The sequence below is a fragment of the Thermobia domestica genome, chromosome 11 (genome assembly GCF_964235325.1).
Source record: "Thermobia domestica chromosome 11, izTheDome1.hap1.1, whole genome shotgun sequence".
NCBI lineage: Eukaryota > Metazoa > Arthropoda > Insecta > Zygentoma > Lepismatidae > Thermobia > Thermobia domestica.
The window spans coordinates 21,413,994-21,689,205 of record NC_137464.1 but is presented as its reverse complement, the minus strand read 5'-3'; the positions used below and the strand labels follow the sequence as shown (position 1 = coordinate 21,689,205).

The following is a 275,212-nucleotide window of genomic DNA, read 5'->3' as shown; positions in this document are numbered from 1 at the left end:
ATATTTCTGGAGTTGTCTGTTACAGAGGAATGAAAAGTGTATAGTAATTTTAATACATGGAGTTGGCAACTGTGCAGAGTTTCAGCCACCCGCTACCTACGCCGGTACTTGTAGGTAAACACAAATGGCGACTCGTTTGGAAAACTGGTCGCGCGGTGAAGTCCGCTCAGTTATCAATTTCTGTGGGCGAAACATGTAACCGCGGCGGAAATTCATCGGCAACTGGTAGAGAACGTTACCGACGAGGAGCACAATGGCCGACCCAGCACAACATTAACAGATTTGAACACAGCTTGCCCTCCCTCAAGCGACTTTCACCAATTCCCGCACTTGAAGAAGCACCTAGGACGAGGAAGTGAACACTTCGTGACAACGTGGCTGAACATGCAAGGACATGATTTCTACCAGGAGGAAATCTTCAAACTCATCCCACAACGTGACAAATGCCTCAATCGATATAGAGACTATGTCGAAAAATAACCTAATATATGTACTGTGTTGGCTGTATTGGTTGTATAAAATAATATAGTGTCACTATAGTCTTTGCAACCTTACTTTCTGATCACTCCTCGTATCGGCGCTGGAACAAATGCATCAGCACTGAATATGCATTTGTTCATTAATATGCAGACTAGTTACAGGACTTCCAGTTTATTTATTTATCCCCAACAGAGTGCAAACTCCAATTATAGGAGGCTTACATCAGATAAATTTGTATATTATGCAAAAATATGAAAATAATAATAATAAAAAAAAATATAAGGGCAAGTCAAAAATTATCTACACTTCTCATTCTGCAGTTTATTTACATGAAGCTAGGGTTATACTATGCACATCATTTTTGTACGTAATCTCCCTCCTTATCAATGTATTTGGCCGAACGGTCAACGAGCTTACGTATTCCTTCCAAATAAAAGGTTTTCGGTTGGTCGTGAAGCCACTTTTGCACCGCATTTTGCACGTCTAAATCTGAGGCAAATCGGCGACCACGCAAAGCATCCTTGAGTGCCCTGAACAAGTAAAAGTCAGATGGAGCTAGGTCTGGGCTGTAGGGAGGGTGTTCCAATAACAAATTTCAGCTTGATCGTTTCAATAGTGTGATGACCCGTGTGTGGCTGTGCATTGTCAGGCAATAACAAAACTTTCTTCGATAACAAACCTCGGCGTTTGTTGCGAATTGCCGGCTTCAGGTTCTTTTCCAACATTTCACTATAACTCGTACTGTTGATCGTCTTTCCCTTTTCCATGAACTCTGCCATTATGAGCCCCTGTGAGTCCCAAAACATAGTTAAGATAACCTTTCCTACGGATGGCTCAGTCTTGAACCTTTTCTTCGTCGGAGATCTAGGGTGTTTCCACTGCATACTCTGGCGCTTTGATTCTGGCTCATAGTGATGAACCCATGTTTCATCACCGGTCACTATTCTGCTTAAAAATGCATCACCTTCGTTGTTGAAGCGAGTTTAAGTAAGTGTTGACAGACTCAAACACAAGTGAGCTTGCGTTCTGCAGTAAGCTTTCTTGGTACCCACCATGCACAGACTTTATGAAAACCGAGCTCGTGAATGATTTGATGGGCAGAGCCATGACTGATGTTCAAAGCAGCTGCTACCTCATCGATAGTGATTCACGTATTCGCCACAACCATCTCTCGAAGTTGCTGAATGTTGTTATCTGTAGTGGAGGTTTATGGCCGTCCTGCTCCCTCTTCATGCGTTACACTTGTTCGACCATTTTTAAACTTCTCGAACCACAAAAACACAGTTTTACGTGATAGTGCACTTCTCCCATATTGCGATAATAGTCAGTGATGAATGTCTGGCCCTCCGACCAGAAGAATCGGATCACTGCTCGTTGTTCCTCTTTGGTGCAAACTTCTAATGGAGCAGCCATGATATATCTGCAACAGAAGAAGAAAAATGAAAGAATTAAGATCACACTTTCACAGCATTACAACAACAGTAAAACAAGAAAATATGCGAGGACAGAAGACAAAGTGCACAACGTAAGAAAAGTTGACAAAATTGTAGATAATTTTTGACTCGTCCTCGTATATTTTTTAAAAAACTGAAATATTCACATTATTTATAGAAATGTAACTCATTAATAGTTTCACTTTTCATTTTGGAATGAAAAATAAGTGAAAATAAATTTAAAATAGAAATTTACTTAATAATTACAAGAGCGTCGTGTACTCATTTACATATGAAACCTTCCCTAATTTCATCTTACAATTCACAATCTAAGCCTATCTCTTTCGTTGTCTTCATTATTCCATTAGACTTCGGAATATAATCTTGTAACTGGCATTTTTCTATGAGTTTCTGTTCTGGCTACCTTGCAATAAAATAATTCTTTACTTCTTAAATGATTATGTTTTACATTAAAACTAATTTTATCCAAAAGGAAACAGTTTTGTATTATTTCCTTTATGACTATGATGCCTGTTACCGATATACAGCCGAACTCTTTCAACAGCACAATATAAGGTATTTTGTTTCCATGGGTAAACATATTATACTGTTTAAAGAATAAATATCTTGAAAAAGTTATTTAGAATTCGTTCGAGCTGTTTCTGGAGAAATTTCTGATATGGATTCCTGTTTAAAAGAGCACTATTCTAATTTTGATCTTACCATAGCATTGTAGATTACAATAATGGTATACAAATTCTGGAAATATTTTCATTTTCTAACTACAGATCCTAATCATGTTTACACGCATCTTTTATATTTTGTGTGGTCATGAAACGATAAATCAAAATTCATTATAACTCCCAGGTTTCACTGAATATATTCTTGTTACTGTATTACCATTAACTGTATACATATTACATTTTCCATTGACTGTTTTACTTACATACCATAAATAATAACACTTTTTGAAATTCGATGGAGGTCATTATCCACTCTCCAATTATGTTTAAAAGTCTACAGTAATGCGGACTTCACGATTCTACTCCATCCGTGGCGGCTTTAGCGGGTAGACTGGGTAGGCATGAGCCTACCCAAAATTAAAAAAAAAAAAAAAAATTACTCGTGATTAGTGTCATACTAAAGAGTTCGACTAACATATGCTTCCTGCAATAGTCAGGCTCTTAATACGACGCTAATCATACGTCAAAACGACTCTGCATAAGGCAGATAAACTAAAAAGATTCAATAAAGAGTACATACAATTTCCACTATTTATATTAATGGTAGATAATTATTTAACAAATAGTTAGTGTTGTAAATAGAAAAAAAAAACGGTTCGTATTTTTTCAGAAATGTACGTTTTTTTTAGAAAAAAAAACATTGCCTCTCGTTTTTTTTCTAAATTTCGTTTTTTTTCATATAGTCATTTGTAATGCATCTTACGTCTATTTAAGTATGAAATATTTTTATGTAGGTGTAACCACCGTAAAATACAACATAAATTAAACGCTAGATACTGATACCCTATAAATATTTTACAATTTACATGAATACCATACCTATTAACAATTCGGGTTTCAGCAGTTTTCATCAATATCAACTAAGAAATAAAAGTAGAAATGAAATTTTGTTCTTTCGTGAAAGCAGGCCTTTAATAAGTACGAAAATAATGTCACGAACAGTATAGAATTCCAATAACTGGTCTAAAGGTAAAAACTAACACTAATTTGCCTAATAGTATTTTTCTACATGTCATATATAAATAATTTGTCGACTAGATATATATGGTATGCAGAGCCGGCTCTACCATATATGCAACACGTGCATTTGCGTGGAGCGGCAAGCTTGGATGGTCCGGCAAAATCTGTCATAAGTATATTATTTAAATTAAATATTTCTTGTTGGAAACAGACTTCATGGTGATGGTAGTTACATTTACTAAGCTGGCCTTCTATTTGAATACTACATTCATAAATTATGTTTAGGTTGCATTAGTTTAAGGCCACATGGACAATGCTAAAGCAAATGGTCGAATAAATCCGAGCACAAATTGCTTGATTGTTGTCAAATGCAAGAATTCAATTCTCGAATAGTAGTGAATATCTGTTCCATTTAGTAAGTTATCACAGTTTTGATATGAAACTGGTCTTGTTTTTGTCAGAAACAAGTTCCTTATCATTGAAGATAGAAACAAGTTTTTTTTTTTTTTTTAATGTTAGAAGATGTAGAAGAAAAAATCAAGAAATAAAGATAAAAGAGCTAGTTGCACTGGAATTCCAAACTGATACATTGAGATTAAAGCTCGATAATGAATTCTATAAAAAGGATTACCAACTTTCCTCTGCAGGTGTGTTTGCTTTATCTTTCACTAACATAATAGATTAATATTTAAAGAAAAAAGACACAACGGGATTGCATTTTTAGTAAGTATTTAAGCCTTTCTGAGTGTAACTGCACTTACCCTCCCCTTCGTTGTTCATGCTGGAGTAGCATACTTAAAATCATGACTTTTAAGATTTATTCTTTCTGGAGAAAGGGGGAGGCGGCAAATTATGCCATTGCACGAGGCGACAAATTGACTAGGACCGGCCCTGATGATATGTATATAAAAGACATGAATATAGGATGACTCAATTTGAAGTAATGCAGGGTGTTTCAAAATTAATATTAGGGTTTTCAAACTTTGTAGTATCTATTACATTTAACTTACAATTATAAATATTATATCAAATGAAATAGCAACTCTGTTTTGTACGCACGCATGTACATGCATTGTTTCTTCTGTCTGCCGTTAGAAAGAGCAAGTAGCAAAGATTCAGACTAGAGAGAAGAAAGCTTTTTGTGTTTAAATAAAGACTGAATCTTACAGTGCAACCGTCTGTGCGAAGAATATTAAGGAGACGCTTGCAACTACGTCTTTATCGTTTGCAGTTGCTACAAGTCTAAAGCCTACGGTTTACGTGCCAATTTCGCAAGTGAAATATTCCTGCATAACAATGAAAATTTTCTGGACCGTGTCGTCTTCAGTGATAAATTGACCATTCACCTAAGAGCTAATGTGAACACCCATAATGTTTGCATCTGGCCGTCAGCAAATCCTCAGGAGATGGTACAGTTGGAACGAGACTCCCCTAAATTGAATGTGTTTTGTGCCATATGGCGGAAAGTTTATGGGCCTTTCTCGCCTATCAATTAGATGTGTGCCGTGTGACGAATGAATCTCACATTGAATACTTGTAGCCATGGGCGGCGATTAGGGGGGGGGCAAAGGGGGGCAGTTGCCCCCGCACTTTTTTTAAGTAACCAATTAATGTATATAGTTTCATTTGGAAATGTAACGATTTTGTATTGTTACTGATTAATAGGAAAAAATGCTGCCATATAATATTTGCTGTTGCGTGAATACGTATTGGTTGTCTTCCCGTGAAGTAAAGAAAGCTACAGTAATTGCGTTTTAATCGCCACAGAAAATAACCCCAAAAAATAACCTATTGGAGCACAATTTCAGAATACTTTCATTTCTTCTTACAAGGGCTCGATATGTTAGTGAGCCGCTTTGAAGCTAATCGAAAGAACATCATGCAAAAAAGTAGGGCCTATTTCACAAGTTATTCTGTAATTGCACAAAAATTGACAGTTCCTAAAATGTCTTTTCTTCTTTCTAAAGTAAGGAATATCGATTAAAAAGAGCGTGATAAGAAACAACTTCTACCTTTTCCATTGTTTTGTACTGTAATATACGAGTGAAGTGTTGTGTTTAAGGATGTACGAGTGTATATACAATAAAATTTAGTAAATTGAACATAATTCTAGGTTTTAAGTTTATTTTGTATAACTGAAGTGTGGATTGATTCTAAGTATTGTTGTGTTTTGATGTCTTCCAAGAAAGTGAAAACTGCACCTAATGGCAACGAACATATTTCAAGAAGTTGCAAAAGCAAATATTTCTTTAAATGTTGTAGCATATGCTTGTAGTATTTACTGCCTTTCATTTTCTAAGAGTAATAACATACATTTAATAGCATGTGTGGAATTAAATATTAAGTTTTTCATTAATCCTCAGTTTCAATATAACTTTTGCAAAACAAGCATCATTATTCATTACTATCATTAATATTATCCTTTCTATTTATTTGTTTTGCAAATTTATTAAATAATCTGATCACACAATTTGCCAGACAGAATTTTAAGATGTTCATGAGCAAAGAATCAAATCTCTTCTTACACTTTCGTTGTTTAAGAGTACAAAGGGCTATTATCTACTTGCGTTGTTCTTCTCAATTTACTTAATAAACTATTATATACGATATACGGTATTTTAACTGAAAATATAGTATCCTATTAGTTATACAACCTTTCGTCAAACAAAACGTTAGAAACAACCAGGAAAACTAACATTTATATACAAATATTCAGATCATGCCTTGCCCCCTCACTTTTAACGTCCAACCGCCGCCACTGCTTGTAGCAAAGACTGTTTGAGGTGCTCTTTTACTTGATGCATTGCTTATAATTGTACGTAAAATGTAATAAGTACTACGAAGACTTAAAATCCCGATATTCATTTTGAAACACTCTGCATTTCTCACCAAAAGTGTTGGAACTAAGATGTAAAAAGGAGAGAAAATTTCCCTTAAAAAGTTATTGTTTACAACGATATTATTATAAGTCGAGACTATAAGTACAACAACAACACGAGTTAGTAGTCAAAAAAATGTAATCAAATGTACACTCGGTAGCTCAGGAGGCCAAAGTGGCACACACGGGTGTGTCACTTTTTTAATCCGCTCCTGTGTGGACACTAATTAGGATATTGGGATATTATTCTTACCAAATATGGTTGGACCATAGTTTATCATATTAATTTCTTTTTCTTCTGGTATCGAATTTCCTTCTCGAATTTCACCCCAGTCAAAAATTCGAGAATTTTCTAATTTCGAATTTCCTTTACTTCTTTTTTCCCTATAGCTTCCTTCGTTGTAGAAAGACATCCTTAAGATTTGCCAGGTAGATACCTCGGATGGATACCTAACTGTTGACATCAATTGGACGGGCCTGCGCGCAGTGTTGCCAATTAGGGAAATTAAAATTCTCCTATATTTGGGCAAAAAAATAGCTTTTTTTTTTAAATATATAAATCCGTACCTATAAGTCCGAGTGCAAGTCAACTTACGCAAATCGAACGTTTGTCCTTAGTTAACAAACACAAGTACAGATCGTTACAATGGGATAATTAGGGGGCGCACGTAAAATTCGTATTTAGGTTCTAACCCTTGATTTTTCTAGTTTTTCTTTACTTTTCTGTTTACCGTAATATATTTTTGGTAATTAGAAGTTTTGTTCCTAAATAACGCCATAATACTTGTAGGATATATTAGTTGTGTACCAATGTTTAATTTAAGATAGTTTGCGTCTGTCTGGTAGGAGTGTTGCCAGCTACAGAAAATTTTAATTCGAGATTTTAGGGGGAAATTTTGGAAAAATTATATGTTTTATCTATTACTTTCCTCTTGTTGGCTATATCGGAACAAACGTACCAGTATCTGGAAGTCTCGTCCTTGCTCTACACAACGCACTATAGAAAGTTTCAATAGGATAATTAGGGGAAGTACAGTTGAGGTTTACATTAGATTTTGTTTTTAATTGGAAAGATAACTGTGATTTTTTTAAAGGTAGAATGAGATATTTTTATTGACATGCTTACTTTATTAGATATCGTCACAATATTTGTAGGGTATATTAGAGAGATACCAAAGCTTATTTTAAGATAGTTTGTGTGTGTGTCTGATAGTAGTGTTGCCAGCTACAGAAAATTTTAATTCCAGATTTTAGGGGCAAATTTTGGAAAAAAATCCCTTTTTATTTCTATTATTTCCTTCTTGTTGGCTACATTCGAACAAACGTACCAGTGTCTAACAGCCTCATCCTTAGCCTACACAGCGCACCATAAAAAGTTTCACTAGAATAATTAAGGGAAGTACAGTTGAGGTTTATAATAAACTATGTTCTGGAAATGATAAGAAAATGGTGAATTTCTGAGGTAGAATGAGATTTTTTTTAATTTCATGCTTGTTTTGTTATATATCGCCATCATACTTGTAGGATATATTCTTGGAGTACTACGGTTTATTTTCAGATAGTTTTCGTCTGTCTGATGGCAGCGTTTCCACCCAAAACAATTAATTCCCGCTATTAGGGAAAAAATTCGGAAAATGTCCCTTTTCCCCTCTATTATAACCCTATTACTGGCTACATTGAAACAAACGTACCACTATCTGAAAGCTTTCTCTTTGCCCTACAGAACGCACCATAAAAAGTTTCAATAGGATAATTAGAAAAGCTGTAGCCCCGGCATATTTGATTTTTGCTTCTGAGGCGTAAAAAGTGTCAAAATTTCATGTGTATGACAGAATTTTTTCTTTCCTCTTTGAATGGAAGCCAGCGACTTCAGGATTTCACTGTACCTTGTCAACACACCAAAGATTTGTTTAGGTGACTTGAAGTCATATAGCAGGAGTGGTGCTAGATACAAAAAATTTTGAAATTCGGTCAGGGAATTTTTGTAAATTTTCACCCCTACATTTCCCTCAATAATTTCCCACCCGCTGGCAACACTTCAATACAACTTACACCACAAAATAGTCACATCCATTTTCTAAAAAACAAGGCCTTAACCATATCAATCGAATGAATAGTTTTTGAGCAATAAGTCACTAGCTGGAAATGTAGGAAAACGCCAAAAATGACCTGGGGCCGAAAGGAATAATCACACAATTTTGCTCGTATAGGTACAAAGAAACAAACGATTTGTAAGTTACGAGGGCTTCGACTCAAGTTCTGTTGATTATTTCAATAATCTGCAACATAAATCAATAAATAATAGTTGCCAGAAAAAAAACAGACATTTGAAAAAAAAACATGAAAAAGAACGATGTTTTTTATTGAAAAAAAAACTTCACAGAAAAAAACGTTTTTTTTACAACTCTACAAATAGTATCAATGACTACTGTAAAAGTAATTTTCTACTATCATTAATTAATCAAATGTATATATATACACTTACTCTGAGGGAAGAACATAGACTGAAAGTATTTGAGAACAAGATCCTGAGAAGAATATTCGGACCCAAGAGGAACGAGAATGGGGAATGGCGGAAACTTCATAACGAGGAACTACATAGTTTATACGGTTTACCCAACATTGTTAGGGTCGTCAAGTCTAGGAGGCTTAGGTGGGCAGGCCATGTAGCTAGAATGGAAGAAAGTAGAAACGCTTTCAAAGTCTTGACTGGAAGACCCATAGGAAAACGACCATTAGGAAGACCTAGGCGCAGATGGGAGGATAATATTAAGATGGATCTCGCAGAGATAGGAATACAAAGTAGAAACTGGATGCAGTTAGCTAAGGATAGAAGTCAGTGGAGAGCTTTTGTGAACGCGGCACTGAACCTCCGGGTTCCATAGGCCATAGAGTGAGTGAGTGAGTATATATATATAAGCAAGGGAGCGAGCCTACCCAAAATTAAAATCCTAAAGCCGCCCCTGCATTCCATGGTTCGACCAACCGCGTAAACAAAATGCATGTGCAATTTGGGGAAAATATAATTTAGTGCAGCGTTTCCCAACCGGTGTGCCGCGGCACACTGGTGTGCCGTGAATCTGCCGCTGGTGTGCCGCGAGGAATCGAAGCAAAATTAATAATTTTATAGCAATCAAATTGCCAAACGTAGGGGAAAATGTATATTTGTATTTCACATGACTATGAACCTCTACTATGAATCTACAATTTTAAGTTTCATACAGGGTTACTTTTCTGTACATTTCTAATGTTGAAAAATGTATTTGTTATAATTGTTATGACCATTATTGTTTCTTTATTGTTGCAGATTTTGTAACTTGAAAATTTAAAATATAATTCAATCCTTTCGACAAATTACCTACATCTGTGTTTTAAGAGTATAAGAGATTTGTTTGTTCGTTCGTTATTTAGTGATCTCCCTTCTTAGTAAAAGGTTGGATATAGTTTTTAAAAAGAAAGCGTATTTTTAAAAACCTGAGTCCAATATTTCACTGCAATTGTTTTCTATTTTTAAAATAGAATGAAAAATAAGCATAATGATTTACCACGGGGAAAAACCTCTCTGAGAAGGAGATCAATAATCACAGAAAAAATACCACTGTGTTTTATATTTACAAATAATATCTATAAGTGTGCCGCGAGAATCCAAGTAATATCTATAAGTGTGCCGCGAGATTCCAAGTAACACCCGTAGTGTGCCGCAAGTTGAAAAAGGTTGGGAAACGCTGATTTAGTGTGTCGGATAGCCTTAAAACAGTTTAGCACCATCGGATATTTGACTCTTCTCAAAGCTAAAAAAATTGCCTTTTCCGTTTCGCCAACCTAGAAGAGATCAGAACTAATACGACAGCTGAACTTCGGAAGATACCAAAAGAGATCTTTCGCCGCTGTTTCCACCAATCTCAGGAGCAGTGAAACAAGTGTGTATGTGTTCTGAAGGTGCCAACTTTAAAGGCGATTAAGTAAATGTGTACTTAAATCGTGGTAATAAAGAGGTACAACAGAGTTCCGGGAAGTTTTTAACTCTCCCTTGTATATCATCTTGTAGAAGCAATGTATCTTCTTAACTGTTATTTTCTTGTATTTTGCTCTCATTAGCATGTAACAAACATTTTGAACTTTTAATTTTAGTCGGTAGATCGTCTATAAACAACAAGAAAAAAAAAATGGTCCTAAATTACACCCTTGCTGAACTTTCCAGTTTACATCGTTCTATAAGATTCTGAATTCTTGTTTGTTACATACTGTTTCTTATTACCAAGATACGATACCACAAGATTTAATATTTGACTAGATATACCAAAAAAAGGTAGAAAGTTTTAAGATGTCACGGTTAACTTTATCGAACGGCTTAGTAATATATATATTTGGTCTAGGAATTAATTCGTGCGGTTGGTACGCACACATTGAAGCTGTAGTACAAACACAAAATACATAAATACCTTAAGAAAAATATTGTCCATCGCTAGCCACCACTTTCGCCCATCTGTCAGGCAATGTACGGATTCCGTGGCGAAAGAAGTCCTCATCCTTGGAAGCGATCCAGTCAGAGACCCATGTTTCGATATCTTCTGAAGAAGTAAACCGCTGTCCAATCAAATCGTTGTTCATGCAATCGAACAAGTAGTAGTCCGAAGGAGCAACGTCTGGTGAATACGGCGGGTGGGGTAAAACTTCCCATCCGACATTTTCTAAATAGGTTTTGACCGGTTTTGCGACATGTGGGCGAGCGTTATCATGTTGAACAATAAGTTTATCATGTCTGTTCTCCCATTCTGGTCGTGTTCTGGCCAGAGCTTGCTTCAAACGCATTAATTGTCGTCGATAACGTTCTCCATTCATAGTTTCACCCGGTTGCAGCAGCTCATAGTACACCACACCTTTCATATCCCACCATATGCACAGTATAACCTTTGCACAGTGAATATCTCGTTTTGGTTGTGATGGACCTGGTTCACCTGGTTTCACCCAGGCCTTTTTTCGTTTAGGGTTCTCGTAATGGATCCACTTCTCATCACCCGTAATAATTCGATGCAGAAACCCCTTTCTGCTCTGTCGTTGAAGCAGCAATTCGCAAATGGTTTTTCGTCTTTCAACGTCTCTGTCTTTCAATTCATGTGGAACCCAATGTGACATCTTTTGAAACATTCCCATGGCTTTCAAGCGTTTGGAGACTGTTGTTTGATCAACGCCTAATGCTGCTGCAAGTTGTTCCTGCGTTTGACACGAATCCTGCTCGAGCAATGCTGTCAATTCTTCGTCTTGAAATTTTTTTGGCTGTCCAGCTCGCTCTTGGTCTGCCAAGCCGAAATCACCATTTCTAAACCGTGCAAACCACTTCTGACACGTTCGCTCAGCTAGAGCATGGTCACCATACACTTCCACCAAAATACGATGACTTTCAGTCGCACTTTTCTGTATGTTAAAGTAATGCAGCAGGACACCCCGCAAAAACACTTTATCAGGCACAAATTGCGCCATGTTCACTTAACTACAAACTGGTGTTGTTGACGCTTTAATTCACTGCTCTATACTACGAACGATACGCGATGACAGGGGTTTGCAACACATGTGTGGATACACGGAACTGTGGGACGCTCCGTTCGTTGCGCCATCTCTTGTCCACCCGCACGAATTAATTCGTAGACCAAATATATATATATATTCTATCGTGTTTTTTCCTATGAAATGCATCATATATCCTTGATAAAATTTATTAAGTTAGTCAATGTTGATCTGCCCTGGTAGAAATCATGTTGGTTTTCTGAGACAAAACATTTGATATGATTAAAAATACGCATATATATTATTTGCTCTAATATTTTCACAGGTGCACATACTATGCTTACTGGTGTATAATTTTCTACCTTTTTTCTTCTGATATATAAATTGGGCAGACTCTTGTAATTTTCCAGCTACGGGGAAATGATTTTGTCTTCAGGATTAGATTATAAATTGTGCACAAAGGATACATCAATACTTCAGAGCAAGCCTTAAGTACATAGTGTGGTATATTATCAAGTCCATTCGTCATTTTGAGTTTTATTTTTATTTATTTACTTTTTGCTGCTTTTTATTCATATACCTTTATTGAGTGTAACCCTAAAGAATTATTTAAGTACATTTTGCTAGTTCACGTACACTCATGTCCAAAATGATTGTGGCATATCTATAACTGTTTTCTTGTAAGAATATAATTTGATAATGATTTTGCAGGGTACTTTTAATACTGATGCTATGCATATAATCTGGAAATGTATATTTGTGGTAAATTTCATAGGGAAAGAATTATAAATACGAAAATTAGAATGGCTGAAACAAAATGTTGCTAAATGGACAAGAAAGATTTATTTTCGTTTTATTGTTCTTATTTACTGCTCTTTTGACATGAAATTTGGCGCATACATGTCTTTGCCGATTATACACATAATAACATCATAAGAAATACCGGGCGAATTCGTTATCAACTTATATTCCTTCTTATTTATAGACATGCGACAATAATTTTGGACATGAGTGTACGTTGTAATATGCTTTGTTCTTAGAATGTACTGACCTAAAATACTTCGCAAAATCATCAGCTCACCTAAATTCTTATTTTTTAATGTCATTAGTTGATTTATGAAGGATACTATTTCATTTTTAATAACCTTCCAGAATGTCTTTTTATCCCATATATTATATTCCATTTACCTTACACACTCTTTATTTAGCATTATTTTAAACTGTTTTCGACATTCTTTATACAACATATCCGATTGTTTTGGGTGTGTATGTGTGTTTTATGTAGTATTCTTTTTTAACTTCATCCTGTCTAGTATATTATCATTGAACCAAATTGTGTCTAGTATATCCGTATTGAACCAGGAAGGAAATGTTTTTCTTGTTTATTTTCCTTTTTTAGTACGGTAATGTTAAAATTTTCTTTCATTGCTTTACGAAACACCTCCACAGCTACATCATAAATTATCTCCAAAAATTACCAATCAGCTCCACGAAATATACATTTTTTAAAAAAATCTGCTTTTTGAAAAGTTATAACGATAAGCTGAACTGTTTTTCATGTTCCGGTGATAATTATTTTCATGAAGGTTTACATTAATTATTAATGGAGGAGAATGATCATCTGGTCGAACTATTACCGAGTCGTCTTCAATTACTAAAATAATCGGTCTTAGATTCGTTGAAACTAGATTCGGTGTTCTTTCATTTTTGTTGTTAACGTTATTAATCGATCGTAAATTATAAAAATTCGTAAAATTTGAAAATTATCAAGTGCTCTATAACTTATTCCTTTAAGCAGTGGATCACATTCGACACCCGTAATTAAAGGAAGATTGAAATCACCTGTTATAATAATATACTATTATGAAATGCTACATTGTTTTCGAATGAGTTAAAAAAAAAAGAGCTAATATATTCCTCTATCCTCGATCTTGGAGTAAAATACACATTAACAATATAATAGAATCTTTCTTGAAAATTCACACGTACACAACGATTTTCTAATTTGTCACTTACCGTATATCTACAGATGATGCATTTGTTTTGTATTGCAATTATAGTACCTCCTCCTCTCTCTTGAACACATCCATCCCGTTTATATACTGTATAGTTATTGTTAAATAATTCGTCATCACAAACATTTAACATTATATGATCATACTCATAGTTATTGTTAAATAATTCGTCATCACAAACATTTAACATTATATGATCATACTCAAGGATGTATTACCCAAAGAATTGTTTTCGTTCTTAATAACTTACACTCAGTCTGACCTAATTTGTTTCATACATTTTAATACAATTTTTCAATATCTTCAATTGATTTCAATACAATTATATCAGCATCGTTTTAATTTTTCTTTAGTTGGTCCAGCATGATCCACCCACAAGTATGCAAAATTCTTATCACGTTCTAATTTCTTAGCTTGGCCAAACAAACCCTTGCGATAAAGAGGAAGGCTATGATTTATATTCATCACTAGATGAAAAACACAAATGCCCTGCATTTAGATTTGTTTTTACCTTTCTCCTTTGCATAAACTTGTCTTTATTCATGCGCCTCAAAAATACACAATATTTCCCAACTATGCACTGGTTTAGAAGTTTTATTTAATCGATAACACACGTCGATCATTTCATTCTTGATTTCCATATCCAAGGTCCTACCAATGGTTTTTACGGCTTCAAACACGTCTTCATTAGCTTTTTCATGTACCCTGTATATTTTTTTCGTATTAATCCAATTCTTGAGTTTTACTTGTGTGTCTTACACATGGGCGCCCACAGAGGGTGGCAAGAGGGGGCAATTGCCCCCCCCCTGGATTCTCAAAAGAGGTTTAGGCTCTTTTATAGGCTCTTCTAGTGACAAAAGTTTGAGTTTAATCGCTTTCGGAAGCCGAAAATGCTGTTTTTTTCTATTGAAAAAATCTCTGTTAATGGTGTAGTGTTCAGAATGGATATAAGACTTTTTTTCTAAGAGGCAAAAAGATGAGAATAGCGTTGTCCGAATTCCGGAATCAAGCAAGTTGAAAGTAACAGAACGTAGTTCGTATATTATCTTCCATCTTTTTCTGCACAACACATGATACATCTCTTCGAGATGATAAATCAAACTCGGGCGATTTCCTTAATCTGTTAGACTTCCGTGTCGAGCCTGGAGACACTCCGCCTTAAGTAGGGATGCACGCGAGACACGAGACGAGAGTGAAAATTTTATGCGAGACGCGAGACGAGACTCGGTTAAGTCTCGCACGAGAAGTCTCGCGAGACTTCTCGCAGTCTCGCAACATTTATGAATTACATTTAATTGTATATTTAGTGATTTTACATTGAGTTTTGTAAGTTGAGCGTTAATGCCTCTACGAACAAAAAAGTGATTGGGGCAATAGACTTTTTATGAGATTTATTATTATTCAAGGTTGATTTTCAGAATTAAAGCCTTCTTTGGTTTCTAAACATCATTAAAAAAGAAAAGCTTTGTAAATTGGAAATTTATTACAGCATCGATTTAGGACTTTATTTTGCGACACAAACACATACACACGGGCGCGCACGAGTACATAAACTTCTGTTTTTGGTCTGAAAAGCGAATAAGACTCCTATTGCTGCGAAGTGTGATATTTCTGTTGTTTCTGCCTTTTTCACATTACTACTAGCGATTAATGTTGGGGGATGGCAGAGAAATTCCCTCTCGTCAAAGTTTATCCCCGGCCCGGCTCGCAGAAATAACATTATATTTTTACATGGAATTTTCTGGTTTAGTTTAGGTAACTGTGTTTAGTGTTGTTTAGTGTAACTGCAACTTCAGTCCCTGCGGAGAGGTTGTTCTCTAAAGCTGGACTTGTACTGCGAAAACAAAGAAACCGTTTCAGCCAAAATCTGATATGTATAAATTCTTGGGTATCATCAGGAATGTCAGTTACCAATACAAGGTAGATTTTGCGTGAGTAGTAGTCCCCGACGTATATCTCGCCGAGTCAGCAAAAATTTTTGTGACGTCATAGGTCAAAGGTCAATGACCTTGGCCCGGGGTCAATGACCTAGGGGTACATAGGACCACCCCCTCTAAATTTTGGCAGAGGTACCATGGCCCACCCCCTAAATTTTGGCAGGGGTACATAGGACCACCCCCCTTACATTTTGGAAATTGCCAAATCTAAAAATTTGGTATGGTAGCCTAGGACCATAGTATGTACCTCTATTAGTATTGGGGGTCTATGTCGTTCCCTTTCATGGGTAAAAAATTGCCAAAAAGTCAATTTTCGGAGGTTTTTGACCTAATTTATCCCCTTGGATGAGGTATTATTATCCTATATAGTTATATGGGCGTATACAGGGGTCCATTCCCTTTCATAAGACATGGGTACATTAATGCACCCCTTGAAAAATTTGGGAGGGGTACCTTGGCCCACCCCTTAAATTTTGGAAATTGTCCAATTTAAACATTTGGTATTATAGTATAGGACCCTAATATGTATCATGATAAATTTGGATGGTCCACCTCGTTTCCTTTTAGGGGTACAAAATTGCCAAAATATAAACGTAAGCAATACGTTGTACCACGTGTTTGGTTTTCGACCTAATTTATCTCCTTGGATGAGGTGTTATTACCTTATATAGTTATATGGGCGTATACAGGGGTCCATTACCTATCATAAGACATAGGTATATTAATGCACCCCTTGAAAAATTTGGGAGGGGTACCTTGGCCCACCACTTAAATTTTGGAAATTGACCAATTTAAACATTGGGTATTATAGTACAGGACCCTAATATGTATCGTGATAAATTTGGGTGGTCCACCTCATTCCCTTCTAGGGGTACAAAATTGCCAAAAATTCAAATTTCGGGGGTTTTTGACCTAATTTATCCCCTTGGATGAGGTGTTATTACCCTATATAGTTATATGGGCGTATACAGGGGTCCATTACCTTTCATAAGACATGGGTATATTAATGCACCCCTTGAAAAATTTGGGAGGGGTACCATGGCCCACCCCTTAAATTTTGGAAATTGACCAATTTAAACATTTGGTATTATAGCACAGGACCCTAATATGTATCGTGATAAATTTGGGCGGTCCACCTCGTTTCCTTCTAGGGGTACAAAATTGCCAAAATATAAACGTAAGCAATACGTTATACCACGTGTTTGGTTTTTGATCGATTTTATCCCGTTTGATGAGATGTTATTATCCTATATAGTTATATGGTCATGTATAGGGGTCCATTACCTTTCATAAGATATGGGTATATTTGTGCACTCCTTTAAAAATTTGGGAGGGGTACTTTGGCCCACCCCTTAAATTTTGGAAATTGCCCAATTTAAACATTTGGTATTATAGTACCGGATCCTAACATGTATTATGATAAATTTGGATGGTCCACCTCGTTTCCTTCTAGGGGTACAAAATTGTCAAAATATAAACGTAAGCAATACGTTGTACCACGTGTTTGGTCTTTTGGCCCAATTTAACCTCTTGGATGAGGTTCTATTATCTTATATGGTTATATGGTTATGTATAGGGGTCTATTCCCTATCATAAGACATAGGTACATTTGTGCACTCCTTTAAAAATTTGGGAGGGGTACTTTGGCCCACCCCTTAAATTTTAGAAATTGCTCATTTTATATATTTGGTATTATAGTACTGGACCCTAACATGTATTATGATAAATTTGGGTGGTCCACCTCGTTCCCTTTTAGGGGTACAAATTGCCAAAATATAAACGTAAGCAATACGTTGTACCACGTGTTTGGTATTTTGGCCCAATTTATTTCCTTGGATGAAGTCCTATTACCTTATATGGTTATGTATAGGGGTCTATTCCCTATCATAAGACAAAGGTACATTTGTGCACCCCTTTAAAAATTTGGGAGGGGTACTTTGGCCCACCCCTTTAATTTTGGAAATTGCCCCTTTTACATGTTTGGTATTATAGTATAGAACCCTAATATATATTACTATAAATTTGGGTGGTTCACCACGTTTCCTTTGATGGGTACGAAATTGCCAAATTTTAGTACAACCACGTGTTTGGTTTTGGCTCAATTTATCCCCTTGGATGAGGTCCTATTACCTTATATGGTTATATGATCATGTATAGGGGTTCATTCCATATCCCCTTAAATTTTGGAAATTTTCCAATTTAAGCATTCGGTATCATAGTACATGACCTCAACATGTATCATGATAAATTTGGGTGATCCATCTTGTTCCCTTTCATGGGTAAAAATTACTAAAATATAAACATAAGCAATATGTTGTACCATGCGTTTGGTTTTTGGCCCAATTTCTTCCCGTTGATGGGGTTCTATTACCTTATATGTTTATATGGTCATGTATATGGGTTCATTTCCTATCATAAGACATGGGTACATTGACGCACCCCTTGAAAAATTTGGGAGGGGTATTTTGGCCCATCCAGTCGGTTTTAGAAATTGTTTTAATATAAGCATTTGGTATCATAGTACAGGACTTCAATATGTACCACTATAAATTTGGATTGTCCACATCGTTCCCTTTCATGGGTAAAGAACTACCAAAAATCGAATTTCGGAGGTTATTGACACATATTTAGCACGTTATATGGTTTATTACCTTTATATGTTTATGTTCCCTTTTAAATTTGGGAATTATCAAATAACAAAATTCGGTAAACGTTTTCTAGGACCCATTGGTGTTCCTCTTATGACCAAATATTCAAAATTTAAATGTTATTGACCGGTTTTATTATTGAATAAGTACAGGATTTATTACTTTTTTTCATAAGACACAGGTGTATTTGTGTACCAATCTTAAATTTTGGGATGGGGTACATTTCTTATTGTCGTATCAATAATTGGTAATTGGATAGTATATCATTCATTGGGTAAATCATTGTGATCACGTGATCAGTTATTAACCTATGATGGGATTAGGAGTCTAGGACATTGGTACATTAAAACTTTGTAGTATAATTTAAGAATTGTCAAATGAAATTACGTCATTGGTTTTGATTATTCACGCCAAATATAAATGTAAGCAAGACGTTGTACCACGTGATTGTCCTTGATGAGGTAGTGTACAGGGATTCATTTCCTTTGTTGTGGTACTTCTTAAGTTTGAGTACACACACTTCTAGAAAACAGTTGGTTCTACTCAGGTAAACAATTGACGGACATTATTGACCTTATTGAACATATAATAATATGATTAACTCTAAGACTTAGGTATATCAGGAGAAGTATTCTTTAAATTTGGGAATGGTGATAAACAGAATTTTAACATAAGGCGCGAAATTAGAAACAATACATTGAACTTTAGTCACAGCTCATAGTCTAAGATCATTGGTGATGATTGATTTGAAATCTGATAGCTATCCTTATTGAATCTTATGACTCATAGACGAAAGGCAATACATGCTACAACACTGGCAAAGTTATTGTTAATGCAATTTGATTGGTTGATCACTATCTTTCCTGCAATCTGATTGGTTGATCACTATCTTTCATGCAATCTGATTGGCTGATGATTTTCAAATCTTTGCTGTATTCAGTTTTAAGTTTTGTTTAACATTTAAAAATCTTGGTTTCGTTCAACATTTTGCACTCACTGATAAATATGATCAAAACCGTTTATTTGTTAATCGAATAGTTAAAAACCGGATAAAGTTTGACGGTTAACCGTGAAACGTAAAATTTTTTTAGTTTGAAATTTTTTTGCTTGAAATTTTTTTGTGAAAATTTTTTCGTTTCCAAATTTTTTTTGTTTCAAAATTTTGTTTGAGATTTTTTCGTTTGAAATTTTTTGTTTGAAAATTTTTTCGTTTGAAATTTTTTGTTTGAAAGTTTTTGTTCGAAAATTTTGTTTAAAATTTTTTGTTTAAAATTTTTCGTTTCCAAATTTTTTGTTTGAAATTTTTTGTTTCAAAATTTTGTTTGAAATTTTTTTCGCTTCAAAATTTTGTTTGAATTTTTTTTGGTTTGAAATTTTTTGTTTGAATTTTTTTTTCGTTTCAAAATTTTGTTTCAAAGATTTTTGTTTGAAATTTTTGTTTCAAAGTTTGAGTTGACATTTTTAAAAGTTTGTGCACCTATTAGTAAAGAACCGGAACTGTTTAGAACAAAAACCTTTGACAACATTGTGGTGCAATAGTACACGTCAGAACCTGGGGTTGTACTTGAAATGAAAAAACACAATTCATTGAAATGGATCATTTTATTACACTCCACATACATCCATACCAGATAGTGGTTCTGGATATTGTCGATACAATGTATTTTGAACTTCTTGCACTAGTTTGTCTTTAGCATATAATTTTAATTCCAGTTGAAGTCTTTTAAGGTCTAATGCAATATCAATTGGTGGAAACTCAATGTCCATTTGATCACAAATAAACTGTTTATCAATACAGGTATGCACTAGCCGGAACTGTTTAGAACAAAAACATCTGGCAACGTTGTTTATCATGGTGCAATAGTACACGTCAGAACATGATAATGCAACGTCATCAGTTTTGCATCATCGGTCGAGTTAGTATTCATGATAACGTCATCATGGCTACTTGTCTGCAGTTTCTAAACACACGTGATGTGATGAAATCATTTACCAAGATTACTAATTTACAACAGAATGTACCTTATAGAATCTTAGCTAGCCAAATGATCCCTACAAAGTTTGGATTAAGAATCGTAGTGAAGCTTGAAAATGATAAGAATATAATTTTACCAGCAAGATATTTACCCATGGAACCATCAAAACAAGAAGAACTGCTGCGTTTCTTAAATACTGGATCTGTATCTTTATGTTACAAAGGATTCTTGGGTCGAAGTCATCAACTTGAATTTAGTACACAGCCAGATTCGTCAGCCATTGTGATGAAATCATGAATCAGCACATTTCTTTCCAATGACGTCAGCTGTAGTTGTATGAATGTGGTTGGTCGGCATGACGTCAGCAACTGTGATGAAATCATGAATTCAAACGTCAGCACATTCCTTACCAATGACGTCAGCAATAATTATAAACCAGCAAATACAGTGTCATCCCACGAAATCATTTGAGCAAGTGTTTTTCAGGAGGAAAGATGTGTACTTCTAACGATAAAGAGTTCATCTTCGCAACCTATTATCCAATAAACAAAACATGTGATGATTGGTATCAGTGCTAGAACATTTGAACCTGTGTTCGATTGGGCAAAGCAGAACAATTTGGTGTACAACTGACCTGTGAAGAATGGCACGAATCGACCAAATGAACGATGAGCTAAATGTGACCATAGTCAAATCATTAGGCTCAAATCATGAAGTGGTGCTGCGTACAGTCCTCGAAGAGAAGATGGTGCTGTTACGTAAAAAGAGTACATTCATTGTCCCTCGCAACATGGTGTATCTAACACAAACTGAATGGAACAAATTCATCAGCGTATTTCAGTGTGTGAAACATGCAGTGGAAATGTGCAACAAAACAAGTATATTCCTGAAAAAGTACTATTTTGAAAAATGATATGCATATTGTACAACATGTATCTAGATATTGTGATGGTTGTCAACATCGTTCGTGGGTGCATACCTGTATTGATAAACAGTTTATTTGTGATCAAATGGACATTGAGTTTCCACCAATTGATATTGCATTAGACCTTAAAAGACTTCAACTGGAATTAAAATTATATGCTAAAGACAAACTAGTGCAAGAAGTTCAAAATACATTGTATCGACAATATCCAGAACCACTATCTGGTATGGATGTATGTGGAGTGTAATAAAATGATCCATTTCAATGAATTGTGTTTTTTCATTTCAAGTACAACCCCAGGTTCTGACGTGTACTATTGCACCACAATGTTGTCAAAGGTTTTTGTTCTAAACAGTTCCGGTTCTTTACTAATAGGTGCACAAACTTTTAAAAATGTCAACTCAAACTTTGAAACAAAAATTTCAAACAAAAATCTTTGAAACAAAATTTTGAAACGAAAAAAAAATTCAAACAAAAAATTTCAAACCAAAAAAAATTCAAACAAAATTTTGAAGCGAAAAAAATTTCAAACAAAATTTTGAAACAAAAAATTTCAAACAAAAAATATGGAAACGAAAAATTTTAAACAAAAAATTTTAAACAAAATTTTCGAACAAAAATTTTCAAACAAAAAATTTCAAACAAAAAAATTTTCAAACAAAAAATTTCAAACGAAAAAATCTCAAACAAAATTTTGAAACAAAAAAATTTGGAAACGAAAAAATTTTCAAACAAAAAAATTTCAAGCAAAAAAATTTCAAACTAAAAAAATTTTACGTTTCACGGTTAACCGTCAAACTTTATCCGGTTTTTAACTATTCGATTAACAAATAAACGGTTTTGATCATATTTATCAGTGAGTGCAAAATGTTGAACGAAACCAAGATTTTTAAATGTTAAACAAAACTTAAAACTGAATACAGCAAAGATTTGAAAATCATCAGCCAATCAGATTGCATGAAAGATAGTGATCAACCAATCAGATTGCAGGAAAGATAGTGATCAACCAATCAAATTGCATTAACAATAACTTTGCCAGTGTTGTAGCATGTATTGCCTTTCGTCTATGAGTCATAAGATTCAATAAGGATAGCTATCAGATTTCAAATCAATCACCACCAATGATCTTAGACTATGAGCTGTGACTAAAGTTCAATGTATTGTTTCTAATTTCGCGCCTTATGTTAAAATTCTGTTTATCACCATTCCCAAATTTAAAGAATACTTCTCCTGATATACCTAAGTCTTAGAGTTAATCATATTATTATATGTTCAATAAGGTCAATAATGTCCGTCAATTGTTTACCTGAGTAGAACCAACTGTTTTCTAGAAGTGTGTGTACTCAAACTTAAGAAGTACCACAACAAAGGAAATGAATCCCTGTACACTACCTCATCAAGGACAATCACGTGGTACAACGTCTTGCTTACGTTTATATTTGGCGTGAATAATCAAAACCAATGACGTAATTTCATTTGACAATTCTTAAATTATACTACAAAGTTTTAATGTACCAATGTCCTAGACTCCTAATCCCATCATAGGTTAATAACTGATCACGTGATCACAATGATTTACCCAATGAATGATATACTATCCAATTACCAATTATTGATACGACAATAAGAAATGTACCCCATCCCAAAATTTAAGATTGGTACACAAATACACCTGTGTCTTATGAAAAAAAGTAATAAATCCTGTACTTATTCAATAATAAAACCGGTCAATAACATTTAAATTTTGAATATTTGGTCATAAAGGAACACCAATGGGTCCTAGAAAACGTTTACCGAATTTTGTTATTTGATAATTCCCAAATTTAAAAGGGAACATAAACATATAAAGGTAATAAACCATATAACGTGCTAAATATGTGTCAATAACCTCCGAAATTCGATTTTTGGTAGTTCTTTACCCATGAAAGGGAACGATGTGGACAATCCAAATTTATAGTGGTACATATTGAAGTCCTGTACTATGATACCAAATGCTTATATTAAAACAATTTCTAAAACCGACTGGATGGGCCAAAATACCCCTCCCAAATTTTTCAAGGGGTGCGTCAATGTACCCATGTCTTATGATAGGAAATGAACCCATATACATGACCATATAAACATATAAGGTAATAGAACCCCATCAACGGGAAGAAATTGGGCCAAAAACCAAACGCATGGTACAACATATTGCTTATGTTTATATTTTAGTAATTTTTACCCATGAAAGGGAACAAGATGGATCACCCAAATTTATCATGATACATGTTGAGGTCATGTACTATGATACCGAATGCTTAAATTGGAAAATTTCCAAAATTTAAGGGGATATGGAATGAACCCCTATACATGATCATATAACCATATAAGGTAATAGGACCTCATCCAAGGGGATAAATTGAGCCAAAACCAAACACGTGGTTGTACTAAAATTTGGCAATTTCGTACCCATCAAAGGAAACGTGGTGAACCACCCAAATTTATAGTAATATATATTAGGGTTCTATACTATAATACCAAACATGTAAAAGGGGCAATTTCCAAAATTAAAGGGGTGGGCCAAAGTACCCCTCCCAAATTTTTAAAGGGGTGCACAAATGTACCTTTGTCTTATGATAGGGAATAGACCCCTATACATAACCATATAAGGTAATAGGACTTCATCCAAGGAAATAAATTGGGCCAAAATACCAAACACGTGGTACAACGTATTGCTTACGTTTATATTTTGGCAATTTGTACCCCTAAAAGGGAACGAGGTGGACCACCCAAATTTATCATAATACATGTTAGGGTCCAGTACTATAATACCAAATATATAAAATGAGCAATTTCTAAAATTTAAGGGGTGGGCCAAAGTACCCCTCCCAAATTTTTAAAGGAGTGCACAAATGTACCTATGTCTTATGATAGGGAATAGACCCCTATACATAACCATATAACCATATAAGATAATAGAACCTCATCCAAGAGGTTAAATTGGGCCAAAAGACCAAACACGTGGTACAACGTATTGCTTACGTTTATATTTTGACAATTTTGTACCCCTAGAAGGAAACGAGGTGGACCATCCAAATTTATCATAATACATGTTAGGATCCGGTACTATAATACCAAATGTTTAAATTGGGCAATTTCCAAAATTTAAGGGGTGGGCCAAAGTACCCCTCCCAAATTTTTAAAGGAGTGCACAAATATACCCATATCTTATGAAAGGTAATGGACCCCTATACATGACCATATAACTATATAGGATAATAACATCTCATCAAACGGGATAAAATCGATCAAAAACCAAACACGTGGTATAACGTATTGCTTACGTTTATATTTTGGCAATTTTGTACCCCTAGAAGGAAACGAGGTGGACCGCCCAAATTTATCACGATACATATTAGGGTCCTGTGCTATAATACCAAATGTTTAAATTGGTCAATTTCCAAAATTTAAGGGGTGGGCCATGGTACCCCTCCCAAATTTTTCAAGGGGTGCATTAATATACCCATGTCTTATGAAAGGTAATGGACCCCTGTATACGCCCATATAACTATATAGGGTAATAACACCTCATCCAAGGGGATAAATTAGGTCAAAAACCCCCGAAATTTGAATTTTTGGCAATTTTGTACCCCTAGAAGGGAATGAGGTGGACCACCCAAATTTATCACGATACATATTAGGGTCCTGTACTATAATACCCAATGTTTAAATTGGTCAATTTCCAAAATTTAAGTGGTGGGCCAAGGTACCCCTCCCAAATTTTTCAAGGGGTGCATTAATATACCTATGTCTTATGATAGGTAATGGACCCCTGTATACGCCCATATAACTATATAAGGTAATAACACCTCATCCAAGGAGATAAATTAGGTCGAAAACCAAACACGTGGTACAACGTATTGCTTACGTTTATATTTTGGCAATTTTGTACCCCTAAAAGGAAACGAGGTGGACCATCCAAATTTATCATGATACATATTAGGGTCCTATACTATAATACCAAATGTTTAAATTGGACAATTTCCAAAATTTAAGGGGTGGGCCAAGGTACCCCTCCCAAATTTTTCAAGGGGTGCATTAATGTACCCATGTCTTATGAAAGGGAATGGACCCCTGTATACGCCCATATAACTATATAGGATAATAATACCTCATCCAAGGGGATAAATTAGGTCAAAAACCTCCGAAAATTGACTTTTTGGCAATTTTTTACCCATGAAAGGGAACGACATAGACCCCCAATACTAATAGAGGTACATACTATGGTCCTAGGCTACCATACCAAATTTTTAGATTTGGCAATTTCCAAAATGTAAGGGGGGTGGTCCTATGTACCCCTGCCAAAATTTAGGGGGTGGGCCATGGTACCTCTGCCAAAATTTAGAGGGGGTGGTCCTATGTACCCCTAGGTCATTGACCCCGGGCCAAGGTCATTGACCTTTGACCTATGACGTCACAAAAATTTTTGCTGACTCGGCGAGATATACGTCGGGGACTACTACTGCGTGTTTGTCAAAAATGATTTCCTAACATTGAGTGTTTGCCACAGAGTAGATTTTCTGTGTTTGTCAAAAATGATTGCCTAACATTTTTGTTATTAATTCCCTGATCTCTTATGTTTAAGAGCAAAATTGTAAAATAAAGTACAAATGTTCATTTTAGTGTCTTTTTATATATACAAAATGCAAAAATACCAAAATTATGGTAGAATTTTTATTATTATATCTGGACATTGACGCAAGGTAATAAATCAAGTATAAATATGTCTAATGAAAATCAATTATGCATTTCGAACCGAACCCCGATTACTTTCCAGTTTACAACAACGAAATTTTACAAATATATTCATCATAGAAAAGTTGTAATTTAATTGGATAAGTCGAGGGTAAAAATTCATCATAAGTAAGAAAAGGCAGGTTTTACAACACCTAAAGTATAGGTTTTCTTGCTTATTCTTAAAAAAAAAAAAAAAAATCCTTATGTCCTGAGTTAGATTGATCGAAATCCGAGAAGTCATTACCACTATCATTGTCTAAGCTTTCTGTCAGAAGCATTCCAATTTGTTTACATTCTCGTAACCATTGTAATAAGTAAATGTAAACAACATGATAATAAAGTAGAACGTATAACTTGACCAAGCAGAAAAGCATTATAGGCCTGAGCAGTAAACCGCAAAAATACAAATGTCACTATTATTCTTCACAACTAACGGCTCAAGTACACTTACTTTTTTTAAAAAAAAAAAAATAATAATAATAACCTCTTATTTGAGTAACACGAGCACTGGCGCCTAGTCTGTCAGACCCAACATTTCCTTTTCTCCGGATAGAATGTCTCTCAGCAAGCGATAAAATGCGGTCTACAACTGAGGTGTTAAAGTAGGAAGTTACACGAAACCGCGTTCTTGTAAGGTCAGCATTTTACTTAGCTCAGGATCAAAAGACATGTGGTCTGTGTCTGTGTGGCTTGACATCAGTGCTGTCGGGTCAACCAAAACTTTTCAGGTTTTGATATTCTGGCAACACTACAGTTAGTTCAATTGTATGATCTGGAAATTAATCCAGAAAGCTTTTTTTTTTTTTTTTTTTTTTTTTGTATAAGTATAGTTTGCTGGATATTTTGATTCTCGCAATTGGTAACATATTGCGTTATCCACAAGTCCGTTGACACAAGTAATGTTATTCCTTGGTGGTTGGTGTAAAGGGAGATAGGCGACAAGAGATGGCAGCACTGTTCTCCTACACAAGTAACGTATTTTTATATTTTCTCTGCTGATTCCACAAATTTAATGCTAGAGAGTTTAAACTTTCTGAAAAGAAAGTTCAAACCTATTCTAAGGGATCAATCCATGTCAATTTTGAATATTGTGACGTTAGAGCATTCCTCGGACTAGAAGCAGGCAAAGACAAGGTTGAAATCCGGTTAAATAAAGACGAAGAAATTTACATATATTTGGTCTAGGAATTAATTCATGCGGGTGGACAAGAGATGGCGCAACGAACGGAGCGTCCCACAGTTCCGTGTATCCACACATGTGTTGCAAATAGGGGTGTTCGGAATTGAGATTTCAATTCCGGAATTCGGAATGTCGATAATTCCGGAATTTTTCGGAATTCCGTTTTTCGGAATCTCGGAATTTCGGAATTCCGGAATTTTCGGAATCTCGGAATTCCGGAATTTTCGGAATCTCGGAATTCCGGAATTTTTGGAATCTCGGAATTCCGGAATTTCGAAATTCCGAGATCCCGGAATTCCGAAAATTCCGGAATTCCGATCTTCAGAAATTTCCGATGGAGTTTAAAAATTCCGGAATTCCGATCTTCAAAAAATTTAGTATCGTGTTCTGGATTTCGGAATTCCGATCTTCCGAAATTTCAGATCTTGTTTCGAGATTCCGGAATTCCGATCTTCCGAAATTTCGGATCGTGTTCCAAGATTCCGGAATTCCGAACTTCCGATATTTGCGATGAAGTTCCGGAATTCCGATTTTCCGACATCAAATCTATTAGAGGCTTTATATTTTAGTATAGATATGTCGGAAATACCAACTGAAAATGTTCGTTGTGTAACAACAGTAGTGCCAATATTGTAAAGGCCATTGTTGACTTGAGTGATTTCCAACATTTGAGCTGTTTCGGTCATACTTTAAATATTGGAGTGAACAAAGCCCTTGAGCTACATCCAGTCAATGAAGTTATTAGGTAACTTCGTAAACTTAGACAAATTACGAGTCATAGCAGCAAAATGAGACGTGCGCTGCAAGAAGCATTAGGCCTCCCGCGCGAAGTACTTCCGTCATGCACACCAACAAGGTGGTGGTCTACTCTTCCTTTGATACAGGTAGCTTTAACAAATCAAGAAGCAATAGCAAAATTTCTGTCCCGAACAAAACATAAAAACCTTATCCTTCAGAACAAAGAAATAGAATTATTAAATATGATCATGACCCTATTATCGCCCTTACAAATGCTTTGTGACAGTATGTCAGCTGAAACATCGGTTACAGCGTCGGGCATATGGCCATTATATGAACAAATCTTAAAAGATTTTCAAATCGAAGAATCTCAACAGATAGAAGATACATCACAACAAGATGAAGCAAGTACACAGGAAACACATTTTTCGCTGTATGACTCTTTGACTGAAGAAGAAGATAGTGAACAGATGTTAGAAGCAGCACTCAAAGAAATTGAAAGAAGCATGAAAATGGAAATTTTATCTCCGTTGCAATCCCGATACGAGGAGGATGAAGAAAGCAGAATACTGTTGAAAATGTGTACATTCTTAGATCCCAGGTTTAAAGATCATTTGGGTGAAGATACTGAGATAATAAAAGGTAGAGTACTGAATGAGTTGAGATTTATTCCAGCAGGAAGTCCTAAAAAAGATGATCGAGGGAATGTTGGTTCTAAAGGATTTGACAGTTACCTAAAACGAAGGAAATTTGGTGACAGGAACGATAAAGAAGACAGTCAAATAGAAGAATTAAACCGATACCTAAGTCTTGGGGATGCAGATTTGGAGGAAGAGAAACTTGTTTGGTGGAATAGCCATTCCCACCATCTTCCAAGATTAACAAAATTAGCGAGAAAATATTTGTGTATTCCTGCTACGAGCGTGCCAAGTGAGAGAGTTTTCAACTGTGGTGGCAATGTAGTAACAGATTATAGAGCATCTCTTACCGCTGAGCATGCTGAACAGTTAATATTTCTGTCCATGAACAAAGCTATTGTCCCAAAATAATTTTAAAATGTTATTTAATATAAGCTAAATGTTCTCATTGTTTTACATTATTGACTTAGTATAACAGGGGATTCATAAATCAACACCTGACTTTTAAAGGTGCGATAAATTTAACTCTTTTAGGATTTCCCCTTTCTCAGGTAAATTTTATACTTTATACTTTATTTTATACTTTCACAGCTACTGCTTCCTTACTATTTATCGTAGGATCATGGTTCATACCTCGTTTTCTGTTTTAGGATAAAGCATACTTTCCAACGGTACCACTCGATTGTGCGTATTATACACCGCAAACGGAAAAAGCGGGAGGCTTTTCGAAAAAAAATCGAAAATTTTGCGCCCCTCTGGCCCAAGCCTGGGTTCACGTAGGGATCTGAATTATTATTTTATAAAATACATTGTTGTGTTCATAATACGTGTGCAAAATTTCAATCTTGTATCTTGAAAACTAAGGTCAGGAAAAATTTTTGAAAGTCTGAAGGTAATCCATTCTTTTCGTATATATATATATATATATATATATATATATATATATATATATATATATATGCTGTACTTCAAAAATATACTGTTTATTACTACTTGACCTAGATTCATGGTTCAAACTCCATTTTCTTCAGTATAATGAGCCCTTTCCAACGGTACCACTCACATGTTCGTATCATACACCTGAACCGTAAAATTCGGGAAAAACCCGCAATTTTTTTTTTCTTTTTGAAAAATCCAGCCAAAACACTTTGCCCCTCGGATCCGGGCCTGCGTTTATGTAGAGATCTGAAGCTTTTTTTCTTATATATATACATAATACGTGTGCAAAAGTTCAATCTTGTATCTTGAAAACAAAGGCCGGAAAAAATTGTTGAAAGTCTGAATTTAGGCCCTATATAGGCCTATATTTACACACACACACACACACACACACACATATATATATATATATATATATATATATATATACAGTGGCGGATCCAGGATATGATCAAGGGAGGGGCTAAACCATAATTTGCCGTTTTATCCAGTGTAAAACTGAATTGAAACCCATTTTATCCAGTGTAAACCTGAGCGTCAAGGGGGGGGGGCTAGAGCCCCGTAGCCCCCCCTTAGATCCGCCCTTGTATATATATATATATATATATATATATATATATATATATATATATATTGTGCAACAGTCATGGCTCATTTTCTTTGGTATATCGAGCCCTTTCCAACGGCACGATTTACATGTCCGTATCATACACCTGAACCAGAAAAATCGGGGAAAACCGGAAATTTTTCATTAACAAATCGCCCTCTCGGAACACTTGTTTCCCTCGGCCCCAGGCCCGGTTTCACGTAGGGATCTCAAAAAATATATATATTCAGAAGAAATTTGCAGAGGTACACATAATTCATATGTAAAGTTTCAATCTGATATCTTGAAAAATAAAGACGTGATTTTTTTTTAACTTGCCTTAAGAAAAAAGGAAAAACGCCCCTCCGCCCCCACTTGGCGCCGCCAAGTTGATCATCCGGTTCCAAAACGCATCTTGGGTGTTCTTAGGGCCATCATTGACTTGACCAATAAGAAAACGGCTTAAATACCTATTACAGAACCTAAATAAGCGGTCAAAGGCGATACTACGCCATAGTAACAGAAGTCGCTATAAATCTTAAAAGAGTTAAGCTACTGAGAAAGGTATATTTACTAGTGTCATAACTGTATAGATGTATCTACATATTGTTAAAATAACATTTTCTTATGTTTCATAACGTTAATAATACAAAAATGTTTCAACTAATACATTATTTGAACAAATGTTTCAATTGATATAGTTCATAAGATTCAGAATATTTCGTATTTAAAATGTCGTTTGTACAGTATAACATTCCCTTAGTTTTCTAATGTTACATGTTAAATATGTGTAATGTATATTATTATTATTATGTTATTTGCATAAAATTTCCTTATGTTTAATAGTGATAAGTAGTTTTTATTTTAATTTGTAGTTAACGTACATTTTCATTCTATCTTTTATGTATGTCCAAGTAAAATAACCAGACTGAAAAATGCTATTTGAATTTATTTTTATTTTCAAAAGTAGAATTTTGTAGTAGAACTAATTTACACATACTAACTAACTAACTAACTAACTCTATGGCCTATGGAACCCGGAGGTTCAGTGCCGCGTTCACAAAAGCTCTCCACTGACTTCTATCCTTAGCTAATTGCATCCAGTTTCTACTTTGTATTCCTATCTCTGCGAGATCCCTCTTAATATTGTCCTCCCATCTGCGCCTAGGTCTTCCTAATGGTCGTTTTCCTATGGGTCTACCAGTCAAGACTTTGAAAGCGTTTCTACTTTCTTCCATTCTAGCTACATGACCTGCCCACCTAAGCCTCCTAGACTTGACGACCCTAACAATGTTGGGTAAACCGTATAAACTATGTAGTTCCTCGTTATGAAGCTTCCGCCATTCCCCATTCTCGTTCCTCTTGGGTCCGAATATTCTTCTCAGGATCCTGTTCTCAAATACTTTCAGTCTATGTTCTTCCCTCAGAGTAAGCGACCATGTTTCACAACCATACAGAACAACAGGCATGATTATCGTTTTATATATTTTAAGCTTCAAATTCCTCGACAGAATTCGCGACGACAAGAGATTTTGAACCGAATAGTAACACGAATTCCCTGCTTTTAGTCGACATTTAATTTACACATACAATCAGATTTAATGGCAACCATCAAATATATACGATATTATTTCGTTCTATAACTGAGTACCGTGTTCCGAAAAGCATTAAACAAGGTGTACAATGATAGTATTGGATTTGAGGTAATGCATTTTTTTTTTTTTTTTTTTTTTACCTTTTTGTAAATTAATTGTAATAATGTATATTTGAATCAATAATGATAGTATTGGATTTGAGGTAATGCATATTTTTTAGTTTTTGTAAATTAATTGTAATAATGTATATTCTAATCAATGGAAATTTATACGAAATTTAAGTAGCATTGACCAATATCTTTAAAGAGAAGTTTTTTTTTTTGTTTGTTTATTTGTTTTATTGATCATATGAACAGGTAGATTATAAGGGTAACAGTCCGCTACTATGTAAAGCTGTACGATTATGATAGTTTTTTTTTTTTTTAAGTAGAGACTAAAATTAAAGGTTTCTTTAAATTAAATTAAAGAAACATGAGAGGATTAAAATTCTATTGATATGGCATTTCATTATTACTTTGTGTTGAAACCTAGATTGTCTATTTCTCCACTGTTTTTACAAATATTAATTACAATTATAAATATATGAATGTTTCTTATATTCTATTTTCAATTCTCCATTAATTTAGCTCTATTATATTTTTATTTCTTCTTTATAGTAATACAAAATACATTTAACACTAAGGAAAGTTTATTTTTTATGTATTAAAAAAATATAGCATGGCATAACAGTTAATATTTGTGTGTAATAGCATTATGCAAGGCTTACGTTATGAAAAACTATTTACTATCAGCTAGTTACGGAATCAACTATGTATGTGAGTTCCGAACCACGTTTTTATTGAAAAGTTTCCATTTTCCAAATACAAGAAATTAAAAACTAAGAAAGTTATGAGGGAGAAGAACTACATGCTTTATCTTATAAAAATGTATGTATGTATGTTTGTTCCAACATAACTCTGGAACGCCCGAAGCAATTTCAATTAAACTTCGCAATTTCAATTATTAAATTAAACATATAACATTACAACCTGGAAACAAATTGTGTGTGAGAGACCTCCTAGCTTCCCAAGGAGGCGAGTTGAAAGAGCGTTAAATGCAAAAATAATGAGAAACGACCGGTATTACTGTCAAATTCATGGTTATTTTAGGTCGCTGAGTTGAACATTGACACTCGATATCGTTTAAATTTCAGTTAAGCCCTCAAGACCCCCTAACACCTCTATGGTTGGAGTGGCAAGAGGTGACATGTAAAAATAACCGGAAACTACTACCGGATATTAGTGTCGAATCCATAGTTTTCGGGGTAAACCGTGTAAACAATCGTTGAAATGTGTATCGTAAGGGGAATTGGGGGTTCAATTATTTTTCATAAACTTACTCTGACCGTGCGAAGAACGAGCATTTCAGCTACGTTTTGAGAACCTGGCTTCTAAACATCAAGGAGTACGAGGGTGAAATAATAGCAGAGGAATGTCAGTTTAAGTGTGCAAGTAAATGTGTGGGTAACGAACATGAAACTCGCAACTTATGTATTCACCGTGGTTCTAAATTTTCCATTTTCTATATGTCATTTTGAAGCCAGACAGGGAAGGAACTAGTTGATACTCTTTCTGTATTGCACTGGTGGCCCAGCTAGCAACCATGTATAAATGTCATAGAACCTGCCTTTGGGGAACATTAAAAAGACAAGAACCAATAAATGAAGTGTTTAAATTTTGTTCAATGAGTACCATGGCTAAGAACTTTCCGCTCAGCAGAAGGACGGAGTATAGCCACCACTGACAACGAGTGAAAGGAAGTTTCATCATTATATCTGTCTGAGTTGATGTCTATCTCATAATCATGTTATTTGAAGATTCCAGTTTCTGAACTTTTGTAACTATGAAATCAAGGAACTCTAAAATTTCAAAATCCAGTTACTTGGTTCTACAATTTCGATTACCATGACTCAGAAATTTCAACATTCCGAGATTCTGATATGCTGGAACAACGTACAGTCGTTCGGCATTCTGAATTTCAGATTCGGAAGTGCTAAACCAAAGTTCTCATTTTGAAATTCCGAAATTTCTAGATGAAATTCCGAGATTCCGGAATTACGAGTTTTCGAAATTCCGAAATTTCGGACTGAAGTTCCGGAATTCCGAGATTCATGCATTACGAAATTTCGGGATGAACTTCCGGAATTCCGAAATTCCGAGATTCCGTAATTCCGAGATTTCGAATTTTTCGGAGTGAACTTACAGAATTCCGAGATTCCGGAATTCCAAAATTCCGAGATTCCGGAATTCCAAAATTCCGAGATTCCGGAATTCCGAAATTCCGAGATTCCGGAATTCCGGAATCTCGGAATTCCGGAATGAGAAAATTTTTAATTCCGGTTCCGGAATTAAGATTTTCATTCCGAAATATTCCGGAATTCCGGAATCCGGAACACCCCTAGTTGCAAACCCCTGTCATCGCGTATCGTTCGTAGTATAGGGCAGTGGATTAAAGCGTCAACAACACCAGTTTGTAGTTAAGTGAGCATGGCGCAATTTGTGCCTGATAAAGTGTTTTTGCGGGGTGTCCTGCTGCATTACTTTAACATGCAGAAAAGTGCGACTGAAAGTCATCGTATTTTGGTGGAAGTGTATGGTGACCATGCTCTAGCTGAGCGAACGTGTCAGAAGTGGTTTGCACGGTTTAGAAGTGGTGATTTCGGCTTGGCAGACCAAGAGCGAGCTGGACAGCCAAACAAATTTCAAGACGAAGAATTGACAGCATTGCTCGAGCAGGATTCGTGTCAAACGCAGGAACAACTTGCAGCAGCATTAGGCGTTGATCAAACAACAGTCTCCAAACGCTTGAAAGCCATGGGAATGTTTCAAAGATGTCACATTGGGTTCCACATGAATTGAAAGACAGAGACGTTGAAAGACGAAAAACCATTTGCGAATTGCTGCTTCAACGACAGAGCAGAAAGGGGTTTCTGCATCGAATTATTACGGGTGATGAGAAGTGGATCCATTACGAGAACCCTAAACGAAAAAAGGCCTGGGTGAAACCATGTGAACCAGGTCCATCACAACCAAAACGAGATATTCACTGTGCAAAGGTTATGCTGTGCATATGGTGGGATATGAAAGGTGTGGTGTACTATGAGCTGCTGCAACCGGGTGAAACTATGAATGGAGAACGTTATCGACGACAATTAATGCGTTTGAAGCAAGCTCTGGCCAGAACACGACCAGAATGGGAGAACAGACATGATAAACTTATTGTTCAACATTATAACGCTCGCCCACATGTCGCAAAACCGGTCAAAACCTATTTAGAAAATGTCGGATGGGAAGTTTTACCCCACTCGCCGTATTCACCAGACGTTGCTCCTTCGGACTACTACTTGTTCGATTGCATGAGCAACGATTTGATTCGACAGCGGTTTACTTCTTCAGAAGATATCGAAACATGGGTCTCTGACTGGATCGCTTCCAAGGATGAGGACTTCTTTCGCCACGGAATCCGTACATTGCCTGACAGATGGGCGAAAGTGGTGGCTAGCGATGGACAATATTTTTCTTAAGGTATTTATGCATTTTGTGTTTGTACTACAGCTTCAATGTGTGCGTACCAACCGCACGAATTAATTCCTAGACCAAATAGATAGAGTAAAAGGATCCGGGTTTGGTTCAATGAGTTCAGAAAAACATATACGGAAACGTTATATTTTTTATATCCTAATTACATTGGCGACTTTTTTTCGGGGCAAAAATGTGCCCGCATGGCATACTGGAAAATATTGTTGGAGACCTCTAAACTGGAAAACAATGTTGGATTCAGCAACAATTTATGCTGGTTTTGCTGTAAATTATGCTATTAATTTGACGAAAATTAATGGTCTAGCAATCAAATTCCAGCACAACTTTTCTTTTAATTTGGAGCGGAGGAGTCACAAGTTCGGATACCATGTTGAACTCTAGGTTCCGTCTCCTTAGGATGTTATGAACATTCATCCCATAAAAAACAATGGCAAACAACCATGGATTCACCTTGCCAAGGGACTTTTAGGTCAAATACCTGCCTTCGGACAGAATATCACATCATCATTCATTAACAGGGGGGCGCGGTGGCTCAGTGGTAGAGCGTTCACCTCTGGTGCCCGGGGTCCCGGGTTCGATCCCAGCCCCCGCTAAGTGCACTTTGTGGTGGACAAGCAACGTGCTCATGGGTTTTCTCGGGGTTCTCCCGTTTCCTCCCACTTTCTTCATTCCACCATTTCACTCACCTCTCATCATCACCGTCTCCTTTAGCCTAACCGGCATAACCATGGGACGTAAAACTTAAAGATTTCATTTCATTTTTTTCATCATTCATTAACAGCCATAGAATAACACATTGCAATTTTGACCCAGAATATATGCGAGACTGAGAGACCATGCGAGAAAGTCTCGCGCGAGACGCGAGATGAGACTCAAAATTTTGTGCGAGACGAGACTTCACATTTGCGAGACTAGACTAGACTCGACAACATTTGATACTGCGAGACGAAAGTTTCTCCTTTCTCGTCTCGTCTCGTCTCGTGTGCATCCCTAGCCTTATGCACAGTCGTTTTGACGTATGATTAGCTTCATACTAAACGCTTGGCTACTGCAGGAATCATACGTATGTTAGTCGAACTTTTTAGTATGGCACTAATCCCACGTCAGAACAACTCTGCATACTGTATTCAAAGAACACATTGAAGGACGATCGTCAATGCAAAATATACTTCACAATAAATTCAAAATGAATTAATTTCAGTTTGTGAAAAGGAATTTTAAAATGTTTTAATTAAGAAAGCAAATAAAGAAAATCATTCTGAGTAATTGTTGATGAAAGTGTGGACATTTCTGGTGTAGAGCAGTTGTCACTAGGAATTATATATTTAGACTCAACTCTAAATCAATCCAAAATAGAAGAATTCCTTGGTTTTGTGGCTCTACAGGAACTAAATGCAAAGGCAATTGTAACTGAAATTTTATCCTTTTTGACAAAATGTGACCTTGATATGTCGAAATTATGTAGACAGAGTTATGACGGATGCGCCACAATGGTAGGAGCGGAAGATGGTGTTAACAGAATAATACAAAAACAATGTCATAAGGCGTTATTTCTTCACTGTACTAGCCATAAATAAAATTTGGTTGTTAATGACACTAATAAAGTTAAATACTTTCGAAATTCAGTTGCAACTATGCAAAATATAATCATTTTTTTTTCGTGAAAGGTCTGCCAGAAAAAATCTTCCTAATGTGCCTCTCTTCTGTGAAACATGATGATCTGCAAAAAACAATAGCATCAGAATATTTTGGAAAAAATCTCGGAAATAGTGAATTGCTTAAAACAGGTGTCCTCTGGCGGAAACAGAAGCGCGCAACAAAGTGTTCATTACGTACTTACATTCTTCAGGGTCATCTAGTACATTTATAATATCAATGCACGTCATGGCCAAATACAGTGCTATTTTAGAGTCAACTACAAATGTTCTATGGGGAGAGGCAATAGATCTTTCCAAGGTACAAGAACACACTGAAGTTATTTTACTTATGTTTGAAAATCATCGCTGAGATGTCAAAAAACTGCTTTCACCAACTTTCACATCTGGTACATGGGGTCCTCGGTTCTACCCCAGCTCGCGCCAAGTGAACTTTGTTTTGGATACACACCGTGTGCGTGCATTTTATCGGGGTTCTCCCGTTTTCTCCCACTTCCTTCATTCCACCATTTCATTCATTTCTTATCATCACCGTCTCCTTTAGCCTAGCCGGCATAAGCGTGGGACGTAAAACTTAAAGACTTCATTTCATTTGCTTTCACCAACTATAAACAGCTACAGAAGCCTCGGCTGTCGCTGTTGGGAGTGTAACAGAAATATTTCTTTCGCTTCCAGCGACTACTTGCACAGTAGAACGTTCATTTAGTACTTTAATGAGAGTAAAAACTTGGTTACGGTCTAGAACGGAGGAGGAAAGACTCAGTGGACTGTGTATATTGTGTCCACCGAAAACATGTGCTTGTAAAGAAGAATGTGTTCATAGAGCAAGCAATTACAAGATTCGCTAAGAAGGGTCCTCGTCTGCTAGAATTTCTGTTCAACGAACACTAGTGAATGAAACGTAGGCTTAGATTATTTGTGTTGCGTCTTTTTCCTGTTAATGCTATCCTAATATCTAATCTGTTGACTTTTATATAGATATATTTACTATATAGTGAATGAAGATATACTATGTGCTGAAATAATTAATCAGTTCGACATAAAGGATTACGTGCATGCGTCTTTTGATGTGATTGTGATTGTGTGAGAGTGGGATATATATACACAGGGTGTCCAATATACAATGCAATCCGGAGTTTGGGATAGTAGAACTTTTGAACCTGAAGCGTTACACAAATAATAGTTATACCAAAATGAAGCTTTGTTCATGGATATATTTTCAAACTAGGAAGCAATGATTGAAGTACACTAGGAACCGCACAATGTTACGAGATGTAACCGAAGGTGTAAATCAATTCTTTTTATATAAAACATGTAAATTGACTCATAACTCATATGTATGGATGTTCTGTCGTTAATTTTCAGTTTGTTTAGTTGGAGTAGCTTGTAAACTATGGAGCAGAAAAAAAGAATTTGTTATTTCCACCAATAACTAATCGTATAAGGCCTCTGTAAGAGGGAAATAGGGAAATCGTGGTTTTCATAAAGTAACACTCTGAATTGGCAACATTGCTAATGTTTTATCGCATCAAAAGGCGTGTTAAGGAAGTGTCTACATTACGCAATTCCTGAAAACAACGAAAAAGAAACAAAATACCATCATAAAAATTTTACTTAAATGCACCCAGCAATACTGGTACTATCATTAAACGATTTATCAGCTCTATAGCAATGCTTGAAGTGCATCTGTTTTGATTCGAACACTGGTTCACACATTTCACCATGTTGGCAGCACTTTACGAAAAGTAGAACTGTTAATGTTCTCAATGGCACTGCGAAGGATCGTTTCCAGGTCTTGAATAGTTCGAGAATTGTTTCTGTATACCTTTTGCTTTAACTAGCCCCATAGCAAGGGCGCCCATCAGGGGGACAAGGTGGGCGCTTGCCCCCTAGAGGAAATTGTACTTCGGAATATCGAATACCCAATAGAATTTTTAGAATAGTTACAGCAAAATTTGAAACTATATTTGAAATATCGCTTCTTAAGGCCCCCCTTGGAAACCACAACATGGGCGCCCTTGCCCCATAGGAATGAATAGCAGTGTTATACCGGGTGCATTTAAGTAAATGTTTTATCATGATAATTTCAAAGTTTCTTTTTCTTTGTATTCAGGAATTAGATAAGGTAGACAGGTTTTTAACACGCCTATTGATGCACTGAAGCATCAGGAATGTTGCCAATTCAGAGTGTTAATTTATGAAAACTACGATTCCCCTATTTCCCCCTTACAGACGCCTTATCCGATTTGTTATCGGTGAAAATAAAAAAAAAAATATTTTTTCTGCTCCATAGTTTACAAGCTACTCCAACTAAACAAAGTGAAAATTAACGACAGAACATCCATACGTATGAGTTATGAGTCGATTTACATGTTTTGTAAAGAAAAAATTATTTATACCTTCGGTTACATCTGGCAACACTGTGCGGTTCCTACTGTACTTAAATCGTTGCTTCCTAGTTTAAAAATATATGCATGAATAAAGCTTCATTTTGGTATAACCATTATTTGTGTATCGCTTCAGGCTCAAAAGTTCTACTATCCCATACTCCGGGTTGCATTATCTATTGGACACTGTGTGTATGTGTGTGTGTGCCTTGCCCCTCCTTGGAAAACATCCTGCGGGCGACCATGGTCTTACAACTTTTCTTTTAAATATAAATTTTCTTTCTTTAATATATTTTTTTTTTCTCGACGCATTTTTGGATTGTTTCAGATTATTATTATTATTATTATTATTATTATTATTATTATTATTATTATTATTATTATTATTATTATTATTATTATTATTATTATTACTAGACGCAAGAGATGGAAAACTAAAATTCGCAAAGAAAATTTGAAGTGCAGCTGATCTTTCTTACAACACCATTTTGAATTTGAGGGCAAAATGTTACAAATTTGCACCAAAATTGTAAAAAGTGATTATGATAAATCATACAAGAGATAAGAACATTCGCGATACATGACACAAGAAAGAAAGAAAGCCACAAAACTATTAAAACAAGAAGCTATATAATTATTGAGTCTGTAAAATTTAACGAAACAGTAATCTTGACGTTTAGAAAATTTTCAATGAAACAAAAAAAAAAAAAAAAAAAAAAAAAAAAAAACCACCTATATCCAGATAACTATTCAGTTATGAAAGTGAAAGAATCAAGTCATAAATAAAAGTGTCACTGAACAACATAACAAAAGACAGCATAACAAAAGAACTTTAGAACTGTTACTAGACAAGAGCGACCACTAGAAACGAAACATTTTACATTGCAAATGGGGTTTTGATGATAGCTGTGATGTTTCCAGACATAAACAGATCGGGCTCAAAGTGGGAGTAGTGACGAAAGTTTATGACATCTATTGTTCCTATACCATTGGATAATAGTGAAACGAGAAATAATGCATGGGAGATGGACGCTCATCATGATCCGTTTTTATAGGCCTATTTGTTTCCAGTGGTTTCATGGAAGTAGTAGTCAAGTAGAAGTATGCATGAAAAAACAGACAATATGACTTACATTATTCCTTGATATTGTCGATGGTTGGTTGGCAAAGTACCACATGCCATGACTTAGGCTAGTTTTAGACGGAAGCATTTATCGTAGCATTTCTCATAGCAAACATCGTATCATCGATATCCTACCGTGTAAAGTAGCAAATGCTATAGCATTTCCAATGCCATGGCATATTCTATGGCATTTCTTGTCGATAGATCCTGCTCTATTTTGTAGCATTTTCCCCAGCATTTCTGGTCCGATTGCAGCGCCGTGGTGTGTTAAAAAGAAGCGAAAGATTTTGTGCCAAATATCCATGCTCTTTGTTTTGTGTGGGAAATTGAATTGTAGTAAAGAAAAATGAGTTGGAATAGGGATGCTCTTTGTCCACATACTTCTTTGTGATTTTCGTTTTTTACTATGACCGGCGAGAACTGTTGTTGCAATTATTATAGCTTTAGCTACTTCACGCTTAATTTCGAAGCCATAATTGCGCTCTTCTCCAGTGATTTGTTTGCTAAGTCAGGACAGATGCTTATCAAAATGCTACCATTTAAAAGCACCATGTACTTTTAATGCCATAGAATATTATATGAAATTTTTGGCAGCACATCTGCTACGAGAAATGCTACGATAAATACTTCCGTCTAAAACTAGCCTTAAGTTCGTGAAATGTTCGAAATAAGGATGAAACTTATCTAAAGACCTCTTTAAGAATAGAATGGAACTCACTGTGACTGTGCCTAGGGCGCACCATCATAGACCCAAATGCGATTGTGAATGCGAATGCGAATTTCCCAGCATGTGTAAATAAATTGGTGTACCTATAGTTCCGACCTGCGAATTGCGAAAACCGACGAAAAGATGCGAATGCGAACGATCCCAACATGTTGGGATTGTTCGTCTGAATTCGTGCGAATGAAGAGTCGTCTGCAGAGGAATTGAGCGCTGCGTGAGAGAAGAAAGTTTGTTTTGCGTGAAAGCAGACAACGTTGTGAGGCGCGGAGTTTAAGTAAATAAATAAAAAATAAAAATAAAGATGGAAATACTGTAGATGCTTTAATAAATTATGTTTTTGAAAAGTTCCATTGTGGAACCAAGCTCATCAAGGTTACACAAACGATAAGTCGCGAACAAATTATGGGCAGATGTAGGCAAGGAACTTTGAGTGGAAGATATGTGTATTTTTTTTGTTTTGTTTTTAAGATATGAAGATTCAATTAATAAACGAACCGCAACCTTCTATTCAATGTATATTTCGGTTTTGTTCCTCAAATAATGATTTTACGAATACATGTAATTATTGACCGTATAACGAGAAACTACATAATTTATACGGTTTACCCAACATTGTTAGGGTCGTCAAGTCTAGGAGGCTTAGGTGGGCAGGTCATGTAGCTAGAATATAAGAAAGTAGAAACGCTTTCAAAGTCTTGACTGAAAGACCCATCGGAAAACGACCATTAGGAAGACCTAGGCGCAGATGGGAGGACAATATTAAGATGGATCTCGCAGAGATAAGAATACAAAGTAGAAACTGGATCCAATTAGCTAAGGATAGAAGTCAGTGAAGAGCTTTTGTGAACGCGGCATTGAACCTTCAAGTTCCATAGGCCATAGAGTTAGTTAGTTAGTTATGTAATTTTTACCAAATATGTTTGAAATAGCAAAGACGGGTTTCCTTACTCATGGAGAAAATTTTCTTAGAAATTAGGTTGATTCTGTAATCTCTAATTTTATTTAGTTAATTTATTTTAAAGTGAAAATATTAGCGGTTACCACGGAAGCATAATAATAACCAAAGCGACATTCACTTTATTTTGCACACAAAGGAAATTAATAGATATTACTGTTATTTAGGCTCTCAACCCTTTAAGGTATGAATTTTCAAGCAAAAATATTTCACATTGAAGCTTTGTAAGAAACATTCCAACTTGATTCGCATTCGCAAAACTTCGGATGTAGTAGAGGCACATGAATTCGCACATCGCAATCGCATTCGGAAGCAATAGAGGCAAGTGCAAGTGGAGAATACGGAACGAATCAAAGATATATTTGGTAAAGTGAAAGAAAAAAAAAATGACATTAGACGAAGCGCATTTCGTTCCTGGTTTCGTCTGATAGGCGGTCATTATTACTTGACATCCAGAATTCGATGACAGATAATTTTGTATAAGAAGAAATAAATGAGTTCGTGAAAAGTAAGTATACAAATAAGATATAGATTATAGTAGTTTTGAAAGTCCTTTTCATATCTTCACATTGCATTTGAATGATTCTAGGTTCATTGTTACCTAATCGTTTATTATATTTTTCGAATACAAACTTTGATGTTAGTTATTCCGATATACTTTGTCAGACGCAAATTATTTGGTGTAAGAAAGAAACTTTTAGAAAAAGAAGTCGGTTTGACGAAATTCAGAAAACGTGAATAAAAGATAATTCACTAAGTTTCATTTCTTCTACACCTTTTAATGGTGAATACTTCGTGCTCCAGACATCTAAGTGAGCTATGGCCTAAAGAATATCTTATTTATTTAATTGACTCTTTAAGTTTTTGAATTAAATAAGACCTGTGTTTAGTTAAAAACGTCTAACTTTATTTTCGAAAAAAAAGTACAATTAGTTTATTTCTGTTAACATTAGATCCATTTGGACTAACATTTAGTTTTCCCCCAATGTTGCACATGCAACATCTCCAGCATTACTTACTTCACAGAATATAGCTGAGCGAGCGAAGAGGGTTAGAGGGCCCGTTTTTTAAATACCTTTATCAAAATTTAGGTTAAAACAAGATGCTCGGTTCTGGAGCCATGAAACTAGTTGGGTGAGATACTATATGCCATTCTTAGTTTGGTTTAGGGTAGGTTAGGTTAGATTTGGTTACGTTCGGTTAGGACTGACTTCTTGCATAGCTGTTTGTACTCATATTCCCTTACGTGTGCTTCCGGTTAGTAGATGTGGTCTCTATATCGTCTGCTTTAGTCTAAAAGATATAATCGTGGACCGTTAAAGGTTTTATTTCATTTTCATACACCGCATGGTCTGGGGCAAATACTTCTCTTGGTTCACCTACGGAACAGTGGTGCCCAGTCAATTTACAGTCTTTCAAAACCTGTAAAATACTGTCTACAGATGCAACTAATTGAATATTTGGCATCACCTCTGTGAAAGGAGTTCCCTCAAGGAACACAGACGATTTCGTTTGGTGTGTTGGTATTTTGCATTTCCCTTTCACATTTTGTATTTCTATAGCATGTACGATTTCATTTTAAAATGGCACATAAATCAATTCCGTGTATATGTTCTATATTTTAAGCAAATTTTTTGAACCCCTTCAACTAAACATAGCCCCTAAATAAAAGTTAATATAACTTGTAAAACAAAATAATAATGATAATAAAATAAGTTGCATCGTCGTAGCTGAATTGCCTATTGTATGTGGTAATTGTTTTGCACTTATTCGATTCTTTTTTATTTCAGGTAGTGATGAGGTGTTTGGTTGTAGGCTGTTCTTCCAATAGCAATACACCTGAGAATAGGAATGTCGTCCTATTTTCATTCCCTGAAGATGAGAAACGAAAGAAATTATGGCTCAAGCAAATACATCGTGAGAACTATAAACTTACTCGTAGCTCTAAAATTTGCATGCGTCACTTCAGTGATGATTTTATAATATCTGAAACACGTGCTAAAGGGGTGGATGGATTTGAGATAGTTGTACGATTAGCACGACCTAGGCTGTCGGTTAATGCTTATCCGAATCAGGAATTGCCTTGTGAGACAATGAAGTCGCACTTAAAGCAAAGTAGAGCTGCTAGATCTGTGCATTCCATGGGAGCTACAAATAGTATTCAACGCAAAGGTAGCGGCAGAACGAGATCTTTTTCTGCTGCCCAGTCTGAAACTTTATTGGCACAAACTCCTCTTCAACAAGCCAACACATCCTTTCAGGTTGAAGGTAAGTTTTATCGAATTATTCAAAGTAAACTAACCTTCACTGTAGTACAATTTTCAGTGCTGTAGTGTAACAGTACACTACAAGTGTAACAGTAACCAATACTGTAGTTGTGGTGCGACAATGATTGGCCCGAACACTTCAGTCTTAACATAAGATAATAAGTAATAAGTGAACTCACTTTAAGAAACCCTCTTATGCGCAGTGTTGTATTTTATTGAGTATAGGACAGACATATTTTAGCTTCAGTAATGTACACATTCTTATCTAGTATACATGAATGTCTAATGAACTTTTACAGTGTTAAAGTTTAAATTGGATATGCACTCAGTTATCTGTAACGTAGCCTATGTTAACTTTCGCGATGTTAATGGTAACTTGTAAAAGTGTCTTAGAGAATGATGGTACATCATGTTTAAATATTGTTATTTCCAAGTATAAATCAAAGAGTAAATTGTTACTTTTCTTAAACAAGGCTATCTCTTCCTATGGCGTCGGACCCATATAGCGCGGAGGTGGGAGAACGGTGGCTCAGTGGTAGAGCGCTTACCTCTGATGTGTGGGGTCCCTGGTTCGATCTCCGACCAGGTAAATTTGTGGTGGTCAACATCGTGTCCGTGGGTTTTTTGGGAGTACTTTCGTTTCCTCCCACTATTTCATTCCACCAATTCTTCCATCGTCATTCACTTACTTTAATCATCGTCTGCGTTAGCCTAAAGAATATAATCGTGGGACGTTAAATTTCATAATTTTATTTCATTTTCATATACCGCATGGTCTGGGGTAAATACTTCTCTTGGTTCACCTATGGGACAGTGGTGCCTAGTCAATTTACATTTTGTGGTAGACAAACCGTGTGCGTGGGTTTTCTCGGGGTTCTCCCGTTTCCTCTCACTTTCTTCATTCCACCATTTCATTCATTTCTCATTATCACCGTCTCCTTTACCGTGGCCGGCATAACCGTGGGACGTAAAACTCAAAGGTTTCATTTCTTTTTTTTGTCAATTTATGGTCTTTCAAATTCTGTAAAATACTGTCTATAGATGAAACTAATTCAATATTTGGCATCAGCTCTTTCAAAGGAGTTTCCTCAGTTAACACAAACGATTTCGTTTGGTGGCGACCTAGAAATCAAGTAGTTTATTATTATTATTATTATGAGATTTTTCTGTATATTGGTAAAGAATACTGGTGTCCTTGGACAAATGCACTAAGATTTTATCACTGCGCGAAAGTCAGACAGTAACTTTATCTAGTGTGTGGTATGGATTGGTTTGGTTTAAAATGTTAAATTAAGTGGATACTAGTCATAATTACAACTCTGTGTGTTAAAGATGTTAATTATAAGTTTGTAATTATACCATTAAATAATTTGCAATTTCTATTGAAACTTGTCAAGAGGTACTAGGGAGTAACGACACAAAGTTAACGAACTACTGATATCAACTGAACTAGGGTAGAACCAATGACTGACTAAAACGGGAAAGAGAACGAGAGAAAAACGTCGAACTCACTGGAAGTTCAGCTGTTTGACATAACGTTCTAGTACTTAAAAATAAGGAAGAATCAGTGTGTAAATTGAATATTTTCTCAGGGGGAATGATTTCACTCATATACGCCCAGCCATTACATGTTATATAGGCCTATATGCTATCACAAACCACTCCTTCGCGTGATGTACACGTGTCTCTGCTGCTTTGTAATATATGGTCGGACAGAGTTTGACGGGGAAACATACATATTACTTCGATCTATGTATAGTGACACGTATACAGCACATGAAGATGTGGTTTATGCGGCGCAATGTTTTCTCAATTAATATTGAAACCGGAAGTAGCAGTAGATGTGTATCATTTCCGGTTGTAGTAGAAAGATTAGAGTGAAGACGGAATATATCCATGAGACGCTTATGTGATTGCAGAAAACAGCTTTTTGCTAACTATTACCGTTTTTACTCTGTATTGATCACCGTTGAAATCTGAAGTGGTCAATTTCGTGCCCTAGGAAACTTTTTCGCTACTACGTTTTTGATTATTATCTATATATTAATAGCGGTGTTTGCGAACAAAAAAACTTCAGATCCAAATTGAAAGTGACTACGTTTGTGACTCTTAATCTCTTGAAACACCTGACTGAACTCGATCAAATTTTCAGCATAGATGACGTTCGAGCCTGGATTTTTTTTTAAATAATATTTTCACATTGACGGTAGAACCTAGGGGAGGGGGAGGGAAGATTAATATATAAAAATAAAGAGAACTTAACTCTTGAACCACCCAACCGATCTCGATCAAATTTTCAACATAGATGGCAGCCATAAATATATATATATATATTTAAATTTTGTATCATATTCAATCATTCAGACTAGGGGGCGCGGTGGCTCAGTGGTAGTGTGTTCACCTCCGGTGCTTAGGTCCCTGGTTCGATCCCAGCTCGCACCGTGTGGACTTTGTGGTGGACAAACACCGTGCTCGTGGGTTCTCCCACTTTCTTCATTCCACCATTTAACTCATTTCTCATTATCACCGTCTCCTTTAGCCTAACCGGCAAACACGTGGGACGTTAAACTAAAAGATTTCATTTCAATCATTCAGACAACAATAGTATCCTGCGCTTGCTAGCTACTAGTATTCTATGGCGATCAACATTCAACGTGAGTCTCCATCTAAAACTTGCGGTTTAAATAGGGGGTTAAGACAAAAGATGTTTCCTATTCTTAGAACGCTAAATTGATTTTAAAAAAACGCTTCTCGCTATCTCCCATCATTTTTGATGTTTGTAGATCATGCAGAAACCGGAAGTTGTAGTTCACTCAAGATGAGAAATACTCTTAGGATGCTTAATCGATTGCTAAAAATTCTTTTCCATATGTATATGTTACTGTTTTTGTTCTGTGGTGATCAACGTAAAATCTGGTAATTTTCTAATTTCTATTTAACTTTTCACCCTCTATATACTGAAATTAGGTGATGATCCATCAAGTGATCCTTGATGTTTTCATCTTGTGGGCGGATGAACACAAGGACAGGATAAATATATTAAAGAGTTTTGGTAAACCAATCTCCATAACAAAATTTGATCTTAACTGTACTCATTAAATAATAATTCTAAGGGGGAGGGGAAAAAGTTATCCGTGCGAAAAATGAAAATTTTCTTCAAGGGGGCATATGTTTTTGTAAGTAGCAAATCTCTGGCATTCCCCCGTCAATACGCACACTGGGAAGAATAAACGCTTTAACTCATTTTAGTAACAATTTAATAGCATCTAGGTATCCTTAAAAGACAAAGGTTATTCATTTCCTTGATATTTGGGGAAATCGTCGGATACAAACGGCAACCAGTTAGCGACTTTCTAAAACGTGACTCTTGAAGAAAGAAAGCAGGAAATGAAACTTAAAATCAATAAGTGTGAACTAAGAATAGTGGAAATGTTTTTAATAAATAAAAGCACGCAGTTGGATTCGAACTATGGTCAAAACTTTTGAATCCTAACAGAAAGAAAAAAAAACTAAACACGCACAGCTATCGAAACCAACTATAGAACACTTCCTTCCAGTTGTATTGATAGTGAGATAATCTCTTAAAATCCTCCGTGTTTTATGCGATTTCCTTTGGGTTTCAAAGCGTGGAAGTTTTCTTTAAGTAGACAAAGGTTTCTGTATTGTTCTGGGTACTATTTTGCTCTGAAACTAATAACATTGCGTTAAGCAATGGAATAATACCTGAATATTTCAAACAGCAGTGTGTGGGGAAGGCATTACTGCTCCTTTTTTATTATTATTATTCTTATTTTTTTATTTATTATATGACTTCCCCTCCTATTACTTCGAGTGTGTTGTTGCCAAACTCACAGTTTTAAAGGACTTTCTCATACAATTGAACGCAACGCCATTTGTCGTAAAATACTTTTAAACCAGATCTACTGTTGGATGAAAATGAACATAAACTGGGAGCATGTAATGTAAAGTTAATTTGAGAAACATTTTTGTACATGATAAAAGTAACAAGGCCAAGACGTTTTAATTTTGCATTATCAAGTGAGTAGAACCCGAGTTCTGTATGTAAATTTGAAATCAAAAGAAGGCGTTATATTACAAAGTGCACGATTCGTTCAAAAGCCAAATGTATTCATTGTGAGCACCGCCAGCTAATATGTGATCTAATAAAAATGTTAAAATTGTAGACAGTAATAACATTCATGTGTAGTTCGTTTGTTAAAACTTTTATTTGGACGAAGACTTATTTAAGGATAATATGAGGCGCCTAGTATCAAAATCCGCCACATTCATTTCACTTAGTTTCGAGTAATCTCGCAAAACTTGCAGTGAAACTCCATATACACGCGCACAAAGCAGGGTTGGCAAAAACCATGTTTTTTATTGAAAAGACCATAAAACCAGTTTTTTTGGTTTAAACCCGTTTTTTTTTGGTTTAAACCAGGCTTTTTGGTTTAAATAATTTGCTCTATGTATTTATATCACATATGGACAGAAATAAGCTTGTTTCGCCTTGGTGTTAGTATGCAACAACCGGGTTATGCTGGAAGGGGTCACATAAGCTTAAAGCGGAATCCAAACCGCTTCTCGCCTTACATCCAAGAGAAATTGTCCTCCATTTGAACTCGAAACCGGGACTAACTGGCCACAAATGCGATACGTCTGCCGACTCACTCACGAAGGACTCCTGATAAAAATACGTTGACTAATCTTTACATATTTGTTAATATAATCATCAAGAGACATTAGGACAGAAGGACAAAAAGATAAACAATTGCACAAGTGGAACCATTATACAGAATTACATATGGACAATTTCAAAGTACTACAGAGTACAGAAGAACTAATTTAGTCCAAGTCAGTTCACTACGACCTTTATTAGTCCAAGTTAAAGAAATATAACGGCTTACTTTGCATATCAGTAAGAAAAATGAATAAAGATAAGAATTATTTGAGTCCACTTTGGCTCTGACCCATTTATACAAAAATAGTTACAAGATTCTTGTTATTCCAATAATTGCCTACAGTGAGGTTTGTTATGACCCCTCTCCCCAAAAAAGTACGGCATTTCGATGTATTTTATCAATAGTAAACGTTATTAAAACGAAACAATGTTTAGAATTTTCCTTTGGTTGCATAACAATAATAATAAACTTTAAAAAAAAATCACAAAAGAAACATCCATAAAGTTACATTAAAAAAGTTGCTTTTGTAATATAATCTCTTTGAGTAAAGAATGGGAAATTTAAGTCTGAATATAGTACGAATAATATATGGGAGTGAAACGTGATAACCAATGAATGTGTTTTCATCAAGACACTCTTACGAACATTTTTCGTTTTTTAGTTTAAACCAGTTTTTTTTTTTTTTTTTTTTGAAAAAAATAGCTGGTTTAAACCACCTTGGTTTAAACCAGCCAACCTTGGCACAAAGTCCCATATTTGAACTAGTTTTTTGGTATGAAATATTAAGCTTTTAAACAAAATTGTTTTCATGGAATTCCTTTAAATCAAACATACAACAAGCGATATATAAAACTCAATTTCGTTAAAAAAAAAAAAATGGCCTCTTTTGATACTAGGCCCCTCATATATTTGTACGGGATAAATGATACGTATATATACGTTATATATATGTACTCACTCTCTCACACACACACTCGTGACGTTTCGGCGAAAATGCGATCGGGCCTAACGTAATTTTACAGCTAACAGTTAAGGGTAATAGATGTGCAAAAAATATTAAAATTCTTATAGTCATACGTAAGGTATTACTTCGTGGAGATGAGTGTACTTTCCTCTAAAATGCGCTGTGTTTTAGAATTGTATTTCAGTAAAGGTGGAAATGCAGCGCAGGCCTATGCTGTTTATGGACAAGATGCGTTATCAAAAACAACAGCCAAAAGGTGGGGCAGTCGCTTTCGTTCTGGAAATTTCAATGTCCAAGATACTTCTCGCAGTGGACTACCAATCATAGCAAAAGAGTGTGATATTCTGGCAAAACTCGAGCAAGCCTGTCATGTAAGCAGTTATAACATCGCCAATAACCTAAACATCTCTCAGCAAACAGTGTTAAACCATTTAGAGAAAGATGGCTACAAAAAGAAGCTCGATCTACTCAAAAATATTTACTAGGTCGAATTTCTGTGTGCGAATCTCGACTGAAGCGTAACGAACTCGAGCCATTTCTGAAGCGATTGATCACGAGTGATGAAAAGTGGATAACCTATGACATTAATGTGCGAAAAAGTTCATGGTCAAAGCAAGGAGAAGCTCCACGGTCTGTGCCAAAGAGCACATCAACCTCCAGAAAGGCTATGCTATACATTTGATGGAATTGGAAGGGCATCGTGCTTCACAAGGTACTGCCGTCGGAGAGAACGATAGACTCGAATCGATACTGATAACAATTAGCTCGAATGCAAATAACTCAAAAGAAACAACCGGAACTGGTCAATAGAAATGGTATCCTATACTACGCTGAGAATGCAAGACCTCATAGGCTTTTAACGACCATTCAGAAATTGAGATAACTTGGCTTAAAAGTTTTAGTGCAACCACCATATATACTCCAGAGGTATCGTCAAATTATCATTTGTTTCTGTTCCTGCAGAACTTTATGAATGGGGTTACGTAAGTTTCAAATGAGACCTGTAAAAGCCTTTTTTAAACTAGAAACCACAGAAGTTCTGAACTGATGGGATTATAGTGTTGCCCGGAAAATGACAGAACAGAATAGTGTATATGGGATTTCGTAATATTATTTCAAATTATATTATTCTCGACTTTTTTACTTTTTAAACTGATGTTGGGTTTAATACTTTTTAGACAAATAATATTAGGAGGCTCAGCTCTTTTTAGACAAACTGACATTAGGCTCAATACTTTTTAGACAAACTGATATTAGGCTCAATACTTTTTAGACAAACTGATATTAGGTTCAATACTTTTTAGACAAACTGATATTAGGCTCAATACTTTTTAGACAAACTGATATTAGGCTCAGTACTTTTTAGACAAACTGATATTAGGTTCAATACTTTTTAGACAAACTGATATTAGGCTCAATACTTTTTAGACAAACTGATATTAGGCTCAATACTTTTTAGACAAACTGATATTAGGCTCAATACTTTTTAGACAAACTGATATTAGGCTCAGTACTTTTTAGACAAACTGATATTAGGTTCAATACTTTTTAGACAAACTGATATTAGGCTCAATACTTTTTAGACAAACTGATATTAGGCTCAATACTTTTTAGACAAACTGATATTAGGCTCAATTAGGGTGACCAGACATAGTGATTTTCGTAGTACAGTACTGTTTTTTAAAGAGCTGTCCTGCGTGTTGCGAAGACGCCTGGAAACTCGAGAAATGTTCTTTTTTTAAATGTCCTGAGTTAACTTATTTCGCAGTATTTTAATGCTTCATTCTTTCTTCACAGCATTGTGAATCACAAGCGTTCTTTTCCTGAATGATGACCTTCTGTGTTTTATGACATTCCTCAAAAGATTTGGAAAGGAGAACAATCAACAAAACATTGTTTTACAGTACATTTTTTTTCTGGGATGGGCTTGTTGAGATCTTTTCCCTCATTCCTTTTCCTTAAAATAATCCCACGCTCCGAAAATCGATTTAAAAAAATCTTTGGCCCGATACTAAGTTTCACTGTACGTTTATAAAAATAAATCACTTTGTCATTCATCAAAGCATTTGCAGTTGTGTTGAATTCCTTCAATACTTCAATATTTCAGTGCTTTTCTTTTTAACAGAAATGAATGATTAACTTAAGGTTAACGTTTAGTGAAATAAGAACATGCGTATTGCCGACGCAGTAAACTATCATATACTATTATATTTGTGTCCTACTTTTCGTTTGTCAGAATCTGGTCACCCTAGACGCAATACTTTTTATACAAACTGATATTAGGCTCAGTACCTTTTAGACAAACTGATATTAGGCTCAGTACCTTTTAGACAGACTGATATTAGGCTCAGTACCTTTTAGACAGACTGATATTAGGCTCAGTACCTTTTAGACAAACTGATGTTAGGCTCAATACCTTTTAGACAAAATGATATTAGGCTCAGTACCTTTTAGACAAACTGATGTTAGGCTCAATACCTTTTAGACAAACTGATATTAGGCTCAGTACCTTTTAGACATACTGATATTACGCTCAATACCTTTAAAAACAAAATGATATTAGGCTCAGTACCTTTTAGACAAAATGATATTAGGCTCAGTACCTTTTAGACAAACTGATGTTAGGCTCAGTACCTTTTAGACAAACTGATATTAGGCTCAATACCTTTTAGACAAAATGATATTAGGCTCAGTACCTTTTAGACAAACTGATGTTAGGCTCAATACCTTTTAGACAAACTGATATTAGGCTCAATACTTTTTAGACAAACTGATATTAGGCTCAGTACCTTTTAGACAGACTGATATTAGGCTCAATACCTTTTAGACAAAATGATATTAGGCTCAGTACCTTTTAGACAAACTGATATTAGGCTCAATACTTTTTAGACAAACTGATATTAGGCTCAGTACCTTTTAGACAGACTGATATTAGGCTCAATACCTTTTAGACAAAATGATATTAGGCTCAGTACCTTTTAGACAAACTGATGTTAGGCTCAATACCTTTTAGACAAACTGATATTAGGCTCAATACTTTTTAGACAAACTGATATTAGGCTCAGTACCTTTTAGACAAACTGATATTAGGCTCAGTACCTTTTAGACAAACTGATATTAGGCTCAGTACCTTTTAGACAAATTGATATTAGGCTCAGTACCTTTTAGACAAACTGATATTATGCTCAATACTTTTTAGACAAACTGATATTAACCACCCGAAACATTTCGCAAACCACAATGGCGCTTACTCAGTCATGTAAGCAAACTGAAATTTCTCTTTGCAAAATACGACAAAACTTTCCAAACTCTTACTTGATACTTTTCAGTTTTAAAATGATTGGAAATTTCTGCAAAGCCTGTGCAAGTTTTCGCTTTGCACTTTGCGAAATTTAGTTTTCTTGGAACAGAAACCTTGCTGCAAATTAAAAAGCGCGAAGTAAAAAGTTCCAGAGATTAATGGTGGAATAGCCCCCTAATTTTGTGATGCTGGGTGTCAGTGGAATCGAACAGCAGGAACCATGCTCATTGAAAATGTTAATATTCCAGTTATTGAAATAGGAGATAGTATAAATTGTCACTTAATATTTGAGTATTTTATATTTAGTAGACACGTCTAACGTTTTGTCAGGCTGGTGCTCTAATAATTTATTATATTGATGAGCTCCATAGTAGCTAAATGGTTTCCGTTAGTGTCTTCTGTGCAGGAAATCTAGTTTGATTTCAGATGGGAGCTCGTGATTTGGAACCTTGTAAAACAGTAGGTCCACTTTTCGTAGCCTTGGTTCTGGAAAGGGACATAAACTCCAAACTAGCGTTATCATACTGCTTTTAATTGTATATTACCAAAGGAGCTAGTATATTTCTTGTGTGAGGACTGTCGAGGAAGTACTAGACATTTTGGCCTGACGCAGCAGTGGGCGGGGCTAAAGTCGCCATCTTGATGTCAGAACGTTGCCACACTCAGTATGCTTCCAGCTGTGGTAGCGTGAGAACTGTGACGCTCTTACTGTGGTTTCTGTGACGTGTTAAAATGTGTGCTGCATTAGAAAATTCTGTATCTTGTAAGGTGCGTTCTGTGATCAGATTTGTATTGGCAAAAAACCACAAGCCAACTGAAATCCACTGCCAACTGTGTGTAGTCTACGGACATGGAATAATGAGGCAATGGTGCATTGATTTTACGCGTAAAAATGGCCGTTCCAATGTTCACTATGAGGGAGATGAGAACCCACATATAGCTTGGATTTGCCTCCGAGCTACTACCACCTCTTCCCAGCGATGAAGACACGGCTTGCTACATAACGCTTTGATATTGACCGCGAACTGCATGCCGCTGTAAGCCAGTGGTTGAAATCGTAGGTGGCAGATTTGTACCGCGATGGTATTGAAAAATATGAACCAAGGTATAAGTGCCTTAATTTTCATGGCGATTATGTGGAAAAACAGCTTAAGAGTGTACCTTTCAAATTTATATAATACAATTTGGTTTGTTCATTCTGTTACTTTAAAAAAATCAAAACGTCTGTTAGTTTCTGGACAGCCCTCGTACATACGTTTTTCTTTGTTTAAGAAATTACTTTTGTTTCAGGAGGCACCGCTGACGTAAGCATGGAAGACAGTGAGGAAGTAAACGTTGCTTCTTCTAATACTAGTTTGACGCCTGAAGATTTCATTCTGGGATTAGAGGAAATAAATGACATTGAAGTTGTAGACTATGACGACCCAGATTCAGAGGAAAGGCAGGAACCTAAAAGAGAAAATCATTGTAGGATTTGTGCATGCTTCAGTCAGAATTTTGTTCCGATATACAAAGACCGGGGTATTACCCTGAATATCCAGGAAAAGATTCGCATGTGTTTACCTATCAAGGTGAGAAGGACTCGTAAGTTCAGCTTAAAATATGTGACTTCTTGTTAAGTGATTGTTCGATCCACTTTGAGATTAGAATCCACTTTATGATCTTGCAGTTTTCAGTTATTCAATGTTACCTTTTTTCTCTGTTAACCTCGAGCTCCTTCGTGCCTAAGCGGTTAGCGTACGCGCCTTTGGCGTGGGAGGCCCGGGTTCAATTCCCGGAGGGAGCTCATGTGGTTCGGATTCCACATTAATCAGTAGGTCCACGTCTCTTATAGCCTCGCTGCTGAACGGGACGTTAAACTGAAAGTCAACTTAACTCTGTTTTAATCTCACCTGTAGATTCGTGAATAGGACAACAAACATTGTGGTTGGAGTATATATACACTGTATCTACACGTGTATACACGCACTGGTTTTGATAGGAAAAGGAGAGAGGATGTTACGTAACGCACAGTGCAATATAAGTACGAGAGGCAGAGAATGAGTTCCCGGAATTTTGTTGTTGCTCTCTATTACCACAATATAAGTACACATTTACTTCAAACATACTTTAAAATTTTGAAAACAAGTGCGGGTATATACATGTAGATACGGAATTATAAAGTAAAATTGTTTACTGATTTTGAATCCTCACTATTCCAGTGGATAAAGTGATGGCGGTATATGTTACTGTTATTGTACATTGCATCCTTTCATAGAAGAAAGTCTGGAACTTCTGGTTAATTAATAAAGAGAAACATGTACGAGATGCACACCAAAAATACATACTGTTTCGTTCTAATTTCCAGGAACAAGGAAACACAGGGAACTAACCTGTGTCTACTTCTGTACAAACTCTCCTCCTTTATTGATACACAGTTGCCATCGCTCCGTCTATTTTGTGTAGCATGTGGCATTGTCATCTTTAGGGGTATGTTTCAGATACTGCAAAATAACACTTCCTAGGGATGATCTACTGGTAAAATGGCGTCCACGAAGAGAATCCTTTAGGTTTGTGAACAATCAGCAGCGACTCATGGCTAAATCTGGTGAGTAGGGTGGGTATGGCAGTTCAGTACCTTGGTCAGCCAAGAATGAGGTCACAACGTTTAGCACGTGTGGAGGTGCAATGTCTATGTGGTGGGTAAAGTTCCTATTAGCCATTTGTGGTCTTCTCTCAGTCAATTTTGGCAAAAATTATGTATCAAAAAATGTACGAAAATACTGGGCCATAGTTGTATGGCCTTTTGAAATATGGTCATACAATATAATTCCCTGGAAATCTCAGAAGATAGCATAAGAGCACCTTTTCATTGGATGCCACCTGACGGAAAATTTCTGGGGGTGGTGAATCTGTGATTAAACCATTGTCACAACATTTTCCAACTAAGTACGTCCCTATCTTCTGAATCGTGTTATATTTGCAACACTTGATCGAGTCCTTCATCCATTTGATCGTCATTAAGCATTCGTGGAACCCAGTGAAAAGAAACTTTCCTTACGACCAGTTCATTTGTAAGTATTCGTTCTACTGTTCCCATTGCTAGCCCCAGTACATCACAAATCTCCTGCATTGTGACACGCCTATCTGCCATGAAGAAATTTTAAACACTGGCAATGTTAGCGTCAGTTAATGCTGTTTTTAGACGTGCAGACCTTTGCTCATCTTCCACACACATTCGCCGTGCTTTGAATTTACGCACCTACTTTCAAACAGTGTTTTCTGCAAGAGCACTTACACATAACTTTCAATTGGCGATGAATATTGGCTGCCGATCCTGGGGCACCAGCCCCCCCAAAGCTCATGTGGGCCCCCTAGGTATTTATGAATATACAATATTTGGCATAATTTTAATGCAATTTGTGTTAACATCCTCATATATATACCTTCTGTGTCTGAGTGCCCCCCCACCCCAAATATACAGAGAAATTGGCTCCCTTGTTGGCTGCATAACGTCTAGATGCGGCGAAAAATTTCTCAATTACCTGTTTTTCTTCAGCCGAAAATTCCATGACCCGCTCAGTGTCAGAAACACGTCTTACTCCTTCAGGCACTGTGATTCAACTGCTGCCACTTACTAGGGAATGTTGCGAGGTGTTACTCGGACTTAATATCGATACTATATTTAATCGATTCCTTTTTATATACGAAACAATTAGGCAACCGGAAGAATTCTCTATCACGAACGTGTTTGAGTTATAAGCGTTAAAAGTTCAAAATTAAACAATTTTGTAAAAACTTCGAAGTAACTTTTTTTTTTTTTTTTTTTTTAATAGACGCTTTAGATATGGTATCGAGGAGTTTCTTGGGTGCCCAACACAGTGATGAGATCAAAACACTCATGTTGTAAGATAAGAGCACTTATTGGTTTGAGGTGAAGGGTAATGGCGTCTTACGACTTGAAAATTGCCTTCTGTTTGCACACTGAGTCGATAGGCTGATACTGTATTGTCATTCAAATATCACTTTCCTGTGTTGCTATCTTCAAATTTAACAATGACATTTGTCTCCGAAATTCTTTGCCGCAGAACTAACGTGATCGAGAGTCCGAACCCAGTCGGCCTCTGCTTATGCATTGTGGAAGACGATGTTTCAATATCTCGTCGCTAGTAGATTTTAATGGTGATTATTGGAAAATAGTGCACAAACTTTGTTGAATATTTTACGATATTCGACGAAAAATATGGCCAAAAACACACAATCGGCTAGCGACGATGTATGCAAACAGCGCTTTTCTCGAGAAATGCCACCGTGTTCACAGCTTTGAGTACATAGATATTTTTATATAAAAAAGGCCTTGTGTCCATCTTAAACATAAATTAAACCTAACTTTCTTACAAGGATTCTCGATTGGTTACGTTATCTATAATTTCAGTTGAAATAGTAGTCTGAAGAAGGAAGTGATATACTTCCGAAACTGTAACATTTCTCGTTAATTTATAATAAAGAATATAGACAGCCTTGTGAGAAAGTTAGGTTTAATTTAAGGTTTGAGTACATATTCCCGCTAATCATTTTTTTTTTATATTATTAGTATTATACTTCCTATTTTGTTGCTGATCCAAAAATCGGCAATCCAATTCACTTAAAAAAAAAAAAAAAAAAGTTTGTTATGATGTATTGAAGCACCGTCTTCCGCAATGCATAAGCATAGGCCGACAGGGTTATGAGTACTGCTTAAGTTAGTTCCGCAGCCGGCCGCTCTGGCGCTGCGCGATGTTTGAATTGTCAATTCCGCGCGATTGAAAATAAATGAAATACCGGTGGTGTAAACTGATATTCGTATTCACTGTCAGGGCCAGCCTGTGGTATGTAATTTATTTAACTTCATTTTGACAATAAGCTGATTTTTGTTTTCCACATATATTATGTTGTAGTGCGGCCCAGTGCAACATTTTTGCTGGACAGCTGATCCGTGCAAAACAGACCTTGGTGACAGAGCCTTTTGAGAAAATATTGATTTCACTCCTACTTACAAAAGGGGAGGAACATCACAATATATATTATCACAAGATTAATTATGAATACCACAACGTTCTTCATTGGATTTTACACGTCTGGCAAAGCGTTTCGGAGACAAATGGCATTGTTCAATTTGAAGGTGGACACATAGAAAAGTGGTATTTGAATGACAATATAGTCGAATAGAGGTAGCATATACATTTCATTAGGCTACCGATCCGGTGTCATAAATGAGAGGAAATTTACAAGTTGTAAGACGCCATTACCCTTCACCCCCTCCCCAATAAATGGCCTGATCTTGCAAAATCCATACGTTTTGACTTCATCACTGTGTTGGTCCCCAAGAAAAGCCTCCAATACCGAAACTGGAGCGTCTATCTCAAGAAATGGTTACTGAAAACTTTCTGCAAAATGTGTTCAATTTTGAACTTTTCATGGTCGTAATTGAAACATGCTTGAAATCGAGATTTCTTCGATTGCCTAATTATTCCATATGTAAAAAGGAGTCGACTGAACGTATATCTATATGAAGTCAGAGTGACACCTCACGACCTTCCCTAGTTAGTAAACAAAATGTGCACTGCTTAGAGACGAAGGATGGAGGTCTTCGAAGCCGCAGTTGCTTTCCTGAAATGACAAAAATGTGGACTTTAGAACAAAACAACACGTGCTTTGGTGTGCACCTCATATTTTCAATTATATCATAGTATGTTAGGATATGTATTTTAACGCATTCATCTGTTATTAAAAATTAAAACTTTTTAATTTTGTGGTGCGTCGTGGCGTTTGAGAAAGCTCCCAATATTTTGTTGATTTGGTTTTTTGTCGAATTTAGCGAGTATTTTATTTTCTCCCAAATTATTGCTTGAACTGCTAGTTTGTAACGATGAGGGAAGGTGGCTCAGTGTTAGAGCGCTTATCTCTGGTGCGTAGGGTCCATGGTTCGCTTCCCGGCCAAATAATTTTGTGGTGGACAACATCGTTCTCAGGGTACTCCTACTTCCTCCCAAGTTCTCGTTCCATACATTCTTCCATAATCATTTACTTGCTTTAATCATCCATCTCCCTTAGCCTAAAGAGCATAAAAGTGGGGCGTTAAACTGAAATATTTAATTTTATTTTTGACGATGTGATAACTATTGTGTATTGTGGAAATCATGTAGGTAATTGAGATGCACAAAATCTCTATTATTCTTCAAAATATAAATTTTTATACATTTTTCGAAAATCTTTGAGTAGTTCAGAGATGACAAAGGATTAAAACCATTTTACATGTGGTCTGAAGTACATACGTATATATATAATCAAAATGGAAGTAATGGTTTCAAAACTTCATTGTTCTAAAATAGGCTTCTTTACGGTTCATCTTGTTTTGCTTCGACATGTTAGCGTAAGCGGTTTTTTGGTGCCAAGTGAAGAAATCGCAATGCAGTAGTTTGATCATAGTCATATATTTTTTTAAAGGTTTCAATAGACGACGAACTGCCTCAACAGATATGCGTTTCCTGTCTTCATAAACTTAATATTTGTCATGAGTTTCGTCTTACATGTGTGGAGGGCGAGAAGACACTTACGAGGATATTCGCAAAGAATATTTCTGATATAGAGGTAAGTTTATATAGTTCTTTTTCTTTTTCTTAGTACAAGCCAAATGCATTGTCTCTCATCTTATATATATATATATATATATATTTGTTTTCCGTGGTCGATGTTTGTTCGTACAAGAGTGATTCAGAAAGTAATGCCTCCAAGGTGATACCTTTATTTGTGTTTGACAGATAGCACTGATACAGGTATTAATGGAAAGCTTGCAATGTCAGCTACAAATAGTACCAGCATTTTATAGCATAGTCCCCATTACAGGCAAAACACTTGTGCAAACGCGAAACAAAGTTTTTCATACTGTCGGCGAAGAATTGTAGTGGCAGCTGCGACACTATTGCCGAACTTCTGTTTCCACCTCCGCGTCACAACTGTAGCGTTGACCCTTAAGGTGATCATTAAGTTTGGGGAAGAGCCAAAAGTTGCAGGGCGCAAGATCCGGACTATTGGCAGGATGAGGCAGAATGTTGACAACACTTTGCCAGCAGATGGGACAACTTCCACCTTTTTGGCGGAGGAAAGGACATGTAGCGGTACTTCATGGACTGACGCTTCCTTTGCGGGTCATAATGATCTATCCACAGAAATCCAATGACATCCCGCTGTTTCAACCGGACGTCACCACTAGATGCCATGGATTGCTCCATTATTCTGGAAGGGGAAGAGATAGGAAGGCGAAACAAGTGACATCTGGTTGAACAGTGATACATTAAACATCAGTGCATTAATAATAAACAGTTCAGAATATGTTTGCAGTACTATTGGCCAAGTAGTGGGCTTTGGAGGCCTTACTTTCTGAATCACAAAAGTAATATATATATAGCTAAGTATGATAGAATCGAATCTTTCAATATCACTAGTTGTTCCCTCTAAGTCTTCGAGACGTCCGTAAATTACCTTCACGCTAGCGACATGTTTTGGCGTTAGGTAGGAGACAGCGCAGCTAGCGACATCTATTAGTGAGACTATGAACTATTAGGAATTAGCACATTGACAGACCGAGGCGTCATGCGTTTATAATAAGGATTAATGATATCTAAACATTTTCGCCTAAATGTTTATGCAACCCACAACTCTTAATTATTTTTATATTTGCATATTAGCTTATACCGGTATTCACAGACTGATATGTTTTTTGTATTATAAATGGGGATTGTTCATTAATCGACGAAAGAAAATAGCATGTTTTATCATGTTGTTTACTCTGCAAGTTAATTGAGTTCTCGTACTTTAAGACAGTCACTCACTGACTTCGATTATGAAAACTAATTGTTTGAATTTTGTTCTTTTCTGGTAAAAAGAATGTAAGTTTCCATAACCGTGTGTGTGTGTGTGTGTGTGTGTGTGTGTGTGTGTGTGTGTGTGTGTGTGTGTGTGTGTGTGTGTGTGTGTGTGTGTGTGTGTGTGTGTGTGTGTGTGTGTGTGTGTGTGTGTGTGTGTGTGTGTGTGTGTGTGTGTGTGTGTGTGTGTGTGTGTGTGTGTGTGTGTGTAAAAATAATAATATTTCGTTGAAACCTAACTACGTCGCGTTTAAAAAGATATTATTTTCTGCGGTATTCAGCTCAACAAAATTTCAGACAAAATTATATATAACCATTGAGTAATGGCTAAAGATAGACAAACTTCATTTGTTCACACAGAAAAAGAGAATATGCACTTCATGATTACTATTGTCGTAAATTAACTAATTCTGAAGATTGCATCCCTTTTGAGCGTTATGAAGTACATATAGTATGGAAATAAAATTTGGAAGTAATAACGAGGAACGGAACAGAATTTAACTTATTAGAATTTTTTACATTTCGTAGACTGAAAAAAAGTCAGTGAGTTGAAAATTCAACTCGTGTTTTCGGCTTGCTATGCATTGCGCTACATCAATTTGTTTTATTTATTTATTTATTTTTACCTCTTTGAGAATAGAACTTCGAAGTAATAACGAGGCAGGGAACAGAATATAACTTATTAGAACTACATTTTTTAAATGTTCTTCGAGTGAATAGAATAGAGTATTTTATTGTCATTGAGCTTTTAAGCAATAGACAACGTCCGAATGAAATATACTTATAGATACAGATATAACAAAAAAAAAAAAAAAAAAAAAAAAAAAAAAAAAAGCAATCATAACATACATACAATCAGTTGCTAATTAATAGTACAATGAACAGCCTAATAATATTTGAAATCAAGTGACACTGCAATATTTGAAATAAAGTGACAGTGTACAGTTTCTTGATATTCACTAAACTTTTGAATCGAGTAAAATGGATTCGTTATTAACCAATCATATAACTTTTTCTTATAAACCTTAAACGGCAGCTGCTGTGTGGAGGAGGATGTTAGTTTATTAAACAGCTTCGGTCCTGTAAATAAGTAACTGTTTTTGATCTTCGATAATCTAGTAAAGGGTATATCATTTTTCTTACGCCATCTAGTATTATGTGTATGTACTTCATCCCCAAGTATCATATATGCAAGATTTTGCTTAGTGTAAAGTAGCACTTGATAAATATATACATTAACGAGTGTCATTATTTTAAGCCTGATAAATAGTGGTTTACAGTGTTCTTTATCATATGTTCCAACAATAATCGTGATGTCTTTCTTTTGCAAAACTAGAACATCATGTGCTTGGCTACTGTTACCCCAAAGCAAAATTCCATATCCAATTATGCTGTGAAAAAATTCAAAATGGAAAAAAAGCGGCAACGAACCTATGTTTATAGGAACATTTATACTTATTTAGATGTCCGCAATCACCTCGTCACTTTTGGCCATGCATTTATGTTACACCCTGTATTTATATAACCGTTCCTTTTTGAATAATTATGCACACACGCGCAAACGTATGCGCGGGGAGAGCATTCATAGTACTGATAAAAGAAAATTGCTTTGTTGAACATTTGGGCTGAAAAAGGGAAATTTTGATGTTCTGAAGGGATTTTTGTTGCTTTATGTTGGCAACACTGACCGCAGGTGAATAAAGTGCTGTCACCTGAGAAGAAAGAGGGAAACCAACTCGTTCCTTGCGTCCGCTCAAATATTTCATCATCTCCAGGATTAATACGACCCTTAATAAAGGATACGTTTTTATGATATCCATATGGATGTCACTGGTACGCAAGGGGTTAAGATCAATTGCTTATCAATCAATCAGTCCGTGATATAACAGGGTGTCTATCGGTCACGAAAGTCACGAATAAGTAGAGATGCAAGGGCTCGGAAAAAAACTGTTTTTTCTGCTTCGCTTTTTTGCTTGGGAAATTTTGGACTTTTTTGAAAATTCTGCTTTAAATTGACAAACCAGATTTTGTTTCGCTTTTCTACAACACAAAAAGTCATTTAATTAGTGGTTGATGCCGATAATAATATAAAACCTCGAAAATAAACCATGAATTTCGAAAAGATATTTCAAACAGTTTTACTTCTCAACATATTTACATTATGAATTCCAAAGGATTAACCAATGTATATAATAAGATTTTTTTAACCTCCTACATACAAAAGTAAGCAGGGTTGGCGAGAACCATGGTTGTTTTTGGAAATGCCAAAAACCCGTTTTTTTTGGGGGGGTGGGGGTTAAACTAGGCTTTTTTGGTTTAAACTAGGTTTTTTTGGGTTTAGATATTTTGCTTTATGTATTTATATTACATATTGACAGAAATAAGTTTGTTTCGCCTTGGTGTTATTATGCAACAACGGGGTTATGCTGGAAGAAGTCACATAAGCTTAAAGAAGTCCGGTCAGTAACTTTCTTAAATTGGGAAACTCCCGCCCTAGCCATCGGGAAAATCCCGTCATTACTCTAAATGTAAAACAATAACGGAAAAATCCTGTTATTGCTTTGCATGTAAAATTTAAAGGTCAACGTATCATAATCAGTACGCTAAAACTGAAATATTAAATTACAAATTTAGTACGTACATATCACTGAAAGTACAATCCAAGCTGATGTTGGAAGCTACGTAGGCAATCGATAAATTTTGTCAATTTATATCAGTATATTCAGTGGTGCCCACCCTCCCTCATGTCCATGACACACTCCCCCTCAATTGTCTATCCGTAGGTGTTCTTCCATGAAAAAAAAAATCCGATTAATTTTTACACCCCCTCAAACATATTTATATAGATTTTTAACCCCCCAAATATTTCAATGACGCAGTTTGCGTCATAGTCCCCCCTTGTGGGCACCCCTGGTATATTTAAGCAACCTTGGCTTCTTTATAAAACAACAGGCATTCAGGCATGCAGAAATATACAATTTAGTTTCGTTTCGTATGTTCAGGCTTAACATCCTTACGTAATACCGAGGTTATCAAGGAGAAGACTTTCGCTTAAAGTTACATCCGAACCGCTACTTTGTTTACGCATGAAAGAAGGGTTGTGGTTCGACCGAGAATTGATAATGGGACACCTTGATTAAAAGATGAAAAGGAAATAAAACTGATGCAGATGGTTTGATGTATGGAAACGTCACCATGAAATTCACACGATTTGCATTTTTCGTTCTTTTTATTTTTTTTCGGTTTAAACCAGTTGTTTATTTTAAAGAAAGAAGAAAAATAGCTGGTGTAAACCAGCCAACCCTAAAAGTAAATACTTCTTTTTTTTAAAAAAAAAAAATACTCAAATAAATAGCAAAATTCTATGTAGTATTTTTACTTCAAAATATTCCATACCCTCTTTTTGGAATAAAACAAAATTAAAACATAAGAAAAATACTTAGATTTATATGATACATTTAAAGGCTGCACATCTAGAGCTTTTGGTTTTGTATATTCTTGAAATTCTAGTTTTATATAAGCACCATCACGGTTACTCAGTCCTCAAGTTTTCTGTATTTTTAACAAGAGGGATTCAACACATGAAGGATGTGAGGTAAGAACATGGTAACCCACAATTTTACTATTTTAAGAAATTAGAAATTTTCCGCTGCACAATCCATTTTGAAAGTCGGAAAGCTGATTTTTCACATAAGACTATACATGAGGGATTAAACAAAGCGGTATGCGTTGCTGTCTATCTGGTGCTGCATAACTCAGGAATTGAAAATTTGTTAGTTACCATGTTCTTGTATATTTAAGTTAAGGTAAATGCAACTGCACATCAAACATAACTGAGTGGAGCTTTTGCGCTTCTATCGGGAAGTCCGGAATTCAACTCAGCATTCGACCATTCTGACAAAACTTTTCTTCATTCCATCTATGAAGTAGAAATAGTGCGTGTACTGTGAGTTGGCCGACTTCATTTCTTATTGTTTTTAAATCGTTATTATTACTAATTACCAGCAGTGACGGTTTTGCGAAGGTTAGGGGGGCGGTCTTTCGGACTGAAGCCTGTTACCCAAAATTACGGAATGTCTAAAACAAACGAATTACCTATTAGTTATGCCTTTACTCATAAACTTTAAGCTGCCGTCAAATAAAATTACGAATGTTTAGAAAAACTAAACATTAGTAAGAAAAAAACCCTCCCAAAATACTTTTCTAAATCCGCCACTGATTCTCAGTATAAAATGTTCTTCAAGGTTGTATCCGGAAGATTATCGGTAAATATATAAACGAAACGAAATACAGTATTAGTTATGCCTGTACTCATAAACTTCAAGCTCCTCCCAAATAAAATTAGGACATTTTAGAAAATGAAACAATCAGAGAAACCCGTCCCAAAGTACGTTTCTAAATCCGCTACTGATTATTTGTATAAATTAGTATTCAAGGTTGTATCCGGAAAATTATTGCTATATCGTTGCACAGCTACAGTATAACAGAAATGTGGAAGTACGGTTAGACGGATATATTGAAAAACGTACGCTTTGACGGATATATAGAAAAACGTAAGTTTAACTTTTGCGCTAGAAGCTAGAGTACTAAGCTCTTAGAAATGAAGCACAGACGACAAACTGAAATGATCTCGAGAAGAAAAAAATGTCGATAACTCAAAAGTTAAAAATAAAGTTAAATAGCCTCTAAAATTGCCCTCAAATACTACATTCTTCATGTTAGCTTTAATTCGTAAAACATGTGCTCCACCCATCTTGATGGTGAAATTTAGAGCGAAATATGGCATTTAGGTCATGGAATTCTTATCTAACTATAGAATATACTATAAGAAAGCTATTTAGATAGAAAAATCATGAAAATGAAAAAAGCCAAAATTTCCAAAATTCTCGTTTTTTTCCCAAAAAAGCCGACTTTTTATGTGAAAAAAACCATCGATTCAAAAAAGTCGGCTTTTTTGCATCTCTACGAATAAGTCACGAAATCAGAAAATGGTCATGAAAATCACGAAATTTAGCTTTTGGGTCACGATTTTTTTTTTTTAACTGTTCAAATGTAGGTCTAGGTACAGATTGTAAAATTTTGTTCTATAAAACGTCAAAGTTAACCACCAAAAATGTCTACGATCAGCTTTAGACGCTACCAAATCGCAAGCAAAGTACGTTTCTATCGCAAGGATGAAAATTCGGCCTAATTCGCACCCAAATTCGCTCTTGAAAATATTAGGAAATTTTATGATTTGGTAAAGAAAAGGTCACGAAAAAGTCACGAAATTTCATTTTGGAATTTTAGTAGACACCCTGTATAACAATTTCCTGTTTTCGATTTGCAGGAACTGAGTTTCCTAGCGTGTAGGTTTATGTTAGTCACCAAGTAAGCAAATGATGGAAGAACTAGCATGAGTAATTCACTTTATTTAACTCTAATCTGAGGTAATCTTAACAGAATTTAATAACGTATTTACTTGTTAAAATATCTAGGTATAGAGATTGAAGAATACTGTAAGGTTCCACGTGTTTTCAGACCATGCTAGATGTAACTATGTGTTTCTTCGCCACGTGCTAGATGTAAACACTCCACAGACGACGTTCACGAAGAAGACTTTGTCCACCATCGCCAACGGTCGGCAAGTGAAGGAAATCAACGAAGGTAGCCGATATTTTGTGATAAAAGAAGAGAGCACTCCTCAGAAGTCATCAATCTCGCCCGGTTGATCAAACCACCAACTCTAAGACGCCTGATCATTGAGAGTTACCCTTTCTATACGCTCTAAGACGCATTGTCATTGCAGGTTGCAGTTTTTTTTTGCTGCGGACTGTACCTCTCTAAGACGCAGTCTCATTGAGAGGCACCCATCCAACACATCCTAAGACACTTAGTTGTTGGACTCCTTAAAACTTCAACAAACCTTCAAAGTAATGGGGGAACGTGTACTTATTTGTAATATGTTGTATTCAAGAGGAAACTTCTATAAGCAAATTCCTATTTATGAATATGTAAATACACATTATTATTTTTCAGAGTGAAGGGAATTCTGAACCAGAAGAGAACAACGGTGAAACAGATGTTCAAATGTCTGATGTAGCTAGAACTGAAGAAACCTGTAACGAAAGGAAGTCACCTGAGGATACCAATATAACTATGGATGAAGATAGGATCAATTCTGCAAACGATCATCCACTGGCAGATACAAGAGAGAGTGCTAGTAACGGTGCTGAGGCACAAAATAGAGACGAAACTCTTAATTCAGAAATAAACTTGGGTGAGACAATAAGTACATCCTCGAACACCACAGGCCAAATAATGGTAAGTCACCATGGAAAGTAGAAAAATCTTATCTAGAACATCCATAAAGATTCATTTCACAGGCAGTTTCAAGCAATTCTTGTCTCTTCCTCTGTGTAGCTGGTTAAGCTTGGCTGCTAAACTGGTTTTATATTGTAGAGGATTGTCCTGAAAGTTAAAAAGTAATTAAAGTTTTCAGTTTTCAGTATATGTCAGTGACATACCTGTATATAACATGAAATCAGTTTAGTAGTGAAATTTTATAAGTCATACTAAAGAAGAGGCAAGTCTGCCTTGAAAAAAAAAAAAAAAAAAATGAAATGAAATTTTTAAGTTTTACGTCCCACGATTATGCTGGTTAGGCTAAAGGAGACGGTGAAGGTGAGAGATGAGTGAAATGGTGGAATGAAGAAAGTGGGAGGAAACGGGAGAACGCCGAGAAAACCCACGAGCACGGTGTTTGTCCACTACAAAGTCCACACGGCGCGAGCTGGGATTGAACCAGGAACCTGAGGCACCGGAGGTGAACGCTCTACCACTGAGCCACCGCGCCCCTCTCTGCCTTGAAAGTGTTCATGAAGTTAATGTTTATGATTGTTTTAAGTTAAATATTATTTATATATATATATATATATATATATATATATAGGAAATTTGTATCTTAGAATCCGAACTTAATCCGTTCCAGAAGCCCGTTCGCCAAGACAATTTTTCCCTTCTAAAATAATGGAAATTAAATTAATCCGTTCCCTGATCCCACGAAGAATTTTTAAAATGGTTTTAACAGTAAATACGCTGGATGTTAAGATAAAAGAATAAAAATATAATTATTTAAGATAAAATTAGATCAAATAGGCACAAAAGTATAAAATTAACAACGAAAATCGCAACGAGATGCTTTCACAAGTCGACAAAGTGCATGAGTGGTCCGGGCAAAATGTACACACGAACATTGCTCTGGGCGTTTGTATTCCACGACAAAATTCGCTCGAATTTTTCCTTCAGATTTCAAGGTGTTTGACTCCTGAGGCTCTTGGATTTTGGAGGCAACAATGTAATTATTTTTTCCTTTCACTGCAGTTATACTACAAGACTAAAGAAAAACTATACCATGCTTTCATATTAGTTTTTCTTTTAAGTATTTATACATATTAATTACGTATAAATTTGTTATCGTATTCGTTTCTTTTCTGTTTAAACATGCTAAGAAATATTGTGTACTAATATTATTATGTTACTGAGAAATAGTTATTTAGTACTTTTGTGTCCCCTTGCGCTCCTTTACTGATCTACTACGTAGAGAGAAAACATTCTCTACTCGGGTGATAGAGTATCGGGTTTTTCCCTTCACTTTTTACACCCATTTGTAGGACATACACATTTTTAATTAGGTGCTTGTCACATCTACTTTCCCCAATAATTTGCACACTTATTCGGAATTTGGACATCTGCCCACCTGACAGTATTGTTTGCTCTTTTAGTTGTTTCCTTTTAACTCAATCATTTCTGTTTTGTCCAGCAGTGCATGCCATAACTCACGGATCGTAAGCTCGCTCGTCCAGTTCACCAGTACATCCTTCCCATGTTCCTTAATCCATTGAGCTTCTTTCCACTTCCGTATCACATTTCTTCGCACCTCTTTACGTCATCACTATCTTTTTATCCTTCTTTGCGTATTCCTTGTAAAATTCCTCTTGGTTCTCACATCTACATCACTCCTTTTATGGCATTGTATTCCCACAGTACATTCTTTCCTGTACCACTTTGTCCAGAATTATCCACCGACTTCATTATAAAGTTTATATTAATATATATTTAGTGGTTTGTCAGTTCTGTTCTATTAATACGGTCGAATATTTCCAAAGCTATAATGAAATATATATATATATATTCTTTTCCCAGGGATTAGATACTATAAAAATCCGAGTGAAAGAGGTTTTGAGCTCGCTTCCAGATGAAAACATAGCGAAGATTGCAGAAGCTTTGGAAGAAGCTGGCGTCTTAGAAGAGGATGATTTACAATACGTCGAAGAGGAAGACTTAAAGTCTGTTCTAAAACCTATTCCAATTCGAAAACTGCTCTTTTCGTGGAAAGAGAAACAAGGTAAAAACAAACTAATTGAAGCACTTAAATTATGATGAACAAATTGACGCCAGATTTTCAATACCCTCTTACCTTCATGCGTGTATTTTTTTTTTTAATACTTTCCTCATTGAACTACTTTATATATATATCAGTAAAAGAGGAAACAACCGATTTTTTACTTACTTACACACACACACACACACTTACACACACACACACGCACACGCACACACACACACACACACGCACACACACACACACACACACACACACACACACACACACACACACCAGGCCCTCTGTAAATGTGAATTCTATAACAAAAAGACTGAAAAGTTATTAATTGGACCGGGACTCGAACCTGGGACCTCTGGTATACTGTGCAGATGCGTTAACCACTACGCTACCCAATCTGCTTCCCAGAATAGCCACTTACTCTTCGAGGTCGGTGCTCTCCACAGACTGTACCATAGACCACTGCTGGGCTTGGACAATTCTGTGTCGTTCTACCGAGCACCTTATGACGGTTATAATTTCATATATACTAACGAAAGGAGGAAACAACCTATTTTTCATTTTACACACTTAATCCTTTACAGGTGCAAATTCTAACGCAGAGAATGACTGGACCAGGACTTGAACCGGGGACCTCCGACATACCGTGCGATGCGTTAACCACCATGCCACCCGGTCTGCTTCACAGAACAACCACTCAGTCTCTCTCTCAAAGTCGGTGCTCTCATCTCGGACTACATAGGTTGCACCACAGACCCCTGTTGTGATTGGACAATTCTTTGTCCATATACGGGAGTGAGAGTGAGTGGCTATTCTGGAAGGTTGACTGGATGGCGTAGTGGTTAATCAGTGTCTATCGGTCACAAGTCACGAAAGTCATGAAAAAGCCACGAAATCAGAAAACAGTCATGAAAGTCAAGAAAAAGTCACAAAATTTAGTTTTTGGGTCACGATTTCTTTTATCTGTACAATTAAAAGTATAGACGGGAGAATTTTGTTCTATAAAACGTCAAAATTCACCACCAAAAATGTCTATGGTCGGCTTTAGACGCTATCAAATCGCAAGCAAAGCACGCTTCTATCACATGTATGAGAATTGGGCCCAATTTGCACCCAAATTCGCTCTTGAGAATGATACTAATTTTTATGGTTTGGAAATGAAAAGGTCACGATAAGTCACGAACTTTCCATCGGGAATCTTAGTAGACACCCTGTTAACGCATCGGCAAGGTATGCCGGAGGTTCCGGTCTAGTCAGTCACTTCTTCATTCTTTGTGTGTTACATTTTTTTCTTTTTATTATTATTTTCTCTCATTGTTGAGACAGTTCTAATGTTCCTTAAATCACCGCTGTGAAAATTCCTTGTCGAGAACCACTTCTTCTTTTTCTATAGTTTATTTTTTTCAAAAACACTTCAACAGTCCATTGAAATGTTAATAAATATTGGTGTTACTTAAAACCTGATATAATTTTTCCAATATTTTGAAACGGTGTAGATTTATTCCTCTTTAATATTTTCAAGTCTTATTCTAAGTATATGCGTGCTTGTTTAGTTATTGTGAATATCTAATTTGACATGTTCCCCTCACTTGATCTGACGATCCGTACAAATGTCGTATCGAGCCATTTTAATGTAGTTGTACGAGATGCGTGATTAATATATATTGGAAAAATTATATCAGGTTTTAAGTAACACCAATATATGCATGAAGATGGTGAGAAGGGGTCATTGAAATATAGCCTGAATTTCTTCGTCATAGTTTGGTATTTCAATGAGTATGTATGTATATATACAATTATTATTTGTACTATTGCATCATTAAGTAAAGATAAGACAAAGTTGAATAAATATCAACATATGGTGAGAATTGTGAAGATATTATGTTGTAGAATGAAATACTTTCCATGTTCTATAATAGTAGAAGCATAGTATTAAGTCCAGTACTAAGTATCTTGAATACAGCATAGTATTAAGTATCTTGAATACAAACTGTTAATTTCCAATTGCTGTATTAACTGTGCTGTTTCTTTTTAATTCAGTTTTATGTCCTTGTGTTATTTACATTAATTTTCTTCTTTACTGTCAATAGGTTCATGGGCCAGTGGATCCGTGATATTGAATTGAAAACTTAATTTCTTCATACTGCTTTGTCTAGTAGGACCCTTCCTAGGTCACTTTTTGTCTCTTGGTTTACAGTCTAATATTGTTTTTGCTCACTGATCATTTCTTGTGGTAGGTCCGGCCCACTACCTCTTCGGTTATTTGTTATCACGCGAATACCCGTTACTTCTATCATATCTCTAACCTATGAGGTTAATTCTTATCTTTGCGGGTGATTGTCAGCTAGCTTCTCTCCACGCTTTGTTGTGTAGTTTGCAGATGCAGTTGTCTGATTTTGTTAGTGTCTACATCTGTGATGGATATATACCAAAACCGTTAGATACTCATTGATCATCTTACGCTGTAGACACAGGGACTTTTCTTTTCAACATGAAACTTTTCCTTTCGAATGCACTTCATTTTAATTTTATACATATATTAGTTTGTTCTTGTCATTCAAGGATATCTTCTGTCCCAGGTGGATGTAGATATTCATATCTAGGTTTGTATTTGCAACTTCAATCCTTGATTTTCTTGCGAAGTTGTTGAACATCATTTTCATCTTCTCAATATTCAATTTGAACTTGATTACCTTTCTCATCAATGAACTTCTTTGTTATATCGTGCAGTTCTCCGTTGTTTGTGGGGGGAAAAATCAGTGAAGTGAAGGTGAGTGAGATGTTTTCTGTTTTTCATCTTTGTTCTTCCACTTGAAGGGGGCGCGGTGGTTCAGTGGTAGAGCGTTCACCTCCGGTGCTTGGGGTCCCTGGTTCGATCCCAGCTCGCGCCGTGTGGACTTTGTGGTGGACAAACACCGTGGTCGTGGGTTTTCTCGGGGTTCTCCCGTTTCCTCCCACTGTCTTCATTCCACTATTTCACTCATTTCTCATCATCACAGTCTCCTTTAGCCTAACCGGCATAACCGTGGGACGTAAAACTTAATGATTTCATTTCATTTTTCTCCCACTTGAAAAATCGAAATACATATTCAATACGTTTTTAAAGAGCTTATAGGAACTTACATTAATTTGTTGACCTTCTCTGCTCTTGGTCTTCGTATAGCCAAGCATTTTGATATTCGCAATAACTTCTTCATAGATAAGTTTCTTCGATCGCACCATTTCATTTCGGTTGATTAATTTGGAGTTTTGCGTTGCGTTCATCATCGAGGATGTATAAGACATCGATGTACAACGTAACGTATAATCTGAACCACATGAGCTCTCACAAGAAATCAAACCCGGGTCTCCCGTACGTATACTAAACATAGTCACGAGGGAGTTCCCTGTTTGAGAGTATGAATAATAGTGAATGTCTTCACCGAATCTAAAGATTTTTGAGATTTAACGAACGCAGCACTGAAGGTAATTGTTACTTTGCCTTTCTGTTTGTTCTCTCATTAAAGGAAATGTTTCTCTTATAAATACAACTAAGAAAACAATATTAAAAAGTTATAAGAACACGTTCCAAGTTTTGACGCATAATTTTATAACGTTGCTTTCATCTGTATATAATTTTCTTCCTTTTTTTTAATGTATATTTCGTTAGGAGACAAGCTTACAACAATCGTAACGGAATAAGGTGTGTTATTATATTCATCTTCTTCATATTATTATTCACATTTTAATTACATCCATTGTTTTTATAAAATAACGTTGTTCAACAAATTTTTCAAAAGGTGGATTTTATGGTGAAAATTACATAACTACTTCTAGTTTCGTTGAATTTCGAACACAGCAGTGATGCTTAAATTGATTGAATAGCTCTTGTCTTCGAGATAATGTCATTATTGTGCCGAGCGAACGAAGTTTTTCATACTACATTATGCACGTTTTTTCTCTAACTGTACACTTCCCATGGTTTTTAAGCAGTATTCACTAAATTTATCACAGTGATACAAGTCACTTAGTGCAAGGTTCTTATGTCTAGATTTTCTGATACGAATATGCAAATTTTAATAACTACAGAAATAAATTCTGATGTTTGGTTATATATCATACACTGTTTATCCCAGTGGAGTCAGATTTAAATTCCCCTGTAGTAAGCATATTTAGAAGGCAAATTCTAAATCCATGTGTCTTCACTCAAAAAAAAAAAAAAAAAAAAGCGAATCCAAGAGACATTTCTGGAAAGGAAAATGTGCTACCTTTGTTTATGTTGACCGCTACACTTCGCGAGTTCTGGTCATCATATGGATATGACTTAAACGTTTCAATATTTCGCTCGACCACGGCTTGTCGTATAATCCCAACGTTCAGATTGATTAAAATGTTTGTATGTTAAAATGTAGATAAATACTGACAACTTGACATATGACACACTTTCCTGATGAGCTTGCTAAGCTGTTTCGATTTTGAATGCCACTTCCTAGCTATATTTGTGATATATTCGATGGTAGTGTAATTTCAAAAAGTTACAATGTACCCCATCTGTGTACACGAATCCATCTCATCTAAAAGTTCCTTGAAATATTCCACTTTGAAACAGACCAGAAATAATTGGGAAGATTTTCAATTTTTTTTCTTCCAAACTGCTTTCTCGTTTCTGAATTAATACTGATTCAGACTGTTGACCTTTAAAATTTTCTTAGATTTGTAAAGCGATAATGCTTTCACTTCTTTGAAACTGAAGTTTTGGAAATTTTTCACATAGGTAGAGAATTGCAAAATTTTTTACACGTAAGACTTTTACAAAATCTGTATATTTAAAAGTGTATGTATGTTCCAGCATAAGTCTGGAACGCCTAGAGCAATTTTAACCAAACTTAACACACACATGACGTACAATCTGGAAACAAACAGACTGCAGGTAAGGTATCTGAAGCACCGCTAGGGGCAAGGGGAAGAAGTGACATAAAAATAATCCAAAGGACCGATATTAATGTTGAATCGATAGTTTTCGGGGTTGCCGAGATGAATAATGACATTTCCTCTGCTGTTTTAGCCTAAGTTCGGGCCCAATCGTCGTGTGGGGTGAGAAGGAGTGAAAAGAAGAATGTCCAAAATAACCGAAATTAGTGTCGAATCCATAGTTCCCGATCGCTAAGCTGATTAGTGGCAGTCCCAATGACATTTAAGCACAAGTTTCAACGAATAGAATAGAGAACTGAACTGTGTAGAACCGTCTGGAAATTTTTACCATTCTCGAAAATTCCCGTTGTAAGGAAGAAGGGAAAGGGAATTTCAATTTTATTATTATTATTATTATTATTACATTGAAAGCGATATTGCCTATTGTTTCTGATCGTATCACGGAAAAAGGCTGAACACTTTGAAATGAATTTTGGAATAAACTACGAACCTCGAACTACGGTTTTTTTTTTTTTATTCATTTTAATTTTGATTAAAGGGGGGTAGAGGAAATTCAAAATTTATACCAAAAATAAAATATCTCACGAGCCTATGAAGCTAGGAAAATTAATAAAGGAGGTGTTAAAACATTTTTGAAAATTTTCACTTTTCAGAGGGGGAGGGGAGGAGTAAATATAGGAAAATTTTTTACTATTTTCGCCACATTGAAAGCGATATAGTTTTCTGTTTGTGATAACATCACGGGAACCAAATGAATTTTTGGAACATAGTACCTACTTCAAGTTGGTTTTCATCATATCACTTGGCTTGAAGGGGACAAGGATATTCAAAATTTATGCCAAAATTTATATGAGGGAATATTGTTCAAATATTTTCCATAGACATTTTCTCTTCGTGCGAAGAACGAGCATTTCAGCTGGTTCATCTTAAATTTCAGCGTTATTTGTTGTGGGGGAAACAAAGCCTGAACAGGAAGTTAAACTGAAAATCAACTCAACTCAAGCCTTTCCTTGATTTTTTTTTTTTTTTTTTTTTTTTTTTTTTTTAATCAGGGTATATTGATCGTCTTTGAGGCCAACATTTTCTAAAAGACTGTGTCTGCTACGGCTATCCCACATTTCATCGGAGTTTCCATTGCAAGAGACTGTGTTGCAGTTGGACTAAGGGTATTGCATTCTACTCCTCTTTACATACTTTCCAAAGGCCAGTGATGGTGCGGACTCGACGACGGGACAGGCGCCGCTTGAGAAGTCTGAAAGCACAAGAGTCCATTGAACTGGGATGTGGGCTCTTGATAGGGATCTCAGAAAAGGGAATTTCCGCAATTTCAGTTTCCTGTTCCATTGACGATAGAATTCCAGCTGTTTTCCCATGTGGCTGGATACCTCGTCTTGGTGCAGTTCAACCTGGTTCCGTCTTGTCCGTACAACGTTGGGATTTCGTGCTAAAGATATACCACATTGACTTGATCCCTAGTCTTCCGTTGCAAGCGCTGGTATCGGCTGAAGGAATTCCACTCGCTTTCTCTCGCTTAGCAACAGCTGAACCCTTATTGGCTCAACGTGTGGGTGTGTGAACTTTAGTTCTCATTTTTGCCACGGCTCAAGACATTTTGGCAGCACAATAGTACATTTCAGTCATGACCTAAGTCTGGTAGTACGCAGTATTGATATTGACGTTTCTCCATCTTTCGGAGATGCAATTTGTCCCTGTGTGAGAAACAGAGCACAATTATGCAAATTTTTAATGAACAGTTCTAGGTGCTCGGGTCGGTATGGTGGGCTCAGGACTCTGTAGCGCATATTTCCGTATAATACGATTCACAGTGGAACGACCTAGACGGAAATTACACACTGGACACATTTCTACGGTACGCAACCCCGTGAACTTAGCGTTGGAAAAGAGCCACAATGAACCCCTCACAGAATCTGTTCAGTTTCGGTGGCATCAGACTATGATCAACCACACTGCTTTACTGCATGACTAACTAGATAATGTTGCTTACCTCGTCGCAACTCACGGCAATGGATTGCGTATGCGCGGTACAATTGTACATTTACTTCAGCTCAATATAAATGAATCAACCTTTGTGTATGTACCTGTATATGAATTCTTTTTTTAATACGCACTATCACCGGTTGGAGAGAAAGAGAAACAACAGTGAATAGTGACTATCTTTATAGTGTTTAACGTAGGTTCATTCGACATACTCTTTGTAGAAGTGAAGTAGTTTGTTTACTTCGAATAGTCATTTTTATTCTTTCATTTCCCCACATGCTCTTACCTTTTTTATTCCTTTTTCAAACTCAATACAGCTGAAGATAAGGCCTGTGTCCCTCAAGAGTGCTACTATTTCGTGATTGTGGCGGTGACTATGAAACATTATCGTTTTCTTGTTATTGTGATTACCATCACCGTCCGTAATCACCGTACTACTACAAGGTATTATGCTGTTTTTACTCTTCTGCATTTGTGTACGAGCTCTCATAGTTCCTATTTTAAAAATGTTTTTAATGTGGCTAGATATAAATTTATGTTAATTAACATTTTGTTGTAGTCTAATAGGCATTTTTGTTTGTTGACAGGAAGTCTGCGAGAGTCCAGCGATTCAGTTAATATGTCAGATGCTACAAATCTTCGGAAGCATAGTACAGAAACTCCACAATGCTCGCATCTTGTTGCCTCCCCTGGATCATTCATCTCTTCGGAGTCAGATAAGGGGCGATCAAGTCAATTGTCCGAAGAATCTGAAAATCAGTTTCGAACACCTGTTGTACCTGAATCGAACAACGAGCAATTCGTAGTGAATTCTGAAACTGTGAATTCTACAACAGATGCGCTAGTTCGAAAAAATCAAGAATCAAATGTCTCGAAAACCAACTCCATGCTGAAGTCGAATTGGGCTCGTGACTTTGAGATACCTTGGGATAGGGTGCCATCTGAAATTTTAGAGACTTTAAAGGAGGGAAAGCCGTTGAAAGCTAGCATGAGACAAGAATTCATACAAATAATGATACAAGCTATGCAGGAAGTATGTGAGAAGCCACGTACAAGTGATCTAAATATTGTTGTTAGGAAGATAGTAGATAAATATCCTGATTCTTTCGCGGAAATAGTGAATGGGGAAAAAATTCGTTCAGCTCATAACTGTCTCCTAAGAAACATGCAACATCGTATTTGGTATTCCAACCAGGAAGAAAATATGTTTAATATAGGAAATTCGAGACAAGAAGAAGAAAAGGAAACGCGTGCCATAAGAAATGATGCTGCTGGTTCTGATTCCGAATCAACCAGCATATCGCTTCCTTCTCCTGTGTGTGTGAATCTTCCTACAATTAAACAAATGTGGTTGCGGGAAGATGAAGAAGAAAAGTGGGCCAACTCTTTTGAAATTCCATGGGACTTACTGCCAGCGGCAGTTGTATCATATTTGGACACTGGTAAGCAATTACCAAAAACTGTCAGACAGGAATTTGTACGAAGCATTGTATCTGCAATTCAAATGGAACGCGTAACGCCACGTTTGAAACAGTTAAATATTATAGCGAAGAAAATATGTGCCAAATATCCCTCGTCTTTCCCAGATACGAGTGACGGTAAAGTTGTGGTTAAAGGTGTTGATGCGTTGGTGAGAAGTATGTCCCTTCGAGTTTATAATGTTAACAGAGGTCTCAATAACCACAAATATAAATACGAAACAGAAGAAAGTGAGATGGAAAACAACTCACCCTCCTCAGAAAAATCCGCCTCACCTATTTCCGTTTCAGTGGAGAAATGGGAAAACTACGTGTCCAACTCTCTCTCAACAAAATCGAACTTGAGCTCTGATTGGGCGGAAAAGTTTATTATTCCGTGGCATCGCCTACCTAACTCTCTGATGAATGTGCTAGTGACAGGAGAGAGACCACCGCCAAATCTCCGACGATTGTTCGTGCGGATAATTGTAACAGCTGTACATGAGGTATGTCCCAAACCTGTCAAAAGGGAAATGGCTGTGATTGCTAGAAAGATTGTCGAACAGTACCCAGATTCGTTTCAAGATGTCGTAAATGGTGAGGTGATTGATACCGGCTATGAATCTCTTCTAAGACATTTGCAGTGTCGCTCTGAGAATGTTAACAGGACGTTTACTGGAACAGGAAGTCGAACATCGGTCGACTCATACGGTTGTGTTCAGTGGCAGCCGACGCTTCCAGCTACTGAAAATCGAAAGACTCAAGAGGAGAAGAAAACACAGTTGAAAGATATAATGAGCTCTCCCTGTGTGGATATTAAGTTAGCGTTGAAGCTTTCCGAGGAAACTTACCCTTCACAACGATTGCAAATCAACAGCGGAGCGCCAATCCAGGACTTGTTAAACGAATGGCCCTTTTTATTTCATAGGAAAGGCTTATTATTCCACTTTCAGATCTTGGTTGGGATTCAGCCAATGGAAACGTTATTCGCATCACTTTCAAAGTGGGCTAAGCATATTTATTGCTTCGTGAAAGATTCATCTATAAGTAAAAAGTACGTTGAAACAGTTCTTCCATTAGTCAATGAAGCTATGAGCAAACATTTGGCTTCAGTAGTGTTGCTCATACAAGCGTATTTTCAAGAAGAAACAAAAGAAATGTTCGTGCTTGTTGATGTAAGTAAATTTCATTTTATTACTATTACTATTATTATTATAGCTTATTATTACTACCAAAGTTTTCGTTAATGAATACAATACTCCATATTCATCATACATGCGATTATTACAAATATTCTAAACACTTGCTCCAGCTTTTACTATGTGTCTTTTATTTATTTATTCGTAAGTATGAACCATAGTTTTTCATCATCTATATTCAGGAAGGCATTGAACAAATGCAAAAGAACTGTATATAAACACAATTAAATATTCATCTTCTTATTTTCTGTTTCATTCAACAAAGTAAACATTCTCAAGTAGCGAAAATAATGTAGGAAAGAGTAAAGGCAACGAGACGCAACATTGAAATAAAACACAAGAATGTCCATCAACTAACTTGTGGTTTCACAAATTTTAATACTCAAATCTAAATATCATTAAAGCCCTTGTAAGTGTTTTTTTTTTTTTCTTTCTTTCTTGAATAGCAGCGATGGTAGAAATAGAAACATAATTTCTGGCACCAAACCATCCGTAGGTTATAAATAATTTGTAACTTGTAACTGAAAGACGCTTACATTGTTTGTTTCATTGTTTCTTTTTTTTTTTTTTTTTTTTCCTTTTTTCAGAGAAGTAACCCACAACAAGCTGAAGAAGCGTTGAATGGTCTGGATCAAAAACCATGTCTCGTAGCTTTCGGTAAGTATTAAAGTTAGTTCCTTTTTAAAGACTGCTCTAACATAATTCAATAATAAAACCCTGGTTTGATCCCAGACCATCTGAGTTTGTAGAGGACTACATTGTATCCGCGCGCTTTGTCGAGATTCTCTTGTTCCCTCCCCGTTCTTAATCCACTAATTCCTTCATTATCATTCACTTCCATTAATCATTTGTTTCCTTTAATCTAAAGGACATAATCGTGAGTATTCCACATTAAAGATCAAAACTCTATACACTACGACCCACCTAGAAATGTTTGTGTATTGTGCCAATTTTGAACTTCACATCTTTGAAGGCGTGACGTATTACACCTTGGTCGGACGTGAGAGATCGCTAGGAGTCTGTGATGTATAACGAGATATCTTTTTGTTTCAGGAAAATCGTGACTGTCCTGAAAGAAGAGGACTCGCCTTCCAGACTCATCGTTTAGAAAACATAACAGACGTCTCTTCTGAAGTTACAATGTAACATGGAGAAAAATAAACTCATTAAGAAAACCTTCATTGACGAACTTTAGAAATGACAGTGAAAGCAGAACACAAACATCTAAGAAATTGCTAGAACAACACATTACAGAAATGAAGGGATGTGTAGAGGCTGATGAACTATGTTTAGTGTTTCACTGTAATTTTGCTGAGAATTGGTCTGTAATTCTGCCACAAACAGTACAAGGGTACCACTAGAGTAATGGCCAAGTTTCAATTTTTACAGAAATCACGTGTTTTCAAGACAAAACCACAAGTGTTGCAGTTATAAGTGAGGACAGAGCACATACATATTGGCAATACGCAAAATTCTTCAACAACTAAAATCACAGGCAGAAAATATTATTTCTGACGATGCTCCTAAACACTTCCAAATCGATAGCAGCTGTTTGAATTGAAGTCGCTTGTGCCAATGGAATAGATATATAGTGCTGCTGGTCATGAAAAGGCGCCTTGCGATGGTATAGAAGGGCCTAGTGAAGTACCAAGCTACAAAACAATCTTTCCAGCCCAAGTATAGCTACGATTCAGAATGCCGAGGATTTTGCAAGCGTATGAAGTCATATAGATGAACAGCCCTCAAGAGGAAGTTGCAGAATTCTAGCAGCAGAAAATAAAAGGAATGATCCAACTGGCCCTGTAAAAGAAATTCAGAAATCACATTCTGGACTCAAAGTGGTGAGCGAACTTAAAGACTAACAAAGAAGAAATTTCATTTGTCCAACCAAGATGTCAGAAATGGCAGGAGAATATTCAGGTACACAACATAGAAAGAGTGATGTTTGTACCCTGTGTGTGTGACAGTAATTCGTGGCTTGCAAAGGTTACAGATATCAGTTGAGAATTAAGTGAAATCGTCTAGAACTTTATCACATGAACCGACTGTTAGATATAGATTTCCAACTGCCAGGAACACCACCACCAGTTTTCATTTCCAATTCGCGATATTTTAAAGTTTGTGTGTGCCCCAGTTCCTATTGGTTCAACATGAAAGCATCACTTAATATCAAAGGAAGATACTGATGCAGTTAAACACAGGTTTAGTTCATTGAATTGCTGGTTTCAGCTCTAAACAGAGTGCACACAAGTGGAATGCTTTGGAACTTATATGTTTCGGAACTTGCACGTAAATTTTGGAAGCTTCAGTATATTTGAAAACTGTGTCTGTCATATATGTTTATGCAGAATTAAAATGACACGTCCAATAAGACTAGATTTTTTTTTTTTTTTTTCACCAAACCGATATGTGAGAATGTGGTAACGGAAACTTGTTTAATGTATGGCAAAAATTTCAGTTGTTTATAAATCATGTTCTACTAAAAAGTGAAAGTTCTTTTCAGGACATTTGGTACTGTATAACACTGATCAACAGGAAAAAGGTAATTTTTGGGATTGGCATTTAAAAGATTGGTATATGATTTGAAAGAGAAAATCAAAGATCACGTGAATTTGGATGGACATATATTTCTAAAAGGGGAATGTTATTTGAGTCAGTAAATTATTATCGTTGAAATAAAAAGCAATACATCTTGAATTGTTCCAGAGATAAAGCATTTTAACATTTTGACGAAATTTGCACGTGGGAAATGGTGTCATTTTTGGCAGCCTGTATCTCGGGCCAGTTTTCTTTTGACAAAGCAAAATATATAGGTTTCTTACTTTGTCCTGAGTTTTAACATTTGATAAATTCTAGAACATCTGAGACTATAAAAGTAAGTTTTTTTTTCTTTCGTTCTTTACCTGCCTGAATTGATAAATGCCAGAAGCAATTTATACGCATGGGAGGATGTAAAGAACTGAATGACAATATTGGGGAAATAGATGGAGAAATACTTAGAATTTGCAAAAACCATGATGAAATGTGCTGTGATAAGTGCATCGGAGTTAATGGACAATAATTTTCGGAACCTGTTGTATAGAGATACGTAAGTTGTCATTAACATTAAGATCTGTCAATAGTTAGAGTGGACACATGAAGACACGGTTATCCTTCGAGAGAAACATCGTGTACAAAAGATGAAGCTTGATTAAATCATTTATTTTCTGTTACTTTTCTTTCAGGTTCGTCAATTTTGGATGCCCGTTCATACTCTGTAGCAATTGATGGCATACTAGCCATTGAAGACATTGAGACGTTTGAGGAAGGACTATGTATTCTTTTCGCATCCTTCTATTGTTTCAACATCAAGTATCCGGAAGAATCCTCTCTTACCCTAGAGTTCATACAGAGGTGAGAAAAGACCATTTTTAAATAGTTTTTTATTGGTGAGTCACATTACCAGAATTAAAGCCCAGTATTCTTTTTATTACCAGGTTGATATGCAATTGAAATTTCCGATTTTCTGTCTCTTGGGACACTACCGAGTTTAAACAGGAACACTGAACACATCTAGCCACAAAGAACGTAAACAGTGCATGTTTCGCTCTAATAAACTCGTTGGAAACATTTGGAAGCGGACTTTCAGAAAACTTTTGTGCCGTAAGATATTGCAAACTCTGTACACGTTTAGAATATAGGGTAAGGCGCCCACTCAGGCTGAATGTTGAATAAGATCATCTGAAAGTGCACCGTGGAGAGACATCCAATAGCGTAATATTTGTTTACGAGTTTAAACTGGGACACTCTGCACATCTAACCGCGGGAAACATCAACAGTACATTCTGAATAGAAGTGGTGAATGAACGCACTATACGTCGTTGGTTTGTTACATTTCATGCTGGGGACACAGTTAAACCCTGCAGTCACCGACTAACAGCATGTTCTGATGAGTTCCTCAGGAACAACGTGGAAGCGGACTATCAGTAGTTTCGTGCATTTGCCACTGAGTTAGGCATAAACCAGACCAGTGTGTTTCGGCAGCTCAGTGCAATTGGTCAGGTGAAAAGGTTTGACTTATGAGTTAACACCAGTCTGGAGGTGTGCAGCTCTCTGAGTGTAGGAAATGACCGGAAAGGTTTCCTGCATCGGATTGCAACTTCTGAATACTAATGTATCTGCTACAACAATCATAAGCGGTCAAGATATTTGTTGGATGGAGTCCGCCCGCAGAAGGTGTTGCTGGTATAGTGATCTATGGTGGAGGTGATCCATCATGTATTTCTCCGTCGATGCAAAAAGTTCTGAAATCCATGGAATGCATAGGAACGATAATCAACAGACGTTGCGTCTTCATGTTACATGAGAATACTAGCCATCATGTTGCTCAAAGGATGGTGCAGGCTCTCCACGAGTTGTAGTGTGAAACTTTTCGGTATCCACCGTGTTCTTCTGACATCTTTTCACTGAGTGCCACCCTCTTCCGTTATCCCTAGATCACTTCTTGACAGAGAACTTCCCTGATGACCGAGCATTGTAATGTGCAGATGAGGACTTCATCAAATCTCCGATTCACTTCTTTCGTATGGAATCCAATCGTTGGTTGAACAATGACAAATGTGTGAGGCTGCAGCCGGAAACAACAGGACTTCTATAAATGATTCAAGGTTATTTTCTCAAAAGTAATACATGCGAACTTGATACATCAAGAGAACCGCTAACTCACCAAGTTTTCTTCGCCCCCTATAAATGTTTTATATATCCCTCTTTGGTCACTCGATACACGTTGCACTCCTGTAACAGGAGAACATCTCGCATATTCTAACACACAAAAACTTTTCTCTTGCTTTACTTCCATTTGGAACAGATACTAAAATCGTGCTGCCATCTGGTGCCATTTGGAATACACAATAAAATTTGATGAGTGTACGGTTATTTTAATATACTACTTATGTTTGTACGCGTAATAATTTTGAAAATATAGTCTTATGAAAATAAATGCATCAGTACTTTCACTATCCAGATATTTCTCTCTCTCTCTCTCTCTATTTTACTTTGAAAGTGACACACATCAGATTTTAATCGTACAAATCCATTATTATTATTATTACTATTATTATTATTATTATGGTCTCTTTGTATTCAGGTGGATTTCTTGGAAGTTTTTGTTTTGATTCAAGATGCTGATAGCAAGGTTCGTTGTAAATCACTGATTCCAGGGTGGAATCCGCTGAAGATTAATTAATGTGTTATGAACAGATGGTTAGATTATGCAGGGAGGAGTTTCTACTAAATGTAGAAACCATATTTTGAGTGTCTTGATTTTCTTTTTAAAAAGTTAGTTTATTAGAAAACTGCAAATCAGGAGAGACCTGTGAAGAATTGCCGTTTTAGTTATTTAATGTAAGTTCACTCAGGAGTGTTTCCTTCTTTCGGATTATTAAATATATCAATTTATTGCTTTTTCAGGTGTTTCTTTCAAATAAATCCAAGTCGAGGAAAGAAGTCGCAGAGGGGAAACAAGAACTTCACTTCGATACATCCTCGAGTTTTGCGACTGATCAACGCCTTGAATGACTTCAGATCGTCTTGAATTTCTTGCAAGGGCGTTCCTTTATTAAAGCAAAGTAATTTGTGAAATGTTATCAATCATATGTGGTATAATGTTGCTTGGTGTATAGAGCAACGAAGCTAATTACCTGATTTGTGTGTTACACTTGTCGTAGCCTGCAGAATTGGATTTATCTTTGTTCTGTTCCTTATCTCAATAAATTTAGAACACTGTTTTCAGTAATTCACATAAAAGAATCACTGTGAGTTACTGAAAATGGTGTCGGCCTTGAATGTATTTTTGTGCGACATTCGTAAGGATGATCCAATTTTGCAGACTATTTACTTGATGTGATATGTGATACTTTTCTTTGTTATTATTACATAAGTATACCGACAAAGTGCATTTATGTGTTCTGTGATGAAATGTTCCTTTATTATTTTGTTGTAATGTACAGTTTGGAAATAAAGTTTTCTTTTATAATCCTGCACATATTTACATATATTCTCACGTTACTACAGAGTCTTTCTTTGTAAACGAAAAAGAGCATTCTAATTTATTGGGATGTGTAAGTACATTAAGTAATCTCTGTGTAACCTAACAATAGCACAGGACGATTTCTGAGCTTCTGTGAGCTACGGAGAACTGGCGTCTGACGGTTGTTCAGAAGATGTAGTATGTTGGAGGTGCTGTTAGCAGAGGCTTTGCAACAACAGACACAAGCTCTAATAACAAACTTAGAACTTTTAATGAGAAGCCACAATTCTATGATCATGTTAACCCTTTCCGGATCCGGGGTTTTGGGCTATTTTTTAGACTTTCAGTCAAGCAGCTACTGCATCGTCACTATTTATCCTAGGTTCATGGTTCATACCTCACTCTCTTCAGAATTGAGCTGGCTTTCAAATGGTACCACTTGCATGCTCATACCATATACCAGGAGCGGGAAAAATGATGTCAAAGGGAAACTTTCGGAGGGAATTTTTTTTCTCGCACTTTGGGCCCATCTGGAGCGGCCCTGTGTGAATGTAGCCATCTAAAAAAAAATCTGATAAATAGCACTTGGTATACTGAATGTGTGTGCCAAATTTCAAGTTTCTATCTTGAATACCAAGGGCGGGAGAAATTTTATCAGGAATTCCCACCATGCCCCAAATTACCGTAAAATACTATGATCTCAGGTAAAAAATTTCCTGAGACATCCCTAATTACCTTAGGGTCATGTTTCGCCCATCATTCTCTTCAGGATAGAACTGCCTTTCAGACGGTATGACTCACATGTCTCCATCATGTATCTAAGGCGAGAAAATGAGGAAAAACGGGATTTTTGGGTCTAAATATCCTTTTTTTTTCAACTTTTAGCCCCCTGGACCCCCCTGTTTTAACGCAGAGATCTGAAAAAAATCTGGTAAATACTACTCGGTGGGCTGAATGTTTATGCACAATTCCAATTTTCCAGGTGCAAAAGTAAGCCCGCCAAAAAAAAATATACCGACAATGTCCCATGTTCCCGTATACAGAGGGAAATTTTTAAACATTCCCTGAGACATCCCTAATTACCCTAGGGTCATGTTTCGCCCATCATTCTCTTCAGAATAGAACTGCCTTTCAGGCGGTACCATTCACTTGTCCCCATCATATATCTAAGGCGGGAAAATCCCGTGAAAGGGATTTTTTGGTAAAACTTTCCCTTTTTCAACGTTTAGCCCCTCTGTACCCCCCTGTTTTAACGCAGAAATCTGAAAAAAAAATGGTAAATACTACTCGGTGGACTGAATGTTTGTGAACAATTTCAATCTTCTAGGTGCAAAAATAAGCCCACAAGAAAATACCGAAAATGTCCAAAATTCCCTATACAGAAGTATATTTTGATAATTCCCTGACACTTCCCTAATTACCCTAGGGCCTTTTGTCGCACATCATTCTCTTCAGAATAGAACTGCCTTTCAGACGGTATGAATCACGTGTCTCCATCATGTATCTAAGGTGGGAAAATGAAAAACGGGATTTTTTGGGTAAAAATATCCCTTTTTCAACTTTAGCCCCTCTGGTTCCCCCCTGTTTTAACGGAGAAATCTGAAAAAAAAAAAATCTGGCAAATACTACTCGGTGGACTGAATGTTTGTGCAAAATTTTAATCTTCTACGTGCAAAAATAAGCCCGCCAAAAATACTTTACCTAAACTCCTCCAAAAAATATTACACGAAAATATATATTTTAGAATTATGACGTCATCACTTCCTATGTCTCGACGCAGGAAGGTGTGAAACCATACGTAATGTCTTCTACAATGCCTCTGGACTTGAAAAACAAAAAAAAAAAAAAAAAAAACGGACGAATAAGCTCAAATAGGAGAGTTATAACGCAATGTACCATGAAACACCCCGTATGGTACAGATTGTACAATGGGATCCCCAAAGGGTTAATACGACAGGATGATTTTTAGCGTATGATTTCCAAGTAATAAAGATAATGGTTCGTAGAATATTTTTCAGAAGATTCAAATTCAAGTAATGGCATCACCTTGGTCCGTGATGTTGGTTGCTGGAAACACTATGAAAGAATATTGCAGTAATTGACGCATAAACATCTTCCTTTTGTTTACACCATGTGGAACTAGCAGTCACACGTAAGCTTTCCATAACCGCACGGTACAGTTGGGTACTAACGTAGCATTATGGTCACGTTATAATAAAAACAGGCTAAAGCTAGCGATGTTGGCTCAATCCTTACTTTAAATATTTTCCTAGCGTCCCCATATGTTACTTTATTATTCTTTAATAGTCCACTTATGTCCCCGCGTTTAAAGAATTCTTAAAAAAAAACAAATCCAAGTACGCTACCCTTAACCTTTGTGACGTCATCCGTACGTGGCCAATAAAAGTGCTACTTTAGCCATGTATTGGATGAACCTCTTGGGATCGGCGAAAATGCGTACAGTTCGCCTAATGTGTGCCTTCCGTCGATTGTGTTGCCACCTGGTGGTACTATAAGAAACGTTATAGTACTCGCGCCGAGTCGTGAAGCTTGGGCTCTAAACTAATCATAGAAATATTTTGCTTGAGCTCCAACACATCGGAAAACTTCGGTACAATTCGTGAAGCTGCTTCCCGAGCGCATACTTGGGGACCGAAGTTTTCCGATGTGTTGGAGCTCAAGCAAAATATTTCTATGATTAGTTTAGAGCCCAAGCTTCACGACTCGGCGCGAGTACTATAGTACAAGAAAAAGAAGAGGTAAAACGAGAGAAGTGCGCTGAGAAACTAAGAAATCTTGTATTTGTGTTGGTGCTGAGCATGATGCAGCATATTTCCGTTAAAATTGAACGATACTTTCATTCCCATGTTATAGTTTAACCCGGTACCGTAATAATGTTAGGACGTTGAAGTTTTGTATATAAACTCTACTTTTGATTGGGTATACGCTATAATGTATTTGAAAATTGCGCCTTTACCGGGGAAAGGGGTCAATTTCTATAATTGTTTTCTCAATATATAAAACACATTGATGTTTATCAGTCTCATTATGGGAAAACAGCGGAATAGTTTGGAATGACTTTTGGACATAGCACTTCGTCAGTTCATTTTGATTAGAATGAGCGTGCTAACGGAAGGAAGGAGGTTTAAACAAATCTTCCAAATATTTCTAAAATAAATGTTCTATGCCCGTTCAAGGAACATATATTTCTGCTATTAATAAATGAATAAATGTAGAAAATTCCATCCTTTCCTTCAAGCAATCAGATGAATGTTAAAATATGAGATACGCCCTTGATTGTAGACTATACTATTCATTATAGTATTTACTTTATCAGTCTTAAATGGTAGATGTATATTGAATTCCACGTTATTGCTACAAAGAAAATTCAAAATGATTCAAGTACAAGTGGATTCTTTTTTTTTTTTTTTTTTTTTTTGTTAAATGACGTACTGCGCACCCTTGCGGATAAATGGTATCTACGTGAAAGAAGTGTGGGAACTTCGGATTCGATTCTCGGTTGAAGTGAATTTATTGTGGATTCCACGTTAAGCTGTAGGTCCACAATGTTATAACGAGTACTTTAACTTCCCAAAAACTAATTCATACCTATGCTAGATGCAAATGTGTTAACCCTTTGGGGATCCTGGCTTTTTGGGCTATTTTTTAGACTTTCAGTCAAGCAGCTACTGTATCGTCACTATTTATCCTAGGATCATGGTTCATACCTCATTCTCTTCAGAATAGAGCTGGCTTTCAAATGATACCACTTGCGTGCTCATACCATATACCAGAAGCGGGAAAAAATGTCAAAGTGAAAATTCCGGAGGGAAAAACTTTTTTCTCGAACTTTGGCCCCCCCTAGACCCCCCCTGTGTGATCGTAGCCATCTAAAAAAATCTGAGAAATAGTACTTAGTATACTGAATGTGTGGGCCAAATTTCAAGTTTCTATCTTGAATAGTAAGGGCGGGAGAATTTTTATCAAAAATTCCCACAGTGCCCCAAAGTACCATAAAACACTATGATCTCAGGGAAAAAATCCTGAGACATCCCTAATTACCCTAGGACTATAATCCGCCAATCATTCTCTTCAAAATAGAACTGTCTTTCAGGCGGTACCATTCATATGTCTCCATCATGTATCTAAGGCGGGAAATTCCTGACAAAAGGGATTTTTGGGGGCAAAATTTCCCTTTTTTCAACTTTTGCCCCTCTGGACCCCCCCTGTTTTTACGCAGAAATCGGAAAAAAACTTCTGGTAAATACTACTCGGTGGACTGAATGTTTGTGCAAAATTTCAATCTTCTACGTGAAAAAATAGGCCTGCCAGAGAAAATTTCCCTACTTTGCCCCACTTTTACCCTATACAGAAGTATATTTGGATAAAAATTCACTGAGACGGCCCTAATTACCCTAGAATAATAATTCGACCGTCGTTCTCTTCAGAATGGAACGGCCTTTCAGACGGTATGACTCACGTCGTCCTATCATGTTTTTTGGCAGGAAAATGACGAAAAACGGGATTTTTGGGGTAAAAAATCCCTATTTTTACCCCTTTGCCCCTCTGGTCCCCCCCTGTTTTAGCACTGACATCGGAACAAAAAATCTGGTAAATAGTACTCGGTGGACTGAATGTTTGTGCAAAATTTCAATCTTCTACGTTCAAAAATAAACCCGCCAAAAAATATATATACCGACAATGCCCCATATTTCCCTATATTGAAGTAAATTTTTCAAAAAATCCCTGAGACGTCCCTAATTACCCTAGAATAATAATTCGACCGTCATTCTCTTCAGAATAGAACGGCCTTTCAGACGGTATGACTCACGTGGCCCTATCTTGTATGTGAGGCGGGAAAATGACGAGAAACGGGATTTTTGGGGTAAAAAATCCCTATTTTTACCCCTTTTCCCCTCTGGTTCCCCCCTGTTTTGGCACTGACATCGGAACAAAAAATCTGGTAAATACTACTCGGTGGACTGAATGTTTGTGCAAAATTTCAATCTTCTACGTAGAAAAATAAGCCCGCCAAAAAATATTGAACATAGATTTAGAAAATGAGAAAATAAATTTTTGACTTATGACGTCATCACCTCCTATGCCTGGACGCAGGACGGTCTGAAACCATACGTAATATCTTCTACAAGGCCTCTGGACTTGGAAAACAAAAACAAAACAAAACAAAAAAAAAAAACCGGACGAAAAAGCTCAAATAGAAGAGAAATAACGCAATGTACCATGAAAAGTGCATATGGTACAAATTGTACCATAGGATCCCCAAAGGGTTAAACTGAGGTAGAAAAACATTAGGTTCTGTCAGTGGCGGCCGGTGGATTGTGTTTTCGGGTGTTACAGTATGAACGATCGGAGACAGAAGATATAAAGTGGACTGATTGACTAATCAGCATAACTTTAGATGCAAATGCTATGTGATATGTTAAATTAAATAAAAATATGTTTTTAAAAAATAAAAAAATGCAGAACATTTAATCCGATTGATCACCTTATTTAATTAGTAAGTTCATTCTTCTCTCTTTGATTGGAACAAATCTGCCTAATACGTGCTAGTTGAACTTTAGTATTCTTATTGTTAGGTCTTTTTCGATGGAAAGCATAACCAATGGTGATAACGTTTCTTGGGACATTCATTTTCTTGAAAGTGTCAATTCTTTTTGATGTGAAAAAAAAAAAAACTTCTTTTACTGACGCCATAGGTACAGTTAATATTAATTTCAGAAGCTTTATAGATTCACTAAATATTTTTTCTAGATTATTGCGAACAATTCATTCTATGAAACTCAGTCCGACAGTGATCCGAATTCCTCTTCAGTGTAGACTGAAGAGAGTTCGTAGCAGAGATTAATGTTATAAAAAATGTACATTGAACACGCTTTATTCACAATTTATCTAGGAAAATTTAAAATAAATTGTGGAAATGTATCTAGTGCATACAACATTACTGCCAAAAGTTGTCCTGTAAATTTAAAATTTTTTTTCGAACATTCTCCTGAATTGCACTTTCCTTGTTTTGTCTAAGCCTTAATTATAAGTTTTTCCTCAGTTGGAAGCTGGGCAAGTTATTTTTTTGTAAGTTATTTACAGAAGTCATGGTATACAATTCATTCAGAATTTGTAGGTTATGTACAGAATTAAAGCACACTCAATAAAATTAAATCTAATAACTAATAACCAAAACAGTTGATACAAAATAGATACTGGTATATGAATTGCGAATGTCACATATTCATACCTAGGGCTGTCAACTGGCCGGCTTTTCATTGGCCTGACCGGAAAAAATGCTGTTATTTTGATTAAAGCCGGTAACGGGTACAAACTTCTCACCAGCCCCTTTATAACCGTTTTTTTTTTTTTTTAAATTGGTATCTAGTTTGAAGTAAAGATATTGAAAAGTAGCTGTCATTCTGTAAACTCAAAACTGTTATCTTTCACCATCTATCAACATTTAATATATTTTGTTCGCGTGTTTAGAAACTTTTAGAGAGATGACAGGGACTGTATCAGGGAAAATTTGAAATGTACTTTCAGGGAATTTTATACATTTATTAAGAGTGGAAAAGGATTTCTTAAAGCAATTTCCTATAGTTGAAGTAGAGACTATATGTTTAAAGAGTGAATTTCATTTTCCAAATCCAAAATTGTCACGTAAAGATTATTATACTTTTGTTCATCTGTTTCTATAATTTTAAAGAAATGGTAGTTACAGCTCACAGATAACGAGAAGAACCCTAAAACAGGGATAGCGGGAAAAGGTCAACGACACGGTCAAGTCCATTTTCGGTTTTCGAGGTGTGGTCTATACCTAGATGTCTGCCACTCCGGGTAGTTATATGTTGCTATTCCGTGGTGTCATTTGAAACCCCCGTGCGAAAAGTGGGCAAGCCCATACCTACATCACACTACATCTGCTAGGGTTCTCGTCATCTCTGAGCTGTACTGGTAAATACAATAAATTGATCAATGCCGCGTTCAGTTTTTCATTTATAGCACAATGTATCTATTAAGCTCATTAGTGAATGTTCTAAGGACATACAGAATATATGTGTCAATGCACTTTTGTTCACGATAGTTCATTTCCTTTCAATGGATAGTCCGAACAGAGATACTTCACGCTGAGACCTATAAGTAGTAGGCCCCCCGTATATTGCGTCGAGTCAGCAAAAATTTTTGTGACGTCATAGGTCAAAGGTCAATGACCTTGGCCCGGGGTCAATGACCTAGGGGTACCTAGGACCACCCCCTCTAAATTTTGGCAGGGGTACCTTGGTCCACCCCCTAAATTTTGGCAGGGGTACATAGGACCACCCCCCTTAAATTTTGGAAATTGTCAAATCTAAAAATTGGGTATGGTAGCCTAGGACCATAGTATGTACCTCTATCAGTATTGGGTGTCTATGTCGTTCCCTTTCATGGGTAAAAAATTCCCAAAAATTCAAATTTCGGGGGTTTTTGACCTAATTTATCCCCTTGGATGAGGTGTTATTACCCTATATAGTTATATGGGCGTATACAGGGGTCCATTCCCTTTCATAAGATATGGGTATATTAATGCACCCCTTTAAAAATTTGGGAGGGGTACCTTGGCCCACCCCTTAAATTTTGGAAATTGTCCAATTTAAACATTTGGTATTATAGTACCGGATCCTAACATGTATTATGATAAATTTGGGTGGTCCACCTCGTTCCCTTCTAGGGGTACAAAATTGTCAAAATATAAACGTAAGCAATACGTTATACCACGTGTTTGGTTTTTGGTCGATTTTATCCCCTTTGATGAGGTGTTATTATCCTATATAGTTATATGGGCGTATACAGGGGTTCATTACCTTTCATAAGACATGGGTATATTAATGCACCCCTTGAAAAATTTGGGAGGGGTACCTTGGCCCACCCCTTAAATTTTGGAAATTGCCCAATTTAAACATTTGGTATTTTAGTACTGGACCCTAATATGTATTATGATAAATTTGGATGGTCCACCTCGTTCCCTTCTAGGGGTACAAAATTGCCAAAATATAAACGTAAGCAATACGTAGTACCACGTGTTTGGTTTTTGGTTGATTTTATTCTCTTTGATGAGGTGTTATTACCTTATATGTTCACATGAGCGTATACAGGAGTCTATTACCTTTCATAAGACATGGGTATATTGATGCACCCCTTTAAGTTTTTGGGAGGGGTACCTTGGCCCAACCCTTTAATTTTGGAAATTGCTTAATTTCATCATGTGGTGTCATAGTACTGGATCCTAATATGTATCATGATAAATTTGGATGGTCCACCTCGTTCCCTTTTAGGGGTACAAAATTGCCAAATTTTAGTACAACCACGTGTTTGGTCTTTTGACCTAATTTATCTCCTTGATGAGGTCCTATTACATCATATAGTTATATGGTCATGTATAGGGGTCCATTCCCTATCATAAGACATAGGTACATTTGTGCACCCCCGGGAGGGGTACTTTGGCCCACCCCTTAAATTTTGGAAATTGACCAATTTCAACATTGGGTATTATAGTACCGGACCCTAACATGTATTATAATAAATTTGGGTGGTCCACTTCGTTCCCTTTTAGGGGTACAAAATTGCCAAAATATAAACGTAAGCAATACGTTGTACCACGTGTTTGGTTTCGACCCAAGTTATCCCCTTGGATGAGGTCCTATTACCTTATATGGTTATATGGTCATGTATAGGGGTCCATTCCCTTTCATAACATATGGGTATATTGGTGCACCCCTTTAAAAATTTGGGAGGGGTACATTGGCCCACCCCTTAAATTTTAGAAATTGACCATTTTACATATTTGGTATAATAGTATAGGACCCTAATATATATATATATATATTACTATAAATTTGGGTGGTCCACCTCGTTCCCTTTCATGGGTACGAAATTGCCAAATTGTTAGTACAACCACGTGTTTCGTTTTTGACCTAATTTATTCCCTTGGATGAGGTCCTATTACCTTATATGGTTATATGGTCATGTATAGGGGTCTATTACCTATCATAAGACATAGGTACATTTGTGCACCCCTTTAAATTTTTGGGAGGGGTACTTTGGCCCACCCCTTTAATTTTGGAAATTGCCCATTTAATATATTTGGTATTATAGTATAGGACCCTAATAGAGATTACTATAAATTTGGGTGGTCCACCTCGTTCCCTTCTAGGGGTACAAAATTGCCAAAATATAAACGTAAGCAATACGGGGTACAAAATTGCCAAAATATAAACGTAAGCAATACGTTATACCACGTGTTTGGTTTTTGGTCGATTTTATCCCCTTTGATGAGGTGTTATTATCCTATATAGTTATATGGGCGTATACAGGGGTCCATTACCTTTCATAAGACATGGGTATATTAATGCACCCCTTGAAAAATTTGGGAGGGGTACCTTGGCCCACCCCTTAAATTTTGGAAATTGTCCAATTTAAACATTTGGTATTATAGTACTGGACCCTAACATGTATTATGATAAATTTGGGTGGTCCACCTCGTTCCCTTCTAGGGGTACAAAATTGTCAAAATATAAACGTAAGCAATACGTAGTACCACGTGTTTGGTTTTTTTTTTGTCGATTTTATTTCCTTTGATGAGGTGTTATTATCCTATATAGTTATATGGTCATGTATAGGGGTCCATTACATTTCATAAGATATGGGTATTTTTGTGCACTCCTTTAAAAATTTGGGAGGGGTACTTTGGCCCACCCCTTAAATTTTGGAAATTGCCCAATTTAAACATTTGGTATTATAGTACTGGACCCTAACATGTATTATGATAAATTTTTGTGGTCCACCTCGTTCCCTTCTAGGGGTACAAAATTGCCAAAATATAAACGTAAGCATTACGTTGTACCACGTGTTTGGTTTTTGACCTAATTTATTCCTTTGGATGAGGTCCTATTACCTTATATGGTAATGTATAGGTGTTCATTCCCTATCATAAGACATAGGTACATTGATGCACCCCGGGAGGGGATTCGGTATCATAGTACAGGCCTCAACATGTATTATGATAAATTTGGGTGGTCCACATCGTTCTCTTTTAGGGGTACAAAATTGCTAAAATATAAACATAAGCAATATGTTGTACCATGTGTTTGGTTTTTGGCCCAATTTCTCCCCCTTTGATGAGGTTCTATTACCTTATATGGTTATATGGTCATGTATATAGGTTCATTTCCTATCATAAGATATGGGTACGTTGATGCATCCTTTAAAAATTTGGGAGGGGTATCTTGACACATCCACTCGGTTTTAGAAATTGTTTAATATAAGCATTTGGTATCATAGTACAGGTCTTCAATATGTACCACTATAAATTTGGATGGTCCACATCGTTCCCTTTTCATAGGTAAAGAACTACCAAAAATCAAATTTCGGAGGTTATTGACCCCTATTTAGCATGTTATATGGATATGTACAGAGGTTTATTACCTTTATATGTTTATGTTCCCTTTTAAATTTGGGAATTATCAAATAACAAAATTCGGTAAACGTTTTCTAAGCCCATTGTAGATGTTGATGTTCCTCTTATGGTCAAATATTCAAAATTTAAATGTTATTGACCGGCTTTATTATTGAATAAGTACAGGATTTATTACTTTTTTCATAAGACACAGGTGTATTTGTGTACCAATCTTAAATTTTGGAAGGGGTACATTTCTTATTGTCGTATCAATAATTGGTAATTGTTCTTAAAATTGGATAGTATCTTATTCATTGGGTAAATCATTATGATCACGTGATCAGTTAATGACCTATGATGGGATTAGGAGTCCAGGACATTGGTACATTGAAACTTTGTAGGATAATTTGATAATGCGTCATTGGTTTTGATTATTCCCGCCAAATATAAACGTAAGCAAGACGTTGTACCACGTGATTGTCCTTGATGAGGTAGTGTACAGGGATTCATTTCCTTTGTTGTGGTACTTCTTAAGTTTGAGTACACACACACACTTCTAGAAAACAGTTGGTTCTACTCAGGTAAACAATTGACGGACATTATTAACCTTATTGAACATATAATGATATGATTAACTCTAAGACAGGTATATCAAGAGAAGTATTCTTTAAATTTGGGAATGGTGATAAACAGAATTTTAACATAAGGTGCGAAATTTGAAACAATACATTGAACTTTAGTCACAGCTCATAGTCTAAGATCATTGGTGGTGATTGATTTGAAATCTGATAGCTAACCTTATTGAATCTTATGACTCATAGACGAAAGGCAATACATGCTACAACACTGGCAAAGTTATTGTTAATGCAATTTGATTGGTTGATCACTATCTTTCCTGCAATCTGATTGGTTGATCACTATCTTTCGTGCAATCTGATTGGTTGATGATTTTCAAATCTTTGCTGTATTCAGTTTTAAGTTTTGTTTAACATTTAAAAATCTTGGTTTCGTTCAACATTTTGCACTCACTGATAAATATGATCAAAACCGTTTATTTGTTAATCGAATAGTTAAAAACCGGATAAAGTTTGACGGTTAACCGTGAAACGTAAAAATTTTTTAGTTTGAAATTTTTTTTGCTTGAAATTTTTTTTGTTTTGAAAATTTTTTCGTTTCCAAATTTTTTTGTTTCAAAATTTTTTTCGTTTGAAATTTTTGTTTGAAAATTTTTTCGTTTGAAATTTTTTTGTTTGAAAATTTTTGTTCGAAAATTTTGTTTAAAATTTTTGTTTGAAATTTTTCGTTTCCAAATTTTTTGTTTGAAATTTTTTTGTTTCAAAATTTTGTTTGAAATTTTTTTCGCTTCAAAATTTTGTTTGAATTTTTTCGTTTGAAATTTTTTGTTTAAAAATTTTTCGTTTGAAATTTTTTCGTTTCAAAATTTTGTTTAAAATTTTTGTTTGAAATTTTTTGTTTCAAAATTTTGTTTGGAAAATTTTGTTTGAATTTTTTTCGTTTGAACAGTTTTGTTTGGAAAATTTTGTTTCAAATTTTTTTTTGTTTGAAATTTTTTTTTGAAATTTTTGTTTGACATTTTTAAAAGTTTGTGCACTCATTAGTAAAGAACTGGAACTGTTAGAACTAAAACCTCTGGCAACATTATGGTGCAATAGTACACGTCAGAACCTGGGGTTGTACTTGAAATGAAAAAACACAATTCATTGAAATGGATCATTTTATTACACTCCACATACATCCATACCAGATAGTGGTTCTGGATATTGTCGATACAATGTATTTTGAACTTCTTGCACTAGTTTGTCTTTAGCATATAATTTTAATTCCAATTGAAGTCTTTTAAGGTCTAATGCAATATCAATTGGTGGAAACTCAATGTCCATTTGATCACAAATAAACTGTTTATCAATACAGGTATGCACCCACGAACGATGTTGACAACCATCACAGTATCTAGATACATGTTGTACAATATGCATAACACATTTTTCAAAATAGTACTTTTTCAGGAATATACTAGTTTTGTTGCACACTTCCACTGCATGTTTCACACACTGAAATACACTGATAAATTTGTTCCATTCCGTTTGTGTTAGATACACCATATTGCGAGGGACATGGAATGTACTCTTTTTACGTAACAGCACCATCTTCTCTTCGAGGACTGTACGCAGCACCACTTCATGATTTGAGCCTAATGATTTGACTATGGTCACATTTAGCTCATCATGAAAATAATCATTCATTTGGTCGATTCGTGAACATAATATTTGCCATTCTTCACAGGTCAGTTGTACACCAAATTGTTCTGCTTTGCCCAATCGAATCACAGGTTCAAATGTTCTAGCACTGATACCAATCATCACATGTTTTGTTTGAAATATATTTATTGGATAATAGCTTGCGAAGATGAACTCTTTATCGTTAGAAGTACACATCTTTCCTCCTGAAAAGCACTTGCTCAAATGATTTCGTGGGATGACACTGTATTTGCTGGTTTATAGTTATTGCTGACGTCATGTGCTGACGTTTAAATTCATGATTTCATCACAGTTGCTGACGTCATGCCGACCAACCAAATTCATACAACTACAGCTGACGTCATTGGAATGTGCTGATTCATGATTTTGCTGACGAATCCGGCTATGTACTAAATTCAAATTGATGACTTCGACCCAAGAATCCTTTGTAACATAAAGATACAGATCCAGTATTTAAGAAACGCAGCAGTTCTTCTTGTTTTGATGCTTCCATGGGTAAATATCTTGCTGGTAAAATTATATTCTTATCATTTTCAAGCTTCACTACGATTCTTAATCCAAACTTTGTAGGGATCATTTGGCTAGCTAAGATTCTATAAGGTACATTCTGTTGTAAATCAGTAATCTTGGTAAATGATTTCATCACATCACGTGTGTTTAGAAACTGCAGACAAGTAGCCATGATGACGTTATCATGAATACTAACTCCAACGATGATGCAAAACGGATGACGTTGCATTATCATGTTCTGACGTGTACTATTGCACCACAATGTTGCCAGAGTGCACAAACTTTTAAAAATGTCAAACAAAAATTTCAAAAAAAAATTTCAAACAAAAAAAAATTTGAAACAAAATTTTCCAAACAAAACTGTTCAAACGAAAAAAATTCAAACAAAATTTTCCAAACAAAATTTTGAAACAAAAAATTTCAAACAAAAATTTTAAACAAAATTTTGAAACGAAAAAATTTCAAACGAAAAATTTTTAAACAAAAAATTTCAAACGAAAAAATTCAAACAAAATTTTGAAGCGAAAAAAATTTCAAACAAAATTTTGAAACAAAAAAATTTCAAACAAAAAATTTGGAAACGAAAAATTTCAAACAAAAATTTTAAACAAAATTTTCGAACAAAAATTTTCAAACAAAAAAATTTCAAACGAAAAAATTTTCAAACAAAAATTTCAAACGAAAAAAATTTTGAAACAAAAAAATTTGGAAACGAAAAAATTTTCAAAACAAAAAAAATTTCAAGCAAAAAAAAATTTCAAACTAAAAAATTTTTACGTTTCACGGTTAACCGTCAAACTTTATCCGGTTTTTAACTATTCGATTAACAAATAAACGGTTTTGATCATATTTATCAGTGAGTGCAAAATGTTGAACGAAACCAAGATTTTTAAATGTTAAACAAAACTTAAAACTGAATACAGCAAAGATTTGAAAATCATCAACCAATCAGATTGCACGAAAGATAGTGATCAACCAATCAGATTGCAGGAAAGATAGTGATCAACCAATCAAATTGCATTAACAATAACTTTGCCAGTGTTGTAGCATGTATTGCCTTTCGTCTATGAGTCATAAGATTCAATAAGGTTAGCTATCAGATTTCAAATCAATCACCACCAATGATCTTAGACTATGAGCTGTGACTAAAGTTCAATGTATTGTTTCAAATTTCGCACCTTATGTTAAAATTCTGTTTATCACCATTCCCAAATTTAAAGAATACTTCTCTTGATATACCTAAGTCTTAGAGTTAATCATATCATTATATGTTCAATAAGGTTAATAATGTCCGTCAATTGTTTACCTGAGTAGAACCAACTGTTTTCTAGAAGTGTGTGTGTGTACTCAAACTTAAGAAGTACCACAACAAAGGAAATGAATCCCTGTACACTACCTCATCAAGGACAATCACGTGGTACAACGTCTTGCTTACGTTTATATTTGGCGGGAATAATCAAAACCAATGACGCATTATCAAATTATCCTACAAAGTTTCAATGTACCAATGTCCTGGACTCCTAATCCCATCATAGGTCATTAACTGATCACGTGATCATAATGATTTACCCAATGAATAAGATACTATCCAATTTTAAGAACAATTACCAATTATTGATACGACAATAAGAAATGTACCCCTTCCAAAATTTAAGATTGGTACACAAATACACCTGTGTCTTATGAAAAAAGTAATAAATCCTGTACTTATTCAATAATAAAGCCGGTCAATAACATTTAAATTTTGAATATTTGACCATAAGAGGAACATCAACATCTACAATGGGCTTAGAAAACGTTTACCGAATTTTGTTATTTGATAATTCCCAAATTTAAAAGGGAACATAAACATATAAAGGTAATAAACCTCTGTACATATCCATATAACATGCTAAATAGGGGTCAATAACCTCCGAAATTTGATTTTTGGTAGTTCTTTACCTATGAAAAGGGAACGATGTGGACCATCCAAATTTATAGTGGTACATATTGGAGACCTGTACTATGATACCAAATGCTTATATTAAACAATTTCTAAAACCGAGTGGATGAGCCAAGATACCCCTCCCAAATTTTTAAAGGATGCTTTAATGTACCCATGTCTTATGATAGGAAATGAACCTATATACATGACCATATAACCATATACGGTAATAAGATCACATCAAACAGAATAAATTGGGCCAAAAACCAAACACGTGATGCAACATATTGATTATGTTTATATTTTGGCAATTTTTTTACCCATGAAAGGGAACAAGGTGGACCATCCATACCCCTCCCGGGGTGCATCAATGTACCTATGTCTTATGATAAGAAATAGACCCCTATACATGACATTATAACCATATAAGGTAATAGGACCTCATCCAAGGGAATAAATTAGGTCAAAAAACGAAACACGTGGTTGTACTAAAATTTGGCAATTTCGTACCCGTGAAAGGAAACGAGATGAACCACCCAAATTTATAGTAATACATGTTAGGGTCCAGTACTATAATACCAAATATATAAAATGAGCAATTTCTAAAATTTAAGGGGTGGGCCAAGGTACCCCTCCCAGAGTGCACAAATGTACCTATGTCTTATGATAGGCAATAAACTCCTATACATAACCATATAATCATATAAGGTAATAAGACTACATCAAACGTGATAAATTGGGCCAAAATACCAAACACGTGGTACAACGTATTGCTTACGTTTATATTTTTGGCAATTTTGTACCCCTAAAAGGGAACGAGGTGGACCACCCAAATTTATCATAATACATGTTAGGGTCCAGTACTATAATACCAAATATATAAAATGAGCAATTTCCAAAATTTAAGGGGTGGGCCAAGGTACCCCTCCCGGGGTGCACAAATGTACCTATGTCTTATGAAAGGAAATAAACCCCTATACATAACCATATAACCATATAAGGTAATAGGACCTCATCCAAGGAGATAAATTAGGTCAAAAAACCAAACACGTGGTATAACGTATTGCTTACGTTTATATTTTGGCAATTTTGTACCTCTAAAAGGGAACGAGGTGGACCACCCAAATTTATCATGATACATATTAAGGTCATGTACTATGATAGCGAATGCTTAAATTGGGCAATTTCCAAAATTGAAGGGGTGGGCCAAGGTACTCCTCCCAAATTTTCAAGGGGTGCATTAATATACCTATGTCTTATGAAAGGTAATGGACCCCTGTATACGCCCATATAACTATATAGGGTAATAACACCTCATCAAAGGGGATAAATTAGGTCAAAAACCAAACACGTGGTATAACGTATTGCTTACGTTTATATATTTGGCAATTTTATACCCCTAGAAGGGAACGAGGTGGACCACCCAAATTTATCATGATACATATTAGGGTCCGGTACTATAATACCCAATGTTGAAATTGGTCAATTTCCAAAATTTAAGGGGTGGGCCAACGTACCCCTCCCAAATTTTTCAAGGGGTGCATTAATATACCCACGTCTTATGAAAGGTAATGGACCCCTGTATACGCCCATATAACTATATAGGGTAATAACACCTCATCAAAGGGGATAAATTAGGTCAAAACCCCCGAAATTTGAATTTTTGGCAATTTTTTACCCATGAAAGGGAACGACATAGACACCCAATACTGATAGAGGTACATACTATGGTCCTAGGCTACCACACCCAATTTTTAAATTTGGCAATTTCCAAAATTTAAGGGGGGTGGTCCTATGTACCCCTCCCAAATTTTTCAAGGGGTGCATTAATATACCTATGTCTTATGAAAGGGAATGGACCCCTGTATACGCCCATATAACTATATAAGGTAATAGGACCTCATCCAAGGAGATAAATTAGGCCGAAAACCAAACACGTGGTATAACGTATTGCTTACGTTTATATTTTTGGCAATTTTGTACCCCTAAAAGGGGACGAGGTGGACCATCCAAATTTATCGTGATACATATTAGGGTCCTATACTATAATACCCAATGTTGAAATTGGGCAATTTCCAAAATTTAAGGGGTGGGCCAAGGTACCCCTCCCAAATTTTTCAAGGGGTGCATTAATGTACCCATGTCTTATGAAAGCTAATGGACCCCTGTATACGCCCATATAACCATATAGGGTAAAAACACCTCATCCAAGAAGATAAATTAGGTCAAAAACCCCCGAAATTTGAATTTTTGGCAATTTTTTACCCATGAAAGGGAACGACATAGACACCCGATACTGATAGAGGTACATACTATGGTCCTAGGCTACCATACCAAATTTTTAGATTTTGCAATTTCCAAAATTTAAGGGGGGTGGTCCTATGTACCCCTGCCAAAATTTAGGGGGTGGGCCATGGTACCCCTGCCAAAATTTAGAGGGGGTGGTCCTAGGTACCCCTAGGTCATTGACCCCGGGCCAAGGTCATTGACCTTTGACCTATGACGTCACAAAAATTTTTGCTGACTCGACGTAATATACGGGGGGGCCTACTACTCCTATATCATAGAGAGTTTTGAGGAAGTGCCGATTTTTTATTTTACAGAGTTGGCAAACCTATTTATACATCAACACACACGCACACACATGTGCGTAAAAGAAAAAACTACATTCCAAATCATCCATCTTGGTTGTTGCGCAATGCATGATGAACATAATATACTTCCAGATGAGGCGAAACAATGTTTATCAATGTCATACGTTCTGGAAAGCAACCTTGAAACCCGCCAGATATAAAAACCCGGGTTGAAAAAAAAAACGTTTTTTATTTAAAAAAAACAAAAAGAACGTTTTTATTATGTTTAAAACATGTTTTTTGTTTAAAACGTTTAAAACAAAGTACTTCGTTTTAAACAAAAAAATGTTTAAAATGTTATTTTGTTTAAAACAATAATCTAAATAGGCATATAGTACATTTTTACACTCTTAGGTATTGCTTGCCATCTATATTCAACCGCTAGATCAAATTTCGGGAACTTCCCTAATCTCGGTCCAAATGTTCAATTTCGGAGAAAGAAATCGGGAGTTTCCCGATCTCCGTTCACAGAATATGTAGCTTAGTTTCTTTGTGTTGCGTTCTACTGGTCATCTGCATTCTTAATCTTTAAACGCCCATTGACGCAACTGCTGTGTCAGGGCTTTAAACCTGAATGGCTCAGTCTTAAACGTCAAATTAAGGCTGGAAGATGGTTTTGGTACCAATTTATTCCTGCAAGATGCAGCTTTGCTGGTGTGCATTTTATGTATATGGGAGAAGGGTAAATATCGTGTTTTTTTGTTTGTTTTTAACAGTTTTTTGGGGGGCCATTCCCCCTCTTGGGGGATAGATTCATAAATATTGTTACGTGAAGCAATGAAGTAGGCCACTACATGGTAATATCGTGTATTTGTATTTCTTGCTAATATGGGTTAGCAGGGAGGGGGCAAAGTTAGCCAATTTTTGGAGTTTAAGTTTTTTGACGTAAATTACATTTATTTTTACAACAAACATCAATAGCTCAGTCCTTAATTAAGCTAGAAAGATGATTTGGTACCAAACTATTTTTGAGGGATGAAGCTTTCCGTCAGTTGCATTTTATGTGTATAGGGGGTACGTATGTACAGCCGAGAAAAGGAGGATGAAGTTTGTTTTTTAATTTTTCATCAATTTTTTTCATCGTGTTTTGGCGGGTATTCCTCCCCCCTTTGTGGTACATACATAAATATTGGTATGTGAAGCAATGAGGTAATCCCCTACATCAGCGTTTCCCAACCTTTTTCAACTTGCGGCACACTACAAGTGTAACTTGAATTCTCGCGGCACACCCATATATATATATATATATATATATATATATATATATATATATATAATTACTATTATTATTTGTAAATATAAAATATCGTGGTATTTTAATGTGATTACTGATCTTCTTCTTACAGAGAAGAAAGCTCGATCACTGATTTTCCCCCGTGCTAAATCATTATGCTTTGTTTTCATTCTAATTTTAAAATAGAAAACAATTGCAATGAAATATAGGACTCGGGTTTTTAAAAATCCATTTTCTCTTTCGAAAACTGTATCTAACCTTTAACTAAAAGGGAAGATCACTAAATAACGAACAAATAAACAAATCTTCTATACTTTAAAAATACAAATGTAGGTAATTTGTATGCATGTTTGCTTTGTTGAATTTATTGAATGATATGTTAAAATTTCCAGTTACGAAATAGTCTGCAACAATAAAGAAGCAATAATGGTCATGACAATGATAAATACGTTTTTTAACATTAAAAATGTACAGAAAAGTAACACAGTATGAAACTTAAAATTGTAGATTTATAGTAGAGGTTCATAGTAAGGTGAAATACAAATATATATTTTCCCCTATGTCTTGCAATTTGGTTCCTATAGAATTAATAATTTGTTTCGATTTCCTCGCGGCACACCAGTGTGCCGCGGCACACCGGTTGGGAAACGCTGCCCTACATGATAGTAACCTGTATGTGTACTTATTGTTTATAGAGGAAGAGGGGGTCAAATTTGGTTAATTTACATTTATTTTCGGGACGGTCCCATATAACACAAGATATATTTCACTGAAGTGGTCTAGATGCATAATTCTTGTTCGTATACATGATGTGTGCAGTAAAAATGATTTGCATATGGACGTGGTACTATAGTAGAGGAGGGGAGAGAATGTCTAAATTCAATGAATGTTTTCTGCGCTTTATTTATTTATTTATTTTTTATTTTTATTTATTTTTTTTTTTGAAAATATTTCCTACATAAAACGAATTCATTACGCAATGGCTACCATTTCTTATATTATTGTCACAAGTATGTGGGCTACACATTCATCATTTTGTCAGCGTAGGGTGACTGCAAGGGTTGCCAGGTCCTCGCAAAGTCAATATTTTTATATTTTTAATGATTTTATGTCTTTTTCTACGAATACGGCGGGAATTTCACGAATGTCACCTCATCGTAATTTGTGGCCTATAAACTTTCCAATGGTATATAACTCATGACTGTGATAATTAGGTCGGTCACCAGAGCCCCGAACGTGAGTCTACCTTTTTGTTAAAATATCTGGCGGGCGTCTATGTGTTGTTATGCCGTAGACATTAATCATTATTAGCTACCCATGTTACAGATAGAGATGTATCTTGAAAACTTTAGTTAAAATATGTCATTTGCTCCTTGTAGGCTAGTCACTGCTCTTTTCTATGAGTTGTATTGTATTTGTCAGAGCATTTCTTCTAGCTTATGATGTGAGAACTCTTCATTATTATGGAAATGATAGTGATCCAAAAATACCCAAGTTTTGAATTTGTGAATTTGGATTTTAGAATAGTGTAGAGTGTGTTTAACCCCCGTTATTCTTGGAAATTAAGAAATGTTGAAATACTTCATCTGAATTTCTGTTGGTTTAGTTATACACACATTGATGTACAGAATTTCGTTCAGTAATTGCTGTTATAATAACTCTGCTTGTAATTTACTCCATGCACAAATCCTGCGAAGGATGGGTTGTTTGTTAGAAAATTAAATTAACTTACTCAATCTGATATTTTAGTTGTTTTAAACATGTTCAACCACCATCGAAGAAAACACACGTTTAAAGCAATTTGTTTAAAACGTTTAAAACAAACTGAATAAAACAACAGCCCTCCTGATAGGAACAACATGTTTGCTGGGAGGGGTCTAAACTATCTGAGGAAGGTCCAGTACGTCTACGTAATAACGAACCTGTCTTATACTGTACCCGAGAAGATAAGTAATTTTTAATTACTGTCACCTATATTTTTAGAAAAAAAATGATAGAACGATTATTTCTATAAGAAAAGAAAGAGTACATGATGAGGCGTCAAATAAAATATTTAGCGTGCATTAATCATTTCTCTGTTAAACAAGTATAGTTTGTTAGGAAAATCTACAAATTTTAGTCGAGTTTCGAAAGTTTTGGAAGGTCCGAACCCGGTGGGCCCCCCTCGTGGCTACGCCACTGAACATTGCTAACTAGTCCCAAATGCAATGTGGCGTTCCCCACCATACAGTTTTTACAAGAGTATAAAATATACTTATTTTATAAAAGAAATATGTATATACTAAAATACTATCCACAGGGGGGATTCTGAATATTGACTTATTAATATTTGGTTCACAAATTACTGTAGAAGAAACCTTCATTATCTATATAAGCTAAGTATTAACTTGTAAATGCGGATCTACTTTCATTTGATTTCTGCTCTACTACATATTTTCTTTCTTATTTTGTAATTCTGCTATCACTTTTTTTTTTTTTTTTTTAAAAATGTCATTATATTGATTTGCTTCAGTATAAATACCGTAATTTAAAAATATGAATGCATAAAAACAAATTCCATTTGTTAATTCCACAGTTACAGAAGTAGAAAAATTGGTTATTTAAAGTATATATGGGAGTATTAGAAAGTATTTTTTCTGTTCTTTACTACTATTGCTAATAATATTGTTTTCTTGAAATACTTTGGTCGTTGCGCAACGCTGCAACACTAACATTAGCCGCCACTGGGTGCTATATTAGTTCGTAAAACGTGTGTTCCTACTGAATCATCCACAGAAAATTCAGTTCACGCACATTAAAATGTAAAGTAGAAAGAGAACATGCCTCTGACATTTCTTTTCTGATACGGTATTCAGTAAGATAACTGAGGCATTTAGAGCACAAGGGAATCAAGTATCGTTACCTAAATTGTGAGAAAAATAGATATACCGTTTACAAAGAACACGGTATGTTCTTTCAGAGTTATGAACTACCAAAAATTCGAAATATCACGTTCCATAACGCCCTGGCTTAGAAACTATAGGGCCTATCCCAAACAGTTTAAGGATTTACACAGAAACTGGTATACGCTCTATGTAAATATTCATGTTTCAGAATTCACTGGTACCAGCAAAACGAACGCACCACTACTACTTAAAGGAGTATCCCTATACTTCAACTTCCTTTTACCGATAACGGAGGATGGTAAAACATGAATATTTAGATAGAGCACATACTAGTCCCTGTATAATTCCTTAAACCGCTTGGGATATGTTCTATAGTTTCTAAGTTAGGGAGTTTTGAAAAGTGATTTTTCGAATTTTCAATGGATCATAACTCTGAAAGGAGATGGTTTTCGGCCCATGTTTATTTATTAGAACTTTTTTCTTTCATTTCATATAAGGAATCGCCTCCCAAAATTTTTCGGTGGAGTAACCTACCACCCTATATATACAATAGCTGGAAATAAAACATTGAATCTTATAAGCTCTGAAAGCAGATTCAAGTAGAGATCTTAAAGATGAAATATATTCAAAACTAATGAGTTTCATTTCACAATTTGAAAGTACGGTAGACTTCGAAATTATAGGAATTCACGATTCAAACTTCAAGTAGTACATCTATAACTACTGGTGGCAATAGATAAATAAGATAAAAGATGGAACCAGCCCCTCACAGTTAAATACATATCAGAGAGCCATTACTTGCTATCACTTACTGTTTTTGTTTTATTACGGTAAAGATTGAAACCTGATATCGTTAATTAGAATCACTTTCGGTTTTAATAAATAGAGAAGAAAATAGAAGATAGTCTTGGAAAGCTGAATCGATTTTGCTCTATGGTAATCAGTATTGAATCTGGTAATAGTCGTGAATTACCACTTCTGGTTTTGGTAGAGTTTTGTGGGTTGTAATGGTATGTATTTGAGACACCCTGAATCGCCTACAGAAAATCGCTTGTCGCTGTATAGTAAGATTTTTGTTCTATGGCGATAAATGAAACCGAAAATTGTTAATTTGATTCAGTTCTGGCTTGAATAGAGGGTTAATGGAAAGGGCGAAACCTATTTTTGGGAAACTAAACAAACTGCAAAAAAAAAAAAAAAAAAAAGCATTTTGATAACTATTACCGGTTCTACGGAAATTAGTATTGAAACCGGAAGTAGTAGTACATTTAAACCACTCCCGATTTTGTAAAGTGTTCGACGTTGCAAGATGACCCATCTACGTTTTGGAACTTTATTAAGAGTAAAACAAAGCATTTAAATGGTAATTTGTATTATGTTATGAGGGTAAAGAGTTAGCATGTGATAAAGATATAGTAAACACATTTGCAACTTACTTTAAATCAGTGTATACAGACGGAGCACCACTGCTAGTTGAAACAGATGATTCGACATTCGTTGAAATATATGAAAAAATTGATATGTTACAAATAGCGGTAATAGAAGTGGACGAGATTCGAATGGCAATCAGAAAACTTAAAATCGATGATGTGCCATCATATGCAATAAAAGATTGTGAAGAGTTTCTTATTGCCTTTACACATGCTATTTAACCTAATACTCCAAACCAGCACGTTTCCAGCAAAATGGAAACTTACAAAAGTTTGCCCTATTCCTAAAAATAATGACAGTAAAGAAATTCAAAATTATAGGCCGGTTTGTATTCTAAACTGATTTGCAAAGATATTTGAAAGCATAATTTATAAGCGTATTGAAAATCACATTAAACCAGTAATATCGGATTATCAACATGGATTCGTTCCTGGCAGGTCCACCATAACAAATCTCGCTGTCTTCACTGACCATCTAGTTGATACATTGGAGAGTAATAATCAAATAGATGTAGTTTATACAGATATTGCAAAGAATTTGATAAGGTAAACCACACGTTGTTAGTGAATAAACTTTTCTCAACTTTTCTGATCAGTTAATTGCTCTTATGAAGTCATATTTGATGGATAGAAAACAATATGTGGTTTATAAATCCTGTAGATCATTCGAATACATTCAATTTTCTGGAATCCCACAAGGATCTAATTTAGGGCCATTACCAGGGTGCGAATTACCGGGGGGGATGAGGGGGATTTTCCCCCTCAATCACATTTTGTTCCCCCCCAAAGAAGTCAGCTGAAGTATCCCCACCGGGGATGCTCGCTTTCCCTCTCAAACTATGCTTAGTATAACTCCAAATTTCACTGTTTTTTGTTATTTCTTGTAAATTTAATCTTCCAGCTGTATTTCAAAATGATCGATGTAAACTGTTCAGTTTTGGTCATTTCTACTTACCACCTAATTACCCATTATTTTCAACGTTGTTTAGTAGAACTATATTATTATAACTACTTTTGTTACTTGCAACTGTACCTTCGTACCCTTCAGTTCGTCATCGTTTGTGAATTTGAATGTACTAATTGCGTATAATAAAGCCACATATAGATTTATAAATGCTCTTAGCGGTTGGCCAAGAAGAAGTAAACAAATAACTTCTTCTACCATACTTGGCGAAGTTCGGATATGTCATATTCATCCTCTATATTTGTATCGATTATCATATTTTAATTTTTGTTATAACATGTTATTTCATTTTCCAGTGTACTCTCTGTTAGCACATGGTCTTCATTCCCTAGTAGGTTGTGTGTATGCAACTCAAAAGTTGCATTTAATTTGTGGTAATCACTGCTTTTACAGTTTACGGAAATGAACGTTTGAAACTGTACTCAAAATCTGAGATATAGGTATTCTCTCGTAAGTATATGTTAACGTACACGCTGCGGGATACGCTCCTAGTGAGCAGACATGTTAATGAAGGTGATTTTTAGGTGAATAAGCGAATAATTCAAGATTTGTTTCAGCATTTGTTAATATGACTGGTTCTCCGTGTCATTGTCCGTGTCTGTATCAGCATTTCAACTGGAGCGGGTTTTTTTAAAGTTAACCCTTCATTTTTCCATCTTTTCGCTGTACAGTTTGTTGTCCACGCAATTAATGTTGTCTGAAAAACTTCAGTGTAATGTTTTACTTTATTTGAATAACGTAGCCCATAGTGAATCAACTCATCTTCAACCTAACAGTAAAGTAATTTTTAAGTGTTGACTTTCTGTGCCCATCACGGAATCAATATTTGGAGAAAAAAAGTCGTGATGAGCACAGATTTAGCGGGAAGTAGAAGCACAAGCTCGAAATTTGAATTGAGAGATTTTAAATATTTGGCCTTCGATTTGACCTTGATGTGAGAAATCGGAAGCAGCAACAATCCATTTCTTATTTGATAGGCTAATATCTAGATTTTCTTTTTTTTTAAAAAAAAGATATGTCCGGTTTAACTGATAATTTTAGTGGTTTTCACAAGACTGAAGTAGGTTTCTTTTCGCAACCTGTATGTATTAATGCAAAGTGGAAGCTTTCAATATGAGTGGAAAAATTAACATATGCTTGTGATCATGGCTATCCCTCGAGCCGAATTATTAACTAAATAAACCTTAGAGAGCTACGGGGACAAGAGTGAGTACAACATTAAAACACGTTCAGAAAGGTTTAGTGGGGTGTGTGTATGTCAGACAATATATATGTGCATATTTATTGTCGGTATATTTATTAAATTAATAAATCTCTTATTTATTACAGATGTCATACACACACACACACACACACATATATATATATATATATATATATATATATATATATATATATATATATATATATATATATATATATATATATATATATACAGTGAAACCTGTTTTTAGCGGAATCGAACGGGACTTGCAAAAATTTCCGTTAAAGTCAGGTTTCCGCTTAGTGGAGGTAGAGCTTTCCTTTAAAAAAAAAAACATGCTTATAAAGAGGCATACTGAGAAAATATATTGCTGTACGTACATTGTTCGATTACAGTGCTTCTTTCTTCTACGAATAAATACACAAAAAATTAAAATGAATACAGAATATACTATGCACACGTTTTCTTTATTTTTCTAATAGCCAAGCAGGGTTTTCTGTGTACATTGCTGCTTGGCTGCTTGACTTTCCGCATACACTTTAGCCTGAGAAATTATACTAAGTGAATCAGAATCACTTTTCCGTAAGGGAAATTTTTATAGTTCCTTTAAACTTCTGAGAGCATCTTGATATGTATTTATTCTACACTCTTCTTCGAACTCGGTATCGTATTCCTCTTCTTCCTCTATCTCGTTTTCTTCTTTCCGACATTCCGTATGATTCTTGATTAAGTTGCGGGGATTAAGGACAATTTGTGGGGGTGAATATGAGTAGTGGTTCGGGAAAGTCTACACTGTCCAGAAATATTTAACAAAAGAACGAACATTTTATCGCAGACAGTATAATGTATATGTCTCACAAAATGTCTAAACATCTTCTAAACGCTGTAGTCCGGAACTCAGAATTTTCCGTTAAATGTTTATTTTTCTTTCCGTTGTCCGCGTAACACAGTTTCCGCTTAATGAAGGGACTTTTTACACGTTTTGTTCTCCAAAATTCATGGGACCGTGAAGTATTTCCGTTTAAGACAGTTTTCCGTTTAATAAAGGGTCCGTTGAAGACAGGTTTTACTGTATATATATATATATATATATATATATATATATGGGGGTAAGGCATTTATTGTCTCATTTTGAAGTTTGAACCTTCAGACTGTGTCCTTTGGCCTAATTTTATCCCCCCAATATAGATTATCTAATTCGCACACTGGCCATTACCTTTTATAATATTCATTAATGGCCTTCCTAATTGTATTAAAACCACATAAACTACTCTAGGCAGACGATCTAAAGTTATATAGGAGAATTACAACAGAACAGAACTGTGTCAGTTTGCAGGAAGATCTAGACAGAGCAAATGAATGAAATGAAATGAAATCTTTGAGTTTTACGTCCCACAGTTATGCCGGTTAGGCTAAAGGAGACGGTGATAATGAGAGATGAGTGAAATGGTGGAATGAAGAATGTGGGAGGAAACGGGAGAACCCCGAGAAAACCCACGAGCACGGTGTTTGTCCACCACAAAGTTCACTTGGCGGAGGCTGGGATCGAACCCGGGACCCCAAGCACCAGAGGTGAACGCTTTACCACTGAGCCACCGCGCCCCCTAGCAAATGAATGGTGCAAGAGCAACTTGTTAAACATAATTTCACATAAATGCAAAACCGTTTCCTTCACTAAGAAACGGAATGTTGTTATATTTCAATATAAGATAGATGGTAAACAATTAAAGGGGGAACAAACTGTCAAAGATTTGGGTGTAATATACGATAACAAACTATCGATTGAGCATAATATAAATCAAATTGTAAATGACGCAAACAGAAATCTTGGATTCATTTTGAGAATGGGAAGGGAATTTAATAAGTCGAGTGCTTTACTGAAATTATATTTTTCATTTGTCAGATCAAAATTAGAATATGCGTTTTTTATATGGAACCCCCACACGAAGAAAAAACTCTATTAGAATAGGAGTAGTTCAAAATAAATTTCTGTGGTTTCTGGTGTACAAGAAAACAGGCATCTTCCCCAGATATGAAAATAGTACTTCTCTTAATGAAAATTTTAACACAATGTCTCTCAATCACAGAAGTGTGTTAAATGACACGATATTCTTGTACAAAATATTAAATAGTGAGGATTTGGTCTCTGCCTTTCATCTCAGGGTACCCAATGGAAACATACATGTGGGCAATGGAAATTTCTTTTATTGTAAGAAATCTCGAACAAATGCAACAAAACAGTCACCAACGTGGAGGATGGGTGCAGTGTACAACAAACTGAGTAAATGTAAAAGAGTTCTGGATATACACGGTATGAGTCAGAATAGATTTCGCAAATATATTACAGCTATTCTACGTAACTCTGATATGAACACTGTAATTGGGTAAAATTACCTGTTGTGTTCTTCTTCAGTAAATAAATAAATAAATTGCCATATTATGTTGCTTTGAGACGCTACTTTGTTTACAGAAAAGCGCTTGTCGTTAATAATAACCATTTTGTTCTATTGTGATGAACGTTGAAACCGGAAAAGATTAATTTGAGTCACTTCTGATTTGAATAGATTTAAAAAAGGATATGAAATCTATCATTGGAAAGCTGAATCGATTGCGATATATATATATATTTACCATTTTAACTCTGATTGATACCTGTCGACAAACGGACGGACAAAGCCGTTCCATAAGAGTTTCAATACTTATGCATAGCACAGTTTGGAAATCTAATATCAAAAGTGAAGTTCATTCCCTTGTGCATTGAATGTGTTAATTTTCAGTATGAACCACTAGCTTCTGTCACCAATCAAAACTGAATAATAGAAATTCGTCTAATGAATGACATGTGAAAATTGTGTTTTTTTTCTAAAGACATTCATCTATATTGGATTTGATTGATAGATTTCATGTAGTAAGGAAAATTTTGTTTTATTAAGACTACAGTGCTAAGCAAACTGCTGAACACATACGGACGGAGTACAACCTAGTGGTCAGATGATGTCAGCAGATAACTCTGTAAAGTAGAAACAGCTTGTCGTAGTAGTAGTGGGAAACGAAGAATTACCACAAACTAGCGTTGACTCTTTCAACAACTAGAAAAATACCTCATTCAAATTCACACAACCTGCGACAAGCCACTTACATATATATATATATATATATATATATATATATATATATATATATATATATATATATATATATATATATATATATATATAAGGTGTTAATGAACTATACCGACAAACTGAAAGAAGTGATTCCTCACATCAATATAAGAGAAAACGTTCATATTGGCCTATGGGGAAAAGTGCATAGTTTTAGAGCTAGGGCTCTCCAAAATTGCGAGAAAGCTAAATGTAAACAGGCTCTAACTCGAATTCGAGGATGGTCGCCCTTATCAGTGTAAGGGAAGTCTCGCATACGGAATTCAAAAATGCAAATATCATCAATGTTCAATATGTGTGCAGGGAACTATTCTCATATTCTCGTATGCTCTCAACAGTGTTTTCAGATATGTCCTGATTACAAGATGGATTCAAAGTAGGCAAGATGTAAGCCTTGGCAACAATGGACATGGACACAGAATGCCTCGGAGGGAAGTCGTAAGTTAGGAACCGGCAGGTCTACGGGTTTTGAGTTCGGAATAACGTGTGCTACGATGTAATTTGTCACGGTATATTTCATGTTTTTTGCACTTATCAGCGCTAAAGAGAACATCACAGTACGCTTTTCCCTGAATACGAGAGACCAAACTGCTGACGGTCCTTAACACCTCCCACATGCCGCTAAGGGATTTCGTGTTCACTGCTGTCAAAACTTATCGTTTGCCTACTTTGGGCCAAACATAAAGTTAGAGGACATCTCAAAATTCGGTTGATGATATGTCTGGGAATAACATCCTTCAGGGAATACTCTGTACACCTATTGAACATTGATGAAATATGCATTTTTTGGATTGCGTATGCGTGACTCACTTTACGCTGATAACTACCACGATTTATAGTTTCTCGAATTCGAAATAGGGTCTGTTGAAATTTAGCTTTTTCGCGATTTTGGACAGCCCTAGCTCTGAAAATATGCATTTTTGATTATAGGTCTATATGAACTTTTCTCCTGTTTTGATGTGAGGAATCACCTCTTTCAGATTGTCTGTATAGTTCATTAACACCCTGTATATATATAGCAGTATATAGCACAATCGCAAGACTTGATGATTGAGACGACGAAAACACTGGAAATTATTGAAATGAAATTATTTAGTTTAACGTCCTACGTTTATGTTTTTAAGGCTAAATATGAGGGATAATTGATGACAGTAAACGCAAAGGAAATTAAAATTTTGTTCTACCGGGAATAGAACCCGGAACCGCATGCACAAAAAGCGCGCGTGCTATTCGCTAGACCAACGAGAAGAGTTTGAAAGCTTGTATTTTATCTGAGGTTACAACTTTGTCTTTATTTGAAGCAGTTTACTTACACAAGATAGCTACTTTCTTCATTTACCTTTGTAACGGCTTGTAACAGTACCACAATCACACACAATCAACTATCGAATCTTGACGATTGAATTATATATAATATGTACGAGGGTGATTCAGAAACTAATGTCTCCAAATCCACTACTTGGCCAATAGTACTACAAACATTCTGGACTATTTATAGTTAATGTACTTGATATTTAAGCTATAGAATGTTACTTGTTTTGCCTTCGCCAGCAGCCACTACAATTCTTCACCGACAGTATGGAAAAACTTGTTATGCGTTGGCGGAAATGTGTTGCCCGTAATTGGGATTGTATGTTGAAAAATGATGTCAGCAAGCTTTCCACTGATGCATGTATTGTGGTGCTATCTGTCAACTAAATAAAAGTATCACTTGGAGGCATTACTTTCTGAATCATCCTCGTACTTTATTTATTTATTAAAATGACTTCCACTGCAGCAAGAAGACCAAAGACTTTATATCATTTCTACTTTTTAACGTTTATTACCAGTGGTGTTATTCTATTTTTTAACTGGTTCTGCTGGTCCGAAAGTAGGTATACATACCCATGCATTGATCAAGTATAACATTCCAGTTTATGGATTTAAAGTCTGTGACAAACATCTTGGCATTTCGGCTAAACGAATAAAACGCAAGCTCTGGTGTGACGTTGCCATGTGGTAAAGGGCTGTGGCTATGGCTAAGCAGACAAACTACAGCACGATCAGGTGACAGGGGATAGACGTGGACGTGTACAAAATAAACGCAATACCGCTGGCCACTCATTTGCTAGCAGCATTTAAAGGGAATTTGGAGCGCCGCCTACAAATGCCAAGATGTTTGTCACGCCGTTTAGTTGCTTCAACTGTTCCGGACTTAATTTATAAGTAAAAAGATGTTAAGAACAAATAATAAAAAAATAGGTCTACCTATTTGATAACAATAAGAGATGACATAAAATACGGGACGAGACTGAATTCCTACTAATGATTGTAAAAAATATTGGAAAGACCTTAATCCAGAGATTGATCGACAATTGTGATAATGGTATGTATATGTTTCAAATGTGAATAACCCTCACTACTACACCCGTGTCTCATTTTTCTTATCTGAGCATTTGAGATTAAGAAATAAACGTTTATACCTCGTTCTGAAAGATCATGCGCCTTATGCAGAGTCATTCTGACGCATGATTACTGCCTTAGTAAAAAGTTTGACTAACGTATGTTTTCTATAGTAGTCAGGCATTTAGTATGATGCTAATACATGGAAACCTCCCTTAACGGACACTTCTCAATAACGGACACCTCTATAATACGGACATTTTTTGTCCCTGCAAAAATATATGTTCCCTTATGGAACAAAACCCTCTCTTTTACGCGCCCTCTCAGATACGGACGCGGACAGTCCTTTTTTTCCCCCAGATCTTTCAATAACCTCTTCATAACGGACAGGAATTATTCTCGGTTCTGCGATATATTATTCCTCACAAGTGTATCTATCATGAGTCCAGACATGGTGAACCATCAAACAGAACAGCTTCAAACTGATCTTGAAATTATTCTTTTTCTGCCCTCAATAAACTGCTTTCTGGTGGAAATCCTAGAAAATCTTCAATATGCGATAACACTCATGCAGGGTCAGTCGTATGGCCAAGAATTCTATGCGAACTATCTTCCCTTCCCTAACAAATTAAGTCCTTTTGCCTCTGGACCTTGCATCTTTCCCGACAGTTTCATAGATAACAAAATAAAAGTTATTTGTTTTATAATAACATTTTTAACAAGCAGTGTTTCCTCTATTACGTTTTCTTGGACAAGCAACATTTTTCTTTTACTGGTAATACTGGAACAAGTCTGAGTTGGAGTTTTCCTTGCTTTCTTTTTCACTTCTCTAAGAGGATATGTGACTGTGGCTGGGTCAATAAACATATGCACTCCCATATGCCTTGTCATCCATTCCGCCAACGAAGATACCGCTCCAGTACACAAACGTACACACACACACATGTTTTTTCCGCAGCCGTACCGAGGATTCTCAGCGGACACTTGCTAATGAGTTTTATTACCCTTGTAGAAGAGAAATTATGCCTTCTCTCGCTAAACAAAAGAGTTTAGCCGATTAGTTGGTTCCTAACGCATCTTTTGAGAAGGTTTTGAGAATTTGAAATAAATGAGAAATGCTTACAGAGTGATTACATGTATTTAAGAAAATTAACATACACGCGTTATCTTTTGCAGTACCGGTATACGAATATATTAACACATCCACTAGCAATAATATTATTTAACAAAAACGAATTTCTCGTTCATCCCTCCCAGTAATTCAAATACGTACTAAATAGAGTATTTTCATATTGAATGTTACGTATGTACGCTCATACATAATGAATTCTCTGTATATTACTGCATACAATTACCGTTGTGAGAAATTAAATTTCTGAACCTCTCTGTAACGGACACCTCTTAATAACGGACAAAAATTCACGTCCCATTGGTGTCCGTTATTCAGAGGTTTTACTGTAATACCTAAAAACGACTCTGCATAAGGCCCTATATGTTTAAGTCTGTAGTTCTGAGAATTTCTAAGAACAAAGATAATTTAACTAATATTTACTATTACTGGCTATAACTGGGTAAAATTTACTGTTATATCTGGGTATATAAAACAGTTCTGCATACTGGAGATCAGTGGCGGCTGGTGAATGCTGGTCTCGGGTGTTACAGTACGAAAGATCAGAGACAGAAGATAGAAACTGAATTCATTAACTAATCAACATAAATTTAGACGCACATACTATGTGATATGTGAAAATAAATATAATTATGGCAAAAAAACTAAACATTTATCCAATTACTCATCTTATATTAATAGAAAATATATATTCTCCTCCTATTGATTGCAGCAAATTTTCTATTACAAACTCGTTAAAGTCTGGTATTCCCATTATCTGGTCTTTTGCAAAAACACCTTTCTGCCCCTGACACCATAGATACAGTTAGTATCAATTTCAGATGCTTTGTAGATTCACTAAATGATTTTCCTAGATTATTCCGAACAATTAATTCTAGCAAATCCACATCCCTAACAGTGATCGAAATTTATCTACAGCGTAGACTGAATACAGTTCGTGGCAGAGATTAGTGTTATATGTAAAAAAAGAAAGAAAGAAAGAGAAAAGAAAAGAAATCTCTGCATTGAACTACATACCGAAAACAATAACATCGAATCAATGTGAAGTCAGGGTGCGAAATCCCGGGGGGGACGGGAGGGATTTCCCCCCACCAAAAATTTTATACTTGCGTTTCCCCCCCACCAAAATATGTAAGGGGGGACACTTTAATATGAAAATATAAGTAGGTCTATAATGAAAATTTTCAAACAAACAAAAAATTTGAATGCATGCCTGTTTTTCAAAAACGTAGTTTAGTTGTAAAGGTATCAGGTGTTTAACTTTGTCGGCTGTTTCTTTGTGACGAGATGGAGACCTTTATTCTCTAGCGTACCAGTTGCTTGCAAAATTGGTAAAATTTCTTAAACAGTTGACGAATCTACAAATAGGTTTGCGGATAAGCACTTGCTTTTATATGTAACATATGTGGACGAAGAAAATAACCATTGTTGTTTTTATAAATTAGTGCCTATGCAAAATTCGTTGAAGAGAAAATTATTCAAGCGTTTTCCGAAGATGGCATATTTTTAATCTTAAAGAAAAGCTTGTTAGATTTGGTTCGGACGGGGATGTAGTGTTTACTGGGAGAAACAAGGTGTTGCTGCCCAAATTAGAAGAAATGTCGACCAGTGTCTAATTAGCGTACAGTACATGGCACATCGAATGGATCTTGTATCTGAAAGAGTTTTTGATGTTGTGAATGCTGTTCACAATTTTGAATATTTGTTAGGCGAACTTCATACAGCTGCAAAACTTAAAAGTATCGCGACAGTCACAGATGCCGCAGGACTGCTAAAAATTAAAAGATTGTTTCACATACGTTGGATTTCAAATGAGGAGCATGTATTATTTCCAGTCTTTACATATTTTTCTTGTATAATGCAATTCCTACTTTTGGAGTATGAAAATGCTGACCATTTCAACAGAGATAGTTTTAAACTGAGTGGTATTTACAAAAAACTGTTGGAGAAAAAGAACATGCTTTTGCTCGGTTTTCTTCTGGATATTGCATCCATTCTAATATTAGTAAAACGATGCAAAAGGAACCAGTTTCGTACAATGAAATAGAGCAAGAATTGAACCTTTAATCCAAGCTCTGAGAGAAATGCATATGAAAGATGATGTCTACCAAAGTCTTTGTATTAGTGCACTGCAGACAAGCGTCTGATACAGGGAGTGATGATAGTGAGTTTGATCAAATAACGAGGCAGGTAATCCAGGGTTTAGTAGAAGAAGTGGAAAGAAGGTTTCCTTCTAATGATGTCCTAAAGTGCTTTTCAGTGTTCATAATAACATGAGTAAGATCGTTTATACGGTAACGTAGACGAATATAAAGAAGCTCAATTGTTTGGATTAAATCCTGATACTGCAGTGTTAGAATGGCTTGGTTTGATTTAGTTTAACGTCCCACGGTTATGCCTGCTAGGCTAAAGGAGACGTGGACCTACTGATTATAATTGAATCCGACCAGTTTGGTCGTTCAATTGTACATCACCGGGAATCGAACCAGGGACCACGAATCGAAGTCAAGCGTGCTAGCCACTAGACCAAACGGGGGTTCTATAGTGTCAGAATGGAGAGAGTACAAGTCAAGTCCTAAGTCGGTAAATGATTTTCAAGTTCTTAAAGACTTAACGCGGAAAGTTCGTTCTGTGCCATTATCAACTGCTGCCTGTGAACGTGGAGTCAGTAAGTTTCGAAAGAACCCTATGTTGGCGAGTACCTTTCAATCTTTATTAACAATTAAACTCAGTGGATCTCCTTTAAAATTATGGGATGCTGTTACTGCTGCTCATACGTGGGCTTCTTCTGGCCATCACATGTTCAACTCTCGTTACACACGGAAAGAAAGTGAAGTAATCTTAATTTTTTTCTCTAAGGTAAGATACGTTATTGCAAACTATATTTTAGGTCTATAAATACAGTAACACAATCATTCATTACTCGTATTATTGTGGCTCTCTCCGCTGGTCTACTGGCTAGCATTCGCGCACCATCTTCGGTGCACGGAGTCCCGGGTTCGATTCCCGGAGGAAGCGCCTTACAAAAATTTGAACGATTACCATGGTTCGGATTCCACCTTAAATTGTAAGTTCACATCTCATAGCTTCGCTGCTAAAAAAGGACACTAAATTTAAATAAGCAAATCAATCGTATTGTTGTATTTGTGCTTTCATTTTCTAAGGTTTAACGTCCTACGAATATTCAGTAAAACTAAGGAAGACGGTCATGATGAGATAGATAATAATGGTGGATTAAGATAGTGGAAGGAGGCGGGAGGACCCCGAGAAAACCCACACACAAATTGTTTGTATTCCACAAGCAGAATTTGGCGCGAGCTAGGATCCAGCCAGGGATTCCACGCACCTGAGGTGAGCGCTCAACCACTGAAGTAGCACGGCTTTTTGTTGTCTATCAAGTATTTGTATTAAAATCATATCTGTTATTTATAATAATATATTCTTGCTATATAAATACATAGTATTATTTAGACTTACATAAGTGACCGGATATTTGAGCGACCAAACTGAAATACTAAATACTTCGCGAAGAAACGGGAATTTCATAAATAATAAAAACTATGCTCTGACTCTACTGCTCATGAGTATGTATGGCTGGCCAGGTGAAGCGCTTCAAGTTAGTTGTTCTAATGCTTGGTTAGGACATCGGTTCTCAGGGACTATTATTTCTGGCTTATAGATCTCTACCGCATTTTCGTGAATGCAGTCTTCAATATGATGGTAAACACAAGGGTACTGTGGTCCCACGGGACTCTAACCTTGGACCGTACGCACCGAAGTGTATATTAAATGTAGTAGATATGTTATCAATTTTGGTTAAATGAATAAATAACATTAAAGTATTTTTTAAATAATAATGTTGACTAGTTTGAACATTAATTATTATTATTATTATTACTAGTAATAATAATAATAATAATAATAATAATAATCCATTAAAATTTCAACTTTTTGGAGGCTCTACGAAGCATTAGTGTGGATCGCTGAACTTCTTCCCCCCCACCATTTTCAAATGATTTCGCACCCTGTGTGAAGTACATTTGAAATATACTTGAAATAACTTGCTTCATCGGCTATAATAGCCAGGAAATTAGCTTCGTTAGTTTCGTATGGTATTTCTTCCTGACAAATCTCAAGTATTATCTGCAGGAGCTTATTCTAGATCGTTTTGGATATCCCTTTAAGCTCTGTAAGTTTTCTAAAGGATTTCTCAAAGCAACGTCTAATTCCGAGCTAAAATTTATTAATCTTCTAAATACTCCTGGGTTGGAGGTCGAGTCAGTTTAGTTCCGGGGCATTTAGTCGTATCCCCTTTAATCTAGTTTAAAACACCTAGAAAATGAACATATAATAGTTTATGATCATACTCAGTACGCATCTGTTCTGTCTGACATTTTCTATGCGCTCTTCAAGTTTTCTCCTATAAGAACTGTCCAACTTCGCAGCGATATTTACTTTTCAAAAAAGTATGAATTTTAAAGTACTTCTCAAATGTGAAGCCGAAGATTTGTATTTTTTATGTTCTTTATGTTTCAGCATTATGGCTTAAATAGATTATGCATAATTTTATCTACAATTCTTCACCACCAAACAACAGAAACAGGAAACAAAATTGTATTCTTTACTTCGCACCCACACAATCATTCATTTGAATTTACTCTTGCCTTTCTTGATGCTCTGCACAATGTCTGTGTGGCAATGGCCTTCCAAGCTCTTAAGTTTTTCTTCAGCGGAAAGCTGGGAAAATGACTTCTTTTTTAATTATTTACAGAATTCATGACGTAGATTTCATTCACAATTTGTGTTACGGAATTAGAACACACGCAACGCAAGTACATCTAATAACTAAAATCAAAGCCCCATGATTCAAAACATTTGAAACACACATGTATCATGAAAGACACACACACACACACACACACACACACACACACACACACACACACACACACATACATACATACATATATATATACTAAAATATTATCTGTAGAAGGGAGATACTGTACAATTTTTAGCATAAACGTTCGTTTGGATAATGTTTTTGAAAGCAGAAATTTAATTTTTCATTATATCAACTCAGGTTCTAAGGATTACTAGAATTTCTGCAATTCTTGTCAGAAGTAAAAGTACCCAGGTTGTTGTTCAATGAATTTCGCTGTCTTCAGAAATGAAGAAATCATATTAATAATTCTTGAAATATGATACTATATATTGACTTATTATTATTTGATTCACAAATTACTGTACAAGAAGTCTTCATTATCTATATAAACCAGCGGCGGCTGGTACTATATGTTGCATGGTTTGTGTATCAGTAAAAAAATAAACTTTTGCTCTTGAGCGCAAAACATTTCCAGTGGCAGCGAACGTTGCCACTGGAAGCAGTAACATTGAGCATATGGCAGTGAGCTCCTATCTCTTAACATGGGGAAGTGGATTTATTCTTGCATCGCTCCTATCTTCCCGTATTGCTCTCTTGCGGTTGCAATTTCTTCCGCAACTGGTCAGCTTCTGTAATAGTTACGAATTCCTCCGCTTAGCAGCGCTTGACTCAATTGATAGGGTCAGGGAGATACAGACGCTTGGAAGAAAGAAGTTATTCACAAAATATAAACTCGCAAAGAACAAATATGTCTGGTGGTAGCAGGGACGGATCCAGGCTGAAAGTTTGGGGGGCGGTCGTTCGAAGTCAATAGATTTTATTTAACATTTATAATACAAAGATGAAAATTCTTGGGATAAGTTTTATTTTTTAAAGTATCCTATTCTGGGGGGGGGGGGTCGATTGAGTCTCGAAGAAGAAAATGTCTTACTACTGGTCTAATTCCTAGCTCTGTGTCTTTCGTGCACATGATAACGTGTTCGATTTCCGGCGGAGAGCATAAATTAATATCAAATCATTCACTTCCAATACTCATCTGTCTTCTTTAGCCTAATTTGCTGGAATGTTAAACTACTTTTTTTTCATTTTCGAAGGAAAACATCTTAGATTTCATGCTTCTTTACAGACGAAAATACGTGGTTTCTGAAAATGGACTTTTTGTACCGTATATTTATACAAAAAAAAATTCTAACAAAATGCATATTGTCAGAGAAGAGAGGTGTTTCTGGACCCTAAGAAAATAAAGCGGAAAATATTTGCGGTAGCGATGCTTTGTATTCAGAGAAACTTGGCGAGCAGCATTTCAGATTTCAATAAAGTCATAGAAAAATTTGAAGCCCAAAAGATCGAAGAAAGACCTTCCATTCTAAAAATAATGCATAGTTTATATAATTAAATAATTTTGTTTAACTGCGTGCATGCAATTTTCTGGCTTTTTTTCTTTTCGGATTTACGCCATCATTCGTGGTTTACAGCACATACTATTCGATTTATCTCGTGTTCAATAACATAAGTGTAGAGGTTTTATATATAAATAGTGTATAAACGTACACTGACAGTGGTTGTTTGAAAAAAAGGAAATAGCTTATATATTAAATCAATATTAGAGAAATAATTTAATCAATAATATACAAATAGAGCTTAAAAGATTTTACTCTTCATATTTCCTGGATATTTTTTGGATAAGACTCAAGAATGCTGAGGGAGGATAACACTTGCGCGTACCTACATACCTTTGATATTGCAACATTGCAACCGGTGCTTGTACAGACTACGATCCGCTGCTGATATAAACTAATAATTAAATATTAAATATGTGTTTATTTTCATTTGTTTTCTGCCCTACTACATATTTTCTTTCTTATTTTGTAATTCTGCTATCACCTTCTTTTTTTATGCTTCAGAACAATTCCATAATTTAAATATAATTATGAATCCATAAAAATGAATGCCACTTGTTAATTGGTAGCGAAATAATATTCAGAAATATTATTTAGCGCGAAAAGTCTTCTCGTTCACTGAAAACCCTCCCGCGTTGGACAAGCACTGCAACGACCAGGGTCTTTAACTCCTGAGATAGGGGAAAAGCGACTTGGGATTCACTCCAATGTCCCTATTGTAGAAATCTGGTCGTTGTATGCTCGCTGCAACGCAACATAAATTACAGATTCTCTGACGGATTGTTTTCTACTTTGTAAAACGGATTAATGGATTTTGCAGTTATAGAACTAAAAAATATGTTATTTAAGGGATGTAAAGGTGTAATAGAAAGTAAAATTCTTCACTTCCTTACTGCTACTGCTTCTTGAAACTCTAGTCCAGCGTTTCCCAACCTTTTTCAACTTACGGCACACTACGGGTGTTACTTGGATTCTCGCAGCACACTTATAGATATTATTATTTGTAAATATAAAACACAGTGGTACTTTTTTCTGTGGTTATTAATCATCATCTCACAGAGAAGAAAGCTCTATCACTGGTTTATCCCCGTGGTAAATCATTATGCTTATTTTTCATTCTAATTTTAAAATAGAAAACAATTGCAATGGAATATTGGACTCAGGTTTTTAAAAATATGCTTTCTTTTTAAAAACTGTATCCAACCTTTTACTAAGAAGGAAGATCACTAAATAACGAAAGAACAAACAAATCTCTTTTACTTTTAAAACACAAATGTAGCTAATTTGTCGAAAGGATTGAATGATATTTTAAATTTTCAAGTCACGAAATAGTCACCAACAATAAAGAAGCAATAATGGTCATAACAATGATAACAAATCCTTTTTTCAACATTAGAAATTGAATATAAACAATGGCGTAGAATGTTCTACACAATGGAGCATCATGCTCTTCAATTATTTCAACTTAATTTTTCACAACAATTTCAATTTTGGACATAATTTAGTGTATTACAATTTTGATAGTGTTTTACATAATTTTTTGTATGTTCTACGCTTCTGCCTCCCTCTTTAATTCACAAACTAGTGTGGAAACAGAACTATTTGAAACAGGCCAATTCGTCCATTTTGGAACGGGCCATCTTCTACAATTATAATAACAACAAAAAGATTTAAAACAATTCTAGTGAAGCAGTCAACTTGGCCTTAGTGCTGTGACTTTTTAATTATAAAATCTCCCGCGAGGGAGATGAATAGAACATTAGAAATTTACAGAACAGTAACTTGGTATGAAACTTAAAATTGTAGACTCATAGTAGAGGTTCATAGTAATGTGGAACAAATATATAAATTTTTTCTACGTCCTGCAATTTGATTGCTATAAAATTAATAATTTTGTTTCGAATACTCGCGGCACACCAGCGGCCCATTCACGGCATACCGGTTGGGAAACGCTGCTCTAGTCGTTGCGCAACGCTGCAATACTAACATTAGCTTCCACTGGTGGAAATATTTTAACAACGGGTTCTTGCGAACTGGCTGAATAGCACCAATGCTTATTTTCCTTTCAAAAACGCACTACTCCTCTCTGTCATTGTTGTCTGGATTCATCAATCATCTAATTTTCTTCTGTCCTCCTTTTTTCTCTCCATCAATTTTTTGGTTCTGGCCCTTTTAATGTGGATTCGTTCATTTTTACTTTATCTCTACCTGTTCTTCAAGCTTGTCATATAAATTTACAACACTCTGGTTTATTTCGCATCTTATAACCATCTCTAAAGATATATCTCGTTCATCCATCTTTGTCTTTTGAAGTTACCGCTTATAATTGCCGGGAGAGTGATCGTCGCAAAGGCAATTGGAGACCGAGGAGGAAGAAGAAGAAGAAGTATTGCTTCTGTGACGAACCGGAGCAGAAGTTTATTATTATTGTCATTATGGAATAAAAAACAGGTAGTTTTCTTGCTAGTTTATCAGATTGTATGGTGAACAGAAAGACAAAACTAATTTCGAGGAGGGATAAAACGGTTAGTATGAAGTTTTGTGGTTTCATTGCGACAGGGGAATGAGAAATATCTAAAAATTTGCTTTAAAATTGAAGAATTTGTACATATTAAAATGAAATACACTGTTTACTTTTTGCATTTCATACTGGAAATTTTGAAAAACCGGTGCAGTTTTACTATACGGATTCACAGATTGTAAAATGTACAGAAAAATATGGGCAAGCCTTTATTTTGCCCATTTTATGTTGAGAACAGTACCCAACCAACCCACTCGCTGACGTTCGTTCGTAATGCTGTGTGAATTAAATATTAAACTTTGGTACAGAAAGGAATCAACCTTAGAACCTTTCCCAGAAAGACTGTCTATTTTACTGATTGCGGATAGAAAATCTAGCGTGTAAGAAGATACTGAATTTTAATTTCCCTTATTCGATTCGTGAGGAAGTCGTTTCTAATGATATTTAACGAACTGTTCCGAAGAACCAATTTCCTACGAATCGATTCTTAAATGAAGTGACCAAAGTAGAAAATTGTCCTGTAGATACAAACCAGTATGTCTTAGTTAACAGATCGTTTGAAGATGTATTTTGTTAACCTTTGATACTTTTACATAGCTAACATTATGTTCTGAGTACTCTCCGTGCAGATTGATTTAGGAGAGCTTAACCGTTATGTGTATAAAATATAGCGTACGAACAATTGCTGTAAAAAGCTACAGTGCAAGAAAACAACCACCAACTTGTGCAAGATTGTCAAAAAAACACGAAAGCTAGGGTTCCGATGATGGTCCCGTGAACAGAAGAACATAAAAATGTTTTAGATGATGTAACCTACTCTGTTTAGATTTTCAAGGAAATGGGAAATTATTCAAGAATAAACAATTTTAACGCAATTGATTTAGTGAAAGAAACTTAATAAAAAATGACAGGAAAGACTAATTTTCGAATACTAGCGTGCCTAACTGGTTCTGTATTTAGCAAAATTTCTATGTGAATGCCACTTTATTGATGTTGTTAGTTAATCGGTCTAGAAGAAGTTTAGTGATATAGAGCTTTGTCTAAACGGGGTATGTTTAGTACAAGGGGTCCAGAAGCACGTAAAAAACACAAAATTTACAAGAGAAATGAGTGAAGCAAGTATTTAGACGTAACATAACGTAACCAAATCTAACTTAACCTAACATAGACTAACGTAAGCTAACCTCAACTAACCTAAACTAACGTAATATTAGTAGAAATAAGCGAAATTCTGTCATTTTTTGGAAAATTATGCGGGACTCCTACACTAATATAACATAAACTAAACTAACCTAACGTAACCTAAACTAGCCTAATCTAACTTAAACTAACCAACCCTACCCTAAAGTAACCGAATGTGAACAGAAATTACCAAAATTGTAACATTTTTTAGAGAAAAGAGCTGGACCCCTTCTGCTAAACATAGGCCGTCTAAACAAGTGAGACATTTAATGCTGCTTGTTTTAGGAAAAATAAAAGCGTGAGTTAAATTATGATAGATAATAAAGCTGCCAAACCTTAGTGTATATATAAAATCTGTACGTGCACGTGTACCTTCCAATTACTGCACGGAGCCACCGTTTACCTGCAAAGAAAGTGAGAGGAATCTACCAAAATATTCTTAAATAAACTGCTGATCTCCAGAATTAAGTTTAAACATGATAACATTTATTATATAAAGCTTACAACCGTTGTAATAGTTTTCAACTCAAGACATTTTTACTGGTGAGTTTAAAAATAATAAATAAATAAAATTTCCTTTGCGACACTAAGCAGACTACAATTTTACAAAATAATTAAATGGAAACAAATTATATATATATATATATATATATATATATATATATATATATATATATATATATATATATATATATATATATATATATATCCACTCGACCAACCAGATAGTAAGAAATTTCGTCAAAATTACATCATTGACCTTTAAATGACTTCCTCAGCAAGAAATGTTATATTATTACAAAAATTTCGGTATCTGCCCTCTTTACCAGTGTAAGCGTACCCTTTAGCACAAGATATATTTCTGCAAAGTATCCTTATAACTTATCCACCTTAGCTAACAGTTATCCCGAGTGTCTTCGGAAATGAAATTACTTAGACTTGCTGATCGAAAGTGTACGGACCTGATCCTGTGTGAGTTGCTCATCTCATCTAGTGTGGTTCTACTGCAATCGGAGTGTTGCTTTCGGCAAGGTTCCAGAACACAGGTCCCCCTTCTCATTTAGCTGTAATAAAGACAGAAAACAGCGTGCCCTGCGGGGCTCTAACCCGCCTTCACTCGCTAACGCTCGCTCTGCAATACTGTGTGAATCAAATATTAAACTTCGGTACAGAAAGGAACCAACCTAGCTACTAACTTATATGGGGGGACCTGTGTTTTAGAACCTTCCCGTTGCTCTCCCTATTATAGCTTTCCCGTAACACTTTCACTTACAACAATGTGTATTGTGCCATTCGCCTACACTATACCTATAGGATACTGACGTTAGCTTGCTGTATGCTGTAGCATCAGATATGTACACAACTCACACACATATACATATAAACATAATGAAACAGGGTAAGACCACTAATACAATATACATACTCAACCACTGCACCGAAATTCACTCGCCAACACTATTTACATTCTTACACTATCGTGAATAAACTTGAAATACAACTAAGCTGGTCCGCTACACAAAATAAATTAAAGGAACTCGGTGTCGAATCCCGGAATGTGAATCTACTAGCTCAAGTTGCTGATAACATTCCAATTCTCCTATGCTCTCAAGGAAGCTGATGAGAACACAATTGTACAGTCACGAACATTAATCAATGGAGGTTGGAGCCATAAGAAATAATGGTTTCAGCCTCCATTTATTAATGTTCGTGACTGCACCAGCTGATGGCTGGATATCAATACAATAAATATTTTCCCTAACTCCACTATTTTTTTAATCCCATAAATTTATAATGAGTAGCTAAGGATCAAGAGACAATGCGTAGACAACAAAATGAAATTTAAAAAAAGTCCCGAAAGATATTGGCTAGAGCATATCTGAGCATGACCTATAGCCGTGGCAAATTTACTGAATCATATTATTATTGTATAGCCCACGAAAACATTCTGAACTACGTGTACATGACAGTTAAATACAAACTTACTAAGAAGAAAATCCTTTTTAAAAAAAGTGAAGATATGTAATTATTTACGGTACGTAAATCAACAATGTGCTTTTAATTGTGTGTAGTCACACTAACTGCCACTTTGAGCACTAACGCTCCACTGCGGTAGCTACTGAAAATCGTTCGAAAGGAACAACAAAAGTTGAATAAATGACGAAAATTTTGTGATTAACTCTGCAAAGTTCTCCCTCCGCTTAAAGAATTTTCCTTAGATATAGTATTTCTGTTTATATTTTGTCATTCAGTCGAAATTCGTAAACTGCTGGCGATCCACGTGAGATTCGCTTGAGTTCGACTCTTCTTGCTGACAGCCTATACAGTTTAGATCTTATCTGCTCAGTTGAAGAAAAGCCGTTGGTGCTTCCGCTGCACGAGACACCACTCCACAAATATTGTTCTGGATAGCGCGAAATTACGAAGAAAAAAATGAAACTTCATTAACTAGCTATCCGGGGAAATGAAAATTTTGGACTAAAGTCTCACAATTGAAGCATAATATTCGCCACTCCCTAGATCTACAATTCATTCAGGTAAGAATGAAGTTGACTTCCTATAATTAATATATACTACATTCAGTACTTGTGTACCACTTCATATTTCAATGCACGAAACTATCTACTAACTTATACGTGCGAGGTCACTAGGTATACACGATGTCTCGGCAGAAGCTCACCGAGGACGCGAGCAATCATTAAAATCGTTTCTCGAGGTTGGCGTTGAGGGTAAAAAAAAAAAAGTGCGACGCGAGGGAATTCGAGGATTAAAATCATACGATAAGGTTTATACCTCAGGTGGCTTTCAACAATCGAAATCTGGAACCAACTTCTTATCGCTGAGCGTAGTTAACAATGACAAAAAGAAAATAACTAGATTAAATCACCAAGGCGCAAAACAAACACTGGACTGAAATATATGTTCTAAATAATTAAAATTAGTTAAATAGCTGTGAAATCTTTGCTTCTAGTATAAAAGCGTCTTAAAAATGGAAAGAAAAGAAAATAAGGTTAAATACTAGAAATAAAAGATTTGTTACTGAAGCAAAGGCTGCAGTGACAGCTGTATAAAACAAAAATACAATTAATAAAGTGTACAATACAATATGCGTTGTACACTACTGTCCAATGATATGCATCGGTTGCATACTCTGCAGGATATCAAATTTTGCACTGACTGATAGAAAATGAAATATATGTGTAATAAAGATTATAATGTGACATACACTGACTAAATGCACTTACTATGTAAGGGTTAAAATTGGGTAAGGGTAAGGAAAAGGGTTGTTTTCCTAATTATGGTTATGTTAATACCCTTACTCAAAATTACTTCTGTTTCATTTCCCTACTTCAATCGTATTTCGCAAATAATTGTTAATTTCCTACATTATTTATTCTTCATAAGTGTGCAAGAGTAGTACCTTTCAACTGTTTAATGTTGTAAACTGTCTCAGGAAATTATGAACTTGGTTTCTTACTTTATCACCGTCAGCAGGATAGCTTCGACACTGCTACTTGAATATAAGTACAGCGTGCGAACATATAAAAACTACAGTGCATAAAACGTAAACTAAATCGTGCGTCAGGGTATTTCGCGCGGCGGTGCGTTTATAGAGAGCAGGTGCGTCAACGACAGCACGGCTTTGCAGCACTTCCATGATCACTTTGTAGACTTCCTTTACATAGCACTTCTTTTTATCATGTCTTATGGAGTACTGCATGGTAAAGAGGTTACTTCGCATTTCATATTTCTACTCTATTATACATATTGGGTAAGATCCCGATATATTTTGATTACTTATATAATTCTATTGTAAAATTAATTCTCATATTTCTTAACTTGATTTTACAAATTTATGTTTTCCTAAACGAGGATAGTACGAAGCCCCAAAGAGGGATACGTTATGGATCACTATTGAGTGTTGCTAGAATTAATTAGCACCTTTCTCTTCTCAATTGCATCGCATACTTCGTGGGTTAGTTACTAAGACAATGGTTAAAAACACTATATATTATGTTCTATTGTCACTTTACTTAATATGGCCTCAATAGACGCCTTCATCTAGTCCAAGATTAAACTTAATTTTACTCCGTAATTAGTCACCGTACAGTGATGGCCTTTATTAGTTTTTTTTTCGTTTTTCTGATGCTTATATTTTGTATAACTCTGTCAATTTCCCCGTAAATTTTGTAATTTAGGAAGCCACCTGCGGAACTTGACCCTTCTTTACTAACTACATATGTATCCATATTGGGTGATATCAATAAAAATAAGTAACTACTCCTGAGAAGTCCTGCTCGAGAATCGGAGTAACTACACCTGGAGTAATCTCCTCCCTCAATTTCGTATCAATAAAACGCCACTACTCAGGTCTAGTCTGCTCCAGATTTATGAACGTTTACTCGCGCTTCCTCTGCACGTAGCACTGAGTCGTATCAATAAAAGAAGTGATTACTCATTTCTCCCATTCATCGCGCAGTCATTTCGTTGTTTTTAACCTATGGCGTAGTATCTTAAAAGCCATGAAACGGGCAAGTAGCAACGATAGCTTCAATCAAAGTGCATTTGTGGATATTATAAAAGAGTTTCCAGTGGTACTTTCAAAGTCACAGCTACCAGAAAGTAAACGAAGGAAAGCCGAAACTTTGAAGGTAATTACAGTGAAATGCAACGAAATATCAAATACATCTACGACTGAGACACAAATTCAAAAGAGAATCTTTAATATTCGAGCGAGAATAAAACAAAAATAAAAAAGAAGAAAAAATAAAAAAAAAAATGGGAAAGAAGAAAGTAATACTGAAACCATGGGAATGAACCTATTTGAGCTGATGGATGTTGATTGGAATCCAGCAATATTAAGATTAACACGACAAGCGCATATCACGTGTTGTCCAAGGTCTTTGTAGATTGTTTGGCTTTAAGAACGAAATCAGACACTTGGCTCTTTTGTTTTCTTTTTAAAAAAGTCCAGCCACCCACGTCATAAATCACGTCCATCTGATTGCGTTTTCCACACCATACGTGTCCCCTTTCGCCTTGACATAAACAAAATACATTCTCATGTATACACCCTTTCTATCAACGTTGAGTTGAGTTGATTATTAGTTTAACGTCCTTTTCAGTAGCGTGCCTATATGAGACAGAACCCACTGATTAACGTGGAATCCAAACCACATGAGCTCCTGCCGGGAATCGAACGCGGGTCTCCTATGCCAAAGGCATGTACGCTAACCACTTAGCCACGAAATAGCTCTTCCTATTAACGTATTACTCTCCAAAATACTAGATTTCTTTAATGCCACTTGGGTATAGTCAAGTGCTCCGATAGCACCCGGAAATGTATATTGTTCTTGCCACTCTGCATTTGCTGTTTGTATATTACGCACACTTCCAGAAACAATCCATTTTCAGGTAGTCATAGACAGTACTTTGAGCCACACCAGAATCCCCTGACATTCCGACCTGGAATCCCGGATCACTCACGTAACGCAAGGAAACCAAGGGCACCGATTTCTCTGTAAATTTGGGGGGGAGGGCATTCAGATGCAGAAGGTATATATATCAGGATTTTAAGACAAATTGCACTCTAATTATGCCAAATATTGTATATTCATAAATACAATAGGGGGCCCACATGAGCTTTCTGGGATCGGCGCCCTTTGAAGAAAACCCGCATCTTTTCATCATTACGTAGTCCACCACCCCGAATTTCGGTTGATTCTCCTTAAAAAATGTTGTGCTAATCACTACATTTTCTTTTATAAACTTATAATGCTTTTTGTAATCTCCATTTCCAACATTTCTATGCAGTTTATAAGTTTTTCTACGTAGTAAAACAATCATATACTCTGCCATATTTCGCACGGAGTTACCTATTTAGCTTGCTCCACAAATTTGGAGAAGTTCTAGCATCACAGAGGAGTCTTTGATTTTTATTGATATCAAACGCGTAGTAGTTACTCGGCTCGAGAATAGAGGTGTGGTTACTTCAAAAGGGCGGGGCTTCTCCGAGGTCAGCCGAGACGACTAGTGCTCAGTTCTCTTTTTATTGATACCAATGCGAGTAACTACTTAAAAATTAGGCGTAATGAGTAACTTCTCCGTTTTATTGATATCACCCATTATATTACTGCATAAAAAGTATTAAGTAATACTTTTCAACAGCTTAGAGTTCCAACTCAGTCATTCAGAAATAGTGAAAATAATAATAATAATAATAATAATAATAATAATAATAATAATAATAATAATATTCTAATAATTATGGAACGAATGTTCTCTGCGTACCTCAGTGACTGTTCTTATATCTCATTTTGTTGTAAGGGCGCGTCATTTCGCCTAGTACGATGATATCCAATCATTTCTGTTCGTATGAAGAACCAATATTGTCGAAGCATTTCGAATATAGTTAACTAATTTTTTCCTCTAGTATGTTATTTATTTTTTTAACAGGGTTGGCAAAAAACATGGTTTTATTGAAAAAAAAAACAAAAATCCCGTTTTTTTGGGGTTTAAACCAGGTTTTTTTTTTTTTTTTTGGTTTAAATAATTTGCTCTATGTATTTATATCACATATGAACAGAAATAAGTTGGTTTCACCGTGGTGTTATTATGCAACAAACGGGTTATGCTGGAAGGGGTCATATATACCCTATGCTTAAAGCGGAGTCCAAACCATTTCTCGATTTACATCCGAAACAAATTACCCTCCATTTGAACTCGAAAGCGAGACTAATTTGCCACAAATGCGATACGTCTGCCTACACACTCATGAAGGACTCCTGATAAAATACGTTGTACTGATCTTTACCTACTTTTAATATAATTGTCTAATTGTTAAGAATCATTTGAGAAGGACAAAAAGATAAACAGTTTCGTAAGTGAAACCATTATACAGAATTACATATGGACAATTTCAAAACACTGCAGAGTACAGAAGAACTAATTAAGTCCAAGTTAGTTCACTACGACTTTTATTAGTCCAATTTAAAGAAATGCAACGGCTTAATTTGCATATCAATAAGAAAAGTGAATATAGATACGAATCATTTGAGTCCACTTTGACTCTGACCCATAGATACCAAAGATACTTCTGATTTCAGTAAATGTCGCTCGTGGGGTATTTCAAAGTATTTTATCAATAGCAAACATTACTAAAATGAAACAATATTTAGAATTTTTCTTTGATTGCAGTTGCATAACCATAATAACAAACTATAAAAAAAACACAAAAGAAACATTCATAAACTTATATATGTAAAAAAAAAAAAAAAAAAAAAAAAAGTTGCTTTTGTAGTATAATCTTTTTGAGTAATGAATGGGAAATTTAGGTCTGAATATAATACGAATAACATGCGGAAGACACATGATAACCCACAAATATGTGTTCATCAAGATTTTACGAACACTTATACTTTCACGAACATTTTTCGTTTTTTGGTTTAAACCAGCCAATCCTATATTTTAATGAATTAAGCTTTCATAATATTATTTACTATTAACATTTTTAATGTTTTTTTATAGGCTCTGAAACTTTAAGAATGGAACCTGAAATAAAATTCATGGAGCTTCCTGAATTCGAGACACAAGAAAGAGACGTTTCAGCTGGGAGTAGCAATGAAACTGCGTGTATACCGGAAAGTATAGTAACGGTGAAACTACATGAAGCTTCCTACTGTCGCATTTGTGCCACTTGTTGCATTGACTTAGTCCCTATTTTCAGTGAAGATGGTCTCAGAGAAGGATTGGAGAAGAAGATACATAAACATCTTCCTATTCAGGTAATAGTACACTTTCAGAGTGCTGCGAACAGCTGTATAGCAGCACCAATATCTTGGCTAGTACTTATTTACTGCCAAACTTAGTTTCTTATGTTAATTGTAGTGAACTTCTACAATTAGTCAAAGAAATTAGTGCTGGGATGAAAAACGTCATTGCGTAACGTTTAATGGAAGTAATACTTGAATCTAAGAGCGTTGTTATGATGTGTCTTTTATTGTAAAAAGACAGCAGTTGTTTAGATATATATATAGATTAATGATTTATAGTACACTGAAATGAAATGAAATGAAATCTTTAAGTTTTACGTCCCACGATTATGGCGGCTACGCTAAAGGAGACGGTGATGATGAGAAATGAATGAAATGGTGGAATGAAGAAAGTGGAAGGAAACGGGAGAAACGCGAGAAAACACACACACACGGTGTGTGTCCGCTACAAAGCTCACTTGGTCGAGCTGAGTTCGAACCAACAACCCTATGCATCAGAAGTGAACGCTCTACCACTGAGCCACTGCGGGCCCTAGTAAACTGAGGAGTTGTGCAGAGTGGACTATACAAGTTCCATATAGGATTAATTTTCATTATTTTGTGAATGCCAGCATTGTAGTGTCTTGAGAAAAGTAGGAGCTAACATCACTGTCTTTGCACAAACTACACCAAACCTGATAAATTCGGCACCTTGCTATTTTATATCAGTAAACCATGTGGATTGTGGGTGAACCAGTAACGCATATTTTGCCGTTTTTACGACTCCGTTAACATAAAAACGTGGTTTATCGGAGAACATATCGGAGAACGCCATCCTGAATCTTTCGCAGAAGTTTGCATATTTTCACTCAATGGCCAAGATTGGCTTCTGCCAAATAGTTTAGTAATTAGATTTTATTAAGGACGATACATGTACTTTTTCGAGATGCGATGAATGGTTGTTCGGGGAACATCCTATTCTATTCTTAAACGCATGTTGATTTCTGCAGGCTCGAATGCACCTTCTGCATGATGTACTTGGTCATCCAGATCGGAACGCTTGCTTCACAGTATCTGTCCTTTTTGAAATTTTGTAGATCTTTTAATGTTGGTGTACACTACTGCTCCTAATTCAGATGCCGTCGATCAAATTTCACTAAGACATCTCGGGGGAAAGAGTCATCATGTCCACATCGCAGAATGGTTTCCATCTTCTCAGCAGTCAATATGATTCACCTGCAACAATATTTTATGTTGATACATTTAAAACTATAAAATTGTTGTAATTAAATATTGATATGATATACATATTCCATGTGAAAATGAAAATGAAATCTTTTACGTCCCCACGATTATGCCGGTTAGGCTAAAGAACACGGTGATGATGAGAAATGAAAGTGGGAGGAAACGGGAGAACCCTGAGAAAACCCACACACATGGTGTTTGTCCACCACAAAGTTCGCTTGGCTCAAGCGTGGATCAAAGCAAGGACCCCATGCACTAGTGGTGAAGGATCTAGCACTGGAGCCACCGCGGCCCTACATGTTCTATGCATAATAAAAATCACAACTAAATATAAACATTGTATAACAATCAAATATTGTTAAAACTTTCAGTTTAATTTTAAATATATAATTTTTACAGCTTTTTTGATTATTATCATTATTATTTCTTTTCCTCTTCTTCTTCTTCTTTTTATTATTAAAAAAATGATCGAAATTTCATATATTTTCAGACCTTGTTCTCTATTCAAGATACATACTATTTCTTATTTTTTATAATTCTTGTTTATTTGAATCTGAAGACCACCCAATGTAAGTGTAATTTTTTGTAAGGTGCTGTGCAAAGGTTAAAAAGAGAGTTATCAACTGATACATGTTAAGCTTAATTGTAGTTGAGTTAGGGTGTTTATGAAACTGCGAGGTTATGATGGACGGGGTCTACTATTAATGTGGGCTCTGAACTAAGACGGGGCTAAGGAGATGTGGCTCATTGGTAGAGTGCTTACCTGTGAGCGTGGATTCCTGGTTGTATTCCAGCTCATGCCAAGTGGGCTTTGTGATGAACAAATACCGTGTGTGTGTAGGTTTTTGTTGGGATTCTCCTGTTTTCTCCCACTTTCTTCATTCCACCATTTTGTTCATTATTATCACCGCTGTCTCCCATAACCTTAATGCATAATCGTGGAATGTTAAACTAGAAATTTAATTTGACGACGGGGCTTGAATCTGATGCTTTTGTCTGGTGCACAGACTATCATAAAACATCAACTCTTATACTATAGGCCGTTCCCCACCACACAATCTCGTCCCCAGGAGAGATGGATTACAGGACTACACGGCTGATTATTGAAACCTTTTCCATGCGTGTGTCTCTAGTTTCTTTTGAGATGAAATGAAATCTTTGAATTTAACGCTCGACGATTGTTCCCTTTAAGCTAAGGGAGACGACAATTAAAGCAAGTGAATGATAATGGAAGAATTGCTGAAATGATAAAGTGGGAGGAAACGGGAGTTACCCCGAGAAAACTCACGAGCACGATGCTGTCCACTACTAAAGTACTCAGCCGAGGATTGAACCAAGGACTCCATGCACCAGAGGTAAGGGTTCTACCACTGAGCTACTGTGCCCCCTGTGTCTAGTTTCTATCAAGTTATTAGATCATAGGTTCGGAATCTTACTACTAGAAAGAGATCAGTTATTAGTAACTAACCTTCATCGTAATGTAAATATAAAGGAATAATCAACATCAAAACTAAATAAAATCAGAAATGCAAATATATATATATTGTGGCGGTGCTGTGCCATCAGTTGTAGCTCAGAATACTCATTAAATGAATGCAACAAAATGGGATGAAACTGATGCACAACACGGTACTTAACTGTAAAATTATGATTGAATTTAAATGAAATTCAAATGTTTTAATTTTGAGAATGACTAGTTTGGGAATAGGGTAATCTGAATGATGAGAGGTTTTCCCTGGAGGAACCTAAATGTACTGGAGTCAGCCAACAACTGGAACTCAATCCTGCTGGACTGCTAGGGGCGTCGAATTCTCTCTGCGATACGTTTCTACGATGATATTCTTCTACACCTTCATGCCACTACTCTGATGCCAAACTCAAAATGTGTCTGCGGCGATGAACCTACAGAATGGTATTCTTGGGACATGGAGTGGGTCGTTCTCCAATGGTAGGATCTGCTTGCCTCCGATGATACTGCACCTTCCTCAACTTCGTGGCGAATACCCCTTGCTGATGTGTCCTCCGTGGTTTTGTCTGGCTGCAAAATGATGACTTCGGAGTTCAATGAATTGGGAAGTATCAGGCTGTGCGTAAAGGTATGCGGAAAGGCAATAAGGAAACTAGTCGTGTTTATTAACAAATATGTGATTACAGAAGTTGCCTGGAAATGTACAATCTTAATAAAAGTTTTGTTCCGATAAATTTTAAAGAGTTCATGATTCTGTAGAACATAGTCGCAATTTAATAAAATAATTGAATTTGGTAGTAAGTTAAAAGTTCACACAGTTATCTCACAGTCATGTGTCTATAACTACACAGATACTTCACAATATATATATCGAAGAATGATTTTACACAACGCGAAACTTTGCAATAAGTACTTGTTAATGGGTTAATCGAATATCGGATGAATGTCAAGATTGAGGTGCCCAAGATTGCAAAACACGTCCCTTGTACAGTAAATTTACGTATGGTGTGCTAAGTTTTACGTAGGAAATAACCCTTTCCGTCGACCTAGAAGATACACCTGGTGGAAAAACACCATGCTCGTGGGTTATCTCGGGGTTCTCCCGTTTCCTCCCACTTTCTTCATTCCATCATTTCATTCATCTCTCATCATCACCGTCTCCTTTGGCCTAACCGGCATAACCGTGGAACGTAAAACTTAAAAATTTCATTTTTCTTTTTAAGAAGATGCACCAATCTTCTTTCATCTGCCAGATGATTAGGAATAGAAAAAAGAAATAGCTATAATAGAAGTAAGTAAGAGGTTAAATATGAAGTGTTGTAAATTACTAACTCGTGCCTTTTTTTTTTTTTTTTTTTTGAGAGAGAAAATAAGTTCGTGCAGTGAAGGGCGCCGATCCTGGGGGGGCGGGCCCTCCCAAAGCAATGTGCCCTCCTATTGAATTTATAAATATACAATATTTTGCATAATTTGAATGCAATTTCTCTTAAAATCCTCATATACATACCTTCTGCATCTGAATGCCCCCCCCTTCCCCCCAATTTATAGAGAAATCGGCTCCCTTGCGTGCAGTATATCATATCTGAGAAATGTAAGGATCAATTATAATTGTATTATTTCTTTTGTTCTCAGGTCTCCGAGGAAGACACATTGCCTACTGAAGTTTGTGAAAAATGTATAAGGAAGTTAAATGACTGCCACGACTTCGTAAACCTCAGTTTAGAAGCTGACAGAAAGTTGAGGGATCTGTTCAAAATGGACGATGAAGATTTTAGCAATAAAGAGGTAATTGCTGTCGTTTAAGTGCATTTCAATGAACTGCTAGTTAAGTTTGTCCAGTTCTTTAAGAACGGAAGCAGTCAATTGAAATTTAAAATGGCATCTTCACATTATTTCTTAAAATATCTCTTGTAGTTAGTGATTCACACCATAGTAAAAGTCAAAATGCAAATTACCGGCGGAATAATGGATTTTGATTCCCTGTCCAAAAAATTAACTGAAGCATCCTTGTTGGGGATGTTTGTTCTTCCCTTCCCCCCTAAAACCATGTTTAATGATAAAAAGTTTGAACATATTGTCAAGTTCCACTGTTTATTTTTAATTTAATTTTATTTTTATTCTTTATTTTTTTTATTTATTTATGTTTTCTTTTTTTGTCATTTAAGCTAATTTTAATCTAGCTGTCTTTAAATGAAACGTGTGAACTATTAAATTTTTGGCTCCTTTAATACTCACAGCTAACACAATGTACACATTCCTTTCATTGTCACTCAATTAACAAACTAATTCTATGACCTATGGAATCCGGAGATTCAATGCTGTGTTCACAAATCTCTCCATTAACATCTGTCCTCAGCCAACTGGATCCAGTTTCTAGTACTTTATATTTTTATGACTGTGAGATCCATCTTAATAATGTCCTCCCATCTGCAGCTAGGTCTGCCTAATGGTCGTTTTCCTATCGGATTTCTATTTAAAACTTTGGAAGTGTTCGTACTCTCTTCCATTCTGATTACATGACCTACCCAGCTGAACGTCCCAGACTTGATGACCCTAATAGTGCTCGGTAAACGGTATAAATTATGGAGTTCATCGTTGTGAAGTTTCCACCATTCCCTTTCTTGGATCCGAATATTCATTTCAGGATTTTAATCTCAAATACTATCAATCTGCGTTCTTGCCTCAAAGTAAGCGACTATGTTTCGCAATGATACAGCACAACAGGCATGATTATCGTTTTATATATTTTAAGCTTCGAATTGCTCAACAGAATTCGCTGCGACAAAAGATTTTGAATTGAATAAAAAAACACGAATTTCCTGCTTTCAGTCGACATTTAATTTCTTCGTGGATATAGTTTTGGTGTGTTAACATTGACGCTAGATATTTGAAAGTATCTACTTTGTCGAAAGTATTATTTGGTATTTTGAGGTATCTAAATTTGCGGTATTACGATATCGACGAACTTCCATTTATTTAGTTTTCTCTACAGTTACTTCCAAACTCATGTCCCTGCAAGCGTTTAATAACATCTCTGCATTTCGGTCTTATTGTTCTCCTATCATCCCCTATTATATTTACATCATCTACATATGCCATAACCTGATGAATATCATCCAACTGTAGGCCCTGTTTGCTGTCTTTGATTTTCCTTATAGCGTACTCCGGAACAAAGTTAAATAATAATGGCCACAACGCATCTCCTTGTTTTAGGTTATTCTTGACGTTATAACGAAATACTTTGGATAGATTAATAATTACCTGTACCTTGGGCAGAAAGTGCTCATACATGTGCACTATACTTAATAGAATGTTAATTTTATATTAACAAAAGAAGAATGTTTTCAATATCGGTAAGAGATATTGAGAGTGTTATGTAAGTAGTTGCTATGTAGTTGTTTATGGATACCTAATCATCATGTATGTGTGCATGACGTTTTGAATAAGAATACATAAAAGTGTATCAACTAATAAATCATTTGATACCGTTCATCGACGTTATAATTTTGATAGAAAAGGTGAGAATAATAATATGTATAATTATTAAAGATATTTTTACATGCAAACTATTACTACCACTCAAGATATATATATCAACGATCGAACCAGGTTGACGACTACCCTTGGTGAGTCGTTATAAAAATTTTGGTGCCTTCACACCGGGACTAGCTAAAAATCTTGGTTTACCTCACCCAGGATTTGCTGTAAATTCATATCCCGAAGCAAAGTAAGGCTGAATTTACTTTTGTAATAAAGTTAGTGAATACAAATTTCACAAGACTGAGAAGTGGTAAAATAATTATAAGAAAAATGAACGGTGAGGCAATTGAGAAAGAATCCAATAATAGTGACAACGGTGAACATAGTGTAACACCAGGAATGACATCAGAAGACCGAATCTTGCTAGCCTTACAACGACAATTGATTCAGATGTCTACCGAATTAAAGCAGACGATAGAGCAAAAGTCCGAAGAATCTAACAAGCAATACGAGGAGTTAAAGCAGACGATAGAGCATAAGTCCGAAGAATCTAACAAGCAATATGAGGAATTAAGTAGACGAATGGAACAGAAGTCAGATGAAACGAAACAGTCAATTGTCCAGGCGATGAATGACATCACCTCGCAGTTCGAGGAAAAGTTAAAAAGAATATCCGAGGATTGTCAGGATAAGCACAACCACCAAATCCAAGAAATCAGTGGTGTAAAAAAGGATTTAGAAGTAATAGAATCTTCTGTTCAACAGCAAAAGATTCAGGTCATCAATAATTCTAACAACATACGTGCAAATACGCAATTGATAGCTACTCTACAGGAAGAAATTAGAACGCTACAGGTTAAGGACAACACATACCACGATAATATGGGTAGTGATCGCTTGGAGTTTCCCCACTCACCAGAGATGACTTCGCCTTCACCTGTGTCTGATGAGGATATTATATTGGAAGAAATTCATCCGAAGAGGACAGATGTGCGTGAAAGGGATGGTGCAACGACACATCACGTCATGGATAGGAATTGTTACCCAAGAAGTACACGGAATGATAAAAGGAAGGTAAAATTAAGTGTTAAGATGAGTGAAATACGGGCTATGAGTAAATTCAGTGGTAAATGTAATGAGAACGCTACTTCTTTCCTGGAAAAATTTCAGGATGAATGCAATATAATGTGTATAGATAGATCACAATATATGAAATTAATCCCTCATGTATTACTCCCACCATGTTCTTTATGGTTTAAAGCAGTACGTGATCACATCAATACATATGAGGAATTTAAGGCAGCACTGATCGCGAATTATGAAAATGACTTTTTGCTTGCAAATCGAGATGCCACCATTAGAAATCAACATTTCAATCCTCGTTTTCACAAATCTGTTGTTGAATTTGTTGTAAATACATACAACGAATTAAAAGTCGTTAATCCTTTGCAATCGGAATCTAGAATAATAGCATCGATTCGAAATTTGCTCCCATTTAAGTTACAACAGATCTTGTTTTCTACACAGTGTATGAGTTTCAACCATTTATTAATGCTTGTCCAATGCTATGAAACTCAATACCATGCAATGAGTCAACAAGCAGGAGTAGGTAAAAATAAGAATAATTCAGATCATTTTGTACCTGTTCGGAATCTGAATGTCAGAAGTGTGAACGATACGGAACACAACCTAAGCCGAGTGAATTCTAACAATCAAAACGAACGAAATAGGCAAAGTTATGTAGGGAATCAGCCTAACCTAATTAATCGTGATAATCCTGATGTCAAATCACCCAACAGAAGTAGACATAAAAACAATTGGAATATAGGGCGAAATTACAGGAATACAACAAGCTACATGGATAGACGTAATTGGAGGTCAAGAGATGGCACTTCGTATCAAGATCAGAATCACGATGAAATACATGTACAACATATTGTTGAACCTAATCATGATTGTGCAGTACAATGTACTTTATTAGAATCATATGCAAGTACGAATGTAAGCTGATTACCATTAATGAAATTAGGTTAAACCCATATCAGTTATAGATTCTTGTGAACTTTTATTTTCAATTTTATGAGTTAATGTTGATAATGAAAACGACTCTTATGAATACTTGAAGTGCTTAAATATAGTTTTAGATAGACTGGAAAAGTTAATTTTCAAATGATTTTTATTTTTTTCTTGTTAATGTGAAGAATCATAATTCGATTCATAATTGATTAAAAGCAAAGATTATTTATATTAGATTGACTTGTGTTGAGAACTTAATCGCCAAAGATTATGTTAAGTATAAGATTCATCCTATTAAGTTACTTATTCAACGACTATCTTGAATGAAATTCTTCTATATTTTGATGCCTTATTGATCCAATGTTTATTTTAAAATATCACCTAATATAATTATTATATAATGCGCCCTGGATAATGGTAACTCATGTTTTAACTGTAATTGCTTCTTACGATTTTGACTTCGCACCCTTCAAGGATTAAATAAATAGGCGACGACGTTTTAATAATAAAATATAATAATAATGTAATGAATGATAATGAAATAAATATAATTAATGTAATAAAAGATAAGTATTAATGAAATGAAAGATTTGTTATAAATGTATCTATATCTATGATATGTAATGAAGATGCATACGAGGGGCGATCAAAATGTGATGAACATATGTAATGTAAGACCATTATTGTAAACGGACCAGTGGTTCTTGAAGATAAAAGCCAAGCTCGCTTATGACTTTTATATTCAGTCCAATTGTCGGGCGACATTTTATATAACGAAATACTTTGGATAGATTAATAATTACCTGTACCTTGGGCAGAAAGTGCTCATACATGTGCACTATACTTAATAGAATGTTAATTTTATATTAACAAAAGAAGAATGTTTTCAATATCGGTAAGAGATATTGAGAGTGTTATGTAAGTAGTTGCTATGTAGTTGTTTATGGATACCTAATCATCATGTATGTGTGCATGACGTTTTGAATAAGAATACATAAAAGTGTATCAACTAATAAATCATTTGATACCGTTCATCGACGTTATAATTTTGATAGAAAAGGTGAGAATAATAATATGTATAATTATTAAAGATATTTTTACATGCAAACTATTACTACCACTCAAGATATATATATCAACGATCGAACCAGGTTGACGACTACCCTTGGTGAGTCGTTATAACGTGAAAACTCGTGAACAGAAATTTTGCCGCTTGAATATTTCAAATTCTGTAAGAATGTTATGTTTTCCTCTTAACTTTTCTAAAATAGATAAATAATTGATGTTCCTGGGTATTATATTCCCATTTTCTATTCGAGCATTTGTCGCATAGTGTCACCCAATTTAACTATTTTATTGTACTTATAGTTGCCACTTACAATTCTATCCTCATACTTTTCCGTTCGTTGTCGAAGGTGAATTTGGATAACGCTGTTATTCTAACTACATATTACGAAGTCATATATATGGATTTACAGACATCTTACATTCTGTGAATTCTATGTTCAAACACATTCGGAAAGGTTAAGAGCGGGTATCTAAGGCAATATATAATTAGATCAGTTATTGTTGCTAAGTCGATCGATTTAATAAATTTCTTTCGTATTATTGTTGTTAAATTACTCATATTTGTGTTTGTGAGGAGGGAGGGGGAAGGCAGATAAGAAAACGTCATTGTTTCATTTTGAATTATTGGATCTTCAGATCTCTGTGTCCTGTTGAGCCTCGTTTTACCCTACTCAATATCGATAACCTAGTAAATGATATAGAACGTGTCCATAAAACTACTATCCTGCTTTAAAGTGGTATTACGTCACTTTGGAAATCGTATTTAAATGAAATTAATCACATTTGAAAGAAAATCTCAAATATTTTTTTACTATACCTCATAGACATTGAATGTGGGCCCCACAAATGGCGATATTCCCATTCACACCACACACGCTGCAACATATCTGATGAAATGGACTGAATGGCAGCACTAATACGTACTTGCACTTCTTGCAGGTTTTGAGGCAATGGGAGTACATAGACACAATCCTTTACGTAACCTCATAAAAAGAAGTCACAGACCCTGAAATCAGGCGACTTCGGCGACCACTTGTAGAAGACATTATCGTATCGTCATTTCCAGCACGTCCAATCCATCTTCCTGGAAGCCGCTCATTCAGACGTTCCCGAACATGTAAATGCCAGTGAGGAGGTGCTCCATCTTGTTGGAAGATAGGCATTGCCTTCTTCTTCTTCTTGCAGTTGTGGAAATAACCAATTAGTGAGCCTGTCAAGATAAGTTGGACCTGTGACAGTGGTCTCTCGAAAGAAAAATGGGTCATAGACTTGACGTTTCGATACGGCACAAAAGACATTCACTTTAGAGCAGTCACTTTGAACTTCCAAAATGGCACGTGAATTCTCGCACTCCCCAAATCCTAACATTATGCCTGTTCACTTTTCCACCAACGTGGAATGTTGTCTCATCACTGAAAATTATTTTCCTTGACAGTTCCTTATTATCCTTCATTAGTACCATAAAACGTTCACAAAAATCTAATCGTTTTACAGTGTCATCAGGTTTCAACTAATTGCAGCTTGTAGGGGTAATACTTCAGTGGCGTACGCAGGATCTTAGATACGGTGAATTGAGGGATGTTCAACTATTAACTAGCTCTACAGACAGATTTCGTAGAGCTACGTACAAATACCTCCCGCACTTGTTCCATAATTCCCGCATTGACAGATGGTCTCCCTGAATGGCCTTTCCTTTGATGACATATGCAGCCACGATCCACAGAATCACGGTATCACTTTCACATTGACGTGTGTGTAGGAGCTTGATGTTGAAGCCTTCGCGCAAAAGCACGCTGAACCTACACCAGACTCTGTGTGCTGTGATATTCCAAAACACACCAACTTCGTTCGTGTGGGGTCGCCATTACTCCTTAAAGCTTATTCTTTAGTAACAACAGAACATAACGAAAGGAAATAAATTTACTGGGTCTCGTGGTATTGATTACCAATGCTATTAATACCCCGTGGCCAGTGGTGGATTTACGGGGAAAGGGTCTTTTGAACTGAAGCGTCCCTTTAAAATTCAAGGATATCTTACAAAAACGAAGGTAAATATTAGTCTTTCCTGTGGCCCCTAAAATGCAAGCTCCCTCCAAAATTCCAGGGAAAGAGTAGTGTCAAATCTCGCCTCCAGAGGCTATTGTGTTTCTATTCAGTGTTAAGTATGGTGAGTATTTTATGGAAGACAAATGATATTGATATTCAATGAAAGAAAGGCCGTAATTATGGCCCCGTGGCGTAGTGATGTTTTATAAGCGATAATGATGATGTGGGGTCCTGCCCAAAGGCAGGTCCTTAACGTGAAGGTCCTTGAGTAAGGAAAATGCATGGTGACTAGTACCGTATGGGATGATGATGGCGTTCTAAGGACGGGACCCACAGGGTACATGTGACGTGTGTCTTCACTGGAAATCGAACCCGGGACCCCTTGAACACAAAGCAAAGACTGTAAGAAATAAAAAACTCGGATCATCATCAATTCATTTTTAGCACATAGTGACCCTCCAAACCGTATCACTGAAACACATGCGGGCGTGAGTAAACGCCTGGAGAGGTAATTACAGTCCTTATCATTTAGCGTCACTAGTGTTGTTTTTCTTCCACGCTGCACTTACATGACGTTGTACAGCGCCACAATTACCTCTGCTGGCGAAAATTGGAACTAATTTTGTTTTCTACACCTATCGCTTCTGCATGTTCCCAAATATACTCCTACCAAGTTTGGTTGCATTCTGTCGAGTGGTTACGTCTCCAGAGTTCTGTGAACAGCGATATTTATTTTATGATAACGTGGTAGTTAAAGGTAAATTTAATGTGTTAAGTTCGTGTGGTTTTTGACTATTAGCAGTAATTCATCATATATAGTAGATTTATTAATTTCTCTATATGTATACTAGTATTAGTTCCTCCGGAACCTTCGGCTTGCTGCACATTATATGCTAACATCGTGCTTGATTAAAAGCTCTGATTTGCATTTTGACGTAGTACTGTACGTTTTTTAAAGTTTACTTAGCAACTACTCCCAAACTTCAATAATATTTATGCAGTTATTCAAGGATTTCGTTATGCGGCAAGGGATAACGTAGGTAGCGACATACATTAGCACGTTTGTGTATGTGAAGTTTGCCGTTTATTATAGGATTAATGAACAAACAGAAGCAACTCAAAGGTTTGATTGATATTAGAAGTGTAATTTTCCGGTTGATATCTAGACGGGTAATAGTGAGTCACTTGTTCTCGTACTCGCACGTACCGTCTAAGTTTTCCTTACTTGTGGGCAGCAAGACAAAAAGAGTTTAGCGTCGTTCCACAAATCCTACGAGAAACGAATGACATATTTCTTCAAGAACATGCGACATATCATTTGTACGCAATAGTAGTAGCTAAGAGCATTTTTTTTGGTTTGAACTTATTTTACTGTACATTTTTTTTGTCAAATCTTTGTTTATGTGATCATATAATTAATTCTTTAGTACAAAGCGAAATGTTTTAACTAAATAAGAAATCTGTTTTCTGTATACAGGGATTCGACGTAGTGAGGTTGAGAGTGAAAGACATTCTAAGAGTACTCCCTGATGAAACAATAACAAAAGTCGTAGAAGCTTTAATAGAAGTCGGAGTTACAAATGAAGATGATCTACAATTCGTTAAGGAAGGAGACTTAAAGTCGGTGTTGAAACCTATTCCAATTCGGAAACTGCTTTCAGCATGGAAAACAAGGAAAGGTAAATTGTATGTTATATATCAAGTTTCATCTATCTAACTTAGGTAACTCTAAAGTGTTGGAAGACGTTATAGTAGTGGATGAGAACTATTTAGGAGAGACTGAACGTATCTTGTAGTTTGTTGGGGATTGGTATGATTTGAGTCTGTGTAAATAGTGGGATTATTTAAAGCAGTGTAGCATTGGGTTTATTTTGATGTATTTAAATAACGAAGTTATTTTAGAGAGTGTTCGCTTGTTAGTGAGTTATATGTGTATATATACTTAAAGGATCTTGTGGGCTTATAAGTAGACTCATGTAAAATATCTTTATCAGAGCAATAAAGGAATTATTGTAGCGTATGGTTACCGGGTTCAGTTTGCATTGTAGCTGTCCTTTCTAATAGTTAAATAAGGATTACTAGTTTATATATATATATATATATATATATATATATATATATATATATATATATATATATAGGGTGTTAATGAACTATACTGACAAACTGAGAGGGGTGATTCCTTACATCAAGAAAAATTCATATAGATTTATGGGGAAAAGTGCATATTTTCAGAGCTAGGGTTGTCCAAAATCGCGAAAAAGCTAAATTTCAACAGGCCCTATTTCGAATTCGAGAAACTAGGGATGGTAGTTATTATCAGCGTAAACGGAGTCAAGCATTTACAATTCAAAAATGCATATTTCACGAATGTTCAATAGGTGTACAGAGTATTCCCTGCAGAATGTAATTCCCAGTCACGCCGTCAACCGAATTTTCATACGTTCTCTGACTTTATGCTTTGTCCAAAGTAGGCAAACGATAAGCTTTGACAGCAGTGAACACGGAATCCTTTGATGAGGTGTCGGAAGTGTTAAGGACCGTCATCAGCACGATCCTTCGTATTCGGGAAAAGGCGTGCTGCTATGTTTTCTTTCACGCTTATAAGTGAAAAAACGTGAAATATACCGTGATGAATTACATCGCAGCACACGTTATTCCGAACATTAAAAAGCTTAGAGCTGCCGGTTCCAAAAACTTCGACTTCCCTCCAAAGCGTTGGGTATCCGTTGTTGTCAAGGCTTACATTTTGCTGCCTACTTTGGACCCACCTTGTAATCAGGGCATATCTGAAAACACTGTTGAGAGCATATCTGATAATAGCAATCTGTAGAGAATAACCTGCACACCCATTGAACATTGAAGAAATATGCATGTTTGGATTGTGTGTACGTGACTTCCTTTACGTTCATAAGGACCACCATCCACAGTTTCTCAAATTCGAAATAGGGTCTGTTGAAATTTATCTTTTTCGCGATTTTGGACTGCTCTAGAAACTATGCACTTTTCCCCATATGTCCATATGAACGTTTTCTCTTATTTTGATGTAAGGAATCATCTTTTTCAGTTTATCGGTATAGTTCATTAACACCCTGTATAACTAGCAAATAGCCCCACGTGTTACTGTTGACAACATTTTGTGTTCTTCCTTCTAAATCTTTTATACAGAATTGGTTTGGACTCAGTCTTGTATGTAATTCGAACGTCTCGTAGGGATATCTTAGGAAGCGCCCAACCTCTATTTCCTCCATTCTATCCCCGGCCAAGTAAGTTTGTAGCATCGTGGGTCTTCTCGGAGTTCTCCCGTTTCCTCCCACATACTTATTCCACCATTTCTTGTCATTCACTTCTTTAATCATCGTCTCCGTTAGCCTAAAGAGAATATTCGTGAGACGTTAATCTGAAATATTTCATTTCCTTTTTTGCTGCCATGTAAAACATCTACAAACGCTGAAAAACATGTTTAAATAGATTAGATGAAAAATCTAAACAAGAAATCGCATGCCTCAAACTTAAAGGGATTTGAAGATAAAAATACCTTATTATAATAATTGCAACCGACATCCATCTTTCTTCCCACATATTTTCCTCTTTCTTAGAACAAATAATAATAAAAACTGAAATACAAGTTAAATTATATTAAATTAAAAGTTCAAATATCAAATTTCATGTGTCTATCACTAGGAATTCCGATCATTTTATTATAATACGTGTAATCCCACCTCTTTTTCTACCCACCCCATTTTCCCTTTTCTAGGTCAAACATGAAAAAACTCTGAAACACGTATGTAATTATCTTTAATGAGAAGTCCAAATACCGGATTCCGACATAAGAGAATCCCCACCTTTTTTTCCCTTATAATACCCTTTTCTTTCCTTCTATGTGAAATGTCTAAAAAATTCTGAAACTCATATCTAATTATTTTAAAGGAGAAGTCTGTATACCAAATTTAATGTCTCTAATCCTAGATATGAACAGTGTAATATATGATAATGCCACTCTTACCTCGTCAAATTGTCAAAAATCCTTCCTTAGTTGTGCCTTACGTACAAATCGTATATGCATTGTCCAATGTGAAGTTTCTAGCTTAAGCGGTTTGGCCTGGTCTTTGATCAATCAGTCACTCAGGATTTCTTTTATTCAAGTGAGTTTCGTTTCACAACGTGAAACTAGAGTAGACTTCCAAAGTATGGGAATTCAATACTCTAACTTGAAGTAGTACATCTATAACTATTGGTTGAAATAAATTGATTAGATCAAAGATAGAACTTATTCCTCCGACACTGAATCCATATCAAAAAGCCATTACTCGCTAGTCTCACTATTTTTGTTCCATGGCGATGAAGGTTGAAACCGGAAATCGTTAATTTGAACTAACTGCATCTGGATATCGTTTTTGCTCTACGAAATCAGCATTAAAATTGGAAGTAGTAGTAAATTTCGTATTACAGTGTACGAGTAGCATTTTGCAAACCAATGATGTCGGTATGTTGCTAAATTGGATGAGGCGTTGGTGTACCTTTCCTACTGTATCAGATCAAGAGCCTTCATGCATAGGGACAAAAGCGAGAAGTAGGGTAGTGTTTGAACATGCAAAATACAGTAGCACGTCAATAAACATGAATTCTGAGAATCATACTTTTGTAAGTAAAGTTCATTAATGACTGCTTCCAAAGTGTCCAAGTCACGCGGTTTTCTGGCATACACTTTCTCTTTCAAATATCCATAGAGGAAAAAATCCAATGGAGTCAAATATGGACTTCTCGGTGACCGCTCAACATTTACGCGACGCGGCCTGAAAAAGCATTGTCAAGTCATTCTCGCGAAATCAACGCAAAATGGGAGATGCCCCTTCATGCATAAAGTACAAATTGTCCCAGGTTGAAACAATGGGATAAACAAGCGTTTGTAGCATGTGCACATAGCTTTCCGCATTCATTGTTTCACGAAAAATGTAAGAACCGATAAGAGTGTCATCACGAATACCACACCACATAATCAGCAAAGGACGTGTCTGCAGTTTTTCAATTGTAGCTCCAAGACTGTTGTTACTAGGGGCACAGTAATGGCAGTTATGGCGATTTATAAGTCCACCCACATGGAACACTGCTTCGTCTAACCACACAATGTTACTCAGGATATCTGGTTCTTCTTCCATCCATTGTAATGTGGATTCAGCAAACTCCATCCTAACATCACAGTCTTCTGGTGTTTGTCCCTGGACAAAATATGGTGGGTTTCCATGGTCTCCAGTCGACCTCCTTCATTAGCCGTTGGACCGAACATACGATAAACCAGATTCCCTATTATATTGTCTCAGAGACTTCGTGGGACTTTGCACAAACGCCACAGCAGCGTTGGCTGTAGCCTCTTCAGTGACAGCTCTCGTTGGGGTCCCAGCACCCTTTTAGTGAATAACCGAACCCGTACGCAACAAATTCGCATGCAGTCTCTTCATTGTTTTCAAGTCCAGAGTCGCGTGTCTCCCCTTCTCCTGTCTCCACCATCGTTGCACCATTACAGGCGATTGTCATACTTCCATCCGAGCACGGTCAGCAATGTTTAGTCTCTGCTCCATTTTCACTTAATTACCGGTTAGACCTGTATCAAACAGCAATAACATAACAATTACATAATTGCACGTAACACATAGAATAAAGCATAATATAACGATAGAGTTATTTATATTACATCGTTTGTGATAAAATAGTAGTAAAATAAAAGTAGGGACATAATATTGGATCACGCGGTATATATTTCAAAGTATTGGAGACGCTTTTCAACTTCAGTTCGATAGGAAGTTTGTTTTTACCTCAAGATTTTAATCCGAAGATCGTCCCCGGGAAACACGAACTTCTGATAATTTTACTTTAGTATAACTTCAAATGATAATTCTGTACATTACTATAACTTGTGAATTTTATTGGATTCTTATACGTATTTGTCGTAAGAATTTAGAACACCGTGAACTTTTTTCATTAACATAATTCGCTATTTGCATATCGTAGTCTTTTTCTGTTTACACTTGTATTTTTCTTTTTTACTTACAGAAAACAGCACTGAGTTGGTTCAGCCACCCATGATACCTAGTTCCTCGGTATCTTCGCAGTCTGCTTCGAGAGTACAAGGCGATTCGGAAATGGCAAATGTTAACTTATCACATACGAACCCTCAGTTACATCAGTCTATCGTTGAACACTCAGAGACACAAATATCGAAACCTAATGAGGAACCTTTACCAGCACCTCATGTGTCACTAGAGTTATCGGATGAACATTCATTGATAGACAGCAGTTCGTACGAAACCAAGGAGGAACTGTCATTTGAAAGTAGTGTTTTGTCGGATTCTGCTGAGGAACAGTCAATTATTGATTATGCATCAGCCGATTCTTGTGGTGCCCAACCTGTCATGAGTTCAGAAAACAGTGTATTAGTCCCTGACAATCAATATCAGGCCCACCGCACTACAGGCAAATCGCAATATAGGTTAACACAAAAGAAATTAAATTGGGCACATGAGTTTGTGGTACCTTGGAACAGGATGCCACCTGCGATTATGGCTGTTCTTGAGAATGGAAAGAAAATGGAAGCTAGCATCAGACGCTCGTTTGTACGAATAATGGCGTTAGCTATCCAGGAAGTGTGTAAGAAACCTTTCAAAAAAGATTTGGCTATTATAGTGCAAAAAATTGTCGATAAGTACCCTCGGTCGTTTGAAGAAACAATAGATGGACAGTTAGTACCTACAAGTCATAATTCTCTTTTGAGGTACTTACAGCATCGGATTTATAATGTTAATAGGCCAGGAAATACGTTTAATCTTGAAAATTTGAAACAGGGAGAAGCAAATGAAATAAACGTTAATAGTTGTGAGAATAATCCGGATTCGACCACTTCATTACCCTATGCCATACCCGACAATAATTTTCCAACACCTTCATGTTCATCATATGGAAGTGCTGAAAAAAGTTGGGCCAGCTCTTACGTAATTCCGTGGGACAAACTCCCAGCATCATTCTTGTCTCATTTGAATGCAGGTGAAAAGCTACCGCCAAGTATCAGACGGGAATTTATACGAATTGTAGTAGCAGACATTCAGACGGAATGTGTCTCTCCTCGTACAAAAGACTTAAGTGTTATTGCGAAGAAAATTGTGGAAAAATATCCTATATCCTTCCTAGACGTAACAAGCGATGGTCAGGTTATAGAAGAAGGTTACAATACCCTTTTGAGACAGTTGCAGATGCGCGTTGCAAATGTTAATAAAGCTTCTAGGAGCTCCACAGACAAGACAAATTACGGTTGGGCTGAAGATTTTAACATTCCATGGCATAAGATGCCAGCATCACTTATGACTGAGCTTAAAGCAGGACGCAGACCACCGACTAATCTCCGACGCATGTTTGTCCGGATAATAGTGTCAGCTATTCAGGAGGTATGCGAGAAGCCTATCAAGAGTAAAACAGCCATCATTGCCAAGAAAATTGTCGATGAGTACCCTGCATCGTTTCAGGATGTGGTGAATGGAGAGGTGATTGGTACAGGCTATGAGAGTCTTCTGAGACTTTTACAGGCCCGAATTGAAAATGTGAATAGAAAGCCAGCTGACAATAGTGCTAGTGCTGTTGCCAATTCATCACATGAATCGTATGGCTGTGTGTGTTGGCAACCGTCATTTCCAATGAATGAAACCGTTGAAACTCAGTACGCGAAGAAAAATCAGCTAATAGAAATGATTAACTCCGATTCCATGAACATGGATTTGGCTATGAAACTATTCGAGGAAACATATTCTCTGCAGCGAAGACATATCAATGGCGGTTCATCAGTCCAGACCCTTAAAGAAGAGTGGCCTTTTTTGTTTCATAAAAAGGTTTTATTACGTCACTTCCAGATTCTTGTTGGCGTTCAGCCTTTGGAGACTTTGTCTTCATCGCTTGCAAAGAAAGCGATGTTGATCTATTATTTCATGCAGGATTGGTCTGAAAATCCTAAAAACGAAAGGATACGATCTGCACTTTATTCTATTAGCAGTTATATTCACAAGAATTTGGGCGCGGTAGTACTTCTTGTATTAGCCTATTTTGAGGAAGACATCATAAGCAGCTTATTTGTAGTTGTTGATGTAAGTAAAATATTAAAATATTTCCAGTATACGAGGGCTGGAAAGAAATAAGTGGCAACACTGTTTATTCCCGCGCAGGGAATTTGTAATATATGTATACAGCTTCTCGGGTGGAGGCGCTAGTGTGGGTGCTGGAGTGACAGTAGTGGAGTGTGTTGAACTAGGTTGTCAAATCACACCGTTCTAAATGGAATGTTTTCCAAGGTAGAACAACGTGCATGGATAAAGATCAAAGTGGCCCGTGAAAAAAAAACGCCAGGGAATGTAACTCTGGTCTACATGAAGCATTGCCATATTGTTCTGTGACACTTTGGGTTGCAGCGTTTCGTGCAGGACGTGATAGTGTGCAACAGGAATTAGGTGGAGGTTGACATGGGATCGACAACCAAACTTGATCCAATCTTTGCTGCATGTGGACGAGAGGTAGACTGCCAGGGAATTGGCTAACGAGGTAGGAACATGCTATACTACAGTGTTGAATGTATTGCACAATGTCTTTGGTTACTGAAAAATTGCATCCCGGTGGGTACCGCACCACCTTATAGACTTTCAAAAATGGCGCAGATACACCCTCGCTGGTGATCATTTGGCACGTTACAGACGGGAAGGTCGCGTGTTCCAGGACGCACTTGACGAAAGATGGGTGCGCTCTTATGAGCCAGAACTTAAGCTCCAATCAAAAGAATGGCGCCATCCATCATCTCTCCGACCCAAGAAGGTGCGTCAGGAACCGGGAAGTATGAAGATGATGATGATACTGGCATACGATATGCGTGGTGTCATATTACGGTATGCAGTTCTTCCGAACCAAGGGGGCGCGGTGGCTCAGTGGTAGAGCGTTCACCTCCGGTGCTTGGGGTCCCTGGTTCGATCCCATCTCGCGCCGTGTGGATTTTGTGGTAGACAAACACCGTGCTCGTGGGTTTTCTCGGTGTTTTCCCGTTTCCTCCCACTTTCTTCATTCCACCATTTCACTCATCTCTCATCATCACCGTTTCCTTTAGCCTAACCGGCATAACCGTGGGACGTAAAACTAAAGAATTCATTCATTCTTCCGAACCAGACCGTAAATGCAAGTTTCTGGAACACATCTTCGTCCAGCACTGCTCAAGAAATGACCCAACTTAATAAGGGATCCACCCATTATTTTGCATGACCACGCCCGTTGTCACAACGCAGTTGCTGTGAGGAACCTGTTTTCACAATGGAGGATGGGAGGTTCTAGAGCACCTACCCTATTCACTGGACTTGAGTCCATGTGACTTTCATTTGTTCCCTAAGATGAAAGAACCACTGGGAGGGATGAGTTTCCGCATCAGGGATGCTATACTTCGAGCTATAGGGCGCTCTCATGCAGACATCCACAAAGAGGGCACCACTGTTGGTATCCTGCAACTTTTCCACATTTGGCAACGGGTGCAATATGCTGGAGGAGATTATGTTGAAGGCCTGTAGAAGTATCATGATTGTTTCACGGAAGATTTTATGTTGCCACTTATTTCTTTCCAACCCTTGTAATTTATACCTTCAGTTTAAGAACTGTTCTCTATATGGATATTACTCGTTATTTTATTATATCAAAGCAATGAAATAAACAGTTCGATTTATGTGTAGCAGGTATTGTAATATTTTAAATTTCATATATAGTTTAATAATGTAATTTATATGAATTAAGATAAATTATAGGAAGGGAAGGTGCAGTAATACATTTAATTCATAGCATGTATAGTAAACATATCTTGGAAATAAGGTTATAATTGTTTAATAATGTTTATCGCAGAAGAGATAGAAAAAGATGTTTAGTCAATATTAACAAAGGTAAAGCAAACGTTTTGAGATGGCTTTTTAGTCTTGTGTGTGCCTATATTGGGAAACAACTGTTACTATCTTAATTTTTTTTTCTAATGGTTCCGTTATTGTGAAGTTCAGCTATCATGTACAAATATTAAGAATGTATTTAAATTTGGTATGAGTATTTATTAATTTTTTTCGAAGTGTTAGATTCCAAATCAATATGTTTAACTTGGATAATATATGTACTGACTGATGACCGAATTAAGGCCTCTCCACCAAATAATAGATTCGATTCTTGATGACGCAGCGCGCACTCTGGTAGTGCATATCTGCTGAGAGGTTGAGAGGTTGTGCGTGATTAGTAAATGCTAAAACTTATCTTTGTTTGACAAAGATTACATCGTGTGGTCCCGAAGAGGTGCCTTGTTCGTGCAAATGGCTTCACTAGTGGCGTGAAGGCCATAATATATCAATATTAGTGTTAACGAGTGGTAGTGACAAAGCATCGTGAAAACTGAAGAAAATGGCACAGGGTTGATCATTGAGGTCAGCGTCGCATTCCTTCGACTGATATGAGTTCACAGGTGCAGCACGGTGGTGTTGCACGGTACCCAATACAATCGTGGTCAACACAGAAATGTATTCCTTGAGACTTTGCACCGTGCACTCGCATGTACGGACGGGATATTTCATCATACGCCTCTGGCAACATTCACTCCTCACCCGGGTTAGCATGGTGTAACGAACAAGCGAGTTGGACAATAGAAGACTGGAAGGTTTGAAATTGATGAATGACGATTTTTTTTACTGTGCTTCGTAGAGTGGAGTGTGTGTTTTTGGTGAAAATCCATGAGACGCTCTGCATGGTGTTAACAGTTCAGGTTAGTGGTGGCCAGGTTTGTTCAAACTTTAGAGTTCGGCAGTTGCGCTCAATCGGGGCACAATAAATGAGATTAAGCCCATGTAAGCACAAGTTCTATAAGTAAATAGTTAACCAGACACTAAATCTGAGGGAGAGCGAACACAAGCGAGTGCATGTGGCCTCGTGCAGCGAAGTCGCTAACACTCACATCTTTGGTGCGAGCAGTCCCAGGTTCGATTCCCGGTCGGGACACTCAGTCGGAAAAGTGTAAAAGCTTTTACAGGCTAGTCATCCTGAATAAAGTTTTCCTGTTTTTTTTATCTCATGCACATCATGTAAATGCCGGGATGGTACCTAACATACGGGTCCCACGCCTCTTCCTTCCTTCCCTTTCCTCGGATAGTGTGATCAAGTAAAAGATACTTGTATCAGGTAGTGTAAAAAGTATTGAGCCTTATGGTCACGAAATGGCGTTAGTGTCCCAAATCTCAGGGTATGATTCGCAGCGAGTCAGGCCTAACGTCATTTGACAGTTGAAGCTAGAAATGTGCAACATGTGTTGGAATTATTATAATCAGATGTAAGGTACTGTGCCGTAAAGATGAGTGAACTTTACGCAAACCTCATTTTCATTTCGATAAAGGTGCAAATGCTGCACACGCCCGTGGAGATATTTGTACTGTTTATGGGCAAGATACGTTATCGAAAGCAACAGCCAAAAAATGGGTCAATGGGTTTCATTCAGAAAATTTCGATTTCCAAGATGCTCCTTGCAGTGGGCTACCAATTGCAACAAAAGTGGATGAGATTCTGGCAAAAATGGAGCAAGACTGGCATGTAAGCAGACATAATATCGCCAAATGACCTAAACGTCGTTCACCAAACAGTGTTAAACCATTTAGAGAAAGCTTGCTACAAAAGAGATGCTCGACGTTTGATCTTACTCAAAAACATTTACCTAATCGAATTTGTGTCTGCTAGTCTCTGCTGAAACGTAACGAACTCGAGACAGCACATGTGATCATGATGGAACCTACGATAGTAATATGCGAAAAAGATCGTGGTCGATGTGAGGAAAAGCTCCAAAGTAAAGCGGCAAAGCCCATATTGACGTCCAGGAAGGTTATGTTGTGTGTTTGGTGAGATTGGAAGGGGATCATGCATCACGATCGGTTGCCGTCGGGTAGAACGATGTACTTGAACTTGTATTCTCGACAATTGGCTCGAATGCACCGAGCAATTCAAAAGAGATGCCCTGAACTAATCAACTAAAAAGGGCGTCGAATACTACGCTGACAACCCTGTCAGAAATTGAGAGAACTTGGCTGGAAGATTTCAATGCATCCATCGTACTACTCGGACCTGCTAGCATCAGATCACTTGTTTTGGTCTCTACAGAACTCCCTGAATAGTTTTTAGTTAGTTTCAAAAGAGGCTTGTGATTTTTTTTTTTTTTTTTTAAACAGAAACCATGACAGAAGGTCATGGAATAAAATGTTGCATATGTGGTTTCATTATGTTATTTTCAAATTATAATAAATGTATTCTCAATTTGACCTCAAAAGGATCAATACTTTTTAGGCAACCTTATATATTAAGAAGATGGAAACAACTGTTGTTTCACACTTATGTTACGCCGTGAATTTTCGTTTTTATTTACACATGCAACCCATATGCCAACGAATCTTTATTGTATAATCTCTGTGTTCCTATTATTTCAGAGCAGGACTTCAGAAGAGACAGAAATAACGTTAAATCAACTTGAACCGTGTCTCGTTGCTTTTGGTAGGTAATAGTTTCGATGTTGTTTCTTTTCAAGCCTTCTGAATGTTGAGTCTGTTTCCTTTAAAGTGTTTCGAATGTTTTTTTTTTCAATGTTTTGTACTACAAAGATCCAAAGTGTAGTAGTAAGATGTCATGAGGATAGTTCAATCTCAAGCATGCAGTATATAATTTACTTTATGTTAGTCATGTATTTAGGTGTTCCGTGAATAACTTTACACGTGACAAACTTTGGATACGTGTCCAGGACCTCAATATAAGGAAAAAGTGTATATGCGACTTTGGTCGGAACAGTCTACATTTTCCCCACACCTACATTTCATTCAAACAGCCTGCTAAACTGGGAATGTTGCTTCTTAACTAAACATAGGGAGCCTTATGTAAGAGACCAGTTAGGAAGATGTTAAAATTTACTTTATATACAAAAGTCCTTAAGTCCTTCATTATATAGATGCTAGCTTATGTCTTATTTATTTTATTTTATTAATTTAGTTTTGTATTCTTTTACATTTTCTAGTAGAAGTCTTTATAGTTATTAAGATACATTTATCTATTCTTTTGAAAATAATAAAAAAAAAGTATTGCTTTTCTGGTTATGGCTGAATATAGCTACAAAGATATCCACAAAATTGCAGAAATCCCAAAATTGCAGAGAAAGACGCCAAACTTAGAGTTTGTTGAACTCACTACTATGTAGTGTTTATAACCATTTAAAATTCGTTTGGTCAAGAAATTTAAAAAAGGATCTCATCTCTTTTAGTATGGGAACAAAACACACCCCTGTTAGCTATATTTCTAACAGTTGGCCACAGTCTCAACTAGGTGTCAAGTTTCAGTGTCCACTTCGTTGCAGAAACCCTATGTCAAAAAAAAAAAAAAAAAAAAAAAAAAAAAAAAAAAAAAAAAAAAAAGTCGCATGACGCTAAGATAGCGTTGGTTGATCTGCCCAGTCAGCCAGCCTTTCCAAAGTGACGCTTTCTCTCTTTGTTTTATATACAATAATTAAATATAAGCACAACAATTATTTTTGGAAATACTGATATCTCTAGAAAATTCTAATTAACATAAAGTTTTCTTGGACCCTTTTCCAAATTGCCTTCCTAAGTTTGTATTTACTTCTAAACAGTACCTGGAGGGAGAGTTGTGGGTGCCTCTCATGATGAGCAGACAACCACGGCGGATTTTGGAAATACAGGTATTTGTAGCTAAGCTTTTAAATGTCATCCGATTGTTAGTACTTGTAATGTCAGCAAAAATATGTAAGATTATAGTTGTACATGAATTCAAATGTGTACTTGTTTAAAATCACATAAACTTTAAAAGAAATTCAAACTAAGGGTTGTAGAAAGAAGAAAAGCAGAAGCAAAATACTCTCGCTGTCACCAGGCGGCGCTGTCATTTGTTTAGCTAGAAAATTTGAAAATAACATTAAAACAACTAGTTTAATGAAAAGGACAATATAACAATACATAATTACGGTGAGAATCCAAAAGTCAAAAGGTTTGTTTGAAAGATACACAAGTGTTTCGAAGAACAGTAAAAAATAGTGCGAGTCCATAAACGCTAGTGTGGCGTCCCTTGGGAACAAAAACCAAAGCCGATGGCTTGGGTGGTCATTAGAACCGTGGTCAGTGTAAACGAAACCTATGAAGAAAGTCCAGCTGTAAAATGAAAAGACTAAAAAAGATACACAACATATCTGCAGCTAGTTAAAGTGTACAAAAGAAACTGAAGGAGTTGTGTGGTAAAACCGTCAAAATTCAGAAATATAGCCAATTTTGAGAATCACAATTATATAATAGTGAACTTACACAAAGCGTGTCCAAAACCCCTAATAAAAAAGGGAGGGGGAGTGAAACACAAAAATGAACTGTTATTCAGCATGGAGAGCAGACTCGACAATGAAGATCTGAAAAATGGAGAATTAAGAAGGAACTAAACAGTGCACTGTAAAGTATAAAACTAAGACTTTTTTTTTTTTTTTTATCACAGTAACCGAGAATAATAAAAGTGGTAGCTGTTGGGTAAAAGTGTTATTGCAATGTGTAGTGTTTCTAGTGTGGTGTTCTCGTGAGAAGGCTAAGCATATTAAAATGTCAACAAAAATCATGAGTATTTTTAATTCGTGTACAACTTCAATACACCTGTGTTTCCACAAAGCTGTGTGGTAAGTCCAAACTTTTCTTTGTTTTATATGTTTGCATGTATTTTTGTCGGGGTGGATCTCCTGATGTTTCCTTGCAGGTATTGTTTAACTAGCATCTATGTATCATAGCTTGGTTCACGGGTCATGGGTTCGAGGCCTGGTACCAACCAAGCAGTCTGTGAGGGGTAGCAGACTCAAATTTATGAACCCATTGTTTGCAGGTAGTGGGCAAAGCAAATGGTTCCCACGCTGTAATAGCACCCCCTCTTATGGAGATAGTCCTGAAACTATACACTTACCAGTGTAAAGCCCAAACGGCTGGTGCGATTTTTAAAAACTCCATCATATCAGACTTGAAAACACGTATTTTCAACAATTCTTCTCTCTTTTAAGTTTTGGGATCGCGGTGGCTCAGTGGTAGACCGTTCATCTCTGGTGCCTAGGATCCTTAGTTTGATCCCAGATCGCGCCAAGTGACCTTTGTGATGGACAAACACCGTGTGCGTGTTTTTTTCGGGGTTCTCCCTTTTCTCCCACTTTCTTCATTCTATCATTTTATTCCTTTATCATCATCACCGTCTCCTTTTGTCTAGCCGACATAATGGTGGGACGTAATACTGCAAGATTTCATTTATTTTCTTTTGCATGCCCGGACGTTTTATTCGAAGACCCTGCTGAACTGGAGACATTTTTTTCACTAAACTTAGGCCGGCTTACCAGTATAAAGCCCAAACGGCTTGTGCGATGACAAAAATTCCATCATTTTAGAGTGAAAACCACCTATTTTCAACATTTCTTCTCTTCATTTTGTCCTGTCTTCACTCGTAACGCAGTTGGCCTATGGTTCCGGACTTCTAATACATCCAGTATTCTGTCAGCTCTGTAAAGCAGGGCTGGCCAAAAAGTCGATCGCCGTGAAGTAGCGGGTAGATCCCAAAATGTTTTTGAATAGAAAAGAGTGATATTGTCGAAGCAAGAATATTACATACCAGTTGCTAAATAATTAACATAGACAGAACCAAACGAGTGTATTTTGTTTCTATTTCTGCATGATTCGTCTTTTTCTTTCTTTTTCTTTTTCAGCTTAAACTTTGTCTGCACCTGTAGTGAAACGCGATACAGTAACCTCCCGACTTAAATAAGTAATACGTTCCGTAAAACTTTATTTTATGTGAATTTTACGTATATCGCATTTAAGTTGCGTAACTGTAACTTCGTAAGAAATAACAATATTTATTAGTATTGTCATTATATGTATGTATATACCTAGGTACATATGTATATGGTAAAATTAGCTTGTTAGGTAGAAGGTAGAACAAATACACACGGGAATCAATTTTATTAAAGAACTTTCTCTTGTAGTATAACACAGATAAAATAAAAGATCGTCTATAAGGAATTAGGGTAGATAGGTGTCCAAAGGCCCAGGTAGCCAAGGGAAAAAATTCTCCCAAAGCTCTGTCTAGCTGAGTGGAGGCGGACTTGAATTGTTGGTCGTCCGCAGCAAAAAGAAAGAGGTTTGAGTTCCTCAAAGCTCCACAGCAAGCTGAGCGGGAAGAGGAAACCACGAAGCTTCACAGAAAGCTGGGTGGTTGCGGTTAGGAATCTCTGAGCTAAGAGAGGGAGAGGTTAAGTTCCCACAATGTTCCATTGCAAGCAGAGTGGGCAGGAGGCCTCAGAACTTCACTGCAAACTAAGAGATTAGGGATGACCAGCCAAAACTGATGTCGAGTAGAGAAATCCATCGAATTTTATACCTCTTCACAGGTAATGGTGATTCGTCTTCCATCACATGATCCAATGATGATGATGATTCCTGTCGTCTGTTTCTTGTAGTGTCTTCTAGTAAAAACGTACCTGGTATTGTTGATAAATATAACAACGTACAGAACATTACAATATTATTTACACAGTATTAGTTTATAAATTGAACATTATATAACACTATTTATTCGGATATAAACTGGTAAAATATGAAAACTCTACAGGTTATATACAAAGGTTCTTTTATGAATATTCTTTTATACAGAAAAAATGTACACTCATGTCCAAAAATATTGTCGCATGACTAAAATATGTTGTAAGGATATAATTTGATAACGAATTCGCCCGGTATTTCTTATAATGTTAGTATGTGTATAATCGGCAAAGACATGCATGTGGCAAATTTCATGTCAAAAGAGCAGTAAATAAGAACAATAAAACGAAAATAAAACTTTCTTGTCTATTTAGCAACATTTTGTTTTACTCATTCTAATTTTCGTATTTATAATTCTTTTAGTATGAAATTTACCACAAATATACATTTCCTGATTATACACAAAGTATCAGTATTAAAAGTACCCTGCAAAATCATTATCAAATTATATTCCTCCAAGAAGACAGTTATAGATATGCGACAATCATTTTAGACATGAGTGTACGTGTATTATGTATGTCGCTGCATACTGCAATGGATGTTGAAGATAAAAAAGCTGGCTGCAAACATGTTTATATGCACTAGTAGTTGTAATGTGCGAGATTTATTACGTAAATGTGAATTGACGTAAGTCAGGGGTTATCGTATTGCGTTCCACTGAGTACAGGCGGTTGATTGAGAAAGATAAAACAGAAAACATATCCAGGAACCGAATTCACCCGTTTTCTTCTGTCTGTGTTTGTGTATTGGTGTGAGAGAAAAAAAAAAAGACAATTTTAAATGGCATTACTCCATTTTGCATAAAATGGAGTATAACTCCTATTTTCCTCCTAAAAGTGAATTAAGGAAAATAAAAAGTGCAGTACAAGTTAACGTCAGTGCCAGTGGTAATTACACATGGGTAGATCACTGAATCAGAAAGTTTGGCCACCTCTGCTGTAAAGTGATGTAGAAAATCATTCACGTCTTTTCCCTCCCAACATCCCTTCACCCAATGTCACTACGTAATCACACCAGCGACTTTATCAATGTAGTAACTCATCACTCATTAATGTTTTTTTTCTTTTTTCTTTTTAAATATTTATGTTGCTCTTGCTTCTGCTACTCGACTGAACCGTCATTTGTGTCTGTGTCTATTCCGGGATAGATTTCTAATATTTATCAATTTTCACGAAACTTGGTGTGTGCTCTTTCCCTAAGCTTAGGAAATAAGCCTGTTGTATGAGGGTGAAATCTGCCAGGAAAAAGGTGTAAAGTAGGTAAAATAAACCACATGTTAGCAATATCACATAAATGTAACACAATAATCAATTTCTTACTTATTTAGTGTATATATATTTGTAAATTTAATGTAAATACCTGGAGTTAGAAACACGTTAGGTTCATGGGTTGGTAGCGGTCGAACGGCGACCGCAACACCGGATTGTTCTTGATAGTGTCTTAGGGTAAACTTCACACAATATGAGGAGCAGTGGAACAGCAGTATGCATTGAACTGAACAGATATAATAATGTAAAATGGGCGACCTCTCTGATTTCCCAAGAGGGCAAATTAGAGGCGTTTGGTTACATGTGATGCGATCGTGACAAAAGTAGTGAAGTGTGCTGCGAGGGACAAGTTTAAGGTGGTGACGACGTACAAAATTCAGGCGAAACCACATCGGCGAAGAACAACAATGATCTGAAGAAACCCCTCAGTGACAAATTCCGCCGAATATTAAAGTTAATTATCACTGAAAACAAGAAAACAGTCGTGTGACTGCGGTGCAAATGACAGAGGAACTAAAGTATGATCTCATACATAATATATAGACAATCACTGTCTGCCGATCAGATAGAGTGATCAGTATATTTAATTAAAATATTTATATTCATTTCTGTCATCCTTCTTTTTTGTTTCTTCCGTCTTATCTTCAGTTTTTACTTCTACTTGTCTTATTCCCTAATCCCTGTAACGGAAGTTATTTATACTCAATCTTTGTATATTTCAGATTCTTCATACTCTTTTTCCTTTGAGAGTAATGGAAGATCTTTTGGCAAAAAATTCTCTAATGAAATTTCTTTTTAGAAATCTTAGGAAGCTGTACAGAACTTAGAGTTTGCACAAGAAATGGCCAAAATTTTACAAAAATAATCTGATAATGTGCGGTCCCACAATAACATCTGCAAGCTTCATAACTAGAGACCGGATGTTAGGCAAAATGCCTATTCTTTATTATTAAAGATATGATCAAAAGTAACGTTTTAAAGTTTATATGGGGGTTTATAGTTTCGATTTAAGCCAATTTTATTTTGCCTATTTTGCCTATTTCGACCTTTACTGCCTAAATAATTGATTTAGTACCTAATATTGCCTATTCTATGCATTTTCTTCAAAATAAGCCTTCATTGGGAAAATATATAATTTATATAACATAAATAATACACACATATTAAGTGTTTGTAAACACAAGCACGTGGTACGTTAAGATATGGTGAACTTCAAAGATGTGCACATTTGGAATCGAAAATTGAATCCTGACAATTGGAACGGAACCGAATGATGTGCACATACTTTGAGAGGTGATTCGTGACATGAAAAGAAGACAAAAAGTCCTCTTGAATGTCACGAATCACCTCCCGAAGTATGTGAACACCTTTATGTCTCGTTCTAATTGTCAGGATTCGATTTTGGATTCCAAGTTGGCCCCCTGTCACTCGTACACGAAGCGGAATTTGACAACATGCAACAAGACTTTTTGTCTTCTTTTGATGTCATGAAACAGCTCCCGAAGTATGTGCACATCTTCCAGGTTCACCCAGTATATATGGAATGCATAACAAGCTTCGTTTTTATATATACAATAAAAGAAGATATTAACAAGCAAGCGTCTTTCTATATTCTTTCAACATTATCTATGACTTGAATCTATTTTTTAATTATATTGAGTATTTATCTTCATTATTTCGAGTTACATTTTAGTGCCTATTTTACTGCCTATTTTTTAAATTTTTAGTGCCTATTTGCTTGCCTATTTTCCAGGTTTTTAGTGCCTAAACATCCGGTCTCTATTCATAACAGTATCTAATGATGGCCCAAAATTTACAGAAACAATCTGATAACATATGTAACATCGTAACACTTCTGTTTCCCTTCAGAAAAGACACTATGTGCCACTTACCTCCTGTCATGTCGTAAACCCGTGATTTTTTCCAGTATTTAACGTCATTGAGTGAATGTAGTGCTGCAGTTAAATACTTCGACGTACATTTATAGGAGACATTTCTTATGTAGTGTTTTCTTTCTAATCCAAAACATTTTTACGTAGGTATGTAAAAATGGTACCGACCTATTGTTTGCTCTTGGGAAATTTTCACTAAACATTTCCTGAGAATTTTTTTTTTTCCTTTCTTTCTTATGAAGGTGTTCTTGAAAGAAAAGAAAGAGCTATTTTTGTAATAATGTGTGTAGCCCAACAACAAAGGACTTTTTTCGTCAATTACAACAAAGAACTTTTTTCAACGATGACGAAAGAATGCGGCTATTCCATCAGGTACTGTTCTGATGTTTCAAGAAGGAAGAATAAAATTCCGTCTCTCAATTCAAATTCAAACAAAGAAACAATAACTGTTTTATCTTAAAAAAGAAGGGAAGGAGACACCTTGCAAAATATACCTATAGGTTATAAAAACATGAAAAAACCTTTCTCACCCAAGGTTCTTTCAATAATGTAATGCAAACTTTAACCCAAAGTTAACATTGCTTAAAAAAAAAAAAAAAAAAAAAAAAAAATGCTGTCTTTCCATTTACATTACACTTACTCGTGTCTTGTGAACGACGTGTGTTATGAGGACACATCAAAATCCCTTAGATGTCAAAGAAATTATTTTCTGTTACAGTAGTCCACAGAATTTTTTCACCCAGTACTTGAAGCCACGTGCTGCTAAAATGCACTCTTGGACAAACGTTTTATGAAACGTGGCATTATTGATGAGCACAATGTTGTAAGATAGCTGAAATTTTCTGCGATCATTACAAAACTCGGACAACGTAAAAAGAAAAAAATCAGTTCCAGTCAACCTGGAAATAATATTAATTTTCTGCTTTGTCTCAATGGCATAATAAGTGATGTATCAGGATTAAAAAAGCATTTAGTAAAGTTTTGATATAGCAACTCTGTCCGAATGGAAAATTTTACAACGTTCGTAGTTCAATTAAGGGTGCGATGTAATAATAATAATAATAATAATAAACAACTTAAACGTTATTATGGGGTAGTTTAAAAATAAACGTTTCCAGAAATCCTTTTACTGGTGGAATTTGGGGTTCTTTCGTACCTTGCAAATTCATAAGGTAATCCTAGTCCTGTTCGAACGATAAAGATACAATAGACCACTTATTACGTGATCATATTAATAAATATTTACATTAATGGCGTAATCAGCGGGCTAGCTAATTATGACTATTTTACTTTTTCAGGGTCATCAATCCTAGATGCTTCTTCATATGCGGTGGCAATTGACGGTATTTTAGCTGTGAAGAATATCGAATCCTTTGAAGAAGGGCTTTGCGCCATGTTTGCTGCATTTTATTGCTTCAATATGAGATACCCTCAGGAGTCTTCCCTTACCCTGGAGTTTATACAAAGGTAACTAATTATCAATGTGCTTTATTAGCTAGAACACCTGAAATGAATGCGATTATATATTAACACCAAGGTCTTGTTCGAGGTCAAGGGGACAAAATTGGTTGGTTATCAATTGATTTTCTTTTCGCAGCACCGAGGTTGTATGAGCTTATCGTGAGAACCGAACCTCATTAGTTTCCGGAAGGCACAGTGGCTCAGTGGTAGAGCGCTTGTCTCTGGTATGTGGGGCCTCTGGTTCGATTCCAGACCAAGTGAGTTTGTGATGGACAATACCTTGTCTGTGGGTTTTCTCTGAGTACTCCCGTTTTCTCCCACAATCGTATTTCACCAATTCTTCCATCATCATTCACTTGCGTTAAATTATTTAGGTTACCATGCTTTGATTTGAGGAAATCTGAACCCTGAGACATTTTCGTCGTTGGATTGAAACATAAGGGCTCGGTCTCATACCTTATTTACTAATAGCAGAACTTAGGATAAGATGTTTTTCCTGATCCGTTTCTTTACTTCATACAAAAATGAATTATCTTGTGTTCACGTAGGTGTTTTTTTTTTTTTTTTTTAAGTTAAAACAAAGGACGCTCGGGGTCGTTTTCAGGTCACTCATAACGTTTACTTCCATTCCCACTTTGTTATATATATATATATATATATATATATATATATATATATATATATATATATATATATATATATATATATATATATACACAGTAGGAAGTCGATAATCCGAACTAATTGGGACCACAGGTAGTTCGGATTTCCAAATTGTTCGGATTTTCGAAAATGACTAACAAAATGACATTTAGGCTTAAATATACCGTACAGTATGCTATTTTTTTAATCGATATAGTGGTTATACTGTACATACGTAATTACAATACGGTACGTAAGACTACTTACATTTAATGTTTCTGAAGAACCTGCTCGTACACTAAATTACAGTGTTCTTGTAACTCACACTTAAAACTTATTTTGTATAGACCTAAGGGAAAATAAAAACAAAAATATGCATGACAGACAATTACATATGAATGAGCTTTTGTAAAAACACTGACTTCACACAACGCCGAAGGACAATCCTATAGCAAATTGTAAGAAGCTCCTAGGAACCGCGTTGTGATTTTTGATGTTCGGATTATCGACGTCCTACTGTATATATATATATATATATATATATATATATATATATATATATATATATATATATATATATATGCCCTAAGTTCGTTTTTGATGTACTACAGTCACTTTAACGTAATTCACTAGGTAACTGTTCAAAATGACAACGCAGAATACAATATATTCGAATTTATGTATTTTGCGTAAATATGAGGGACATACTGAAAGTCGTGACCAAAATTTTTTTCACAACCGCTATCTTTATTTGTAAGTAAAACCAAATATATCATCTCAATCTACAGACCTTTCTTTCACTTTTCCACATAGTCTCCGTTTTTTCCATTCGTTCTGCAAGTTTGAAAATACCCTTTCGATAGAATTCCGTTCCAGCTGCCCGTAGACACTGATGCACTGCCTACCGAATATCCTCCAGTGTCTCATAGCGATGGCCTCGCATCTGTGCCTTCATAAAACCGAAAAGATGGTAGTCAGAGGGTGCCATGTCGGGGATGTAGGGAGGATGTGGTGTGGAAGTGTTTCCCACCCAAATTTCCTGATCTGCTCCATACAGGCACGTGCAGTATGGGAACGCGTATTAACCTGTCGAAGGATGATATTCTTTCCAGGACTTCTGTCACGCAAGGCACGACGGAGCTTCAAAAGTGTTTGCATGTAGCGGGCAGAATTTATGGTTTGTCCAGGCTCAAGAAAGTCAGCCAGAATGCAACCCTGTGCATCCCAAAAGACGCTCCCCATAACTTTCTCTACCTATTGCGCTATCTTCGCTTTCTTCTTCGGTGGCGAATTCAAGTGGTGCCATTCCATAGTCTGTCGTTTTGTTTCAGGTTGATAATGATGGAACCAGCTTTCATCTCTAGTCACAATACTCGTCAAAAAGTCATCACCTTCATGTCGAAATCTCTGAAGAAGGGTATGGGCAATGGTTAGTCTCTGACATTTGTGGTCCTTGGTTAATAAACGTGGGACCCTACGGGCGCAAACCTTCCGATAACCTAAGCTGTGAATCATTTCTTGCACCGCACCATGCCTAACACCAACTTTTGCAGCGATTTCATTCACAATGATACGCCTATCTCCCCCTAATCAGCTCATCGACTTACCTTGTTGTGTTCCGTGGAGGCAGTTCGAGGGCGCCCTCTGCGAGGCTCATCTTCGATACTCGTGTTTCTATCCTTATAATGTTTCACTCACCTCCTAACATTGCTGACTTCTATGCACACATCTCCGTAGGCACGTTGCAGTCAGCGGTGAATTTCAGAAGCAGATTGGTCCTCTTTAACAAGAAATTCAATCACAGCACGCTGTCAAAAAGAAACATCGCTGCCCGCCATTTTTGAAATCCTGTCTGTAGTCACCTGCTAGCAACAAACAACGTTTACGTCTGGAAAGAAAGAAAGAAAGGTCTGTAGATTGAGATGATATAGTTTATTTCACTCACAACTAAAGATTACGGCTGTGAAAACATGTTGCTCACGACTTTCAGTATGCCCCTTGAACTTTACAAAATATCTTTGTAAACAACTATACACTCCTTTACATTGGCGTATCCTTCATGTTTTAATCTAACTATATAAAGCATAGATATTTATGTCTTGCCCAAACTAAATAACATAAATAGGCAGACCTGGACATAAAAGAAAGTAACACCATACATTACGGACCATTGTCCAATAGTAACATATACATATTATCGTCATATCATGGGGGTATTCGTAATAGTTCTCGCAACAGGCCTCAAATAATAGATTGTTTGCGTACAACTAAGTTCAGTATGGTAAGTATTACTATTGAAGTCTTTTCCTAGGTCCATATCCTAACCTCTTGTACACCAAAAAATTTAACAATTTACAGGTACCGTATATGAGTTAGTCTTTTAATAACTGTGAATTTTCTTCTTTTGAATTTGGTGAGTTTTATATATCGAAACTTACTGTGTAAATTATAACAATATGATTTGTCCTATCGAAAGGTTATCGCTTCCGTACCATCAAACTGTTTTAATTATTTCCCACTTTGTACAGATTTCTCACATTCTACTTTAATTTTCTTCTTAATTTGTTCTTCAGATCCCTTGCTCCGAAGGTATGACAGGGAGACTAGTTCAACACAGGAGGATGCATAAAATACTTTTGTTTGTTTGTTACGTAAGGCCCAACTTCCAGCCCGAAAGGAAAACCGTTTTATTCTCAGTATTTCAGCCGTTAAAATCAATCTGTCATGTTTGGGACTAATGTCAAAGATACCGGTACTATGCCAATCATTATAATTCCCTCCAACCTGGATATTGCAAGAACAGTTGACTGTGTCTGACGTGTCTTGATTATTCTATTAAAAAAGATTCAATAAAGCTTTTTGCTTCGGTTTTTTTTTTTTTGTTTGTTTTGTTTTTGTTTTTGTTTTTTCAAGCATGGAGGCATTATAGAACACGTTACGTATGGTGTCACGCCTTTCTGCGTCGAGACATAGGTGATGACGTCATAACTTACAAAAATAATTTTTCTTAGGCCTATTTTTATAATTTTTGGTAGGCTTACTTTTGCACCCAGAATATTGAAATTTTGCACATACATTCATTGCATCCCGTATTATTTTTCAGATTTGTTTCAGATCTCTGTGTTATCACAGGGGGATCCAAAGGGAAAAAAGTTTAAAAGATGGGATATTTTTAACGAAAAATCCCTTTTTTCGTGATTTTCTCGCCTCAGATACATAATAGAAACGTGTGAATGGTACCGTTTAAAAGTCTGTTCTATTCTAAAGGAAATGATGTATGAGCCATAACCCTAGAATAAATAGAGATGTTTCAGGAAATTTTTATAGTACATCCGAGTCTTTTGGAAAAATCTGGGGCATTGTGGGTCTTATGGGTAAATATTTTTCCCGTCCTTACTTTTCAAGATAGAAGCTTGAAATTTTGCACACACATTTAGAACACTCCTTACTATTTTTTAAGTTGTTTTCGAGATCTGTGCGTTAACACAAGGAGGTCCAGAGAAGTCAAAATTCGGCACAAAAAAAAAAAAAGAAAAATCAGAAAAATCCCGATTTCTCTCAGAATTTCCCGACTAAGAGAGATGATAGGGAAATGTGAATGGTGCCCTTTAAAATGTTCTATTCTGAAGAGAATGAGGTACGAACCATGATCGTAGGATAAATATGGATGATGCTGTAGCTGCTTGACTGAAAGTCTATAATTTACCATAAAAAAGCCAAAAATTTAAAAGGGATAATATTTATATTATTTCTTAGTGTTCGGCACAGGATAAAAAAAAAATACACAAACACAATATCTATATATATAAAAGAGAACGTACAAATCCTTTGTTAGCTCATCACGCTAATACGGCTGAACCAATTTCTTTCATTTTTGGGGGGTTATTAAGATTTGGACCCTACATGGTTTTTATCATATCACTTTAATTTTCAATTACCAGTGTCTTGAGATAATTGACCATTCAAGTGTCCATAACGTACAAATCCTTTGTTAGCTCATCATAGCTAAATCTAACCGTATTTATATGCAACCCACATGACCGTGTCACTCGGCGGGTTAACATAAATGACAGGCGATATAATGTTAACATTTACTCCAATCTTCTATGGTTTTTATCATATCACTTGAAAGCGAAAAAGTAAAAATTATCTAAGTAACAAAGTTTATTGCGTTCCGGGGTGACCCCAGCGAAGCGGGGTGAACGCTGCTAGTCTTGTATAATCGGTTAATTGGTTCCAGGAAACGTTCACGCTATGCAAAACCGCGTGGTTCGAGGCGTTTTTATAAAGGTAACCAAGAAAGTTCTGTCGCTTTTTTTTTTGTGTGTGTGTGGAGGTTTATGTTCAATTGGTCCTCACACCGTGAGTTGAATGTGAATCGAGATGTGGGTATATCCAACATACTACAGGTACACCGTGAACTTGCGTAAGGATAGAATGAACACAGGACCTCCACAGAGCGTCATAAAGTCATATGTGATGTACAAGTTCAGAGTGGGGCCAAACGCCGCTGCAGCGGGGCGGAAGATATATCAGGCCTTTGGTGAGGGTGTCGTGACTACGCGGACAGTGCAGGGGTGGTTGTTTAACAAGTTTAAGGACGGTGAGTAAACACTCGAAGACGCACCACGTGCTGGAAGACCAACACATGTACAAAATGAAGATCTTCAGGCAGCAATTGAGGCGAATAGTGGCCAGCCAGACATGTGAGGAACTGGAACTACAATTCAGTGAGAGTGGAGAAACCATTCGACAGCACCTCCACCTACTTGGGAAGCAATATAAGTTGGGTCGACGGGTCCCAAGCTGAGACAGAAGGCAACGCGAGCAGATACTTTGTGTTTCTTTGCGGTCTCGTCTGAGGAAGGAGTCATTTCTAGACTGGATGTTGACATATGATGAGAAGTAGGTCCTGTACAAAGCTGCACGGTGTCGTGATCATAGGTTAGCATCTCATTAACCGGTACCAAAACAGCCGAAACTAGCACTGCATCAGAAGAAGGTCATCCTGTGTGTTTGATGGACTGCTCGCAGCATCGTGCACCGGGAACTACTACCCGCTCCTCAGAGCATCAATGCAACTGTGTACTGTCAGCAGTTGAGGCGTGTTCAAGAAAAAGTCAAAACTCTGGAACCAGCACTTCTGAATTGCAAAGGTGTCCTTCTGTTATGGGACAACGCTAAGCCCTACGTGGCTAGGATGACCCGGGACATCGTTGTACGCCTTGGATGGGAAACACTATTGTATCCGACATGCTCCCCTGATATTGCACCGTCCGATTATCACCTGTTCTATTCCTTGGACAATAACTTTAGAGGACACCAGTTCAAATCCCTAGTAGAGGTCCAAACTGCACTTGATACCTTCCTCGCTTCACAGCCCACGAAGTTGTACCGCGATGGAATCAGTGGCCTTTCAGAACGTTGGCTGAAAATTGTCGATGCTGATGGGGACTATTTTTAATCTTCCAGGTACGTCTTAGGTGACATATCGATGTTCGAAGGTAATGGGTGAAAAAGCGACAGAACTTTATATAATTGATTTAGATGAAATATGTTTATCACAAAATTTTATGATATTAAACTAGTTTGATATATGTATATAAACTAAATAATACAGAATATTCTCCGAAATATATATCAATAAAAGTTATAGAAGAATGTGTTCTTTCAATTGTAAATTAAAAATGAAATGAAAACAGGCAAAGGTTATGCCCTGTGGGCTATAGGAGATAGATAATTAGTGAATGGTTGTGAAATGAATTGATGGAATGAAAATGGGGGAGTACCTTGAGAAAACCCCATGGACACTATTATGTTAACCGCAAACTGATTTGACCTGGGATCGAATCAGAGACTCCTCGCACTAGAGATGAGCGTTCTACTACTAAGCCAGTCATTACATTCTTCAGTTGTAGTTAAATATCTCGTGCCACAAGTCGCTACTAGACTCGTCTTGTGCAGTGTTTCCATCTATACATGCTATTAACTGCTTTTATTTGTTTTTTAAAACTTGAATAGTAAATAAATATGAGTAATAATAAAAATCGCGTTGGTGCCAAAACTTACGTTATGCAAAGTATTCGTGTAATTTCTTTTGAAACTACAGCAATTAAATGGAACAAATCAAGAATGGAAATCCATTTATTATTTCTTATATCATAATAGTCTCCACAAAAATATGTTTTGTATATATAGGATTGTGTAAGAAAATTATTTATAATGTATTCCGCATAGTTAAATAATTATATGCTCTTTAATTTTTATTTTAGGTATTTCTTCGAGATCAACCCAATGAAAGGTTCGAAATCTCAGAAAGGAGCAAGATCGTATGGTGCTACTCATCCGAAAGTTTTACGATTGATCAATTCTTTGAACGATTTTGGAGGTCATTGATTATTTTGTTCTTGCGTTTTTAACAGGAAAACTAAAATTTTCCCAACTGCTTTAATATTATATACCAGTAGTATGTACACATCGTCATTGTGTATGAGTGTAAATATTTACATAGGAAATGGTCCGAGTGCTACTATTTTTTTTATGAAACGCTTTTTAATCGTGTAATTTATTTCATTGTAAGTAGTGAACAGCATAATGTATTTTATGGCTTTTTATACAGTGTGATGAGTAAATAAATTAAATTATGAACTCTTTCACTTTCTTGTTATATTTTGCTAGTGTGTACATTTTTATGGACCACTATTCATTATTATAATATTTGTATATATTATTAGCTAAAAGTCTTATTTCATTTTATGTCTTGCTCCCCTAATTGTTTCTACCAGTGTAAAATAAGTTATACAACAATAGGAGGCAGGTGGGGATAGTATGCATCCTGTCAAGGTCAAAAACAGTGACTTAAACTTAGATTATACTATATTCCATAATCGTAAGGAAAGGTCAAAAGTCAAATTTAAACAAATAGGATATAGGGCTAGTTCATGACCTTAAAGCGAAATTTTAAGAGACATGGTCCTTCCGAAACAAATTATTTTAAAACCTATAAATTTTACAACAACGAAGTTCTTTATAACCAATGGTTAGACCTTATGACTCCCCTTCCAAAACTTGCTACGACCTTTCAACATTATTTTAAGTCTACAAGGCATAAAAATAAAGTTGTAACTTTTGCCAAAGGGAGAAACGCAAGCCGTCAATGCTCCCTTTTAGGACATTGTTTCACCCAAAGGATGTGATCTGATTTTTTGCCAAATTTATAGATGGATATCAAGTGCCCAGGAGTCAGATCATAAGTTTGTAGTCCTCACTCAAAATTTGGCAAATTTCATATTTTTTAGGAAGGGTGCAAAACTCATATATCTGGCAACCCATATTTTGTGGATCTGTTATCTATGCTAACGGGATTACTTTGATTTTAGCAGTCCATTTGCTCAGTAACCGCATTTCATACTTTGCTTGAGGGAAAAGATATCGATATATTTTGATTTTCACGATTTTCGTTAGTATATTATTATCGTATTGATTTAAGTGTATATGAATCTCAAACCCAGAGAAACAGTTGTCCCCTAAAATCCCAAAGAATGCCCCCTGCCTTTTCCATATCTTGTACGAAATAGTCCTCAAAACTTGAAAATGAATTAAACTTAAGCTGCGTTTAGTTATTTATAACTAGCAACGAAAATCATTAGGGTATATGGTAGATGATTTACATGCTTGGCACTCAATTTGATATCTATCGCTTGGTAAATATTTTATCACCAAACTTTTTCCTAGGTAAAGCGTTATTGCGTGGGCTCAGCTGAGTCACTCGTTATCTGGTATGACTTTTCACTCCACATAAACTTAGTAAGCAAAAGTCTCTAAAGCATTGATTCTCATGTAGTGATGAGCAAATGCAAGACCAAGACCAAGACGGACCAAGGTGGTCTTGGTCTTGGTCTTGCACTGGAAATCTTGGTCTTGGTCTAGCATTCAAGAGTCTTGCAAGTCTTGCATTTAAGATATCTTCTGCTTTTCATGGGTAAATTTTACTCTGGATATAAAGGATAATAAACTCTACAATGCGCCAATAGAAACGGAAATACAATGTATGTTTCTAAATGCAATATAGTTTTACCTTCGTGTAAGTAGGATGATAGTATACAACATAGGTGATGACCTTTATTTTTTTAATGTGCCTACGCTTCACTACTTATAAGATAAATCGCAACGTTTCATAATCTGTTTATATTTTTTAACAGATCCAACACTCAAACTTGGGAGACTACCCCTGAGACGCAAGACAAAATCAAGACGGCACAGATTATTGAAATACCATGAATTGCAAAATTATTTTTACACTAAAGGCGTCAGATTTTTCTTTTGAACCACGATTAGCTAATCCTTGTATTAAACTTCCAATTAAATATTGAGTTTTTCTTTACTGATTCCAATATGTACTCTATGGGGCAGAAACATTGACATTACACAAAAGCGATGAAAAAATTGCAGGCTTTCGGAACATGAGCATGGAGAAAAAAGGAGAGAATTAGCTGTGTTGTACGGAAAACGAATGAAGTGTTAGAAATATTAGCAGTAGGGGAAAAAGAAGAATTTTAGATATTGTTAAGAGGACAAAAAGAAACTGGTTGGATATTGGCTGAGGAGAAATTGTATTATGCGGGACGTGCTAGAGGGTATTGTGAAAGGAAAGAGAGGGTAAAGTGAAGGAGACTGTAGTTGAAGGAAGATATTAAAACAGAAAATTTCTACGTCGAGACGAAAAGACTAGCTAAGGACCACCGTACGTCGAAGCTTCTCAATTGCAGCAAGTAACCTGCCAATAATAGCAGAATAGCTATAATGATGATAATATGTTCACCAATATTGACCAAAAAAAGAGAGAGAGGGAAAATTAAAATAATGATGTTTATAATCCAACCTTTTAATGTTTTAGAATAATTTGAGTGAAAACTGAAAACGATTCAACTGTCTTTTTCTTTTGTGTAAACTCAATTTATATAAATACTTTTGACCTGTATTAGAAATACAAAATTACGGCATCCAAGTTATTTGAAGTCTCACTTGTGAATATGGATTGCTAGCGTCAATTACCCAGTTCGTTGGGTTAAACTTAAAAAAAAATAATAATATACTTCGTTAGTCAGTCACTTTTTACTATTACTAAACCGCTCTCTGATATCGGTCATATTCTATAATTTTTATATTTCTCTCCCCTCCTCCTCCCTAAGTTGCGGGGCTGAATTTGGATTTAAACAGCATCAGAAGTGTCACTGTTCGTCTCAGAGACCCCGAAAACTATGGATTCGGCACTAATATCGGTCATTTTCAATAAATTTATATATCTCCTCCCCATGTTGCGAGGCACGGCATCGGAAGTGTCATTGTTCATCTCAATGACCTCGAAAACCATGAGTTCGACATTGATAATGGTCATTTTTGATAATATTTATCTATCTTCTTCCTCCCGCTCCCTCAAGTAGCGGTGCTGAATTTACATTTAAACGAGATCGGAAGTATCACTGTTCACTTTAGCAACGCCGAAAATTATGGATTTGACACTAATGGACATTTTTGATCATTATTATGCATTCCCCTCCCCCAAGTTCCGGGCTGAATTTTGTCGTAAACGGTATCGAAAGTGTCAGTATTCAACTCAGCGACCTCAAAAACTAGGGATTCGACACTAATATTCGTCATTTTCGATCATTTTTCTATATCTTACCTCCCCGACGCCAAGCTACATGGCTGAATTTGGATTTAAAAAGCATCGGAAGTATCTCAGCGACCCCCAAAACTATCGATTCCAATTTAATATCAGTCATTTTCGATCATTTTAAAATTTCTCTCCCCTCCCCCTCCCCTAAGCTGCACCGTCAAAGTGATATGATAGAAACCAACTCAAGTACGAACCTCATCTATGTTGAAAATTTGATTGAGATCGGTCTGGTGTTTCAAGAGTTATTAAATTATATATATTTCTCTCCTCCTCCACCCTAGGGTCTACCATCAAAATGAAACTAAAAAACTTTCCAGTTCCGAACCTTATACATGTCAAAAATTTGATTGAGATTGGTTGGATGGTTAAACAGTTATTGTCACAAACTTAGTAACTTTTATTTTTATTATATTGATTTTTGTACATTTCCCCCTCCTCCTCCTCCTCCTCCCCTCCGTTGCTCCGTCAAAGTGAACTGACAAATAACATTCTAGGCTTGAACCTCATTTATATTAAAATAAAAATTTAATCGAGATTGGTCGTTTGGTTCAAGAGTTATTAAGTTTTATTTATTATGTTATAACTCCCCCTTCTCTCCTCCCCTAAGTTTTTCCGTCAAAGTGAAATGATTATAACACTCCCAGGCCCAAGCGTAATCTATGTTGAAAATTTGATCGAGATCGGTCGAGTGGTTCAAAGGATTAGGAGTCACAAATATAGTCACTTTCAATTTTATAATATAGATTTATTGTTGTAGTAGGCCTATAATGTTATATCGCTCAATCCTCGATGTGTCGTGTATCTAAGGAGGCTAAAAGTTATATAGATAAACAATTATTCAACGCATAAGAATCTGCCATGAAATCAAACTTGCAGTCACATGCACTAAATTTTTGTCAATGTCTTCAAAACGTTATTTTCATATTAATTTTATAACCACACTTTAAAAATTTCCAACGGATGCTTGAGTTTTGGAGCTAAGGCCATACCCATGTAGTCGACACCTATGGTGTACGGAATTACCGATGTTTAATACTACATTTCTCTTTAGTTTTGGAAGAAAAACACCACTGATATGCTTTGAAATGAAATGAAGTACCTAGTTGAACGTCCCATGATTATTCACCAAGGCAAAGGGAGACGGTGATGATGAGAAATGACTAAAATAGGACTAGCTCGGGAGAGTAATGCTCCCGGATGTAGAAACGAGAAACACAGTTCTGATTGGTTGGCGTTATCCACTTCTTGCCACGTTGCCTTAAAATAGCAGAAATCAAACGCTTGCTGCTGTCGGCCTTCGTGGCCGAGTGGGCTAGTGCTATATGCTAGTAAGAAATGTCTCTATTGGCGCGAGTTCAAACCCGGCCCGAGGAAAGTTTACATTTTTATAACTTTTATTAAATTAAAATAATATGAAAATAATACTTTAAAAAGTGATTTATTCATTTTTGTGCAGATAAGTAGTTGTAGTACTTATGCTCTTGTACTCCATGATATAGGGCTCGTTTTGTTCCCCTTGTACTTCATGATATAAATTCTGTGACCAACTTAAAACAACTGGCTAGGATAGCGCGTAAAACAGCTGGCTAGAGTAGCGCGCGGAAAAACGTACTTCCGGGAGTATTAATCTCCCGAGCGGGTCGTACTAAAATAGTGAAATAAAGAAGGTAGAAGGAAACGGTAAAACGAGAAAATCCACGCACACGATGTTGGCCCACCAAAAAAGCTCACATGGTGCAATATGACACCTGTGGGGCTTGTAAACGAGCAATATCTACAGAAAACGCGAAGAACCAATTCAAAAAACGACATACTGTAGCTATATGCTACAGGGGCAGATGGACTCACACGGATTGCATAAACTACTGGGAACACATTCACTCCAGTAGCATTTTTACTACAGCCAAAAAATCCATCCCCTTCTTTTTTACATTTTATAAAAAAAATTCAAGTAGTGCCGGTACTTGTGCAAGACTCTTGCGCAAGAGTCTTGGTCTTGGTCTTGGTCTTGCATCGGGATTCCTGGTCTTGGTCTTGCATGCAAGACTCTTCCAAAAACTGCAAGACCAAGTCTCTTGCGCTCATCACTATTCTCATGTTTCGGATGCATTCGGTTTTCTTCAAAATATATCTAAATTCTTTTTAAGAGGAGCAGAAATTATGCAAAGTTTCAACCTTACTTAGTTGATGCGATGGAGTTGGCATCAGCATTAGGTATGGATGTTCCACGGATAGGTAATACAATGCAAGCTCGAATCGAAAGAAGACACAGCTTCAGTACGAGGCAGAAGATGAACCTATTGAAGATCCACAACTAAGATACAAGATCGATTTTTATTACAAACTTCCAGACGTGATTGTGTTAGCTTTAAGAGAAAGGTTTGGGCAACTTAAACATCACAGCGAGTATTTCGATTTTATTTACGATACAAGGAATCTTAAAGATATGCCACCTGAACTTTTGTCTGAAAAATGCCTGCATTTTAATACGCGAAGAATCGAAAGATATTAACCCCAGTGATTTGAAAGACGAACTGAAACTATTATCGGCTATCATTAAGCCTAAAAGTTCAACAAAAGATACAAAAATTAATTGAAGAATATGACTTTGCTACCAATGTCAGTGTTGCATTTATGATTTTGTATACCTTATGGGGCGTTTACACTTGGTCGATTTAGTCGCACGACTAAAAAGATTTAGTCGCACGACTAAATCGACTCGCTGCATTTGCCACTAAATCGAAGCAACTAGGCCGAATCAGATCGATGGATGGGGGGCACGGTGGCTCAGTGGTAGAGCGTTCACCTCTGGTGCTTGGGGTCCCGGGTTCGATCCCAGCCCCCGCCAAGTGAACTTTGTGGTGGACAAACACCGTGCTCGTGGGTTTTCTCGGGGTACTCCCGTTTCCTCCCACTTTCTTCATTCCACCATTTCACTCATCTCTCATTATCACCGTCTCCTTTAGCCTAACCGGCATAACCGTGGGACGTAAAACTTACAGATTTCATTTCATTTCATTTCAGATCGATGGATGTGTTCAATTATTTCAACCACAGAAAATAGAACGTCTTTTAATTCAGTTGCCAGTCGATTAGTCGCTTTCGATCAACAAGCGATTAAGTTGATTTCCCGTTTACACGGTCGATTAAGTTGAAAGTGACGTCAATTCAACTGAATCGAACGCAAATCGACTAAGTGTAAACGCCCCATTACCAGTAACAGTGGCAAGTAGAGAAAGAAGTTTTTCGAAACTTACTCTAATGGGGCGTTTACACTTGGTCGATTTAGTCGCACGGCTAAATCGACTCGTTGCATTTGCGACTAAATCGAAGCAATTAGGCCGAATCAGATCGATGGATGTGTTCAATTGTTTCAACCGAAATTGAATGCTACTTGTCGACTCGCTCTCCTCTGGTCGATTCGAAATCGACTGGCAATTTTAAAGATGTCCAAGCAAGCAGTAATTGGTACAATTTGCGGTGTTATAGCAGAAGAAAATAGAATGTCTTTCAATTCAGTTGCCAGTCGATTAGTCGCCTTCGATCAACAAGCGATTAAATTGAAGTCTCGTTTACACGGTCGATTAAGTTGAAAGTGACGTCAATTCAACTGAATCGAACTCAAATCGACTAAGTGTAAACGCCCCATAAGCATATTAAAAACTGTCTACGTTCTTCAATATCTGAAACACGCTTAGGTGGTCTAGTGATGATATCAATGGAACACGAATTGGCTGAAACATTGGACTACGCGAATGTGATCAAGGAATTTGCTCATATCAAAGCAAGAAAAGTTTTTTCAATTAAAGTATATAAAATTTGTGTATTTCTATTGTGTTTTAGTACGCTATAAGGCCTAGGCTAATAACTTACTTTTGCCGTAATATCCGATTCACTATATTATCTTCATGCTCCGCATTATTGGAAACACCTTTTGATATAAACTAAGCTTAAAAATTAAAATTCTTAGTCAGATTAAGGCACATATACTGGTATTTTTAAATTTTCTGTATGCCCTGCTGTATATCACGTACAGCGAAATCGATCATACTGAATATTGTGTCATGTATGGAGTCGTTTAAATATTATGTAAGCATTCGAGAGAGGTAGTTCAATTTTTTGTTTACTTTTCTTTTTCATAGATGTTTTTAAATATTGTATCTTACTTTCTCTTAATACCTCAACGTCCTCTGTCAAAATAAGGTTCGCGATTAAAGAGGCGGCATTTGAAAGTACCGCCCAGGACGCATTTTCGCGGATCCCAAGAGCTTCAGATATCCTTCGATCTGATTGGCCGATACAGATAAGACATCATGAGTCATGACATACATATAACACAAAGTAAACGCTAGTTGCTGTCGGCCCTCGTGGCTGAGTGAGCTAGTGCAGCATGCTAGTAAGAAAAATCGTTTTTGGCGTGGGTTCAAGCCCTGCCTCGTGCCTAAGTTTTTTTTTTTATTATTTTAAAATTTTTTTGTAACATTTCTTTTCTTAAAATAATTTAGAAATAATATTCAGAAAGTGATTTAACGATTATTTTTTTAAAAATTTTCATTAACTTCTTTCATTAAAATAAGTTTGCCCTTGTACTATACAGATCCAAAGTGATCTAACGATTATTTTGTAAAATTTCCATTAAACTTCTTTCATTAAAATAAGTTTGCCCTTGTACTATACAGATCCAAAGCAAAAGCAGCAGCAGTAGTAGTAGTAATAATAATAGGTGACGTCATCGGTACGTGGCCAATAAGAATGCTACTTCAGCCATGTTTTCGCTGAACCTCTTGGGATCGGCGAAAATGCGCCCAGGACGGCAGAACTGCTAGCGCCGGCCCTGTGTTAAATTGATTTTAAGTATGTAAGTTACTTCACATCTCAAAACTTTCGTAGTGACCCACGTATCGCAACGCAAACTAAAAACACACACACAAAGAAAGAAATTTTGAATTGCGCTAACGCAAACCGTTACCAAGTGTGCCCACATGTGTAGTTTTCATCTGTTTTCTATAAGTTCGGAGCGTAGCAGTCATTTATTTTAAAATGTCTGAATTTATTGTTTCAGTTGTTTTGAAAGAAATGGTCAGTTTTTGATCTGACAGGAAGTGGCAAGAAATATAATTGCATGCAAGAATAATTCGTGAATTTATTGTACCTATGTTTCGTAATGTACAGAAGATAACTGAATAGTAAGTAGGCCTATGATATCTATTTTTTTTTTTAATTGAGTCTTTATCACTGTAATTTCTACATTGAAACTTTTGTTTTTGTTTATTTATTTTAAACAAAACACTACCATATGACACAAAAATAGCTGAAGGTTTAAAATAGGGGTCCATGTAGAAATCATGCCCTTTTATTGAATTACAGCCAAGTCCTTTTAGGGAAAAGCATACATTTGGATTTCTCTTTTCAGATTCATTTAGGGGTCTTAATCGTTATAGATATAAAAGTAATGCAGATTAAGTATAAGAAGAGCACTCAAAGTAATGTGTTTTGGTCCGCACATTTGATCCAGAAGTTCTCAAAAATTGAAAAAGTTGCAGGAAAATTAATAGTGCACTTGTTTTGGAAATTATATCAGTTCAGTTTTACTATACGGATCCATAGTAGTAGTAGTAGTAGTAGGAACGGGTTAGAAGTCCCGCAGGGATTGGTTGGGTTCTGTTCTCGGCATAAAATGGGCAAATTAAAGACTCCCAAATTTTTCTGTATTTTTTACAATCTGTAAATCCGTATAGTAAAACTGTACCATTATATAATTTCTTGTTACCGTGTAGAGTTTAAACTTAACATTTGTCTTTTGCTGCATTATCGTTTACGCCCATAACTACCGTCGCTGACGCAGCTGGTTCCCGTGAGCGCGCTGCTGTGCAAGGACACCTGTTACACACCAGCACTGGTTCGGTTAGATGCGATTCGTGCTTCTTAGTGGCTAGCACAGGTTGGCTGGTGTTTTTTGCACTACACTTTTTACAGCATATGTTCGTACGCTGTATTTATATCCATAACGCTTGAGCACTCCTAAAGTCTGTTTGTACGGAGGGTACCCAGTACCACAGAGAAAATACAGGACAAAATACCTCTGTCGGCTAAACTTCCAAAGATGGCGGCCCAAATTGGACGTGCAAAATTCTAGATTACTGGTCCCCCTTTCTGTACTAAACTTTATTTTTTAAGTCACATAGTATTGCCAAACGGGCTTTAGCGAGTGAAGGCGGGTTAGAGCCCTGCAGGGCACGTTGTTTTGTCCTTGTACTTTGGGGCCGCCATCTGCAGAAGTTAACACCCTCTGTCTTGTTACTTTCTCTGTGCTAGTACATACTATTACGTTACTAACAGTGTAACAGTACCGAACGGTAAGAAGTTACATTTCTAACTTGGGTTTTTAACACATTAATTTTCCATAAGGGCGTATCCTGAGGGGAATAGAGAAAGTTTCAAAACTTTATGCTATAAAAATAGTTTCTTACAAGCTCATAACGATAGAAAGATGAAACTAGGTATAGATAATAGGATGCATATCCCACCATTTTTGAAGATTTCCGTGATCAGAGAAGGCCATTTTCGGTAATTGTTTAGTAATGGGGGTCAATACTAACGAAGATAGAAAACAACGTTCCCTGCGAGGCTCTAAACCGCCTTCACTCTCTAACGCTCGCTCTGCACTACTGTCTGAATTAAATGTTGTTAACCTAACTTTACCGAATGTGAATAAAATATCGCAAAAAAGTCGATCAAAAAGCCTGGCCCTCTGAATAGCCTCATTTTCTCAAATAAAATGCCGGCTAGGCTAAAGGAGACGGTGATGGTGAGAAATGAATGAAGAAAGTGGGAGGAAACGAGAGAAGCCTCGAGGTCTTTAGAATGAATAGTGAAACCCCAGATGCCGTTTAAATCCAAGTGTAACCTCATCGACATGGAAGTGAGAGGGGTGGAAAGGGGTGAAATCAGATTTTCAGCACTAAAATTACGTTGGAGTGTGTATCTTAAGGAGGGAGAAGTGGCTCAAATGCATCCGATAAACTTATTCTCCTCGTGCGAAAAACGAGTATTTCAGCTGGTTTTATCATAAAACCACAAAAAACAATTCTTCAAACATTTCGTTGTTTTTCTTTTTACTTATCGTGTACTACTTTTTGTAACGCTCATATTCCGTACAACAAATTTTAATGGAAACTCAATAGAGGTATTTCGAAGTAATGACGAAAGCTGGACTTCGTATAAACTACCAGTCATACTAAAATAATGATGATGATGACTATATGGTGAGGTTTCATTGCCTTATCCCAGTGTATGGTAGTTAGACTATACACATAGAGAAGGGAATTTTAACTCTGCTGTATGTCTAGCTTGTTTTTTCCTTTTGTTAACTGAGAAGTTTTACACTTTTGCTTTGAAGTTATAGTCGCAGAATATACGTTTAAATACTAGTAAAATGTTTCTTGGCTGGAGACTCTTGTCTTAAAAACACATAACCAAATAATGTAAATTATTTTTATACTAAACAATTATTTACCTTAGTCAAGCTTTATTATTGAATATTTCGTTTATTGTTGCAGGTATCAAATGTATTTTTGTGGTATTATTTTATTGAACAATATTGTGTGAAGGAATTAAGGTCGTGTGATTTGAATGGAAAACATGGATTGTGTGACTGATTTGCAAGTGATTGTTGATTAATAAAGTTGATTTAAGGATGGATAATACATCTGGAGGTATGTATATTGGTTTCTCTTTACCTTTTGCTAACTTGCTGTTGAATTTTAGATTTATTATTCTACTTCAGTCAAATTGTGAAATAGATTACCGAAGTACATGATGAAGTACCATTCTTTCTGTAGAACACACAAACTCCTTTGTATCTGTATGGTTAGCGTACACGCATTCGAGGCAGAAGCTCATGCAGTTCGAATCCCACGTAAAGATGTAGGTTCACATCTCACGTAGTTTCGATGCTAAGTAAGATGCTAGACTCCAGATCAGCCAATCAATTCTAAAATTCACAACGCATTATGTATTGTAATATCCCCTGCATATGACGGCGCTTCACATGGTTAACAACAACAACAACAACGACAAAGCAGACGACGGATAGCAACAATATGTGATACGGAAATGAACGATCGTAATCACCAAATCCGAGGATTTTCGAGGACCAGAGGACAGACTACAAAAGGGCGCCATAGAACTCAGAAGTTATCAGTTTCCGCTGTTCAACACCTCTTTCTCAGCTTGCCTGGACCTCTTAGAGAACCAACCCAACCCAATCCCCTGGCTGCGACTGGACGCTGGAGACATCTATCCCCTTCTCTCTCCTAATACTGGACCTTGAGAACTCCTCTCTGTCCTGGCTGCGACTGGGCCCCGAGGCCCTCCCATACCTGTCCCTCCCTTGGCAGTGACTGGGCCCTTGAGTTATCCTTACTCACCAATACCAAGATAGACCCCATTTGGTTTTTGAACCGCATATTTGTATCTAAGAACGATTGTAATAAGACAGAAGTGGAAGAAAGAAATTTATATACTGTATATATAACGTTCCTATAAAGAAACTAGGATAATTTGACGACACTTCACCTCGATATAGCCCTTGTTACGATTAGGATTAGATTTCTAGGCCGTCAGCATTTAAGGCTATTTAGTCCTCACAGATATGAGGAATGACGTCCCTCAGCGAACACACTATCCGATGAAAGGGGAGGAAGGAAGGATGGGGAAAGGAAGGAAGTGGCCTGGGACCATTATGTTAGATACTATCCCGGCATTTGCCTGTCTGAATGAGTTAAACTCAGTAAAAACCTCACTCATGATGGCTGGCCTGTAAAAGCTGTTACACTTTTTCGACTGAGTGTCCCCACCGAGAATCGAACCCGGGACCGCTTGCACCAAAGGCAAGGGTGTTAGCGACTACGCCACGCGGGGCCACAATATAGCCCTTGTTCATGGCAGTGAAGAAGTAACCTTCGATTATCTACGCACAGAAGATAATCTAATATCGAAAACGCGGTGTTTACTATGGAGCCATATGTTCAAAAAATATCAAACTTTTTAACACAATTTTGAATTTTTTCCCAACGAAGACTCAGCTGTAGGATTTAGAACACGTAGAAATTATAATGGATCCGTAGTGGCTCAGTGATTAGAGCGTTCACATATGCTGCATAGAGCCCCTGGTTCTATTACAGCTCCTACCAAGTGAGCTTTGTATTGGACAAACATAATGTTTGTGGGTTTTCTTGGGATTATCCCGTTTCCTCCTACTTCGATCATTATCTTCTATCTCATCAACGTCTCCCTCAGCCCCAGCGCATAATCGTCAGACGCTAAACTTTAACTTAAAAATAAAAAGGATGTTTTTTTTTTCTTTTCAAAAAGACGTTTTGCGTCCCGTTTACAACTTTCTCGGGACACCAGACGACTATCAGAAAAAAAAAGGAACAATCCTGTTGAAAACGATACGCCTTGTCGTTCTAACCTGGGCGTCTTGAATATACATTTGCTGAATACCATAACTAGATCCGTTCTCATATCGTTATAATTTTTAAGGACTAACATAAATAAAATATAAAATCATTGTTTATATTCAGTATGGTTATTGCCGTGCAATTCATTATGTGAACTTATGCTTGTATTTTAATCAAGACATCACAGAACTTCGTCCAAGGAGTTGTGTATCCTGTAATTATACTATTATAAGTTTGTAGAATAAATTTTCCTCACAAGTAAAAATTCCCTTTTACGAATCTCTGGAAGAAGACTTCACAGAATGTCATGAAAATAATTCAGATAGCTATTTAATTGAATTGTTTTCAGAAATATTTTAATTGGATGTTTGTGAAAGTGTTTTAGTTGAATAGCTATCTCGATAATTTCGAAGAACAACAAATAATAATACTAACAAGGTTTGTAAATGAGTATCTTAGTTACTATACTCACATCTGTGAGTAATGTCATCAACTAATCTTAATATTTGCGTTCTTATCTTCTTTTGACAGGATTCATCTTTCAGAAACACAGCCTTGCGTATATTTCTCATATTACTTAAAAGCTGACGTATACTGGAACGTCATCTCTGAAATCTCATCTTAATCTGTGATAGCATGTTTTCGTCCCTCAAACCAACACAGAAATCGTAGAAAACTCATGTTTCGGAACACTTCTTATGACAGCTTCATTCTATTAAAATAAAAAACTAAATAAATAAAAATAAAAAAGATGATTTGGTAGGCTTGTGCAGAAACAGCAAGATTGTGGTTAGGTTTTTTCTCATGTAGAGTTCTATAGAATCCTTACCTCCAAGAAGTAGAGAAAAAATTCTCATATACTTTTCGGGGTGGTTGTTGGTTTAAGTTCAGCATCCTTTTTCGACATCGAGGATATATGAAATACGGACCTACAGTTTAGATATATGTATGTTGAAACTTTAATTCAGCTGAATTTTCTTCTGCATAATGTAATATTAGTATGATATTTTAATTATTTGTGTGTAGGAATAAAAAGAAGAGAGATGTACACAACGGACAAGACAAGAAGTTGTATATTTATTTAGGAGCATAATTCCAGATACAGGTGAATGCCAGTTTACACTGGAGTATCTAACAAATCTAAGAGATAAACATAATGCAATAATAATAATAACAAAATAACAACATGTATGTGATAACAAGAAAGGTTGACAATAACTGACTAAAGTTTATCCACTAAAATGACGTCATAGTGCAGAGTTATATGCAGCTTCAGAATTAAATAAATCTACAGGTGTACGTAACATTTCGTTGTGTAGTTTAGGAAGCCTGTAGAACAGAGAACGTTGAACTATTGAAAGTCTAGGTCATACTATATGGAAAAGATGGTTATTACATGTTTGTTTGAAGGGAATTCGGAAATAAAATTCAGAGAGTAACGTTTCGGACCTGAGTTGACCATGTGTGAGTTTATACAGATATTTGGGGTTGCTGATTTTAGGACGAGTGTTAGTTAATTGAATATTTAGTGTTTGTAACAGTTCGCGTTTTGTCATCACACGTGTGTGAGGTACTCGTAAAACGTACTGTTGCAAGGAAGAAGTTTAAAACTGAGTTTAGCCGGGATATGTTTGTAGGAGCTGCCATTATCTAGATAGCTGAACAATATTTGAATAAGTTCATAAATTGCATTCTTAGAATATAGGTTGGTTGTTCAAATAACTCTGGAGTACAACCTAATCGTATTATTTTCATTACTGTTTCGTTAGGCTGTAAGTCTTCATAGGCCGGAACCGGTAGTGGTCTTGTAATGCAGTTTTCCTGGAGGCAAGAGAGAGTGGCGGGGAACGGTCTATATTATAAGGATTGATTTGCATTATGGTCTGTGTGCTAGATTCAAGCGCAGTCATGGTTGGGAGCCCACATTAATAGTAACTCGTCTCCCTCATGATCTCGGTGTTGCATTAGGACAAACCATAAACTGGAAGTTTTTCATATTCTCTTACCGCTAATTTCTCTTTTATAATTGACTTTGTCCTTGTAACTTTCCCAAGTATGACGAAAGCTCATAACCCGGTTTATTTTCGTAGGTTCTCAGGCTTCGTTCATACAACCCGGGTTCACAGTTGTGGAAATTCCTGTTTTAGAAGCTGAGGATATCAATTGCTTGTTGGAACAAGTAAACAACGGACAATCAGTGACAAGTGGTTATGTTCCTGAGATAGTAGAGGCTGTCACACTAACTGCAAGTTCTCACTGTCGAATTTGTGCCTCCAGCTCCTGTAACTTAGTTTCTATTTTCAGCGAGGATGGTGTGAGAGAAGAACTAGTCAAAAAGATACATGACCACCTCCCTATTCAGGTAATTATGTCAGTCGGTATTACAATATAATTGTATAACATATAATTGGAGAGTGCGACAAAACGAGAAAGGAAGGTAAGACAGGGTATCCTTACTAATTCCATAAACAGAAACATAACACAATCGACAGTGCTCATTGCAACCGATGTCTTCGTATCTCTTTGTCCTGGAAATGACGTGGAATTTGGCGGTCACGGCACTGCGTGAGCACGTAAAAGCTTAATTTTTTTTTTATTTATTTTGATATTTACTATGCTTTGTTCTGATATTTTTTGTTTGTTTTGGTATTATTTTTACTTGTTTTGATATTATTTTTGCTTTGTATAGAAAAGTGCGGTAAATTAATTAAATGAGTTATTAGGTGACACGTGGTGGTGTTTAAAAAAGTAGCACTAGATTTTAAGGTAATAATTTATCTTTTTATATTTGCTAACGGGATTTTAGTATTTGAATTCCTGTATATTGTCACCCGACTGGGAAAAATAGAGGTAACCTATGAAGAGGTAAGATGGGGTAATACAAATTACTTAATACAGTTACTTACTTAAGTTTATATTCATAGAGGAGTGGATAAATTGTATAAGATACGAAAAATTGTTTCATTTCAGATGCGCAGGAGTTGAAAATGAGGTCCCAATGCATATCTATCAATCCTTCAGTAGAAGAATGACTAACTTTTAATATATTTATATCTGAATTTTTCTTGGGGCCGCGGTGGCTCAATGGTGGAGCGTTCACCTCTGGTAGGGGTCCCGGGTTCGATCCCAGCCCCCGCCAAGTGAACTTTGTGGTGGACAAACACCGTGTGCGTGGGTTTTCTCGGGGATCTCCCGTTTCCTCCCACTTTCTTCATTCGACCATTTCATTCATTACTCATCATCACAGTCTCCTTTAGCCTAACTGGCATAAGCGTGGGACGTAAAACTCGAGGATTTCATTTCATTTTTCTGTTCCTCATTTTCAAGATTTTTGTACCCAAAATCATGTTTGTACTACGTCAATTATTAAGAAGATTGATAACCAAAAGTTCTTACAATGAATAAGTTATTTTGCAGTATGAAAAATGACGAAGGTGTATTTAAAAAAAATTAAATAAAATGAAATCTTTCAAAAAAAAAAAAATCGTTAAGTTTTACGTCCAACTCTTATGCCGGTTAGGCTAAAGTAGACGGTGATGATGAGAAATTAATGAAATGGTGGAATGAAGAAGGTACGGGAAACGGGAGAACCCTGAGAAAACCGACGCACACGCTGTTTGTCCACAACAAAGCTCACTTGGCGCGAGCTGGGATTGATGAAATCTTTCAGTTTAACGTCCTACGCTTATGCCCTTTAGGCTAAGGGAGACGGATGATTAAGGCAAATGAATGATAATGGAAGAATTGGTGGAATGAGAATGTGGGAGGAAACTGGAGTACCACGAGAAGATCCGCGGGCACGATGTTGTTCATTACAAACTTACTTGGCCGGGGAAGGTTTATTTGTAATCAAACCATTCTCCCTCATATTGCATTACTGGCAGTAGTAATAAATATTATCTTTGATAAGATTAAAATGATGAAAGAGGACTGAAAATGTTGTTTGTATTGGAAATATGCGCAGCGTCTGTAGAGGTTCAGTTATGAAGAGACTACGAGTGACAATTACCTGGTTACAGCCCGGGTCGATGTAAGCCATGTAAAACCCATCGCGTCTGTGGGTTTTCTCGAGATTTTCCCGTTTCCTCCCACATTATCATATAATCAATTATTTAACAGTCATTACTTTCATGAAGCGTCCGTTTCGTTTAGTCTACAAGCCATAAACGTGGGACGTAAAACTTGAAGATATCATTTCCATTTTTATCTTTCTGTAAGCACATTTAATAAGCAGGGTGTCTACTGATCATGAAAGTCATGAAAAAGTCATATATTTTGCTTAGTGGTCATGAAAGCCATGAAAAAGTCCTTTATTTACCCAACTGGTCATGAAAATCTGAAATCTCAGAGTATATTTTTATACTTCATACTTTTATATCTCATACTGCATGTACTGAAACAGTTGTATCAGGTCAGTAATTGTGAGAATTTCTCCCACCAGTTAGTGCTGGCTAACTGGTACTTTACTGTCTTCCTAGCTGCTCCCAATTTCATCTTCTAGTCTCTGTAATATAGTAACAACTTTTTACTGTCCAACTTTGTGATATGCTATTTCTTTACTTCTAAGAAATGTAAATTGTGTATTTTTGGGCCTTTAGACTTATGCAAATAATATTATTCGTTTGAGTTTGCATATTTTAAATTTGATTATCTATTTTTTAAAACGAATTTCTTTTATAATTTGTTTTGTCTTTGGGCAGTTCTCTGAGTGCTTAATTTCAGACAAATTTCTGCTAGATGGATAATTATACTCAGAATTAAAACTTCAAATACAGTATAGAGTGATTCACTGGTAAGAGCAGGCCCGTATTTAGGTAAGTGCTATTCTGTGCTCGAGCACAAGGCGGCAGAATTTTAGATTCTTTCTTTAAGATTCACAATAAGTGATATTTAAGACTAGCAACCCGCATAGTTCCGCTGCACCACTGATGGTAGGGGTTTATTATTACTAATGGTAAATTTTTATCGCCATGGTCATGAAAATTTGAACAAAAAGGTCATGAAAAGTCATGAAAAAGTCATGAATTTACTTTCTGGTATTCCAGTAGATACCCTGATAAGGTGACTCCCGTGCCTCAGCTGTTACGAACTTGTTTCTGGAATTAGTTTAATTTGTTAAGACTAGTTTTTTAATTTGTCTTCCAAGGCAGCTTTTTTTTTAAATGTATTAAACCAACTCAGCTCGAAAAAGTCCACAGGTGAAGAAGTGAACGAAATATCAACAATGAAAAAAAAAAAAAGAAAAAAGAAAATCGAAGCATAAATAAAGAACACGATTTCTTTAATGTGAGAAATATTTCAATGTAAAATTTAATTCAATCTAATTTAATATTTTAGTTGGTGTCATGGTTTATAGCATTAAAATTTCAGCGAAAGAAAAATTAGGACAAGCGGAAATACATAGGAATAAACCATAGTTCGACCAATAAATGAAGTTTTTCAGTTTAGCGTCCCACAATTAAATTTGATCCCAGATTGCGTCCCGGAACGGTGTACCCATGCGCCCTGCTTCGTGACGCCACTGTCAATAGCTGTTACGTAATGTTAGAAATATAGCTGTATAATTTAAGTATATATATATATATATATTTTACAAATGTATTTTGTAACAGGTATGTTCATCTCTTCCTAAATCACCCCAGATAAATGAATGTGCACAGGCCTCTCATCAAATATTTATCCCGGAATGGATCAACTCATATTTGGGAATCCTACTCTGGCTAGGGAAAGCCTTGCTCTTATCGTAATTGGATTTATTGTTCTTTCTTTCTTCTTATTTCATGTCGCTTAGCAGTACGGAAGAGGAGAAAGTGATTTTTCTTTGTTTGTTTTCCACAAGGTGTCTGAAGAAGATGAGCTGCCTACCCATATTTGTCTGGAGTGCATAAAGAGGTTAAACGATTGCCATGATTTTGTGAATCTTTGCTTGGAAAGTGATATCAAGTTAAAAGCCATTTATAAAACAAATGAACATGTCGAAGATGATACAGAATATTACACAGAGGTATATCTTTCTTCCTTGTATTTATTTAGTTATTTATTTTTATTTTTTCAAGTGAAGCTTCCTCAGTCATTTACAAGTTTATTTTTTGGTAATTTGTATGTACACAATACGATATACAGGGTGTCTATCGGTTATGGGATTTACGAAAGAGTCACGAAATCAGAAATGGTCATGAAAGTCAAGAAAATGTCACGAAATTTAACTTTTAGATCACGATTTATTAATCTTGACAAATATAAGTAGAGACTGGAAAATTTTGTTGTATAAAACGTCAGAAGTCACCGCCAAAAACGTCTGTGGTTGGCTTTAGACGCTACCAAATCGCAGCAGAGCACGCTGCTATCACATGCATGAAAAATTGAATGAGGAGCACGAAAGACAACAAAATCAAGATGGAAACAGAATACCTTAAAGAATTGACGAAGAAGAAAAGGAGATTGTTACAACAGACCGGAAAGGAAGTTGAAGCACTTCTGAAGATCGGAAAAGCTATTAAAAAAAAAAAAAAAAAAAAAAAAAAAAAAAAAAAAAAAAAAAAAAGGTGGTAAAACAATATTAGCCAGCTTAAAAGAGAGATAGAATCCATCAGTACAACTGTTTACAATCAGTGTAACATTTTCAAAGAATTGCTTAGCATTTGTCACTTATTGTCTATTTAAATATGTAATTTTAAGATTATTGGATTTATGAGTGTTTGCTGTTTTGTTTAGATCCGAACAAAACAGACTATATACAGTGAACATACTGAAAGTGATGTGAGAGGACACCAAGTTTTTATCATTCCAGGGAGCAGCCTTTGAAAGTAGAGATAAAATAAAGATAAGTGCTAAAGAATATAGGTACTGTTATTAGTTTTCGAATGTTGCGAAATTTTATGGTTTTGATAAAGAAATGGTCACGAAATTTCATTTTAGAATTTTAGTAGACACCCTGATATACACAGCGTTAAGTTTTAAATTATTTTTTACTAAACTTACTGAAATCCTCTTAATGTATTTTTTTTTTCTTTTAAATTGTCACTATGTTTTTACTTTATTCTGTCCTTAAGCTGAATAATGAATAATTAAGTCATGGCCATGCTAACACCAAGAGGAAGAACTATTACTGCTTTCAATCGGAAGAAAAGAAAGTCTATTCCTATCGTACTGTGGGTATCAGAGTTGACAATGGTAAGCTTTTATAACTACCACATTTGCCGGCGTTATAAAACGCGCTTTTTTCCTTCGAGAATAGGTTCAAAAACGGAATGCGTCTTATGTGTTAATGCAGAGCTTTTGTTATTTCAACTTCAGCAAGTTTTCTTGATTCTGGTTGATGTCTTGCATGTTTCCTTATAATATGCAATGGGATTCCAGCTATATACAGTTCTGTGACGCAATAAACGTATTTTGTATACAATCTCTTTATTTACCGTTTCATGGCACCTGTACTTCTCTCTGGACGCACATGCGCTATAAACATATATATAAACTATGCAATGAAAATGTGACTTTCCTGAAAATTGAATATAGAAAATGCAGTTCGTCTTACACCCCAGCAAATAGGTATCTTTCTTTTTGTATATCAGATACTTTTCTTATTTTTTTCCCCCTCTTGCTAACAACACCTAAAGGAGATTCCAATGAGTGCATATGTCACACAGCTGCCACTTTTAGAACAAGACAGTGGCACACATTAACAACTGTAATAAGTCTCTTGTGGGTAAGTGATTATGAAACCACTGACAAGGGTGAAAAAATGACAACAAAAAAATAACTCATTAATTGTACCTTCCAGCACAATTGTGTTACTATAAATATTACAGTAAATTTCTGTATATCGAAATTGGCTGGAAGGAGACAGACCGTTTCTTTTAATCTGTATTTTCAATGTGTTCTCATACTTCTACGTATATAATTAATTATTAACCTGGTCTGGTGCTGTACTTGGTTGGTCGCTGTTTTCAGCACCGCAAATAAACAGTTGTTACCTATATGTATAAAAAATGTCTGGTGATTAATATCTAACCGCTAGACTAATTTTGATCAGCTTTGATACATTATTGGGCTGACCTAACTTAGGTTTTTATCACACTGGTATTCTAGAAGGGCTTATTCTAATGGGAGTAGAGAGGTTCAAACATTTATGCCAAAAGCACAGTATCTCACAAGCCCGTCAAATTAGAAAGGTAAAACTTAGTATATAAGATCCTCATTAAAAATAAGGGAGATATCCCAGTGTTTTTAAAGTTTTCCGTTTTAAGGGAGGGAGCATTTTGTATAAAAAATAAAAATAGACATTTAAGCTAGTTATTATTAAAATGATTAAACTCTATAGCACCCTTTTTTATCTTGTCTGTATATGTTTCGGTAATCCATGATTTTCTCGGTGCTGCCAATGTTATTCTGAAGTGTGTCTAGTAGAATCTGTTTAACTTTTCCTCAACTATTTTCTGCATTGCCTACCATACCATCAACTCCTCAGAATTTTTCTTCAGTATCTGTCTTCATATCACTGTCGATACTTCCTAATCGCTCTAAGTTCTGTTTTCGATTTCTCCTCCCATATTTCTTGATTGACTTTTACCAGGTTTGCACTTTCGCCACTAGGAGATTATGATCCAAATTAATGTTCGCTCGAAATAGTGTCTTCACGTCAAGTACACTATTCCTGAAATGTTGCTTGGCAAAAATATAATCGTTTTGATAGCGTTTCTTGTTTCGTTGACTTTTCCACATGTACAGCTTGATTTTTCTTTTCTTTAACCACATATTCGTCGTGTGGCCCCATGCGTTTCTTCTACCTAGCCCAAATGATTCTACCACCGTATTTGCAGCTCCTCCTTCTACGCTGTGGAAGATGGTGTTGACCTTACCTCTTCCCTCCTGCTGCATTATGTCACTAATCTCATTATATATTATTTTTACTTCATTGTCATCATAGTCGGTTGTTTTCATATACGCTTGTATTATCAGAATAACCACTGATTTTGCACTTAGTTTCACAAACATCAAGCGGTCGTACAGCATTCCACTTTGGTTACTCTTCTTGCTACTTTGTTCTTCATTGCTATCGCGACACTATTCTCGGTCTTAACGCCAGCCGAATAGAATATTCTGTAATTTCCCGATACTAACTCACCTTTTTGTGACATCTCACTTCACTCATGCCCACTATATTCACTTTACATTTACCCCTTTTCACTTTTAAATTTTAAAGTTTACCCGCACATCATAAAATTTTAAAGTTCACCGTGCCCGGAGATTCGAATGAGGGACTATTTTACCTCCGGAATGTTTTACTTCAGGAGGAACCATCATTATATTTATTCTCCTCCTTCGTCTCTCCTGGAAAAAAGATAAAGTGATAGTATTTCCATTTCCTTTCTACATCTCCATGCCGTTGACCGCCTTGTGGTTCATTCGCCTTTTAAGACAGTTTCCCCTCCTAAGGGCAAGAAGGTACTCTAACCTCCACCCCTCATCCGCTCTCCGAGCAGGCACCTGGTATGGTTAACTCCTTATCCTGGGAGTCAGTCTGACCTCCACCCCTCATCCGCTCTCCGAGCAGGCACCTGGTATGGTTGACTCCTTATCCTGGAAGTCAGTCGGTCCCCACTTACGTTAGCTGCTTAAGACGTTGCCCGCTTTCTCCCGCGAGGTGGTGTAGGTTGGGATTTTCCCTTCGTTTAGGATGAGACCCGAAGGCATTTCTCAAAACATTACAGTGATTTTAGAAAGCATGGGGATTGTGAAATATATAAAACTTTCAAGTAGGGTCTCATTAAAGTAAATTCAGAGATATGTTTAAAGTGAACGAAATATAATATTTTTTCTACAATGCGAGAATGTTACTGGTAATATAAGTCGATATAGCAACTTAAATATTCCTTAAAGGTTTCGTACTGAAGATGACGACAAGCCGTCGTTGGAATGTATACGGACAAGTTTATAAAAACGGGTTATTTATATTAAGTTACCTTTAGTGTTTTAAATATTCAATATGTATCCTATCAATTCATTAAGTTATTATTTGCAGAGCTTTGTAAAGTGTGAACGAACGGATATCCCTGAAATACAAGGATTAGTAGATGAGAACAAAAGGAAATTAGATACAGTGCAATTAATGTCAAACGAAGTGAATACAAACATTATACAAAACGTTCCCTGCGATGAAACAACGTTAAATGTTAAAGCGGAAAGTGTGGAGGAGAATCGTAGTAGCATTGTGCATGCTGAAAGCTTGGAAGAGCCTGATGATATTGAAAGTCCCCATTACGATGATACAGAAGGTGTGTGTGCGGGGGATACTGATCAACATCAACAGGATGTCAGTCAATGTCAGACTCCAGGCATTCAAGGGAAGAGCGACGATGCCAAGGAGAATTTAGAAATGAATAATGAGAAAGTCACATCTAAAGTTTCGTCTAGCATTCCAGCCGAAAAAACAGATGAGAATGAGGAACCATATACAATTGTTGATGAAAACTCTATTTACTCTTTCTTACTGCTTGACAAAAAAGAGGTATGTTTTTCTTTTGTTTTTGTGTTTGTTAGTTTTGTAAATACAAGAAGTTTCTTTTAACCTTTATTTTCTTTAAATGTAGTTTCATTCTTTTTTAAAATCTGAAGTTTACATATTTGTGAGTTTAACAACGTTTTTCTCGTCTTTAATTTATATTGTAATTAGCTGGGTGTCTTTTAAGATCCACATGTGGTGGCACATTAAAATTTCTTTAAGGTTAGTTTAGAATTTTGTTCATTGTTGAAATGGCTTGATTGTTGGAATGGATATTCAAACCTTTAACAATGGAACTTTTTCAACAAGGAAGAAAATTCTAAAAAAAATCGGCACGGATTGTTGCCTTTGGTAGATTCGGGAAAGGTAAAAAATACATTAGAGAGATACGAAGACTATAGTGACATCTATCGCCAAAACTTGTCCCTTTAAATCATCCTTAAATGAAACTGGGTTTTCTAACTGTTCAGACTGCTTCGACGTGTATTTAGTTTTTACTTTTTTATTTTCATTATAGAAAATTCATGCTTTTGAGATAGCTTAAACTACCTTCACGTAATTTCTGGATTTCATATTTTGTCCAAGTATATAATACTTGCACTAATCTTATCTAAATTCAAAATTAGTATAACACGTAATTTATTGATATTGATACATTATCAGTCTTCTATGTAATTGTGATTTGTGCGCAGAGGTGCTAGGATGCTGTCCGGCACATTGTCATATTGTGTCACATGTGATTGGGAACAAATTTCTCACATCAAAATAAGAGAGGAAAAAAATATGGACTTGTGCTCGAAAGTGGTTAGTTTCGGAGTTATAGGGTGTAGAAAACGCGAAACAAGTGAACTTTAAAAGTTCATAACTCCACTACTATGGAACCTATCATAGTCGGATCAAGACATCACTGTCGAATTGGTATGTTAACTATTTAAAATATCCATGTTTAAGAGTGCTCCAGTACTTGCACACCAATTTTTAGAGAGGTAGGTGGAGAGTGATCAAGTACTCCCAAACAACCTCTCTAAAAAAGATCGTGGGGGACCGCGGTGGCTCCGTGGTAGAGCGTTCACCTCTAGTGCTAGGGGTCTCGGGTTCAAACCCTGCTCCTGCCAAGTGAACTTTGTGGTGAACAAACACCGTGTGCGTGGGTTTTCTCGGGGTTCTCCCGTTTCTTCCCACTTTCTTCCTTTCACCATTTCATTCATTACTCATCATCACCGTCTCCTTTAGCCTAACCGGCATAACCGTGGGACGTAAATCTCAAAATTTCATTTCATTTCATTTAAAAAAGATTGTGCAAGTAACGGAGGTTCTGAAGGATGGATATTTGGATAGTTCACATACTAGTTCCGCAGTGATATCTTGACCCGACTACGATTGGTCCTATCGTAGTGGAACTATGTGCCATTAAAGTTCAATTTTTCGCCACCCTATAAGTACGAAACTGTGCACTTTCGACCACAGGTCCATATTAACTTTTCTTATTTTGATGTGAGGAATCTATTCCCAAAATATTGTAACAAATTTCCGTAACACCCTGTATAATTAAATAATTACCCATAAAGAAATTAGTATTAAAATCAGTTATTTTTTTATGGCCGTCCATGTAAAGGTAGCCAAGAAAGTTCTGTCGTTTTTTCACTCACCACCTTCAAACATCGATATGTCACCTAAGACGTACCTGGAAGATCAAAAATAGTCCCCATCAGCATCGACGACCTATTGCCAACATTCTGGAAGGCCATGGATTCCATCGAGGTAGAACTTGGTGGTCCGTCAAGCGAAGAAAGTATCAAGTGCATTTTGCACCTCTATCAAGGATTTCAACTGGCGTCCTTTAAGGTGATTGTTCAAAGAATGGAACAGGTGATAATCAGACGGTGCAATGTCCGGGGAGTATGGTGGATGCAATAGTGTTTCCCATCCAGGGCGTCGAATGGTGTCCTGGGTCATCCTAGCCACGTGGGGCTTAGCGTTGTCCTGTAACAGGAGGATCCCTTTGCAATTCTGAAATGCTTGCTCCAGTTTTGAGTTTTTCTTGAACACGGCTCAACTGCTGACAGTACACAGTTGCATTGATGCTCTGACCAACTGTTAGCAGTTCCCGATGCACGATGCTGCGAGCAGTCCATCAAACACACAGAAGGACCTTTTTCTTGTGGAGTGCTGGTTTTGGCTGTTTTGGAACCGATTTATGGGATGCTAAGCAATGATGATGGCGCCGTAGAGCTTCGAACAGGACCCACTTTACATCACATGTCAGCACCAGTCCAGAAATGGCTCCTTCCTCAGACGAGACCGCATAGAAAGAAAGAGGTGTGTGCTCGCGTTGACTTCTGGCTCGGAGTCAAATCATTGGACCCATCGACCCAAGTTGTAGTGCTTCCCAAGTTAATTGAGATGCTGTCGAATAGTTTTTCCACTCACACTGAATTCTAGTCCCAGTTCCTCACATGTCTGGCTGGCCACTGTTCGCCTTAATTGCTGCCCGATGATCTTTATTTTGTTCATGTGTTGGTCTTCCAGCACGTGGCGCGTGTTCAAGTGTTTCGTCACCGTCCTTAAACTTATTAAACCACCCTTGCACTGTCCGTGTAGTCACGACACCCTCTCCAAAGGCCTGGTATATTTTTCGCCCCTCTGCAGAGGCGTTTGACTCCAGTTTGAACTGGTACAGCGTACAGGCCCTTATGACACTCTATGAAAGTTCCATGTTCACCCTGTCCTTACGCAAGTTCACGGTGTAACTGAACTGCAACAACCAAGTATTATGTTGGATATACCCACACCAACAACTTACCTTCGCCTTATTTCCATTCCCATTCAACTCACGGCGTGAGGACCAATGAAACACAGACATACACAAATAGCGATGGAATTTTCTTGGTTACCTTTATAGATAAACTGGTGTAATATCAAAATCTGTTTACCTTCTCCATTTATCAGGTATAAAAGGTATTTCATTGTCCCAATTGAAAATGTTATCTCAGTGTTTATTGGCAATATTGATTTTAACCTTATGTCACTGCAATGGTGTATGCAATGAAGCAGTTCAGCGAATGGAATAAAATAGTCTGCAAAGTAAAAATTTTTGTGGTAGAAAGAGGTGTATCTTTTTCATTAAAAGTTAAAAAAAGTTATGACTGTCGTTAATTTTAGACATTTCATTAGTACAAACAGTAGTTGGGGATATTGATACACGCTCATCAGTTTCATCGAAACTGTGCTTACCTGAATTATAACAGTTTGTACAGTACAGTTTAGAATCTTCGTTGTCCACTTGACTACTCAAAGTGAAACTTTATCTGATCATCGTGGCCCCTCGTAGCATAGTCGCTAACGGTCTCTCTGTGGTGTGAGCTGTCCCGGGGTCGATTCCCGGTGAGGAACTTCGTCGACAAAGTGTATAAGCTTTTTCAGGTCAGCCATGCTGAGTGAGGTTTTCGTGGGCTTTCCTCACTCACACCAGGCAAATGTCGGAATGGTTCCTAACATACAGGCAGCTTCCTTCCTTCCCTTTCTTCTTATAGTGTGATCGCCGAGAGACGTCACTCCTCATACTTGACGGGCTAACATGGCCATATATGCCGAAAGCCCAGAAATCTAATTCCTAATCGTAAATTTACCTGATCATCTTGTAGAAGGCTAATGATTTTTAGCCGATTTTTTTTAAAAAGCCCCATACAGAGGATATAATGAGTGATAGTGGACACAAAAACCAGACTTCACCTTTATTTTTATTATTTATTTATTTATTTATCAGAAAAATCGATTGATTTTTTTTTTTTTTTTTTGAAAACCGGTTCGATCTATCAAAAAAACGTTCGGGTTTTTCTGTCAAAATACCAATTTCCGTTTCCTATCAAAACTTTTTTACTTTGAAATGAGTGCCTAAGAACAGGAACAGATACCAACTTCGGCAGAAATCTCAGGTTTCAGTAAAAACCCAAAATTCTTTTGGAGGAAATGGTTTTGATGAAAAACCAAACACGTTTTTGAGAAAACAGATTTTTTTCTAAGATTTTTTAAATAAAAGGCCGGTTTGCCCCCCTAATACTGAGTAAAAAATGCCTTAGAGTGCTGTCCGCTTTAAATTGAACTTGATACTTACATGGCATTCTATTTTGCGTAGTATAAATTATATACTTATAATTTAACTTAAAATAAGAGAATTTTACTAGTTACTTTCAGACTTTAGATTTTATACCTTACTGTATTTATTTAGTGTTTCTACAGGATAGCATATTTATTTATTTGTCCTTACAGGAGAACAAGGATGTGAGATTGGAATTGGTAATGGTACAGTTTCCGATATTGGATGAATTGGGTCTACCTATTTCCATTAATGCTGAAAAAGTACAAAGATTCCTGAAAGTTATGCAGCAGGAGAACGGCTCGATACAGTTAACACGGGGAGAGTAAGTGGTTTCTCACTTAGTTCGTAATACGAACTCCAAATGATTCTTCTACTGTCATAGAAAGAACACTTAAACCCAAACCGTATTATCATTGTTATAGCTATCCGGTGTTTTTTAAAATTAAAAAAAAATCGATAAAAAAGAACGGGTTATTGCATTATGAATATGTGAAAAAGAAAGCATATTACACACTACAGACATATCAAAAGTAGAAGAATCATTTATGGGGTACATATGTATTAAGTTTAACCGATTCTTGGCTTCAATATATAGTGTTTTATATTTACTTTTAAAATGGGACGCGGCGGTTTGATAGTAGATCGCTCACCTCCAGTGCAGAAATTTCTGGTTTGATCCCAGATCATGTGAATTGAGTTGTTAATAACATAGTTTCTGTGGATTTTTCGTAGCTTTGCAATTTTCTTCCTTTTCCTTTCTTCTGCTATCTACGAGGTGTGCTCGAAAAGTATCGAACCTTTGATTGGCAAAAATACATTTATTGATTTTGAAATCCGAAAAAATAATCCCCTTCAAAGTTGTCTGCTTGGTAATGCAGACACTTCTCCCAGCGTTCCCGCCATTGTTAGGAACGCTTCTGGAATGCAGTTTTTGAATGCTAAGCAACCATGCCGTCGCAGTCCGCATGATGTCTTCTCTTGACTCAAATCGGGTTCCTTTTAGTGACATTTTCAGCTTGGGAAATAACCAAAAGTCACACGGAACCATGTCGGATGAGTGGGGAGGCTGATGACACACAGAATTGTTGTGTTTGGCGATGAAAGCCTGAACCAAATTTTGTGAACACTCTCCTCATGCCAAAATTCTTGTTTAAAATTGAATGCACCGATCCAGTTAAATGGTTTCTGCTTGGATATCATCAATGCTTTGGCAGTAATTTGATGCAATATTACTGCTCAAGTTTTTCTGTCATTTTACAAAAAACTGAAATCCGACGACTGCTCACTACACGTCTTCACTTGTTGGCCGACTGACGCTTTCTGCAGGCGGGAAAAAAATTCACGACTGCGCATGAGTGTCTCCTCTATATCTACAATAAAGAAAGTCTCCCGCGCTTAATTGGTTTGTGCAGAAAAAAAAAATAAGGTTCGATACTTTTTGTACACACCTCGTATTTAATAATCATTTATTTGTCTTCTATAATCAAAAGGATATTACTGCTATACTTTTCAAAAGGTTTCATTTTTATTCGCTTTTAAACTTCAGTGGTTAATATAATTTGAAGTTTTTTTATTGTAATTATCAACAAATCCATTACTTGCGAAACAATTCCTGTTATTTGTAGTTGAGTGTATGAAGCTTTTCCTCCTAGGTTAATTGGAGTTTGGCATCTTTATCATCACTGAGGCTGTATAAGATGTGGACCTACATCTTAGCACTGAGATTCGAACCACATGAACCGGGAATCGAACCCGCGTCTTACGCTCCGAATGCTAGTATGCTAGCCATATAGCCACGAGGGAGGTAGTTCTTGTCTTGGACTATGCAAATCCTGAGGGTTCTTGATATCGCAGTTTGTATTAAAAACATCTCTACTTACCTTGATACTCACCAGTTACAGTTAAAAAAAAAAAGCCAAATTATCATTATGTACTTCATAATTTAGTCGTTGAAGTGAAATGTTTCGTTAAAAATCACAACTTTATTTAATATAAGCTCCATTTCATTTTTAGAGAGTAGTAAAATGAAAGTGACGTTCAATGTGACGTTGTGCTGCGCAACGTTGCCATACTGGTAGAAATAGTACGGTTCAAGAAAGTGAAGGAGCAAAAACAAACGGATAAAACAGAGGAAAGTCATTCAGAAATAATATTATCAATGCAACCGATGTGTTTGCGGCATTATATGACAATATTTTAAGAATTCTTCACACAGGTCAGAAGCCAAAGAATAATTACTGTAATCCCATGGAACTATCGTGTCAACAACTAATTTCGGTTAATGTTGCCAAACTTACCATACCAGAAGAAATTTTGAAAAATGAAATGTAATGACATCTTTGAGTTTAACGTCCCACAATTATGCATCTTAGGCTAAGGGAGAAGATGATTAAAGCAAGTGAATGATGTTGGAAGGTCCACTGTGCCTGATGTGTTAGTGAAGTGGAAACGTGAAGAAGCACGTACAGCACAAAAGCGTACAGGCCGATCTCGTCTGTTGACTGGCAGAGACCGCCGACAGTTGAAGAGGGTAATAGGCAGACATCTATCCAGACCATCACACAGGAATTCCAAACTGCATCAGGATTCACTCCAAGTACTATGACAGTTAGGCGTGAGGTGACAAAACTTGGATTTCATGGTTGAGCGGCCGCTCTTAAGCCATACATCACGCAGGTGGATGCCAAACGACGCCTCGCTTGGTGTAAGGAGCGTAAACATTGGACGATTAAACAGTGGAAAAACGTTGTGTGGATTGACGAATCACGGTACACAATGTGGCGATCCGATGGCAGGGTGTGGGTATGGCGAATGCCCGGTGAACGTCATCTGACAGCGTGTGCAGTGCCAACAGTAAAATTCGATGGTGGTGGTATTATGATGTGGTCGTGTTTTTCTTGGAGGGGCTTGCACCCCTTGTTGTTTTGCGTCGCACTTTTACAGCGCAGGCCTACATTGATGTTTTAAGCACATTCTTGCTTCCCACTGTTGAAGAGCAATTCGGAGATTGCGATTGCGTCTTTCAACACGATCAAGCACCTATTTACACTGCATGGCCTGTGGCGGAGTGGTTACACGAGCATAACGTCCCTGTAATGGACTGGCCTGCACTGAACAGAGTCCTAACTTGAATCCTATAGAACACCTTTGGGATGTTCTGGAACACTGACTTCGTGCCAGGCCTCACCGACCTACATCGATACCTCTCACCAGTTCAGCACTCCGTGAAGAATGGGCTACCATTCCTCAAGGAACCTTCCAGCACCTGATTGAAAGTATGCCTGCGAGAGTGGAAGCTGTCATCAAGGCTAAGGATGGGCCAACATGATATTGAATTCCAGCAGTATCGATGGAGGGCGCCGCGAACTTGTAAGTCATATACTATGTGATCAAAAGTATCCGGACACCTGGTTGAAAATGACTTACAAGTTCGCGGCGCCCTCCATCGGTACTGCTGGAATTCAATATCATGTTGGCCCATCCTTAGCCTTGATGACAGCTTCCACTATATATATAAAGAAAAAGAAAGAAAAAATGAAAACTACAATATCTAGTTAAGCAACTTGTCATTATCTGCAGTTGCACATTTTTCTGTCGCTCAGCTAATGATTGAATGCCGTGACAATAGAACTCTGTAGTCTACAGGACTACGGTGTAAAGAAGTTCTCAGCCACACTTTACACCGCTTAATTATCAAGGAAGATCTTACCTTCCAAGAAATACTCGAGATGCCGGAGAAGGTAGTAGTCGGTTGGGAGATATCGGGGGAATACGATGGATGAAAAAAGATTTCAAACTGTTACTTATGGAGAGACTGCAACGTCTTTTGCGCGACTGCATTGTCATTCAACATAAGAACACCTTGTACGTTGACCATTGCTGGATGCTTGAGGACAAGTTTGTGATATTCTTCATAATATTAATTATTTTGTCGATCTGTATTGTTGGTTTCATCTCGCCTGAGAAAGACATGATAGATTATTCCCACAATAAATCAGCTCAGCATTAAAAACTCCCGTGGATGGAGAGGTGGTTTAGGAAACCATCATGGACGTTGATCTGACCGTTTACAATTATCATAACAGATCTACGAGGGGTGATCAGAAATTAATGTATATATTTCATACAAGAAATACAACCAACAGATAGTACATATATTAGTTTTTTTTTTTTTTCGACATAGTCTTCATATCAGTTGAGGCACTTGTCGCATCGCGAGATGATTTTAAAGATTCCCCTCTAGATAAAAATCCTCTTGCGTGTTCAGCCATATTGTCACGAAGTGTTCACCTCCTCACCTGAAGCGAAACGATGGCCTCCTAGGTGCTCCTTCAAGTGCGGGAACAGGTCCTCCACGCCAGCTGTGTTCAGATCTGTTGATGCCGTGCTGGGTCGGCCACTGCGCTCGTCATTGGTAACGTTTTCTCTACCAGCCGCAAACTTTCGACACCATTCTGCGACATGCTGACAAGGCATTGCAGTCTCTCCATAAACCTCTACCAGCTGCCAATGAATTTCAGCCGAGGTTACATGTTTCGCCCACAGAAAAGGAATAACTGAGCGGACTTCTTCGCGAGACCAGTTTTTCAAATGAATCGCCATTTGTGTTTTCTTACAACTAGCACCGTAGGTGGCGGGTGGCTGAAACTGTGCACAGTTGCCAACTCCATATATTAAAATTACCGCACACTCCTCATTCTTTTATAACAGACGAAACTCCAGAAATATCGTCCTTGTAACCTTAGTTTCTGATCCTCCCTCGTATTTTTCAGCCGAAGTTACAATCCGATGCAGTAAATTTTCCCCGTTATTCCTTACACTCAGAGAACTGCACATCTCCAGACGACGATTCTTGTTTGCCAGTGTCAGTTTTAGTGGTACCAATGTGTCCAACATTTTGCGTTATTAATTGCACGGAGCCTCTGAACGACAGTAGTATGGCTTATGCCTAACTCATCTGCAGTGGTACAAATATTTTTCTGAGGGTCAGCTTCCACAATGTTTCAAAGGAGCTCATTCGAACATGATGTTGGTCAGTGCCTAAGGTGCTCATTATGCAATGTGCTACCGGAACGAAATTTGACAAACAACAGCGGTACCTTCACCATTCATGTTCCAAATGCAGTGTTTGTGGCTTGCTGTACAGAATGTACCAGTTTAAACCCGTGAAGAGAAACTATTCACAATTGTGTACTCTCCATCCTGCATTTTCGTAAGATTCTGTTCAAAACGCACTACCTCCTGACTGTCTGAATACCCCAGCCTATTTGCTGGACGTGTACTAAATTTGTGACGTTAGATGCATTACTTTAGTTGATCACTGTGTTGTATTGCTGAGGTGAGTTTCTTGCAAAATCAAAGTGGATATTTCGTTCACATCAATCTAAACATTACTTAAAGTTCTTTGGTACACTCTTATTTTATCGCAAATAAAACTGACAAGCTGCCTGCGTTATGCTTCGTCTCTTGTTGTTGGCTGCAGTTAGAATTTTTAGTACTTATTTGAATATATTGAAATACACATATCATTTCAATATCTAATATAAATAAAATAAACAGTTTGTTTGTGTGTTTTTCTGTCTGTATGCGGCCTGGGGACCAGACGAGTGGATCGAGAGTTACCAAATTTTCGTCACGGATACCTTGGTCCAGGCCACAGATTAAGACGAAGCGTTTTTTTTTTTCTTTTTTTAAAATCAAATTTCGAACCAGGGGAGTCTCAGGGAGGACATTTAATAGAAAATGACCGATATTAGTGTCAAATTCATAGTTTTCGCGGTCGCTGAGATTAATGGTGAAATTCCGATCGCATGAACTTCCAAATTTACCCCATTCGGCTGCGGGCCTGTGGTCACAGAAGGGGGGAGGGGAGAATACCGAGACGTAAAATAATCCAATATTAGTATCAAATTCATAGTTTTCGCGGTTGCTGAGATCAATGATGAAACTCTGATCGCATTACATTCCAAATTCACTCCATTCGGCTGCGGGCCAGGGTCACCGAGGGGGTGGGGGGATACCGAGGCATGTAAAAATAATCCAAATGACCGATATTAGTGTCGAATTCATAGTTTTCGCGGTCGCTGATATCAATGGTGACACTTCCATTAGCGATGACTTACAAATTCAACTACCATTGTATGCAGGTCGGGGGGTCAGCGGGGTGGGGGAATCCGAGACATGTTAAAATAATCTAAAATGACTGATATTAGTGTCAAATCCATAGTTTTCGAGGTTGCTGAGATGAATGGTGATTATCACACAGGCGTTGACTTTCAAATACAGTCCCCATACGAAGAATGGATATATTCAGCTAGTATTCAATATATTTTATGTAGTTTTATACTTAAAAGTAGTACTCAAAAGTGGTTTGTGCCACTCGTTAATAGACTAGATGACTTTGTTCTTAATAAAATTAAAAGAGGCCTATGAACAACGATGCTGCTACATAATGGTTTTAACGAAAGGATTTTGTAAAATACTACATATGTTTGTAAGAGAAAAGCGGTGAATCGTTTAGGGGCTTCTGAGAAGAAAAGAATTTTTGAGTTCAAATGCAAGTAAGTCAATACTACTGAAAAACTTCAAATTTATTTTATAGGCTTAGTTAACTAAAATTACCTTCTAAGATATAAATTTGAGTATGTTTCACAGAAGACACACACATCTAAGGAATCTCAATAATAACATAATTAAAAATAGGAACATGTGGAAAAAGTAATGACTTTTACTCCTTGAAGAGGAAATATTGAATAGTTCTCAGAATATTGCAGATGTACAGTGGCCCAAAAGTAGGTATACAGTCCAGTACTAATCAACTCATTGCTTTTTATTTCATTTCTCATTGTTATCCATGAAATAAGCTTCGTTTCTTTATTATTAGTTCTTAATAGCAAATAAACCTATAATGTTATAATTGATCAATGCAGGGGTGTATACCTACTTTTGGGCCACCCTGTATATGCGCATTGTGGTGAGTGTGAAAATTTCAGTAATTTGGTAGTTTGATTTTACGTTTGTAGATATGAAGAGGAGTTAATGAAAGAAAGAGAATTATTCTACTTACATGTGTATGCAATTTTTAAACACCACTTGCCCTTTCGAGCTTTTGGACTCTCTCCTGGAGTCTTTTTCACGGAGATTAAAAATAGAAGGGAAAATAAAAACATCAGCCAAATAAAAGGAACGGACTTACAGAGTAAAGAAATACTGTCAAAACCAAATACCAATGTCAAATGATGGAAACATGGGTTGCAATATGGCAGGGTTAATATGCACATTCTTTTCTTCATTAGTGGAAGGTTGCTCCAGTTCATGGTACTATTTTTAATTTTATAATTAAAATTATGTACAAATTTTGTAATTATTACTTCTCAATCATCACATAACCATCCCTTCTCTAAATTTATTTATTTTTATTGAATAAACAAATTTTCAAAAACAAGTCTTTCTACTTCATTTTTAGCCCATTAAATTTTTGGATCTTCTGTCGTGTGTTGAGTTTCTTTCAAATGATACGACAGATTTGACATCGGACTTTCTGATTTGACATTGTGTTCCTTTTACTTTCCTTATGGTTTTATTTGTCCTTTTCCTGTTTTTATCCTCCGTGTCCAAGACTCCAGCGGAGAGTCGAAATCTCAGAAGTGTAAGTGGGATAGAAATTTCGTAAGCCTGTAAGTAGAATAGAATTCCTAAACGTGTCATTAGAAAGTCTTAAAAAGAACTAACTGTTAACTCCTTATTACAGGTATTGTCATTTAATGTTATCTTCAAGTAAGGATAAGGGTAATGATAATAATGGAAATTGGTTATCGCTGCCAATTAATAATCCAGAAGTAAATAGTAGGAGCTCCAATCCAACAATTTCATCCATGGACCATCTACCTTCTCCTTCTAGTCAAACCTGTGAAATTCCTTCACCAGCTTCTTTTCCCATCAACTGTAGGGGTTTAAGTGTAGATACAAAAGAAAATACAAGTTCGTTAGATTATGATTTATCAATGAGTGGTAACCAGAAATTGAATTCAAGTTATCAAGTTAATTTAGAATGTGAAAATAAAGGTGGAATGCTTGCTTTGGTAGAAAACGGTTCTGTTGAAGATAATACTAAGAAAGCGGATAAGATAATAGCAGATTCGTGTTACAGCTTCAAAACAAAGCATAGTGTTAATTCTTTGGATAATTCGGATGAAAATATGTTATTAAGTGATTTTCAAAGCCGTGTTCGAATTTTAGGAGAATTTTATTTGCAGAGTAATCCTAATTGTGATGAAGGAAGCATACCGGTATCTAATGGTTTAGTGGAGCGTAAATTAGGCTTTAAACCCTCAGAGGAATTGAATTTGTTACGCCCGTCTGTAAGATCACAAGTACTAACAAAAATCGATAAAATAATCAAAGGTAGCAGAGAAACGAATGAGAATTTTGAGTACAAAGTAGAGAAAAATTCGGAAGACAAGTTAGAAATTAGAAAATGTGAAGAATCACTACTTAAAAGTATACAAGGTAATAAAGTATGCGAGAACGCAAATGGATTAAACATGCGTAGCAAAATACATGTAGGTTCTCGGTCTTACGTATGCTATATTTGCGATAAGGAATTTCGATTAGAAATGATGTTGACCCGACACCTTCGTAAGCACCAGGTAAAGAGACCCTTGATATGTGAGCTGTGTGGTAAAGGGTACAGAAGTAATAGCGATCTGCAATGTCATTATCGTAGTCATACAAATGAAAAGCCATTTTTGTGTGACCTATGTGGGAGACGGTATTATCGTAAGAGCCACTTAAACAGTCATATGAAACGTCATATGGAGGATGATGAGAGCAAAATCTATTCATGTGAAGAGTGCGGTAGGAGATTTCATGAAAGAGCATTATTACGTCGACATGCACTAATCCACTCAAGTGTGAAACCGTTTGTTTGTGAAAAATGTGGCAAAACTTTCGCTAGTAAATGGAATTTATCATCACATTTGTCGTATCATGAGCGTGATGATGATGGTACGGATTATGGTTCGCTTAAGTGTAACATATGCAATTTAACATTTAAACGAAAGTTGAACTGGAAAGTCCACTTGAAACTACATGCATCTGGTGAATGCAAGAAGAAACCTAAATTAGTATGTTCTATTTGTGGGAAAGAATTAGCGTCGAAGAATTCAATGCGTGTGCATTCAAGAACTCACTCAGGAGAGAAGCCATTTGAGTGTTCCGTCTGTTTCAAGAGATTTGCTCAAAGCAGCCACCTATCAACTCATTTAAAATTCCACACGGGAGAGAGAAAATTTCAGTGTAGATTCTGTGGCAAATCATATCGCGCAAAGAAAGACAAGGATATCCATGAACGGCTTCATACGGGAGAAACTCCATATACGTGTAAGGAGTGCAATTTGGGCTTCCGGTCAAAGCTTAGCCTTAATGCCCACGTTAATTCACATTCAGAGCCCTTTATCTGTGCTTGCCCCATCTGTGAGAAAGTTTTTCAGAAACAGAAGTACTTGAAAATTCACATGCACGTTCATGCGGATAGTAAAACACCATCACCACATTCAGCAACACTCATTTCTTGCGTCTCTTGTAACACAGATTCTTTACTTGAGGATAAAGTTAGTCATTCATCCATCGCTGAAAATGTGCTCCAGACTAATATGCTTCTATGTAGTGTATGTGGAGAAAGCATTAACAGTTCCGATTACAGAAACCATGTCTCTACCCATTTAGAGTCATTGGTCATTGATGCCTGTAATATAATTTCGTTCCCAGAAGTCTTGAAAGATGATGCAAATTAATTGTATGTATTTTCATATTTCTTATTTTACATGTGAACAGCTATTTACTGAGTTGTAGGCTATTCTAACCACAACAATATTTGTTACGAGATTTAAAACATGAAGTTACAAACAAATAATAATAATATAAAGCTTTAATGTATTGTTCAGTACCATACAAGTTGTTTTGCTGAATTTTATTGTTTCTGTGTGTTTAGACAGTTTACTCAGTTTTAAAGATGGAATTGTGAAGATAATGATATCTTCAAACATCAAGTGAAAGTTTGTTATTGTAAAGTTAAATCTTCAAACATCAAGTGAAAGTTTGTTATTGTAAAGTTACGTTACATTTCGCTGTAATGTGATAAATATTAGTTACACTTTCTGTAAAGATTAGATAATTTCGCTTGCATTTAATTTATGCTGTAAAGTACTTCATCTGATTTTATTCTTTGTTTTTTAAGTAAAAAAAACTAAAATTCTGAAATTATAGATTTTATTTCCAGTAAGTTATATTAAAGTAAAAAAAGAGTATTTTCATAGAATAACTGAGTAGTAATGTATGACAAATAGGATCGTGAATGAAGAAATTTACTTTATATGTATTCATATCCAAATCTTAAGGGAATGTGCGGATAACAGTAACATTCAAGAAGAATTGATACAAAAATATTTTTGTTTCCTCAGAAACTTGGAACAGATTATTATTATTATTTATTTATTTATTTTAGATTTGTGCTTGGAAATGTTTCTTCCGTTTCTCGATCTTGAGCTTCCTCTTTTAACTCCCAATAGTTTCTTGTATTTCTTAAATCATCGATCAGTTATGTTCTTCCTATTCCTCACATTCCTTCTATGACGGTATTAAGAAGGCAGTTTCTTAACAAGATGTGTCCAGTCCAATTGGCCTTTCGAGCTTCCTTGTGGCTAAGTAGTTAGCAAACGTGGCGTGGGAGACCTGGATTCGTTTCCCGGCGGGAGCTCATGTGGTTCGCATTCCACTTAAGCTGTGGGTCCACGTCTCATATAGACACGCTTCTGAAAGGGACGCTAAACTGAAAATCAAATCAAATTGGCCTTCCTGCGAATGGTGTTGGCTAAAAGCGTCATCTTCTCTTCTATCCATTTTGAAACATCTTCGTTTGTTACTCTCTTTGTCCATTTTATCTTCTCCATCTTCCTCCATCACTACATTTCGAATCTCTCTAAATATTTCTTCACGAATTTCCAGTGGTTATTCCAAGTTGGTTATGTCCAGTCTCTGAACCGTACAGTCCAGCACTTCGTATATAGCACATAACCAACTTGTTTCTTAGTCCAGTATTAAGCTTGCTAGTTAAGAGGATCTTTTGTTGTTGAATGCCTCTTTGAATCTTTTGTTGTTGAATGCCTCTTTGACTATGGCAATTCTTTACCTGATCTCTTTGGTGCAGTAAGTGTCAAAGTACTTCCCATATACTTGAGTCACCATTTGTTGGCCGTCACAGGTCCGGATTTTTATTGGCAAAAGTGCTCAGTACGGGGTAAGGTTACGGCAAAGAGCAATGCAGGCTGCACGGCGTGTACTCATATCATGGATTAGGCACAAACACTACGCAATTCAACAATTGACCGTGGTGTGTTGAACTTCTACAGTCCGTTGTTCTTGTGCATTCCATGCAAACTCAATGGAATTGAGGTCCGGTAAGCGCGCTGACCACTCGAGACGTGATGTTTGCATATTCCAAATGATCCTCTACCAACTGTGCTCTATGTGGACATGTATTATCATTCATAAAACGAAATTCAGGGTAGTACGTACCACAGAAAAGTCGGACATACTGTTCAGGGATGATGCTCGTGAATATCTCAGCTGTTTCCGTCAGCTGCTGGAACATATTTGGGCTCCTAACATGACGTTGCTCCGTACCATGATACCAAGACCTCCATACCGGACCATTTCAATATTTTGGTGGTGGTGACGTGTTCCTGGTGCCCTCCAAACAAACAGACGGTAAGAGTCACTCTTCAAATCGAATCGTGAGTCGTCATTGAAGATTAAGCTACTCCACTGTTCTTGGGTTCATACACTGGGCTGTACTCCACTGTAGGCGTGCCTTGTTATGTGAGGTGAATGCATCTGACGGGTCAGCGTGCATACAAGTGCATTGTGTAGCCGCTAGTATACAGTTTGACATGGTACGTGGGTATCAGAGGCAGCTGTTATGTCTCAAGCTAGTGTACCTGCTGTGTTCGTTGGTCTTCATTGGAGATTCAAGACCAGATAACGATTCTGGCGCTGTTGCATATTGATGACCTCCATCGTAGTGCCTTTCAATGTTTTCATCAACCAGGAAGCAATTCCACAGTCGCAATATAACACTGCAAGGAACATTTAATTTCCTAACCACACCCTGTTGACTGCCCCGTTTCTAATCTACCGATAGTCCAATCACGAATCATTCACATGTGTTCTCTGGGCCATCGTGTGCCCACTTATGTATGCAGTGCGTAATTATGTAGATGTATGGCGGATATTAACATTTTTCTCGTAAATTGATACTACTGTACACTAGGCGTCTCTTACATACTTTGTGGAGCCACGGTGGCTCAGTGGTAGATCGTTCACCTCTGGTGCATGGGATCCTCAGTTCGATCCCAGCTCTCGCCAAGTTGAACTTTTTGATGGACAAAACCGTGTGTGTGTGTGTAGGTTTTCTCGGGATTCATCCGTTTCCTTCCACTTTCTTCATTCCACCACTGTCTTCATTTCTCATCATCACCATCTCTTTTATCCTAGTTGGCATAACCGTGGGACATGAAACTTAAAGATTTCATTTCATTCCATTTCTTACATACGCCGTTTTTTCCTTTTTCTAACATATAAGTAATTCTATATAAACAGAATTTTTAAACTCTGAACGATTAAATTCGTCTCCGCACTCAAGCAGCAATTATGTAGTTTAATTGATTATCCGATAAGCGCGCCTTATTTTGGTATGCATACCCCGTCCCCAATGGCAACTTATTCTTCCATTAGTCTATAAAGTACAACGTAGAACGTAAAACCAAAATATACACACAAAAAATGTATCTTTTTCTTTCTTTCTTTTATCCATATTCTCCATAGCCAACCTTGTAAGGTTAGAGGACTACTTCTCATTTCAGAAATCACTGGTGGTCTATTTATCTAAATATGACAGTGGTGTCCAATTATAAGTAACTCGAAAGACTATAACTATGATTACTATTAAGATGGAGGGCTAGAGCTTAGAAAACAAGTCCACCCTTTCACGCAGCCCATAACACATATTTAAGAATCTTACAGGTTGACCATATTGACGTAAACAACATGTTTTTGTCACAAAAACTAAGTTCAGCTATCCATAAATATTTTTTTCTTTTCCTTTTTTTAGGAGAGGGGGTAAATAATGAATAGAAAAATATTTTGTTTCAATCAAAGGAATAAGGTTAACTTTTCTCTGAAAAAAAAGTAGGAGAGGCTTTGGCAATTATGAATGAAAAAAACGTCTTCTGAAATATTTTGTTTCACAAAACAGCTATGAAGTGATTGTAGAGTATAGAGGTTCTTACTTAAAGCTGCACAAATTGAGAAATGTGATTTATGCTGCGTTTTCTAACGGGAGTAATTCACAGGGATTCGGTGCTCACATTGTAATCGATGGTGCTAGAACAAACCACCGCGAGCCACCTATCACGACGATTGACACGTTGCCCACCCCTGATCTATAAACATGGAAGAGGTGTAAATTCAAAATTCACACTTATAGAGAATTTTGTATACAAACCGTGTACGTGGATTTTCTCTGGGATTGTCCCGTTTTCTCCCATTTTCTTCATTCAATCCTATCTTCATATATATATTCGTATAATATTTAATTCTACCGTCATAAGTGTAGATTAATGTAGATACTGGGTTGTCCAAACGCGATAGGAGTCGCAGAGTCCATATCTGAATGGCTGAGCACCAATCTCAAGAGCCGAAAGGCGCACACAAAGAACAAAGTGAACTCGGCGAAAAACTTGAAATCTCACGTGAAAATACACAGTAGCGTCTCTTATTTGCGACAGGGGAACTAATTTCCGATCTTACGTCACTTGTGTGGAAATTTTGAATTTAACTGGCGAATGGTGTGTGTTGAAGTAATCGTGGTCTCGTAATGTGCGCACACAAACAGGAAATTTAATGTCCAACTGTAGTCCAAAAATCTGAAATTAAGTAAATAAAATGGTTGCGTTTATTTAAAGTTACTAAGGGCTACAGTAGCAGAAATAAATGAGTAGCGGAGAGATATGTAGTAGGGTTAATTTTTTGTCTGATCTTTCTGCACTGAACTTATTACTCAAAGACAAATCAAGCCACTGTGAGCGAAACAGAGAAAGCATTGTGATTACTATAAAAATCCATGACATCAGGTGCGAAAACGATGGCAGCGCTAATTCCTTGCGACGAAATCGAATGTTGATTGATTCTTTCGCAGTACAGGTAATCAAAATAGATTTCCACAGATCATATAGGAAGGTGGTTGTCTGTATGTACTCGTGTCTGTGCTAAAATGTGTGTTGTTTTGTGAGGAAGTGGGTGGAAACGGGAGTACCCCGAAAAAACCCACGGACCGATGTTGTCCACCACAAACTTACTTCGACGGGGATCGAATCATAGACCTCACGCACTAGAGGCAAATGCTTTACCACTGAGCCATCATGCTTGCCTTTAGTAACATTAATAATCATAATAAAGAGTGCGAATTGATTTTATATTGGTACAGAACATATGTGACACTCTGGTCAGTGCAAGACAAATTCTGTTCATATTCGTAATGAAGCAAAGGAGGTATAGGTGAATAGTTAGAATCCATTTCCATATTTTCACTTTAAAAAAAAGTCTTGCGGAAATCAAAGAGAACAATGTAATGATTTCTCGTCTAATTTTCTTATAAGTATACGAGATTAATCACTTAGTAATATAATAACTTTTTTCAGTTGGTCTTCATTCCTACTCAATGCCTACATCACAATCGAATTGAAGATGTATTGTTTTTTAATGCGGAATGTATCAACAACACAAAACAATTTAATTAAATAGGATTTGCTCAAATATTAACCAGTTCAGCAGAGGAATTTCAGTGTTATTATTTTATTTACGTAATTTAAAGAAAAACAATGGAAACGAGACTGATGAACACATTTAGGGTTTTCGGTCCATAATCGTGAAATTTCATGTTGAAATTCAGGCGCCGACCATTAAGTTATTTTTTCCCAAGTTTTCTTATTTCACCAAAAGGACTTTTGTGTGATGATTTTTTTTTTTTTTTATTTGCTTGCAAAACATTCTGTCTTTCATCGTTATTGTTTTCAACATAAAATGGTTTCAATAGTATGTGGAACTTTGTTTTAACAAAAAGGAAAGTCTGTAATAGTCCGAGTTTACCATATTCTATGATTCATTGATGTTAAAATGCTTCACTAGAGATGTGAATCCAAATCTTATCGCAAGTAAATTTTGCACCTTAAATGTATTCATTCCAGTTAATGATGGTATCAAAATAATTTAGTATGTATCGTCTCTAATAACAAGTGATGTGGCAACTGCCGCTATCCTTGTTTCAGATGGAGACGCTGTACCATGGACCAGTCAAACAAACACCTAACCAGTATGACGAAAATTCAGCAGAACGCTTTTGGAAAGGATACTGAGAATTTTTTAGAAGGCAACTCAAAGCTAATTGATGAGCAGGAAGTGTTTGCGTCAAGTTTGTCTCAAACAAGTGATCATACGTACATGAAGTCATGTGGAACTGAATATTCTTGTGTGATATGCAACGCGACATTTGGAGATAATGATCTTGTTAAGACTCATATCCAGAAGTCTCATCCTGAATATTCCATAAGAGTTAGTGGTAGTGAAGGCGACGCTTTGAGAGATAAACTGCAACTTACGAGTAATAATTACGTTGCTGTAATACTTGGTAACCTGTGCGTAAGGTGCTTTGCACATGGTAAAATACTGAAAACTGTGTACGTTTGTTTTAAGCCATCACAACAGAGTAAAATTGTGTGTAACGAATTGTTAAATGAGAAACTTGTAGAAGCAATTAAATTTTTTATTCACAAGAGTAAGAAAGTACATAGATGCGTCGAGGCATTGCGCAAAGATGTAATGAAATATAAAAACTGTCGTAATTGGCACATTGATGAAAATGAACTTTCGAAATATGAAAGAGTGATTGAAATCCCGTTATGTCGTGGTGGGAAGAAACAAGTACAAGGAAAAAAGCGACTAGTTCAAACGTTACACACGTGCAAAATTTGTGAGAAATCATTTCAATTCACGTCGCTCTTAACAGAGCATTTACGCAACGGTAAATGTAAGAAATTGTTGTGCGAAATATGTAAGAAACGCTATAGAAGTATGGAAGACTTAATAAAACATCAGAGAGTTCACAAAGGAAACGAAAAAACATTTTTGTGTGATTTATGTGGCAAACAATATTATCGTATGAGCCACTTGAATGACCACAAGAAGCGGCATGTAGAAGACGGTCGAAAACATGAATGTCGTATCTGTGATAAAAAGTTTTATGAAAGAACATTACTCCAGAGGCATATGAAAGTGCATCAAAATGATGATAGTAACCCTTACTTTTGTGAACAGTGTGGTCGTGGGTTTAGCGTGAGGTGGAATTTTGAACAGCATAATAGAAAACACAAGCGACAAGAAAGGTGTGCATTAGACAAGGAGCAGGGACATCCGTTCGAAAATACTGAAACTAAATTTAAGTGCAGTACTTGTGAAAAGGCATTGAAAACAAAGAAATCTCTCCTTTTGCACCAAAGAACGCACTCAGCTCAACGCCCGTATTCGTGTGAAGTATGTGGTAAGAGTTTCTCTCGTAGTTCGTATTTAAGTGCTCATCGGGAACTTCACTCAGGCCAGAAACAACATAAATGTTCGTTCTGCGGGAAACTGTACAGATCAAAAGTAGATAAAGACATTCATGAAAGACTGCATACTGGGAATGCACCTTACTCATGTAGTAAATGCCATCGATGTTTTAGGTCTCGGCTGAGCCTCAATGTACACTTAACATCACATTCTGAGATCCGCCCATTTGCTTGCTCGTACTGTGACAAAAAGTTTAAAAGAGCAAAATATTTAAAAGTTCATTTACGTGTTCACAATAAACATAAACTACTGTATCCGACTGAAATCTACGGTGACATTCTTGTACCAAGAACTGACGCAGAAAATTCTGCTGCTCCGTTGCTGAGCACGTTCTCTTGTGATATATGTGGCGATGTCTTAAGTAATGTAAAAGAACTGCAAGAACATTTGACTTTACATTTTGTTTGTGATCCTCTTTATGCTCAGAATGAGGATTTAATTAACACGTTTTCTGAATCTGTTCTGAATAGTTTTAAAATTTAAATGTGCGAGTATGTTTTCCAAATGTAGTTGCGTATTCCAGTGAAATATTGAAAATTTTCAAACTGAGTTTTTGTTGTTAAATATAGTAACAAATTGTATCATGAAATTTAATATTTTGTCCATAATGTATTTTCTGTTATCAAGTACGGTACTTGATGAAGAGCTAAAAGGGGAAGGAAAATATAGTATTATCTATTCGTCTTCCACGCTAATTCCTAAACCCATGAAAATAAATAAATAAATAAATAAATAAAAGACTTCTGATGACTGGTGATTAGTGCTCTTGTCGTTGATGCTGCGGATGCTGAATCTGTTCGAGGAGGGAAAGTATGTGTAGTGCGGATACTTCATTGAATTACCCGTAAAATAAAATAAAATAATAATAATGAAAAAACACCAAGTAAACGTATTAAGGTGTAGGTGCGAATTCAATAACATACAAAGAATGAAAAAGTGAATGGTTGAATTGGGAGTCGAACTTGGGGTCTCTGGCATACCGTGCCGATGCGTGATACACTACGCCACCCAGTCCGCTTCCCAGAACAGCCACACTGAAGTCCTTTCATTAATATGTATGAAATTACAACCGTAAAAAATGTGTTCTCAATATATGGACATTGGAATGTCCAAGCACAGCAGCTAGGCTGTGATACAGTCAGTGACAAAAGTTCTTTTCATTTGAAAAAAAAAAATTTTTTTTGGGAATAACAGTGGAACGCATACCGTTTTACCGAGTTTCAAGGCTGGAGCACGCAAAAAATTACATTCTTTTTAATTTACTGAAAATTATTCTCAAATTGTCTTTCTGTTCTGAAGTTATTTGCGGAACTAATTTAATCAAACAGAAAGAACTTCTGTCGCGGACTGTACAAGCCATGTGGTCTGAGTGAAGAACATCGACTTCAGGAGTGAGAGAGTGTGTGTGGCTGTTTCGGGAAGCGAAATGGGTGACATAGTGGCTAACGCATCGGCACGGCATGCCGGAGATCCCGGGTACGAGTCATGGCCAAGTCATTCACTTTTTCACTCTTTGTGTGTTACAGTTTTGCTTATTTGATTGAGATTTATCATCCCTTTTCAGCAACGGATATATGAGTTTGTGAAATCGAACATGGGACCCGCACTTTTGTCCATTAAAGATTGATTAGATTAAGAAACATACAACAACTATTACTCAGTATAGTGCACAAACATGTATGAAATCTAATAAAATATCTAAAATCACACCAAATAAGATTTTTGTTTATTAAACCGAGAAAAAATGTAATTATACAGGGTGTTCATGTGATACTTCTGTGATTGTATAATTTGTATGAAACTTTTGAACAAGAGCCTGCCTTTACTTCTTTTCTTCTTTCTTTTGATTGTAACGTTTGGGCATACCGGAGTACCGAGTTGGTTTGTCTATTATTTATCCTGTCGCCATCATTGATAATAATTCAGAATCTGAAGTAAATAAATAAGATCTGCAGCAATTATTTCCACTGACATATATGTGATATAGCACGCTCTTATGATCGGAGGAGGGGCAAAGATTATTACCTACTTATAAGGTATTACCTACATTAATATGAATATATATATATGCCAATTAACGTCTGATGAAGATAACGGTACGTTATTGAAACTGTTAGGACTTATTTTAATTTAATAAAGAAGTACATGCTCTGATCAGAATAATATTAATTATTTAAGTAATAATTTCAGAGTCAAGATGGATAGAGTTACATGAGGGACAAAGATACCAGTTAAAGTAAATGAAGGGAAAAGACGATGTAGGGGAATGAAATAAGTGTTGGCAGTATACGAATAACCATGGACGATCTGCAAAACAATCGACTGCGCCTTCGATGTTCTTGTTTGTTTGTCACCACTGTTTTTTAATCAATACCAGATTTCCTGTCAGTCCTTGTTCTCTGTCTGTGATGTGCTGAGAATTCACTCCGCGAACGGTGACAGCACAGAGCACCCACTTGTAAATGACTGCTCCATAGGATACCGCACTAAGACTCTTGTGTTCAATAGTTTTGACACAAATTTTGAAATCATGTATATTTCAACTGCACACCCAGTATGTTTTTAAGTATAGTTACACAGATAAATAAATAAAGGTTCGTTCTTACTTATTAGCAAATCAATGTAAGATGGTTAATAGCAGCCATTCCGTTTTCAGTCGCCATAAATTTTGAAGAAAATATACATTTAATGAAAAGTTTCATTGTTGTTGCTATCTTTTTTATTTAAGCTTAACGTCCCACGTTTATGCACGGAGGTTAAGGAAGATTGTGATGATGAGGTGGGCAATGATGGTGAAATGACGGAACTAGAATGAAACGAGAGAACCCAGAGAAAACTAGAATAGACGTATAATAAATATATAATATATTGGATTATACAGGGTGTCTACTGGTCATGAAAGTCATGAAAGTCATATATTTTGCTTAGTGGTCATGAAAGCCATGAAAAAGTCCTTTATTTACCCAACTGGTCATGAAAATCTGAAATCTCAGAATATATTTTTATACTTCATACTTTTATACCTCATACTGCATGTACTGAAACAGTTGTATCAGGTCAGTAATTGTGAGAATTTCCCCCACCAGTTAGTGCTGGCTAACTGGTACTTTACTGTCTTCCTAGTTGCTCCCCATTTCATCTTCTAGTCTCTGTAATATAGTAACAACTTTTTACTGTCCAACTTTCTGATCTGCTATTTCTTTACTTCTAAGAAATGTAAATTGTGTATGTTTGGAACTGAAACGTAAAGCTCTGTGACTCAGTAACTTCAGAACTTGATGGAATTGATGTTCAAATTAACTCATTGAAAAAGAAGTTGAACTTGTGATATTCAATCAAGATGTCCATTTTTGTGTTCACTTTTTTTTTTTTTTTTTTTTTTAAGTTTTGATGTGATACTAGTATGCAGACTGTGAGAAAAAAATATTTGTAAAAGTACCCTTGAAAAAAGAGAAGAAAGAAGGCATCAGACCCCATCCAGGATGAAGGTTCCATTATGAACAAATTCAGTAGGTCTTATCAGTATGTTTATGTACGCTAATTTCAGATATGACACGATGGAAAAAAATTGTATATTTACGTAATCAGTCTTTTCTTGTAAACGAAAATTATAAATTTAGAATTCAGAGTACATAAAATGCAGATAAAAAACGTAGCTGAATGTAACGGGACTGTTCACAAGATTTTTTTAAATCTGTAGAACCTGGTATGCCTTAAACCCATACTTGAACCGCAATTAAAAATTTGTTTACTGCCTTTTAAATTGCTCTTGCATTTTAAAATTAGTTGTCAGCTAATCGACATTATGTACATTAGACAAATAAGAACATAATGTGATCTTCATCTTAACCGATGCACCACTGATGGTAGGGGTTTATTATTACTAATGGTAAATTTTTATCGCCATGGTCATGAAAAGTCATGAAAAAGTCATGAATTTACTTTCTGGTATTCCAGTAGACACCCTGTTATATGATACGTTTATCCTAGTTATTTACAGGGTGGCCGAAAAGTAGGTATACACGCCTGCATTGATCAAGTATAACATTCTAGCTTATAGGTTTATTTGCCTCGCCTGTTCCGAGCCTAAGAAATAAAAAGAAATATATTAAGAACAAATAATAAAGAAACCAAATCTACGTGATGGATAACAATAAGAAATGATATAACAAGCAATGAGTTAATCAGTACGGGAATGTATACCTACTTTTGGGCCACCCTGTATATTCGCGTCACAAATTATTCACAAGTTGTTTGTAATTTATGGTGTAGCGATCCCGGACTTTTGTTGGCCTATGTTAAAAGACGTACTCAAATTTCCACAGATTGTACAGTTACATGATTCCGTGCACAGTAAGAATAATGTGCTGTAATACGAGATGCATTTTTTCATGCGCATTCAAAGAAATTTCCCATTTATTCCCCTCAAAAATGGGTAATGAACTGGTCTTGTACATATACAGTCATGATCACAACACCTAGTCATCTCTCTCTCTTTGAACGTCTTCCAAGTCTATAATTTGAATTAAATTAATAGCGAATTGCGATAGTTGTTTCTAGCCGAAATGTTAACATTTCCTAATGCAATGATGCACGATTGCAAGAATATAGAGGTCAGTGCCCATTTTTTGCACGAGACTGTACATGATTTTTCATTCTTATAACATCTCAATTTGGATTCAAGAAATTTCATATTCTGAACAATCGGTTGTGATTGCTAACAAAATAAATACAATGTTTTATGCATAAAAAACCAGAGCTATCTGTCATGCAATGCTAAAAAGGTGTCCACCCTTGGATAAATTTATAGTTGCACTTTTTGTAATAATTTAAGAAGAATGAATCCAATGAAACTATTTTTAAACTATTCAACCATGAGGTCATGAGCAAAATAGCCTCAAAATAGAACGTGTGAACTACTGCTCATGCTAATGGTAAAAGTACCCACACTTGGATGAATTTCTAATTGCGCTTTTTATACTAACCAGCTGAAATATTCATTCTTCGCACTTTGAATATTTGAATCATCATCTCTCCGTTTAGATACGCACTTCAATGAAAATTTAGTGATAAAAAGCAATACAATATTATTTTAGTATAACTTTTGAATTCCTCTGTTCTCTTAGGATGCGCCCTTTATAATCAAAGTGACATGATAAAAACCCAGCTGGGGGTAGCTGCTATGTTTCAAAATTAATTTCAAGGTGTTTGTCTATTTTCCTGTCATGTAATCACAAAAATGCAGACAACATCGATTTCGATGTAACGAAAATATGTAAATATCCCCCTCCCCTTAAAGACGAAAATTTCAAAAGCGTTTATTTTTTTAATGAGAAGTTTATATCCGAGTTTCTTTATCCTAACTTGGCGGGCTCGTGAGATTAATGTATTTTTTAAACTAAATTTTCAACCTCATCTACCCCATAGGATATCCCCTTCCGTTATTCATTATCCGAATAATTATTCGAACAGTTCTTTGCATAATTGATTTTTGTTCGAATATTCGAATAATGAATCGTTCGAATTTTAACAGCACTGTTTTTCAAAATTCATTTCAAACTGTTCAAACATTTCCACGTGATATGATGACAAACAGTAGGCAACATCACTTCCAATATGAAGAAAGAAATGATAGAAATACCCGCCCTCCCGGTCTGTTTATTTTTAATTAAGAATTTATGAACTGAGTTTCATCTTCCTACATTGATGAGCTCGTGAGATACCCAAATTTTCGCATAAATTATCACCCCCGCTTTCCATTACGATACGCCTTTTAACCCAGCTCGAGATAGTGATTTAACTATATCCAAATATTCATTTCTAATGGTTCAACAGTTTTCCCTTGATTCGATTATCCATAAGACCACTTTCATTTATATATATTAGACGTGAGAATACTAAAACAATGGAACTATTTTTAAACCTCACATAATATCAAAGTTGGAATATCTATTTATATCCCAATTTTCAGATTTTTTTCTCTTGACCCCATGGACACAATTCCATTCAACTTCCTCAAATGAATATAAAAAGACGCAGTTAGTAACTTTTTCAAGAGTTGGCACTTTTATTATTGGCATGAGCGGTATTTCTTCAGTTTATGTTATACTGGCTAACGCTGTAAAACAGTTTTAGAGAATTCTAATTTCTTACCGTGTTGCACCAAAATCAAAAACTTTTTTTCTTGTTTATATGTTTTTTAAAGGTAAGTATTGGGAAACATTTTTAAATCGGACAAGGAGAGTAGTCATCCCTCATTTTTAACTGATTTCAGCTGATTTTTAACTGATTTTTCAGTCTGAAATTTTTAACTGAAAATTTTTAACTGATTTCAGCTTTAACTGATTTTTAACTGATTTCAGCAAAGTGGGGATTATAAGAAAGGCATAGCATATTTATTAAAATCGATTTTTTTTTTCGAAAGTTATCTTGGGAAATATGTCTTTTTTTTAAAAAAAAAAAAAAAAAAAAAAAAAAGAGTCATCAGGGTAACTTCAAAAATCTTCAATCCCACACTTTCTACTGACTTCAATTGCAGGCAGTGAGGTGAAGGGTGATTTTGAAGCCAAATAAACACACACAGACATGACGCCATATTGCATCAAAATCAGATATTTTTTGTTGAAGGTACGTAATTGTGGGACAGACGGACACGCAAATGCCGTAGAAGCTTGTTTACATTCTTTTCAACAAATACATTTCTTTTTACTACTAATATACCTTTAGAAACTATGAATTGTATTTTGTGATTAGTGGCAGTTTTGCAGTTGCGAACATTCCTAAACAATCGGAAAGAGTTCTCTTTTGCGACACGTCAGGAGGATATCTTGTGGCACCTGTGGTCAACATTCTGAAAATAGTATAGGCAATAAATCTCTCCCTTCTTAAAAGTATCAAGGAGCATGGTGGCTTAGTGGTAGAGAGCTTACCTCTGGTGCATAAGGTCCTTGGTTCGATCCCCGGTCAAGTAAGTATGTGGTGGACGACATCGTGTTCGCGGGTTTTCGCGGAATACCCACGTTTTCTCCCATTTTCTCATTCCACCAGTTGTTCCATCATCCGTCACGTTCTTTAATAATCGTCTCCATTAGCCTAAAGGGTGTAATCGTCAGATGTTAAACTGAAAGATTTCATTACATTTTCATTTTTCTTGAAAGTCTCTTCTTTCCTCAGCCCTCCAGTTTTGAAGTAAGCGCTAGAAGCTTCCTGTTATACTCGCTAGAGGCGCTGGTAATGGCAAAGAGTTAAAAAAAAAAGCATGTGGTGACCAGGAAAGCGGACTACCTTTGCTGGAAAAGACATACGTATATCACAACCTTAATGGAACTAACTTTTATCATATATGTAGAATAAGAAAACGAGGCCGCGGTGGCTCAGTTAAATAGCGTTTATCTGTGGTGGATGTGGTCCCTGGTTCGATTCCATCCCGCGCTAAATGAACTTTGTGATGGATAAACACCTTGTGCGTGAGTTTTCTCAGGATTCTCCCGTTTCTACTTACTTCATTCTGCGAGGTTTGCACTGAAAGTGTAGGGAAAATGATAGAACGCAAGCACTTCAAAGTACAGTAATTTTTAAAATTACTTTTCAAAGCACTTCCCGTGTGCAGCAATGCATTGTTTCATGCGATAGAACCACATCTTGAAAGTTATGCCACTCCGAAGTTGGTATCTGTGAAACATGCAGTTTGTATACCTCGATGGCTTCTTCTGTTGTGCAAAAGCGCTTCCACGCAACATGTTCTTGATTGTTGGGAACAAAAAGAAATCACTGGGAACTAAATCAGAGAATAAGCCGAATGTATCACGACTTCAACGTTTGCTTGGTCCAGAAGATCACTAGTGGCAGCTGCTGAGTGTAAGTTGGCATTATCGTGATGCAGAATGATTCGACGTTTGGGGTTGGACTGTTTGTTCACATTCAGTATTTCTGGTAGATATATGGTTGTGTACCATTCTGCATTGACTCTTCTATGATTCTCCGGTGGGACAGTTGCAATATGACGTGATTCACCAAAAAATGATGCAGTCAATTGTTTTGGAGACACTGTGTGCACGAAAAATTTTGGTTGGTGTAGGTTCATCGCAGAACACCCACACAGTAGATTGTCGCTTTGTTTCCAGTTCGTATGCATAAATCCACGTTTCATCAGTTGTTACGATGTTAAACACCAAATTAGATGATCCAGACTTGAACCATTTCTTCATAGTTTATATTACTACTACTTCACACATGCCGTCTTTTTTGTACTTGAGTTAAATTGTACGAGATCCAACGAGCGCAAAGTTTTTTCACGCATAAATGATCATGCAGTATTGTTTGTGTTTTGCTTTTGTCAAAGCCTAAGGTCCCCTGAATTTCGCGAGAAGTCACATGTCGATCAGTGTTAATTAATTCACGAACAGTTTCAATGTTTTGGGGCATAGGCGCTTAACACATGTAAATAGTGGGGGAAGGGGGGGGTCAAAATTGGCCAATAAAGATTAAGTGAATTTTATAATAATAATCATCATTCTTTGTGTAATTGGCTTTGAGGATTAGCATAGTTTCAATTTTTATTTGTATTTGTGGTCTACACCAATCATGGTTGCTGTTCGTACGAGAAGACAATCATCGTTGAGCGAGATAACGACCACCAGGAAGGAAGACTATTGGTAGAAGAGGGAAAACCCAGGAAAATCTATCAGTATATTTTCTCACATTTTAGACCGATTGTACCCTCTAAAAATTGAAAGTGGATTTGCTTGAGCGGAAACCAAGATCATTATCAAATTGCGCTACGTAAGACTCCAACGAAGAAAACACGCTATTGTAAATATATGTTCTGATAACAATGACATTAAATTGTGCAATCAGCAAATAAATTGCGCTAACCTTAATTACTAGTGGTTTTCGGTTGATTGAAATTTTCGACACAATGAGAACATTATCCGAAAACATTGGGAGATTTCACCGCACAAAATAATAATAATAATAAAGTCCTCCTCACGGAACTCTTACCACACAAGGCATCGATAATTCGATGAATTTCACAAAAAAATACTCGCCCAGAAGTCAAAACAATTTTTCATTATAAACAGCAACATGAACAACCATTGCTAATCGAATTAGGAATGAACGTTGCCTTTTGAAAGCATTATACAAGAACGAACTAATTATATAGTAAATTACTGCATTGCTCTACCATGGTAAAAAGTAATAGGTTTATTACTTACGTAAATTTAAGGCTTCTTTTTTGAAAATTATCATTTCCTGGTCTTGTAAAAATATATATAAACACCAAACGTTCGAAATGTTTAACATACAGTAGAAGCTGTTTATACATAAAAAAGTCACATACTATATCACTATCACTCGCAGTTCCCAACACACCACATATACACAATGGTTTTGGCTTCAGAAACAACCAAATGTTTTTCTGCGGATTTCTGTCTTTAATACGAATTCATTTGCTATATCACGCAGATTTAATTTGTCAAGTCTTTCCTGGTGATTGTGAAGAACAGCAACATGATTAAGTCTACTCTGAGTCCTAGTGCTTCTAAGATAGGTCTATAATCGACGCAGAGCTGAAAACGTTCTTTCAGCAATAGCCGTTGTAGCGGGTAAAAGTAAATGTAGTTGCAGCAAAGTTTTAATTTCAGAGAAGAGGTATGGCATATTCCCCATGCTACTTAGGATATCAACGACGTCTTACACTGAAACATCTGTGACACCGTTTATAACGACATTACGGAACATTCTTAGTTGAAGTCGGAGTCTACTTTCGTTCAAATCATCGTTATATGTATCAAGTACATATCTTAGTTCTTCTTCGTATTGTATATCACATGTGGCTCTCACAATAAGTTTCTCTGTGTGTAACACTGTATTCATGTCCTGTTGGTCAAATCGTCTTTCGATCTCACCACAAACTGTATCCAAAAGTCTATACTAGATTTCTCTTTATACAAATGTTTCACATCAGTAAAAGTGTGGTTTGGAGAGCCATCGTCTAATCGTCTCGGAATTTTTTGCTGACGCGGCAGAGTTGGTTCTTCCACGCTAACAACTCTCTTTTCGTCGTAGCATTAGTCCAAACCCTGTCAAAATGTTCATCTGTTCGAAGATTGATGAGAGTATCTCTTGTTCGTTTCGCTGCGTCAATAGCCTCAGAAAGAGACAAAGCAGGATGTTGTAGAAGTTATACACAGTTCTTCACAAAGCTCAAATACAATCTTAGCGACCTCCACCTTATATAATATGGGGCAAAATGCTATGTTTGCCCCCAGTTTGGGAAGTGGGGGGCAAGTGGCCCCTTTTGCCCCATGGCTCAGGCACCTGTTTCGGGGCACAACTGCTGTCGATGGACGATCTGCATGATCCTCATCACTTAGGCTGACTCAACCTCATCTAAATTCCTGAAAACACCTGTAAATTTTCATCTGGGATGGGGCTTCATCAGGATAAATAGCACCCGACGAACACACTCTTGCTGTGTTAACCCTTGGCGACTCACTTCAAACTGATGCCCTGCAACGTCAAACATTCTGAGTCAAATACGGTTTTGCAATTAGAGTGAGCAAGATGACATACAAGACTGTTTATAACTACAACAAAATCTAACAGATTACATTGTTCCCAGTACTTGATTCCCGAAAGTTTCAGTGCAGCCCTCGTATCATTATCATTAATCTCATCATCACCGTCTCCCCTGTCCTCGGTGTATAATCGTGGGACATTGAAGCAAAAGAGAACAGGGAAATGGTTGATACAGAGCTAGACGGGCAGCTCTTTTGTGCCCTCAAGGTTGAAAATATAATTTTCCCAACAAAAATATTTAAAAGTCCGGACTTTTATTTAATCCATTAACAATTAACGATTAAATAAATCATCTAAAAATATAATTAATTTTAAATTTAAATTGGTAAATTTTTCAGGAGTTAGCTTTTAATTGGTAATCGTTAAAAAATTCATAACAATTAACAAATTAATCGTTAATTTCTTTCAAAAACCAAATAAAATCAATATTTCTTACTTCTTTCATATTTTAATTTTACGGTTTATTAAATTATTACGAGTCGCTTGTCAAAAAAAGGGCCAATATTTTTTACGCAGAGTTGGCAACACTGATGCGCAAAAGCATGAAGTTGAGCATGCGCAAGAGCTTGGCCTAGTATGCTGTGCTTGCAATAGAGATAGAATCGTGCAAGTGCGTACATGCGAGTAGCAGCAAGGTATAATAACTGCTTTAATACTCCACCCCAGTTATGAAGTAAGATCTACCATACGATCTCTGAACGCCAAAGGACGTAATGCATCTGACATCCATCGGAAAATAGGTGCCATTTACGGACCGGCAATAAAGAGTTAAGGTAGGGCACAAAATTTCAAAGTCAGACATACTCGTCAATCCAAAAATGATCGTCGCCAGTATCTCTCACGTACAAATTATGAGCCCCCCCCCCTCCCCACAGCCTTTAGTTTGACAGAGAAAGACTTCATATTCGGTGCTTTCTCTCGCTCAGTGACAGTTATTTTCGTGCGAAAGAGAAACTGCGGGGCCCTGTAAGTTTAGGCAGAAGCCATTCCAAATGAACACTGGTCGCCAGCTCCAAATGTCTATTCGCCAATGGCGACCTGGGTTAAGGGAAGGCCAGTCTGTGATGCAGAGGGTTTCGAGAAGGCATTCAAGTGCTCATGACGATGAGCGTAGCGGAAGATCTAGTGTTCAGACGGACGATCTGAGGGAACACGTTAACGACGAAAAAAGGATGATCCAATCGTCAGTTCACAATAACTGAACTCTCAGAAATGTCTGCGAAAACAGTGTATCGAATTGTGGATGACAAGCTGAGTTATCACAAACTGTGTGCGAAGTAGGTGCCAAAAACGCTGACAGACTCTCACAAAGAGCAAGGAATGACAGCTGCACATGCTTTTTTGGCACGCTGGGGGGAGAATGATGATTATCTCTTTTCTCACATAGGAACGGGAAAACCTGGATATGGTACTCCATTGGGAAGTCGAAACAGCAATCAGTCAGTGGCATCACTGGTTCTCCTAAAGCGAAGAAATTCAAACAAACACCATTAGTTCACAAATCATGGCAACCGTGTTTTAGGACCAAAAGAGTATGCTTCTTGTGGATTTCTTACTAGTTAGAAGCAGGACGAATAATTACAGTAATTGTGATTGTCAAACACTGAATGATCTACGATGTGCCATCCAAAATCGGCGGAATGCGATGCTTGTCTCTGGAATTCTTCTGATCCATGACAACGCCCACCCACACACAGCTGCTCCTATTGTTGAGACAATTCAAAGATTCCGATGGAAACTATTCAGTCATCCCCCTTACAGATCCGACTTTGCCCCCAGCGATTTCTTTATTTCTGTTGACCTGCACAAGTGGCGTGCATCGAAGCGTTCGAACGACAGTGAGTACTCAAGACATCAGTTCTGGACTGGCTCCACACTCCGGCGGTAGATTTTTACAAAGAGGGTGTACGAAAGCTTGTGTCACGCTACCAGAAATGTCTGGAGGGTTCAAGCTGACTACGTCGAAAAATAGGCAAGGTATATACTTGTGTATCAATCATAATAAATTTCTTCTCTATCTTTTTTTTTTTTTTTTTTTTTTGTCGTCCTTCTTTTGACATGCGCCTTGTATTTTGTTTGTAAAAGTAACTTCTGATAATATTAGACTAATTTCCCCCTGTCCTTAACTTCATCCATTAAGTTTACATTGTGGGCCGCGGTGGCTCAGTGGTAGAGCGTTCACCTCTGGTGCATGGGGTCCCGGGTTCAAACCCTGCTCCCGCCCAGTGAACTTTGTGGTGGACAAACACCGTGTGCGTGGGTTTTCTCGGGGTTCTCCCGTTTCCTCCCACTTTCTTCATTCCACCATTTCATTCATTTCTCATAATCACCGTCTCCTTTAGCCTAACCGGCATAACCGTGGGACGTAAAACTCAAAGATTTCATTTCATTTCATTTTTAAATTTTACATTAACGTTTACAATTCAGGACAATTCTCATTACATAGTAGAAAAAATGTAATTTTTAACCTTAATTTCAATCAATTGATTTTAAATTTAATTTTAACCGTTACTTTTTTCTTAATTCAGTCAATTGATTTTCAATATAATTTTATCCGTTACTTTTTTTTCTGACATCAATTTTTAATTTAATCAATTATATTTTGAGATGCTTAATTTTTAATTAAAATCCGTTAAAAACTTTATTAATTTTTCCAACTATGTAATAGGAGCATAAGCAAGCTTTATTTTTGCTCAGTAAAGCTATACTATGCAGCTAGTAAATTAATAAATAACCAACCAGACAACTTTATTGATTTATTACTGTAACTTATTTGTGTAAAAGAAAAAAAAAGAAAAGAAAGAATTTAGAAAAACGCATTTTCTTTTCAGATTTATTGAGATGGCTTCGTTGAATTTATTAAGGAAGGATAATCCATCAAAGAAAATTTCAGGAGTGCAAAGCATAAGGGCTACCACAAATCAGTTGTCTAATGAAAGTTTCCAATGTGATTCCAATGAAACTCAAACTCCTTTCTTCAGTGTTACTGTTGTGGGAGAGTTTTTTGCAAATCCGTTATACAAGGACGAAGACAGTGCTAACGAATCCAACATTAAACCTTTTTGTTTTAAAAAAGGTGCAGGTTTCGAGGTTATGCAAACCCTGTTGCAAAGCAGCAAAGCGCGAAAATATATCAATAAAATTGCTCAAACGAGTAGAAGGATACACGCTCTGGGTAATAGAAAATCTATTTCAATATTAATTTCTCAGAAGACTTCTGACCACAAGAGTAAAAGTGAAGAAACAATTACGAAGGCAGATTATGTATGTATGTTTTGTGAAGCCACATTTGAAACCTTTAGCGAGTTTAATCTACACTTAAGGAATCATATAAAAGATAGAAAAACATTCAAGTGCACTATTTGTAGTGAAGCTTTTCAGGATGATTCTCAACTTGAAATTCATAAAACAGAACAACACTCTGAAGAACAGTTTCGCTGTGATATTTGTTTGGAATATTTTGAGTGTAAAACTTACCTGGACAACCACAAAATCTATCATGAACAGAATAAAATGTGTTGTGAAATCTGCGGGAAAACGTTCAAGAGAAATTATAATCTTGAGAGACATTTGTTGTTCCATCTAGGTGAGAAGAAGCATTGTTGTTTCCTGTGTGGGAAGAGATTCTTTGTATTGCCCGATCTGAAACTTCATATGAAAACACACATGCAAACAGAACAAAAACTTCGGCAGTGTGAGATCTGCGGAAAACTATATTCCGACTTAAACAGACATAGAAAGCGACACAATGTTTGGAACGTCGATGGACGTCGTAAATTTGTGTGCAGAGTATGCGGCAAAAGGTTTGACGAGAATTTTTATCTAGTGCAACATAAAAATACTCACACTGAGGAAGAACTCAAGAAAGGTACTTATCAGTGTAATGTGTGCGGAAAACATTTAACTAAACACTCTTTATATCACCACAAGTTTAAACACATGGGCTTGAAACCTCATGCCTGTAAATTCTGTGGCAAGAGATTCGTACAGTCAACTCACCGCAAAGAGCATGAGCTTCGTCACTTAGGACAGAAACCATTCCAGTGTGAGTCATGTGAGGCGAAATTCTCTAGCAAAGTTGAATTACGTATACATAAAAATAAGTATCATTCTGGTGAAGAGCTGTGGAAGTGTCTTCACTGTGGTAAACGTTTTGTATCCTTTACATCTTTTAAGCATCACGAAAAAAGTATGCATTCACAGGAAGGACCTACTTTAAAATGTACTTTTTGCTTGGAAACATTCGAGACGAGAAACCAGAAAACTGCTCATGAAAAAATACATTATAATCAATTTCCCTTCAAATGTAATATTTGTGACAAAGCATTTAGAATGTCTTCTCATCTAAAGATGCATATGAATGTACATGTAATGAATCGTCCTTATAGGTGTATGCTGTGCTCGAAAATGTTTAAGACACCTCATGCACGGAAAGTCCATGCATTTCACAGCCACATTAGAAGTAAACCATATTCTTGTGAACAATGTGGACAGGGATTTCGTATTAGGAGTTCATATGTCAGACATGAAGCGAAACATCATCAGTGAGTTTATTGTGTATTTATGGAAGGCAAGCAGTCATTCCAAAACTATTCGTACGGAATCAAATTCAGTTCTCGTTATTAAATGCAATTATTTTTGAAAGAATAATGGAATTATGCGCAAGATTTTTTTCCCTTTCTGAATGTACACCTTGTCTCAAAAAGGTTGAGCGCATTCTTTATTGGTGTTTTGAGGCAAAAATTTTCTAAGTCCAGCTTCGGGTATCTTCGGGAAAAAGTAAGCCAGGTTCGAACCTCCAAGCCAGCCTTTGCAATCGGGAAAAAGTTTGCAGATGTGTTTTTCTTCTTTTAAATATAATAAGACTTGTTACCAAGTGTTTAAAAAAGCAACATTGATTGAAATACTTAATGATACAATATTTCGAAACCTTGCACATGCTTGTTTGTCATTTAGCTCTCTATACGTAATGGAGCATTTACATACGTTAAAGAATCTTTCCATATGTAAAAGAATGCTCAAAGTTAAGAAATAGAACATAATTATCGCCTGAGTACTAAAATAAAAGTCAAAGTAGAACAGAAACAGCGTTTGTAATGGATATGAATGTCATAGTTATCTTGAGATCCGTTATACATCGCTAGAAGCTTAGTTCTAGAAGTCCTGGTTTTAGCTCATTGGTAAGCTGTTGGATTTCAAATCATAAGGTTGTGAGTTCGAATCCCATCTGGGTCAATACTTTTTTTAAAATTATATTTTCCGCAATGCATGAAAAATTATATAAAATAATTACATTAAAATACATAAGTTGTTTATATATAACATAATAATTGCAGAACATAGTAATTATTATGTTTAAAATATAACATCTGAGATAATTTTCACAGTAGGTCGGTATTATATATGAGGATGTAAATACAAGTTAAGAAACTCGTTCAATAGCAATAAATAAATCATGTAGTGTATTTATTTGCAGCTATTTGTCATATAGAGAGTAATTCTCAACATTCATAATATAGAATGTCATTTATGTTCTTGAAAAGTTATTTGATGCATAAACAGAGGGTATAAACAGAGAATCCAAAGTCGGAACGCTCGCAAAAAAATTCATGAACCCCAAAGGTCACGTGAGCAGACTGGAATTGTCCTTATGAAGCATGCCACAGCAGAAAGTACATAGATTTTCAATTCAATTCCTGATATATGCTTTTGCAATGTGGAAGTGGTGATGCCTTGAGTCGCCCTCTCTCGCTCGCTCGCTCGCTCACTCTCTATTTATACAGAATATAAAAGTGGATTTATGTGTGTGTTTCAACATAATTCTGATATATCCAGAGCAATTTTAACTATATTTCTTATAGTCTGGAAAAAGAGTACTGTCAGGATACATATCAAAAATGCTAGAAACGGGTCGATATTATTATTGAATCCATAGTTTCGTGGTCGCTTAGGTGAATAGCTCTACTTTCAATTCAAGTCCAATTAAGCTCCCATTAGCACCCAGGGTGGTTACGTAGCGACATAAAGATATCGAAATCAACCGATATTAGAATCGAATCGTAAGTTTTCAGCGCCGCTAACAGTGCAGCATTTCCCATTAGTCCACATTAGTCCCATTGCCTAGAGGGCAACATATTTGCAGAGTGCAAATTTTAAAACTTGAATAATATTTTAATTTTTTTCCGTATGAAAAAGTTAAAAATCATGAGCAAATATACTATTTCACGAACAATCCTCTTTTACTATTCTAATATGTTTAATAATAGCGTAAGAAATGTAATAGTAATTCAGAACATGTTTCACAGTTGTTATTTTTTCTTACATAGTTGTAGCTGTAGCATGTAGTGAGTGGAATTTAACTGTAATAAATTCACTAATTAACCATATTCGAATTAAGTTTTATTTTTAAGTTCGGAATGAAGAGGCGGAGAAATATGGAGTTATTTGGGGCACTGAGCTTTTCTACATTTTACTTTCAAGATCTCCATTTTTCTTTTGTCATTTGTTCCTAATAAAAAAAGTTCAGTCACTTTTGGATTGTCATAGGATAGTAGGAGTTGGATTTTGGGATGCAACCTGTGAGATTCTAGAGGAGCTAACTGCTTGAAAAAATATTTTTGAATCATCTGTAACATATGAAATAAGGATATGTATCATAAAAAATTGAAAGTAACTATGTCTGCGTAATCATCACGGTCAAATTGCAAAGTCAAATGAATTGACGTTTGGTATATAATCAGGCTCCAATCCCAACTGGGAAGTTATCATACGCGTGTCACTTTCATTATAATACATATCCTTAGGGGGAGTAGGAGTCCGAAATTTTGCGAAAAATTTAGTATCTCACAAGCCGTTCAACTGAGAGCTGAAATTCAGCATATAACTCTTTATTAAAAATAAAGAGAATATGCCCTGGCATTTTTTAAAATTGTCTTTTATGAGCGGGGGGACGGGGGTGCATTTTCTATATATTGGAAATTGGTAGTGGGTTGATTTGTAAAAATAATCGAAAACGATTGATATTAGTTGAGAAAAAAATTGAGTAATGCAAACTAAAGTTCTTTTTGAATTTTATACCCACTGCTTTCTATTTATAATTGCTGAAGCTGGTGTTTAATATATGGAGCGTTCCGAGCATAAGGCAATCAAGCCATAAAGTTAGAGAAAAATGGCCATAAAATGTGTATTCTAAACTTAATTACATGGGCATTTTCAATTAGTACGGCATGCTTAATTATATAGAAAATTAGTTTCTCTCTCTCTCTTTTCTCTCTCTCTCTCTCTTTTTTTTTTTTTTTTTTTTTTTTTTTTTTTTTTTTTTTACGTTGGTCTACTTTTCCTTGATTCGAAACTTTTAAATTTCACCCTATTTTCTACTGAAATGTGTCTGTAAGGCAACAAAGAAATAATTACATATGATAAATTTAAATTCATTTTAATTCTTAAGATGACAAACACTTTGCCATTATATATCGTAAAGGTCTGACCCACCAGTATTGTAACAAAGAGGTGCTTGAGCCAATGACGGTAGAAATTCAAACTCCGATAAGTGATAATTTCACAGTCTTGTTTTATTACAAGTGTAATCTCTTTAGTCAATGGAGAGGAGGACGTGGGTCATTGGTCAGAGTTGATGTCGATGGGTTTTGGTGGGTCGGAGTTGGTCGCAATGGTTCAGAGTGGTTCATAGTTGGTGGTGGGTCAGAGTGGATCACGATGGTTGATGGGTCAGAGTGGGCCAATGGGTCATTTGGGTGGTGGGTCATAGTGGGTCATGGTGGGTCGTGGATCAAATTTTCATTGACCCACACCATCTCTGGTTAAAATTGTACTAAAGATAAGAGGCACCGAAGATGCATGTCGGCTATTATGCTCAAATTTTGCGCATGGATAGTACTCCACCAGAAAGCAATAAATCTGAAACGGTTCACGGTATGACCTCCTAGAACTCGAGATGTAGGGGTTTGTCTGATTGACTAAATTAAGACGTCAATGATTTATCCTTCAACAACCAAGCTTTTTATGATAGTTTCCGTGGGGAAGTCAGAAGAACACGTGCCTAGTAATCGTAATATTGATAGTTCGCGTCCACCCCGGGGTATTTGTTTTGTGTTTTTTTTGTTTCACCTAAATATAAACAAATCACACATATAGGCATTTTAACATATTTTGGGAGAGTAATTTTGTGGTTCGTTGGCGTTTCATCGCGTCTCTGCCGCTGGTAGTAAAGTTTTCAAAATGGAACTTGGGCCATCACTGATCGTCGCTGCGGGGCCACCAATTTCTGGCGAGAGGTTAATAGTTGACCATCTGTAGTCCACCGACGCTTTCAGCTTAGGGTAATGAACGATGTCCTTGCCTTGTAGTCTTCATGACTACCGACGTCGGCAGTCAACTAGCTTTTAGTATTCCTTTACTAACCATCTATCGTTCATGTTTGTACACGGTGTTGTCATAATAATAATAATAATAATAATTATTATTATTATTATTAATAATAATAATAATATTTGTAGTAACAGTAGTATAATTGATGATAGAATAATTATTGTCTATGTATTGTCTAGGTAGGACTACACACAGGATTTGGCTCGTTTTGGTTCGACTTGACTCTAATCCGAGTCGAGTTGGAAGATATTTTTCGCGCCGAGTCCAAGAGTAGACCTCAAAGATGTCTGTTTCGAGTCGAGTCGAGTTTCAAAGAAAAGTCGTTCGTGCCCATCCCTACTAATGATAGCTTAATCGGAGTTAAGCGAAATTGAAAGTCTCACTATTTATCTAAGCGACCCCGAAAACTATGAATCTAATATCGATCATTTTCTAGCAATCTTTTATATGTATCCCCCTCCCATTCACCATAGGTAACCCGACAGCACTCTTTTTGAAACTATAAGAAATGTGGTTAAAATTACTCTAGGCCAGTGGTTCTCAATCTAATTCCTATCACGATCCCCTTTTATCACACGCTCTTGCCAGCGACCCTTTTATAATTTGTTTTATAATAAGCTTGTGTGGGATTTTTAACATACCTATTTCTATAATAGTAGAATCCATTTTTTTGTTTATAGTGAACAGTGCCATGGAAAATCATTGCCCGGGGCGAGAGTATAGTACGATGCCACCGTATATATGAGTGACGTCGACAGACTAGCTACGAAGCGCCACCATGGTTGGCACGAAGCTCAATAACATTTTCAAAATAAACCCTACCTTTCCTTAATTTTGAGCACATTTTATTACGTTTTTCCTTCTATTTTACACATGTGCACATGCACTTTCCTAACTTGAGTAACACACTTCCTCCGAAATGTGTGGCCCCTCTTTTCGGCGCCCGGCACTGACAGTGGATACAGTAACTGTAATATCTATATTCCCAACGACGAAGGTGCTGGTTCAAGATGGATGTTAAACTCCTTCATTGAAGAGGCCATTAACGTATCCGATCTAAGCCCACAACTTCTTGACCAAATAATAGAATGATCATGCGACAAGTCTTTGCAACTGGTTTTCTGTAACGAAGACTTGGACAAGTTCTGCCTGATGAGGAGAGAAGAATATCCTGGTCTGGTGATTGGTGCTTTAAAAGTAATAATTCCATTTGCTATATCGTACTTGTGCGAAAGTGTTTTTTTTTTTTTTTTATGGTAAACATTAAAACAAAGATAAGAAATCGCTTATCAGTTGAAAATGGCTTGATAATATTCGTCATGAAGATTGAACCGGGCATTGCTGCACTAGTGAAATTACACCATGCTTAGGTATCTCATTAGGTTTTAATTTTAATTGCATTTCAATGTGCAGGTTTTGTTTCATGTGTATTTTTCTAGTATTTCTATATACAGTTCTCATTAGTTTTATATCATACCTCTTTGATTTAAATTCATTTTTAAACAACTCTACTAACTAACTAACTCTATGGCCTATGGAACCCGGAGGTTCAATGCCGCGTTCACAAAAGCTCTACACTGACTTCTATCCTTAGCCAATTGGATCCAGTTTCTACTTTGTATTCTTATCTCAGCGAGATCCATCTTAATATTATCCTCCCATCTGCCCCTAGGTCTTCCTAATGGTCGTTTTCCGTTTGGTCTTCCAGTCAAGACTTTCAAAGCGTTTCTACTTTCTTCCATTCTAGCTACCTGACCTGCTCACCTAAGCCTCCTAGACTTGACGACCCTAACAATGTTGGGTAACCGTATAAATTATGTAGTTCCTCGTTATGAAGTTTCCGCCATTCCCCATTCCCGTTCCTCTTGGGTCCGAATATTCGTCTAAGGATCTTGTTCTCAAATACTTTCAGTCTATATTCTTCCCTCAGAGTAAGCGACCATGTTTCGCAACCATACAGAACAACAGGCATGATTATCGTTTTGTATATTTTAAGCTTCAAATTTCTCGACAGAATTCGCGACGACAAGAGACTTTGAACCGAATAGTAACACGAATTCTACACCCTTTGAAAATGTTCAGTAGACTTATTTTTTATTGTTCTTTACAGTGTGTATAAAAAATAAAAGTATGCCTATCAGAACAAAATTAAAAATAATATTTAAAAATAATTTCTGGTATTATATTCTAACTATATTTATCTCTCCCGCCTATCTTCGCGATCCCCTAGGGGCCGCGACTCCCAGGTTGAGAAACCCTGCTCTAGGCATACATGAGTTATGATGGAACATACATACATACACTTTTATATGTATAAATGCAGATAAGAGAGAGTTGAGAGAGAGCGATTAAGGAATTACCGCTCTCAATCTCTTCACTTTACTTTTGCGATTCGTGAATTTCTTACGTGACAGTTTGGGGCTAGCTAGTTTTTTGTCTTGAACCACGATCCGATTTTCGGTATGCTCTACCTAAATGCTGTAATGCGAATATTGAGAAGTTATCTGCGATGAAAGTAGCTGCAAATAAATATATTACATAACTTATTTATTGCTATTACACGATTTTTTAAATTTGTATTCAATATTCACACATAACACACCGACGTTCTGTGAATACCTCAGATGTTATATTTTAAAGATAAGAATTACTTATGTCGTGAAATGATATGAATATATATATTCAACTGATATATACAACTGATGATATGAATATATATATTCAACTCATATATACAACTGATGATATGAAAATATATATACAACTGATGAATTGTAATGTAACTATTTTACATAATTTTCATGCATTGAGGAAAGTAGAATATCATAAAGGAATCTCACCTGAACGGGTATCGAACTCACGATTTAAACGCTCGGTGGTGTACCACTGAGCTAACATGACCGCTTTTCGGAAGCTGCTTCTGAAATATAACTGAGCTCATACGTAAATGCTCTTTTCCGTATGGAAATCACAATGACGAAACGAGAGTGTGAATACATAGTCTCGAAATATTGTATCATTAAGTATTTCAATCAATGTTACTTTTTTCTACACTTAATACCATTTCAACATGTCTTATTATATTTAACAGAAGGAAAAACATATCTGTACATCTTTTCCCGATTACTAAGGTTGGCTTTGGAGGTTCGAACCAGCAGCTTTAGTTTACTGTTTTCCGAAGACACCCGAAGTTGGACTTCGAAAGTGTTCGTCTCAAAACAGCTATAATCATGTCGCTCAATCTGTTTGGTATATGGTATATGTTTTTATACGTGTAAAGTCAGTATAACAATTCATTCTTTAAACAGCTTTTTGTATGTATTAATATTCCTTTATAAAAACTGTTTTTATTATTATTATTACGGCGCACCATTTTCAGATTTCTTTCGCGAGTCGTTGACCAAGTCGTTCGCCACCAGCGTTGCCAGACTCACAGCTCGGAATTATTCCAAAACCTGATCGAACTTATGCTAGATTCGGTCAAATTATGCTAGATCCTCATAATTACTAATTCAGGAGTTAAAAAAAAAAAAAAAACAAAGTTGAGATACGATAACGTAACTTAAAATACACAGAGAGCAAGAATGCATGGATAGAACTCAATACTTCACGCACCAAAATTTTAACTCAACTAAATTACTGCAGTCGTTCCCAAACTCAATGGCGTATATATCGTATAAATGAATGCAAAGTTTTTGTTTACATATTTTGAAAGAAAATTACTTCGCAGCATAAGCGGAGTTGGGAATCGTCTGCTGGGGGAGGGGGCAGATTTTTGGTCGGTCTCGGAGCTGTCATTTCAGGAATAAATATGATCATGAAGTCAGAAGTAAAGATGGTGAAGTTGTCAAAAAGTTGGGGGGTGAATGGCCCCCATAGCTCCACCCATGCCTCGGAGTTAAAGGATTAGAAAACCCTGAGTGGAGCCACACACACACACACAAAAAAAAAGCCCAAGCCGTCCCGAACTTACTTAGGAAAATAAGACTGCCTGTATGGTTTACCGAGTGTATGAATCAATGGAAGAGGATACATTTCTGCCGTTCTTTTTCTTCCCACGACCAACTTCTCCAGGTTTTACGGCTTTTTGATAACTTGCTGAAATTGTGCTAGATTTGGGCAGGATGCTAAAAGCAAGATGCTAGGTGCTAGAGACATGCAAATTATGCTAGATCTGGCAACGCTGTTCCCCACAATAGGCGTGTCGTGCAAGTAACCAATCACACGTCAGGTACTAGCTTTTACCTATTGCTTTCTTCTCACAGCTCAGAACATTGGTAACTATGGATAGACGTACAGCAGTAATTACTTTATGGAAGTTGGAAGGTTATTCTGCAACTGCAGCTAGCAGGCGAGTAGGTGTCCCGGCCTCTACAGGAAGGCAATGGATTCGGAAATATGGTGCTACAGGTCAGACTGGTAATTTACGATCTCCTGGTCGTCCGCATGTGTCAACCGAAGCCCAAGATGCGAGATTAGTAAACGAAGCCCGGTTAGACCCACTAAGGACGTCTAGACAGCTAAGGGAAGCTTCTCTCTTTCCTGGTAGTAAGCATACAGCTCTGCGAAGGCTTCGTCATGCTGGGTTACGTGGCCGTGAAGGAAAAACTCTCAGACGACCACAAAATTTACCGTCTCGCGTTTGCACAGGCGAATGTGGGTCTCAATTGGGAAAACGTAGTTTTCTCAGATGAATCCATATTCACAACATCAAAGGAGGGACGCCGTTTTGTGTATCGTCCGAGAGGCACCCGATATGACCATGGATATGTGGCTGCTTGCAATCGCAGTGGCCATGTATCTATTTTATGTTGGGGTTGGATTTCCAGACGCGGAGCAGGACAGCTTCATAGAATTGAAGGACATCTGGACAATGCTTAGTACTTAGACATTATCAGTAATATCATGGTGCCATCTGTACGAGTATTTCAGCCTGATGGTGTAATTCAGTTCCAGCAATACCAGTCGCCAATACCTAATTCCCGTGTGGTTCAGGAATGGTTCGCAGGGCACCCTGAGATTGATTTAATCGACTGGCCGCCTCGTGGAGCAGACCTCAATCTCATGGAAAATATGTGGGCAGAAGTGAAGCGTACTCTAAGGGAAAGTTGGCCTGAGGCAGATCCACCAAGAAGTCAGGATGACCTGTGGCATCTTGTTTCCGAAGCATGGCTGGAGGTAGGGGAAGGAGATAGATTTGTCACCCATGTAATAGATTCCATGCCCAGAAGAATGGAGCGTGTAATAAATTCAAAAGGGTCTTGGACACAATATTAATGTCCCCGCCTTAACTCCCGAAAACCAGCCCTTTTCAGGGCTACCTAAACGCTTCTGAAAATATTTCTAGAAGTAAACCACTCCTTGTATCCGATTTCTGTGCAATCCTACTAACAAAAGAATGATAATTAGCTGTAGGCTTTGAACTCAAGACCTCTTCAGTGGCAAGTCCGTACTCTACCAGTGAGCTAACATGAACACGCAAACCTAACCTGAAGAAACACGACTTTCAATTTCTGGTATTCGATGACAATGATGCTCATATACTTTGCAAATGTTGTATTCAACTTGGGATATCCCGCAACACACACACACACACATAAACAAAGCGAAAGACAGAGAGAGAGAGAGAGAGAGAGAAATGAATACACAAAAGCATATTCAACGTATTCGAATGAGACTCTAAGTAACGACATTCCGTTCTAAAGAGAATTTGTGTTTCTTCCCGTGACGTTAAGGGGATCGGGAAAAGTTGTGTCTTGAAGCAGGATACGACTTTGGATACTCTGTTTATACACTTTCTATATCCGTAGGAATATACTGTATTTCACGAATATAAATAACATACTGTAATGAGAATATTGAGAAGTTAAATCTGTATGACAAATAGCTGCAAATAAATACACTACATAACTTATTTATTGCTATTAAACGATTTTCCTAACTTGTATTTAACATTTTCATATATAATACCGACCTATTGTGAAAATTATCTCAGATGTTATATTTTAAACATAATAATTACTATGTTCTGCAATTATTATGTTATATATAAACAACTTATGTATTTTAATGTAATTATTTTATATAATTTTTCATGCATTGCGGAAAATATAATTTTAAAAAAAGTATTGACCCAGATGGGATTCGAACTCTCAACCTTATGATTTGAAATCCGACAGCTTACCAATGAGCTAACACAAGGACTTCTAGAACTAAGCTTCTAGCGATGTATAACGGATCTCAAGATAATTATGACATTCATATCCATTACAAACGCTGTTTCTGTTCTACTTTGACTTTTATTTTAGTACTCAGGCGATAATTATGTTCTATTTCTTAACTTTGAGCATTCTTTTACATATGGAAAGATTCTTTAACGTATTTAAATGCTCCATTACGTATAGAGAGCTAAATGACAAACAAGCATGTGCAAGGTTTCGAAATATTGTATCATTAAGTATTTCAATCAATGTTGCTTTTTTAAACACTTGGTAACAAGTCTTATTATATTTAAAAGAAGAAAAACACATCTACAAACTTTTTCCCGATTGCAAAGGCTGGCTTGGAGGTTCGAACCTGGCTTACTTTTTCCCGAAGATACCCGAAGCTGGACTTAGAAAATTTTTGCCTCAAAACACCAATAAAGAATGCGCTCAACCTTTTTGAGACAAGGTGTACATAGATTTAACATTATTATACAAGGTTATTACCTCATATAAATTGCTCACAAAGTAAGGCCAGCTATACACTATAGGATAGATCCTACAGTTTTTCCTAGAGTCAAAATCTCAACGTGTATAGCATCGGATCGCATGTCATTTCCTGTGTTCTGAACGATCCTATGAGATTTCTCTTGTTTAGAGCACGCTCTATTTCGGAAAGAAAATTAGTAAGATTTCGATTGAATCGACATCAGATGAGAGAAAGCGAAAACAAATTTATTTTCTCCCCGCCGCGCCAGCCGTATGTGGGTGAAAGAGCAAAAATACACGATAAAATGAAGAGTGGTGCAGGGACTGATGAGGTATATTTTGATAATTTATCTTCTGTTCTTTTTATGATTTTTTAGAGGTGTGAAATTTAACAATATAGCTCCTAGTATCAATAGGATTACAGTATAGTTACGTGTATGGCACAGAATGGTAGTATTTCCTATGAATATGTCGTAACATTTTTCCTCATATAAATCCTAAAGCCTGTCTCAGACGGGACTGAAGTAAGGCTGCGATTCACGATCGAAAACTCACGACCTTACTTAACGATCGTGTGAGAAATAACTTGCCTTTAGTTCAGGTTGAAATTTTCTGCTGTCTTTATTTGGATCCTGACTTGGAAGAAATAGAAGCAGTTTCTATTTTCTTCTGGATTTCCATACAACTACCAATCAGAAAAAAGTAGCGCCTGACGACATTCAACTTTATTTCTCGCTGTAATTTGAAAACAATGCTGCCTGGACAAGAGTAGCATTAATGATATTAATAGAGTCATATGAAAAATATGATTTTTTGTATAACGTGAAGTACGATTTATATTATTTTAAAAAACTGCAAGATTAAAGACCTTAGAGAAGGTATGCAGCGAAGTAGATAGTGTCCGCCCGAACATTACAGGTGTGAACAAATGTAATTATATCTTTTAAAAGAATAAAAATAGGTTATTTAAGTATATTGTGCAATTTGTATACCACAAATATGTAACGTGTTTTAAAAAAGCGTGCAGGTTTACTTTGGCGTACCACTCGAATTAATTGTTCAAAAATTAGAATTCCTCCACTTATTTCCTTCTTATTGTTCTCTAAATGATTTGTGCTGAGCGAAATGAAAATATTCACATGGCATAGTTAAAATTCAAGGGGGTATCATAAACAATAGTTGAAAGATTTTAAATTTTTACTATTTGTGTATAAATACAGCGTCGGGATACATGCATAAAAACTATAGCCCAAAAAACAAAACAATCTACACTAGGTCGCCACTAAAAACCACGAATGCTATCTATCCAAAGCTGGAGGGCCCGAGTGTTAGCGAGGGGGTGCGTCAGCGAAGGTGGGTATCTGCATAAGCGAGGGCAGTGAAAACGAATGGATTTTAGCAATGATACGAGTTTCTATAGCGTTTGTCATGGTTTCATACTAGTAGCGTTCCACTTGTAAACAAAATGCAACTTGTGTACATTTGTGCAGAAATTCACCGCCGGTGGGAAATACAGGCCGGTTTCTATACAGGCATCTTTCATATGAACTCACTTATTTTATCCGTCGTAAAGCATTTGTAATAATTTTACACTAGTAATCTTACACTTTTAAACATGAAATTCAGATGTGGTACGCCAAAAGTAAACCAGAAACAGAAACAATGAGAGTTAATTGTCGTCAGTATTGTGTGGCATTCGTGCAATTTTAGGAAACAGTTCTATAATGCTGGCACAATACAAAAAAGACTGGATGTAGTGCATGAGTTGAGCTCCCGGCGCGGTATAAGTTTACTTTATGGGCTATGTGGGCATTTTTTGTGGGTAGTGAGCTGGGCGGATACACTCAGTACCTATACTAGAAAATTGCTCTTTCTTCTTTATTTTAGCTTTCCGCGCCTGATAACTGTCCTTATTTACATATTTGGACAAGTCATTTGATTTTCAGTTCTACAATCTGGTGGATACAAGGATCTACAGACCTTTTTTCAGCTGATACAGACACCCTCATGTTCGTATCTCGCTGCCGAATTTTCGGAGTTACTAATTTCAATAGCGTATGGAATTAAGAATAGTCCATTCTGTAGAATTTTTTGTTTGTAGGAACGAGGAACTCCTGCAAGTAGTTCATGATTCACCACGAAAATACGGTGCTTTCCTGTGCATTATTGCGGCGAAGAATTCACTCTCTGGTCCAGCAACTCCTCTTTACTCTTTCCCTTTCTCTCGTTTTTTTTTTTGGGGGGGAGGGGAGGGCGGATTTTGTGTCGACAACAGAGCAGATATCGCTGCTACGGCTATTTCATCCTCTTCGGATGAACTCACATTGTGAAATAGAAAAACAATAATATTTACAATTACGACAGTTGATTGTCCTGTGCGTAACACATTCTTCAAGTGTTTTTCGTCTGTTTAATACAGCGACCACGAGAGGCTCTCCTGGTAAAAGCTACCTAGTTTTAAGGATCGTCTGAGACCCCTACATCACCTCAAGATAAACGAAAATGCATGGAAGTTTGAGTTAAGCAACACTGTCAAGTTGTAACCTGGATTGAGGCCTTAGTTCAGATCCGTGTGAGACGGGCTTAAGATATTTCATAGGACTTAGAGTGTATAGCAAGCCTAAGAAGATAAAACCATTTTAATATGTGTAATTTTATATTTCTTGTGATTTCCTTGTTTTATCAGCTATATACTCAAGTAGGAGAATCATGCTGGCAAGAAGTATCGGGCACTGGACTAATACGTTCATGGTTTATGACTCGTTGCGTTGGTTTGCTGAAGAAAGTTATGCGTTATACGTAATAGCAACTCTACACATCTGCTCTCTTTAATGTCATAGTGTCAGATAAAATCTCTTACATACTCGCTCAATTAAATAATCTCTCGGAATTTCGTGCGAAGGTCTTCAATTTTTAAAAGTAGACCGGGAAGTAAGAGCTCAGGAAAGTTGCCTGTCAGAAATTTCATGGGTAGTTCAATTTTTTAATATTAGCCCCGAAAGTGCAGAAAAATTACCTCTCAGAATTTCCTGACTAGTTTTTCAGATTTTAAAACTATACTGAAAGATAGGACACTACGGCTGTTAAGAACGAGTAAGTTTGTTAACAAAAATTCAAACTCAGAATAACCACATCAACGATATAAATTACGAGGGTCGTCCAAAAAATAAAGACCACTTAGTTATACAAAATGAAAAACAATATTTATTTTTTAAAAATCTTGTTACATACATGCAGCTTCCTTCACTTCTGTACATAATCACCTCCATTTAAATATTTGTCGTCTCCACGAGTTTCAGAATTCCCTTGTTATATTCTTCTGCCACCAATTCATTAAAGCCAGGTGGTCATACTGCATTCGTCAACTCTTCACTTCCAAAACGATTACCTCCCCAAAACTCTTTCAGCTCAGGGAAAATGTAGAAAACGCTAGGAGCAAGGTCCGGACTATAGGGTCGATGATCAAAAAGTTCCCATCCGAATTAATTCTGCAATTCTTGAGTGCAGCAGCAGTGTGACGGCGGGCATTGTCGTAAAAAAAAAAAAAAGCACAACTCCTCCAGAAAGCATTCCTCACCTCTAGTTTTGGATGGCTCGCCATAGGTTTCATCGAGTCTCACAACAACGATTTGCATTGATCGTAGTGCCTTTTAGCATGAAATCCACCAAAAGAACACTTTTACAACCCCAAAAGACGGTTGCCATGACCTTTCGTGTTTGAAATGGCCTGTGACATCCATAAAGTGTCTGGGCCACAACAACCGATTTTGATGAAACTTGGTAGACTAATAGGACACCTTGCAAAACTATGCAACCAGCAGGAATTTGTCGAAAAAGCTGTAGTTTCTGAGATACAGTCGATTCATTAAATATGACATTTGTCGCGATATCTCGAGAACGGCTCCTCCGTTGTCTGCACCTGTGTAGTATTTCAGGAATTATTTCTTAAGGTAGGAGTTGCTATCATGCGTGCAGGTTAATTTTACGAGAACTTTCGCGTAAGGAACAAATGCGCATCCAGACATATGCCACATATACGAAAGTGAGGAAAAAAACACTAAAATCAAGAGTGCTATTTAACAGTTTCAGGGCAGGAACATAGAAAGGGGCCCACGCGAAAGTACGTCCGTCGGGAGCAGGCGCGTCTCATTTATAGTGTACGGAGGTTATAGTGTAAGAAACATAAGAATAAGAATACCGTAGAGCAACAAACCTTTAACATCGTATTCACTCATTTGAACTCAACTACAGCCCTTGTAATGATTTGATACTTTTAACATTAAATTTCTAAACGTAAAATACTTATTTCCTACATTAGACCTATACAGGCATGTTCCGACAGTGGAAATTATTATCCCAAACAATCCTCTTTCATACGCACTCACATATTTTAACAGTAAAATTACTATTTGTTTGACGGGATATTCTTAACCAGTACTAAATATGGAATAGGTTTGTGAAGAAAGTCTGATGCAAATATGAGCGGTAAGTCCAATGGCTGAAAAAAAATAATAAAATAATAATATCATTGCTTAGTTTGGTTTCCTGCGTTTTCAGCCTTTTCTTTAAACAGACTTCGATACCATAGCATAAATAAAATCAAAAGGGAGTCATTGCCTCGTGATACAATTTTGGGAAACAGTTTGATTTATCTTTTTGAGTGTGATCCTGCCACCAGTACACCATTTGAAGAATCAGGTTTTTAAAAAGCTTAGTAGTTACAAGAATTTTATTAACTTAAGATAGCCTAACCCGCATTTAATGTAAAAGGGGCAAAATACATCGTAAAAATTCGAAGGGGGTTGCTACAAAATCAATTGGCCTGTTTTCTAAATGATTTAATATACTGGTAATCTATTAAATTCCAAATAAGTGCAGAAAGTTAGGAAAGATATGCTAATATTATATCTATTCATGCGCAGGTCTGAACTAAATCAATTGGCAGTTTCGCTTTCATTTGTTTTCATAGTTTGTCACTTGTTTTGGCCTGCCACCTATCAACAAGTATATAAAACATGACTCAATACCTCTATGATCGTGTAAAAGTTGTTTCAAGACCATTCGAGACCCTCGTTCAAGTGCTTTCTCGTTTACTATGGTCACAAGAAAGTCAAAGTTGAGATCGAATTTCGATTTGGCTAAACTACCTCCAACAACAGAAGCATGTCAACAGCACTTACTAAGGGTTTATTTGCAAGTATAGAAATGGTTGGGAGCCAATTTGTCAGCTATTGAATGGGGGTGGAAGCAAAAGTCCGTAAAAGGAAATGGAAGAGGGAGAACAGTACTTAAACCAGTTACCTCTTAAAACCTTTTGTACCAGATGACTTGTTGTATGTTGTGTCATGTTCTTGCAAAACTGACTGTGAGAATTATTGTAAGTGTTGTCAGATATGAATTGTTCAGCTATGTGCGAACATTGTACTGCAACAATACAACGCAGTCATGTCACAACACAGCAACTATGGATGAAGATCAAGACGAAATTGATTGTGAATAATAGCATTTATGTATTGTACATATTGTTAAATGCCTTCAATATAAACAGGAATTGTATATATGAATTATTGGTAAACAAAAGTCAAGAAACGAATAATGAACATAATGTGTATAAGGAACACAAAAATTGTAACATTAGCTAGCAGTGGGTGGGAGGTCCGTGATGCTGTGAATGACAATGATTATTTTTAATAGATAATAGTGTCAATTAATTCACAGTTATCGGTTGTTAGTCCAGGACACAGCGCATCCATAGATGGTAAATAATTTAACAACCCTATAACTTATGGATTAGGAGCAAAAGCCCTACGAACCAAAACTGACAAAAAGTACGCGGAATTGTAAAAATACGAGTAATGTATTTCACAAAATCAGAAAATACTTATTTACGATCACCATTCATCAAGAACAATAGTGAGTGTGGCTTGAGGCAGGGACCGTGAGTGTCAGAGCTGAGGGGATTAACACAGCCAGGAAGGGAATGAAAGGGATATTGCGTAGGGGTCCACGCTATCTTATGCTACGATATTTGAGGTAAACGAGGCGAGCGAGGGCGCGACAACTCTGCGAAGTTTACAATAATGGTGAGCGCGCACTTCGCTCTCTTAAGGTGCCCTTTTACACGTTCCCATACATCTAAATGTATTAATATATACACCGTTTTAAAGCTAAAAACAGCGATCTACAACTTTTATTTGAAACGTTTCTACAAATTATCGAATACATAAAAGTTAAAATATAAGAAAAAAAGTACACGTAAAAATTAAAATTTTACATATTTCTACGAATATCTCTTAAAGTATTAGACATAGCGAAAATGGTTAAGAATGACTTTTTATAGATCGTGGCTCAGGGAAAAAGACAGTAGAAAGAGCCTGAAGATCGGATTAATAGTAACGGAGATATGAGCGATAATAGAAAACCTTGCTAATTTAGTATTAAAAGGGGCTGGAGGGGAAAGCACAAGGGGGAGGAGTGGGGACTTTTGGGAAAATGCACCTCAAGTTGGGTCCTAATAACTGGCAAAAATTCAGCTTGTCTCGAATTTTTTCCGACAAAACCCCTTTATTTCCTGTGCTATTAATAACGAATAAGCTAACAATGTTAACGATCTTAGGAAATGAGTGGATGAACCCTGGGAATCATAATAAAAATATTTGGTGTGGCGTCCTATCTGGGAAACAGGCATGCATTGATGTAAGTATGAAACTGCCCTGCGATGGTCTTAAGCGATTTCTCAAAGATCACCAACTCTTGCTTTTCAGAAAAAGATCATTTGTGAAGAAATGAAATGTATCAGCGTAAAAATAAATAGAAGTACAAGAAATTAAAAAATGGATGAATTGTCATGAATTTTTTTTCTTCCTTCCTTTATTTATTTTTCAGTATTTATTTATTTCACGTAATATTCTAGCTCCAACTGTATGTGGAGTACCTGTTCATTCTAGAATTTAAGCATAAAAATAATTGTTTAGGCGTCTTCGAGATGTTTTGTATTCTTGTTCACGAATCGATAATTGTACAGAAGAGTCTTACAAACTTGGATTAATAAACTTGATCTTAGTGATAGTTGCAAATCTAATTTGTTTATGTATTCATTTCTTTTTTCTTAATGGTAAATAGCACTTTAAAAAGTTCAAGTGTGAGTGAAGGTATGATAGTGTAAAATTATGGTATTTTTGCTTAGCACCATTTCAGTGATATCTTTCCTCCAATACTCTAACCCTGTCGTTTTCACCACCTCTAATATGAAATTTTCCCTGCCTTCAAAACAAAGCAACAGAAAGCACGAACTCTCTTATAATTCAATTTCACCTTTACCTTTTACTAGAGATGTATTTCCTGATGTGAAAATATTTTGTATAGAAGTGAGTTTCGTCTCATATTGTGACACTACGGGAGACTTGCAAACTATGTAAAATTTATTGCTAAAAGTGGTCGTAGTTAGAGCTGTAACTTTCAGTTATAACATGAAAATAAGATCATAAACGAAACATTCCTGGAACGCTAGAACCATTTCTTGTCTTTCCGATTTTGCTTTATAGAGGGTAATATTCAAACTGAAAGTACTAGTAGTAGATTCTACAACTTCCAGTTGCACGAAAAGAATAAAGTCGGAGATAGAACATATTCTCGCGAACGCTTAATTAAAAGAAAAAAGCTACCTCTCTATCTGTTAACCGTTGTTTGTTCTATTATGGAAATCCATATTGAAACCGGAAGTAGTAGTAAAAATATTACTTCCACTTTTAGTAGAGATATGCGGGTGAAGATGGTATATTTTCTTGAGACAATGAATCGGATAAAAAATACAGCTTATCTATCAGTTTTCTTATATAGCAATCAACGTCAGGGCCGCAACTAGGGGGGGCAGAGGGGGCACGTGCCCCGGGCGCGTGGTTGGAGGGGGCGCCGGAAAGAAGATATATCAATTGTTTTAAAAATCGCACCCTTTCCCTTGAGGAACTTATTCTAGAGCAGCGTTTCCCAACCGGTGTGCCGCGAATTGGCCGCTAGTGTGCCGCGAGGAAATCGAAACAAAATCATTAGTTCTATAGCAATCAAATTGCAAGACATTGGGAAAAATGTATATTTGTATTTAACATTAACACGAACCTCTACTATGAATCTACAATTTTGAGTTTCACACTGTTACTTTTCTGTACATTTTAAATGTTGAAAATAGTATTTGTTATCATTGTTATGGCCATTATTGCTTCTTTATTGTTGCAGACTATTTCGTAACTTGAAATTTTAAAATGCATTCAGTCCTTTCGACAAAGCAAACATGCATACAAATTACCTACATTTGTGGTTTAAAAGTAAAAGAGATTTGTTTGTTCATTCGTTATTTAGTGATCTTCCTTCTTAGTGAAAGGTTGGATACAGTTTTCAGGAAAAAGTGTATTTTTAAAAGCCTTGGTCCCATATCTCATTGCAGTTGTTTTCTATTTTAAAATTAGAATGAAAAAATAAGCATAATGATTTACCACGGGGGGAAATCAGTGATCGAGCTTTCTTCTCTGTAAGAAGGAGATCAGTAATCAAAGAAAAAATTACCACTATATTTCATATTTACAAATAATAATAATATCTATATGAGTGTGCCGCGAGAATTCAAGTTACACCTGTAGTGTGCCGCAAGTTGAAAAAGGTTGGGAAACGCTGTTCTAGAGGTTAAAAGAAATCAAAAGTTTACTTGGCCTTTTCCATGGGACCTCTTTTCGTTGATTATATATATATATATATATATATATATATATATATATATATATATATATATATATATATATATATATATATATATATATAGAGAGAGAGAGAGAGAGAGAGAGAGAGAGAGAGTGAGAGTGAGTCTCATCTAAATAGGTGTAATGTCATACATTAAAAACCTAATATTGCATGCATTTGTTCCCTTGGGCGACCACAGAGAATCCGCCCCCCTTTCCTTTTCCTACCACAAGGAGCTGTTTGTTTGTATAATTCCATTGAGAACAGCTCTGAAGTTTAAAACGCTGTTATCAATAGGGGCGGGGGCGAAAAGTTCCCGATTTTTGTTGCTTGCTGGTGGTTGAAGAGTTTAGCTCAGACGCGCCCCCTGTAATGTTACGCAATTGCTGTAATGTTTTTAAAATAGAGGGCAGTTTTGTGGCGGAAAAGATAATTTACACGCCTCGGTGTATTTAATTGTTTCTTGTACGCCTACCAAGAGATTTTGCGAGTGAAGGCTGTATGAAGTTTTATCTATTAGTTTTGCTTGAAAGCTTTCCGAGGCATTTTGAATTGTTATCTATGAGACCAACTTATGCTTTATTATGCTTTATTGTTAATTTCAATCATTGTTTTACATTAATTGTGTATAATGTATAATATTCACTATACATTAAATAATCTAAATATCTTGATCTATTTATTAATATTTTATGAAGCAATTTCTTTCATATTTAATGAACTTTCTAATTAATGCACTGTAAAGAGAGATGCTTTGCTCGAATCAGTTTTTTCTATCACTTGTGTGCACCTTAGAGGTGCATATATACAGAAAGAGAAAGTATACAGAAAGGTGCCCAAAAGGTACGGAAAGTGCTCAAGTTCGAGAGGTACACATAACAATATAGTGTAGAGTTCTTGTGTGCTTCATTGTTGATGGAAAGTTTTCTTCTTTTCTCCACATCAAAGGATTACACCGAAAAATTTACAGAAATAAAAATAAGCTTTTCATTGTTGCATTGTTATGTTCTCAATGATTTTGGATCGTAAATATTGGTTTTAAAAACATTTCTCATCAGAATTGGCATTTTGCAAACTCATTGACCATCTGATCAACACTCAAACTATAATGAAAAAACTTTGACGCTTTGGAACACCCGTGACAGATGTAGCCCATGAAACTTTCAAGCAAAATAACAATGAGATCCTTTCGATTTTACGTTTGACCACACCCTAAACACGCAGAATGATAGTTGATAGAAAGGTACACAGACACCCTTTGAGTTATCATCTCGAATTACTTTGCGGCAAGGAAAATAAAAACGCTGGGCTACAATGGTAGCCCGCGCACGTATTGGAGGGTTAAAGTACTTAAAAATCGATATAACTGGTTTCATTAAGAATGTTATTTACAGTTGCAATCCATAAGTGATAGTTTTCGACTAAACCTTGGGGGGGGGGGCGCCGAATTGTGTGTTTGCCCCGGGTGACAGAAACCCTAGTTGCGGGCCTGATCAACGTTGAAAGCGGAAATTGTTAATTTCTATTACTTCTGCTTTGAATAGAGATTTATGGGTGGGATAGAACCTCTTCCAGCAATGCTGAATGGATTCCAAAAAAGAGTCACCTGTCCTTCCTTATGTGTTACCTGTTTTGATTTTTGACGATCAATATTAAAACTGAAAGAAGTAGTTAATTTCTACCACTTTCGGTTTTAGTCGAGTGATTCGGTTGAAGGTGATATTCCTTCAAATGGTGAATCGATTTTAAGAAAAGACAGTTTGTTAGTATATATTACCGTAATTGTTATATGGTGATCAACGTTGAAACTGGAAATGGTTAATTTTTACCATTTCCTGTTTGGGTAGAAGTTTAGCCGATAAGATGGGACATACTCTTATGCCGCTGAGTTCATCGCAGGAAACTGCTCCTCGGTACCTCTTACCATTTTTGCTCTGATAATTGTTCACTGAGACAGACATAAACGTTCTATAAGACTCCTGATATTCATGCTTAGCATAGTTTGGAAGTCTAAATTCATTCAAGCCCCATTAAGAAGACCCCTTTTCAAGACGCCCGTTTCTAGTTGAAAATTTTGGATGGTCTTTTTGAAGGGTTTTGCCTGCCCCCCCTAAACTTTTCATGGCCCCTCCAGACCTCAATACAAAATGTTATTGTTAATACAAAAATCACAATTTAGATATTTGTAAGAGATTTTTTAATGACTTGGCCTCTCCTATCTTATTCATGCTACCCCCAAACTTCTGTGTCTGGTTTCGGGCCTGATGCAATGTTGGTCATATTGAATGCAGAAATGACTGATGACAAGTGTCAAACCCCTATAAAAGACACACTTTCTGCATTTCAGTGTTGTTATACCATATAACAACCATGCACATGAACATATACATAGCCACATTAAGTATCTCAAGGTAAAGTGAAATAATTGTGCTGGCTGTCACGTCCCTTCTTTTCTGACTGTCGTGCAGCGGCGTCATTTGTTATTTTTCTTGGATGCAAGACCGTCAGTAACAAGTGTTTTAAGTTTTTATTTGGTATATTAGTAGACAGTTGATGAATATATATGTATATCTCAAACTCGGGGGGGGGGGGGGCAGTTGCCCCCTGCCCTCTGCGAATGGCACCTTGCTATTGTGTTGTAAGGTACAAGAGCGATAGACCTTGTGGGGCATTGGATTTGTCTGCGAGGTAACAACAGCAGATTATTTTGTGTTACGTTCCATTTACATCCCTGTCTGTCAGTTATGTTCACTCAGGATATTCAACCACATCGGGACTGTTGAGTGGTTTTCGGGTATAGCGAAGCTGGTGGGTGTTGGCGAGTGGCAGCCAGATTATACTAAGCAAGATACCCCGTAAGACAAACACCTTATTATTCCATGTTTGCGAATATCGTTGCGCGGCTACACCGAACTGAATTTGTGATATGTGGATATGCGCGGCACCGGAGTTCTGTGGACTGTCAGGACTCTTGATTTGGAAGAGGACGTACTAGAAGCAATAGCACCAGAACCGTTAGTAAGCACAAGAGCTCTTGCACGAGTGCAAGGAACAAATTTTGTCACTATATAGCAAATATTAGAAGAACAGCAGTTAAGTGCGTATCATTTACTAAAAGTACAGACTCTATCAGACAATGATTAGGGTCCACGGGTGAATTTCTGTGAGCGGTCATCGAATGTGTGAGCATAATCCTGTATTTCCTGTACTCTTTAGTGATGATGCGTGCTTTACATGTATGGGACGAGGAACATCCGTACGTCATAATCCATATCGGTCACCAATACATGTTCACAGTGAATATCTGGGCTGGTGTTTTGGGAGATTACCTCATTGGTCCACATCTTTACCAGCCCGATTAAATTGACAGTTTTATCCTTATTTCTTGACAAACGTTTAAACAGAACTCTTGAAGGAGATTCCTCTAGAACTTCGTCAGCGCAATTGGTTCCAACATGAAGGAGTCCCGTCTTACTTCTCACATGACACATGGGAATACTTGAATTATGTGTATCTGGAGCAATGGATAGGGTGAGGTTTTCCCGTGAGGTGGCTTTTTGTTCACCGGACCTAAAATCCATTAAACTTTTTTCTCTGGGATCATATAAAATACCTGGTCTACGCAACACCTGTACTGTATGAAGAAGAGCTAGTTGCAAGAATTTCTGCCGCTAGCTATAGCTTCAGGGAGGCATCACATATGTTGAGCTCCCATCTTGGTCATCCATAGTCATGGCGGTCAACTTCAATCATTTTCCAATGAGAAAGTTCACTTACCTGTATATCAGTTCATATAATAATTTCATATATTGTACAGAGGTGAGTGCTGGACTCTACAAGAAATATTCAATGCGAAGAATATTTCCAATGATAAAATGGACATTAAAATTTGTCATATATAGAGTTGATCGATAAGGTGTATACCCCCTTACAGCAAGCAGTCCTTTTGTCGCAGCCGCTACAATTACTACTTGATTACCATCGGAATTGTTAACGTCATTACTGCAATCGCCAAGTTGTATAGCCGGTTTGAAAGGTAAACAATAAAAATATATTTATTTGACACTAATAGCACTGTCATCTCTCAATGAAAACGCATAATAATTGTTCTTGCCGTGATCTGTGAAACTGTTACGTATTTTTACCAAGCATTGTTATAACTTAAGAGTCCGTATAAAGTATAGACATAACACCAGCCTGAGTTCGATCTCTCATGGCAATTGCAGAAGTGTAAATTGATATTATACTTAGAATTATATAAATTTTATATTTGTAAAGTTGCAAATGGGGTTGGATATCAACATTGTAATTCGATTTATTGAATGTTGTGGAACCATTGTAAATTGTAAAACTGCATTTTCCCTTTCAGATTCATCGAGATGGCTTCGTTGCAATCATTTGTGAAAAATTCATCGAAGGAAATATCAAGAGCGAAAGATATGAAAGTTTCCACAGATCAGCTTTCTGATGGAAGTGCTCCCACTACCACTCAGATGCCTTTCTTCAGTGTTACTATTGCAGGAGAGTTTTATTCAAATCCGTTATATAAAGACAATGCAAATCAGTCCAATATTAAACCTTATTGTTTCAAAACAACTACAGGTTTCGAGACAATGGACACCCTTTTGCGAAGCAAAGCAAGAAAAGTTATCAATAAAATTGCCCGAAAATGTAGTAGAATACACGATCTGTGTAAGAACAAGTTTACTTCACGAACAAATATGAAACCAGACTATGTGTGCATGTTTTGTGAAGCTGCGTTTCGTACTTATGCCAAATTTAATCTACACTTAAAAATGCATATGGAAAATAAGAAACCATCATTCGAAACCATTGTTTGTAATGAATCTTCTGAAGGTAATACTGACGTTGAAATCCATGGTACAAAACACCAGTCTCAAGAACAGTTTCGCTGTGATGTTTGTTTAGAATATTTTGAATGCAAAACTTACCTCGACAACCATAAAATCTATCATGAACAGAATAAAATGTGTTGTGAAATCTGCGGGAAAATATTCAGGAAAAATTACCCTATCGAAAGACATTTGTTGTTCCATTTAGGTGAGAAGAAGCATCATTGTACCGTGTGTGACAAGAGATTTTTTACACTACCTCAATTGAAACTTCATATGAAAACACATATGCAGCCAAAAGATAATTTTCACCCATGTGACATTTGTGGAAAACTATTTGCAAACATTAGACAACATAGAAAACAACATAATAGAAAACATAAATTTGTGTGCAGAATTTGCGGAAAAGGATTTGATGAGAATTTTTATTTGGTACAGCATAAGAATACTCATACAGAGGAGGAACGTAAGAAAGGTACTCGTCAGTGTAATGTATGTGGAAAGCATCTAAGCAGAGGCGCATTGCATTATCACAAATATAAGCATATGGGTTTGAAACCTTATGCCTGCAAATTCTGTGGCAAGAAGTTTTCACAGGGAAATCACCGCAAAGAGCATGAACTTCGTCACTTAGGACAAAAATCGTTCCAGTGCGAAATTTGTTGGGCTAAATTTTCTGCGAAAGCCCAGTTACGGGTTCATAAAAACAACGAGCATTCTGGTCAAGAGCTGTGGAAATGTCTCCAGTGTCACCAGAGTTTTATGTCACTTGTGTCTTTTAAAAATCACGAAAGAAATAATCATTCAGAGAAAAGTTCTTTTGTCAAATGCACTTATTGCGACAAGACTTTCGAGACAAAACGACAGAGAGCTACTCACGAAAGAATACATTATGACCAGTTTCCCATGAAATGCCATGTTTGTGAGAAACCGTTCAAACTGTCGTCTCATTTAAAGAAGCATATGAATGAACATGTAAAGAATCGTCCTTATAGGTGTATGCTGTGTTCGAAAACATTTGCAACACCTCATGCGCGGAAACATCATACAGCTCAAAGCCACGTTAGAAGTAAGCCATATTTTTGTGAAGAATGTGGGCAAGGATTTCGTGTTAAAAGTTCATACGTCAGACATCAGTCAAAGCATCGCAAATGAAAAGTGATTTTTATTGTATATTTATGGAAGCTAATCATTCCAAAGTGGTTTTATTAACGAAGCTGTATTATTATGCCATTGAACTCCGTTCCCGTTAGGTAAATGTAATATTTTCGAAGTGATTACGAAATTATATACTACAGTAAAACATGTTTATGTTAGCCACCATAGGTTCCATTGAAAAGTGGCCAACTTAGACAGGTGGCCAATTTACAGAAAATAAATGTAATTGGTGTCAGTGGTCGAAGTGAAACGGTATGCAGTGGTATGCCATACCGCCTCTGGTTTTTCACTGATAAGCATAAGTGAATTTATGTCGAAAATAATCCTCGAGCCTGCGCATCACCAATTTATTTTGTCTAAAAAGTAGACATTAAGTTCCTGGATAAATCTTGTGGTTTTGGGTGGTAAAGCACATCATCTGCGCTGAAAGTAGTTTCATCTGTCCAGTCCAGGAGTTGAGCAAAAGCAGTGAATAATCTTCTACATCAGGTATAAACATATCTTTTAAGCACTGTTTTACATATTGTCATCGGTTTGCCTGATCGGCTCTCATCAACCAACATTGAAGGGAGTGTGTCTTGTTAACTGTTCTTTTATTTTAGGACGTAGCATGCCATTAGCCTCTTGGAAATATATGTACAAGCGAGTCCCCAAGTTCACTGGGAGAAGTGAATTTGGATTGTGTATCAATGTGTAACTGAAATCATAGACTGAATTGATGCTGTAGTATGTTTTTCGCCTTGTTAGGAAAGAGATCTACTTGATGTCATTTTATATTCAAACCGAGATTGACGAGAGTTATATATCACGACTGTGTGGTGATGACACTGACAACATTGACACACATGTGAGCCTTACCAAACAATTCTGTTTCATTTTCCATGTCTGCTCTTGCCACAAATTGTGTTATCCGTCTTGAGCGGATCCTATATTTTCACTTAATTTGTGGATAAACATAGGCGAACCATGGAATGAGTGGTAATACAAAGTGAATAAGCATCACGCTAACTATAGTTGCTCTCGACTAACAATATCACAGGTCATTAATCTTTGCGAATCGATTCTGACGTACTTTCTTGTCACAGATTTCTCACCTTTCCTGCCATAGCTTTTCTATCTTTTCAGACTGCACCGTCGTCAGTCACTGCGTGAGGTAATCAATTCCAATTTAGTACACAATCCAATCTTCATGTTTAGTGGATTTGATTTGGTGTTACGTCAGCAAATTCCATTCTTAATTACTTGTCAGCATGATATCAGCAATAACGCTATGATTTGTGATTAAATCAATTCCAATTTTCCACACAATCCAATCTTAATGTTTAGTTGATTTGTTTGGGATCTTACGTCAACAAATTCCATTCCAATGACGTGCCAGCATGACATAATCTTATGACTTTGATGAGTTCATTCGAGGAAGGGCGTTCTGGTTGGAAATATATATACGGCTCACGATAAAGAATTCCTGTTTGCTAACTACTATCCCATAAATACATTTAAATACATGTTATGATTGGTATCAGTACTACTTCGTTTTGCCCTGTCATTCGATTGGACAAAGTAGAACAGTTTGGTGTACAATTGGACTTTGAAGAATGGGAAATATTACGTACACGAATCGATAAGATGAATGGTTACTTTCATGATGAGCTAAATGTGACAATTGTGAAATCGTTAGGCTCAAATCATGAAGTAATGTTTGGGGGAAGGAAATGGTGCACGTAAGAAAAGTACATTACATGTGACTCGCAATATGGTGTATCTATCACCAACGGAATGGGTCAAATTCATCAATGTATTCCAGTGTGTAAGACATTCAGTTGACGTGTGCCCGAAGGCAAGTGTATTTCTTAAACAGTACTGTTTTGAGAAATGTTATGTATATTGTAAAACATGTATATAGACTGTGTGAATCTTGTCAATATTTGTGATAATATGGACATTAATTTTCCGTCTATCGACGTTGCAATGGAGCTCAGAAGATTGCAATTCGAACTACAATTATATGCTAAAGACTAACTGGTGCAAAAAGTGCAAAATAAATTGTATCAACAATATCCAGATCCTTTATCTGGCATGGAGGTATGTAGTTAACGAGTGCAGTGTACATATGTTTATTAATAATATTATCGATTTCATTGATTTGTGTTTTCATTTCAAGTACAATCCAGACCTTTTAGTTTTAAACAGGTCAGATCCTTTTCGAAATGGTTCTTTTTCAATGAGTTCAATAGTTTTCAAACTAAAACATTTCAAAACATTTTGAAACAACTTTTTCAACAAAATTTTGAAACAGTTTTCAAACAAAAGTTTCAAACGAAATTCTTGAACTAAAAATTTTTAAATTAGAAAAAATCAAAACGAAATTTTGAAACTAAAAATTTGAAACTCCAAACCAAAATTTTTCAAACTAAAAAATTCAAAACAATATTTTGCAACTTAAAAATTCAAACAAAAATGTTTAAACAATAAAATTTCAAAAATTTTCCAGTTGAAAGTTTCAACCAAAATTTTCAAAACTAAATTTTGAAACTAAAAACTTTCAAACAAAATTTTGAAACAAAGTTTTCAGACCAAAGTTTTTCAAACTAAAAAATTGAAAACTATTTTGAAACAAAATTTCAAACATTTTCAAACAAAAAGTTCAAAAACAAATTTTTCAAAAAAAGTAATTTAAACTAAAATGAATCAAGAATTACTTCAGGTTACACGGTTAACCATCAAACGTTATGCGTTTTTTAATTATTTGATTAGAAAATAAAAACGCAAATTTTCAAACAAATATCTAAAACCAGAATTTTCACACACAAAAATTAAAATTTTCAATCTAAATTTATAAATAAAAAACCTCTAAAATTTTAAAACCAAATTTTCGAACAAAACCTTTTTAAACCGAACTTTTAGTTACTCATTTTGAAAATAAAAATTTAAAATTAAACAGTGGTGGAGAAATGTTGAGCAAAACTTAAAAATAAATTCAACAAAAATTTGAGTGATCAGCCAACCAGATTGCAACAAAAATAATCTTCCGGTGATCAATCAGATTGCGGTAATTATAAGTATCAGCCAATCAGATTGCACCAAGAATAATGACCTTAAACACTGAGTTGTGACTGATGAAATTCGAAGTGTTGAATTTCAATCGATTTATCAGGTATTATGTGTTAAAATGTTGACCTTGGTCTGTGAGTCATAACTACAATTCTAACATTCAAGGTGTGAAAGTGTTAAGGCTACCTATCAGATTTCAAGTCCAATTTATAAAGTTACAGGTAAAATCAACCAATCATATTTCAGTAAAAATAACTTCCCACCAATGATCTTAGACTATGAGTTGTGACTAAAGTTCAAAATATGGTTTGATATCAATCGTTGCACATCAGGGTCCAAGTTCTAAAGTGTTACATCAATAACGAAACTTCAACATGTTAAGATGATACGTCATCATACACAAATTTGGATTATGTTGCAATTTAACTTATTTAACGTTAAGAACAACATTCAGTTTCGCACCTCATACTAGAACATTTACCGAATTTTGTTTATTACGATTCCCAAATTTAAAGGATAGTCCTAGGTACCTTCCAAAAATTTTATGAAAACTGCAACAATTCACCTAAGTCCTATGAAAAAACAATTAACCATATAATCTTGTCTTGTAGTTAGGTCTCATCTAGCGTAAGAGGAAAAATTAGGTTAATAACCTGTCTGATGTGTCTGATGAATATGTTCAGTTAATTGGCGACACTGTCACACAATTATTTTAAAATAAACATTGCTTTGTTCAGCGATTTGTTTTTTAGTGCAAGTTAGTTATTTAAGATAGTAAAGCTCATACGAAACTACTAATCAGTGTCCCAGACAGCACAATGCACGTACAGTACCCGTATAGTACATGTACAATTGCACGGATCCAACAAGTGCGTCAGCTGTATAAATGGACGTCTGTACATATGATGCACATATGCCTCAAAGGTCCTATTCAACATCTTCACGTGCGCAGGACATGTGCAATGCACACGTCCTGCACACGTGACTACACCTACCGCACAGGTTATTGACACGTAGCACGTATTCGATTTACATGTAGTGCATAGGTAATTTACATGTAGGACAGATGTGATTTACACGTAGCATACAGGTGATTTACATGTAGCACACAGGTGATTTATACGCAGTGCCTAGAAAATTTACATGCAGAAAACAGATGATTTCCTCGTAGTGCAGAGGCGATGTAAAAGAATATCCGAGATCCAATGGGAAAAAAAGTTTATATATTTGCTGCCTTACACTAACACCATCTGTAACTCCAACGACATCACCTTCCAAGAACTAATAATTGTCAATGAGAATTTTACTTTTGGAAGATATTATTTGAAAGGAACAAAGCTTTAGGTAGTACATTTTACATGCTTGCCCAGTAACAAATAACGCAGCATTTTCTGCTGTAATCGATCACAAAAATAGTTTTGTAAACCTATGAACTGTCTGACAGTAGTAACATCAGTACAGTGCTGCCACCTGTTCACGGCAGCCGCTTTGGTGGGTTTCCGCTTCCAATCGTAATTTTTCCTTCACTTCAACGGCTATCCGCCAAAAGGCGACAGCGGACCGATGGTAGTTGGCGGCATATTGCACATGGGGCACTTTCTCCAGAAACAAAGCTAAAAGTATAATTTAATCTCAATGAATCGCCACCATCAGCATGAGGAAGATAGGCAGAAGTATACAGTAGTGCACTCTGTATTTCTCTCTGGGGCGTCCGAGGATGGTTTAAAGTATGAAATGTAAATAAGTTACGTATCTGCCCATAAAATTATACTCATTTTCGTACAAATTAAAAGTTATGGGCGTTATGTACGTGTGCTTCATCCACTCAAATGCACATGTGCACATAACGGCTTAGGCACGGGTTATATAAATGTATGCTTCATCCATGCAAATGCATATGTGCACATGCACGACTTAATCACGGATTATGTACGTGTGCTTCATCCACGCAAATGCACATGTGCATATAACGGCTTAGGCACGGGTTATATAAAGGTGTGCTTCATCCATGCAAATTCGCATGTGCACATGCACGACTTAATCACGGGTTACGTAAGTGTGCTTCATCCACACAAATAGCACATGTTAACATAACGGCTTAGGCACGCGTTATATAAATGTGTGCTTCATTTATGCAAATGCCCATGTACACATGCATGACTTAATCACGAGTTGTGTATGTGTGCATAACCTACGCAAATGCACATGTGGACATACACGGGTTATGTATGTGTGCTTCATCCACGCAAATTTACATGTACGGCTTAACCACGGGTTATGTATGTGTGCATCATTCAAGCAAATGCACATGTACGGCTTATGCATGAATGGTGTACATGTGCCGTACACGCACGTGTTGTCTGGGGTATTATTTTTTAAAAACATTATACAGTTGCCGGAATTCTATCTTCAAACCAAGATGAGTGGATAAGATTTTTTAACATGACTATAAAATCATAGCTCAAAAATACGATTCCATGAGTACATTGACTTAATTGTGGACTTAAAAGTGCACCTTTCATTGTAAAATGTTCCTGTACGAACGAACACGTATGTATCGTTAAAAAAAAAGCCATAATTATACACTTCTCTCATTTACCAATATACTTATCCATATCCCTTACACAAGGGTAGAACCTTTCTATCTCAACTGTGTCCTTGTTAGCGCTACTCTAGATATGTGATTTCCCGTACCTCCCACGAAAGAGGAGGGATAAGTTGCATCGACCGACATCTTATTAGATACTGAAGCGTTGCCACAATGAATTATTTCACGGGCTTCGCTGTGGTCTGTGTGTATTAGCCACTCCAAAGCCACGCCTCCATTGCTTCCGAATGCGAACTGCGAATAGTGAAGAACGCAAGAGTCTTGGTCTTGCAGTTTTTGCAAGTCTTGCATGCCAGACCAAGACCAAGACCAAGAACACAAGAGTCTTGCACAAATACCGGTACTACTTGAATTTTCTTTATAGAATGTAAAAAGGGGAAAAAACATTACATCTTTCACTTGAATTGCTTGGCTTCAGTGAAAATATAGCTGGAGTGAATGTGTTCCCAGTAGTTTATGCAATCCGTGTGAGTCGATCTGTCCCCATAACATATAGGTACAGTACGTCGTTTTCTGAATCGGTTGTTCGCGTTTTCTGTAGTTATTAATTGTTTTCAAGCCACACAGGTGTCATTATAATCAAAGCATGTTGCACACAAAGAAATGTGTCATTAGTACTGCATTCCTGCGTTTTTAAACAAGGAGAATTACTTATCGGAAAAGCAGACACTATTCTACGTGTGTGTTATCTGGAATGCACTTAAACCTTTGACCTTCGAGCTGGTAAAGTTTGTCGGCTCGTCCTGGGATAAATATAGCAAAAGAGGGATTTCGACTGCTTTGCCGTAGGCAGTCTGCTGACGAAATTCCACAAACGTCCAGTAAGAAGGAATTTGCAAAATAAAAGCCGCAAGTGGCGAGCGCAAAAAATATATTTAATTTGCACTTCGAAGTTGTTGCGGTAAGTAGGAAGTATTCCTATGGGCAGGGCCGGATTAAGGGGTGTCTTTGGGGTGGCTATAGTCCCGGGCCTCCAGCAGGAAAGGGCCTCGACTCTGATCAAAATATCAACTGGCTATCTGAACAGAATCATGAAGATTCAACCATCATCATAAAAATTACCAAAAATATGAAACATATTCCCTTAACTTTCTTACTGTACTTTCACAGAAGAGTACAGAATACCGAATATTAGGTGAAGTCAGCAGGGGCCACATATTTTTCTAGTCCCGGGCCTATAGGTGGGTTAATCCAGCCCTACCTATGGGCTATTCAAACTATGCAAAAAATCGAAGAATAAAGTGGCAATAGAAACCAAATACATATAACTGTATCAAGGTTCGAACCTTAAACGTCCCTGTGAAGGAAAGCCATATATAACAGTATCAGGGTTCTAGTACTGTTTGTTCCTATTAGGGAGAAGAAATATTATTACAGTACTGAGTTCGATTCCACTCGCTCCCTATCGCGGAAACCCTTTTATTACTGTAAGTGGTTCGTGTCCTACGGTCTCAAGATGGGCTTACGCATTTGCTATGGCCTGGGATTCGATTTTCCACCGTCCGTATGTCTTCTTTAGATTTTAATAACAGGTTGGATCGACCACCAAAGCTGACCATATAGCCGCTGGACAACACGGTTCAGAGTTCGGTCAGAACGTTCTGGGGAACCGGCACAAAAGCAGATTCTAATTGTACTCTCAGCGCTAATGCAATTTAATAATGTACAAATTATTATGTTGCATAGGCGCTAGTCACTCGTGCTGTAAAAAAAGTAAATTAGATTGTTTCTCAAAATTAACATATATAATTTTAAACCATAATTGTTATTTTGAAAGGATACTCAGAATTCCACTATTTGCTTTAATTAACAACACTAAACTTCACGAACATGTATTACATTATTTTTGGCACTTTAATTGGATAACTGATTATTATGACAAAATTTTAATTTAGGCCCATTTATTATTATAAACGCGGATGACGCGGACGACACGAATTTATCGGTTATGTTATGTCACATTGTTGATTTCCACAATTTCACTGCACTGTTCACTCAGAATGGCACTAGAAGGGAAGCTATTTTTGGTGATTCCAGGGGGGATGTCCTATATGTTGCAGGTTGCTTTCCTTTCATCTTCTTTGCGATGAACAGAACGTATTTCACTGCTTTGCTGGTCCTAGTCGCTGGGACGATCCTTGAATTTATAATCATGTACAGATAATTTGGGACTTTAAATCTTCTTCTTGCAATTACATTTTTATTGTAATAGGAGTACCTTTAAAATGTACTATGGTATCGCACTTACATCGTACTAAAAATATTGAACTATTTGTAATATTGCATATTTACTTGTTCGTAATATCTTCCATCGTAGTTATTAGCAGTTGTCGCACCCAAAGGACTTGTCAGACTAAAGCACTCTTTCTCTCCGTCTCCTCGCGTTGCTAGGCAACAGCTCGGTTCGCTACGCAGTTTGGTGATGTCAAAAGTTAAAAATAGCTATGACAACTTATAGGTAGGAATTTTTAGAGACGACGTTTGTTCTCTGTGCTGAATTTTAGCTCCTTATTTGGGAAGGCGAGAGGAACACTACGATCTCCGTCGCAGACGAGACGCACATACATATATGCATATTCGTTTGTTGGCTGAGGGAAAAATTCTTGAGAGCACTTCTATACGAGGTTTATTTAAAAATTAAAATTTTCTTCATCAATAATCGATCAGCTAGACCGTACAGTTACATACAGAAACACTTCGGTACTGAAAAAAATCTTTTATCAGTGCATAGGAATGAAACGCAGGAACTATTTCCATTAAAGCAGCAATAAACTCCAACTATTGAAGATTTCTTTAAACCTAGTTTGATTATAATCAATATTGTTATATTTTTCTCACTTTTTTGACGAATATTGCTAGCCATATTATCATCATCATCATAGCTATTCTGTCATTATTGGCAGGTCACTTGCTCCAACTGAGAAACTTCGATGTACTGTCTTCAGCTAGTCTCTTCATCTTGATGTAGCAAATTTCTGTTTTATTACCTTCCCTGAACTACAGTCTCCTTTATCTCTCCCCCTCTTTCCTTTCACCATACCCTCTAACACGTCCCTCATAATACAGTTTCTCTAAACTAATGTCCAAACCAGTTCCTCTTCCTCCTGTTAATTATATTTAAAATTCATTTTTCTAACCTACTGCTACTATATGTAAGAACTTCTCATTCGTTTTCCGTTCAACCAAGCTAATTCTCTCCTTTTTCTTTATGCCTACGTTTCGAAACCTTACAATTTTTTCATCGCTTTTGCGCAATGTCCATGTTTCTGCCCCATAAAGTACATAGAATCAGTAAAACAAAATCACAATATTTAATTGAAAATTTGTTCAATACAAAGATTAGCTAATCGAATATGAAGAAAAAACAACAACAGGTATTCCATTAATATATATGCCATCTTGATTTTCTTTCATGCGTTTCAGGAGTAGCTTCTCCACTTTGAGAACCAGTCGAGTACTGGATCTGTTAAAAAATATAAAAAGATTACAAAACGTTGTGATTTATCTTATAAGTAGCGAAGCGAGGGCGCCAATTAAAAAATATAAAAAAGGTCATCGCCTATGTTGTACACTATCATCATACATACGCAAAGGTAAACTATATTGTATTTAGAAACATACCTTGTATTTCCGTTACTATTGGCGCATTGTAGAATTTATTATCCCTTATAGTCTATATAGAGTAAATTTACCTATGAAAAGCATAAGATTTCTTTATGTAAAACTTACAAGACTCTTGCAAGCAAGACCAAGACCAAGATCAAGACTGGGTGTGCAGGACCAAGACTAAGACCAAGACCAGGGGTTCCAGTACAAGACCAAGACCAAGACTTGATGTGCAAGACCAAGAACAAGACCAAGACCACCCGGGTCTTGTCTTGGTTTGGTCTTGCATTTGCTCATCACTAACTGCGAATCCACGTGCCTCTACTACACCCGAAGTTTTGCGATGAGAATTAAGTTAGAGTGTTTCTTTCAAAGCTTCAATGTGAAATATTTTTGCTTGAAAATTCGTACCTTAAAGTCTTGAGAGCATAAATAACAATAATATCTATTAATTTCCTTTGCGTGCAAAATAAAGTGAATGTCGCTTCCATTATTATTATGATTCCGTGGTAACCGCTACTATTTTCACTTTAAAATAAATTAACTTAATAAAATTAGAGATTACAGAATCAACCTACGTTCTAAGAAAACTTTCTCCTCGGGTAAAGAAACCCGTTTTTGCTATTTCAAACATATTTATCAATACTTACATGTATTCGTAAAATCATTATTTGGGGAACAAAAACGAAATATAAATTGAATAAAATGTTGTGGTTCGTGTATTAATTAAATTTTCATATTTTAAAGACAAAACAAAAGAAAATACACGTATCTTTCACTCAAAGTTCCTTGCTTACACCTGCCCATAATTTGTTCACGACGTGTCGTTTGTGTAATCTGGATGAGCTTGGTTCCATAAAGGAACTTTATCAAAAACACAATTTATTAAAGTATCAACATCTGTTTTCAACTTTATTTTATTTATTTATTTATTTATTTTTAAACTCCGCACCTCACAACGTCGTCTGCTTTCACGCAAAACGAACTTTCTTCTTTCACGTAGCGCTCAATTCCTCTGCAGACGATCCTCCATTCGCACGAATTCGGACGAAAAATTCCAGCATATTGGGATCGTACGCATTCGCAGCTTTTTGTCGGTATTTGCAATTCGCAGGTTGGAACTAGTCGAGCTACTCCAATTTATTTACACGTGCTGGGAAATTCGCATTCGCAATTGCTAGCAGTAGTATTGGCGACACTCTGCCTAACTTTGGATTATTTTTAATGAGGGGCCCCAAGGCCAGGGGTCAATGACCTAGGGGTACCTAGGACCACCCCCTCTAAATTTTGGCAGGGGTACCTTGGCCCACCCCCTAAATTTTGGCAGGGGTACATAGGACCACCCCCCTTAAATTTCGGAAATTGCCAAATCTAAAAAATTGGTATGGTAGCCTAGGACCATAGTATGTACCTCTATCAGTATTGGGTGTCTATGTCGTTCCCTTTCATGGGTAAAAAATTGCCAAAAATTTAAATTTCGGGCGTTTTTGACCTAATTTATCCCCTTTGATGAGGTATTATTACCCTATATAGTTATATGGGCGTATACAGGGGTCCATTACCTTTCATAAGACATGGGTATATTAATGCACCCCTTGAAAAATTTGGGAGGGGTACCTTGGCCCACCCCTTAAATTTTGGAAATTGACCAATTTCAACATTGGGTATAATAGTATAGGACCCTAATATGTATCATGATAAATTTGGGTGGTCCACCTCATTCCCTTCTAGGGGTACAAAATTGCCAAAACTATAAACGTAAGCAATACGTTGTACCACGTGTTTGGTTTTCGACCTAATTTATCTCCTTGGATGAGGTCCTATTACCTTATATGATTATATGGTCATGTATAGGGGTCCATTACCTATCATAAGACATAGGTACATTTGTGCACCCCGGGAGGGGTACCTTGGCCCACCCCTTTAATTTTGGAAATTGCCCAATTTAAACATTTGGTATTATAGTATAGGACACTAATATAGATCACTATAAATTTGGGTGGTCCACCTCGTTCCCTTTTAGGGGTACAAAATTGCCAAAATTTTAGTACAACCACGTGTTTGGTATTTGGTCCATTTTATCCCCCTTTGATGAGGTCCTATTACCTTATATGGTTATATGGTCATGTATAGGGGTTCATTATCTATCATAAGACATAGGTACAATGGTGCACCCCGGGAAGGTACCTTGGCCCACCCCTTAAATTTTGGAAATTGCTCAATTTAAACATTTGGTATTATAGTACAGGACCTCAATATGTTTCGGTGTTCCTATTGTCAAATTTTTAAGTACAACCACGTGTTCGGTTATTGACTCAATTTATCCTATTTGATAAGGTATGGACGGGTGTCCCCTTTCAATTTGGTAGGACCCTTCGGGTGTAGTACAGTCACGTGATCGATGATTTGGTTTTGATGCGCGACGAGGTCCCTGGTCAATGTTCTTTAGGAATTAGGTGGAAACTTTGTCCAGGGTTCTCGTCTTATATCGCACAGTTCTTTAGGAGAATCTGATAACGTTGTATATGGAATGGACAATAAAAACATATAAATAAGTATAAATTGTATTTTATTCATTTTTCTGGTTTCTTCTTTTTCTTTCTTATTGACAATGTTTGTATATTGAGCTTGGTTTCTTCATTAGACCGCCTCCTCTTCTTCTTGATTGTAATGATTTGTTTCCATGTTTTGCAGCATAGCACCCGTTTGCAAAGCTTCGTATTGTGAATTCTGTAAAAAAGAACGAGGAAAAAGATGATTAGTATAGAAATAGATGATGATTAAACAATACATTTGCAATGATAAATATGATAAAATTACCTGGAAGGTATATTGCAGCAGTCTACGATCATTAACCGTGGGTACTGTTGTGAACAAGTATTGAATTTCACGCAGAGATTTTCCTTGGGCTTTACAGCACAAATAAAAATAAGCATAATAGCCACATACGGATGAACCAAGACTTTGCATTTGGCTATTATTATATTTATAGTACATACAATGAAGTTTTAAAAATGCAACATGTTGTGGTACATAAGGAGGAAGGCCATAGCTGTCAAAATATTCTCCAACACCGCGATGATCAATATAAATTGCAATCCAATGACTTCCTAGTTTTGTGGATGGATCTGTATTTACAATCATTGCCAGAGGAAGAGAAATCCGTGAGGGCAACTCATCGCTTGCAAATACCCCGGTAAAATGATTTCTGAACAATGGACTACCGTGTAAAGCACTAGCTAATTGTAATGTATTCAACATCGTGAATGGAAATGATACATAACGTATACGTACGTTGTAATTTAAAAGTCCAGGATAATGTTGCGCTGGTGGTCGATCTCTAGGAGTGAGGAAAACTCTCCATACACAATACGGTTTGCAGGTGCTGCTAATTTCTCTTGGAAATGAACTTCCAATCGGATGGCTCCATGTCGTTGTAAATTCCAATAGTGACAATCTCCAGCAGAAGAATCGGGAGTTAGGTCAAATACAAACAGTGTATATCCATTCTTGTAGTCGGCTCTTGAAATTGTATTTCCAGTATTGGTAAAATGTATGCCAGAGCCTGAGAACAATGTGTGGTACGATGAAATGTAGAGATTTTCTTCAAAGTTGGGTTGCAATGGTTTTGAAGGTACAGCTTTTCCATCCACGTACAATGTAAAGAAATTAATGTTTAGATGTTGAAATTCAAATGGATTGGTGGTAATAGTTCCACTGGATGCTTCATTCGATGTAAATCCTACAATAATACGATTTGGCAATGTTCCCATAAACAGGTTATCAATAGTTTTGGATTGTATGTCCTTCGGGATGGTAAATGATTTCATTTGAACCCTTGTCAGAGGATACTTTGCCGGTGTAGATTGTAAAATGTTATTGTGTGCCAATTTGACACTAGGGCTAATGTTGACTTTTTTCACCTGCAACGATGCATCTAGAATATTGATTTTTGCATTGACACCACTTTCACCGGCCATGAGACAAAAGTTTGGTTTTGCAGGAATAAGTTTCACACGTAATTCCACTCCATGAATTAAAAATTTATCTTGATTAAAAATGTCACAATGAAGATGTCCAATCATATCGAATTTCATACTTTGTTTTGTCAGTTCATAGCGTTGTTGAAATCCTTTGTTCTCACTTGTGGTTGCGTTCATATGACCAGCCGTATCTTGAAACCACATTGCTGTTTGTAAATGTGTATTTTTAGCTCCATCACTATAATTGAGCAGTTTTTCCATGTACGAACGATATGGATGATTATGTGACGGAAATGAAATCAGTTTATTGTTCAAGTAGATTTGTACTTCACTAAACATAGCATTTAGAAAATCATTGACAGGTGCAATTGCTTTATCCGTATTGGTGAAGGAGGAACCATCTGGTTTCACAATTTGTGCTTGGATGTATAATAAGGTTTGTGGCAAATCAATATATTCATCACTGCTACCACTCACTACAAATTCTATTGGTGAATTTTCAGCTATTGAACTAATTGGTTTGTAGCCTATAATACGATTGTCCAGAACACTGGTTTGCGTGGGCAACGTTGAAAAAATGTCCAATTCACTTTTTACACATTCACAGGATTGATGATGTAAGAAAGCCATCGTTGAATTAATCAAAAATATCTGGTGACGATGCCAATGATTTCTTCTTCTTCTTATGTGATAATTTACGTCTCTTCGTAGGATTGGTGGTGTTGTTGATCGTTGGAAGGTCAACCTCAAACTGAGAGCAGTCATCCCATTTTCGTTTATGATATCCACTTCCCAGCATAGTTTTCAACTTATTTTTAGCTTTTTCTTGTAAATTTGATTTTGCCTCTTGCATACGTTGATGAAACGATTCTTCCAGCGGTTGATTCGAGATCACAACATCATTAATCATATTGGCACCTGATTTTAATAATTCTTTTCCCACAGTTTTAGCGCCTTGCTTCACAAGTGGTAACACTGAACGAAATAAGCCACCAAGGAAACTTCCAATGCCATGTCCTGCTTGATAGGGACTTCCCACATAGACGTTGCCGATACCAGACAACGCTTGTTTTTGGTAGTATTGCAAATACGGATCAGTCATGACGACGACGACGGAAATGTAGTTTTGTACACACCGTTCCAAAGGTGAATGGCATCCGATGACCTGTGCTATCCCTTATATCGATTTGTATTTGCTCAAAATTCATTTTTTCCACCGGAACATAATGTGCAGGATTAAAGATTTGTACTGCATGACTTCCAAAAGTATGATTCACAGGATCCATGTTGACAATTCGTAGCAAGGGTACCATTGTATCTCCAACAATGACAGATTCAATAATGTCACAATAGACGTACATTTGTGATGGTAAGCCTAATCGTACATCCGGTGTATATTGTCCCTTTTCCATATCTTTTAAATCACTTTTCGGTTCAAATCCAAGCATTAAACTAACACTTGGTGACAATTGTACAGAAGTATGGATTTCCTTTTTGGGATGTCTTATGAGGCATATATTATTAGTTGCGTCATGAGATATAAATAAATTGGTTTCTTTATGATGTATATTAATTGCATGAATAAGATCCCGTATATTGTTATAATAGCGAACAGGGATCGTTACAACCTTCCACGGTTCTTGATCATTACTACTTGATGATTTGTAATATATTTTATTGTTTTTACTGTTAATGTTCAGCAAAGAATGTGGATAATGAATCTCTACAATTGCCACATCCCATTTCTGGCGAAACTCTACACGTCGTTGTAATTTCGTAATATATGAAGTCAATGTATTTTCTGGAAAATAATCCATGGAACTATTACTGGGAAGTGTAACGTAAAAATTTTGATCAGGTTCCATTCTTCTTCTTCTTCAATGAAGTTGCAGGGATCCACGAATTGAATGAGGAAGGATATCCTTTCCACTGGACGAGATACTCCTTTCTGCGACCTTTTGTTCTTGTACGTAATATTTTATCGATGAGGAACGTCGAAGGGAGCGGTACTGGTTGTAATTCTTCTCTGTAGAAAACACCATCGATGAGTTGTTGATTTAAATCCTCTAGTCGATACACTGGTGGGTTTCTTGGTACAATGGCTTTTACTCTGAATATTTCCCAAGTCCAGTTCTCGAGGTAACCCTTGTCAAAGATACGTTTTGTTTTACTTATACGAACAGTATCACCAACAGATAAATCCGTATCTTGTTTTGAACGTTGTAGCTTTTTGTCGTATAAGTTATGCCACACCTCCAGTAAATTGTCCTGAGAAACGTTTGCAGGTGCCATTTTAATACTGGAATGCCGACTTTCATTGTATGCTTTTACAAGTAAAGGCAATACTTTGATGTAATTGTATGTTTGATATTTGGTAAAGTATTTCCACATACGATGTTTCAATGTCTGATTAAATCTTTCTGCGATGCTGGCTTTAATATCTGGATCCTTTGTAGTAACATGTTGCACGTTGTGTTTCCTGAAAAACTTTAGTACTGTCTTGTTGGTAAATTCAGTTCCTTGATCACTACGTAGCACAATTGGT

The 275,212-nt window shown here is 36.4% G+C and overlaps 5 protein-coding genes across 10 annotated transcripts; all 5 read left to right on the top strand.

The window, feature by feature from the left end:
• The first annotated feature begins 28,244 nt into the window (after positions 1-28,244).
• LOC145665084 (E3 SUMO-protein ligase ZBED1-like) lies at positions 28,245-29,243 on the top strand. The gene has a single exon (XM_081732355.1). The coding sequence runs from the start codon at positions 28,245-28,247 to the stop codon at positions 29,241-29,243; it is 999 nt and encodes a 332-aa protein (XP_081588481.1).
• Positions 29,244-42,753: 13,510 nt separating this feature from the next.
• LOC145663972 (uncharacterized) lies at positions 42,754-85,432 on the top strand. Its single transcript, XM_081730219.1, has 10 exons — positions 42,754-42,882; positions 44,165-44,642; positions 54,879-55,159; positions 60,054-60,197; positions 67,490-67,774; positions 69,656-69,857; positions 77,351-79,395; positions 80,007-80,076; positions 82,644-82,812; positions 84,868-85,432. The coding sequence occupies exons 2-10, from the start codon at positions 44,171-44,173 to the stop codon at positions 84,989-84,991; spliced, it is 3,792 nt and encodes a 1,263-aa protein (XP_081586345.1). The 5' UTR covers positions 42,754-42,882; positions 44,165-44,170; the 3' UTR covers positions 84,992-85,432.
• A 40,784-nt stretch (positions 85,433-126,216) lies between these two features.
• Positions 126,217-175,249, top strand: LOC145663973 (uncharacterized). Of its 3 annotated transcripts, none has more exons than XM_081730221.1 (8): positions 126,217-126,338; positions 135,118-135,374; positions 139,687-139,839; positions 148,142-148,343; positions 152,716-154,790; positions 159,168-159,231; positions 167,751-167,919; positions 174,828-175,249. In XM_081730221.1, the coding sequence occupies exons 2-8, from the start codon at positions 135,135-135,137 to the stop codon at positions 174,949-174,951; spliced, it is 3,027 nt and encodes a 1,008-aa protein (XP_081586347.1). In that variant the 5' UTR covers positions 126,217-126,338; positions 135,118-135,134; the 3' UTR covers positions 174,952-175,249. The 3 variants fall into 3 exon arrangements, with proteins under 3 accessions (XP_081586347.1, XP_081586346.1, XP_081586348.1); XM_081730220.1 differs by having other exon boundaries at positions 126,291-126,412; XM_081730222.1 differs by lacking the exons at positions 159,168-159,231; positions 174,828-175,249 and having other exon boundaries at positions 126,291-126,412; positions 167,751-167,911.
• Positions 175,250-183,137: 7,888 nt separating this feature from the next.
• On the top strand, positions 183,138-260,920 carry LOC145663970 (uncharacterized). 4 transcript variants are annotated; one of them, XM_081730213.1, is made up of 7 exons: positions 183,138-183,420; positions 185,794-185,949; positions 189,789-190,060; positions 193,538-193,702; positions 197,720-198,205; positions 202,469-202,620; positions 217,682-220,761. In XM_081730213.1, the coding sequence occupies exons 2-7, from the start codon at positions 185,931-185,933 to the stop codon at positions 219,498-219,500; spliced, it is 2,913 nt and encodes a 970-aa protein (XP_081586339.1). In that variant the 5' UTR covers positions 183,138-183,420; positions 185,794-185,930; the 3' UTR covers positions 219,501-220,761. The 4 variants fall into 4 exon arrangements, with proteins under 4 accessions (XP_081586339.1, XP_081586340.1, XP_081586341.1 ...); XM_081730214.1 differs by lacking the exon at positions 217,682-220,761 and adding an exon at positions 232,430-234,308 and having other exon boundaries at positions 183,139-183,420; XM_081730215.1 differs by lacking the exon at positions 217,682-220,761 and adding an exon at positions 257,778-260,920 and having other exon boundaries at positions 183,141-183,420.
• Positions 210,608-217,666, top strand: LOC145663971 (uncharacterized). The gene has a single exon (XM_081730217.1). It carries the CDS (start codon positions 210,842-210,844, stop codon positions 212,090-212,092), a length of 1,251 nt encoding a protein of 416 aa, XP_081586343.1. The 5' UTR covers positions 210,608-210,841; the 3' UTR covers positions 212,093-217,666.
• Positions 260,921-275,212: the final 14,292 nt, after the last annotated feature.

Excerpts from the sequence above, each read along its gene's own strand:
- LOC145665084 (XM_081732355.1), top strand. The coding sequence starts at position 28,245 with ATGAGACGTGCGCTGCAAGAAGCATTAGGCCTCCCGCGCGAAGTACTT.
- LOC145663972 (XM_081730219.1), top strand. The coding sequence starts at position 44,171 with ATGAGGTGTTTGGTTGTAGGCTGTTCTTCCAATAGCAATACACCTGAG. Across the intron at positions 44,643-54,878 it reads CACATCCTTTCAGGTTGAAG|GAGGCACCGCTGACGTAAGC; the intron begins GTAAGTTTTATC and ends CTTTTGTTTCAG. Across the intron at positions 55,160-60,053 it reads GCATGTGTTTACCTATCAAG|GTTTCAATAGACGACGAACT; the intron begins GTGAGAAGGACT and ends ATTTTTTTAAAG.
- LOC145663973 (XM_081730221.1), top strand. The coding sequence starts at position 135,135 with ATGGAACCTGAAATAAAATTCATGGAGCTTCCTGAATTCGAGACACAA. Across the intron at positions 135,375-139,686 it reads ATAAACATCTTCCTATTCAG|GTCTCCGAGGAAGACACATT; the intron begins GTAATAGTACAC and ends TTTTGTTCTCAG. Across the intron at positions 139,840-148,141 it reads AAGATTTTAGCAATAAAGAG|GGATTCGACGTAGTGAGGTT; the intron begins GTAATTGCTGTC and ends TTCTGTATACAG.
- LOC145663970 (XM_081730213.1), top strand. Across the intron at positions 190,061-193,537 it reads ATGACCACCTCCCTATTCAG|GTGTCTGAAGAAGATGAGCT; the intron begins GTAATTATGTCA and ends GTTTTCCACAAG. Across the intron at positions 198,206-202,468 it reads TACTGCTTGACAAAAAAGAG|GAGAACAAGGATGTGAGATT; the intron begins GTATGTTTTTCT and ends TTGTCCTTACAG.
- LOC145663971 (XM_081730217.1), top strand. The coding sequence starts at position 210,842 with ATGCGTAGCAAAATACATGTAGGTTCTCGGTCTTACGTATGCTATATT.